The sequence below is a fragment of the Mytilus trossulus genome, chromosome 10 (genome assembly GCF_036588685.1).
Source record: "Mytilus trossulus isolate FHL-02 chromosome 10, PNRI_Mtr1.1.1.hap1, whole genome shotgun sequence".
Lineage (NCBI taxonomy): Eukaryota > Metazoa > Mollusca > Bivalvia > Mytilida > Mytilidae > Mytilus > Mytilus trossulus.
Window position 1 is genome coordinate 6,637,996 of NC_086382.1, and position 251,182 is coordinate 6,889,177.

The window sequence follows — 251,182 nt, forward strand, 5'->3', positions numbered from 1 at the left end:
TCTTAAAGCCCAAGCTTGAGAAAGGCTCACTTATTGTACAGTTGGGATTCCAAAAGATTTTCTCTTTTTACGCAAGGTTCAAGAAACGATCCTCTTGCAATCTCCTTACAAATACCAGATCGGCAGGAGTGATTGATATAAGATTACTTACGATTATTTTAAATTAAAGGGTCACAAAATAAACAACAAATGACCGACAAAAGTAAACACATCTTTTTACAAAATCTGTGAAATATTATACAAATATGTTGACTTAGACAACACGGTTAGTTTTCTAAATTCTTGGGTAAATCTGTTTACTTATGGTCCGTGTGAATGATCAACAAGATGTAAGATTAATGACACTGTCGTCTGATCAGGTGTTAAAATAACTAAAACGGAAAGTGTAGCTATCGTACCAACTTTTCCCTACGGATTCCATCATTGTTTTTAAAATTTGCTCTCCTGCATGTGAAATCCTGATGAAATCCTAGAGATGATAATCGAAAGAAAAAATTTCGGGAAAACTGATTGCACCTGTTGGTGTTTTTATAAACTGATTCAATATCAAAAGCATAGACTGTTTCAGTTGTGAAGATTCACTGTCAAAAGATCAAAGGGCTATAGAAATTAATAACTATTTCTTTTTTTCTCAACAATGACATTTTTGTTTTAAGAGATATTAATTAATATCTTTTAGAACTTTATTAAATTTGGAATGTCCTATATATGTCTGACAGATAACATTAAGCTTGGTAAGAACAGTTGGATTTAAGATTTTATGTAATGAACTGTCATAAACAGAAATATTACTTTTAACAGCACTGTCAGGGACTAGATATTTAATTTATCGTTAGATCTTTTAACGGGGCTTAAGCTAAGATTTCAACATAAAAAGTTAAAATAATTAAATATTTTTTTCTTTGCTTCAAAACATTTTCATTGTAAATTGGAATATTGGATAATGTTTAGTCATTAAAAGTCAGTTTGCTTCAATTATGTCCCAATCAGCCAAAAACTTTGCTGATACATTTTTGACTTACAAGACAATAATTTGACTTCAGTTACATCCATATGCATGCCATCTTTGATCCCGTATTTACAAGTTGATAAAAATTTGCATAAAGGCTATTTATAACCTGATTAAATCAAATATGTAATAAAAAATATACCTTCATGTGCTACTTTTTGAGTTAAATGAGGTCGAAATTTTGAATATTTGCTCAAAATTCGGATTTGTGGCCGTATTTTCCCTTTCGAAAGAAAGACATAACATTTTTGTTTTAAAATATAAACACAAATTGTTTTTTGTTAAATAATTTGTAATTTCTGTATTGTATAAGTATTCTAAAAATTTATGCATTTTTTGTTCAGAAATAACTCATATTTATCAAATGGTCAAGAATTGAGAAAAAAAAGTCATTTTTTGCTGTATATTATTCAAAATTAAAAAAATTGCACTATTTACAGTTTTATAAAATTCGGTCCACATAATATCCATGCAAAATGAAACAAAATGTTGTTTTAAAAAATAGGGTTCCATGCACTCCTTTTCAAATTATATCAGTTTGAATGATAAAAATCAGTTGAAAAATGCATCTTTTCCCGATATGTCACAGTTTAACGTCGCGAAAATAACATTTTACGTTTGTAACGTCATTACCTCCCCTGTAACTGTATCGTATGCCCTTAATATATATCTATTCAATAATTCATATTTTTTCTCTCTTATAATATGACATCAAATCAAACAAGAATGTGTCCCAAGTACAGTAATGCCCCATTCACAATATCATTATCTATGTTCAGTAGACATTGAACGAATGAACGGACAGACACACAGATCAGAAAACATAATGTCCATAAATGGGGCATAAAACACTATTATGCTATATTGCATGTGCTATCAATATCGATCTATTCAATAATTCATGTTTAAACTGGGCTCACATGCCAATCTGCAATCTTCAATATTCGGACAGTTAATTAATGTCTATTAATTTTTTTTGTGAGTATCAATTTTTCATGGATTGAGTTAAACTTGCAATTTCTTAGATATTCAATTTTGTGGTTTTGCAAATCTCTGCATAAAAAGCATATAGAAAATGTGTACATAAATATTTGAATTTGTGACTCACACGTACCCACAAAATCCAGGAAATCCACGAAAATTGGTATCCAAGAATAATAATGAATCAACTGTAGATGTCTGCATGGTCCCAAAATGTTAATACTCTCAAGAGAAATCCTGCATTGTTTCCTGTGTGACTTTTTATATTACCTTTCGGTAAGTTATAAAATAAAATATGAGAATTGGAATTAATTCAGCGGACATCAATTTTGCAGCTTCTCTATGCCCCTTTGCTAACCATTACAAGTAAGAACACTTGGTATGATTTAAAATGAGATAACTTATATCAACCAAAACCCTATAGATAATGCTGTGAATTAACAACTATAAGTATAGGTGACTTTACATTACACCTTAAAAAAAAGATCAGAACACATGCTATGTAGTTTAAACTTATGAAAAAAAGACCACAGGACAATGATGTTTACAACCAGACAGAGAAAAAAGATAACATTTTCCATCTAGGGGCCAACTTGACTCCATACATGCTTTATGAAAGCTTAATATTAATACAAACCTTTCAAGCCGAAATTTAGTTGCCTAGCCCAAAATTTAGTTAACTAGACTACTGGGGCCCTGCTAATTGTTTTGACTTTTCCCTGCTAAACATTTTGGTCATATGATCTAGTGATCTAAAATTCTAAAATTACTGTTTCAAGCTTCCAATTAGGAAGCGAAAATGTGTTAAGGGAGGGTGACAGAAAGAGACCAGAATATAAAATATCTTTATGAAGTGCATTATGGAGAAAATCACCTAATACAAATGAAATAGCCAGCTACTAGTAGTTTAGATATATCTAATTATCTTTAATTATGTTCATGTTTATTTAGACAAAACCAATGCAAATTCATCCAAAAACAAAGGAGGAAAAAAGAAGTCAAATTACCATTAGTTTTTATTAGTATGACAAAAATAAGATAGTTCTGCCCATCATGTCCATAATAACCACAAAGAAGTACAAAGGGAGACAACCAACAAATTAATTTAATGATTCCCCTACCATATTATTAAAGTTGTTAATGATATATATCTAAACTAAGGTTATAACTCAAGTTTTCTATTCCCTCCTTCTAATGGTACACCCCAACATGAAACATTTCTAAAATAAGTTTGCAATGATTGGATGTTTAGCTTAACTGCAAAAGTCACCAAGGGACGGTGCTGCATGACAAAGTGGGAGGAGGACTAACATGAATAAACATGAATAATTTAATTTTGGAAGTAACGCGTCATCTGATTGGCTGACGTTATTTTGTTATCAGCCCATAGACATAATTTAGTCATGTGACCGTGACGTCATCAATGTTTTTTCATGGTTTTCTACGATTTAAAATGGAATTTAGAATCAAATTATAAGAAATGACTGTAATATTTTTTCTGTCTATTCGAAATGACATAAAAAATGTGGTGCACACTGTTAAATAACCTGCTACACGTGTTATTCAGTGTGCACCAAATTTTTTATGTTATTTCTTCATAGACAGAAAAAATATTACAGTCATTCCTTAAATGTAAAATAGATAAATTGTTAATTAAGATAAAGGATATAGGTCTATATGCATTGTTGTAGGTTTTTATAATTTAGAATATTCAACTGTACTTTAGGTGTGTGACCACCAATTAAATATCCCAATCTGTTAATTTTTACAACTTTCTAAATATTTTACCTTTAAAGATTAACTCTATAGAAACCCGATATATCTTGAATTGTACATAGATTAGACCGTTGGTTTTCCCGTTTTAATAGTTTTACACTAGTAATTTATGGGGCCCTTTATAGCTTGCTGTTTGGTGTGAGCGAAGGCTCCATGTTGAAGGCGATATCTTTACCTATAATGGTTTACTTTTATACTTGGATGGAGGGTTGTCTCATTGGCACTCATACCACATCTTCCTATATTTATGTATCACCTTTCCAATTTTTAACCTACCTTTAAAGACTCATAAGAAAAATCTGACCTTATAAACAGAGGTACTCCAAAAATAACCCTGTTTTCAAGAAATCTTAACTTGGTAAACTATGGAGCGTATTAATCATGAATTTCTAATGCAAACTCATGGACAATTGAATTTTGGCTCAAAATGGTCTTAATATATTTCTCTTTCACCAAAAGATTCATTTCTGCAAATGTGTTTGTTAGTTTAACAAAACAATGACATCAAAAGCACGATTTTGTATCAAAGTAGGGCTAATTTTACATACATTCTAAATTGGAGGGAGTAATTGGTGGTCTGACACCTTTATATATAAAAATTCTCTCAATTTTTGTTGTTGTCTTGATTAGTCTTTTCCTAATAAATTTCAAAATTTGAACAATGGTAAACTACTGTGGCCTTCATATATATCTAGGTCGGCATTTTAATCAGGCCCATAGATTTTTTTCTTAATGCTTGACACTTGTTCCTTTTATATTCATTGTATATAGGGAACCACGTTTCACTACCAAAAGTGTTATCAAAGTTTAACTGTAGACTTTTTAGGCTTATAAAAAAGCTTAGCAGAAAACCCAAAACACATGATTTCTTGAAATTTTGGTCTAAATTAAATAGAAAAAATTTGTTTTGCGATTCTTCTGGTGGTGTGATGATAGAAACACAAACAAGTTTATCTAATTTTGGATATTACTAATAAAGATTTATTAATTAAAGTTTCTAAGCCTAGCTGAGTTCTTAAAAACTTCCAAAAAAGAGTTGTATTGAGCCAGTCATGTTGACTCTCATTTCGGGGCCTTTGATAGCGGACTATGCAGTATAGGCTACCGGGTATGCTCATTGTTAAAGGCTGTATGGTGACCTATAGTTGTTTATTTCTGAGTCATTTGGTCTCTTGTGGAGAGTTGTCTTATTGGCAATCATACATCATCTTCTTTTTTATATCTTATATTTGTTCTACAAATTTCCCACCTATTTTATTAATAAATCCAGAACTATTTTAAAGATTGGGCATAAGTCGGCTGATGTTTTTACATATGTTCTATTATTGACCCACCTGTCTATCATCAGAACATTATTTCCTACACGCAGCACCACATTGCACCATTGTGTTATTCTTGCAGACATAATATTACATCAAAATGAAAACACAAAGCCTACAAAATAAAATACAACTTTCTTAATATTTTAATTTAAATCTATATAAACATTTTTCTTACTGCCTTTAAGTATAGGTATAGTTTTAAACATTCAAATCCCCTGTTGATGATTTTCTTCATAACTGCATTATTAATAAAAGTACAAATTCTTGGGAATAGAAATTAGATTAGAGTTATCTCCCCTACCATACTGTTATCTATCTGCTAATGATAAATTAGTTCAGGAATGTCATGGCAACACTGCTTCTGTATCTAATTAACATAATGAGAAAACTTTCACTGGAATCAAGTCATGGCCAGGTAAGATGATATAAGTGTTGATTAAGTAATGTCTAACCTTTAAAATGTTTATGTTTTGATTCAAAAATCCTCCACTCTTAAATAAATAATCTTCATCCTAAAGCAAGTATTGTTAGAAGAAGAGAATGTTAAATTTGGTCGAAGTTGAGATAACTTCTACACACTTGACTTATGTTATGATCATAAATATTGTTCATATATAAAAGGTTTAAAATATGAATTTTAAAATCAAATTCAGCTATTAAATGCTCTCTTATCTATAAATTAAAAGAGGCCCTCTCTCAGTCATGTTCAAAATCTCATCCCCACTTTTTTTTTAACTTGGTCTAAGCTTTTTATTTTGATGGTTAACATATTTTTATATTGAAATGTTCATGGGTTGGTAATTTCAAGAAGACAAAGATAAAAGTGTTTGCATTCTGAAATACCTGTGACTGAATACAAAAATAGAATATAGTGCTACTAATGCCCAAAACTATTTTTAGATCACAAGCACAGCAGTTAATGTGCAATCATTTATGTTTATGTATAAACATATATAAATAAAGGTATATATCCTTGCAGATATTTTTTATATTTTCTTTGATAATTTATTCTGTTGGGGCTGCAGGAATAAGAAAAGAGACCAAACATTTTATTTTTTTTATTTTATATGAATTTTTAAAAAATATTTCCTTAAAACTTATAAACTATGTACTTACATACTCGAATCTTTAGTAATTAAAACCATGAAAAAAAAAACTTTTATCAAAAAAATAATTACATTAGATGTATGTATCATTATCATATGTTATTCTGATTGGTTTCACTGCAATCTCATGTTGTTCCTTATAATCAACTTCATTACACAATAAAACTTACCAGTCATGATGACACAAGGTCTAGCTCACAATAAAGTGCACAAGTGAATTAAATAAAAAAATAGGGTTGTAAAAGTGTTGACAGTGCGCCCATTTTTAGAATGAAGTGCTTCCCCGCTTCATCCAAAATGTACTTGGGTCAACACTTTTACACCTCATTGAAGTTACAAAAATAAGCATTCAATTTTTAAATAATTTTTTTGAGGGTTTTAGCAAGTCAAATATAAAATATATTTCTGAATATTAGGAATAAAAAGGCCAATAAATGCTTTGTTGCATATTAGGTTCTCAAAATGAATATAACACATATAAAATGTGTGCATAAGAGGCACATTTATACTGCAAATAGTTATCTTTATTTTCTAAATATAGAAACACAGCTATATTTTGTGCAATGTCAATTTCAGTTGAACACTTTTTCCACAATCAGGGGTTCCTTAAAGGATGAAAATTAGTTTGAAATTAGTTCAACAATTTAAATAGCTATCAATGTATCAATTTAAGTTGCAGTATAAAAACAATATTAGGTCAATGTCAGAAAAATTAAATATAATCTTTTTTGTATTCAGCCCAAAATTGGGGAAGGACTCGGTAGAACCTCATCCTTCCTCAGTTTCTCAGCTTCCTACAAAAAAGTTTATATTTTTCTGACATTGACCTGATTTTGTATATTCATTTACCTTCATCCGGAAACACCACAACCACAAAATGTCAATACCATGTGGATGATAAATACATAAACACACAAGACACCGTCACTCACAGAGATTGAAGAGCCAATCAGCAGAAAAAATAACCCAGGATTAAGATGAGTTATAATGCTGTAAATAAATGGACAGGTTCTAGTAGATCCCAGTTAAATGGGTATTACAACACCCCATCCCCCTTTTTTTGACCCAAAATATCAAATAGTGGTCAAGCAGTCATCCCCTTAGTCAGTCATGTCATGCAAGAACATTATACAATTTACCTGTTTTGTAGATAACCAACTCAAAATAGAAAGTTTGTTATTTCCATCATTCAAATGACCTGGTGTAAAAATTAACTTGTACTTTGGCCATGTGTGAAAATTTGCGTATGGTAAAGTGTTCATTTTACCCTATGTACGATAATCGAGTACACCGTCGGATGCGAGTTAAAACAAAACTTATACGAAAACTTGAAAACACAATTGCCATGAATAAAACAAGAACTTTTTTGACAAAGGTATTCTATTTTCTTATATATCATTGTTAAATTAATTAAAAAGACAGTATTAATCAGTCACGGGTGTTCATGTATACAAAAATATAATTATATACATAAATAACTAGTAATTGGTTGCTGTGTGTACATGGGAAAAAAATACCCTTATAGAATAGAATAGAATAGAATATTTTTATTTCCCAAATTACAGGGCCCATAAAGGGCATAAAATCAGATACAATTGATTTACATAATTAGTAACAACAGCAATAATAGAGGCATATACATATACATATACAAATCACGCAAAACGTACAAACGGCGTATAATGAATTTCAACTTTTAATTCATAGTGAAATGGAAAATAAATTGCCAGTTTTGAATTTTACAAATGGAAGTCAAAAACGTAAGAAATCCTTATATAAACCTTATTGGGATGATAATCTTTCTCTACAGTGGAACAAAGTCTGTGAATCAGAAAAAAAAGTGGTTAAAATTTCAAGGATCAAAAACAATCAAACGTAAACTTAAAGAAGAGTTCTGTTGCGTTAGAAAACAATTGGATAGGCTAAATCAGAAATATAAAAGGAAATATGTGTACCAGGAACAACAAAAACTTGAAGACCAGCTGAATGCGTGTAGCCAAAGTGAATTTTGGAAATCGATAGGAAAGACCGGAATAGCGAATGAACGAAAACCACACGTTCCGTGGGCCATTATTGACGATACAGGGACTGTAAAAACGGATAAGAACAGTATTTTAAACAAATGGAAAGATGAGTTTCAAACCGTGTTTACGAATAATAGTGAGAATAACAACTATCTTGATGAAAGTGATTTCAACTCTAACATAGATGTCGATTCTTTAAATGGCATAATTACCCGAGATGAAATTCTGTTAGCCGTTACTCAGGCAAAAAATCGAAAGGCTGCTGAAATTGATGATATACCTGCCGAGGTATTGAAAAATGAAGTGGCGATAGAACTTTTACACCAAATAATTAGTGGATGTTTCGAACTTGGCCGTGTGCCCAGTCAGTGGACAAGTGGAATTATAAATCCAATATTGAAACAGGGTTCCACGGACAATAGATGCCCTTTGAACTATCGAGGTATAACGTTAATCTCGGTACCTTGTAAAATTTACTGTTCTGTTCTGAATTTTCGACTAAGTAAATGGTTAGAGGTTAATGATTGCTTGTGCGATGAACAAAACGGATTCAGAAAAGGTCGCAGTTGCGAGGAACATTTATTTTCACTTTATTCAATTTTAAATGACCGAAAAATTGCCAGAAAATCAACATATGTGTGTTTTGTCGATATGAGGAAAGCCTTCGATACGGTCAAAAGGGATTTACTTTGGTATAAACTTCAAGTTATTGGTGTACTTGGGAAGTTTCTTGGTGCAATCAAATCGCTTTATGAAGATGTCCAATGTGCTGTACGTGTGAATAATGAGTTAACCCCTTGGTTCAGTGTGACGTCCGGTGTAAAACAAGGCTGTATACTGTCACCTACGCTCTTCGCGGTATATATTAATGACCTTGCAGATCGTATAAATGCGTTGAATTGTGGAATTAATGTTCATGAGACTATGTTAAGCATATTGTTGTACGCGGATGACATTGCCTTAATTGCGCCCAACGAAGACAGTCTACAAAATATGTTGGATGTGTTGACAGATTGGAAGTTATCCATTAACGCAGATAAAACTAAAGTTGTACATTTCCGCCCACAGTCATTTAACGTTACCAGATGTAATTTTGAATGTGATGCAAACAGTATTAAATGCATTGACTCATATAAGTATCTTTAGATATGGCTAGACAAGCATTTGACTTTTATCAAAAACAGTAAAGAACTCGCGAAGTCCGCTAGTCGAGCTTTAGGAGCTCTTTTTGGTAAATTTGCATCATCTGGTGGAATGTCACATAGTGTATATACTAAACTTTATAACTCTATGGTGGATCCAATTCTAATGTATGGAAGTGCAGTGTGGGGAACTAAATCAATTAATGTCATTAATACAGTTCAAAACAAAGCATGTAAATTCTTTTTATCTGTGGGAAAAACACGTCCAATATCGCAAGTCGGGGCGACATGGGGTGGATTTCATGTTTAAATAAGCAGCGTATATCATGTATCAGACTTTTGTGTAAAATCTCAAGAACAGACGAAAATCGGAACGTATGAAAGTGGGCCTCAAGTAGGCGCAAAGGTTGGTGCCGCGATGTGGATAAATTTACCGAGTTATTAAACATTCGAAACACCGTAAACGATCTATCTTTATCTACGAAAACAGTTATGAAGTTTGTGACGGACAAAATAAAGGTTTTAGACAATACCGAATGGCAGAGTGAACTATTCAATGATCGTGGACATCAAAATGGCAACAAACTTCGAACGTACAGGTTATTTAAAACTAACAATTTTGCCGATACATACGTTCTCCAAATTATACCACGCTCGTACAGACGTACTCTAGCCTTGTCCCGCGCCGGCTCGCTCGCGTTAGCCATCGAGACTGGCAGGTACACCAGGCCGCCTACAGCTTTAGAAAATAGACTTTGTAAATTTTGTTCCTTAAATAGTGTTGAATCTGAAAAACATTTTCTTTTGCAATGTTCCTTATATGATGACATTAGGTTTGAATTGTTGTTCGAATGTTCAAAATATATTGACAATTTCTCAATGTTAAATGATGATGTCAAACTTGTTGAAATAATGAAATGTTCTGATATTCAAAAATGTTTAAGCAAATGTTTACATAAGAGTTTTATTAGACGAAAATTATTTTCTTAATTATTACTAATAACATACTAGTTGTAAAAATCTATTTTATGATTTTAAAGTCACTGCGATTAATTTTTTATAAGATAATTAAATATGTAATCGTTAATCTTTAGATGAAATTATTTTGAAACTTAGAATATATATTTTATTCTTTTTAACTTATTTCCATACTTTTTTCACAACATTCATTTCGGATTTTATTTTTTGCACAAGTATATATGCTTTTAAACGCATAAACACGTTTTAACTTATTTGATGATAATTTTATGAATTTTACCGTTAAACTATATTAATAATGTATATAACATGTGTTAAGTGTCACATAAGTCACATTTATGACTGGGTATTGATTGTTTTATTGTATACTGTGATTTGTAAATATTGTCAATCAATATGTGACACTATAATAAAATATATATTTATTTATTTATTATTATCATATATAATTGGAATTTATATCTAATCAGTTGGGGCTGCATATCATTTTTATGCAACTCAAAACACCATATCTGTTTAAAGGGGAATAATCCTTACAGAAATTGATTGTCTCCCATATTACTTTCTATTCCATGTGCATGCAATAACTGTTCAGTGTTCTATTGTCATGTATTTCATTTTATTATTTCATTGTTATGACAAATCATTGTAATCATTGTATGAAATTTAAAACCCGCAAGGGTCCATAATTGGATTAATAAAGTATTCTTATTCTTATTCTTATTCTTATACTTTAAAAAAAATATCTCAGATCTCAGAGAATTTATTATTTTCATTGAACAAATACTCAAATTTTTTATATGAATATAGTTTTTTGCTTATTCCAAACAAGTGAGTTCTATTGTGGATTTCGTGCACTGAATGCATAGAAAAATTATAGAGTATATAAAATAAGATAACTTAAGTACTTTGTCGAAAATTAGCCTTGATAACATTTATTCTTTTTAAAAAAAACATGACGAAAATTGAAACTCGCAGAATATTTCTTCTGTTTCGTAGCGAGTACAAATAAATGTAATATTTCTGACGATGTACAGAACAGTCGAAATATTCACATTACCGTTTGGTCAATATGTATATTTCCCCCCGTTTTTCATGATATTGAAAATTTCAATAGTCGGCTTACAATTTAAGAATACTATTGACTATCTATTACTTAATACATTTCATCTTTTTCAGTGTTCTTGACAGTGTTAAAAACAACAACATTCCCATCCTAAAAGTTCTACTGAAGGTTCCACAAAGTATCAGGAAAAACGACCTTGACCTTGGTTTGTTGCAGGCTGCCAAATTGGGCCATACTGAGTGTGTTAGTTGTATCCTAGCTACAAAGTATGTGAGTCAAGATATTTCAGACACACATGGCAATACACCACTCTTTCTATCAGTCCAAGCAGATAAACCTGAAGTTGTGAAATTACTTGTTAATAATGGCGATACAGTAAACTCAAAGGGAGGCGGAAAATGCTCACCGTTGCACGTTGCAGCAAAACTTGGACTTGAAGAATGCCTTGACATATTAATCAACAATGGTGCTAACCTAAATTCCAGAGATTCTGCTGGAAATACTCCATTTATTCTTGCTGCAAAAAACAGCCATCTTCTAATTATGCAGAAACTTTTAAACGTAAAATGTGATATAAATGCAAAGAACAATGATGGCTGGTCAGCACTACACTACTGCAGCCGTAAAGCCATTGGAGTTGATATTTTACAAGAGGCCGGGGCAGATGTAAATGTAGCAGATAGTGACAACATTACGCCATTACTCATGGCGGCAACAGAGGGTTTCGATCGTGTTGTCAAAACTTTAATAAAAGCTGGTTGCCTGGTTAATATGGCAAGTAAACTGTCAAACAAAACGGCGCTCCACGTTTTAACATATAAAGGACACACTGGTTGTGTTGGAGATCTGATTGAAGCAGGCGCTGACGTGAACATTTATGATTTCGAATATCATACACCTCTATGGTACGCAATAAAAAATAAACAATATCAAATTGCTAAGTTTTTACTCCGAGCTAACTGCATGGTGGATACATTCCAATGTGCTGGACACATCCCGATAGAAGAATGTCCCATTACACTAGCACTAGCCTTGGATGCAGTAGACATAATAAAATTATTCATTTTAACAGGATATGATAAAGCTCACATGAAAGCAGCACTTCATAATGACGAAGGGCGAGAAAAACTAAAGCAATTTGACATTGCAGATCATTGGTTCGATCGTGCAAATGACGTTAGGAGTTTAAAGCACACGTGTAGAATGTGGATTAGACATCATTTAGGTAACTCATTCTATCACAATGTAATGGAGTTACCAATTCCACAAGTTATGAGAGATTTTATATTCATGAAAGAAATTGATGAAGATCACTAATAAGAATTTTTATCATAGAAAAATAAACAAATCCTTCTATGGCCAACTTCCCGATTAAAAAGTTGACTTAATCAATAAAACTACATTTAAGATAGTTGTTTTCATTTAACAAACCATTTCAGTATGAGATAAGGATCATCTGATACTAATGTTCATATTTCCTAGTCAAACTTTAAATGCTCTTTTCTAACGGTTAAAATTCTTTCTTGCTATAGTGGGAGTACTTTATTTATTGGTATAAAGAGTGATCCGTGCCTGTTCGTCGATTGTAAACAAGTAAATTAACCAACAAACCGAACTCATAATAAAAGTTAAAACGCAAAGTCCTTTTTAAAATTTTAAATTAAAACTAGAGGCTCTAAAGAGCCTGTGTCGCTCACCTTGGTCTATGTGAATATTCAACTAAGGACACAGATGGATTCATGACAAAATGGTGTTTTGGTGATGGTGATATGTTTGTAGATCTTACTTTACTGAACATTCTTGCTGCTTACAATTATCTCTATCTTTGGTGATTGGCCCAGTTTTTTTCAGTGGAAAATGTTAGCAAAAATTTACAAATTATACGAAAATTGTTAAAAATTGACTATAAAGGCGATAACTCCTTAAAGGGTCAATTCAGTGGCGGATTCAGAGGGGGGCGTAGAGGGCGTACGCCCCCCCTTTGCGCGGACTTTTTTTTTGTTTTTTGGAAAATTATTAATCAGACTAGACTTCGTGAACTTTGCCATTTCCCGAGTATTTAATTTTTATACGACAATTCTTTACCTAGCAATATATTTTTCGCTGGTATTTACTGATTGTCAAAGTCATGTGATTTGCTATGGTGGAGTTGACCAGTGCGTTGAAAAAACGGCACACGGTCAATTCAAATTACAGTAATACACATTGCTTATAGGCTGAGGATGTCATGACAATCAGGAAACCGTCAAAGCGACACAGAATTGAGCAAGAACGTATTGACTTCTATTTCACTATTCTACCAAACAGAAAGTAATAGTAAATACTCTATAGACTATTTCACTTTCATGAAAAAAAAGTTCCACAAAATTATTTACCTACGAAAACATGTTTAACCCCAAATGCCCCAGCTTATTTTATAAATAAAAAAGTTGAATAATGATCCCCAGTCACCCCGCCGCATTTTTGCGCCTGTTCCAAGTCAGGAGCCTCTAGCCTCTGTTACTCTTGTATTATTTTATTTTTAGTTTCTTGTGTACAATTTGGAAATAAGCATGGCGTTCATTATCACTGAACTACTAGTAGTATATATTTGTTTAGGGGCCACGGAAGGACGCCTCCGGGTGCGGGAATTTCTCGCTACATTGAAGACCTGTTCGTGACCTTCTGCTGTTGTTTTTTCTATGGTCGGGTTGTTGTTTCTTTGACACATTCCCAATTTCCATTCTCAATTTTAGTATAAGCTCTAGAAAAATTTCAAGTCTCATTTACGAAACCATTTGATTTGAGGAGGCATTCTGAGATATTTGAGAGAGAAAAAATTGACTCTTATTCTTGCCTAAAACAAAAATTTTGGCCGTATCTGGATTGAAAACAATAGTCTTATCCACTTTTTTGCTATTAAAAACGAAAATTTCCAACAAAATTATTAAGCATGAAATGACATGATCAATAAAAACGGACGTAGTTTTTTTGTGGCCGGGGTTTGCGTGTCTTACTGGAATGTCTGTTTCACCGGACTGATATATATTGCATACATTTTCAAGACCAGACTGTAACCTGCCTACTGGGTGTGACCTTCATGTCTCCATTTGTGGACCGTCTTTCTAACTTCGTTGTCATTTCAGACACTTTCGTTATCTTTTGTGGATTTGGAACCCCTCACTTCGGTTCTCTATGTTATGTTGGGTGAAACATATCAATCAAACATTTGGATAAAAACTTCTTGTTTGTCTTTTTTAACTCGTGTCGATCGTATTGTAAATTGAGTCGAATTTCCATGTCTATTTTTTTTCTGACAAGTCCTACATCAAATATATCAGTACATAGATTTGGATTAACACTATCATTTTATGATAGACAATTAATAGGGAGAATACAGCATAAAAAAATGTCCAATCCTTACACTTTACAGCAACTATAAAATATACATGCCCCAAGCACTTATTTTATGTTTTTTTAGCCCAAAAAGGGTCCCAAAATTTTTTCGCCTCGCTCCGCTCGGCGAAATCAAAAATCTTCGCCCCCCCTTTCCAAAATCCTGGATCCGCCCCTGCAATTGAATATTTTGGTCGTGTTGAATATTTTTAGGTCTAACTTTGCTGTAAATTATTGCTGTTTACAGTTTATCTCTATCTATAATAATATTCAAGATAATAACCAAAAACGGCAAAATTTCCTTAAAATTACCAATTCAGGGGCAGCAACCTAACAACCAGTTGTACAATTCATGTGAAAATATTGAAGCAGATAGATCTTGATCTGATAAACAATTTAACTCTCCGTCAGATTTTCTCTAAATGCTTTGGTTTTTGAGTTATAAGCCAAAAACTGCATTTTACCCCTCTGTTCTATTTTTAGCCATGGCGGCCATCTTGGTTGGTTGGCAGGGTCACCGGACACAATTTTTAAACTGAACACCCCAATGATGATTGTGGCCAAGTATGGTTTAATTTGGCTAAGTAGTTTCAGAGAAGAAGATTTTTGTAAAAGATTACTAAGATTTACGAAAAATGGTTAAAATTTGACTATAAAGGGCAATAACTCCTAAACAGGTCAACTGACCATTTTGGACCTGTTGACTTAATTATTAGTAGATCTTACTTTGCTGAACATTTTTACAATGAAGAATAATGGCAAATAATGGCAAATAAACCAAGATTTTTATAGAAAATCCACAGCCTTCAATACAGAGATTTTTATACGACCGCAAAATTTGAAAAAATTTTCGTCGTATATTGCTATCACGTTGGCGTCGTCGTCGTCGTCGTCCGAATACTTTTAGTTTTCGCACTCTAACTTTAGTAAAAGTGAATAGAAATCTATGAAATTTTAACACAAGGTTTATGACCACAAAAGGAAGGTTGGGATTGATTTTGGGAGTTTTGATCCCAACATTTTAGGAATTAGGGGCCAAAAAGGGCCTTAATAAGCATTTTCTTGTTTTTAACGCAGTAACTTTAGTTTAAGTAAATAGAAATCTATGAAATTTTGACACAAGGTTTATGACCACAAAATGAAGGTTGGGATTGATTTTGGAAGTTTGGGTTCTAACAGTTTAGGAATTAGGGGCCAAAAAGGGCCTAAATAAGCATTTTCTTGGTTTTCGCACCATAACGTTAGTATAAGTTAATAGAAATCTATGAAATTTAAACACAAGGTTTATGACCACAAAAGGAAGGTTGGTATTGATTTTGGGAGTTTTGGTCCCAACAGTTTAGGAGTAAGGGGCCCAAATGGTCCAAAACTAAACTTTGTTTGATTTCATCAAAAATTGAATTATTGGGGTTCTTTGATATGCCGAATCTAACTGTGTATGTGGATTTTTAATTTTTGGTCCCGTTTTCAAATTGGTCTACATTAAGGTCCAAAGGGTCCAAAATTAAACTTGTTTGATTTTGACAAAAATTGAATCCTTGGAGTTCTTTGATATGCTGAATCTAAAAATGTACTTAGATTTTTTATTATTGGCCCAGTTTTCAAGTTGGTCCAAATTGGGGTCCAAAATCAAACTTTGTTTGATTTCATCAAAAATTGAATAAATGGGGTTCTTTGATATGCCAAATCTAACTGTGTATGTAGATTCTTAATTTTGGTCCTGTTTTCAAATTGGTCTACACTAAAGTCCAAAGGGTCCAAAATTAAACTTAGTTTGATTTTAACAAAAATTGAATTCTTGGGGTTCTTTGATATGCTGAATCCAAACATGTACTCAGATTTTTGATTATGGGCCCAGTTTTCAAGTTGGTCCAAATCAGGATCTAAAATTATTATATTAAGTATTGTGCAATAGCAAGAAATTTTCAATTGCACAGTACTCAGCAATAACAAGCAATCTTCAATTGCACAGTATTGTGCAATAGCAAGAATTTTTCAATTGCACAGTATTGCACAATAGCAAGAAATCTTCAATTGCACAGTATTGTGCAATAGCAAGTATTTTCAATTGCACAGTATTGCGCAATAGCAAGAAATATCTAATTGCACAATATTGTGCAATAGCAATAATTTCAATTGGAGTTATCTTTCTTTGTCCAGAATAGGTAGTTGAATCAACTTAAATCATTGTTTTATACAATATACAATGTATATTCACTTTTACTACCAACGGATAAATTAAAACAATCTTTACCATTCAGTGATAACAAGCACTTTTTTACATTTTAATATTTTATGATGTATTTAAATGAGTAATTATTGTTGCAAACTCCATTAGAAATTTGAATTGAGATCAGTTTTGGAATAAAGGATAGGGGGATGTGAAAAAAAAATTGGGGGGGGGGGGGGAGGGGGGTTCAATTTTTCTCATTTGAAATTTCATAAATAAAAAGAAAATTTCTTCAAATTTTTTGTTGAGAGGATTAATATTCAACAGCATAGTGAATTGCTCAAAGGCAAAACAAAAATTTTAAGTTCATTGTACCAAATTCATTCTGTGTCAGAAACCTATGCTGTGTCAACTATTTAATCACAATCCAAATTTAGAGCTGAATCCAGCTTGAATGTTGTGTCCATACTTGCCCCAACCGTTCCGGGTTCAACCTCTGCGGTCGTATAAAGCTGCGTCCTGCGGAGCATCTGGTTGTAATAAATTTTGAAACATAGATAAATCACTTGCTTTTCTATGGTGTGCTAGTGATTATTTTTTACAACCAACCTGTAAATTCAAAAATACCTCGTGCTGAGTCACTAAAGTCGAGCGCACCCTTAAAGGTGTACTTGATTTGGTCCATCTTTTTATTTGTTTTAACCAATAACTACATTAATAAACTTGTTTTTAGGAAACCAATGCTAGCACTACATGCAATTATCCTATATATATATATCAGTCATCAAATTGCCAAATATAATAGTACAAGGATAAAGGCTGTGAATTTTCTATAAAATTGCCACATGTTTAGCATTGAATCAACAGAAAGGTACATAATCCTTAACAACTATAGGTCACCACTATAGGCCTTTCGACACTGAACAAAGCACAAACCACAGGCACTTGTTTCTATCCATTGGAAGAACCACTATCAACGTATATTTACGTACATATACGTTGATAGTGGTTCTTCCAATGGATAGAAACAATTGCCTGTGGCCCAAACCGCATAGTAAGCTATAAAAGGCCCGAAATGACAAATGTATTGTAACAATTCAAACGAAAAAATCTAACGGTTTGATTTATGTACAAACTTGATAATGAACGAAAAGCAAATATGTTACACAGCAACAAACGACTTTACTTTGTAGCATTCTGCAAAAATTTTGAAAATGATATTCAGGCTTCTATCTTGACTCAGGCACGTATATACAAAATGTGGCGGGGCTAAACTAGTTAGATTTTTTTTTAAATTTCGATCCCTATCTCCTTTATCACTTCAGACGTCTTATATTTCACTGAATACTTTTCCAGGTATAGCAGTACCTCGGCTTGACATTTGTATATTGCTTTTATGAATTGTTTGTAATGATGCTCTACGTGACATGTTCCCTGTTGTATGAAGATCTATAAAGAAAGTAAAAAGCTGAAAAATAGTGTTTGAATTCAATTGTACATATTTCCATCAAATATAAAAAGTAATTAATGGGTACATGTAGCTGTCTAAAGGTATTGGGATACAAAATGGAAATTTAAAGTGTATATTCTAAATTTGGCGTCGATGGATATTACTACATAACACGAATAAATGTGGATTTTTAGACAATTAAATACTTCAAACATAATTTTGATTCAAGTTAGCGATGTCCTTCGTATGTATACCTTTTTTGATAAATTGATACTCAAAATTCCGGCTTTTTTGGCATTCTTCGTGCGTATGCAACTTTATATCCGTTTATCAAAGGCCAAATTATTTTCAGAACCTTGAAGCGCACACATTGAGCTCTGTAACTATTGATCTAAGTAAAGATTGGTGTACTCCTGATAAGTGCCCTGGTGTGAAAAATATTTACAAAAGTCAATCGAAGAGTGACCAGGCCCAACACGGCGTTACGAAAGTACTGTTTAACAAGAAGCTCTGCAAGATATGTATGCGTTTCTTAATTAAACAAAGTAATTAATATATTTTATTTATATAATTATAAGTTTCCGTATGCAGGACTGGATTAGAGCGTCTGGCGCAAATATAAAATTTCAATCCTGGTATCTATGATGAGTTTATTTACATGATTAACATCCAATGAGTCTATGCACCTGCTGGTAGAGTTTTTATTCCCCGAATGTATCATCAGCTCATTATAGTCAGCACTTCTGTGTTGACATGAATTATTGTTGATATTGTCATAATAATAGATAAGCTGAGTTCAAACTTTGACTTTGAATTTTTGAAATACTTATACTATAGGCTTTTCTACCGCAGGATTATGTTACCTTATAGCTGTAGTTGGCAAAACTTTAGAAATGTTTGGTCCTGAATGCTCTTCAACTTCGTACTTCATTTGGGCTTTTGAACTTTGTTTGATTCGAGCGTACCCGATGAGTCTTTCGTAGACGAAGCGCGCGTCTGACGCAAAGGAGTAGGTCCGGTAAAGACCGATTTTGGCCTCAAATTTCAGGTTCATCTGACGAAAGATTTTTACCACTCTTTAAACACTTAAGTGACTATTTTGTTTGATTCTTTTGGTTTATGTGAAAGATTATAACTGATTTTGTCATTAAAAACGATCCGATTCAAGCTCAAATATGAAAAATCTACAAAATATGCCTAAATATGTCCCTTTTCAGATGTTTTTTTGTCAAAAATGAAAGTGGCCGCATCCGTGTTCATCCTCAACCTTTAAATATGTTAAGTATTATCATCAAATACAACTTTTTAATATTAAGGATGAATACGAATGCCGCCACTTTCGTTTTTCACGAAAACCGTCTAAAATTTAACTAAAATGCTAGAATTGTGAAGATTTCAGTGATTTATTATGACAAAATGGTGCTAGTACCCGATATCTGTGCACTGTATTGTAAAAAAAAAATGCCCATATTTATGTAGCAGAAGCATTCTACTCTCCAATAAATAACTAAAAGTTTACTGTTTAACAATTTTGTAAAACTACTATTTGTGGGGGCCAAAAAGGGGTCTAACCGGACCTACTCATTTTTTATACAAAATTTCGATCCAGGTATCTATGGTAAGTTTATTCATAAAACGTCCATGCTATGAAATAGTCACTCATTATCAGTCTCTTTATCACATGAAACGCTCTGCTATCTTCACGACATGAATTTCCCCATTTTTACCATCCACTCTGTAACTCCCTATTAGCAAAAATCCCTCATTGTCAAAACATATTGCATTTGAACATCCTATATTCAAGTCGTGAAGAAACTGTAACGCCAGTAGAATTCCCTTTGTATTCAAAGCATGTAAAGCATTGTTCCAATCGTCAATCAGGAGGATGTTATCTGCTGGTGTAATAGCAACACCAGACGGTCTTATCTTTTCTATATCAGGGGGTCCCCTGTACGAAAATTTTAAATGTCCTGTTCTGTCTACAGCTACTAACCCCCCAAAGTGGTAATTATCTTCCCAATCAGCTACATACATTACATTTTGTGAATCGGTGCGGATGGTAGCAGGGGTAGTTAACAGTTTTCTCCCCTTAGTATCATTTTCTAAGGTAATTTTTCGTTGGTTGTCATTACCAAATATTACAATTTGACGGACGGAAAAATTATGTACGGGATAAGGTGGACCCTGTTCTCGTAGACCACATATCAATTCGTTATCTCTGTTTATATGTATGGCAGTTAATCGCATCGGTTTGGGGTCCAACACGGTTCTGATTTCACCTGATGAAATCATACGAACAGGGCTTTCTGCTTCAGCAGATATATTAGTAAAAAGTACTTCGTCGTCCCTATTCAATGCAAAGTCAAACATTGGTAGGGTGTAAGTTTCAAGTATCCTAATAGATGCTTTCAGTAGTTTCCCTTTAATAAATTTACATTCCGCTGGTTTGGGGTTGTAAAGAATGTAAACTATGTCATCATTTGAGCATAACAAACACGAAACTGCTGGTACAGAAGTTGTATATGAATTGAAAACTGAAGTAACTATATCAGATGCAACTTCATTTGAAGCGAGTATTTCCCTTGAAGTATCATAAATCGAAATTACTTCATGGCTTTGAGAAGATTTCAATTTTCCATGAACTTTCTCTTTGCATGAACTACACATAAAAACATCGCACTCTTCACATTTCCATTTGGTCCCTAATCCGTTGCAAAAGTGACAAGAAACTGGTACTTGTGCCTTTGCAATACTGAAGGATTTAGCCGATTCAGCCATCGCAAAAAAGGTGGGTTGACATATATTTATACTTCCTTAATTGTTGTCATGGTTGACATTCAACTTTATGGGTCACTGAACGTAAATCACGTTACAAGTTAAATATAGATCTGCTTATGAACATTCCTTTTTTTACTTTGTTTAAAAAAAATATTAGTCAGCACATTTGTTGTATATTTTTAATATTGCATGTACAAGGTTGCTATTTGAGATGTTTTGATATGTTTAATCGACATGCGAACTTTTGTTTTGTGCTGTTAAAAGACTAAAGATTCACACCAACTGTTTAGTTGAATTCAACAGGTTGGTTTTGTTTTTGTGGAGACACAGAATATGTATTCATATGTATAGATGATCGTGCCGCAGTAAATGTTACCAAATAAAGATTCTTCTAGTAAAGTTTCATCATTTATCTTTGTGAAACAAGGACCTTTATTTTCTCTCAAAATGTATTTGAAGGTTGTCTTGGGGGCAGCTTGTAGTTTGAAACAATAATATACTTTTTTCTCCTTTTAGATTTGCTATACGTCTATACTGCTAAAAAAGATACTGATGTGTTCTTATGTTAATATTTACGCAGTTACTTGCATGTAGTACCAACTGTTTTTAACCAAAATCACCTGATATGGTAAAGCTTGAGTTTGTTTTTAAGCCAAATAGTGCAACCCTAAAGGAACCCCTCTTTTGTAATGTTGTATCTTAACCATGGATACATTTAGGCAACAGTAGTATAACGCTGTTCAATAGTTATAAATCAATTTAGCGAAAACAGATCCATGTCACAAATGAAAATCGAAGGAAACACATGAATCACTAGAGAAAAAAACAACTGCATAACATAATCTCTGAACTGCTACAAAAATAATTTCCCAAATAAATGTATTTAACATGTTAAATGACAACTGCCATATATTCATAAAACATAGTGGGTTGAACCTGGTCGTATGGCTAGCAAAAACTTCCCACACATATGGCAATATATTTATTTAGTTCATTACAATATATAAACCACAGAATAATAAAGAACATAGTTCCAATATCTTCCGCGTTGCACTTATTTAATGTTTCCAAAGGGCATACATCTTTCTAAAAATGTCAATCGCCCACCATTTTAGAACTTGTATGAGAAGTCGCTGATATTAACCTATATAATAAGTTTATAAGCTCGCACGAATTGTACCTGCGAAAGTGCTAAATAGGCAATTTCCCATATTTCCAAGGGCCTTAACTCTTTTAAAAAAATGTCGATCATCCATCATTGAACTTGTCCGAGATAGAGCTGATATTAACCTATAGTGTAAGTTTTATACTGGCAATAATTGTACCCGTGAGAGGACAAGATCGGACGGACAGATGGAGGGATAGACAAACAGACGTCCAGAAGGACAGATGGAGGGATACACAGAGAGACGTCCGGACGGACAGTTGGACGGACGCCCGGTATTTCCATGTCACCCACAACGTGTTACGCGTGGTACAACAAAGGATACCTTCTACACACAGTACACCAGTACACCAACTATATATATACATATATGAAATTGCACAAAAGATGTTGATATATATATTATTTTGTCTAATTAAAATTTCCCTAGAGTGAAATACAAAATATGTCTTTTACTATTAAATTTAATAAAGTGACTTAATTAATACACTGATCCTTGTTAATGGTGCACATAGGATGATTCCCACTTGCTGCCCCTTTTTTTTCTACCCTCGTCACCTGGTTCAAGCCTCACTCTCAAATTCCCTCCAACCTAACTCCTACTATTACCAGGATTCCATTCCAGAAACGAGTCCACCCAGAGCTATATTTGGGGGAAAGGGAGTTTCGGGGGTTACCCACTTTAATTTTTGGACAATCAATGCATTTGAATGGGACAAATGGTAGGACCCCTTCCAAACCAATGGAACGATTATCTCATAATGTACTATGATACAGACTGGTGTAATCCATGGCTAAATATAAAAAAAGAAGATGTTGTATGATTGTCAATGAGACAACTGTCCACAAAATACAAAAATGACACAGACATTAACAACTATAGGTCACCGTACGGCCTTCATCAATGAGCAAAGCCAATACTGTATAGACACCCAATTGCAGGATAAATATAAATACACTGATGGAGACCTTAATCGTTTATCAAATTGAGGTTCATACGAATATACTGCTACATGTTACGGAACATTTTGAAAAGGAGTAGGTCCGGTAAGGGCCGGTTTTGGCCTCAAATTTCAAGTCCATCTGACGAAAAATTTTGGACACTTTTTAAAAACTTTAATGTCTATTTCAATTGATTCAATTATTTTTTGTGAAATATTTTATCTGATTCACTCATTAAAAACGCTCCAATTCTAGCTTGAATATGAAAAATCAATCTAATCTGCTAAACACTTTCACTTTTCATATGGTTTTATGAATGTGGCCGCATCCGTGTTCATCCTCGACCTGTATATATTTTATGTATTATCATAAAACACAACTTACATTTCAATATCAAGGATGAACACGAATGCGGCCACTTTCATTTAAGACGGAAACCTTCTAAAATTTAACTAAAATGCTGAAATTGTGAAGATTTCAGTAATTTAGCATGACTTAATGATGCAAGTACCCGATATATGTGCATTGTAATGCCAAAAACAGCCCATACCTCTGTAGAAGAGGCATTATACCTTCCAAAAAATAACTGAAAGTTTTTATTTCAACAATTTTGTAAAATTGCTATATTTGGGGCCAAAAAGGGGTCTTACTGAACCTACTACTTTGACCTAGATGGTCAAATGAATATTTCTTTTTTTCTATATTGTTGTTAATCATATCTTATCGAAATGCATCTCTGATTAACATTCAGATTTTTGTAAATATCATATAATACTACAGTCAAAATCCTCTCAGTTGGTGGAATGTGTCATACGTTAGACATGATACCATCATATATTACTTTTATTTAATAATGCCTTAAAGGAATCTATTCCACACAATGTTTACAAACTATTTTTGGAGTAATCCGCGATGTTTTTGAGGAAATCACTACGGACTTATCCTTCTTACAAACTTCCCAGCGTGACAATCTGTCTCGTGCACTTCATTAGGTGCAAAGAGTGATCCGCGCATATTCGGCAGTTGTAAAAAAGGAAATTACTATTAACCAACATACCAAACTTAGCGGGAAATTTAAAACGCAAAGTCCCTTCTCAAATGTAAATTTTAAATAAGGAAACACACCAAACGAAACGAAAACTACCGTCATATTCCTGACTTGGTGCAAACATTTCCGTATGTAGATCATGTTGGATTAATCTTTATTTTATAACTAGCTATAACTCTCACTGGTATGTCAGTTGCATAGAATTATATCATATTGACAACAATCTGTGAGCAATACAAACAGATGTTAGTAGCACTTCTGGTTTAATTTTACAATGCTGTATGCAATCTTTAAAATTTTGATTGTTTAGTGATAGGACACCCTCAATACATATGAAAGTGAATTGAAAATACTTCACTTGATGCTTTTTTGCGACTGTACAAGAACTCAAAGGCTCACACAATGCACGAGACACCTTTAAGAATATTGGCGCCTACACCCTTATGCCTGTCTACAAATATTTTCTATTTCTAAGTCTTTCTTGTTTGTTAACGAATGTAATATTTTAAAACTAATTTTCTTGATGAACATTTTGAAAAAGTTTGTTAACATTGGGTTCAGGTGTTTCACTGAAGACAACGTTTACGGCGACGGAGAGACGGATGGACGACGATGCCATTCATCTATAGATCAGGTAAGCTAAACACCGGCACTGTCAAGTTATCAATAGCATGACCACTGAATTGAACCAAAAAATAAAGGAAATACATGATACGACAAGCAACATTGGCGGATCCAGGGGGTCCGGGGGTTGGAACCCCCTTTTTTTTGGCAGCTCAATGCATTTGAATGGGGACGTATAGTTGGAACCCCCTTTGTCCTGGGTTGGAACCCCCCCCCCTTTTTTTTTAAATGTCTGGATCCGCCCCTGAGCAAGGATTTTAAATGTTAATAAAACTAACTTTATGTGTGTATTTTTCTATCCCAACTGAAGAGAATAAAATTATAAATAAGCTGCGGGTAGGAAAGCCAAGGCTTCAGAACTTAACAACCAAAAATGAGTGTTATTCCCAAGATAAAAAAAATAGCTTCAAGGAAATTCGAGAAACTCTAGCCCGTGTTTAGCATATTTCCGATTGTGTCATTTTGCCTGAATGCAGAGAAGCAGATGTATGCATAGCAGGAGATCTTTAATCTGTCGACATACCCGGTTTCTCTCTTTTTATACCTTTAAGTTGATGTGATTCCCTAATGTTATGTTTGTTTGTTTAATTTGCACCTACTTAATAGATTCTTAAGTTTTGAACGTCGATAAATCATTGATGCATACATTAAATGAGATACAAGTTTCTATACGGGTAGTTTTCTCTTTCTACTGTCCATTTCTCTTCTGTTTTATTGTGTTTTGTTTTGTTTTCTCTTCAAATTTCTAATGCACTTCCTTTATACATACAGTTGTTTTACATTTGTCTGAATTCCCATTTCTTTAAACCCCCATTTACAGGTCTTCCAATACCTTGAGAACCTTAAATATTGTATTGAAATATTGTTTGTCATTTAGCTTTACACGACATGTGTATGTTGTATCAACACACGCAAGAACAAATACACAAGAGTTTGATTAAGTTCGACTATTTAAATAGTTTTATCTCGAGCATCACTGAAAAGATATTAATTGTCGACTGCTAATCTTGTGCAGTAAAATTAGTATCGTTTGTGTTATTTAAAACAATCCATATCTATGAAATCCTTTGCAAAAAGTAAAATAAAAACTACTGAACTCCGAGGAAAATTCAAAACGAAAAGTCCCTCATATAATGGCAAAATCACAAACACATCAAACGAATGAACAACAACTGTCATATTTCTGACTTGGTATAGACATCTTTTTATGTAGAAAAATTGTGGATTATACCTGGTTTTAAAGCTAGCTTACCCTCTCACTAGTATGACAGTCGTATAAAATTCCTTATGTATTGACATCGACGTGTGAACAAAACAAACAGACATAATAGGTAAAAATGTTATCAAAATTAATCATTTAAAGTCTATGTATCACATGAAACGATCTGCAATCTTCAGGACATAATTTTTTCCAGTTTGACCATCCTCTCCTCTACAGCCTATTAATAAATGTTCTACATTGTCAATACACAATGCACTTGCTATTCCTATATTTAACTTGACAAGAGACTGTAAAGCCAGGAGAATTCCATTTGGATTCAATACATGTAAAGAATTGTTAAGATTGTCCAGCAGTACGATGTTGTCTATCGGTGTCATAGCGAATGAATGCGGACAGAATACACCTAAACTAGGTGGTCCTTTTTATGTAAATTTCAAGCGCTCAGTTCTATTTACCGCAAGAAGCCTTCCCGTAAAGTCTAATGTGTCCAAATCAGCTACATATAAAACGTTTTCAGAATCAGTTCTGATGAAAGAAGGATAAGAAAACAAATTTCTTCCTTTTGTATCCGTTTCTAAATTAATTGGGCGTCGATAGTCACTACTAAATATTGCAATTTTGCGCACGGACAAATCACGTACTGGAAATGCTAGTCCTTGTACTCGTAAACTAAGCACCAGTTCGTTATAATTGTTTACATGTAGAGCAGTTATTTGCATGCGGTTAGGGTTCATGACAGTTCTTATTTCATCTGAAGATGAAATCATACGAATAGGACTTTCCGTTTCAGAAGATATATTAGTAAAAATTACTTTGTCGTTCCTGTTCAAGGTAAAGTTCAACATTGGAAGTGGATAAGTTTGTAGCACCTTTAATGATGCTTTCAGTATCTTCCCTTTAATATATACACATTCCGTTAGTTTATAAAGTGTAGAGAATATATCATACTATTTCATCATTTGAACATGACAAGTAAGAAACTGTCTGCACGGAAGTTGTACACGAATTGAGAACAGAAGGAATTATCTCAGACGGCACTTCGTTCGAATCCGCAAGAGTATCCTGCATATCATGACTCAAAGCTACTACATAGCCTTCAGAACATTTCAATTTGCCTTGAACTTTTTCTGTGCAGACATTACACATAAATACATCGATATCTTCACATTTCCATTTAGCCCCTGGTCTTTTACAAACGTCGCAGGAGTCCTTATGCCTTTCTGATACTGACTGATTGATTCATTGGCAATTAGGTGCTTTTCTCCGGTTGGTAATGTTTCTCTTTATGTAAATCACTAATACAATTTCTTGACCAATAAAAATAGTATTCGGTGGACGCAAAAACTTAGAATTTTGATTTTATCAAACATTTACGAAAACAGGAACAAGGACAATGTCTCAAATATCACTCTATTTGAAAACATTACAAAGATAAATGCAAAAGGAATATTTCATAACGTCATAAGTTTAGTTAGTATTTTTAGCTCACCTGGCCCAAAGGGCCAAGTGCGTCTTTTCATCACTTGTCGTCCGTCGTCCGTCGTCTGTAAACTTTTACAAAAATCTTCTCCTCTGAAACTACTGGGCCAAATTTCGCCAAACTTGGCCACAATCATTATAATGGTATTTAGATTACAAATGAGTCCGGCGATCCGTCCAACCAACCAAGATGGCCGCCATGGCTAAAAATAGAACATAGAGTAAAATGTAGATTTTGGCTTATAACTCTAAAAACCAAAGCATTTACAGCAAATCTGACAGAGGTAAAATTGTTCATCAGGTCAAGATCTATCTGCTCTGCAATTTTCAGGTGAATCGGACAACCCGTTGTTAGGTTACTGCCCCAGAATTGGTATTTTTAAGGAAATTTTGTCGTTTTTTGTTATTATCTTGAATATTATTATAGATAGAGATAAACTGTAAACAGCAATAATGTACAGCAAAGTAAGATCTACAAATAAGTCAACTCGACCAAAATGGTCAGTTGATTCCTTAAGGAGTTATTGTCCTTTATAGTATTTTTTTAACAATTTTTCGTAAATTTTGTTATCTTTTACAAAAATCTTCTTCTCTGAAACTACGGAGCCAAATTTAACCAAACTTAGTCACAATCATCATTGGGGTATCTAGTTGAAAAATGTATTTTGGAAGTACTTGGTAAATTGCATGCTTATATTGGTGATTTTGAATCTGTTCAAAGTTTTGATTTTTCTACTCTGTATACCACATTGCCTCGCATTCTCATAAAGAAAAACTTTACACACCTAAATAAATGGGCATTTAAAAAGTCAGAATGTGAATATATATGTTCAAACTCTTTTAGGTAATTTTTTAGTAGCAATAAACAAAAAACTTTGTCAATTGGACATGCTTTGATACTATAAATGCCCTTGAAATTTTACTAGATAACATTTTTGTCCGCTTTTGGGATTCCGTATATCGTCAGGTAATCGGAATTACATTGGGGACTAACTGTACACCACTTATTGCGGACCTGTTTTTGTATTGCTATGAGTAACAGTTTACGACAAAAATAAGCAAAGAACCATCGAAACAACATCTGATACACAAATTTAATAATACTTTTAGATATTTGGATGATATGTTGGCTCTCAATAATGACTACTTCCGTATGTATATTAAAGAAATTTATCCTGTTGAACTTACTTTAAATAAATCTAATACTAACAATGACCACTGCCCTTTCCTCGATCTTGATATCTATATCACTAACGGAAAGCTGAATACTAAAATTAATGATAAAAGAGATGATTTTTCACTTCCTATCGTTAATTATCCATTTTTAGAAGGTGACGTTCCCTTGTCACCATCTTACGGTGTTTATATATCTCAACTTGTACGATTCGCTCGTGTATGTAACAATGTTTTAGATTTTAACGAGAGAAATTTATGTATTACTGAAAAATTATTACACCGGGGTTTTCGATATCACAAACTAGTCAAAACATTTACTAAATTTTATCATCGGCATAAGGACATCATTCGTAAATATGGCTCAACATGCAGACTTCTTATACGTTCAGGTATTTCACATCCATTTTTTTATGGAAACATTCTTTATAAAGCACAAAGGTGTCAGTATTCACGTCAAAAACTAACAAAACCTTTGAATAGACATATTAAGAAGGGATATAGTTACGATACTGTTGTCAGGTCATTAAAGACTGCATATTTTGGCGTTTATATTGATTTACTTATAGGGTCTTTGCGTCGGAACTAAACACATTTATTCAAAAACCGGTTGTTGGCATGACACGGGTTATGTTCTTCTCATATATGTTATGATGGTATGATACTAAACCCCTAACGGGAAGGATTGTACCTGATGTTCATATGATAAAATCATAATCTTTCAGTCAGTTTTATTGAAGTCTGGAGCTGGTATGTCAGTTAATTGCTAGTAGTCTGTTGTTATTTATGTATTATTGTCATTTTGTTTATTTTCTTTGGTTACATCTTCTGACATCAGACTCGGACTTATCGTGAACTGAATTGTAATGTGCGTATTGTTGTGCGTTTACTTTTCTACATTGGCTAGGGGTTTAAGGGGAGGGTTGAGATCTCACAAACATGTTTAACCCCGCCGCATTTTTTTTTGCCTTTCCCAAGTCAGGAGCCTCTTGCCTTTGTTAGTCTGGTATTATTTTAATTTTAGTTTCTTGTGTACAATTTGGAAATTAGTATGGCGTTCATTATCACTGAACTAGTATATATTTGTTTAGGGGCCAGCTGAAGGACGCCTACGGGTGCGGGAATTTCTCGCTACATTGAAGACCTGTTGGTGACCTTCTGCTGTTGTTTTTTTTTCTACGGTCGGGTTGTTGTCTCTTTGACACATTCCCCATTTCCATTCTCAATTTTTTGTGGTGACCCAGCCAACCAACCAAGATTGCCGCCATGACTAAAAATAGAACATAGGGGTAAAATATAGATTTTGGCTTATAACTCTGAAACCAAAGCATTTAGAGCAAATCTGACAGAGGTAAAATGTTTATCAGGTCAATATCTATCTGCCCTGACATTTTCAGATGAAATATACAACTAATTGTTGGGTTGTTGCCCTCAAATTGGTATTTTTTAAATTAATTTTGCCGTTTTTGGGATATTATCTTGAATACTGTTATAGATAGAGATAAACTGTAAATAACAATAATGTTCAACAAAGTAAGATCTACAAATAAGTCAACATGACCAAAATGGTTAGTTGTCCCCTTAAGGAGTTATTGCCCTTTAGTGTCAATTTTTAACAATTTTCACTAATTTGTAAAAAAAAAAAAGAAGATGTGGTATTATTGCAAATGAGACAACTATCCACAAATGACCAAAATGACACAGACATTAACAACGATAGGTCACCGTACGGCCTTCAACATGTTTTTGTAAATTTTTACAAAATATTTTCTTCTGGTACTTAAGGGCCAAGTTTATTATAGATAGAGAAAATTGTTAGTAGCAAGAATGTTCACTACAAACACATCACCATCACCAAAATACTCCATCTGTGCCCTTTGTTTAATATGCTCATATATAGAGGTGAGCGACACAGGCTCTTAAGAGCCACTAGTTTAGTTAGAGTTATTTTTTTTTATACTTAAATGTCATATCAAAGGAAACCGGAAAATTGTCAAATGTGACTCAAACTTTATGTATAATAAACCCAACATATACACTTCTCTCATAACAAGTATTTGTTATCCTTTGTTCAAAAGTTCCTGTTTCATAAGAAATCACCACAAACTGGAACACCAAATACAATGTATCTGTTTTAAAAATATTGCAGTAGTTCTCTATAAAATTTTAATTGTTATGGAATATTGTTATCAAAGATACCAGGATTATAATTTAGTACGCCAGACGCGCGTTTCATACCAATTTAGGATGAATAGAAAATAAGTAAACATAGCCTAAAATGACGTGTTTAAGAATAAATGATACTCAAAGTGTGCATGTAAAACTTAATAACTGATCTGAGAATACCTTTGGAGTCTTTTTTAAAAGAACACACTGACCTTCAGAACTCAAGTACTTTTAAAAATAACCCCTCGTTTTCGGGAAATCTTAAATTAGTATACAATGGAGTGCATTGATCCTTAATTTTTAATGCAAACTCATAAACAAGTACATTTTGGCACAGAATAATCATAATTTATTTCTTTTTCACCAAAAGTTTCATTCATTTCTAGAGGGAGTTGATTGGTGGTCGGACACCTTTTGGACATTTATAATCACGGGGCGATTTAGAACTAGACCTTGTATGAATAGTTGGCTCAGGTAAAAGTCTGCAAGTTGTCAACCCAACCTGCCCCGTCTTAATTATCTGCAATTTTTTCAAACACCATGCCTTCTTTTGGCATTATCTTTTTTCCCAAAGGTCATCCCTTTTTCTTTTTTCTACATCCCATATTGTCAAGGTCATCTACTACCTATAGTCAGTCTCTTTATGTATTGTACTAAAGTACTGTTTTTCATGAGGCGTTGCAGGCTATGTATCTTTTCATTAAACAAAATAATTAATTTACAAATGTATTTTATTTATTAATTTGAGTTTTCGTATGCAGGTTTAGAGCAAACAATAAAAACGTTATTCACAAGGTCATCAAATAATCACTCACTTATCCAATCAATATCGCATGAATTGATCTGCTAACTTCACGACATAAAGTTTTCCATTTTCATCATCATCATCATCATCATCATCAGAGCTACTTCCGATTAGCAGGAATCCCTCCTTGTCGATGCATATAGCAACCGATTTTTCTATATCAAACTGGTTAAGAAACTGTAACGCAAGAAGGATTCCTTTGGAATCCAAAACATGTAAAGCATTGTTAAAAACATCTAAGAGTATGATGTAATCTGTTGGTGTAACATCCAACGAAGTCGGTCCGATTTTTTCTAAGCTAGGCGGTCCCCTGTATGAAAAAAGCAAACGCCCAGATCTGTCTATCGCTAGTAGCTTTCCTTTCCAATCTTCATTCTCTATATCAGCAACGTACATAACGTTTTTCGAATCGGTGCTGATACGAGCAGGACTCCTAAAGAGCTTTCTACCCTTAGTATCATTTTCCAAAGTAATTTTTCGTCGATAGTCACTACCAAAAATTACAATTTGACGCACGGAAAAATCATGCACTGGGAAAGTCGGTCCTTGTTCTCGTAAACCACATATTAATTCGTTATCTTTGTTTATATGTATAGCAGTTAATCGCATCGGTTTGGGGTCCAACACTGTTGTGATTTCACCCGACGAAATAATGCGAACGGGACTCTCTTCTTCTGAATGTATATTAGTAAAAAGTATTTCGTCGTTCCTGTTCAATGCAAAGTCATACATTGGTAGATCATGAGTTTCTAGTACCCTAACTGATGCTTTCAGTAGTTTCACTTTAATAAAATTGCATTTCGTTGGTTCACTGTTGTCGAGAATGTAAACTATATCATCATTTGAGCACGACAAGCAAGAAACAAATGGCACGGTAATATTATAAGTGTTGAAAACAGAAGAAACTACCTCAGACGCAACTTCGATGGAATCAAGCGGATCCTTTGAAATATCAGAAATCGAAACTACTTCATGGTTTTGAGAAGATTTCAATTTTCCATGAACTTTCTCTTTGCAGGAACTACACATAAAAACATCGCACTCTTCACATTTCCATTTAGTCCCTAATCCGTTGCAAAAGTGACAAGAAACTGGTACTTGTGCCTTTGCAATACTGACTGATTTAGCCGATTTAGCCATCGCAAAAATGGTGGGTTGACATATATTTTTACTTCCTTGCTGGAATGGTTGACATTCAACTTTTTGGGTCACTGAACTTACATTACGTTACAAGTTAAATATAGATCTGCTTATGAACATTTCATTTTTACTTTGTTTTAAAAAAAATAACTAGTGGCGGATTAAGAAATGTTCATAAGTGGGGGGCTGTCACAGAATAGAAGTTCCTTTATGATACAAGTTGCTAAAGGAAAAAGTATTCTGGAATATTATTTCCACTTGAATAACTATTACAGTATATGTTCCTAACGGAATAAATGATATAGAATTATGTCTTCCAACAGGAACAAATATTATGACATTGTTTATAACAAAGTTTCTGGTGGAACATCTGTTAGGCGGAACAAATATACGTTGACAGGCCCACTGGCTACCTAAGAGGGGCCCGTTTCCGTCACGATTCAGTGATTCTCTATATAATCAACCAATTTTCTTCTTAAAAAGGGAACCCAGGCACCCTGCCCCCCCCCCTAAATCCGTCTCTGGGTCAACACATTTGTTGTTTATTTTTAATATTAATTGCATGCACTTTGCTATTTGAGGCGCTTTAATTTATTTAATCGACAAACGAAATTTTGTTTTGTACTGTTAAAAGACAGACTAGAGGTTAACCCAACTGTTTACTTCAATAATATACATTATCGTGTTTTTTTTGTGGAGAGAGACACAGAATAGGTATGGATGATCGTGCCGTAATAAATTTTACCAAATCAAGATTCTTCTAATAAAGTTTTTATCATTTATCTTTGAGAGACGACAAACCAACAGATAAACTTGGTTTTAAGATCTTTATTTTCTCTTAAAATGTATTTGAAGGTTGTTTCGGGGGCAGTTTGTAGTTTGAAACAATAGTAGACTTTTTTCTCCTTTAAGAATTGCTATACGTCTATACTACTAAAAATTAGTTCTCATGTTAATATGTATGCAGTTACTTGCATGTAGTACCAACTGTTTTTAACCGAAATCACCTGATTTGGTAATGCTTAAGTTAGTTTTTAAGCCAAATATAGTGCAACCCTTAAGGAACCCCTTTTTGTGGTGTTGTATCTTAAGCGTCTTTAAAAGCTATGCATAGTAATGATTTTTTTGATTTCATGGATAAATTTAGGCAACAGTAGTATAACGCTGTTCAGTAGTCATAAATCAATTGAGCGAAAACAGATCCATGTCACAAATGAAAATCGAAGGAAACACATGAATCATTAGAGAAAAAAACAAATACACAACATAAACCCTGAACTGCTACAAAAATAATTTCCAAAATAAATGTTTAATGACAACTGCCATATTCATAAAACATGGTGGGTTGAACCTGGTTGTATGGCTAGCAAAAACTTCCCACACATATGGCAATGCTAAAGCTATCGCTAGAATGTACGTGACAGAAGTACAATACAAATAAACGAAAGAACACTCAAGGCAGAGAAATACATACATAAAAAATATATTTATTTAGTTTATTACAATATATAAACCACAGAATAATAAAGAACATAGTTCCAATATCTCCCGCGTTGCACTTATTTAATATTTCCAAAGGGCATACATCTTTTTAAAAATGTCAATCGTCCACCATATTAGAACTTGCATGAGATATTGCTAATATTAATCTATATAATAAGTTTATAAGTTTTATAAAAAATCTCGTAAAAAATTGTATCTGCGAAAGTGCTTAAGTGGCAATTTCCCATACATTTATATTTCCAAGGGCCTTAACTCTTTTAAAAAAATGTCGATCATCCATCATTGAACTTGTCTGAGATAGAGCTGATATTAACCTATAGTGTTAGTTTTATAAAAAAAAAAACTGGCAAGAATTGTACCCATGAGAGGACTTACAAGATCGGACGGACAGAGGGAGGGATACACAGACAGACGCCCGGACGGACAGATGGACGGACGCCCTGTATTTCCATGTCACCCACAACGCGTTACGCGTGGGACAACAAGGGATACCTTCCACACACAGTACACCAGTACACCAACTATATATATACATATATGAAATTGCACAAAAGATGTTGATATATATATTATTTTGTTTAATTAAAATTCCCCTAGATTGAAATACAAAATATGTCTTTTACTATTAAATTTAATAAAGTGACTTAATTAATACACTGATCCTTGTTAATGGTGCACATAGGATGATTCCCACTTGCCGCCCCTTTTTTTTCTACCCTCGTCACCTGGTTCCAGCCTCACTCTCAAATTCCCTCCAACCTAACTCCTACTATTACCAGGATTCCATTCCAGAAACGAGTCCACCCAGAGCTATATTTGGGGGAAAGGGAGTTTCGGGGGTTACCCACTTTAATTTTTGGACAATCAATGCATTTGAATGGGACAAATGGTAGGACCCCTTCCAATCAATGGAACGATTATCTCATAATGTACTATGATACAGACTGGTGTAATCCATGGCTAAATATAAAAAAGAAGATGTTGTATGATTGTCAATGAGACAACTGTCCACAAAATACAAAAATGACACAGACATTAACAACTATAGGTCACCGTACGTCCTTCATCAATGAGCAAAGCCAATACCGTATAGACACCCAATTTCAGGATAAATATAAATACACTGATGGACACCTTAATCGTTTATCAAATTGAGGTTCATACGAATATACTGCTACATGTTACGGAACATTTTGAAAAGGAGTAGGTCCGGTAAGGGCCGGTTTTGGCTTCAAATTTCAAGTCCATCTGACGAAAGATTTTGGACACTTTTTATAAACTTAAATGTCTATTTCAATTGATTCAATTATTTTTTGTGAAAGATTTTATCTGATTCACTCATTAAAAACGCTCCAATTCTAGCTTGAATATGAAAAATCAATCTAATCTGCTAAACACTTTCACTTTTCATATGGTTTTATGAATGTGGCCGCATCCGTGTTCATCCTCGACCTGTATATATTTTACGTATTATCATAAAACACAACTTACATTTCAATATCAAGGATGAACACGAATGCGGCCACTTTCATTTAAGACGGAAACCTTCTTTAATTTAACTAAAATGCTGAAATTGTGAAGATTTCAGTAATTTAGCATGACTTAATGATGCAAGTACCCGATATATGTGCATTGTAATGCCAAAAAAACAGCCCATACTTCTGTAGAAGAGGCATTATACTTTCCAAAAAATAACTGAAAGTTTTTATTTAAACAATTTTGTAACATTGCTATATTTTGGGGCCAAAAAGGGGTCTTACTGAACCTACTCCTTTGACCTAGATGGTCAAATGAATATTTCTTTTTTTCTATATTGTTGTTAATCATATCTTATCGAAATTACTGTCAACAGCGCTGTGCATCTCTGATTATCATTCAGATTTTTGTAAATATCATATAATACTACAGTCAAAATCCTCTCAGTTGGTGGAATGTGTCATACGTTAGACATGATACCATCATATATTACTTTTATTTAATAATGCCTTAAAGGAATCTATTCCACACGATGTTTACAAACTATTTTTGGAGTAATCCGCGATGTTTTTGAGGAAATAACTACGGACTGATCATTCTTAAGAACTTTCCAACGTGACAAGCTGTCTCGTGCACTTTGTTTATTAGGTACAAAGAGTGATCCGCGCATATTCGGCATTTGTAAAAACGGAAATTACTATTAACCAACATACCAAACTTAGCGGGAAATTCAAAACGCAAAGTCCTATCTCAAATGTTAATGTTTAAAAAAAGGAAACACACCAAACGAAACGAAAACTACCGTCATATTCCTGACTTGGTGCAAACATTTCCATATGTAGATCATGTTGGATTAAACCTGATTTTATAGCTAGTTATAACTCTAAATAGTATGTCAGTTGCAAAGAATTATATCATATTGACAACAATCTGTGAGCAATACAAACAGATGTTCGCATAGCAGGATATCTTTAATCTGTCGACACATCCTGTTTCTCTCTTTTTTATACCTTTGAGTTGATGTGATTCCTTCATGTTATGTTTGTTAGCTTGATTTGCACCTTCTAAATATATTCTTAAGATTTGAACGTCGATAAACCATTGCTGCATACTTTAAATGAGATACAAGTTTCTACGTGTAGCTTTTATCTTTCTACTGTCCATTTTTCTTCTGTTTTATTGTGTTTTGTTTTCTCTTCAGATTTCTTATGCACTTCCTTTATAAATACAGTTGTTTTACATTTGTCTGAATTCCCATTTCTTTAAATCCCCATTTCCAGGTCTTCCAATACCTTGACAACCTTATATATTGATTTGTATTGAAATATTGTTTGACATTCAGCTTTACACGACATGTGTATGTTGTATCACGTACACAAGAACAAATTCACAAAATTTTGATTAAGTTCGACTATTCAAATAGTCTTATCTCGAGCATCACTGAAAAGATATTGATTCCCGACTGCTCATCTTGTGCAGTAAAATGAGTGTCGTTTGTGTTATTTAAAACAATCCATATCAATGCAATGATTTGCAAAAATTAAAAAATAAACTACTGAACTCCGAGGAAAATTCAAAACGGAAAGTTCCTCATATAATGGCAAAATAAAAAGCCCAAACACATCACACGAATGGACAACAACTGTCATATTTCTGACTTGGTAAACACATCTTTTTATGTATAAAATTGTGAATTATACCTGGTTTTAAAGCTAGCTAAACCTCTCATAGGTATGACAGTCGTATAAAATTCCTTATATATTGACATCGACGTGTGAACAAAACAAACAGACATAATAGGTAAAAATGTTATCAAAATTAATGAATTAAAGTCTATGTATCACATGAAACGATCTGCAATCTTCACGACATAAATTTTTCCAGTTTGGCCATCCATACCTCTACAGCCTATTAATAAATGTCCTACATTGTCAATACACAATGCACTTGCTATTCCTATATTTAACTTGACAAGAGACTGTAAAGCCAGGAGAATTCCATTTGGATTCAATACATGTAAAGAATTGTTAAGATTGTCCAGCAGTATGATGTTGTCTATCGGTGTTATAGCGAATGAATGCGGACAGAATACACCTAAACTAGGCGGTCCACTGTATGCAAATTTCAAGCGCTCAGTTCTATTTACCGCAAGTAGCCTTCCCGTAAAGTCCAATGTGTCCAAATCAGCAACATACAATACGTTTTCTGAATCAGTTCTGATGAAAGAAGGATAAGAAAACAATTTTCTCCCTTTGGTGTCCGTCTCCAAATTAATTGGGCCTCGATAGTCACTACCAAATATTGCAATTCGCCGCACGGACAAATCACTTACTGGAAATGCTGGTCCTTGTTGTCGTAAACCAATCACCAATTCGTTATAAATATTTACATGCAGAGCAGTAATTTGCATGTGGTTAGGATCCATGACAGTTCGAATTTTATCCGAATATGAAATCATACGAAGAGGACTTTCTTTGTCAGAAGATTTATTAGTATAAATAACTTCGTCATTCATGTTCAATGTAAAGTTCAACATTGGAAGAGGAAAAGTTTTTAATACCTAAAATGATGCATTCAGTATCTTACCTTTAGTAAATACGCATTCCGTTAGTTTAACGTTGTAGAGAATGTAAACAATATCATCACTTGAACATGCTAAGTAAGAAACTGTCGGTACGGAAGTAGTATACGAATTGAGAACCGAAGTAATTATCTCAAATGGCACTTCGTAAAAATCCGCAAGAGTATCATGTTTATCGTGAATAGTAGCTACTTCATGGCCTTGAGAACATTTCAATTTTCCCATGAACTTTTTCTTTGCAGGCCCTACACATAAACACATCGAATTCCTCACATTTCCATATAGCCCCTGGTCCGTTACAAATATGACAGGAAACGGGTACTTGTGCGTTTCTCAAAGTGGCGACGTTGTAAGATTTTTCCATTGGCAATTAGGTGGTAATCTCAGGTTTGATAATTTGAAACTTTATGTAACTCTTTTTGAATCATCACGTCCTTGTAAAACTGGCAAAATGTCTTGAACAAAACATCAGTATTTAGTTTAGGCAAAAATCTCAGAAATTACAAACCAGGAAGATATATCGTCCATAATGAAACTGTACATAAAATTGAGAATGAAAATGGGGAATGTGTCAAAGAGACAACAACCCGACCAAATAAAAAAAAAACAGCAGGAGGTCACCAACAGGTCTTCAATGTAGCGAGAAATTCCCGAACTATCATTCGATACAAGTGGGAGGTTAAGCTTAGCTATAAAACTAGGGTTTACCCACATCTTTATCGGGAAATGCCTTATGGCAAGTGTTATTCAATTGTTCATTTGAATGATAGCGTTTGATTTTGTCAGTTTCTATGAATTTCACTCTTACATTTGCGATATTTTTATTAGACCTATTTTTACTTTATCACTCTATATGAAACATTACAAAAATACATGTATGAGGAAATTTACAAAATTTCATCACAAAATTTAATTTGTATTTGTCGTTAAAATTAAATTTTTATCTTTAAATGTTAGAACAAAGGAAACCGGAAAATTTTTCAAATGTGAATCGAATGTAAATGAAGATTTTATATATAATATTACCCAACATATAAATTCACTTCTCTCAAATAAAAGTACTTGTGATAATTACGTCAAAAGCTTCCTTTTAAAAAGAAATCACCCCATACTGTAAAACCAAATAAAATGAATATGTTTAAAAAATTTTGCAACAGTTATCAATTTGATCTAATTCGTTATAGTATTATAATTAAATTTGAGATGTAACACGTCTTCTGATTGACTGAAAGTGTGTTTCGTTAATCAGCTCATAAACATCATTTCGTCATATGAACGTGACGTCATCAACGTTGGATTTTTAAGGTGTTATTTCACATGACAATAGTCGTAAGAAGACGTATCAACTGCCCTTCACGGCGTTACTCAGACTCTGAGTTGACCAGTGTTTGTTCCTACACCTTGATGTCGCGTGCTTAAAGCAGGAAATACTATTCTTCGAGTCTTTTGATTGACCGGAAGGATCGAACCCATGACCTACGACTCCCTACTATTAGACATCCGAAGGGGTATTTACCTTCGACAAAAAAAGTTAAGAAAGCCAAAAAACATACAAAATTTATAACAGCTCTAATTTCAGGGCGATTTAGAACTTGGCATTGCATGAACACCTGTCTATTGTAAAAGTTTGCATATTGTCTTTCAGATTTCTTTGGGTTATTTGTACCGCTGTGTTGCTGTCCTGGTGATGTAAATCATACATGTCATTTGATACATTAACACAGGACATTCTGATTGAACAATTACAGAAAACATTACTCCTTCAAAATGAATAAAAGAAGGATCTTGTAGTAAAATAACCATTTATTTTATCATGTATATCAAGTAACAGATCACAGCAATTACCAACACCCGACTCCTCCGAGAAAAATATACGTCCAAACAAAGCTAAACAACCAAGGGGAGGCCATGTACAAGTAAAACGAATAACAAAAATATAAGCTCACCTAAAATTGAAACAGTGCAACAAGAATTTGTGTGTTGAATAGACTCTGTGTTGGCCGTTATCTTGTCTTGCTGTAAATTTTTCTGGACCAAGTTATTGGACTAGGTGAGCTCAAAACTTGTACAGTCCAGTAACCAACATTATATCCACTTACTCGAGAAACAAGAGACGGCACATGATTAGGAACGCTGTTGTTTTTATGTTATTATTGCGTTGTATCAATGTTTGTCTTATGCCTTGACTCATTTGATTGTAATTGCAATGAATAATAACATTATAACTGTGCTGAGAGTATTTGGCAAAATATAAATAAACTTAACTGCAAAATCATCTTTTTTTAAAATTTACTTTAAGGAAATACAAAGCAATCTAAGGACATTAGGCTACATTACTAAAAAACAATTGTCCTAACTTTGATGTTTAGGCTCTGTTTATGACAGTTCTACAGGGATAGAGTTTTCGTTATTTTGTACCATTCTCATCTCTTTTCTTCTGTCACCTATCGTTTTTCATCAAATTTCTTATTTACTACCCCTCCTTTGGCCGACCTTTCGTTTCCTTTTCTCCTCGATTGCCTACTTTCCTATTCTAAATCCCTATTTTTCAAGGTCTTCTACTACCCTAACTGATATCTTTCGCCCCTCTTTGGGGACGTATCCATAAATCAAATGGAAGGAAATAACTCATGAAAAACTTTGGAAGCATGAGTAGTTTGAATAATTTCAAATCATATTTAGGTATGGTTTGGACAAAAAAGAACTTTAAGAAAGCACTATTGGTGACAATTGCATTAACTGCGGGTCTTTAGAAGGAAAAGCACTTTTCCAGTAGATAAAATGAGCTATTAATATGAATCAAATTGAAAGATAGGGGGTTCGGTAAATTGCAAATAAAAGATTCTTCTAATAAAGTTTATTAATTATCCTTGGAAGACATAGGACCAACTGATAAACTTTAACCTAAGAACTTTATTGTGTCAAAACAATAATCTAAAAATGTTATTTTGGGGCATTTTGCAAGTTGAAACAAAACCACATCTTCTTATATCTGTGTACTATAGTTCTCCTCTGAGAATTGCTTATTGATAACGAAAACAGTTATCATGATTGTATGACATTGAAGATTAAAAGTGTAGTGTATTTAAATTAATTTATAATCAAAATATTTTTCAGCAAAGGGCATTGAAAATGTACCTTTTCAACATAAACAATTTAAAAAAAAACTTATTTTTTTGAAATGTGGATTCTTTCTTGGTTGCAAAAATATATGTACACTTCTGATATTGTTAACAGACATTTGATGGAGAATAAATTTTAAAAAAGTGGTTTGTTCTTATTAAGAATTTTATAATTATATTAACTGTTTCAAGTCAATCACTGATAAAAGAATTATAAGTAAACTAAATAAAGGCAACGGTAGCATACCGCTGTTCAAAAGTCATCAATCGATTATGTCTCTATATATTAAACAACTAATTTATAAATGTGGGTATTCAATTATGAGGTCAAATATTTGTGTATTGAGAGTGTTTTGAGATGTATATTTAAGGGGCTGTATTATTATGTAAGACTTGGGTTAATCAGTAATGTGGCCAATATGATTGGCATTTAAAAAGGTGGAGCTTTGTTATTAAGGCCCCACCTTGTCTCTGATTGTTTGGTGATCATGACAGTTGTCAATCACACAAGTATTGTACCATTACACAATAACCTAATCAAACTGATAAAAAAAGCATGCACATCAACACATCTATAACACATATATACTCAAATGAACTGGTCCAAAAATATACCCAAATTTTTCACAGTTTATATGTGTATATGTGCACGGACATGGGAATTATAAGGAACTATAATTCTGTATGTATACATTTTGTATATTTAGTAGCTAACCTGTGTTCAGTTTATACTTGTTATTAAGGAGGCCGGTGCCTTAAGAAAGTTAGAACAAGTTCCAATCTTTCCAAAAATTGATTGACAAAGTTATAAAATATCATTCTCTAGTGATATTATTATAACATGAAATGTTCTGCAATCTTAACGACATGAATTTTCCCGTTTTCAGTATTGTTTCCGGCACATCCGATTAACAAAAATCCCTCATAGTCTATGCATATTGTTATAGCATTTTCTATATCTAACTCATCAAGAAACTGTAACGCAAGGAGAGTTCCTTTTGTATTTAAAACATGTAAAGCATTGTTAATTGAATCCATCAGTATAATGTTGTCTTTTGGCGTAATAGAAACTGCTTTCGGTCTGACTTCTTCTAAACTAGGCGGTCCCTTGTACGAAAATTTCACACATCCAGTTCTGTCTACCGCCAGTAGCTTTCCAATCCAGTCACTATTCTCTGAATCAACTATATACATAACGTTTTTCGAATCTGTGCGTATACAACTAGGATAGGAAAACAGTTTTCTTCCCTTAATATCACTTTCCAAAGTAACTTTGCGTCGGTAGCAATGTCAAATATTGCAATTTGACGGACGGAAAAATCATGTATTGGAAAAGGTTGCCCTGCCTCTCGTAAACCACATATCAATTCGTTATCTTTGTTTACATGTAATGCTAGTAAACGCATTGGTTTGGGGTCCAACACGATATTGATTCCACCCGACTCATAGCTTGAAAAATAGCACGGTGACCCATACTTTTTATTATATTTTTGAAAAAAGCATATTAAAATCTTTATTTTGGCAAATTATAAGAAAATTCTGTCTCAAAAAACATTTACTTATGATCTACCTTAATGAATTTATATTCCGTTGATTTGTGTTTATTGAGAATGTAAACTATATAATCATTCGAGCATAACAAACGAGAAACCACTGGCACGGAAGTAGTATACGAATTGAAAATAGCTGTTTCTACCTCAGATTCCACCTCGTCGGAAGCAGGCGTATCCAATGAAATATCATAAATCGAAACTAATTCATGGCTTCCAGAAGATTTCAGTTTTCCGTGAATTTTGTCTTTGCATGGACTACACATAAAAACCTCACACTCTTCACATTTCCATTTGGCCCCTAGTCCGCCGCAAACGTGACAAGAAACTTGTACTTGGGCCTCTCCGATACTGACTGATTTGGACGATTTAGCCATTGTAAATATGATGGATATGTAGCAAGGTTTGTTATCTTCTCACTTCCTTGTTCCAATGATCAATATAGGGATATAAATCACTGAATGTATACCACTTTAAAATGTACATATCTTTCTGTACCAAGTCAAGAATTTTGTTTCATGAGTTTGGGCTTTTGATTTTGCCACTTGATTAGGGACTTTTAGTTTTCGATTTTCCTCGCAGTTCAGTATTTTTGAGATTTTACTTTTTTCTTAGTTTTCTTTGAATTATATTTTTGGTTTTGATATCCATTGATTCTGAAGACTTTGTATTGATTATGAAATTTTGTAATTACTTTGCTAACGTCTTCTCTGGTCGTTTAGTACATCCGTTCTAAATATGTAGGACCACCTTTAATAAACGGAGTAGGATATAAGTTATCGTTCTATTTCATAATGGGTTTGTTTTGTTTACGAATAATATTTACAGAGGGTTGGCTGTCCTAAATCAATTGTCTTGCGTCTAGGCAATACGTTAAAAATTGTATTTTTGTCAACGGGCAATGAAAAACATAACCTACGACTACGGAGTTCTAGCAGGTTTAGTTTGTGTTAGAGTTACACCACTACAATCACAGACTATAGTACTAATAGTGTATCTGCTGTTGTATTGTGCTAAGTTGAACAATAGAACAAACAGAAATGTTATGAAGATTTTGTTAATGCAAGGATGACATGCGTATAGGCGACAAAGCATTACAGCTTATGAGAAAGTTCTCGAGTGTTTCTGTCTCTTTATTGCAGAGCTGGCATGTTAGGTCCACTTGGTTCTGGTTTAAAACTGCTCTCGTGCTCTGTAGTTGTTAGGTTCCAGTAATAAGTTTACGTTACACCTATAGATTTGAAACATTTCTAGTTGATGTGGTTACATCCCTAAGGCTTTAATGTGAATGTTACTTTCTATAGGACTTGTTCTTGCTAGGATGTATTTTGCTTGATCAGGCGTTGTACTTGGTATTGATAGTACTTGGTTCAAGTTCTTTCAATAGAATGTTTCTTTGTAGAATGCTACTTTATAGAATGTTTCTATTGCATGCAGTTCGTTTCTGTTTCGAAGTAGGATTTCTAAACCATTTAACAGAATTGGAAATGCATATACTTGTAGAAGTAGAAGACAATTAGGTTTAATCCAGATTTGCCATAGAGCCCTGTTCTCATCAGACTATAGCGTGTGCGCATAGCCTTTCAGATGTTTGATTGTATGTAAACGGATATTTTTTTATTTCTGTTCTTGCTATGGGTTATGTCCAAATGTACACGTTTCGGGTTGTGGTAATGTATTATTCACCAATATAAATTGTTGCCAATATTTATCTTTATTATTCATTTCGTTGGCTGGCACTTACAATTTTCTTGTTAATTGTATTTTCAGCTGTTTCTAGTAGGAAGTATTTAGAGATCTTCTGGTGTATTTGGTAATAGGAGAAAACATTGCCTGCACATGTTGCTGCGGCATAGAGGATGGTTTCTATATGTACACCTATACCAGATTCTTACTAAATTATAATCCTGGTACCTTTGATAACTTTTTTTTCTTCTACCTGACTCAACAAAGACTTGACATACACGATGTATAAGTCTATGCTGACAATACTGCTTTGTCGAACTCCCTATTGGATAGAAAAAAATGGTTTTTAAACTCCCATTTGAATGAGGTCATTGCTCCCTGGCGCAGTAGGTATGACAGTATCCATAGCTTTCAATTGACACCTTCCAGAAAGAGTTTTCTATTTATTATTTAAGCTTGAAAATCCACTTCATCGAAGGCGGCATTTCATTCGAGAACCAAACATGCAGTTTTATTTTCATGTCCACAGCTTTAATGTTGACTCATACAGGATCAGTGAGCAGAAAAGTGGAGAAACTTTATTTTTGATCGGTTTTGCTGAATACCAAGTACTCTCAGCCGTTTTCAGAGTAGGCATTTGAAATATTCTTATATTATAGGAAGGACGGTGGTACCTCAATAGTTCTTTGTTACATGTTTCATGCCTTTCCTTTTCTGGACTGGTTAGAGATTTACCAATTTTAAGAAATCTGTGATGTTGTCAACCTCACAGAAGCTGTTTTATAATTTCTGTTATAAAATCAAGCAGTGCTGCCCCTCCCCCTAAATTTAAGATGTGCAGCTGTATGTCCAAATGCGTCTGGTGACTTATTTCCTTTTAGTACTAGTATTCATTCAATATTCTTACTTCCTCTGTACTTAAAATTAATTATTGATCATCGTTTTGCTTAGATCAAAATCTGTATCAGTATAATGTGTAGCTTCACTGTCAGTTCGAGTTGCCAGGCTTTCAAAATAATCTTTCCAGTCATTGATGATTTTCTCTGGTATGGAAAATTTGTTATCTCCAACTATAAGCTCCTCAAGTTGTATCCGGGGTTTCTTTCTCTGAGCATTTACTAGTTTGTAAAGGGTTTTATACACTTAGGATTTGTCATTTTTGGTTTTTTTCCAAGTTCTCATTTCTATGTCTTGCAATCTCATCTCCAACACTCCTTAGTTCTTTATTGTAGCCTTTTTATCGTCTTTTAATTGAACGTCTTGAGGTCGTCTGCCATCCTCTTTCCAACCAAATAGGAAATTTTTGTATTTCCTAGAGCTAGCTAAATTTCATCTTTCCAAATGTGACAATGTGCTGGTTTACACCTTGGTGCAACTACCAGTCCGGCCTCTACAAGTATGCTAATAGTTTTTGTGTTAATAATGATAGTGTTCTCTTCTAAGTTTAGCAATTGAAGTCTCTTATTTACATATTGCTGGTAGTCATGTATGTTAATCTTTTCCCTGTTGATTCTATTTCTATATTTTGTTGAAAAGATTCTTTGAGTCTTATAATAAACTCATCATAGATACCAGGACTAAATTTTGTATTACGCAATAGCTTGAAATTGTCCTTAAATTGGATAATGACCAGAGGTGTTACGTACTAAATTATAATCCTGGTACCTTTGATAACTAATTTCCAGCAATTAAATCTAATTTAATTATCTTCAGATCATTGCTTTCGCCTTGATCGAGAATGAATGTGTAATCTATGGTGGAGCATTCCTGACAATTGGAATTCCTTCCGATGGATAAACTTTAAAGTAAAATAGAAAACACAGATCAAACTGAAAAAAAACATTTTAATTTATTTTGACAAATTCACAATACATTTGTATTTGTTTGTGACATCATCATATTTTAATAACAATTATATTACATATTAACAACATGTTTAATATACAATCAAACTCCCACAAAATTCCTTGTGTAACAAAGATGAAGTGCCAATGTAATAAATATTCGTGTCCTGTCCTGTGGTATAATGAAACATTCTCTCAGTAAAATATTATTTACAAAATGTGAATGAAATGAAATAAAATACACATTAATCAATGATTGCCTTGTACAAATGGAAAACAGCATTATACAGGGGCAGATCCAGGAATTGTATTTTGGTGATTTTGACCACAAGTTTGGGCAAGCGGAGCAAAGTGAATTTTTGGGGGGGGGAAGTTTAAGATGAATATTTATTTTACCTAAATGGGTGCATGACAGCTGTACTCCCTGGCATAACATTCTGAAGATGACATTCTGAACATTTTGTGTGTGTTATAATCACATTAAACGTTTTAATTTTAAACTTACAACCTTAAAACATACAATACTGTAGTCTATTCCTAAAGTGATAAGTTGATTCTTTGTCATATTTAATAATAAATGCTGAAATGGCTGAGAAGAGTGACTCAAAGTCTAAATCATGTAACTAAAGTGAAATAGAGGTATCTGGAACCCCTGAGCAATTTGTGTATGTTAAAAACATTTAGAGCCTGTTTTCAATATAAAAATCCCTAGTTGTGGAGGAAAATTAATAATAACATTTAATATCATACATAGCACTATACTGTGTCTATAAATAACAAAACATCCAGAACAACATAAACTGGAAATAAAAAAAACAATGATGTAAGTACTAGTCTTTAGATAAGTGTACAAGCCACCAAAAATAATACCCAGAACCTGGTCTTAAAAAACTGTAAAATAAATGTGTATCTAATTTTAAAATGCCTAGGTCTTCAGTCATGTTAGTATTAATTAAAAAGGGAGGGTAGATATATGTCAACTTGACAGCAACCGAACAATGCAAATAACTTAGACATATATAAGTTCTAATAATAAGAAGATGTGGTATGATTGAATATGAGAAAACTTTAAACAAGAGACCAAATGATTTACCATTAACATCAAATTTTCCTTGAACGACTTAAACATTGAGATACTTGTACATTTTAACAACCACTTTTCAAAAAGGTTCTTGATTTAACATAACAAAATAGATAAAAACAACCGACTTGAACAGGTATCATTGATAAGTTTTTAGAATAACAAAAGTAGAAAATGAACAATAAAATCAGTGTCTGTTTGCTTGATAATCTGTTAAAATATTTATTTATAAGAATTGAGATTTTATAACCTTGATGTGATTTATGCGGCTGCCTGAAGTCAAGACCCTTGTCTATGTTTTATGTGTTATTTTACACAAATATCTAGTCACTTGACTATTTCGAAATTATCATATGGTTGAGGCCCTTTTTTATGTTTGAAGGACATATGGTGACCTCTAGATGTCTATCATGGTCAATTCTGTTGTTGTGTTGCTGTTTTGCTCTCATTTTCCATTCATTTTTTAATTTTTTTTATATAGATACATTATCTTAGTTATCTCACTTTATTTTCATATACTCTTCATTTACCATATCAAGATAAGAAGGTAAAAACTAAAAACTAAAAATTCATTTTCAGAATTATACAATTTGATGTAAGTTTCTAAATTTGATCACTTCCATGAATCTTATTTCCAACTGGCAAAAAATGATTTACTTTAACACATGTAATAACAAGTATGCATTGAATAGCATTCACAGATGAGATTTACAAATACAAAATGTAGAATAGCACTCACACATGAGATGAACAATATAATTTGTAACTTGACCTTTCTTGTTCTACCGTTTAAGTTAACCTGAATTTCCTATCCCCACTTTTTAAATTTTTCAATATTTTACAGATTTACAATTCATTCTGATGTCAATTAAAATTTCTGATCTCATTTTACTAAAATGTTTAGCATTGCTGGTATATCTATATTTTAACATAAAATTCAATAAAAGTTGAAACTAAAAATAAAGTGTTTTTTTTTAAATTATCCAGTGTGATGTAAATTTTTTTCTTTTTCCTATTATTTCTTGGTATATGTTATGTAGATATAATTTGTTTATCATTGTACCCATCTATTCGGTAATTAGAATCAGTAATTGTAAAGTAATAGATGACAGGTTATCAAAGATGATTACTTTTATTTCCCAGGTCAAACTGTTCATTTGTTATCTCCCTTTTTTCCCAAATCAAATGTGTAGTATAGTATGTCTTTCAACATTTTGACATTTTATTTGTCCAACTAAGCAGTTTGTGGATGGCATTTATCATTGAACAGTAATCCCTAATCATTTCTATGATCATGTATCACATATCTAGACTCATTCATTGTACCTCAAACTTCTTTTCTCAAACTCAAATCTTCTGTTTAAAAAGTAAAATTCAATATACATTGCTTCAAATTCTTTGACAAGGCAATTTTTTTTTCTCATGATCTGTAGGGCATTTCAATTTCTTAACTTGACATTCTATAGTCTATTTCATATTTCATCCTCTTTCTCACCATCTATTCTATATTCCTGAATTCAACAACTTTCAATTTCATGACTCTTGTGAACACATAATTCAATGCTTTTGGTGAGTGTCACATAACAGTGGGTTATCTGCCCTTTGTCATGATTTTTGTTTTTCATTGTCATATCTTTCTTTCAATGTCATCACCAGTTCTTTGATATCTTCTCGTTTTCTTGTCACTCGTTCCTCAGTGAACCAGTTTGCTAAGCTTTTCATTGGGAATGAAAAATTAAATATCGGATCCTGAAAAATAAAAAAGACATACCCATATTATTCTGCATTCTGTTACACACATATACAATATTGGGTAAATGTCAGAAAATTTTATCGATTGTTTTCTATATGAGGCTTAGGAACTAGGGAGGGTGAGGTTTGATATTTTTTCCACAACATGCATGTCGACAGAAATATCTCTTAACATATTTTTCTTTTATAAATGCTTTCTTTAGTTTTGCAACAAATTCTTTGTCAGAATTTTAAATTCATCTTTAAACAACATAATTGGTGCTCAGCCACAAGCACAACAGCCCAGTGAAAACAAAAAAAAAATCCTTTCACATCTTCTTAATATGCTATACTGTGAAGGGAGAATATATTCTATTACTTATGTTATTACCTCAAAGAAGCTATCCACATATTGTAAGACATACACTCCACAGTCACTGTAATTTGTTTGCTGAGGCACTTTAGGGGAAGCTCCTTTAAATCTTTCCCTGATACTTCCCGTCTGACTTTTCTTGCAATTCCATTCTACTTGCAAATAGCTGTAATGTAAAAATAAATATAACAAGAATGTGTAAATGGATGCCCCACTCACACTATCATTTTCTATGTTCAGTGGACTGTGAAATTGGAATCAAAACTTTAATTGGCATTAAAATTAGAATGATCATGTCATAGGGAACACGTGTTTTAAGTTTCAAGTTGATTGGACTTCAACTTCATCAAAAATTACCTTGACCAAAAACTTTAACCTAAAGCAGCACAGACAGAGGAACGGATGAACAGACAAATGGACCCACGGACCAGAAAACATAATGCCACTCTACTATCGTAGGTGGGGCATAAAAAATAATTCACCTCCCCATTAAAACTTTTTTTAACACAAAATGAGATGTCAAATTGACAGTAATACAAAATTTTCTGTATTTTGAAGGTGCTTTTAGGTTTTTCTAACCCGACTCATTTAGTATCTTTTTTTTCCAACATGTATCAAGGACCACAACTACTGGACGTCAAAAGTGAAAATCGGCAATTTCAAAACTTAGACTTCAATTTTGTTATCAGTAACAATATATCAAATTTTGCTCTGAACAGAAGACAAACTAAAAGTGATTGGTTTGCAAATGTAATTTTACCAACAGGCATAAATAAAGGACAGTCATATAATAGGTCCTAAATGTATACTACAGGCCAATTCAGAAAAATGATGAGTAACATACAGGTACATAAAGATATATATAAATAACTTACTCTTTTAAACTATTTATAATTCTCTGTCTTGACTGACCAGCTAATGAATCCATTACCATTATACATGGTCTGAAATGTAGAAATTTTATAAATGAATTATACTTTAGTTTCTGCAGCCATTAGTCTTGACATGATTGATCACTGAATCCTTTGCACAACAGGGCAAAGGAAACAAATTTTGAATCATATTGAATTTTCTAAATTTCACTTACATAATCCACTTCACGAAAAAAGCCATTTAATTTGTTAACTAAAATTATTACAAAGTGATACTACCACAAAGTTCAATTATCTCCCCTTTTTAACTAACAATGTGAAATTATCTCCCCTTTATAACTAACAATGTGAAATTATCTCCCCTTTATAACTAACAATGTGAAATCATCTTCCCTTTAAGACAAACAAAGTTGAATGATCTCCTGTAAAATCAAACTCATGTGACCCCCTGAACTGCCTTTAGTAAAATCTTACTGCTGTATTCCTTCTTTAGAATTCTTTATCATTTCTGGGTCTTTTAACTCCTCTTCCGTCAATAATCTGCCCCTAGGTTCCTAAATAAACCAAAAATATTAATTACATCAATAAATTTTAATCTATATCTATCAAACATATTTGATCTGTGCCATATTTATGCTTCAATATAGAAATAAGAAGTTGTTGGTTGTTTGCCAATGAGATAATTCTCCACAAGAGCTCGAATGACACAGAAATTAAAGGTTCAAATGTGAAAAAATCATTTCTCATCAAGCGGTCTAGAACATCTTGTAAAGTGTATTATGCAGGTCTTTGATTGTCACTATTAAACTCATTGACAAATTTTGTAACATGGGGACAACTCATATTTGTATGTAACTGTTAAAAATTGTGTGTCACTATATTTTCTACATATTTTATTAGACATTGGTTTGACACTAGGTGAAATTGCATTGACCTCGTGTATGCTTAGTGTTGAATATTTTTCTCTGATATGACAAGTTACTTAAATTTTCAAAGATTTTTACAAAAAGGATGGACAAAGAAGTTGTATCTAATGTCATGCAAAGTATAACCCACTTACTATTGGACAGGAACAAAAATTTACATGTGAGTATAATACAACTTTTAAAATATCATTGAACAGGAAGTTTTGCCAGACAGATCTGTTAATTGCTTCCATGGTCCTATTCAATATCATGAAGTTCTAAGCTTCATATCAAATCCTTTCTTAACATATAAGTTTCAAAGAGACAGAGAGATGTACAAACCTGTGAATCAACACCACTGTTGGAACCAGTCTCAGCTGTATCAGTGTTTGTTTCAGTTTCATTTGTTTCAGTTTCGTTTGTGTCCATTGGCTCTTCAGTATCCTATAAGAAAACATATTCTCCTGTACATTTATGTTTTTGAAAAGCTGGGCTTGGGGTTGGTAAAAACACCCAATTTTCTATTAACATTGTCTGTGTACAAGTAAAATAAAAATTAAAGAGCTGTCTCTTTTAATATTCTGTAATATGCTGCAAACTCTGTCAAATTTTATTGGTATCAATTGCAGTGTTCTCCCCAGGCTGTTTTAGCACAGCGCTTTTCAGCGCTATTGCAATTCCCCGCTGTTCTATTGCACTGACCGCAGCGCTATCCAACGCAACCGCGTCCCTATATTTTTTTTGTATTTTTCATTTTTTTTCAAATTTCCCGCTTATTTTTCACTTTGGATCACATGATTGACTGGTTTACGATTTTTGAATGAATTATTTCCGTTGTATTAAAGTAACTTCGGGGGACCAGTCTTATACATTTACAAAATGGCGTTTTTGAAAGATCAAAATAAACAAAGATTTCAACATTGACATCGATTTTTTTAATTTAAAGAAAATATAGAGGCATATATGAATGAAATGTGATGAAATGAATTGACCGCATTTCCTGACGTCACTCACAAACTTGTTTTACAAAATTTGAACAAACGATGATTTTAAAAACGATTAAACACAGGGGTTTGTTACAAATTATTTGCCGGGTTTACCATCCATACAAAACCCGAAAATGATCAAGTCTTTTAAATATTAATTATCCCCTATTCGAACTAATAATTTAGTCAGAAATTCTTCCATTTGATAACAATTTGAGAGGATATGATTAGCAAAACAAACCCCAAGCTGATACGACTTGAGAAATTTTACTTTCTCGATGTCCAGCTTGGATGAGGCCATTTAAATATTATAAAACGTTTAGGTCATAAAAATGAGAAATCTTTATGCTAAAAAATGTCAATTCCTGTCAAACGTCTGGTGTAGATCCATCATGGAAAAAGACTTCTCCATCAGTTTTATACATAGATAGTATGAGGATTTAATATATGAATTTACAATGGAGAAAAAAAGACTCTTCAGACTTCTATATCCAGACAATAACATTAACAAACAAAGCCTCATTAAGGGATACACTGTAACTTCCATGAGCATGACAAGGACATCATAACAAGAGAAATCATCAACAGCATGATATAATGAAAACACATAACAAATCAATTACAAACAAACCGCGTGCCGCGATAAAGTTACTGAGAATTGTCGAAAATTATGCGCTTACCACAGCGCTATCCAAAAATCCTGGGGAGAACACTGAATTGATGATTCAATTCCCATGAAAGTAGAAACATTTGCCATTATATTTAAATCTATATTCATGGTTTGATTATTTGCTTCTATTTAACTAAAATGTGTATTTATTGACATTATAATTTCTGGATTATCTCCCCTGTCCACTCAATTGACAAAAAAATTGGTATCACTATTTTTCTTTTCTTCTCTTCATTTCAAGGGAAGGGAGTATTATATTTTTACCTGTTCTTCATCCTCTTCCATGGGAGATTCTTGTTTACATTTGACATCATTAGATTTCTCACTACTCTCCTCCTCAGTGTTTTCATTTTCCTTGTTGTTATTTTCACCTACAGAAGGCTGTTGAGATTCATCAGTGTCTGTCTGAGAGTTTTCTCCCTTTGGTTCAGGGGTTTCCTCCGCTGAAGTTTCTCGACATAAATATCTTACAGTTTTTACTTCTGAATATCCAGGAAAACAAATTATTGCTAAAAACCAATGTGACCTGAAACAAAATCATATAATTGAGTTATTAAACAGTATTGATTAAAACTGAAGTCCTCCTCTTTAAAATCATAAAATATTGGTAATTCAAAACTTTTAGTAAAATTCTATAAAGTACCTATGTTTTTGTCAAATTTACATTTGCCAATGTAACATTTACCTTCCATGTTTTTTCAGGAGGGGTAGGGGGCTTTTTTTTCCTGTGTATGATAATGAAGTTGCTTTATGGTGAGTTGAATAACACCTGTATCACTCAGATTACAATTCTACCTTCACATCTTAGTTTGTATTTAGCCTATTAAATACTTATTTGGCCTTGAGAATTGAAAGGTCAGTTGCCCATTCATACAATAGAAGTTGATGAATTTGGCTTCATGCCATTTACCTTGTCCAAAATTAAGGTCACTTTATTGTTATTGTGATATTGTTAAAGTACAAAAGAACCCTATATTCTGACCAATACTTAAAACGTTGTGCATCTTGATTTAATTCTTAAAAATCTGTTAATGTTGAGTTTTAGGGGTTATTTAAGGTTATATTAAATTGCATATTTCTTTACATGGTAGTTTTTTTTTCAGATATTACAAAACAAACTATCTGCTTGACTGTTATAGAAATAGACTATGCTTGCAGGTTATCTATTACACTGTCTTGGCTTTAGTTTACACCAAATCTGACAAATTATTATTTAGTTGCAAAATATTTTAAATGAGACCTGAAATTTTAAATGTGCATTGAACAATGTTGAAGGTTAAAATAATCATATAAACTAGAATGAAGAAACATCTTGGTCCCAAAAAAACATCATCAACCAGGATATAAAATTCCAAATATTAATTTGTCATTGTTTATTATACTAATATCAGTTGAAATCTCAAGCCACTGTTTTTTATGTTTACAATTTAGGTCATGTCCCAACAGAAAATCAATAAATATGACATTACAATGTACTCTTAGCACAAACACATAAGGTCACTGTGAAATATACAACTAGGGCAAGAAACTATCAGTTATATCAAACCAGTTTGACCAGATGTTTAGTTTAAAACCAGTTTTACTAGATGTGTCCTATATATTGACAATGTAAATGACATGAGGACCTGCATGGGTTTTTTAATATCTGTATTCTTTAAATTTTTATGGCATTTTCCTTTTAACCTTTTTAATAGCCTTACAAATAACTCTCATTCTGTAAAATGTTCATGACAATGATTTTACTATATAGTCTTTTTGTTACAAATTTATTTATCAATTATGTACATTGATCATTATATTATCAGTATTGCAATACAGTTACTAAAGTTACCTTTTCGAGTTATTTTGCACATTTATTATTTATACTTTTGCACCGAAGTATTCTCTATATTTTATTTTATTGTTCATTTTCTCTTTTTTCTCTTTTTTTGTTGCTATTACATGTATTCTCTACTCTGTAAACCCAATTTTGACCCTCATAGGTAAACTTCTATTGTATGAATGGGATAAACTGACCTTTCAATTCTCAAGGCTAAATAAGTATTTCATAGGCTAAATACAAACTTACCTGTCAAGGTAGAAATGTAATCTGAGTGATATCGGTGTTTTTCAAGTGACCATAACACTCTGATTCTGTGTTCGACCTAAAGTTGTTACACAATTAGACAGAATTGATTTGAGTTTTGGCTCATAAATTTAGGCCCTTTTAGGTTTCATAATTTTGTGTTTGTCAACCTTTTGTTCTTTTAACAAACCTGACTATGGATATAAAAGTAACATGACATTTGCTGTGGAGAACATTTGTTTGTTTTTTATTAACATCTTGGTTTTTTAAGGTTAGTGTATCTTTTTGTTTCAGATTGTCCTCTGTGTATAAGATTTATCAATATAAATGTAAAAGAGACAAAACATAACTAACATTTCGTCAATTTTATAATCAGACAATTAAACTACAGAATTAGCCATAGAACATACCTTTCATTTATTGGAACTATTATAAAGTCTTTCTCAAACAAATCTACATGTTTCGTCCATTTCTTCACTCGAGCGTGTCTTCTTTCTGATACACTGCAATAGTTTGACAGACATAAGTCACAATAGTTCTTTGTATAAAAATAATATATCAATGTAGGTTTTATAAAAAATCTGATTTACATCCCTGAACAAATTTGGAAAATTATGTTAAAACATTGCTATTCCAAAATTAAATGTATGGAGAATTGAAATGCATTTTTTCTTCTAAGACTCGCTACCATAACATTTTAATTAGAAATATGATGCATTATTATTTAACTTGACATCTTATTAAACAGTTCTTTGTTTTATTTTCTTCTTTTAACAGAACTAAATGATTTAATATAAAGACATCTCGGACTAGCAGGTAGTAATCTATCATGAAATCATTATTCAACAATTTCAGCCAAATAAAAAGCTTTTATGCCACTTGTAATAAGAATTTTATCTCGGATACAAACCTCATTTCTATATCCCCATGTGGATCAATACTTCTGTTAATTCGCTGTGTCAATCGTTTGAAGAAGAAGGAACTGAAGACATGGGTCCTCTTACGATCTGATTCACTCAGTTTTTCATGGACAAGATATCTGAAATATAATTCACAAGAATAATGACCTAGTTCTTTTCAGCTTCTTCTAAGAATGTAAATTCTGCTACCATGTAAAAATAAATATAGATTTTAATGGTTCTTCAAACAAGAAGGCAACAATCTCATAGAAGGTGAGTTTAGAAAGATAATTGGTAAACTGTGGATTAATATTTTCCTACGTAAATGTAATGATCAAGACTTAAATGGATTTTTTTTCACAGTATCAATTGATTAGCCTGTAATTAAAAAAATGTTGATTTTAGATCTCTTTAGTCCTATTAAGCTCCTCCCTTATTTTAGTTGTTACATATACCTGGCTTTCAAATCATTGAATAGTACAATTGAAGGTAAATTAAAAAAAAGTTTCAGACGCATAATGTTTATGAAACCTTTTTAAAATTCTAAGTAAAATCTTCACATTTTTATTCTGGTTGGTCGCCACAAATGGTCAGATCATATGCTTTCGTACATCATATGAATTCTTACTATGCATGCTCTTTCAAAGAAAATTGTAATGTCACAATGCTTTCTTAATAGCATGAAAACCATAAAACGAGGATACAGGTATTAATCTGTTATTATGATTATCCTATCCGTCTGTCTTCATGCCTTCATTCATATTCCACAAATATACATGACTTCATGTATAAATGTTCTGAATGAATTACTTACTTGAGGTAGAAATCAATGATAACATCATTTAGGAACTCTCCATCAGTGAGACAGAAAAGGTCTTCATTTGTCACAGTTATTCCCCCTGTTGCAGGAGGAGGTGGATATGTAATTAACCTGAAAAAGTCAATTAGATTTCGCATGTTTAGATATTGATGTGACTGTCATACAAGTGAGAGGTTTAGCTACCTTTAAAACCAGGTTTAATCAATCGTTTTCTACATAAGAAAATGCCTGAACAAAGTCAGGAATACGCCAGTTGTTATCCATTGGTTTGATGTCTTGGAGCTTTTTGCAATTGACAATGGTCTTTCCTTTTTGAATTTTCCTCCGAGTTCAGTGTTTTTGTGATTTTACATGATACTTAAACTTTTTCTTTTCTTTAAAATCTTTTTCCATTTAAAGTAGGTACCAAACATCTTGACTTAAATTAATCTGGCTTGTTTGGTTTTCATAAAATTTTATTAAAAATATAAAAAATTAAAAAAACTTGAACCTCACACTTTATCATTTCATTGGATTTACATAATATTTACAGCAAAATATTTTCATGCAACTTTCATATGTGCAAAGTATGCACAAATAACATGCACTAAAATATTCATGTTTACAGAATGCAGATGTGGTAAGCAATTATGAGTTAGGGATTTAAATATATTATGGTTCATTTTTTTAATTCAGGAATAACAAACAATTGTCATTTTGGTCTTTTGTGGAAAGTTGTCTCATTGGCAATCATACCACATCTTCTTTTTTATAGAATCTTACTTTTCAACCGTGCCACTAAACAGTATTCTCGGTGGTGACGGAGATCTCTCTTCACCATCTTCAGCTGGAGTCACTGCCCTTGAATTTGACGGAGTTACTGCCCTTGAGTCTGTACTGTCCTCAGTAGAATTGGATTCTTCTAATGTCTTTTGTTTGGCCATTTCCATAGTTTTGGAACTGATGATAGGTGCAGTTTTTAGTAACAATTTATGCTGGTCGTCTTCCTCGAGCTGTACCAAGAACTCACGTTTATGAGAATTCTTGTAGGACTGGAGAACACATCGCAGTTGTTTAAATTCTAGCTTACATTGATCGTTCATAAAAAATGTTATATATGTATCTTTATTCACTGAAACATAAGAAAATAAAAAACATATGTAACATCTACATAATACTTCTTAACTACAATATGTAGAAGATTACAAGAAGGCAACTTAGATATTGCTCCATTGGATAAAACTTTTTTATATAACACTTGTTCTTAAAAATTCCCAACATTCTGTATAAGGCAACTTTTGAAGCATGTTCTTCTAATATTGTAGTCTAATGCAATTTAGGTTATTATTTTATAGGTGTACATCAAAACAATGTGATTGGCTAAAAATGTACTGACAATGGAAATTCATTTACTAATATAAAATTCTTTCCATTTTGCTGCACTACTTTGCACTTGCTACATGCATATTATGTAGACAACCATTGCTCAAGATTTTACAATGGACCATAGATGTTTCATACAATTACTGTAGAACTGCCTCATTCATTTTTAACCTTATTTTTTTTGTCTTAAAACTCCTCAATCTTTTTTCATCATGTTTTTTCATGTAAATTTTTGTTATATTTTGTCTTTTTCTCCTTTTTCATTTAGCCTGTTTATATATTGTCATTGCTATTGTTTATACTGTTTACTGATTAAACGGAATATTATACAGAAAGGAGTAGGGGCAATAAGTCCCTTATTTGGCCCAAAAATTACCTCAAATTTAAAAGTGATCATACATATTCTTAATTTACTGAAAACTTAACTAAGGTATAAGATACTGAGAAAAACAAAACAAATTTGACATCGAACAAGTTACCATGGCAACAAATCATGACTTAATTTGCATATTTTGTTAAAGTTCGTGATTTTCCTTGTTTTTTCACCGAATTTTAAGTATATTTTAGATTGAAAAAGTATGTGCGCACACAAGAAACAACTTTATATTTGATGTGATTATGTCAATAGTTATAATAAAGCTTCTGTTAAATTGTTTTGTTGTTTCTCGGCTGCGCAGGATGTTTCCACAACAAAAATAAAGATAGAAAACGGCATAAATTCTGTATTTTTCATCATTTTTGTGAATACAGTACATATTATGACGTAATTGTTACGTCATCAGATAAAAAACTTTATGTTTTTCATTTATATTTCTTGACCCTATGCATTTCTTAACATTATGTGTTAATTTCAAATGGTTATCAAACATTTTATTTTCTTGGGCCAAAACTAGGCCTTAATGCCCCTAGTCCTTTGTGGGTTTCATATAATAACCAGTACCGCTCCATTAAAGTAATCATATAGATGATTAATTGGTGGTTGCTTAACGTCCAGTGCCAGGGGCAAATAGTTCATGCATGTTTAGGAGAACTAACAATAAATACAATAGGTGGGTCTTGTAATTGAGGCCATCCAAATAATGGGGTATATTGATTGATGAGTCTTTTTTAGACGAAGCGTGCATCTGGCTTATATATATAATTTTAATCCTGGTATCTATGATGAGTTTATTTGGATAGAGACAGAAATTTTGAACAACCAACAAACCCCTCATAGTGGTTGCAATGGTTCATATCTTACAAAGAGCATGTCACTATCTCTACAAGAGGAATTAATTGGATTTAATAACCTGATTTTTCAGGGACATTAAATAGAATATAAAGATGATCAAAAGATCATTTTCTTAGTCTTACCTGAACCACCAGGATCAAAATATGCCTTGCCATCCACTTTTTCCTTCATACTTAAACTTTCTCTTACTTGTTTACCAGCTTCAAGGTTTGTTAATAAAAATATCACATTACATTTCTTTCCATAAAGGCACTGGACAACATCATCGGAACTTATTTTTATATTGTGGAAATCATCTTCTCCTGGAATACAAAAAAATGTCATTATTTAAAACTCAGAGCTTTTCCAGAAGGAGGTTTGGAATATACCAAATCAGAATTCAGCTTTAGAATACACTGGTCTGATGACATGAAAAACACAATTTATTGAACATTACATGTTATATGATCAAACAATTTTTTTAGCCATTGATTTTAGTAGCTATAGTGAAACAGGATTTTAAATTTATCAAGTAACATCACTTACAGGTTAATAAGCCATTAAGTAGTCAGTCCGTATCTACAATGATCAATGGCTCCAAACTTTTCGCATTTAATACATAAGCAGCAACTGACTCAATTGATATTTTGTATTTCATGTTCTGATATAATATAGGTTTCACTGATAGCAAGAAACTTGACCCTGAATACACAGATGACGCACAAATTTTTAGGTTGGGCATAAAAAATGTAAATTTAAATACTCAAATCTTTCAATTATTCATATTTAGTTGCATTAGTTTATTTAAACATATTTATTTATGGTGGATTGGGGAACATGTTATTGCAACTTATATTAATCCCTTTCCACTTTGCGGGGGTGCGAGTGCTGCCTTGTAGCAGCATAAGCCTGCTCTTTTTTTAAATCTACAAGGGTGTCTTTTATGAGGAAAAGATATGGCTCTCTGTTAACACAGGTCAGCCATTAATCGCCCCCTTCTGACAAACTATCATTGTTTCCTCAAGACCATACTTGCAAATGGTGTCAAGGGATAGCCAAAACTACAGACCCAAAAATTTTCTCTCGGGGCGGGGATCGAACCAGGAACCTTTGTGTTAGTTGCATACCTTCCATGTTGAATGATATATCACTAGTAGTAATAAAGACAGGTTCCACTGCAGTTCCCTTCAAACTACCGACACGAATGCTACGACAATCCAGTGCAAGAGGGTCAAGTGTTCCTGTCACTTCTCCTGGCATGTCGTCATCCTCTGTCGTCTCTGTCGTACCAGACTTCGTATCAATCACAGCAGTCTTAGTAGATACTGTCCGTATTGGTGTCATCCCATCCCCTGAGTTTTGTCTTTTCACTTTCCGTACAGGCTGACCATCCTTGGGTTAAAAATAAAATTAATACATATCAAATATCCTTATAAGAAATGTATGACTGTAAAATATAAATGGTTCAAATGAGAAGTTACATCTATTTTCTAATTCTAAAGATGTATTTGTTTTGCATTGTTGGATTGCTGTCTCATTAACTTACACTACACTCCTCTTTTTCTTTTTTAAACATAACAATAAAACAATGAAAACTGTAAATCTTATTTTCATTGAAATATCAATTTCCGCAAGCTCTAATTTTTCATTCCCAAGAAATTTCTGACACATAATTTCTTCGATAAGAAAGACAAAGGTAAAACAGCATATCCCCCATCTTTGAAATAGAGGTCAACCAATAGCAAAGGCATGACTTAAACAAGTTATTTTAGAAAATAGCAGGCATATCATTATTGTAAGAATTCTGACAGAGTTATCTCCTCTTGTCATGAAATATGTTTGAATATCACATGTCAGTTATTGCACAAAGAAACATTGTCCGTTATAAGTATGGTTTATAACAGACATTTTCAAATGCAAATCGGATCATTTCAAATTTAGAATTGTTTGTTGTAATGTTTAGATCTTGTGTGTTGTCAACATGTTTATATTATTACTTGTGACTTCCCATGAAGCTATTACTAGTTTGTTGTATTTTTATGATAAATTTGCTCTGAACATTTCTTTTAGGGGAATTGATTTAATATTTTCATGTATTTGGGATTATTATAGCAATTTGTCAATGATACCCAATGACTAACTGGAACTTATCCTTCAATATCAGTTATAAAATCTACTAATTTTCTCTAATAACTTGTTGAAGTTATTCCTTTGACTGGTGGTAAACATGGTAAAGTATTAACAGCTCAATTCATTATATTAATAATGCTCTCATACGTAGATATGAGACTTGATAAATATAAATATCAACCCAGAGACAATAGGAATTCATGCAATCTCTACTCCAAAAATGGTCATATTATATGATAGTCCTAGCTACATGTATTTGCAAGATTATTTTTTTATTCGAAATCAAATGTATCATAACAAATGATGTATTGATTACCTCATTTTCCATCCTAGCAATTCGATTGGCTTTCCCAAATGTCGGAGATGCTGGACGTTTTAATGGAATAACATTTACTAAATCACTTAGTTCATCAGGCTCATTGTTTTTAACTTCCTGCTTGGAATTCTGGGTGATTTGTTCTGGTTTAGTACTGGTTTCTGGTTCATCTTCATCAGAAGATAACGTAATAGTAACTGTAAACATAGTAAAGAAAAAATGTTTTTTTTTTATAGATATTTTTTTTTTAAATATATACCATGCATACATGATATAAACAACTTACTATCATAATGGTCATTAAAAGTTTAAACTACAACAACTTCATGAAAAATTTGAACATTTCTTTACTTATAGCTCCTACCCTGTATGCACAAAGGAGAGGAAAAGTCCCCTTCTCTATTTTCCAAGTTCTTTTCTTGAAAATATCTTAATTTAAAAATACCCAATAAAATATTTATCTAAATTTTCACTGTACACATTCGTAGTAAAAGTAAAATCTAGCATAAGGACAGTCTATTCAAAAATATGTGTTATAAGAATGATTGCCTTTATAATTATTATTACTGATTTCTATTAACTATCAATGTAACCAAAGAGTGAAGTGTTTACATATTTTAACCTGATCAATTACCATAACTGGACACTTCATTGATAAATTTATCCCGAAACACCTTTCTATGATGTGCTAATTGTTAAACTTTGCTCAGTTAAGTGAAACAAATCAAGTACTAACAGACGTTAATTCCTAGACAAACTGAAAGGTTAAGTTTATTTAAGTCGTCTACTGGAAACATCATGATTTAAATCAAAAGCACAAAAATCTTTGAAAATTGTAATCCATGTTTGTCTGCTTTACCTGGGTCTGGAATTGGATTAATCCTCCTTGAATGAACCAGTTTATACTGTTTCCCAGAATTCCTCACTGTGCGTCCAGCTTTAATTGGGTCCTGTGTTTGTTTTACTGCATAATTTCCATGCTTTATCGTATATCCACCATACACAGAAGCTTGTTCACTAATTTTTTTGGAATAAAATTGTTTTTTATCTACAACTGACTGCTTAGAGGTGTCAGTCACTGGTAGCAATTTGATGTCTTTAGGGAACATCCGAGAACATCGTATACATTTAGTCAAATTACTACTTAAAACACCACAAAATTTACAGATAGCCACATATTCCTTGCTAAATTTGTCATCCTGTAAAATAGAGAAGAAGATATAAACCCTTCAATAAATCTATGTTTTATATTTAATAATGCTAAAATAAACAATTGAATTCCCTGTGTTTATCTATAAAAGTCTACAATGTCTCAATACAAGTGTACTAAATTATAATCCTGGTACCTTTGATAACTATTTACACCACTGGGTCGATGCCAGTGCTGGTGGACGTTTCGTCCCAGAGGGTATCACCAGCCCAGTAGTCAACATTTCTGTGTTGACATGAATATCAATAATGTGGTCATTTTTAAAAAATTTCCTGTTAACAAAACTTTGTAATTTTAGAACAACTAAGGATTTTCTTATCCCAGGCAAAGATTACCGTAGCAGTATTTGGCACAACTTTTTGGAATTTTGGATTCTCATTGCTCTTCAACTTTGTACTTGTTTGGCTTTATAAATATTTTGATATGAGTGTCCCTGATGAGTCTTATGTGGCGAAACGGGCATCTGGCGTACTAAATTATAATCCTGGTACCTTTGATAACTATATACTAACTATTGTAAACACAGATTGTTGTTTAAAAAAAAAAAAACATTCAGTTACAAACATAACATATATATCAGGACTAAAATAAGCTTTTATGTTGTGAATATGAACCCTGCTTTGTACTACATGTACTAGATAGACACACTGAGTTGAATGTTTAATGTGATAGTTAACAACGTAAGTCTGTGGAAGATTTTGTGATAGAAAGACATGTTAAGTACATTTTTTAACATGCTGGTACACAGTGGAAGACATTTCACATAACCAGGACATATTATTATGACTCTAACCCTACCAGTTTTTGATCTTACACCCAAATGGTTTGTGCTTAGGGACAAAGCAGCAAATACTAACTTTAATGTCTTTAGTTCGACCTAGCTATAGATCAAACCAATAACCTCCAGCATGAGAGGCAAACAAGCTATCACAAGACCCCTGCTGCGGTTAATAAAGTGATGAATAAGAACAAACAGGTGAAGGGTTAAATTGCAGATGTTACCTATAAATCAAATATTGACTTACTTCTTTTTTTTCATCAATTGAATCTTTTGACTGACTAGAATTATCTGAAAAATATAACAACAAAAATATTTAACAGGATTTCATGAATGCAAGATTTTGAGGTCAGACCTTTCTATACTGCTTTATATGGATTTTTCATAATGTCCTGCAGCCTTTTTAAAAAATATTTACTCTGATCAAATATTAATCTCTAGTAAGGGCTGTTCAAAATATTTAATATATAGCATGTATAGTGAGGAATAAGAGGCCATTTTTTTTAAGACCCCAACCACTCATTTATAAAAGAAATGTTCATTTTAGTTATAATTTTCACAAATCTGATGGAAATGCAACAGTTAATTTCACCTTCATATTTGCTTTCAAACTAGTTTACTGACAAGACTAGAAATTATCACTTGTAACTTGGCTAGTTACTAGAATTTTGCTTAATTTTACATGTAGATGCTCTTTCAGAGGGCATTCTGGCTTTCTACACCAATAAAAACAAAATAGCCCAAAAGTGGCGCTTAAAAGTTGTGTTAAAACTACAACAAAAACAACAGATAGACTGCTTTTTAGGTGGGTAGGAAGGCAACATCAAACAATATAAATTTCATTTTTGGTCTAAAATCAGACTATATTTATTACCTTGAGAGGACTCTGTATCTGTTCCTTTGTTTGGATGTAGAGGTGGTCTGAAAATACCAATGATAATAATAGTAGCTACCATAACATGTGTGTATTTAGGATAGTATGATTAATACTATTATAATTCAGAAATGCTAGTTGTTTTTTAGAGTGACCTTTCCAGTAGCAATTTTCGCAAAAAATATAAAATTAAAACAAAACTTTCTGAATTTATGGCACATACATTGTATATATATATATAACAACACTACATTAATGTCCTAGATGTTAGAAACTATCATGACTATTGGTCACTGTGAGGCCTTCAACAAAGTGCAAAACTAATACCACATATATTTGTAACAAACTATAAAAGGCCCTGATATGACAAAATGAAAAACAATTGATTCAGCAGCAAACAACCAATGACTAACAGGCTCTTAATGGACCCATATAGGACAACTTGTAAAGTGGAAAAGTCTGCCACCATACCTTGCTAAATTTGTTGCCGATGGAGGATCGGTAAATTTCCACTGTCTACCTACACCATTTGGTAATGTTTGTGAATTGGAATCTGAATCGGTCGTATAATTTTCTCTGAAATGCAAAATAAATACTGATATAGCTCCTTGATTATACTTCATATCCATCTGTGTGCAAGCAAAATACAATATTAAGTCACAGAACCGAGACAATGAAAATACCGGACATAAAGACAAGAGATTGGACTGACAGCATTATAATACATCTACCAATATGTTTTCCACCTCTAATGGAGAAAGTTATCTTTTGTTATTTTGCATATGATTTCATTACTTTTTATTTCTCTAATAAATTTAAGTTTACTTCTCTTGTCAACAAATGAAGTTGCAAGTTAATCAGGTGATGGAATGGTTGTAAATACATGCACTGATTTGACCTCTGATTTGACCTGACAATGTTTACCTCTGACCTTTATTGACTCAGATTGCCAGTTTAATTGTCAAAGGTTGCTGCCTATCAGCCTTTTGAGTTTATCCTATTTAAAGTGGTACCTACATGTAACATTACAGGGAGATAACTCTGTATAGTCAGCTAAACGTTTAATTACGATGTGTTGTAAGAGGAATAATATGCTTCTCAATGATCAAAATTGGTGTTTGTCAAACTGCTATATAACCAGTGTAATTTTTCTGACAAAACAGTTGGTTAAAAATTTTAGAAATGTTTATATTTTTGTTTAAGGGTCAAAGTAAATATTTTGACAAAGTTTTATGAAAATTAAACGAGCCAAATTAATTTTAGTTGAAGTGTTGGGTACCACCTTAAACTTATCATATTTAATCACGTGGAATTACTTATCAATAGTTTGTCCTTACCTAACCATGTTCAATCCGGTTGCATTGCCCTTCAATAGTTTGTCCTTACGACCTCCACCTATCATAGAACCATCTGGTGCTTGTTCTGGGGCTGTAAGATAAAATAAATGTTAGGACAACAAAAAAATCATTCATTTTCAGCCTCCTTGGTTAAATAATTCTATTTTTGAAAATTGTGTTTTGTTTTGGTGAAGAGTTGACTCAATAACAAGAATACCACATCCTTTTTAATGTTTCTGTACATAGACTTCACAAGGAAAAGTTCTGGACTTTTAACTGTGCTTATATAATTAAGATCATAATAAGTGTTTTGGTCGACATGACAATAAATGTTTAATGTAGGTAATTTGTAAATTGATTTAACTGGTTTTTTTAAATTATTTAACAAATATACCTAATAGACTATATATTCATTTAGAGGAACGATCTTGACTTTAAAAGTTCATATTCAAAAATGCAAGTTTTTTTTTTTAATTTTCAAATGTTCTCTTCTTACATAACTAACAAGAATGTGTCCCAATTACACAAATGCCCACTCCACACTATCGTTTTCTATGTTCTGTAGACCATGAAAATGGGATAAAATCTCTAGATTGGCATTAAAATTAGAAAGATCATATCATAGGGAACATGTTTACTTAGTTTCAAGTTGATTGGACTTCAACTTCATCAAAAAAATACCTTGACCAAAAACTTTAACCTGAAACTTGCACTATCATTTTCTATGTCCAGTGGACCTTTAAATTGGGGTCAAAACTTACACAACCAGATCTGTTTTTAGTTTTGTGAGTTTGCATTAAAATATCCAGTTTACACACGAAAAATGTCTTTAGTACTTACACGACAGCTCACCTGATGGTTCCACAAAATTCTCTCCATTAAATACCATTCTCTTCTGTAGTCCATTTGGCCCAGACACCATGTACGTTGTCCCTTTAATCAAATCTCCCCCATCCTTACAGCGAACAAACTTCTTATTTATAATTGGGGTAACACATGGTGAACTCCCATTCACCTGCCCCTCTGATAAAGTCGATTCACTTTGCACTGTAGTGTCTAACTTAGTCGGAGATGTAATTAGGTCTATAATATCTGATGACTGATTTGAGGCATTCTGCTGCATTTGCACTTTTGGCGTTGATGACGCACAGCTATTTGGAACAACATAGGACACATTCCTACCTTGACTGTCTTTTTGGACTATAACATATTGTTGTGCAAGATTTCTACTACTAGCTGCTTTAGTTTGACCCCTCCCACGCCCTCTACTATTAACATATGTTGCACTGCCACGCCCCCTCTGGTTCGTCACATTCCCTTGATTATTCTTTGTAGAAGGGGAGGTAATTATTGTATAAGTAACATTTTGTGGACTAGACGATACAGATGTCTGAGTTAACTTTCCTTGAGCTGAGCTAATAGCTGCTAGAATATCTTGGGCAGTAGATGCAGACAATACCTTAGAATTGCCACCTATATTCATCACATTTTGATTGATTATCTCACCATTATTTGTAGATAATGTCGTCACATATGGACTCTGACCTGGCTTGGATTGTACAGTGTTTGTAACATTTCCTACACTATTACTTGGGGCAATGAAAATCTTGTTGCCTATAATATGCTGTGAAGGTTGAATAACTCTGAGAGCTTGACTACTGGTGGTACTATTGCACACAGTTGTCTGCCCTGAACGAGATTGTACAATATAAGGTATCAACGCAGGTGACGTTTGTTGGTTAGGCACAACCCTTGCTGTTGGGGGGGTCTGCATCCTAGGAACCATCGTAACACTTCCAGGAGTTTGGCCCCTTGAGACCAGCACTGTTTTTTGGGGTGCTACTACTTTTAAAACTGAACCAGCTGCTGTCTTCTGAAGCATATTTGTCTGTATCTTGGGTGACTGAACAGTAGCACTTCCTGTCAGTAAAGAAGTCAATCTAGGAGCACCTGAGTGCTGAACATTATTAATTTGATTTTTTGCACTATTTAGTGGAATTGACTGATTGCTCGGCGCCATAAGCTGAATCTGATTAACAGCTTGGGCGTTATTTCCTTGAGAAGTAGTAACATATTTGAATCTCTGAGCCCCAGAAAAAAGTGGAGTCTTTTGTTGAAGAATAGCTTGTATAGTTTCAGTCGTTAGTGTAGCAACACTTGTTGTGCCTCCTTGCATTTTAGGTATCAATATAACATCTGATGTTTTGATTGGACTTTGTGACATAGCATTCTGTGTAATAACAGATCCCCCAGTCACATGATTTGTCGTCAAGGCAGTAGTAGTATTAGGTGCAAGTATTGTTGTGGCATTACTTCCTGCAGCTGTTGCCAAGGCAACAGGACTGGAAACAGAATTGACAGGCTGTTCATTATTTGCATCGAGATAAACATATTCATCTAAAGCTGGAACATTGTTGTCATCTGTTGGTAGATGTACCAAGGTACCATCAGCTGACACGGTCACATTGAAAGTTTTAACTGGACCGTCAGAGGTCAAATCTGAGGTCAAATCAGTGCCTGGATTTACAACCATTCCATCACTTGTTAAAAAAGAAACAGTCCCCATGTCCATGATGTTTTGAGTGTTATTGCTTTCTGCACTGGTGATGTTTTGGATATTATTGCTGTTTGCAACATTCTGGACATTACCATTGTCTAGTAGATTGTTGTAATCAACGACTGAAACTTGACTAGCATCACTTCCATCTGTATATGACTGAAAGATGTCTTGGGAATTACATCCATCTATATATTCACTGAAAATATAAAATGCTGATTTAAAAGGTTGTTCATGTGCGTTTGTTTTTTCTACATTGGCTAGAGGTATAGGGGGAGGGTTGAGATCACAAAAAACATGTTGACCCCTCCCCCCCCCCCCCTCCACATTTTTGCGCCTGTCCGAAGTCAGAAGCCTCTGGCTTTTTCTGTATGATTTTTAATTTTAGTTTCTTGAGTATAATCAGGAGTTTAGTATAATGTCCATTATCACTTAACTAGTATACATATTTGTTTACGGCCAGCTGAAGGACGCCTCCCAGTATGGTAGTTTCTCGCTGCATTCAAAACCCATTGGTGACCTTAGGCTGTTGTCTGCTCTATGGTCCGCTTGTTGTCTCTTTGACACATTACCCATTTCCATTCTCAATTTTATTTTTATGATCAAAAAGGTGCATTTTTCATTTTCAATTCTATTATATAACATCTTGTTTAGTGGTCCTCAGTTTTGGTTTAAATTTTTGTTCATTAAATTTCATAAAAGGTATCAGAGAATAGTCCTCAATTTGAAGGTTTTTAGTTTGACCCTTTTGAGATGAGCATGCTATAAGAGTAATGACGAAAAAATATAAAATTTTAATTTTAATTGGTCAAGTGAAATTAAATCATTTCTAATTTCAATCCTTCATCAAGGTGATTAAAGATTAATCAAGTCTTATAAAATATGTTACCCTGTTGAATATTGCCCAGGAACAAACTGGTCCTGAGCTACTTCCTCCACTACAACACTATTATCTGACCAGCCATCCAGACTTGCAATTGGCTGAGAATCTGGAGTATTGCTGGTGAACATCTGGTTCCCTGTTCCACTTGTTGCTGTATTCTGAGATTCTTGAGAAAAAAAATTGGCTTGGGACCAGCCATGGTCTACTTTATTCTCTTGGTCCTGCAGAGCTGCAAAAGTAAACAAAGCTTATAATAGAAATAGTAACTCATGTTTCATGTAGGGCAATGGATACTGTGGAATCATTATTATTCATTGGCTATCAATTTTAGTGGATTTCATCGGTACAGGTGAAACACAAAATTAAATGTTTAACGAATGACAAATTTTCTATAGGTTTTTATGCAGACTTTGGCATAACCATCAAATTAAATATCCACGAAAATGAGATTTTTCCTTCATCCACAAAAATGTGAATTAATGATTAATAAACGAATCACAATAAGAGTATTTGTAGAATTACAATACTTATTGTTTTCAAAGTGACTTCAAACTAAAAATTCTTTAAATTAACTGTTTATATCACGAACTATCATATATTTGATCCACAACTGTAACCTAGAAAGTACATACACATGTATCATGTACTGTGAAAGTACTTTTATTCTTGGGGTACCAATTTTCAAGGATGACTCTATTTAAGTGTCCAACGAAATAAAACAACCATTGTCCAAACCAAGTCAAGAAAGATCCCCATGTAGGTTTGACTACTGAATATATGATCTAAAGAATGTATTGAATAACGCCAAATCGGAGAATACTTTACCGGTAATAGCAGTCACAGATTTACACCTGCATGCAAGATTATACTCATTTAATCTTTAATAACCTAAACTGTACAACTTTTGATCTTTTAATTCTCATAAAAAATATTTTTGCTGATGAAAAGTAGATTTCCGGTATTGATATGCTAGTATGATAAAGTGTTCATTTTATATCCTCATAGTTTTCTTACACATGGGAAATAATAATTTCATGCTGGGCTTGATTATGATAAAAATCATTTGACAATTTAAGATACGTTTATAGCATTTGTTTATGTTGCTGTTCTCTTTAGGTGACATGTTTATGGCCTAATTACATGAATTAACACCTTGCATGGTCTTTAATCTGTTGATCACTTTATCTTGGGTTAATTAGTGTTGTCACTAGGATTTACATGGTTTAATGTTTACTTTGCAATTTCCTCCAATCCAGACTATTTGTAACCTTTGTGTCTAAAGGCTTTAATTTTTTCAATTTTTTTTTTTAAAGAAAACAAAATCCACGAATTTAAAAACCCACGAACATGTAAATATTGCTCAAACCACGAAAATTGATACCCACGAATTTAACACTGTTTAAGTACTTTTACAGTATATTATTATATATTATAAAATCAAGTAATGTTGTTCATCATTATCCAAAGAGATTGATTGATTGGTAGGTGTTCTAATCCACTTTCAGCCCTATTACATGTATCTATTTTGTGGTGGTAAGTTTTTATTGTAGGAGTACAGAAGTGCTCGAAGAGAACTACAACGTTCAGTATGAAAACTGACGAACCAAGTTGATTAAGATTGGAGTCAGGCACATCTGTCATGTTCAGGATTCCAACTCACAACTTACATTGACTAGGTTTGACAGCTTTCCTACTGAAGGTCCTGGTTAGGCTCAGAGTTGACAGGCTAGTGATACAGTAGTTGGAATACTTAGAAGTAAGAACACTTGTCAAACATAAAACTTTCTACAGGAGGGTGAGACCAGTAAAAATGAAAGGATAAACATGTTATCCTTATTTTACGTAATTTTCCTTTGATCATACTGACTGATAATTTCCTTTCTCAGCACTGAAGAGTGATTTGAAAAATTATTACTAGAAACTTAAGGGCCCACATGCTGTTGTCAATGTAATAAACATCGCCATAGGTAAAATAGCGATAAACAGATTATCATTGGTCATCTCAACTGGATTGCATTTCTCACTCTCCGTCCCTGATCAAGCTAGAAAATCAATCTCGTTGAGATAATAAACGATAATTTACAAACAAATGTATAACCATTGGTCTTTTTTATGTATACATGTTGTTATTTGTATAATATCAGACACACCTGACCATCAATGCAAGCTTTTTAAACTCACTAGCCAAAAAGGCACAATTTGTGCAATTGGAGTACTGAATTATAAAGAAGAGAGCAGAAGAACTAATATGTTGTTTGGGCCTAAAGGTAACAGGTGTGTCCAATTGTGGGCATACAACTAGTCAGATCTAATTTCTAATCTAAAGACCATGTAGACCACTTTCGAGTTATGTTCTTCACCAGAAAAAAATCATTGATCAAAATTATTTTACACGCCTGTACAACATCATTTACCACATAGACGGAATCACCTGTACCCCTGCACTATGTACATTCATCAAGCATCTTAGTGATCGTCATTGTGCAGAATAAACTAGTAACAATACACCTAATCGCTATTTATTCCATTCCGGATAAGTTCTAAAATAACACAACTTTTTCATCCAGTTGAAGCTATCTGGGACCCTGTTTAAACAATTCACCATGCATGATACTTTTTAATGAGACCTGTTTAAACTACCGTAAATACTTCAAACAAAATATTTTTTTACTTTAATTTTAATTTCGAAAAAAATGGATCATACTATATCAAAGTTTCTTGATGATCACTTTCTAAAGTTTTTTCTCCCTCAGCTCACTACTGATGACCTCCATTTTTCGGCCGGTGACCCAAACAGGAAGTTGTATAAATGACTGTTTTTCCCAGAATGGACTAAATAGCGATAAGGTGTATGTTTGTTCCGTAAATTGTGATTATCTAATTTGCCAAATAATTTGTGCAATATAGCATCAAATTGTTCCAACCACTCGCTTAACTTTGAAACAGAAGTTACAATGCCTCTAAACACACAAATGATGTTCACTAAACCCAAAGTTTTTGGCGGAAATGCATCAAACTTGAAAGTTGTCTATTGATATCAATACCTTGATTGACAATAAAAATATTGTATTGTATTGATATCATGTCCAATTGAAGTCCAAGGGCTTGTTTACTGGGTCAGACAAGAATTTACTGTCAATGGCGGTTGCTATCTTCTATAACACAGGATAGTGACAGCCACTGATAGTAAAACCTGGTCTGACCCACCACCCCTGTGCCTGTGGTCAAAGATTGGATTGACAGTGTTCATCATTTGTTCATGGTGTTGTGTTTAATTGAAGTAAACTATCTTAACGATATTTCAAGAATTGTTTAAAGTGTATCTTCTCATAGTTTCAATATTTGGTTACGTATAAATAGGAATAAGCTGAATTAAATGTTCGTTCAAATGTTTAAACCCAAACATCACGATATCAAGCAAGGCCCAAAAGGCCAAAACAACAAAGCCCCAAAATCGGACAAATCTCTATGAAGAATGAAAGATCAGTGTTGCTTCTTGTTGGAATGAACTTACCAGTGAGAAAGGACGACATTATTTTACATATTATGCGCTGTAATTGTGGAAATATTTCAAAATCTAACGCAAGAGACTTTACAAGTCTCACACAACATTCAACACCATTTTTCGTGACGTCATTTCCGTGAGCTGCTGGATATTGAAATATAAAATGTCATTTATCTGCGAACTAAAAGTCTTAGTTTTTTCAACACCGTGACATTTTATATGGTTATTGTAGAGGTGCAATATTTCATTTTGAATAAACACTTGTGTGATTGTATAAAGAGGGTCAGGAGTGTTTCTATAAAGAAGGGAGATAACACAAATAGTTGTCTTGTATTTTACTGGCGGGAATTTTTTAATTGTTTAAAATATTGTCTCCCTTTATATCGATATAGTGGTTTTTTTTTAAACTAACGTAATATCTTTAAAGTTAATCATTTTTTTATATAATGTTAAACAATGGAATTGTTGAGTATACACAGTTTTTTCCACGTCAATGTCCACCACTTAAAGATTTTAGAATTGAAAGGTTCAGTTCGTTTTAGCAGAGACATATAACGTTAATACTTGTATTATATGTCTCTGGTTTTAGATTTATTTCTGAGATCTTCTAAAATTTACTCATTTAAATTTTTTTAAATGAATAATCAAAATTTTTATGGTTGATGACAAAGGAAGATCAAATAGTTATAATAATATAATGATAACTTTATTGGATAGTTTATATATAGACTAGAAGAGCTAGAGCCAAATGAAGTAATAAGATATGAGTCATGATATGAGTGGTCCCAATTCTTCATTCAGTCACATAAGTAAGTAAGTAAGTAAATTTTTTATAGTGACATGTGTAATCACATTTCAGTAAGTACAATATATTACATACACAATAAAATATACCCGGGTCTTACTCTATAAGTCACTTTCAAATCATAAAACGTAATTCTTTTATCACGGATTTCAAACAAAATAATGAAAAGTAAAATTAAGCTAAATTCAAAATAATTAATCAATAGTGAAAAATTCAAACTTATATAAAAAAAAAAAAAAAAAAAAGTTATTAGAAGATCGATTTAGTAAATGTCCAGTTGAATGCATAATAAATTAATATTTATAATAAAGAAACTGGAAATATTCAGATTGACCATGAAGTAAACTTTTTATAATCATCAATAAATTAAAGTTTTAGATAGTTAATTAAACTTGTCCGAATACAACTTTTGCTATACATATATTTTGTTCTACGCTTAGTGGGCTTTAAACCATCATGCATTTGCTTCTGTGATTGTGGCAACTATGCCGCCGTGCGTCCAGCGCCATAGACCACTCGACCACTGATGCTATGTAAATATTAATTCTTCGGCTTTATCTACTAGAGCTGTAACACAGTAAAATGGCATTGGTATATCTTTCAGATCTTCTAAAACAATATAAAAGTGTAAAGATTTGCATAACGGTACTAATATTTAATTGGTAGTACAAAAAATGTATACGAAGATGATTCATAATCAAATCGTGTTGACAAATATTTCGGCTTAACAAATACAATACAATACAATATTTTAATTTTTCCAAATTAAAGGGCCCAATAAGAGCATAACATTATTTACAACATGACATAAACATTACAGAGTGAAACATAAAATAATAATTCAAATATCAGTGGTAAAGGGGAGATAATTTTGATATCTATTAGAGTATTTTTAAGTTAACTAATTTTCTGATTTTCTAAATAGCCTCCGTCAGTGTCAATATTTTTTACAATTCCTCCCTTTTTTTGTATATTACCGGCTCATATTAGTACCGTTGCGCAAATCTTGAGCCTTTAAAATATCAACCTGATCAATTTTGATCCATATTAACTCTAAGAATAGTTCCAGATAAACTTCAATATTCCAAAGTTTTAATGATAACTCTGACTTGAAATTAAAATAAAAAGAGGCAGCAACTTAAAGAAAAACGCATGCTTGTATGATATGTATAAAGTAACCAGTTGTGCCAAGTACCTTATTTGCACCTATTTTGAAAATGACGCAGCGGAAATCTTATGCGCTTTTCTACGAGACTAAGCAAGTCACATTTTTATAATTTGACTGTATATCATGTATATCTTTTAACAGATGAAGTATTAGGTAAAAACTGAAAATTACCGAAACGTCGCATGCGGTGACTTCCACAAAAAGTCAACATTTGAAAAAAAACATAAGAGGTTGAATACTTTTGAAAAAAGAACAAAAATATCGTCCTCCATCGAAAATATATTGAAAACGGTTTCGCCAGGTCTTTAAAAACGCTCTTTCGTTCAGGCTATTGTAAAAATCGGTGTAAACAGGATCCGTCAATTTCAAGCGGTATTGGTGTTCCAGATGTCCAGCTATACGTTTGAAGTGGTTTTATTATTATTTCAGCAGGCTGTCTGGTAGTGACAGCGAAAAACAAAAATCAAAGAATTACTTACTCCTGACTGAGGACAAATACATGCAGAATGTGGTGGGGTTAAATATCTTTGCAGGTGCCCAACCCTCTCTTAACCTATGACCGACATAGTCCTATAATATAAGACTCTGCAGGTTCATATCATTTACATTCAACGTTTTTTTTCGGATATTTTTTTTTACTATCAATGTTGAATCGCTTCATATCATTTACATTCAACGTTTTTAATCGGATAATTTTTTTTTACTATCAATGTTGAACCGCAGATTCAACATTGATAGTAAAAAAAATATCCGATAAAAAACGTTGAATGTAAATGATATGAACCTGCAGAGTCTTATATTATAGGACTAATGACCGACAGTGGTGTAAGAGGACAACATAAGACATGCGGTCGATATAAAGCACACACACACAAATAAAGAATTCCGACACAAGGTACAAAACTGAGAGTACTAGCAGTAACTAACAAAAAGTGTAAAGCCTATAACAAGTCACACAACAATTAAGTATCCAAGGCTAAAATATCAATAAGAACACATCAAATGGATTTCGTATAAAAAAATATTGAACAGTAAGAAATACATGAACTTGTGCAATTCTAAAATTAAAAAGGACTGTAAATTATGCTTACAACTGGGGAAAGTATGGGTTTTCTCGAAGACCGAATAATGGACTTAAAACAGAATTAAGGGCCAAAAAATAAAGATAATAGAAAAATATAGTACTAAAATTTAAAGCCAAGAAAACAATGGTAAACAAAACACAAAGAATAATAAAAACATGGAATGAACAATTTAGAAATATAGAATGGAAGGACCTCCTTCCAAACCCTCATATCTGTATAAAGGACAAGTGGGACGGATTTCTCTTTTCATTTAATTATCTTTATGAATAGTTTTGTGACCAATCCGAGTATGATAGTTGTATTGGAAAATGAATGAAAGTAGTTATATTGGTTATCTGTGTTTCTTGTAATTTAAAAAAAAAATGTTTGTCTTAGGACCCTGTGTTAAGGTTAATATTTGAATTTGAATTTGAGTAAGAGTAGGAGTTCGAAATTGAAATTGAAATTAAAATTGAAATTGAAATTGAAATTTCAAATTGAAATTGAAATTGAAATTGAAATTGAAATTGAAATTGAAATTGAAATTGAAATTGAAATTGAAATTGAAATTGAATCATATTTCAGTGCTGTTTTAATTAATTGATATTCACACATGTTTAATTATACATTGAAAGCCTTTCACAATAAGTTTATTGAAAGGATCGACAATTTTACACGGATCGTATCCAAGTTTACGGGATCTACAGACAACATATATCACTGTAGATACTAGGATATAATATCCTGTTTGTGATATAGATAAGTTATCCCAAACTTCAAATCAAAGTTTTTGTATCTGAAAACGAATTTAGACAAATTATCTGTTGTTATAAGTGTTTTTTTTATAACGATATCCCTAAAAATTTGGCAAGATAACGATAATATTAATAATGTTGAATTTATAAAATATAGGCGTTAACCTAAAAATGTGATAATTTACAATAGAAGCACATTTTTGCAATACATCTTATGGCTATTTGTTCATATACGGATAAGTTCTTAAATAACAGATGTTTTCAAAGAAGTTGAAACTATTGAGCCCTCGATCAAACAATACATATATACTAGTGCATAAAACTTTTCAAAGAGACATGTTTGAACCATCGTTAACACATTAAACAACGCAGTTTTAAAACACCAACATAAGGTTTACTAAAAGTACACATTTAATCGCTTAACTGAAAAGTATTTGATGCATATTCGGGTCAATAAAAAAAATCTGGTAAGCTTAGCATATAACATTCATCAAAGAATAATCTCTTTTTCCTGTAAATTAATTATGTGTGTGCGTGTTTGAGTTTAGCTTCATCTGCCAGACTTGGTTGCATTTCTGAACGTGATTAAATAGAGATGTGATGTATTCTTGATGTGACAGCACCAACCTAACACAATAGCCTTGACATCTAGAAGTTTAATTGCTGTCTAAGCCAGTGATGTTTACTGTCCCCCTTGTATATTTTACTTGTTATAGTCAAAAAGTGCATTAACAGGAGGTTGAACACTACTTATTAATCCAGAAAGAAACATGCCGCTCACACAAACTTGTATGTATAGACCATTTGATAGTCCTGTCCATTGGAATCTCTTCTAAGTATAATAAAATCCTGTTCGATTGCTCATATGTCTTTGTAGCTCACCTGGCCCAAAGGGCCAAGTGGGCTTTTCTCATCACTTGGAGTCTGTCGCCCGTCCTCGTTAAATTTTACAAAATTCTTCTCCTCTGAAACTACTAAGTCAAATTTAACCAAACTTGGCCACACTTGTCATTTATGTAATCTAGCCAAACAACAAGATGTCCGCCATGGCTAAAAATAGAACATACTGGTAAAATGTAGAGTTTGGCTTAAATCTCTGAAACCAAAGTATTTAGAGCAAATCTGACATGGGGTAAATTTGTTTATCAGGTCAAGATCTGCCTGCAAAGAAAAACATTTTTCAGATGAATTGGACAACTAGTTGTTGGATTGCTGCCCCATAATTGGTAATTTAAAGGAAAATTTGCTGTTTTGGGTTTTATCTTGAATATTATTATACTTAGAGATATTGCCTTTTATAGTAGATTTTTAACAATATTTTTTGTAAATTTTTGTAATCCTTTACAATTCTTCTCCTCTGAAAATACTGAGATAAATTTAACAAAATTTGTCCACAATCATCATTAGGGTATTTATTTCAAAAAATGAGTCCAATGACCCCGCCCGCGAACCAAGATGGCCACCATTGCTAAAAATAGTACATAAGGTAAAATGCAGTTTTTAGCTCATATCTCTGAAAACAAAGCATTTAGAGAAAATCTGACGAGGATAAAATTGTTCATTAGGTAAAAATGTATCTGCTCTGAATTTTCCAGACCGATCAGGCAATCTGTTACCTGTGCCACCCCTGAACTGGTAATTTTGAGAAAATTCTGCAGCTTTTTGTTATTGTCAATATTATTATAGATAGAGATAAACTGTAAACAGAAATAATGTACATCAAAGTAAGACCTACAAATAAGTGAACATGACCAAAATGTTCAATTGACCCCTTAAGGAGTTATATCCCTTTATAGTCAATTTTTAGGTACTCAAAGGTAAATCAGAACTAAGATTGTTTAAATAAATGGGGAAAGTGTCCATGTGACACAGATGCTGCCCCTGATAATAAGCATTGTGTATAAGTTTCATAACATTTGGTTGAGGCAAACTAAAGTTAGAGATCAGAAACCAAAAAAATCAGCAGTTTTCTGTATTCTGTAATAAGCACTGTGGCTAGTTTCATAACATATGGTTGAGGCAAACTTCAGTTAGAGAAAGGAAATTTGTAAAGGGGCATAACTCTAAACTGTAAAAGTGACACCACCAAAATTATTTCACTGGATCTGCGTTTTGTGGTAATTCAAATTGTGTATAAGTTTCATAACATTTGGATGATGCCAACTCAAGTTCAGAGAACAAAGACCAACATGGGACATACCTTGGTATAGACAGACAAGGGTAAAACTTAATACCCCCTGTGCTACTGTAAGGGCATAAAAATCAACCACTAAGTATATTTTTCTTTAAACTAGGCTTATTCATGTTGCTTCTTGCGATTTAGTAGATTGAATCACAAATTTGAAACAGTCTTTTCCTGAATATACATGTTATATCTGTATTGAAATAATAATTGTAAAAACAATATTTTAGAATATTTTTTATTATTGAAAATAGCTTCCTTTAACGAACAAGTAAATAAACCCTACAACATACAAATATAGCTCAACATATAATATCATTCATACAACAGGATTTCACAATGCAATGGATTTTCTTTACATAATCAATATATACTTAGAGACTTTAATGTCACTACAGTTGAATTTATATTACTATAGAATAAAAATGAAATGTTACAATTTTTGGACGATTAAGTAACTACATGCATAAATTATTTTGTTTGGTGATTTCTTATTGCAGCTCAACTTTTTACCACATAACTCTGAAAAAAATATAAAATGCATTTTTACATTATTTCCACCACATTCTATCTCGGTATAGAAAAGATATATCAAGTTTAAAGGTCAACAATTAGTGTCATTTTATGCTTTATATTTAATACAGATAAATAATAACCCATTTCAACAACATGTAAACTCTTCACCTATAAATAAATATTAACCCCTTTCACCTAACATGTAAAATTTCCATTTATGCGTTATTTGTTCATACACACCGAAAAATCATCCAAAACCTTAGACAAATGAAAAGTGATTTAACAATTTTAATGACGTATTTTTAGTCAAAATCTACTAATAAGGTCACATTATGTAGCCTTTTAAAGCTTTGCTAGTGCTGTTTTGTGAAAAAGTATTGACAGAAATTAAAACATACATAGCATTTAGAATTTGTCTTTTAAACTATCTTTGGTACTTTAGTGCTAAAGGAGGATATATACCCCTTAAGATAACTCAGGTAAGGACATGATTCTTATTAATTAGTTACCCTTACAGTATCAGGTATTACAGGTAAGTATCACATGGTTGTTTTAGAACAATAGACTTGAAATTTCTGTCTTTGTACCCGATTTACACAGAATGCATTTGTGATTCTAATATTAATGATTAAACAGTCATACTTATAAACATAGAAATGAAATGCTGCAACAAAAAATACTCTGCAGGTAACTTAACCTACAAGAATACATACAATTGTGAGTGTCGAAGAAAAAAACCTTTCAAATAAACGTATTTACACTTTTGGTATTTAGCTGTATTTTGCCTCCGAATGACCTTATATCACCTCCGAATAACTTTTGACGTCAAGAAACAATCACGTTTTAGTTGTGATGTCAAATACTTTGAATTATGAAGTCAAAGTTTACGGGAACCTGTGTGATGTTATGTAATGGCGGACAAATTTGCATACAAGTGTAAATACGTCTATATTCTCTCTCACATTTTACAATATCAAGATTGGTTACATCGTCATTTTATATCAAACTCTAAAGCCAAAAAAACTTGCCATAATTGACAAAAAGTTTAAATATTTGCATCAAATTAAAGTTAATTTCTAAATTATTATACAGCTTAAATTCAAGACGGACATGTACAATGTGGTGATTGCTGGCTTGATATACTAGATATAATACCATTCTCAATAAATACTTGCTATGCAGTAAGCAACAGACATATACACTTCACAATAATAATTTAATTCAATTGATTATAGAACTCAATAAGTTCAAACACCTGATCAAAATAAACTATTAAAGAACTAATAACATTGACGAAAAGCCTGTAGTAAGTGTTTCAGCAGATATGTATTGTAAATTTCTACATCTTGCATAATTATATTTTTAATATAACTAACTATCTTACAATTTTTTTCTTGAATTTTTTTTATTCTAAAATACAATAAACTAAAGGGATCATTTGTACATTTAAAATAAGTAAGATTTTTCCAAATACAGTTATATCTGATTTTTTTTTACATTCTTCCAACTATAAATACAGAATGATACCAAACACCAAAGAGATAACAAACCCTTAACCCAAATATGTATTACCAAGATCATACCTGTCAACTGACCCGTATTCTGCGGGTGTGACCTGAGATTTTCACAATTATGAGGGATCACCCGCCGGGTCATTCAAATAACCCGGGAATTCCGAAAATGACCCAATTTCACCCGTTTTTCTTAGCTTTGAGATTGATTTCATAAGTAATATTCCTTTGAAATACCGGCAAATTCGTAATTCTTCCATGAACAGGAAGTTCATTTAGCTATACAAACTGTCAAAGTGACCCATTAAGTGTATGGCTTCACTTGACAGCTTTGGTGTCAAACAAACTGTTTATTAACACCAATTACCTTAGCTTTAGGTCGTAAATAAATTGTAAACATATTTCAAATAGACGTCTAGAGTTACTTCCCCTTATTTGTCACCATTCAAAATTATTCCTCATATGTACGTTTTATGGGTGAAAAAGATTAAATCATTAATAAATATAAAATTCAAATACATATTGAAAACTAAATTTTTATTATTTATATACCTTTATACAATTTAAAAAAAAAAGTTGAAATTTTTTTTTTTACATTTATACCTTCTTTAACTATATTACTATATTTTATCACAGTCTAATTTCCTTCTGTAGATAAAAATGATATGTTTAAAGGCTCCATAGCCAGCAATCTCAAACATTTAAAAATCACTTATGAACAACTTTAATTCTTTAATTGGATGAATACAAATAGTAAAGAACATAAGACTGTTACACAGAATTATAAAAATCTTTAAAAGTGCAATGAAGTAATAATTAATAGGATTTAAAATGACTTAACCAAGTGAACATGCATTGATGTTGTGGTATCTTTGATATACTTTACAAGAGATGTACCATAAATACTGAATTTAGGTCGAAAAAGTTCGTACGCGTTATGACCTGAGATTTGATTCTTCAATGCAGGTCATGACCTGCATTTTCATCGTCATAGGTTGACAGGTATGCAAGATTGGAAGATATTTCACTTTAAATAAATGAACTCCAAAACTGAAAAAATAAAGAAGTATACATTTGGTTATCTCCCATGTAAACTAAGACTTTTAGCTACAATCATTGAGACTGTTCAGAGTAATGTAGCCATATTTTTCATTAGATTTTGTACATATATTTGGCAAAAGTATTCCAGATTAAATTATTGAATATCATTTCACTTTAACGTTACGACAACAAAACATGATCAATTTACAATTTTACAAGATGAAGGTCATGATTACCATGGTAACTGAACACATTTCTTTTACTAATCATTTAACAGAGTGAAACAAACAGAATGACCCCCTTCTATTGATTTATTATGCATAAACTTGTAAGATTTTATAGTAGAAACTGAAAATGTTTAACCAATCAAATGTAAAGAATTCTTAAATATGATTAATGTGAGAAGGGAGAAAGGGAAGATTTAATAGAACAGCTCTTTTTTCAAATTCATTGATAAATAACTAGTTTCAGATGTATCTCTAGAAACAGACTTTTTTCATAACACCTAAAAATTATACTAACACTTATCAAAAGTCAGTAATATATAAATAGATTATTGCACTAGATAGAAATACATTATTTGTAAATTAGATAAAACAGAGAAGAATTTCTTGTGTCTTTGTAATCTGTACTTTGAAGATGATTTCTAGTCGGAATTTTTCTGTTTACTGAAATACTTCTGAGCTTCCTTAGGGTCTGGAATGATCTGAAAAATAGAAAGAAAACAATATAATCAAACCAGCCTTTGTTTATGTACTATCAATGCAGATAGTATTGTAATGTATTTAATTTTATGTATAGTTATTATCAACAGAATAACAAATAATTGACATACATAGAGTGCTACTTTCTCAAATTTGAAACCACTCAAACAAATCAGAATGAATGCTGAAAGACCTCTTTTCTTAATGTCAAAATTTATAATAAACAAGAATGTGTCCATAGTATATGGATACCCCACTTGCAATATCATTTTCTATATCCAGTGGATCATGAAATTGGGGTCAAAGCTCTAATTTGGCATTACAAAAGAAAGACTATATCATAGGGAACATATATACTAAATTTCAACTTGATTGGACTTCAAACTTTAACCTGAAGCAGGACAGACGAACAGATGCACAGACCAGAAAACATAATGCCCCTCTACTTTTATAGAATGGGTATAAAGACTCTTCTTTGATAGATACAATAATGACAATGTTACAATTCTATTGACCAGAAAAAAAAAATGTTTTCATCCTGTTTCAAATATTAACAGAATAAACAATACTACATACTGTATCACTGCCTGGTTTCCATCCAGCTGGGCAAACTTCTCCATGCTTGTCTGTATACTGGAATGCCTGTACTAATCTCAATGTCTCATCAACAGACCTACCAACAGGAAGATCGTTCATTGTGATCTGTCGTAATATCCCTTTAGGATCAATGATGAATAAACCTCTGGAAATATCAAGCGAAATATGGGTTCAAAAATGTAAATAACACATGTGAATGCATATCATATATTTGCAATGTGGTATTTGAAATGTAACTTTAATGTACACAAAGACATGTTAAATCCCATCACTGTAATCCATATGTTGTCATTAGTTGCTGTCTCCTAAATTTTGCATATTTATCTACCCCAGTATTGTTTATGTTAAAACCAGGCAGTTGGTTTTCATCTCTTCATTTTTTTTTATATTTCATGTCAAGGCCATTCATATGATCTAAAGTATGGAGTTTTCTTACTGTTAGAAGCCTATTGTGACCATAATTATTTACATACACTTCCTTTTGGTCTCCGATGAGAAATTGTCTCATTGGCAATTATACCACATAGGTTTTGTTGTTAAGAATTACAAATTAATTAACCTAATAAATCTTAATAAACTTGGATAAAAGTACTCACCTCAAACTATGTCCTAAATCTTGTAAAAATACACCATATGCTTTGGAGATTTCATGTGTGATGTCTGACAAAAGAGGAATTTTAATTGGTCCAAGTCCTCCCTCATTTCTAGCCTTACTTATCCTGAAATTACATAATTATTAAAGAGGGTAAGTTTTGTCAATTGTATACCATACACCAGATATCATATAGCCTCCAAAAGGATTGCATTTGACAGGGATCCAGTTTCCTATCCTATATTGCTGAGGTATATTTTAAAAAAAGTTGCTATGTATACATGCTCTTGCTTCGTCATATCAGTTTTTAAGGATTTATTCATATAAAATAGCAATTTATTGTTTAATATAAGTTATATAAGAAGACCTGTAGATGATTGATATAGGGACACATCCATAAGGCCAACTATGTATACGTAGTGTCTCTAGAATTGACATTGGTAAAAATCAATTCTCCCTATACTTTACATGTAGAATTTGTGGATGACTGATGAATATTAGATCTATGCAAGGCACAGTCTTTCGAACATCTATATTCCTAATTCATTTTGTAACCTTGATATGTGACCTTGGTAGAGCTATTTATTTCTAAAAAAGATCGGATGCAAGACTGCATCTATTGTACCAGCAAGTTTGTAAGGAGTGGACAGTTACATTATAGACGCCTGTCCCAAGTCAGGAGCCTCTGGCCTTTGTTAGTCTTGTATTATTTTTAATTTAAGTTTCTTGTGCATAATTTGGAGTTTAGTATGGCGTTCATTATCACTGAACTAGTATATATATTTGCTTGTTTAGGGGCCAGCTGAAGGACGCCTCTGGGTGCAGGAATTTCTCGCTGAATTGAAGACCTATTGGTAACCTTCTGATGTTGTCAGTTCTATGGTCGGGTTGTTGTCTCTTTGTCACATTTCCCATTTCCATTCTCAATTTTACTACATATTTTATTCTTATCAGTTTTCTTGAGAAGGGATATAAAAAAGACTAACATTAAAGACAGATATTTTAAAAAATCAGTTTTTTCACTATTCACAGCATTGTTTTAACTTACCAAGCCAGATGTGTAAATTGTGAGTCGACAGAACATGCAATGACCTGAGTGTTTATCTTCTCAAATTCTTTAGCCCTGTCACTGAAGGCAATAATTTCTGTTGGACAAACAAATGTGCTGAAAAAAAAAATGTTTAAAATGTGTTATGACAATATTCATGACATTATTTAATATCTTTAATACCAGAAGTACAATATAAAGTCATGTGAAAGTGCTACTTACAAATCAAGAGGATAAAAGAAGAAAACCAGCCATTTCCCTTTAAAATCTACTAATCTGATATCCTTAAATGCTCCATCAATCACAGCTGTACCATTCCAATCAGGAGCTGGCTTAGAAACTGAAATAAACAAAATGACATATACCAGTGAAAACTCTTTAAATGTATGTGTCTTCCCTTAAGTTTAGGTTAGTTCTAACAATTCAATCTGTCCATGGATGGAGTTGGTACTTCATGTCCCTGTGGTTATAACCATTTAGTGTATAATTTCTCCCCTTTCCTCATGTTCATCTTGATATATAAATGTTGATTATAATAAGCATGACATGTAATTGATTTTAATATTTTCATAAAATATGACTTGCTGATAAAAGACTGCATGTTAATGGTTATGGACATGATGGATGTAAAACCACTCAGTACTTGGAAATTTATCTTTTAATGTACAATTAACTTGTGCTTATCTTATATTGTTTTGTATTATCAATCCCAAATGGAATTCTGTCTTAGTGTAAGTTTTAGTTTTATTAATCAATATTGATTTTTATAAAGGCGAAACATACTGACAGCTTGGCTCCACTGAATTGCATGTCCTGACGTTCTACGAGTTTCCTGTGGATAGACATGCCCTCCTGGAGAGGCATAACATTGCCTGTCACCACCAAATGTGTAGCACTGTCCGTCATCTGCTGAGGAAACTGGAAAAACGCCGACAAAGAGGGAGAAGCAGACAACTGAAAACACATGTACCATTTTGCAACGTAGACTTCCGTTATGAAGATCTCTCTAGATTTTACCTCAGAATCAGTGATAACACGAGAGCAGCTTAGTTTAAAGTGTTAATTCGAGATATCATCGGACAATCATAGGTACCAAATGTGCACCCATGTCCTTTTGATCCAATAAATTAAAGAATACCTTTTGCAATGTGACAAAAGAAAACAAAACACAATTTAAAAAAAAGTCGTAGGGTATTTTTTCAATCTTATAAAAACACACCACAAACACAGGCACTTGTCTCAGAAAAACGTAGTCAGAATCTCACTCCATTTTGAAACAAGTCAATGAAACAAAGTTATAGCAAAACACTTACCAAAACATGATTTAGAGTTATTCAACACAAAATAAAACGTTGACAGAATCCCACTTTATTTAGAAAGGAATATTATTATTTTTAACAATACACTATCCAAAACATAATCAAGATTTATTCAACACAATAACAAATGCTGTCTCACTTTATTTTGAGACAACGAAAACAATACTTATAAGAATACTACTTGCCAAAACTTGAATGGTTACAAAGTAATTAAACACAAAACCTATTAAAATTGGGCGCGGACATGTAGGGTGCGAACGGACTATGGGTGCGAACATGTAGGGTGCGAAAGTGAAAGGGGGCGAACATGAGTGGAGGATGCGAACATGAATGGGCGCGAACTTACCCGGATTCCCTTAATGTTATATTACTTTTTCTGAGACAAGTGCCTCAGCCCTGTGACCATAAACATACAAACTGGGAATATTTCACTTTCCAATAAAGGCAACACTGAGGAGTATACCGCTGTTCGAAATTCATAAATAGATTGAGAAAAAAAACCAAACAAATCAGGGTTACAAACTAAAACTGAGGGAAACACATCAAATATAAGAGAACTACGACCCAACAGAAATACAACAGTAAAATGTAACACACACACACACACAGATTAACAGGATATCAAAACATATCGTGACATGGACTCGGTGTTTTATAAGGCGTATATTGTTTAAAAACTAATCAGAAATTCAAAACGGAAAGTCCATAATTATTATGGGAAACACGGGACGTTTCAGCAATGGAGCCAGTTCGGCCTGTGTCATTACGTGACGACCGTGTACCATTTCAGCCAAAAAGGCATGTAAAAAAAAGTTTCAATCACACTTTTATTTCATATTAAAGAAATTTGCTGCATATACTTTCATTTATTTTATATACCTTTTATAACTTTAAGAAATACATAGTATTTGACAGTTAATAAGGAGCTGATTGCAGATAACACTTAACCTTTACTTTTTATAATCGGTGTCATGACAAGAAGTACATAATGTTTAACTTTAAGCGGTTGCAAATGGTCACATCTATAAAAAAAAAAAAAAAAAAAAAAGAGAAAGAAAAAAGGACATAGTTATAAAGGAGACCTAAAAAGTCCATAAAGCTGAGGTCAAGCTTATAAACATGAGAAGATGTGATACGATTGCCACTAAGATATATCTCCACAAGAGACCAAATGTCATGGGAGTTAGCAACTATAGGCTGGGAACACTATATCTAATATATAATCAATTTAAATAAACCAAGGAATTGTATAGTTAGTCTAACTATACAAATCCTTGGATAAACCTATCAAGGTACTTAGGAAAAATCAAAGTCAAGCACATGTGTCAAAGCTATATAGCTATAAAAAAAATCATAATTTTCAATTACATATCAATAACACCAAATTAACTTTGTAAATACAAATTTTCATATAAATAACTGACATCTAAGAAGAGGGGCGAATGATACCAGAGGGAAAGTCAAACTCACTAGATCGCAAATAAACTGTTTTTCGTTCATTTTTTATAATAATAACTTAAGGCCGTTATTTTTTTCGTTTGAATTGTTTTACATTTTCATTTCGGGACCTTTTATAGCTGACTATTCGGTATGGGCTTTGTTCATTGTTGAAGGCCTTACGATGACCTATAGTTGTTAATTTCTGTGTCATTTTGGTCTCTTTTGGAGAGTTGTCTCATTAGCAATCATTTCACATTTTCTTTTTTATATTGACAACGCCATGGCAAAACGAAAAAGACAAACAGACAAATAATATAAAAAAAGAAGATGTGGTATGATTGCCAATGAGACAACTGTCCACAAGAGACCAAAATGACACATACATTAACAACTATAGGTCGTATACCGTACGACATGTGGGCCTTCAACAATGAGCAAATCCCATACCGCATAGTCAGATTTAAATTAAAACGAGAAAACTAACGGAGCCGGTCTTATTTATACATACCTGTCAACTGACCCGTATTCTGCGGGTGTGACCCGAGATTTTCACAATTCTGAGGGATCACCCGGATCACCCGCCGGGTCATTGAAATAACCCGGGAATTTCGAAAATTACCCGATTTCACCCGCATTTCTTAGCCTTGAGATTGATTTCATAAGTAATATTCATTTGAAATACCGGCAAATTCGTAATTCTTCCATGAACAGGAAGTTCATCTAGCTATGTAAACTGTCAAATTACGTGATCCATTAAGTGTTTGGTTTCACTTGACAGCTTTGGTGTCAAACACACTGTTAATGAACACCAATTACCTTAGCTTTAGGTCGTAGGTTTACAAAAATATTTCATCTTAGTAGAGTTACTTCCCCTTTTTTGTCACCATTCTATATTATTCCTAATATTAACGTTTTATGGGTGAAAAAAAAATAAAATCATATAAAATATAAAATTCAAATACATATTGAAAAATAACTTTGCATTATTTTTATACCTTTATACAATTTTTAAAAAAAAGTTGAAAATTATTTTTTACATTTATACCTCCTTTAATTGTATAACTATATTTTATCACAGTCTAATTTCCTTCTAAAACATGTGATGGAATTTTTAAAAGCTACATAGCCTGTAGTTTCAAACATTTTAAAATTACATATGTAAAATAAATTTTAGAAAGTATAAAACATAAGACTGTGTTACATAAATTTATAAAAATCTTTTAAAATGCAATGAATTAATAAGATTTAAAATGACTTAACCAAGTGAACATGCATTGATGTTTTGGTATCTTTGATATACATTATAAGAAAATGTACCATAAATACTGAAATTCAGCTCGAAAAAGTTCGTACGCGTTATGACCTGAGATTTGATTCGTCAATGCAGGTCATGACCTGCATTTTCATCGTCACAGGTTGACAGGTATGTTTATATATAAAAAAAAAATGAACGAAAAACAAATATGTAACACATGAACAAATCACAATCACTGAATTACAGGCTCCTGACTTGGGATAGGCATATACCGGTAGTACACATGACATAGCATAGAAAACTCAGTAAAGTCTAAGTAACACAAACCCCAACAAAAACTCACGGTGGGTGATCTCAGGTGCTATATGCTCATGTTATTACTACGTCAATCTTTAAAGACCCAAATGTTGCAAAACACTTATCCTACCTCCATGACAAATATGTTGTTGTTCCCGCAAATAAAGCCACAAACAAAATCGTTTTTGTGTGTAAAACTCATTACATTAACTGATTCATGATAAACGAATTAGGTATTGACAATTCACTTGGAAACTCAACATATACCCTCAAGGCACTTACCAAAGAGGAAATCCTGAATAGTAATAGGTCTGTTCTATGTTCCTTTGGAATTTCAAACAAAGATGGAGAACTGGATTCCCCATCACTGTATTGGATACCGAAACTACATTAGTGTCCTTACAAACAACGGTATATTGCTGGGTCTTCCAAGTGCTCCGCGAAACCTCTTTCTAAATTATTAACATCCATGTTATCCGCAATCAAAGACTGGGCCGTAGTCATTCAGTAGGACAATAAATGAACAAAAGACAAATCCGGGACACAGAAGTAAAAACAATAGACCATCAACTCTCAAAACCTAAAGTAAAATAGAAACATGGATTATGTAAAACATGCAGGGGCGAACACCAGAGAGTGAAGAGAACTAGCTTCTTGCAAGACACTTTCCGTGGAAACAATTTGATATGAAGACAAGCTTTTTTTTTTTTTTTTTTTTGAAATTTAAAACATGAGGCATTTGCCTCATTTGCCTCAATGTAGTTACGGCCCTGCTGGCTTCAAAGTTATTGTGAAACTGCATATTCTAGAGGTTGCGTGAATCAGATGTGGATACTTAAAAATTCAATACTTTTGTACTCTTTACACAAATATTCCACATTCCAAACTAAAGGACAAATTGAAAGAGTTGGTATTGCTTTGCTTCATAAAAAAAGAATGGCCAACATAGATACAAGTATCTTGTCTTTGGGAGTGATAAATCCTACTTTGTAAAGGATCACTCTGATTCAAACACAAAATATCTGAAACCGACATTATCAAAATGCTTTATTTATTGATTGACAACATATTTGTTACGTTCGGAGGATGTGTTTTTCAACATACTGTCGGCATTCCAATGGGAACAAATTGTGCCCCTCTACTTGCCGACTTGTTTCTTTATTATTATGGACTGACTTCATACAAGAACTTCTTAGGAAGAAAGATTAGAAGTTAGCGATATCCTTAAACTCTACTTTCCGATAAATAGATGATGTTTTTTCACTAAATAATTCAAAATTTGGTGACTATGTGGAACGGATATATCCCATCGAACTATAGATAAAGGATACTACAGGATACAGTTAAGTCGGCCTCATATCTTGACTTACATCTAGAAATTGACAATGAGGGTCGGTTGGAAACGAAACTTTTCGACAAAAGAGACGATTTCAGCTTTCCAATTGTGAACATTGACCTATAATGGTTTACTTTTATAAATTGTTATTTGGATGGAGAGTTGTCTCATTGGCACTCACACTACATCTTCCTAAATCTATTTCCATTTATAAGTGGCAACATTCCAGCAGCAACTGCATACGGGGTATATATCTCCCAATTAATTGATACGATATTCCAGTGCTTGCATTTCCTATCATGATTTTATTGATAGAGGGTTTCTGCTTACCAGGAAGCTATTAAATCAAGAGTTCCAAATGGTGAAGTTCAAATCATCCCTTAGTAAATTTTACGGATGCCATCACGAGTTGGTTGACTGTTATGGAATAACCGTTTCACAAATGATATCGGATATTTTCTTTACTTCGTAACTACAATCCCCTTCCCTTTAATGAATGTGACCTACCATATTAGACTATTTACCGGATTTGTTATCACATAAGCAACAATGGCTTTTTATTCAAGAAAACCTAGAGGTATTGAAAAATATTGCTATTTATATCAATAAATGTTTGGAACTGAGAAAACTATCAATATAGTATAGATATTGTTTTATTAAAGATGTTGAGAATATTTGCTTGTTAATAATAGATATATTGTTATGCCTTTTTCTGTATATGGATCTGATCTGGTTGTAGATTAACATCTAAGAAATAGTTAAATTCATGTTTAAGATTTGTGTCATTATTGTTTCATTATTGTAACAATTATAAAAATCATTGTAATAAATTGCTTTGCTCTTCATGGGCCCTTTAACTGGAATAAAATATCATCAGCAACACGACGGGTGCCACATGTGGAGCAGGAACTGCTTCAGTACCCTTCCGGAGCACATGAGACCATACCTAGTTGTTGTATTGTTTTTTAAGTTAGGGAGGGGGGGGGGGGGGGGTCGTCGGTTGCTTATTCTTCAGTTTTTCTATGTTGTGTCATGTGTACTATTTTTTGTCTGTTTGTCTTTTTCATATTAGCCATGGCATTGTCAGTTTATTTTCGATTTATGAGTTTGACTGTCCCTTTGGTATATTTCGTCCCTTTTTTTTATTGCAAACTCGGTAAATAGTCTAATTTGGAAGGTCACATTAGTGAAAAGGGAAGGGGATTATATTTACGACGTAAAGAATTGATCATCTGATCACTGACAAAAAAAACCCAACTATTTCATTTTTTATTGTCACGAAATTAAAAATTCACGTGTTGTTTTTCTTTTCCCCATGGTTGGTCTGCATTTTGAAATGAACACTTTATCACAATATCTATCACACAAAGCTAACGAAGCACCTGCTGGTGTTTTCGAATAAAAATATCGATAATGTTTTTGAAAAACGCTTTCATTTATATTTTTTCGTGTGTTATATTGTATGATATTATTTTTATTGCCTCTAGGCCCTACAGTAGAAGTATAAGAAAACAACAATAAAATATGAATTCGAAACTGTGGCTTGATTTAGAGGAAGTGAACATTACCAAGGTATCGACGTCCAAACAACATAAGCGTATCCGCTTCAAAGTTATTTCCGTTTATTTACATTTTATTGACTAAACCGATGAATTCATGACATAAAACAGGTAATAAACTACCCATTTATATACAACACATAAACATTTTGTCGTTAAAATGTCTCAATAAAGGTCAATCTTGATTCGTTCTTACTTGACAACTAGCATGTGCGTGTTGAGCTTCTCGTTTGTGTTTACGTTACAGCTTACATGCCAGCTCCGTGATATAAATTTACAAGTCTATTTTGATCAAATACAACACTAAACAATAAGGGAACTAATTGCCACAGAAATAAGAGCAGGGTGCAGGCAATATTAATAGTTATTCTATTTATATTATGAAGAAGGTGCTACATTTGTACATGCTGACATGTACCTGATTTGGGGGTTCCGATCCTGTTTCTCGCTTTCACTATGTATGTAAGCAATTCTCTTTTTTTTTTCATTTCCTGGGTCCCGCTAGACCTCATTTCCCGTTTTCACAACACAATTATTTGACTTTCATGTGTCATGCTGACTAAAAATTGGCAATCCCGTGTCACGCTTAGACCCCAATGAGACCCACCTGATAAGTCTGAGATTACTCTGACGTCCATCGGCTGTTTTGCCAGACAAGCTGGGGCCGTGGGACGTCAGAGCTCGTCCCATATCAAAAAGTGGATATTTGCTCATCCAAAATACATGTAGATGCACCGCTTCATTGCTTCTACAGTCCATCACATGTATGCTTTCAGGTCAATCCGGTCCCATGTCGATCCGGCCCAAGTAGATCTGTCCCACGTCGATCCGGCCCCAATGTAAAGTCGATCCGGCCCCAACAAAAAATATTTATATAAGGAACAAAAATAAAGATATATATATGTATGAATTTTATATTAATGTAAAGGTTTATACGGTAAAAACAAAAAGGTCCTTTGAAAAAATAGATGAGTATAAAACAACTAGGTTGATTATGTTTTTATTACAAGTTTTCAAGATAATTGGGTATAATTATATTAAAACGTATGTAAAAGAATTCAAACATAAACATTTATAAGCAGTAATTAGCATTTTCTTTCAATTGACTGTTTTCATCTTGTCAGTGTAATACATAACATAGATATAAAGGTTGAGGATGAACACGGATGCGGCCACTTTCATTTTTGACAAAAAAAAATCTAAAAGTTTTTTGACACATTTGATAGATTTTTCATATTTTTAAGCTTGAATAGATGAACCTGCAATTTGAGACCCTAATTGGACCTAATTCTTTCTCAAATTGAGAAATGTTGTTTTATTTGCCGAATCCTTTGAAGTTTCTATAAAAGAGAAGACAGAATACAGTCTATTACGTAACTTTAATTAATCAGGATTTGATTGAATTACGTGATTATGAGTGGCATTAGCTTAGTTCACAATCATCAAACAATTGTTGAATAAACAAACCAATAGACTAATGATTTGATTAAACAAGTCATTATGACATGAATGATGAGTTGAATTTTATAGGTTCCATTGGACTGTAAATATTTATTTAGCTATTCTGTGAATGAACAAAGTAAAATAAAAAAAAATCTTCATATTTTAAAATATGTTGAAGCTGCTATACAAACAGACACAATAACACTCATGTTCGTAATAATTTAAAATATAGTTCTTTGACTGCATAGTACTCCAATACTTCACTTACCTGTTGTCATCCCGACACTTTTTGCAATTTCCATTTATACTGTTAAAATTTATCACAAATTCCTCCAAAATCAATATAGTTTATTCATATTTTATTATGGGGCCGGTTCGACTTGGGGCCAGATCGACGTGGGACAGATCGACTTAGGCCGGATCGACTTGGGGCCAGATTGACCTGGGGCCGGATCGGTTTTGGGCCAGAACGACAATGATAAATTCAAAACAAACATGCACTCAATTTTTGAGAGCAGGTAGGTGAAACTTACATAAATGAAGAGATAAATGAAAAATGAACAGATTGATGCCTGATTTATATAATTCCAAGGCAGGCAGTCGGCTTACATGTGATGGACTGTAAAATTCACATCAGGAGATTTGGAAATTTTGGTCAGGAGTTTGGACTTTAGATCAGGAGGTTTTTTATCGACATATTTTTCAACATAAAACTAACCATATAATTTAAAAATCTGTTTTTTTTGGGTTTTTTTTGTTTATTTTTCTTTAATCTTCCTTGTGGATGGCATTAGTTAAAGTCTGCATATATATTAAGGAATAATTGAGAAGAATCTTTTTTTTTCTTTTGTTTCACATTATTGATTGCTGATGATAATCTTTTTTTCTTTTGTTTTGCATTGTTGAATGCTGATGATGATCTTTTTTATTTGTTTTCATTGGCATTGGCTTGAGATATAAGAGAGATATATGCTATACATTTATTACATAATAAATAAATAATAAATGAACAAACAATAACAATGGGTTTGTATGGTTAAAAGCACTAATAATATAGATGCTACAGATGGAGTTGTTGAAATGAACCCATGCTTCTGCTTGTGAAAAGGGTTCTCACTTTGTCTGGTAATGATATTACGGTCCCCATAAGTCTACTTTGCAAGTGGTGCAGTATGCCTGGTCTTGGCCCTTGGAACTGGGTTGGCACCATTTGAAGTCAACTTTCCAGGCATTGTTGAACTTTGTGAAATATTTCTGTTGTTTTGAAGCTGGTGTCTTTGAAGACGGAGATAACTGTCGTTTTGGTATTTTGAACACATACATGTAACAGTGTACAAAATAATCATTTTGCTTATATAATTTTTCAGTCAGCTTGTGTAGCTCACATTGAGCTTCAACCATTCCTTTTTCCAGTATTTTCATATACATGTACAATAAATGTTTTTCTCAGCATAAAAAAACTTCAGATAAATGTTAAGACAACAACATTCCATTTTCTATCACTGCCGGTATTTATTGGTATTAACCTCTAATCATCCTTGGCGTGTGCCATAAACAGAAGCCACATAGAGTAATTGATAATCCAACACCTTATGCTTGTTCAATCAAACTATTATCACTTGTTAATTAGCCTTTAGCAAGGATTAAAATCTCCACATGTTGCGTAATCAGGTTACATCAGATACCGTTCGATAAACCTCGTGTTTTTACGACTTAACAAATCTCGGGTTTTTACGATCTCAATGATAAATTTTGTAAACAAAATAGTAAAAATGGCAACTGAAAATTTTCATTCATGATATTTTTTCTGCACGGGACTGTCGGGAGTTTTTCCTCTTCGACGGGAGGGGACCGCTGAAAATGGGAGTTTTGTATTCCCGTTGGGAGGTTCACATGTATGCTTATTTGGTTATCAGATACATAACAGTGTTCTCCCCAGGATTTTTGGATAGCGCTGTGGTGAGAGCGTAATTTTTGACGATTCTCAGTAACTTTATCTTGGCATGCTGTTTGTTTGTAATTGATTTGTTATGTGTTTTCATTATATCATGCTGCTGATGTTTCCTCTTGTTATGATGTCCTTGTCATGCTCATGGAAGTTACAGTGTATCCCTTAATTAGGCTTTGTTTGGTAATGTTATTGTCTGGATATAGAAGAAGAGTCTTTTTTTCTCCATTGTAAATTTATACATGTACATGTATATTAAATCCTCATACTATCTATGTATAAAACTGAAGGAAAAGTCAGATCAACAAATAACAACGACATTCAGTTACTAGCATTACTGCATATTCATCGGTATTTCAGTGTGAATATTGACAAAGTAATAGAGAAGTTTGTTTCTGCCTAGACCCGAAGAGCAGATTTTTGAGGATTTTGAGTAAATTCTGCATCACAAATATGTGTTGTTAATGTATTATTCTATTCAGAAGATTTATTAATAGTTTTACAATATTTTTTTTATTTTTTTATAAGTCCTGACTACATATAGCGCCTCTTTTAACCGTCCTATGACCGAAAACAGAAAAAAAACCAACATTTTCTGCATAAAAGGGTCCCAAAATTTTTTCACCTCACTCCACTCGTCCGTAGTTGCTTGTACATCGTTTCTTTCTAGCTACCCCCCTGACAAACAAACTGTGTGCAAAGATAAAGTTACTGAGAATTGTCGAAAATTACGCCCTTACCACAGCGCTATCCAAAAATCCTGGGGAGAACACTGCATATACAAGGATTTAGATTTTTGATATTTTGACCAAGTTGTCAAATTGATCCACATTGAGGTCTAAAGGATCCAAAATTGAACTTTATTTGATTTCATCTAAAAATGATTTCTTGTGGTTCTTTGATATGCTGAATCTAACCATGTATTTAGATTTTGGATATTGGACCATAAAAATTAAAAAGGTAAATGTCCAATTTAAAATTATTTAGTTTAACTATGTAATCACAGTCCAAATTCAGAGCTGTATCAAGTTTGCATGTTGTTTCCATACTTGCCCCAACTGTTCAGGGTTCGACCTCTGTGGTCGTATCAAGCTGCACCATGTGGGACATTTTATTAAAGAGTGTATCTTTTTTTTTCATTTCCAGTTCTTGTACCCCAAGTGTGTACGTTATTACATTCTTACTTTCCACAAAATAAAGGAGAAGATCTGATTAGGGCTAAATCTAGTCTTAAATTTGAAGGACATCTGGTGAAAATATTTATTTCATTTTTTAAACACTTTTTAACTTCAGTATAACATGTGCATGTATAAGGTATAATGTAGCTCTCAAAGATAAACAAAAAAGCCTTACTGTGACCTATACTATATATCCACATCCATTTGTCTCCGGGGGATAGTTGTCTCATTCACAATCACAACACATCCACTGGTCTCTGGGGAATATTTGTCTTATTGGCAATCATTCCACATCAATACATTTGTGTAAGTCTTCGGGAGATTCAACATTCGGGGATCTCCTTGGATGAAAATTTAACAATGGAGGAACTTTCACCATGGCATAATCCAGAGTCTATGCATGGTGTAATCGAAAATATTTCATTCCTACATTTCCATGTAAGGAATTATGACCAAGCTAATATATTGCATATTATATTTATCTAATTATTGAATAGCCATTGATTGTTACTAATGACAATATAGTAGTTGTTATCCATTTGTTTCAGTTGGCAAATATGCTATTAATCATTACAACTCTATGTACATTTTTGTAACCTCTATGACAATAGCCAAATTAAAGAAATTCATGGTTTAATTTCACCTGATTTATGATATCATTGCATCATTTTAGAAAGATATTAAAATGAGACCCCACCCTTTAAAACTTGAAATACCCTGTTATTAGTCCATCTTCAAAATTCATGATCAACAGCCATTCCCTTAAACAATTTGTAGGTACAACACTGACCTACAAATGTATATGTAAAATACAGAGTGATATTTCAGAGTGAACCATTCAGAGTCAGAATCACCAGCAAGAGTGATTTAACCTGAATCACCTTTTGTATGCTCTGCTACAATTGTATTGTTTTGAAGATTACATGACAACAAATGAGAATTATATTCTAGGTTCTGTCAATAACATGGTGAGATAATTCTATGAATTATTCATATCCTTCATCACTTAATGTTCCATGATATCGCATATTGATCTACAGACAAAATGATCATCAAATTAATTAATCGAATCGCTATGCATTTTTTAGTAGTAATATTTCACCATTGGAAACTAGATAATGTCATGTAACTCGCAAGTGTTATTTTCATTTTATTATTAAATGGGACTTTGCATCGGAGGGAAGCGTTAATTTAAATTTTTGAAATTAAATCTAAAGAGTTTATTATTTTTGTTTTGATTAAAACTATATAGTCATGCTAGTTCATTACATACAAATTTGATGAGTTTATTTTCATTTGGGGATATGTGTTTTTGACTCATCCTACATGTACAATCCTTTAATAACATTATCATGATATTCATATATATGAACGTGTCTGAGGTTGTTGTACATGTGTGTTAAAAGAATTCACTCATACAGGAAGACATGTACATGTGTTTTGTTGTATAAATTTTGCTTCTAATCCAATAATAAAAAAAACTTAGATATAAAGGGCTTACATGTATGTTTACATCAGGTGGTTTACATCCCCATATTTCAGGTAGGACAACATGAAGATTTTAGTGCTCCCTAATTAGACAACTTACGCTGATATACCAAAAAAAAATGAAATTACTCCTGTACATGTACATCTCTAAAATAAATGAGACCTCATATCCATTCTAAAATATGACTGTCAGCTTCTCAAGAAAATTCAAGTTATAATTTAAATTCAGTTAATTTTTTTCATGAAATATTAAATAATTGTTTTTCACTAAAATACGTATTTTTGTTGTTATTTTATTGTTGTAATTACATTGTAATGGAATTCAATAACTAATTAATGGTTATTTTTATGTTTAAATTATTGATGATAAGTAGCTATAAACATGATAAACTGAAGAGTCAAGGATACACAAGTGAACAGGTTACTTTTCTCTGGAACTAATGTCTGTAACATTTAAACATAAAGTCGTAAGGATATTAGATTGAGGGGGATATTAAATCAGCAATTCATTTTACTGTGCTTGGAAATTAAACCAGAAAATAATTTTTCTATTTATAGTTAAACAAAGTTCATACTTACAATCAAGTTTATTAGTGCTAAATAGTTTTTAAAAAGTTTACAGACATGACAGACAGTATTTCATTTTTTTTTATCTTGTTGGTTTTTTTTTTTACAGAAGACAGTCAGGATGACCACTACAGAGTCTCCAAAAATAGAAGTCACCAGTTTTGATGATGATGACGATGACGAATTAGAGAAAGAATTAGACTCCTTTATAGAAGAAGAAGAAAATAAAAAAGCAGATAGAGAGAAAGAAGATGACGAGTTGTCAGATAAAGATAAAGGAGAAAATGACGAGGTATCTTTCTTTCTTATTCTTTCTTTCATTTTTGATACCTTGTATTTTTAAGACAAATCCTTAGACCCTACCTTTCACCCATTTCACAACATCATGTACTGTAAACATGGCTATTTTTCAATTGGATTAAGTTTTTAACTAAACTTGATATTGATGTTTTTGCATTCACAAAATAATTTTCAGTGCAAATGATGTGAATGCAATTGGTGAAAAATAACCATGATGAAATTTCCATGTTTGCAGAAGAATAAAACTCTCAATTATATAATAACATCTTATAGCTGTATGTCTGATATAAAATTGTGGCAAATTTGTGAAATTGTTATTCAAACTCATTTATTTTATATTTACCTGAATATTAATCCTTGGTCAATGAGGAAAAATTGTATATTTATGGATATTCAATATTTATTTAGTAAATTTGTGACTATATTACACTTTTGACTGTCTGGCAAAGTGAACAGTTGTAAATGCGAGTTTGTCGCCTGCTAACTTGACTGAGCCCTGACTTCTTTGTATTAAAATTTGTGGTTTACCTTTACCCACAAAATCCATGAAATTCGTTGGACAAATATTAATAAATCCACAGTAAACTTTAGAATTTTATTTGATAAAATTTAATATAACACTAAGAAAAGAAAGAATATGGAATAAATAAATTTTTTGACAAAAAATATTTATGCATCTCTGCAGCATATATTACATTTGTATTAACTATGCAAAGAAAACAACTTATATTATTAAAGGTATTCTGTCTTGAATAATAAAATAACAGTTAAATGACTACAATATCTTTATTGTCGATCTGGCTGCCAAGCTGTGATTTAAAGGAACATTAATTTTAAAAAGAATTTAATTTATGTATTATGTAAATTGATATGGCGGTATTTAACAAACAAATTTATGTAAACAAATGATCATGTATGTATAAAGAAGTGATATAATGTTTTTTTTAGTGCAGAAAAGGGTACTGTTCAGTGCTATACACAGCTATGTGTTTCCCTTGACCGTTAACCTTTCGGTCTTTCCTTCTTTCTGTTCGTACTTTTTAAGTGGTGGCAACCTTTTTTTCTTTTGGTCTCTACTGCTTCTGATTCTCAGGGATTCACTTTTAATGTTTATAAAGATTTACATGGCATAATCGGGTAAAGAATTATGGTGATCAGCCCGAATTACTAAACAAACTTCATTAACATTTTAGATATAAGTTTAAAGGGATTGTAAGATTAAATAGTTAGTGCGTTATAATCTTAATTTGAAGAGCGAGACAGGTGTCCTATTCACACCAACAGAAAAAGTTTGTCGCAAGTGTTCTCTTTAAATAAATACAAAAAATGTGTTGGTGTGAAAGATTATGTAATTCATATATAATAACATTACATTGTTAGTTAGCTAAGATATGACAAACAACAAACTGAAAAACGATTCTATGTATAACTGTTATACAACTTTTGATCAAGAGATAAAAACGTTAGATTAATTAGCACAATTTTCGGAATTGAAGCAAAGTGATTGAATTCAAGTTAGGAGATTCATCACGTACCTTTTATTTAAACGTTATATAGAAAGCTGCAACAGTTTCGTATTTTACAATATTTTATATCAATATTATTAGGAAATAAACGTTTTAATGGCTTTTTGTTGAGACAGAAGTAAAGAAGATATATTTTAAATTAATCTAATTTATATAACATTATCAATCAAGAATGATAAATGAACTGATTTTTCTAATCAATAGGTAACCAATTTTACAGTCCTTTTATGATAATTATCTCCCCTTTTATGATAACTTTATGACATGTGTCAGGCCATAAAAGAACTAATAAAGACTTCATACAAAAGAGCTCATAGACTTTCAGATTTATGTTTAGATAATCATTTTGTAATGAAAGCGATGGCATTTTAAAAAGATATGGGATTTAAATTTCAATGATACTTTTGTATCACTTAAGGAAATTAATGGACTTAATCAAAGATAAGGGGACATAAATGGTAGTTTGAAGTATTTATAATCCCTAATAAAGGGGGAAGTTTTTGTTGTTGTTATAGTGGAAAGATGATATAGATACATACTATGTCCTAGATATAGTTAAATCTGCATTGTTCTTTCCTGTGTAAGAAAAGCAGTGGTCTTTACTGTTCAAATCTTTTTATCCGATACCAAAAAAATGACATTTGGTATGAGGGGAAAAGAGGATAACAATTTATTTCCCAAATATAGTTAATTTTATATGTACAAATGTAGAACATTGTTTTATTTCTTGTATTTTTTATTTTTTTTATCCAATACAGAAAAATAAGGAAATTGGTTTAGATGTTAACTTTGTACTATACATTTCTTGATTGAAGAGAAAACAAAATGAATGTGATAATTTGCTGGTTTTTTTAAGTGTTAATTTTCTTGTTCTTAAGATAAATCTTAGGAGGTGTAGGATGGTTGCAAAAAGACAAATGTTGCAGTAAATACATTTGTAACCAACGGTGAAGGAACTTACTTTAAGAGGCATCTAATGTTGGCTAACAACAATTTATATAAAAAGTTTTTTTCAAAGAATTAATATTTATCGCAGGGTTTCTGAACCCCAAGTTTTAAGCTGTAGTTATGGCAAATTAGTAGAAAATATACGCATTTAAAAAGGATTTATGATTTTTATTTGGGGCCATAATTTTTGATTTATTGAAACAAAATCCATAAAAAAGTAATCCACAAATAAGAGTGCTTACACATGCATACATAAGTGGAGAATATAAATAAAAATGGAAAGAATATTTATTATCTGTTTAACCATGATAGTCCTTGATAAAGTAATTTAAAAAAAAAATGTAAATTGTTTATCATGGAAACAATGAATAATATAAATTATTCGACTTTTTTTGGCTGTTTTAAGTACATTTAGTTACATTTTGAATTCTTATTTTGTGTCAAAATGTTAATCACGATCAATTCTCAACAAGTCAAAAGGGTGCACTAAATTTAAATAAGCATTTGTGAATTTGAAACTTAATTAGATCTTGCTCCGCCTACTAATAGAATTTTATTTTTATAACGTAAATGTGACAGCTTTGATTGTATATATGAGATAATACCACAAGGGAAATGTCCAGACGAAATCAATAACAGTGGTATTGTTTGTGTCAATAGCAACTGATAAATCCGAACATCAAACATGAAAGACTTTTAATACCGCCAAGTATAAGCCTAATAACTGATAACTGGTTGCCAGGCCAAATTTAAACGTGTTGTCATCAGTGGCTGTATAGAATAAACAAATACAGATGAGCAGAAATGTTTACTAGTTAATACCATTATTGAATTTTCTTTGTAATGCAAATATTAAATAATTAAGAGCATTTTTCTGTTTTTCTATTTTACCTGATTTATTCATTAATAATTGGTTTTGGGATTAAAAATTATTTTGCCTTTACAGTAAAATCTGCTTTAATAATTTTAACAGCTATGGCAACCTTTTTATAGCAAATCATTGTCTTTAAAGGATTGTTTGATTCCTCATTTTTCAAGAGAGCTGTCTAGTGATATGAACCTCTGTATAAAGACTATCTGTTCATAAGGGAACATTATTCTCTCCCACCCTCCTGGGTTTTCCTTTGTAAATACAAGTTTGACTGTTATTACTCTTTAAAATATTTTGATTTTTATTTAACATGCAATGCTTTTCATTTGAATGGTCAAATACAAGTTTTTCCAACTCATTAAAGTGAAATATTTAAATCTTTTTTATTCCTTTAAAATATTATTAAATCTCTATGGTTTAAATTAGATACCAGACAATATTTATTAACTCCGTTACAAAGCTATTATTTTCTTATTTATAATCCCATTCATAGATAATAGACAAATCATTGGTTTCAACTTTCAGGTCGAAAGCCAGGATGTCTATCAGAAGAGTTTTTAAAAAAAATGTCTTGTGGAGAGTTGTCTCATTGGCAATGATACCATATATTATTTTTACATCATAAATCTAAGTCATTTGGTACATGTAGCTGGCTGAGATTTGTCTTATTGGCACTCATTGCAATTCTTATTTTCATATAGTATCATGAAGGGTTTATAGAAATGATAATTTTGTCATATTATTTAAGCTGTATGATAAATGAAGTATACCTTTTATTGAACAATGCAGTGTGAAATAGTTGTGTATAAAGCCCATCATTATTATAAATGTTTACTGTCGAGGAAACGTCACCTTTTATGATGCTACATGTATTTGATAGTATCTATATACATAGTTTTACTATCCCAGTTGTCTCTTAGAGATTGGCATCTTTCAGGCCAGAGTTTGCAAAATAAAAAACAAAAAAGAAAAAGATTTACAAAAATTTAAAAATGTTTATACCAGACAGATGACCAAAAAATAATCACCTCCTTTTAATGATATTTTTTTTCAATTATTACTTTAATTGAAATCATAAAATAATGCTTAAACAAGTGAAAGGCTCTTCTAATGTGAATCATTATGTTGTTACTTTGGCCTGGATTCATATTTATTGTTATAAATGTGTCTATCCTGAGATAAATTTCCCAACAAAGAAACATTTCATTGTCATTCATATTTTACTATCATATATTCAATTCTTATCCCTGTGCAGTTTACTGGCAAATGTATGTTTATTTTCTTAGTAACCTATCTTAGTGTTTTTGATATAATTATCTGCTAAAATGGAGTGAAAGCAGAAATATTTGGAAATATCTGAGAAATGATAAGAGACTTTTAACATGAAGTAAAGAGATAATGTTAATAAATTCAAAGGAAAATGAGGAGGATTTCAGATGCATGGAATTATATCTTCAGAAAAGTAATGCCATTAATTAGGGGAATCGGCTTAGTATTTTAGAGAAAATGTAGTTAGTATGATATATGGATTAGACCTGTCTGTGTAGAATAGAATATTGACATTCAGAGTGTCAAGGATATTTATGTGGTTGATTGGTGCATTTAAATAGGAATGAGTTGACTGCAATTGTTTTTTTATGATAAAAAGATGGAATGCTAAAGGAATGGTATGGTGCTTGAGAATATACTTGCAGTATGGTGTTTGAGAATATACTTGCAAGGCCGTTAGTTTTCTCGTTTGAATTGTTTTTCATTGCCTTTTATAGCCGACTATGCAACATGGGCGTTGCTCATTGTTGAAGGCCTTACGATGACCTATAGTTTTTTATTTCTGTGTCATTTCAGTCTCTTGTTGACAATTGTCTCATTGGCAATCATACCACATCTTCTTATTTATATTAAATATAAGGAGAAATTAGGAATACATGCAACCCAACAACACAATCCAAAAGCTGATTGGAGAATTTTAAAAATAACAACACTACTTTGGGACTAGCTGCGTTTATTGCACATACTCTTAGGCAATTGATAAATAAATGGTGAACATTTTTGAACCTTTTGAAAATTACATCAGTTTAAAAAAAAGAATAGAGATATTTTTCTCATAGGCATTATTTTCCTTCAATCCATTAAAACTGATACTCACGAAAAAAATGAATCTACAGAACGTGTGAATTTGTTTTTTATTTATTTATAGTAAGGGACGACATCAAAAAATCGATGAAGAATAACAAACTTAATTCAAATAGTTCGGGGGGTGGGGGTTATTTTGTTTAATTGACATTTAAATTGAAAAGGGGGGGGGGGGGGTAGATGGTCAGTGAAAAAGCTATGTGAATTAAGTTTTTTATCCTACATTGATCTTTTGATGTTGTCCCTAAATAATAATAAAATAAACATAACTGATTTATTTATAATGATATCAATATTGATATATGGTAAGAATCTTACTTTTTTTAGATTTAGCCTACAAGTTCAACATTGAAGCCGCACATCGATAACAAAAGACATTTTTTGCAGTATAAACATTTTAAAATGTCTCTTATATTATAGGATAATGATGAATTGAAGAATAAAAGAGATAAAATTGAAACTGAATCTCCAAATAAAAGTGACGATGAAGAAGACAAAGGTCAAAAAGGTCGATCAACTGATGACGAGGATTCTGAGCTTGAAGATTATAAAATAACTGAAGATCAGAAGAGAGCCTTGGAAGAAATGGAAATGATGAAAAGTGAATTAGGGTTACCAGGTACAGCAAACTTGAATGCAGTACGGAAAACCTATAATAATTGCTTATTTTTGTTTGAGGGCTGTAGAAGCTTATTTTCTTATTCTGTTAGGGAATTTCATTAGAATGTGTATACTGGGTATTTTCTTATTCTGTAAAAATGAAGAGATTTTGCCACAATACAAAAAAGAATAAAATGTGAAAGAACAGCTTGAGGTATTAACATACATGAGGATCTGGCGTTCCTTTAATTCTGTAGTTTAAAAAAATCTTTAGGCAATTTTTTTCTATTCTTTCTATTTTAGTTTTTGGTCCATTTTGCTTGATTCTTTACATTTTTAGGACTGCTAGGTTCTGATTGCTGTTCCTTATCTTATGTATTTTTTTTTAACCTTTTGTAGAAGAAGACCCCCCTGAGTATGATGTGAAAGATAAATTGAAAATTTATAATGAAGAGTTAGCCAAAGACCCGACTCCACCAGACAAAAGGAAGGATTCAAGAGTTGGATTCAAAGACACTCTAGTTGATTTGGTGGTGCCCCCTAGTGATGATGATGAAACACCACGACCCTCTGAAAAATCAAAGACAGATTCTGAAAATAAAAACAATAATAGTGAAAAAATTGTCATAGAACAAGATGGTAAATTTGAGGTTGTAAGTTCCGATGATGTTAGAGCCAAAGATATGGGACTACCACAGTTTATTGACGAATCGTTAGACGAGGATAACAAGGAAAATCGCTCATCATCGTCCTCCCGCCAACCTACACCGCCGTCCAATCCACGTCCATCTAGCAGTTCTTCCAGTTCTAGAAGAGTTGTTCGTCCTGGTTCATCAAAACAGCGTGCTCAGTCGGCACGAACAACACACGACTCTCATCGACCATTAGAAAATTTTTCATATAACTCACCTTATGCAATGACACCTGAGGATAAGAAACTACTGAAGCAGCAACAGGAAGAAAAGGAAAGAAGAAAACAAGAAGAAAAGAGGAGAAAAGAAGAGGAAGAATATACAAAACAGCGAGATAATGATGACATTTTTCAATCTTGGTGGTCGAAAAAGAGAGAACAAAAGAAAGAACAACAAAAACATGAAGATCAGGAACGAAAGAAGAATGGAAATCATGAAAAAGTAAGAATGATATATAGATGAATGGAGGGGATCAGGTGTTTTATAATATCAATAATACAAAAAAAAAACAAAGGTTGAACCAGATGGGCTTTAAAAATAGTTTAACTTATCATCACCTTGGTGATTTATCTCATGGGTTGGTAAAAAGATGGAGTCCTTATGAGAATTATTCCAAGATCATGTGAATTCTAAGATTATTACTTTTGACAGTTTACTTCTTATTGACTATGGAGAGGTAGTTAGTAGTTTGGACAATTTTCATTGTTTTAAATGCCAGATAGATGGTTCATAAAAGAGGGGGAGTAAATACAAAATGTACCATGGGACCAACAAAATGATTATACAAAAAAGACAACACTTGATGACCAAATGAAAAACAGCAAAAGACAACTGTCCAAAATATAACAGAAAACTTAAGATTAAACTTGAAAAGAGAAAAACTTGAGTTTAATATGAACCTCACCGAAAACTGAATAAATATATTTCCTTCGAATATCTTCCCAAAAAATTTATACTTATGTAATAAGCCAAAAAAAAAAAGAATTGTGTCTTTTCAGTTACAAATTGGAAATTGATAGGGTCCTAAATAAAAAAAAAGTTTGTAAATCTTATTCTATTATTAAAAGCATTTTATTCAAGGTTTTGAAAACAGTCTTATTTTACTGGTCATAACTTAAACAGTTTATTTTTGACTGCTGGTGCCGGCTCAAGCAGATATAAAATGTTAGTTTGCCATTGAGATATTATTCATAAAAAAAAGTTAGTTCACACGTACAGAATCCATATTAAAAGTACTTGTACAAGTATAGTTTTTTCTAACCCTGTATATTGTTGAGTATACAATGTACATTGCATTGCTACATTTACAGGAAGTGTCATTGTGTTGTTGTCTTGTTAATGTTTGCCCCATCCTCCTTTTATTTATTTATCCTGCTGTTATTTGTATTAAGTTAATAATTAACTTAACTATATCAATTATTAATTATCAACAATTTTATTAAATACTGATTTGGCTGGTTTTATTATGATATTAATTTCCTTCATATTTTGTCCACTTGTCATTTGTAATTGAATAATTAATTATTGCCAACTTCACAACTGCTGCTAAACTTTTTTTTTACAGAATTTTACAGGCTTTTAAATCTTTTACTTGGGGATTTTTGTACACTATACTTTTTTGTCGAAATTTTCTGATAATTATCTTTTAAGTATTTGCTTATATTGTGCAATCTACTGTCTACTTTGAGGGTGATAAGGACTGATATTCAGACAATTTTTATACATGTACCGTTACTATCATTAAAATAGTTTTGATACAAATTCACTCATTGCAAAATGCAATGTTGGGACTTTCCCCATTTTTGATAACATCATTATTTCATGCATGAAATCATTGCTTTATAGAAAACATATATACCTAGGACTTATGACACACTGTGTTGCATGGGGTACATGTCTCATATATATACATGTAGCTAAGTTCTTAGTCATAGTGGCATGTACAAGTGCTTGTTCGTAATAAATAAATATTTATTTTTGCACAGATTAAAGGCCCTAATAAAAAAATCCTGGATTATCTTTCCCTCCCACCCTCTTTCAGAGCATATGATTAACAAACTAGAATAAATAACCAAAAATAACTTACCCCTTGACCCTTTGCACAAGTGTAGAAAATATATGATTTTTTTATAACGGCCTACTGTGAATTCATTATTATATTTGGATAACAATTTTTCATGGATTTCGCTGGGAACCATGAATTTTAATGTCCAACGAAATACAAATTTTATGTACTAAACCTAAATGCAAAATCACGAAATATATATCGAAGTAAAAAGTGAAATAAAAAAAAAATACTGAACTTAGAGGAAAATCAATTTGGAAAGTCCATAATCACATAGCAAAATCAAATAACAAAACACATCAAAACTCATGGACAAAAAGTGCAAGTTTTCCTCAATTCAAGAAAATTGGTACCCACGAAAATAAATGAATCCACAGTAATTAATGTTCTTAATTATCAGCTGTAATGAAGTTGTTTTTCATTTTGTTTTGTGGCTGATTGTATGTATTTGCTGTGAACTAATATATTTAACTATCTGACTATAGAAATATCGCAGAGACCAGCAGGACGAGGGGTCAGGTGATCATCTCAATGACAGCGATGATGACGAGGAGGTAGGATAAAACTTCTCACTAGAGGGCTCTGATGTTGTTCTATCTAAATTCTAATGCTTGTAGCATGATACTATACTTCTAATATGGTTTCTGGGTCGGACCTGTGGTGTTTTCCCTTTTATCGTGCATGAAAAATTGGTTCATATTCATCTGTTGTCTATATATCTTCCATTTTGTATGGGAAAAATAAACTTTAAAAAAATCAGAAATTGTGTAAAAATTTGAGTTCTGTAAATTAGAGTTATACATGTAAATAAAATTTAACTATTATCACATACCAGTTAAACAGACTAGATCTTTTACATTATGCAATATATTAAGTGAATTTAGCTGATTTTTTTATTTGGGTTTCTGGAGCTTTTTCTGGTTCACATTTGGCACTGGGGAGCAAACTATTCAGCTTGCTTAATTAACTCTTTTTAAGAGATGAAATTAAAATTGTCTTTTAATTAAAGCCTTTTTACCAACAAAATAGGATGTAGCACTGTTTTTTAAAGTATAAATAACTTAAAAGAGTTAAAAATATTTCTCACTTGATAAAAGAAGGAAACATAATATGTGATTCAGTTTTTTTTAAATTTTATTCTTTTGAGATATAAACCAACATTTAGAACTGTTACATACTGACAATTATTTTACAGCACATTCTACATATATCTGGAGGGAAATCAAAATTGATCTGAATCCAAAACTATATATGAAATTATATTTTTAGACCCTTTAATGAAGTACATGTACTGCTAATAAAGTTGTTCTTATTGTGTTTGGATTTTTGATTGACCTATGATATTATTTGTACTTTTATTATTGTGAGCCCTCTAGGAGGAGCACATTTTGGCTAACAACTAACAGCACAATGTTTCACTACTCTCGTTCAAAATTTTAAAAAAAGGAAATAATTCTTTTAGTTTGTCTCCATTTAATGTTTATTGTTTTAATTATGAGACTGAATGTTGACCCAAATTATTTTAATTTCATATTTTGGACCAGCATGGAGATGAGAATGAGTCCATTACTGAATCAGAGGTAGGCCCAAACTTTATACTGTAAGAGTTCACAGCCCATTGACACCAATTGAGTGATTTGTACAGAATTGCTTTATTTGTCTGTTCTTGTAAAGCTTTAAAAGTCTTCAAATTTCACTTTTTGAGAAATTACGCTGTATGCCAGATAATACATAGCATATCCATGGAATTTTTAAGAGACAAGGATCCAGTTTACTGTAGTTTGTCACTGGATCCCTGCTTCATAATTCTTATGTTGGCTGAATGCTTCATTAATACTAGTACACAGAATATATTTGGAATACACTGAGAATAATATAAAATTCGATAAAACTTGTACAAATGATATGTTTTTGTTTATTTTTTCAAATTTTGTTTTCTGTTTCTAATTTAACATTGATTGGTTGTCTTCCTTTAAAAGAGACATTTGTATTACATCAGCTATAATATTACGATAGACTTTTAAAAAATGTTTGAAAATGTGAGCAAAGAATGTTCTAAAACCTCCTTGTTCAAAATTTAAAACTTGTATTTTATGATTTCTGTCTCAGATAAAAATATTCAAACTTTAAGTAAATTTTGAATTTAGCTTAAAAAAAATCCACTGCTAGTGTAAAAAATACCTCTAATCAAAGGGAGCTAGAAGGCATTGTTAATTGATTTTGAGATACATTTCAAAAATTAGATTTGTTTTTTTTCTATAATTAATAATTAATTCTTATATTTGTTATCTTTCATATATTTATTACACTTTTAATTTTGCACTTCTTCTATTGATCTACTGACTAGTTCTATGATCATTTTGACACTAAGGTTGTGAACTTCAATCCTGCTCATGGCAGATGTGTTTAACTCCCATCTTTGTTGACAAGGATTGTTAGTTTTTCTGCCGAAGGTCAGTGGTCCTCTACCTTCCTCCACAAATAAAACCGATCAGTGCAAAAAAGCCAATAGTGCCTACTTGATGTTAAATATCATTCAATCTAAAATATCTTAAGTCTTCCAAGATGGTTGTACACCACATGTGTAAAACAATACATTTTTATCGATTGAATGAGGGTAGTGAAAAATTTGCTGTTTTAGAAATTTTATTTTGAGCCATAAATGATCATTAACAGTTGTCCTTCTTTCTAGTGCTTTGTTTTGCTGACATTATCATTACTTATATATATATTTTTGGTTGTCAATGCGGATAAATTTTTCATTCTAATTAGAAACAAGACACTTTGATTTATCATTGAAGACTAATCTGTCACCAGGGATTTTAGTTTTGATAAGTCGGTCACCAAGAATGAAGATTTGTCACTAGAAATTTTTACAGTGGTTTCGTGAAAAAACTAGATACATAAAAGTTTTAATTTCATTTGAAAAAGAAAAGAATGAAGGGTTGAAAATTTTACACTTTTGGTTATTTCATGATTTGATAAATTCAGCCACAGTTTTTATAGACATTGAAGTCACTAATGATTGGTTAAACTCAGTCAAGCATTATATATTTGAAATGCTGATGACTGAAAAGTGAATATTTACATTTTAAAGCAGAAGGAATTCAAACAAGGGAAACTGGGTTCATAAAATCATTGAGATGATTATGACTATTTAGATAAAACACAGAGATGATCATGATTATGACTGAACATCGGTATTCAAAAATAAATAACTGATTATGATTAAACCATGTAAACAGGTATATATGATGCTGATTATGATTTAATCAAAAAGATGCTTGAGTATATATTCCTGTTTGCGTAAATGTGCATTTGAATAATTTACTGTTATAATTTTTGGTTATATTAGACATAGCTTTAATCAAGAACATGCTCTGTACATTAATGTTAGTCTGTATTTGTCTGTACATTTGTCTTGTGCTAACTTTCATATATTGATTTTTTGTTGCTATTGTCCGTAGTTGTCCTCACACTATTCTTGTTGCTATTGTCAGTACATCTATCTTGTAACATTCTTGTTGCTATTGTTCTTCTGTACATCTTACAAATTGGAACAAAGAGGTAAACTGCAAAGTACATGTATTGTATATTATCCATCAAACCATCGTAAATAGAAAAATCTAACTTGCCAAAAATGTCCAGAAAATGTTTTTTACCCTTTGTCCACCTACAATAATGTATTTCATTCTGACTTTCATCAAGGGTGAAAACATTTACAATATAATCTTATTCTGACTTATCTAGGGTGCATTATTTATAAGCGTTTACAATAAATCTCATATCTACTTTTACCGGTGTGTTCCCATTTCGCCTTAGTTGTGAATTCCAGGTAAAACAGGTAAAAAAAATACTAAGGCGATATGGGAATTGAACTAAGGCGAAATGTGAATTTAGATAAAAATGTTAAATAAACAAATTAAACCTCAGTGTTTTTATAACAATGTATATAACATGTAATTAGGAAAGTGTTGAATTTTTATTTTAATATTTTCAATTCAATTCAATATTTTATTTAAGTCTCATCTCTCAATAATATATTATGCAACATTACATTAAATGTAAACATATATAAATATAAAAAGAGAGCCATTCTGTACAGAATTACAAGAGACTATAACATTAAAAATTATATAAAGAATGCACGTATTATAAAACATATTGACATTAACATTATATTTCTTTAATAAAAGTGACAATTTTTATGATTAACAGTTGTGAAATCAAAAAAAATCTACAATAAAAACAATTGTCAGTCATGTCAGTAGGAAAGTTGCTTCTCTTGAAATATTGTTTGTTTCATTTAATAAAAGTTGCAATTTTAGAAATTTTATGCAGTTGGAAAAATCTACGTATTTCAATTATCCCTTATATATATGCAACACAAAAAAATCAATAGAGCAAAACATGTTTTCCAACAGTCCAGTTTTCATATATAACAGAAAATTTGATGTATAAAAATAAAGAAACATTTTAATTATATACAATAAGGAAAATCCATGATACTAGTATACAATGTCTTGACTTCTTCATGGGGCCCATTTCACGAAGCTCTTAGGACTAAGACATGTCTAAGAATGGTCTTACAACATATCTTAGGGTTAGTGGGTTTCTCAAAGTGCATGGTCCTTACTTATGATGTCTTAAAGTTGGTCATAAACTTAGGGTGACAGCAACTACAATATTTTTCAATCCTACTTTTACCCAGGGCTAGGTTGACATTATTCATGATATATATCTTTCTTACTTTCACAGAGGGTGACATCATTTATTATCACTTACAATATATCTCATATCTACTTTAACCTTCAGTGACAGTATTTACAATGTATCTCATTCTAAATTTCATCTAAGAAGATAGCCTTTTCAATATATCTGATTGCTACTTTCCCTGAGGGTAACATCATTTACAATAAATCTCATTGCTACTTTCCCTGAGGGTAACATCATTTACAATAAATCTCATTGCTACTTTCCCTGAGGGTAACATCATTTACAATAAATCTCATTGCTATTTCCCTATATTAGCATGTATAATATATGATATACTGTGGATTCATTTTAATATTCATGGAATACCAATTAACATGGATTTCATTGGCATTGGAGAACCACAAACTTAAATGTTCAACGAATTACAATTTGTCTAAAGAAATGAATGCAGACTTTGCCAAAACCATGAAGATAGATATCCATGAAAATGCAAGTTTTCCTCAATCCAGGAAAAATGGTATCCATGAAAATAAATGAATCCACAGTATCTCATATCTTCTTTAACTTAGGGTGGCAGCAGTTCCTATATATCTCATTGTTTTCTCATCTAGGTTTACAGCATTCCTACTCTCATCTCAGGTTAACAACACTGAAGCATTATCAGTCAGTCATGGTAAAAAAATACTCATTGCAGGTGACTGTTTTCATTCTCTAGTTACTGTGGGTATCCAATCACCTTTGTGGTAGTGAATGACCTATTGCCTGACCAGTTTAAAAAATTGTCAATACAATTTGTCCATTTAAATTGTACAATAGGTATTGTGAGAGCTATTATCAACAGGTGGTCATTTAACTACCTGTAGATTTACCTGGTTGTTCAAATTGACAAAATTTAAAGACTGATAGCTAGCTTGCTTTCCTTATGTCCAATGTCCTGAATGGACTATTCTATTCAGGTCTGGGACATTTTACATTTAATACAAAATTTGTTCTTTCTAATAAAGATAATTATTGTAAATTTATTTTTTAGCTAACAATCACAAATAAATCATTCTGGTAAATCCCACTTTCATAATGAAGAATAAAGCACTGAAATTTCTATTCACTAAGCCATTTGTATTTTTTTTGATATATTGAAAATGAATTTTTCACAGTAATTCCATGTATAATTAAATGAAACTTAGCATCACTTCTATTCCAATTCAGGAATCGTAATATAACATGAAAATATATCCCATTAGAAAACACCAAGCCACACATAATTCATCTTATAGAATTATTCACAATTGTATGGGCTATCAAAAAAAAATCCATTTCACAAACACTTTAACTCCTTATCAGGAATCAGAAACTTAAAATATATCCCACATTAAAACACCATGAAGCAAACATTATATCTCCTTTTTTTATAAACTAAATTCACTGATTGAATTTCCATCTTCACTGTAAAGAGACACAAAAAGAAATGGCTTAAAATGTCCCATCTCTAAATAGAATAGTCTATTCAGGACTTGGGTCATGATACATGAGGAAAGCAAGCGAGCTATCAGTCATTTAAATTTTACCTTTTAGTGATTTTTTTTTTACTGTGTAGTTAAATGACCACCTGTTAATGAGCTCTCACAATACCTATCATACAATTTAAATGGACAAATTGTGTTGACAATTTTTTATACTGGTCAGGCAATAGGTATTTAAATACCACAAAGGTGATTGGGTAATGACAGTAACAAGTTTTCACATCGGAGGCTTTAACTTTTTTCATTCTAAATATTGCAGTGGACAAGACTTTTATCTTTAGATGATTAAATATGGTATAAAAATGATACCGCAAACTTCTAACTATATGAATGAAAGTACTATCAAAGGTTTTCTTGGACTAGTGTTAGTGGTTCGTTTTATACAATCGAATTTATTTTTAGGCAAAAGAAATAGAAGAGGCATATAACAATTGGTTAAAGACAAAATCACGACAAGTACGGGAAGAAAAATTACTGAAAAGACGTCAAGAAAAAGAACAGACTGATGGGTTTATTATTAGGAGTAGAACAGATTGTGACCAAGCTTTCCGAGGGTACGTGTATACAGGGTGGGGGTTTATTATCAGGAGTAGAACAGATTGTGACCAAGCTTTTAGAGGATATGTGTATACAGGGTGGGCAAGTGGGAAAAGCTTAATCCATGAGGTCTGTTGTCAACCTTAGGTGTTCCCAACAGAATTTTCAAATACTGTAGCACCATTAAAATTATTCTAGCAGTGGTTTCAAAAAAAATATAGTACCATGGCCCCTATACATTCTTTAATAAAATCATCCAATATAACACAATGGTAGAAAATATAGCACCAGGATACCACAGTGCTTCAGGCCCTGGGGAGAAAGCTGAACCTTTATAATGATTTATTTACTTTTTGTCCATCTAAAATCCGCCATTGTTTTTGTTTGTCCTTTCAACTTATGTTGATTTATTATTATTCATAAGGTAATAATTTTCATAGATTTCTTGAATATAGGTAAAAAATAAATATAAGTTAACAAAATTGCAAATATCTAAAAGGCTTAAAGGTAGAAATATGACTATATCTATGAAAATACTATTATTCTATGTTGTGTCTTGTGTACTATTATTTTTCTGTTTGTCTTTTTTTTTTTAGCCATGGCTTTGTCAGTTTATTTTCGATTTATGAGTTTGACTGTCCCTCAGGTATCTTTCGCCCCTCTTTTGTCCCAATCCTCTCATAAGGGATCTACATTTTTAAACTTCTGCTGAAGCAGAGACAAGACTTCTATAAAGAAAAAAGATGACTTTCTGGTTAACCTATACTCAGAAAGAGTAAAGCAACTGGTAATAAAATAATTATAATGGATCTACATGTATGCGTATTATATTAATAAAAGGAGATGTAAGGTACTCAATGAGACAGCAATCCACATAAAATTAAAAAAATAATTCTTACTCTTTGAAAAATCAGAACCATTTATCCTATTTGAATGTAATAAACATATTCTGTTTCTTTTTAGATGGTTAAAGAGAAAGAATTTAGAAGCAAAAAGACACAGACAGGAAGAGAAACAGTTAGCACGAATGCATCGCCTTGCAGCACGGAAAACAAGGAAATCTCTTGCTCTCGCCAAAGCCATAAAACAATCAAATGCATTTAAATATGTGGACTATTATGGCTATAGATTTTAATCATTGCTATGGGAACTAGCTTGAAATAGGCAAAGACTTATGGGATGTCTGACTGAATAGGAAGAGCATAGATCTGATAATTGCTATGGTTACTTCATTATATCTATTACTGCCAGTTTCTATGGCAACTATGATGTTTCCATGGCATGGTACAAAGTTTCTGTGATATTTGATTAAATTTATCTCTTTAGGAATGGTGTAGAATGATGATTGTAATTTGTTATTATATTTTTATCAGGAAAATCATGTTCACGATTGATGAATGTGTGTGTGTAAGTGTGCCATATCCTGTATTCATGGAGAACTTTGATAGATACCTACTTAGGGATAGAGAAAGAGGACAGAAGATGTGCATAGAAAATCTAGGTGTCTTTTAGTAGACCAAAAACAGAAGAACATAGAAACATTTTGGGGGAAAATTGAATGTTTTATATTTTTAGTGAAAAGTGGAACAAAGCTTTAAACTATGTTTATGTTTAACAATCCATGTTTCTCTCCCCTTTCCTGCTGAATACAGAATATAGATCAGAGTATAAATGCTTTAGCCCTTAATATGTAATTTTTGGTCTTTTTTTCACTGTTGAAAAAATAGAAATTTAGAAGAAAAAAATCTATGTTCTAAATAATTCTTATTCTGGTCCTTTAAACCATTATTTTTTTAATGCAGTTTGTCAAAAAAGAAAATATTTTTTTTCTGTAAATTTTTCCTGTTATTAATTTTATGTTGCTTTATATTATGTATCATGTCATTGTCAATATAATCTACAGAACAAGTGTTTATCCATGTCCTATAGAAATAGTTAGTATGTCATTAGCATTATATGTTTTTTCCCCAAAAGTGATAAAAAGTAAAGTTTCATAGAAAACAGTTGTAAAATAAAGTTATTGACAATACAAATTATTATTAATCATAATTCCAGTAAATATAAGGGTTATTTTAATTTCTATTATTATCTGACTTCATTATCTTTAAAATATTAGAAATAAATTCAAAACTAGATTTATTTATGTGTTTAATTCAGTTATATTATCAGTTTGTATTTTGCTGATGAATTTATTTTTGTTTTTAAAAATGTAAAAAAAAATCAGATTTACTACTTTAGCATCAAGAAAAATATTGTTTTGAATTGGAATAAGAGTTGGAGAATTATGCAGACCAAATATTTTCATTCATAACTTTATATATTAAGGCTTCAATTTTTTTCCAGCAATATCTGTATTCATTAGATATAATCATGATACTCTTATCATTGTGCTAGATTGTCCTAAATATGCATGAAATACTTGCCACTATAAATTAAGCAAGCAGCAAGGAAGCTTATTATGAACACAGAATGGATGATATTTACCTGAGTTATCTCCCCTAAGATGTTGATTACTTTATTGCTCTCCTGCTGCCAATTTTAAATGACAGATCTGCACTGAATATTCTGCTGAGAGGTTATTTAACACCAAATACAAATTGTTCAATCTTCTATTTATGTACTTGAATTTGGTTTGTCAACTTTCTGTTTTAAAAAAAAGATGGCAATGTTTTGATTGGAAAATAAATATTGCTCCCTTCTCCCATTTGAAATTTAGTGTTGTTGAAAAATCTACCGATTCATTGATTATGGTTTCATATAAATGTTTCTCCTACGCATTATGTCCTATCATGTTTACTTCTTCTGTCATGTGAAATCTTGAATCATTAAAAAAAGTAGATTTTTTGCTTTAATTAACCTTATCATGTTTAGGCACAATATAAACAATTTCATTATGTTGTAATAACTCGTTTTGTTGAATATTCACAGTGAATGCTTGTGATTGTGGCCTATTTACTGAACCATCAGTTTATCCCTACCTTTGCTTGATGGAATTCAAAAGTTTATCTGAAAAAAAACTGTTTATTGTATTTGTGTTTTCCTTTGATGTAAAATTGAATGTTGAAGGAAAGTATTTGAATTTTGGAATAAACTTCTATAAGACCTCTGTATCAGTTTTAATGCTAACACAAGTCCTACTGCATTGGCTTTTGAAATTGCTTTCAGGCTTGTACATCTCTACAAGTCAACAGAATCCAACTAAATTGTTTCAAAAATGAGCTTCTGGCTTCTGAACTCAAAAGTTAAGCATAAAGACTCCTGTATGATTGAGTGGGTTTTGTTTGAATTACTTCTAAATTTGCTGTTTTAACCTCTTTGATAGGTATGAGTGTGATCATAAGCATCATGAGTAAATTGCAGAATTTTATCATAAAAGGTACATTTTACCGTACCAATGATATACCACATGATGAGGTTCTGTCTTAGAGTTAAAATGTATTTCAAACATATTAGGAACACAGAAAAGTGGGCACTACAAAGTCATACATAGATAAGGGGAGTTGGAAGGGTATGCCTAAGATTAGTGATTTCCAGATGTAATTGTCATGAAACTAAAATTTTATCATATTTCCCCCACCCCCTTTTTTTTACCAGGAAACCTGTTTCTCTCACTTTTACTAGGTAGATTAGAGACAATTTGAGCCATATACATTTGCTTTCAGTTGGTTCAATAACATTTTGAGATGGTCCCTTTCCATTATTAACTCATGTATCTGAATTTATGGATTTTACGGTAGTTTAATGAATTATTTATACTTATTATGCATACAATTGTTTTTATATTGTAACAGAATGTGTTTGGAAGTGAGTGCTGTCATTATACTGTGTCATTTTATCTGGTAGAACATTTTACAAATAAATAAATATTTTATAAATATGCCTGTTTTTGATTTATGTGTGGAAATAAGTTGTAAATTTTGAATCATCCTTCTCTAATATTGAAAATGAAAAGACTGTATAATATAATATTTTGAACATGCTAATCAGATAGTACAAAAGTAGTTAAGACCTTAAAAAAAATTACCAGGAAAATGACCTACTGTCCATTTTCTTTTGGAGAAATTGCCCTTAAAATGATGAAAATTATCATCTTACAATGATCTCAATTTAAGGGTTCATTGTTACCATGCCAGGCTTTCAATCCTTCCATACAACAAATATAGTTGACCTTTTGCTTATAGTTAAAGAAAAAATAGAGGTCAAGGTCAAATAAAATCTATATGAGACTGACATGTACATTATTACATATTTCCATACACAACATATAGTGGATCTATTGTATATAGTGTTAGAATAAGACAAAAAATCAAAAACCGAACTTTGACAACTGAACCATGAAAATGATCGCCTGCCAGTGCGACACCAACACCCTACAATAATTCAATATACTGAATATAGTAGACCTATTGCATACAGTATAATAATAACAGAACAAAAACCAAAAACTTACCTATAACCACTGAACCATGAAAATGAGGTCAAAGTCAGATGACACCTGCCAGTTGGACATGTACATCTAACAATCCTTCCATACACCAAGTTAACTTGACCCATTGCTTATACATTTAGTATCTGAGATATGGACTTCACCTCCTAAACTAAACCTTCTTCACAGATTATTTAAGTGAGGTTGAGATCAAGTGAAAACTGTTTGACAGCATAATGACCTTGCAAGGAACTCACATATCAAATACATCTATCCTATTACTCATAATAAGAGAGAAAGTAACATTACAATAAATCTTAACTTTTTTAGCTCACCTGGCCCAAAGAGCCAAGTGAGCTTTTCCCATCATTTTGTGTCCGGTGTTGTCCATCGTCTGTCGTCGTTAACTATTACGAAAATCTTCTTCTCTGAAACTACTGAGCCAAATTAAACCAAACTTGGCCACAATCATCAATGGGGTATCTAGTTTAAAAAATGTGTCCGATGACCCGCCCAACCAACCAAGATGGCCCCCATGGCTATAAAAAGAACATAGGGGTAAAATGCAGTTTTTGGCTTTTAACTCAAGACCAAAAGCATTTAGAGCAAATCTGACATGGTGTAAAATTGTTTATCAGGTCAAGATCTATGTAACCTGAAATTTTCAGATGAATCGGATAACCCGTTGTTGGATTACTGCCCCTGAATTGGTAATTTTAATGAAATTTTGCTGTTTTTGGTTATTATCTTGAATATTATTATAGATAGAGATAAACTGTAAACAGCAATAATGTTCAGCAAACTAAGATCTACAAATAAGTCAATATGACAGAAATGGTCAGTTGATCCCTTTAGGAGTTATTGCCCTTTATAGTCAATTTTTTACCATTTTTCGTAAATCTTAGTTAACTTTTACAAAAATCTTCTCCTCTGGAACTGCTGGGCCAAATTAAACAAAACTTGGCCACAATCATCATTGGGGTATCTAGTTTAAAAAATGTGTCCTATGACCCGGCCAACCAACCAAGATGGCCGCCATGGCTTAAAATAGAACATAGGGGTAAAATGGAGTTTTTGGCTTTTAACTCAAAAACCAAAGCATTTAGAGCTAATCTGACAAAGTAAAATTGTATAACAGGTCAAGATCTATCTGCAATGAAATTTTCAGATGAATCGGAACTACCCGTTGTTGGGTTGCTGCCCCTGAATTAGTAATTTTAAGGAAATTTTGCTGTTTTTGGATATTATCTTGAATATTATAATATTATAGATAGAGATAAACTGTAATCAGCAATAATGTTCAGAAAAGAAAGATTTATAAATAAGTCAACATAACTGAAATGGTCAGTTGACCCCTTTAGGAGTTATTGCCCTTTATAGTCAATTTTTAACCATTTTTCGTAAATCTTAGTTATTTTTTACAAAAATCTTCTCCTCTGAAACTACATGACCAAATTAAACCAAGCTGGGCCACAATCATCATTTGGATATTTTGTTTAAAAAATGTGTGGCGTGATCTGGCCAACTAACCAAGATGGCCGCCACGGCTAAAAATAGAACATAGAGGTAAAATTCAGTTTTTGGCTTATAACTCAAAAAACCAAAGCATTTAAGCAAATCTGACATGAAGTAAAATTGTTTATCAGGTCAAGATCTATCTGCCTTGAAATTTTCAGATGAATCGGACTATCCATTGTTGGGTTTTTGCCCCTGAATTGGTAATTTTAATGAAATTTTGCTCTTTTTGGTTATGATCTTGAATATTATTATAGATAGAGATAAACTGTAAAAAGCAATAAATGTTGGCAAAGTGAGATCTACAAATAAGTCAACATGACCAAAATGGTCAGTTGACCCCTTTAGGAGTTATTACCCTTTATAGTCAATTTTAAACCATTTTTCGTAAATCTTAGTAATCTTTTACAAAAATCTTCTCCTCTGAAACTACTGGGCCAAGTTCATAATCGATAAAGATAATTGTAGGCAGCAAGAATGTTCAGTAAAGTAAGATGTACAAACACACCACCATCACCAAAACACAATTTTGTCATGAATCCATCTGTGTCCTTTGTTTAATATTCACATAAACCAAGGTGAGCGCCACAGGCTCTTTAGAGCCTCTAGTTTCAAGTAGTCCCTGAACCATGAAAATGAGGTTAAGGACAATGAAACATATGACAGACTTCGTATTATAAGGCATATGTAAAAAGTGTGAAGCATCCAGGTCTTCCACCTTCTTAAAAACAACTTTTTACTTTCTAAGACAAAAGTCGCGGGCTCGACAAAAATGGAGAATGAAACTTTGTATTATAGCTAGCTTAACCTCTCACAGACACATACATTTCCAATATGTTGACAATAATGAGTGAGCAAAACACTGACATATGTGAAAATGTCAGGAACTGAGTTACAGCAGTCAACAGTCAAAACAAATACTAGTAACTATTTCAACAAAGAAAATAAAATGACATACAGACACTCTATAGACAAAGCAAATTAGTAAAAATGAAAAACAAAAAAATATCATAGCACAATAATACGGGGATGTATAAATATCAATCCACTCGAAAATTTTGATGTTAAAATATACAAAGACAAATAAAAAGAACACTTTAACACGTAAGATTATAAACAACGTCAGTACCTAGAATCTGTACTTCAAGACCATCCTGTATTATTTGTAAAGTCGATACGGAATATTTATCAACAGGGTTTTGATATCTTCAAATTAACTTTTTTTTTAAAGGATGCCATGTTCTTTGACATAACCCTAGTTCATCAACTTTCTGCTCGGACACTGGTAATGTTTTTAAAAAAGTAGCACCTTCAAGTTCCCAAAATTCCTTGAATTGGAATATGTGTATTGCTGATAAGGTAGTAATTGATATTTCAAAATTATAATTGTCTCGTTTTCTTAGATTCTTTATACTGAGATGACCACTTGATATGTAAAAATTGTTGGTAAAAGTCGGGTACATTTGACCTTGATCTCATTTTAATGTATTAACGGTCAAATATAAGGACTTAGGTTTACTTGTTTAAGTCGTGTATTCAGAATCTCATCAATAGGCCAACTATATCTGGTGTACCAAATCCGATGCATTATAAGATGTACATGTCTGTCCGGCATGCATGGCATGGAGCTGGCATGTCAGATAACAGCTAGTAGTCTGTTGTTATTTATGTATTATTGTCATTTTATTTATTTTCTTTTGTTATGTCTTTTGACATCGGACTCGGACTGAATTTTAATGTGCGAATTGTTATGCATTTACTTTTCTACATTTGCTAGAGGTATAGGGGGAGGGTTGAGATCTTATAAACATGTTTAGCCCGCCGCAAGTTTGCGCCTGTCCCAAGTCAGGAGCCTCTGGCCTTTGTTAGTCTTGTATGATTTTTAATTTTTAGTTTCTTGTGTATAATACGGAGTTTAGTATGACGTCCATTATCACTGTTCTAGTATACATATTTTTAGGGGCCAGCTGAAGGACACGTACAGGTGCGGGAATTCTCTCTACATTGAAGACCCATTGGTGGCCTTCGGCTGTTGGCTGCTCTATGGTCGGGTTGTTGTCGCTTTGACACATTCCCCATTTCCTTTCTCAATTTTATCATATGAACGCTACCTCAATTTCATGGTTCATTTACCAAAAAGTTTTCATGGTTATATTTTATGTCAATAAAAAAAGGAAGGTGATCTATTTTAGTTGTATGGAATTATTGGTATGTGCATGTACATGTTGGACGGGAAAGGTTTATCTTGATTATTACGGATGATTAATAATGATATGATTATGTGATACTTATATTTATATTCATACCTTTATTTAAAATATTCTCAATACAAAATCAATCGTGATCAGTAAAGCGAGACATTCAAGCGTGTGCACTCGATTTACCACTTTTTTTGCATAATGTCTTTTATCTTTATAACAATTGATATGGAAAGAAACTTTAAATAACATGAACGATTAACAAGACAAGGAACTTTTTATATGGGACAGAGATTCTAAATGACGATTTTCACTGAGTTGTTTTGGCCATTAAACTTGTAAAGCTTAAAAGATAGACTTTAAAAAAAAATGACCAACAAGAAAAGATGTACAGATTGTGTCAACTCTGCTGTAGGTTTTTAGTTGAATCATTATTAAGAGTTACATTTCTTCTTATAGAAATTACTGCCCTTGAGTTACAATTTGCGATTTTGTCAAAAACTTTATAAATAAAGGTAAACTAAATAATGTATGTCCTTATCTTGATTCTCCTTATCCCACTGTTACTTTAATTCATTCAATTCCCTAAATATGTGTTTTCCTTCGTTATATTATGACAGAGAATGTGAACATCAGTAAAATAATATAACCAGTTGCGGATTCAGAAATTTTCATAAGGGAGTCCTTAATCCGGCTCAGATAATTGGCTCATTGGTATTTTCCAAACCGTTTTTTTTTATTGATGAAAACAGCATTAAAACAAAAACAAACAAAACAAATATAATATCCATGCAGACACATTGTAACTTGCTTTCGTTGTTTTAAATTTCTAGCTTTATCGTTCAACCAGTGTAAAGTGTGACCTTTAGTTGTTTCTTTTTACACATAGTGTCTTGGATGGGGAGTTGTTTTGGCTTTAATACCACATCTTCTTATTCTATTATGTCTCATATTCAAAACGTTAAAAAAAAAATATACAAGAGCCAAAAATGAATTCTGACGTTATATTTTTACAGTTTTATTGTAGTTATATACAATTTAGATAAAGAAAAAGGTAGGCGTGCGAAAGGAAATGAAAATTGTTACCTTTTTTCCGTGTTGGTCATCAGTTAATGTATCTTACAAACATATTTCAAAAGTGCAAAGTAAAAATCCTTCAAGAGATGCAATTCAATAGTGTTGACTGTCAGTCTTGTTATTCAAAAGCCCTTTTGTCAAAGGAGTAGGTTCAGTAAGATCCTTTTTAGACCCAAAATATAGCAGTTTTACAAAATTGTTAAAATGTAGAATTGGAAAGAAGAAAGATATGGGCTGTTATTCACTATACAATGCACATTAATTGGGTACTCTCATCATTCAGACATGCTAAATTACTGAAATCCTCGAAATGTTTGCATTTTGGTTAATTCTTAGACGGTTTCAGTTTGAAATGGAAGTGGCCGCATTTGTGGTCATTCTTAATATTTAAATGTAAGTTGTATTTGATGATAATACATAAAATATATAAAGGTTGAGATGAACACGGACGCGGCCACTTTCATTTTTGACAAAAACCATCTGAAAAGTGACATGTTATAGCATATTTAATAGATTGTTCATATGTAATCTTGAATTGGAGCGTTTATAGAATAAGAATAAAAATTGTATTAGGTTAAAATCCAAATAATAGGATTGTTACTAAAATACACAACAAAAACAAACAAACAGACAGGCATATTAAAATTAAAAAATGATAGTCATTAAACACTACAAACATGTAGCATTTAAAAGAAAAACAAAAACATATATTAATAGTATTAATTATAATACTATTTTTGACAGCATATGCATCCTCTTTAAAGATATCAATTAAAATATTATGCGTATGTAACAAAAAATATGTTATAATATATATAACATTATAAGTTGAGCCATCAATTACACAGTTCATATATTGACATTATAATTGTTTCTCTCATTATACATTTCACTTGATAAGTAAAACATCACATTCTTTGCAGGAAAATATAAAATCAAATTTATTTTCTTCACTCATGAAATTAAAACAGGGTACAATACTAGAAATTTCATCGAACATTTTGATCCTAGTTTTATTAATTTCTGAACATGTTATGATAAAATGAAATTCATCTTCAACCTCTTTATGGCATAAAGGACATCTTCTATTTCTAGAGCTGTTTTGTTGTATCTACCACGTTCAACTGCCAACATACTATTACTTATTCTTATTTTAGCATAATTTTTTGTGACCTTTTTATCTTAATTCAATAAAAGGTACTTTTCTAGTTTATACTTAAATTTAAATTTTCTGTAGGTTCTTAGTTTATTTCCATTTATTGAATTATCATCATTAAAGAGACAATTTCTCCAAAATATAATATAATTTTCACTGAGCTTTTTCACGACGGCTAAAAGTAATCGTTTTTTAGAGAAGGTAAATCTTCTTTATAGTGACTAAATCAGTTAAAATCTTTCACATGTACTAATTGATTTAACTAAAGTAGACACTTAGATCAAATTTATTCCTTCAAAGTGTGTTAATTTACGGTGTTTTTTTTTTTATTGAATTAAGCCTTCCAATTGATATTTATCGTGTGTTTTTCTATGTTGTAATGTTATACTATTATTTCAGAAAAAGGGAGAAGGTTTGGTACCATTAAAACGTTCAATCCAGCTGCAAATGTTTGCATCTGTCCTAAGTCAGGAATCTGATGTACAGTAGTTGTCCTTTGTTTATGTAATTTATACGTGTTTCTCGTTTTTTTTATATAGATTAGACCGTTGGTTTTCCCGTTTGAATGGTTTTACACTAGTAATTTTGCGGCCCTTTATAGAACTTATTGTTCGGTGTGAACCAAGGCTCAGTGTTGAAGGCCGTACATTGACCTATGATTGTCAACTTTTACAAATTGTTGTTTGGTTGGAGAGTTGTCTCATTGGCACTCATGCCACATCTTCCTATATGTACATAAGTGTTTAAAAAGTGTTCAAAATCTTTTGTCAGATGAACCTGAAATTTAAGTCCAAAATCGGCACTTACCGAAACTACTCCTTTACGTATACAAAGCGTTCTCACAAAAGCCTCAAGCAAGTGTTAAAGTTATCCCCAGTATTGTAATTGTAATATACATGTTATTCTTTATCAACGAATCTTTCAGAATTAGTTAATTGTTTTAATTATGAAAATTGACTCTTTTTTACACTCTTGTTTTCGAAATATTAAATGTAATAACGTTTCATTTAACGTTATACAAAAACGCGGTTTCGGTATAATTTGCAACTAACAATGTATTGGTAGATTTGTCATAATGCAGAACCTGTGGGAGTTCAAGTACATCGTCACTTGATAAAAGTTGTCTGTAACGTTGTCCATCAGGAGATATGACGACTACGTTGTGAGAAATCAATCCCACTACAAACACGTTACCATCATTGTCTACAGAGATACCGAGTGGATACTCCAGAACATTTATATCACAGAATGTCCACAGTATGGTACCTTGGAAATCACAACAGGTTACACTGTGATTGTCACTGTTTGTGTAGAATAGTTTGTCACCGAATGTTGTAACGTACGCAAAGTCTGAGAGTTTGGTATTGATAACATTGGTAACGGATTCATCACTAAGACAAATCATCTGTAGTCCTTTCTCTCTGGCACAATAAATTAAATGTCCTTCAATGTATGCTACCCCATCAATGGCTGACGTAACTTCGATTGTTTTCTTTAATTTTTTGTTCTTTGTGTCGATTATATTTATCTTTTTTTACCAGCAGACGTAACAGCAATACAATCATCACCGATATACGTCACATCAAACGTATATCCGACATTATTTATTTCAATATCCTTTGATCCGTCAGCCTTGAATACGATTGTTTTGTCTTTTTCATAACAAGAGAATACCATCCTACCATCTGGGAGCAGTGAACAAGCCCGGACTTTTGACAACTCTGTATTGATACGTTTCAGTAACGTCAATGTCAGGTTATCGATATTTTTGGTCGGAATAGCTACCATAATCTGAGCTTGTTTTTGCTTCCGTTTCTTGATAGACAAATTGCATGGTTCACAATTAACATTAATTTCTCCTAACTTCTGCACGCTAGCTGTGATTTGCGCTAAAGACTTGGTAAATTGGCACGAAATATTGGCTCGGTTTAAGGTGTCACTCTTTATAATTGAGTGAATGAATTTTTCGGCACCGGAAATATCTGTTTCGAAATGTTTTATGGCCAAAAAGGCTTGCAGTTCGGATGCATGCTGTTTAATATTAGCAATGTTTTCTTTGAATTCTGTTATCTCTGTTTCCTTTGTTTTAAGATCAGATAACAATTTCTGTATTTTGTTGTTCTCTTTTTCTTCGGTTGCTTTCAATTCTTTCAACAAATTATTCTGAAGTTCATCGAGATGACGATTAATCTTTGTCCTGGTTTGTTTTATTTCTTCTTGAATTTCCCTTTTCTGTTTTTCTAACGATGTTAAATTATCTTCCCTATTAGTTTTAATTAGTTTAATATTCTCAGCGACTTCCAGCAGGGTTTGTTCGATTTCGTAAAATGCATTTGAAGTTTTGACGTTTTTTATGAGGTCATTGATGTCGGTCAAACCTTTACAATCGTTGTGAGACTTCACACATTTCTTACAGCACGGACAATCGTGCTTTCTACAGAAAAGCTCGTATTTCTCATTATGTATTTTACAGATCGTGGCGATTTGGAGAATGTCTTTTAGTAATTTCTTGTATTCTGCGATGGAAACAGTTTTGTGGTTTCTTGATGCCCTCGAAATACTATGATGTTCCCTACAATCTCCGCATAATCCTTCCTCACATTCAGAACACCATACTACTGATGGCTTGGTAACCTGACGATAATCACAGACACCACAATTACTCCATTTACTGGCCATGTTTCTGTAACATATATAACACAAATTGCAAGTGCATGTATAATATACTATAAGTAATGCATAAAATGTTATTTTAAGGGGAAAATTCTTTATCACGATTTCGAGAAAATATGTGAAAATATTTATTATTGTGATAACCAATTTACAAAAATATGTGATGAATAATTTCTACAGATAGAATCGCGATAACGAATTTAATCTGAAAGACAATTCGTCAGTGTAGTTCAGTATTTGTGCTGTTTTTGTAACGAATCATATAATATGTGACCCTTCATATGTGATCACGATGTTTTATTCGTGCATGGTAGCGAATTGAATCCGTACTAACGAATTAAATCCGTACCGACGAATTGGATTCGTACAGTAACTTGGCGAAATAATTTCTTCATGACGAATTCTGCAATGACTTATTCCTCAGATTTGTTATAAAAAAATGCATTCCAAGACATAGAATAAATAAATCGGTAGTATTGTTTATACTTTTTCTATGCAGTGTTAATAAGGGACGACATCAAAAGATCAATGTAAGATAAAAAAAAAAAAAAAAAAAAAAAAAAAATCTTAATTCAAATAGTTTGGGGTTGGGGTTGTACTGCTGCAAGATTTGGTAATCCGACATTGATGTTTACATATATCCATATATGGGTCAATCATTTTTCCCCAAATTAAGTTCATAGGGGGGTAGGGGGGTCAGTGAAAAAACTATTTGAATTAAGTTTTTTATCCTTCATTAAACTTTTGATGTCGTCCTTAACCGTAAACAAAAAAGAAATCAAAATAGGTTACCAACATTTTTGAAATACAATAAAAATAGTAATACATTCAACATGTTTAAACATATAAATCTTGTCAAAGACACAAAACGAAAGTTGATAAAACAATTAGAAGAATCAAGACATTGGTGCGTATGTGTGTATATATATGTGTGTGTCTGTCTAAGTTTTTTTGTTTGTGTAATGATTATTGAATGTATATTTTACAGGAAACAATTGAAACAAAGTGCATACCTCAATCAAAATAAACTGCAAATATACCCTTATATGTCCACGTAAAAGGTAGATGGTCACGTGATTTAAATATGTTAAGTCAGGGTACATAACCCTTCGCATGATTGAATCGGGATACTTTTATATATGTTGTAAAATTAACACATAGAAAATACAACTGATTGAGTTGGTTTTGATACATATTTCAAATTTCAAATATGTAATTTTGATAAAAACCAATTGAAAACAGAAAGTGTACCTAAGATTCTAGAAAAAATGTGGTTATAGTAAATATAAAATGCGTATGTTGTTAATCATGTTAATAGGATACCGATGGTCAAAAGTCATAGCTAGCTTAACCTCTCGCAGACACATACATTTCCAATATGTTGACAATGAGTGAGCAAAACAAACTGACATAATATGTAAAAATGTCAGGAACTGGGTTACAGCAGTCAACAGTCAAAACAAATACTAGTAACTATTTCAACAAATAAAATAAAATGGCATACAGACACTCTACAGACAAAGCAAATTAGTAAAAATGAAAAACAAGAATTCAAGACATTATCATAGCACAGTAATACGGGGATGTATAAATACCAATCCACTCGAAAATTTTGATGTTAAAATATACAAAGACAAATAAAAAGAACACTTTAAGACGTAAGATTATAAACAACGTCAATACCTAAAATCTATACTTCAAGACCATCCTGTATTATTTGTAAAGTTGATACGGAATATTTATCAACAGGGTTTTGATATCTTCGAATGAACTTTTTTTTACTAAAAGTTCTTTGACATAACCCTAGTTCATCAACTTTCTGCTCGGACACTGGTAATGATTTTAAAAGTATGAGTAGCACCTTCAAGCTCATATATAATATGTCCCAAATTCAGTTGAATTATGTGTATTGCTGATAAGGTAGTAATTGATATTTCAAAATTATAATTTTCTCGTTTGCATAGATTCTTTATACTGAGATGACCACTTGATATGTACAATTGCATAAAAATTGTCAGTAAAAGCCGGGTACATTTGAGCATGACCTCATTTTAATGGATTAATGGTCGGACATAAGGTTTACTTGGTAAAGTGGTGTATTCAGAATCTCATCAATAGGCCAACTATATCTGGTGTACCAAATCCGATGCATTATAAGATGTACATGTCTGTCCGGCATGCATGGCATGGAGCTGGCATGTCAGTTAACTGCTAGTAGTCTGTTGTTATTTATGTATTATTGTCATTCTTTTTATTTTCTTTTGTTATATCTTTTGACATCGGACTCGGACTTCTTTTGAACTGAATTTTAATGTGCGTATTGTTATGCGTTTACTTTTCTACATTGGCTAGAGGTATAGGGGAGAGTTGAGATCTCATAAACATGTTTAACCCGCCGCAATTTTGCGCCTGTTCCAAGTCAGTAGCCTCTGGCCTTTGTTAGTCTTGTCAGATTTTTAATTTTTAGTTTCTTGTGTATAATACGGAGTTTAGTATGACGTCCATTATCACTGTACTAGTGATAAATATTTTTAGGGGCCAGCTGAAGGACACCTAGGGGTGCGGGAATTCTCGCTCAATTGAAGACCTATTGGTGGCCTTCGGCTGTTGTCTGCTCTTTGGTCGGGTTGTTGTCGCTTTGACACATTCCCCATTTCCTTTCTCAATTTTATTATATGACCGCTACCTCAATTTCATGGTTCATTTACCAAAAAGTTTTCATGGTTATATTTTATATCAATAAAAAAATTAAGGTGGTCTATTTTTGTTGTTTGGAATTAATGGTATGTGCATGTACATGTTGGACGGGAATGGTTATCTTGATTATTACGGATGATTTATAATGATATGATTATGTGATAATTATATTTATATTCATACCTTTTTTTACAATATTCTCAATACAAAATCAATCGTGATCAGTAAAGCGAGACATTCAAGCGTGTGCACTCGAATTACCACTTTTTTTTGCATTAATGCCTTTTATCTTCATAACAATTGAGATGAAAAGAAACTTTAAATAACATGAACGATTAACAAGACAAGGTAGGTCAAAAGTGTCGGAAATCGCTAGTAAACTTTTTCTATGAGATAAAGATTCTAAGTGACGATTTTCACTGAGTTGTTTTGGCCATTTAGCTTGTAAACCTTAAAAGATAGGTATAAACTTTAAAGAAAAATGACAAACAAGAAAAGATGTACAGATTGTGTCAACTCTACTGTAGATTTTCAGTTGAATCATTATTAAGAGTTATATTTCTTCTTATAGAAATTACTGCCCTTGAGTTACAATTTGTGATTTTGTCAAAAACTCTATAAATAAAGGTATACTTAATTATGTATGTTTGTCATGTTGGTTCACACATCGTTGTCAATATAATGGAATATTATGCGACTGTCATACAAGTGAGATGTTTAGCTAGGTATCAAACCAGATTTAATCCACCATTATCTTCTTAAGAACATGCCTGTACTAAGCTAGTCAGGAATATGAAATAAAATTAACGGTACCAATTTTCTTGCACCAGATGCGCATTTCGACAAAACATGTCTCTTCAGTGATGCTCGTGGCCAAAATATTTGAAATCCAAAGCTTATATAAAAGATGAGGAGCTACAATCCAAAAAGTTCAAAAGGTATAGCCAAAATCCGTGAAAGGAATCAGAGCTTTGCATGAGGGAAAAAGTAAAAACACAAAAATACTGAACTCCGAGGAAAATTCAAAAAGGAAAATCAAAATTCAAAAGGCAAAATCAAAAGTCCAAACACATCAAACGAATGGATAACAACTGTCATTCTTGTTATTCAAAAGCTCTTTGTTAAAGGAGTAGGTTCAGAAAGACCCTTTTTAACCCAAAAATATAGCAGTTTTTCAAAATTGTTAAAATGTAGAATTGGAAAGAAGAAAGATATGGGCTGTTATTCACAATATTTTGGTTAATTTTTGACGGTTTTCCGTTTGCAAAGGGAGGTGGCCGCATGTGTGGTCATTCTTAATATCTAAATGTAAGTTGTATTTGATGATAATACGTAACATATATAAAGGTTGAGAATGAACACGGATGCGGCCACTTTCATTTTTGACAGAAACCATCTGAAAAGTGACCTATTATGGCATATTTAATAGATTTTCCCTATCTAATCTTAAATTGGAGCCTTTTTAGTGACTAAATCAGTTAAAATCTTTCACATGTACTAATCGATTCAACTAAAATAGACACTTAGATCAAATTTATTCGTTCAAAGTGTGTTAATTTACGTTTTTTTTTTTATTGAATTAAGCCTTCAAATTGATATTTATCGTGTGTTTTTCTATGTTGTAATTTTATACTATTGTTTCAGAAAAAGAGCGAAGGTTTGGTACCATTAAAACGTTTAATCCAGCTGCAAATGTTTGCATCTATCCTAAGTCAGGGATCTGATGTACAGTAGTTGTCGTTTGTTTATGTATAGTTTATACGTGTTTATCGTTTTCATTTTTTTTAATACAGATTAGACCGTTGGTTTTCCCGTTTGAATGGTTTTACACTAGTAATTTTGGGGCCCTTTATAGCTTGTTTTTCGGTGTGAGCCAAGGCTCCGTGTTGAAGACCGTACATTGACCTATACTTATTAACTTTTATAAATTGTTATTTGAATGGAGAGTTGTCTCATTGGCACTCATGCCACATGTTCTTACATGTACACAAGTGTTTAAAAAGTGTTCAAAATCTTTTGTCAGATGAACCTGAAATTTTAGTCCATAATCGGCACTTTACGGAAATACTCCTTTACGTATACAAAGCGGCGTTCTCACAAAAACCTCAAACAAGTGTTAAAGTTATCCCAAGTATTGTAATTGTAATATACATGTTATTCTTTATCAACGAATCTTTCTGAGTTGGTTAATTGTTTTAATTATAAAAAATGACTCTTTTTTTAACTCTTGTTTTCGAAATATCAAATGTAATAACGTATCATTTAACATTATACAAAAACGCGGTTTCGTGTTCATTTGCAACTAACAGTTTATTTGTAGATGTGTCATAATGCAGAACCTGTGGACGTTTAAGTCCATCTTTACTTGATGAAAGTTGTCTGTAGCGTTGTCCATCAGGAGAGATGACGACCACATTTTGAGTAAAATATCCCACTACAAACACGTTACCATCATTATCTGCAGAGATACCGAGTGGAAACTCCAGAACATTTGTGTCACAGAATGTCCACAGTATGTTACCATGGTAATCACAACAGGTTACACTGTGATTGTCACTGTCTGTGTAGAACAGTTTGTCACCGAATGTTGCAACGAACGCAAAGTCTGAGAGTTTTTTATTGATAATAGTGGTAACGGATTCATTACTAAGACTAATCATCTGTAGTCCTTTGTCCCTGGCACAATAAATCAAATGTCCATCTTTGTATGCTATCCCATCAATGGCTGACGTAACTTCGATTGTTTTCTTTAATTTTTTGTTCTTTGTGTCGATAATATTTATCTTCTTTATATTGGCAGATGTAACAGCAATACAATCATCACCGATAAATGCCACATCAAATGTAGGTCCAATATTATCTATTTCAATATCCTTTGATCCGTCAGCCTTGAATACGATTGTTTTGTCTTGTTTTAAACAAGCGAATACCATCCTACCATCTGGGAGCAGGGAACACCCCAGGACATTTGACAACTCTGTATTGATACGTTTCAGTAACGTCAATGTCAGGTTATCGATATTTTTGGTCGGAATAGCTACCATAATCTGAGCTTGTTTTTGCTTCCGTTTCTTGATAGACAAATTGCATGGTTCACAACTAACATTAATTTCTCCAAACTTCTGTACGCTGGATGTGATTTGCGCTAAAGACTTGGTAAATTGGCATGAAATATTGGCTCGGTTTGTGGCGTCACTTTTGATAATCGAGTGAATGAATTTTTCCGCTACGGAAATAACTGTTTCGAAATGTTTTATTGCCAAAAAGGTTTGCAGTTCTGACGCATGCTGTTTAATATTATCAATGTTTACTTTGAATTCTGTAATCTCTCTTTCCTTTGTTTTAAGATCAGATAACAATTTCTGTATATTGCTGTTCTCTTTTTGTTCGGCTGCTTTTAATTCATTCAATAATTTATCCTGAAGTTCATCAAGATGATGATTTATATTTGTCCTGGTTTGTTTTATTTCTTCCTCAATTATTTTTTTCTGTTTTTCTAACGATGTCCAATTACCTTCCCGATTAGTTTTGATAAGTTTAATATTCTCAGCTACTTCCAGCAGGGTTTGTTCGATTTCATAAAAGGCATTTGAAGTTTTGACGTTTTTTATGAGTTCATTTATGTCGGTTAAACCTTTGCAATCGTTGTGAGATTTCACACATTTCTTACAGCACGGACAATCGTGTTTTCTACAGAAAAGTTCGTATTTCTCGTTATGTGTTTTGCAGACAGTGGCGATTTGGAGAATCTCTTTCGGTAATTTTTTGAATTCGGCAATGGAAACCGTTGCGTGGTTTCTTGATGACCTCGAAATGCTATGATGTTCGTTACAATCTCCACAAAGTCCTTCATCACATTCGGAACACCAGACTACTGATGGTTTGGTAACATGGCGATGATCACAGACAGCACAATTACTCCAATCACTGGCCATGATCCTACAACATATATGACACACATTGCAAGTGCATGTATTGCTATATTGTATAAGTGATACATAAAATGTTATTTTAATGGAATAAATTCTTTATTACGATTTCGAGAAAAATATGTGAAAATATTTGTTATTATGATAACCAATTACAAAAATATTTGATTTATAATTTCTACAGATCCAATCGCTAATTTAATCTGACATAACGAGTAACAATTCGTTGTGTAATTCATTTTTGTTTGTTTTTTTAAACGAATTATAAAATTTGTGGTTACGATGTTTTATTCGTGGTAGCAAGTTGAATCCGTACTAAAGAATTAAATCCGTACTGACGAATTCAGTGGATCCTTACAGTGACGAATTTAGTTCGTGATGACGAATTCTGTAATGACTTATTCCTCTAAATTGTTATAAAAAATTGTATTCCATCATAGAATAATTAAATCGGTAGTATTGTTATACTTTTCCTATGCAGTGTTAATAACATAAACATGGTAAACAAAAAAGAAATCTATTAGAGAAAGGTAACCTAAATTTTATTAAATATAAAAAAAAATTAGTAATACATTCGACATGTTTAAACATATAAATATTGTAAAAGACACAAAACGAAAGTTGATAAGACAAATAAAAAACTCAAGACATTGGTGCGTGTGTGTGTATATGTGTGCGTGTCTGTCTATGTTTTTTTGTTTGTGTAATGATTATTGAATGTATCTTTTACAGGAAACAATTAAAACAAAGTGCATACCTATTTAACTGCAATTTAACTGCAAATATACCCATATATGTCTACGTAAAAGGTAGATGGTCACGTGATTTAAATATGTTAAGTCAGGGCACATAACCCTTCGCATGATTGAATCGGGATACTTTTACATATGTTGTAAAATGAACACATAGACAATACAAATGATTAATTTGATTTGGTTTTGATGCATATTTCAAATTTCAAATATGTATTTTTGACAAAGAGCAATTGAAAACAGAAAGTGTACCTAAGATTCTAGAAAAAATGTGGTTATAGTAAATATAAAATGCGTATGTTAATAGGATACCGATGTTCAAAAGTCATATTAACTCGATTGAGATTGACATCGAACCTCCAACCAATTCATGATGATGACCGTTAAACTTATGTAGTGTAGATTTCAGTCGTCCTTCTTCATATCTCTGTTGGCACAGGTTTTTTTTAATTTAGGAAATCCCCTGTTCATGAATTTAATAAGAAATGCAATTACCATGAGATGGAACTGAGAAATTGGTAGTTGGCAATTGAAAAGTTGAAATCTTCACGTCCTAAATCATTCTAGTTCCAGTTATAGTCAATATCGAAGAAAACATCGCAATGTAAAAAAAGATCTAAATTCTAGTTTCGGTAATATCCTGAATTCGTAAGTTCACTGGAATATGGGTCATTGTCAAAAAAACATGCAAAATATGTTAATTGTTCTTTTTAAGTCACAGACATGAAAATATATCGAAATAACACTTGAATATATTAGATATGAACGTTTTGTGAGTTTATTTAGTCGTGAGCCTAAATCCATCAATTGGAAATACAACTTTAAAATTGTGATGGGTTCAGTCATGGATCATGCCAGGCAATGGGCTGAAAACAAACTGACAAAAACAAAAACAAAAACAAAAAGACAAACGACGAAAAGACAAACTGTTCACAAAACACAACACAGAAAACTAAAAACAAAGAGACCATCAAACTCTTTCAAATTATATTGTAAATGTGTTATCGAAATAATTGAACCAATGTATTAATATATACTTAACAAAGTCTTGCATCATCATGCACTTTGTTTTATTATTTCATTACAGATCTATAAGGTAGTATGTATATACTTAACAAAGTCTTGCATCATCATGCACTTTTTTTTATTATTTCATTACAGATCTATAAGGTATTATCGAAAATAATATTTCATTCCGTGGTTTCAAATTAAGCTCTGATTCCTTTCACGGATTTGGTTATACTTTTTGGACCTTTTGATTTATAGCTCTTCATCTTTTATATAAGCTTTGTATTTTAAATATTTTGGCCACGAGCATCACTGAAGAGACATGTATTGTCGAAATGCGCATCTGGTGCAAGAAAATTGGTACCGTTAATTTAATTACCGTTTAGAATTTCCCTCGGAGTTCTGTATTTTAGTTATTTGAGTTTTCTGTTTAGAATATTTTCCTCGGAGTTCGGTAATTTTGTTATTTTGCTTTATCTCTATTAAACAAATGGCAAAACGATGACCTCAAACACACCAAACGAATGGATAACAACTGCCATGTTCCTGAATTTGTACAGGCATTTTCGTATGTAGAAAAATTGTGCATTAAACCTGGTTTTATAACTAGCTAAACCTCTTACTTGTCGCATTAAATTCCATTATATTGACCACGATGTGTGACCAAGATAAACAGACAAAATAGGTAAAATGTCAAAAAGGGGCACAGCAGTCAACCTCGCGTTACAATTCAAATCACTATAAAAAAATTGTCATCAAAGAAAAACAAAAAGGTAAATAGACAGAACAAATAAGCATAAAAGAAAGACAAGAATACAAGTACACAATTTTACGGAAGCGTATTAGCGCCACACTTTTTTTTGTCTTCCTTTTTTTGCGTTATATCGCAAAGGTTTGCGTTTTTTCGCAAAGGTTTGCGTTTAACGCAAACATAGGAAGAAAAAAAAAGTGTGGCGCTAATACGCTTCCGTACAATTTACAAAGTAAAATTACACAATAATTTTATTTCAACATCATCGTGAATTATTTGTAAAGTTGATACTGAATATTTATCAAGAAGGTCTTGGTAGCCTCCGATAAACTTTTATAGAAAAGGGACGAGAAGTTCTTTGACATATTACCCATGGTTTATCAACTTTCTGCTCAGACATTGGTGACGTTTTACAAAGTTAGTAGCAAATACAAGCTTTTGAATACTGAATTAGTTGGAAAATGTATAGCTTATATGCAGGTGAAGTTGGTGTATCGCTTACATGACTAAGGTGGTAAAATTTCAAAATTATCATCATCTCGTTTGTCATAGAAACCGTTTATGTCAAATTTGAGGTATAAAAATTATGTCTAAAAATGAGGTAATGGAAGCCATATCTGTTGTTTCTTTAAGTTCAAATTCTGGGGAAATATCAATGAAACCCAATCAGAAAAGTTTGGATTATTAATTGAAATAACAATGATCATTAATTTATCTGAATGTGAAATCAAATAATCTAGCTTATTTGTCCTTATTGTATTTTAAAAGTGTCTGAAGGAACACCGACTTATTTTAAATTTAATGTCATATGAAACTTCAAATTAAAAAAAAATGATGCATATGTTTTTATAAATAAATGGCTACTTTTTTATCATTATTAAACTAAAGTTCATATACTTTTATTCTGAAGAAACTTCTTTAATTTGTTCAAATTAAAAAAAGACATTTTATTGTTGGCTTCCAGACAACAATTCGCCGACATATTTTCCGTATGCAGTTACATCGGCGTGGCCTTTCTCTTAAAATTAAGGTGATCGCAATAAGTGCGGAAATGAAAACCAAATTGGCAGAGAGAGTCAGCAAAACGTTAACATCTCTCCGTCATCGAAATAAACAAGCTATATCTTATTGTACATGTGATTTCCTGAATATCAATGCTTCTTTGTTGGTTGTTGACAATCGGTTGAATTCAGCTTAATTAATTAGCTGCCATAATTTCACACCAACAATGACCAAGAGAAATATTTTTTTGACTCGTGCACAGAAGACTTAGTTTATGATATATGCATGCATTGGTTCAAGAATTGGATTCAAATTATTGTTCACCAGTCGCTCGTTTCATTTGACTTTTAGAAGAGCTTAACAAGGATAGGAGCATAATTCTTCTTTTTTTTGTGTATTTTTTAATTTTCATATATGAGTCAGTCAAAACGAACAATTTTAAGTTTGGAATGATATCTCATGAAAACCGGATACCGGCTCAAGTTTTCTTTGACTTGCATGGAAAGGGATCCGGAGTCCTCTTAAATGAATTGCCATACAGTGTCACTGTGTGCTTAAAAAATCATCATAAATACCAGGATTGAATTTTGTATTTACGCTCGACGCGCGTTCGGTCTACATAAGACTCATTATTCAGTGACGCTCCATTCCAAAAAAGTTAAAAAGGCCAAATAAAGTACGAATTTGAAGAGCATTGAGGATCAAAATGTCTAAAAGTATACCGAAAAGTAGGTATGATACAGGAGAAAATCGTTAGTTGTGAATTTTTGCCTAGTTATCTCATATCATTCTATCTTAATGAACATCGTTGTATTTTGTGCACATTTGAAGGAAGATTTGCTCATCTGCTATTGACATTAACATAAAAATAGTCACAATCTCTCCTAAAGTGTTGGTTCGAGATTAGTCCTATAATATAAGACTCTGGAGGTTCATATCATTTACATTCAACGTTTTTTATCGGATATTTTTTTTTTACTATCAATGTTGAACCCCAGATTCAACATTGATAGTAAAAAAAAAATATCCGATAAAAAACGTTGAATGTAAATGATATGAACCTCCAGAGTCTTATATTATAGGACTAGGTTCGAGATATGCTGACCCGCATGTATAACTTTTTTTTGTACGGGTTTGACTGTGGCAGTTTTCGCAACCTTTACAAAGAACTCAAAATCAATGGAATTTCAAATAAAAAATAAATTCATCATTCCGGAAAGTGAGCTTGAAATTTTCATATGCTATTCACTGTTATTTTTAACATTGATTAATAATTAATAATAAATGATGACCATCGTATATCGAATATGCATGGGGAAAATGATATTGGGCTAGTGATTCATAAACTAGCTACTCTTCAAGTAGTGTATGATCATAAGAGCAGGAGGATATCAAATAATTGAAAAAATGAGTTGTTGAATATACAGACTATTTATAAAAAAATGAAATAACTTATAACACACATGTCAAACAAATATACTCGGGAAAAGGAGGTCCATTCCTCATTAATTAATACAGAAAAGTCGTCGGAGTTTCGTAAAGGAAGATGTGTTTTTTTGCTAGCATCTAACAAATGGTATTCTTTAATTAAGCAATTAATTCACTCCCCTAAAAAAGAAACAAAATACAAACAGGAAAAACAAGCTACAAACACACGAAATCAATTTAAACTATTTTCAACATCTAACGTGCAAAAAAAAAGAATATTAAAAATACCTTTCCAAAATTATAAAATTTGATATTGTTCAATATTTTGACAAATATAAAATTTTATGATTTTGGAAAGGTATTTTTAATATTCTTTTTTCTGTGAGTGCGGTTTCACTTGAAATATCTGCGTGTGTGGTTTGTCTTTTTTTGTCAGATTGGTCGTGATGTTAATGTTTAATAGATATATGTATATAGGAAGATGTGGTGTGTGTGCCAATGAGACAACTCTCCATCCAAATAACAATTTTAAAAAAAGTAAACCGTTATAGGTCAATTGTACGGCCTTCAACACGGAGCCTTGGCTCACACCGAACAACAAGCTATAAAGGGCCCCAAAATTACTAGTGTAAAAACATTCAAACGGGAAACCCAACTGTTTAATCTATATAAAAAGGAAAAGAAACGAGAAACACGTATAAATTACATAAACCAGAGACATATAATACAATGTATTATATGTCTCTGCATAACTTGTGACAAACCGTCGGAAAACTACTGTACATCAGATTCCTGACTTAGGACTTTTTCGGAAACAATAGCATAACATCACAACATAGAAAACCAGACGATAAAATATCAATTGGCAGGCCTAACTAAATCAAAAAAAGTAAATTAATGTTCATTAATAATCCTTTATCATTCAACTATAAAAGGGACGATTAATACACTTATTCTATGCACATTTGAATAGTCACCCTCGGACCAAAATGAATTAAAATATAAAAAGGTTGAAAAATAAACGTTAGTGCGAGTGGGGTTCGAACCCACGCGGAAATACTTCCATTGGAACTTAAGTCCAACGCCTTAACCACTCGGCCATCGCACTGTTACATTTGAAGTGGAAAATTAAAAAGTTATTCTTCATATTTTTCTTATTTCAATAACATTGCTTGAGAAACTTAGATGCATTTATATCAAAAAATGTATTTCAATGTTTTATGCATAATCATGACTGAAAATATTTCCATTCCGCGCACCTGTTAGAAATAAGGCGCGTTTCCATGTTTCTTAGTGATGCGCCAACTCACGTAAACAACCGGATTGTTGTCATCATGGCGGACACTTTTACAATGGGAAGGGAAATTTTAAGAATGTGTTAGATTTTTCCTAATTTCAGCATGTGAATTCAATTATCTCAACATTTTCTTGTGAAGAATATGGGAATGGACATTTTAAAGGACGGGATATATTCAATTTCATTTATTTTTAGTCTGTAACGAGGTGAAGAGTGTATGGTTTTATTTTTCATGAGATCAAATTAAACGTACATGTAGACTTCTAATATTTTGTGTACAGAAAACATTTATTTTATAACAATACGATTTCCGAGATATTTACATGCTGTCCTAATTAATCCTACCAATCTTTGTAGCAGATTAATTAAATCAAATTAACTACATTATCTTTAATTAATACCTGGATTTAATCATCAAGTTCTAACAAGTTTTGCACAGAAATATTTGTATTTTCTTCCTTGAACTTACAATAAATGATCAGCCTGATGGGGAAATGTTTTTCATGTCTCAAAAGAAAAACCCAGCCAAGAAGGTGAGTATTTTAATGGTAGGCCTACTAAAAAAACCTTCTGACATGACAATTTAAGGTACACATGGTACTTGTAATACACCTTATCGCTATTTGTCCACCATTACTGAATATCACACAGGTTCCCGTAAAATTTTGACGTCATAAAACAAAATATCTGACGCCACAATGGAAAAGAGATTGTTGTATGCGTCAAAAGGTCAAGTGACCGAGTAGGCTAATAGCAATAAGGTGTATGATGTACAGGTGCATGTGACAATGTGTACAAATGTATTTTATATTATTAACGAGAAGACCCCATTTTGTGTGTTGCTTATTTTCCTTTACAATAAATTTATCATCATGCCTTTGTAATGTTTGTGTCCTATATGTACCATGCATAGTCGCATTTATCAACCTTCCTTTTGCTTGGATTATTTTGGAAGAAAAACGAAAATATAGGCGTCCGGATATAAATGTTTCTGTCATCGGTTTGACTTTTAAGTAATAGACTAGACTTCCATTTAGGACGATTTAGAATTACACATAGTTTTCATGAGGGTCTTAATTGGGGCACTGTAATGACGAATAACAGAAAAAGTTCTTCCCAAATGATGTTAATGGTATAATTTTTGTTGTAGGACGACAAAAATTATATATGTATACTTTCTTTTATACGATAAAAGTATCGACTGATTATGACGAATCACATTTAATTTTTTTCCAAAAATAATGGTAACAATAATTATTTGAGACCTCTGACGAATCAGGATAAGGATATTTCTGTCAGTACATGTATTTATAGTTTTCCATCTCGCACTATATTGTACTTGTACATCATTAGCTTATTGATGTCATTTACATTGTCAAGGAAAATAGGATAATCAAACTGTATATTTTATTTGCTGGGTATTCATTTATGTAACTGAGGCTACGGCATCCAAAAGGACACACAAATCTTGGAAATATAACACATCTAGAAATACTCTTAATTAAAATGAACTGTACTTGAATAATGGGGTTATGCATTTGAATAAGTAAACTATACTATTTATGTACAATGTACATTTGTAATTGCTTAATTTTTAATTTTACATGTTTAAAGGGTTTTTATACGACCGCAAATTTTGAAAAAAATTTCGTCGTATATTGCTATCACGTTGGCGTCGTCGTCGTTGTCGTCGTCGTCGTCCGAATACTTCTAGTTTTCGCACTCTAACTTTAGTAAAAGTGAATAGAAATCTATGAAATTTTAACACAAGGTTTATGACCATTAAAGGAAGGCTGGTATTGATTTTGGGAGTTTTGGTCCAAATATTTTAGGAATTAAGGGCCAAAAAGGGCCCAAATAAGCATTTTCTTGGTTTTCGCACTATAACTTAAGTTTAAGTTAATAGAAATCTATGAAATTTTGACACAAGGTTTATGACCACAAAAGAAAGGTTGGGATTGATTTTGGGAGTTTTGGTTTCAACAGTTTAGGAATTAGGGGCCAAAAAAGGGTCCAAATAAGCATTATTCTTGGTTTTCGCACAATAACTTTAGTTAAAGTAAATAGAAATCAATGAAATTTAAACACAATGTTTATGACCACAAAAGGAAGGTTGATATTGATTTTGGGAGTTTCTTTCCCAACAGTTTAGGAATTAGGGGCCAAAAAGGGACCCAAATAAGCATTTTTCTTGGTTTTCGCACCATAGCGTTAGTATAAGTAAATAGAAATCTATGAAATTTAAACACAAGGTTTATGACTACAAAAGGAAGGTTGGTATTGATTTTGGGAGTTTTGGTCCCAACAGTTAAGGAAAAAGGGGCCCAAAGGGTCCAAAATTAAACTTTGTTTTGATTTCATCAAAATTGAATAATTGGGGTTCTTTAATATGCCGAATCTAACTGTGTATGTAGATTCTTAACTTTTGGTCCCGTTTTCAAATTGGTCTACATTAAGGTCCAAAGGGTCCAAAATTAAACTTAGTTTGATTTTAACAAAAATTGAAACCTTGGGGTTCTTTGATATGCTGAATCTAAAAATGTACTTAGATTTTTTATTATTGGCCCAGTTTTCAAGTTGGCCCAAATCGAGGTCCAAAATTAAACATTGTTTGATTTCATCAAAAATTGAATAATTGGAGTTCTTTGATATGCCAAATCAAACTGTGTATGTAGATTCTTAATTTTTGGTCCAGTTTTAAAATTGGTCTAAATTAAAGTGCAAAGGGTCCAAAATTAAATTAAGTTTGATTTTAACAAAAATCAAATTCTTGGGCCTCTTTGATATGCTGAATCTAAACATGTACTTAGATTTTTGATTATGGGCCCAGTTTTCAAGTTGGTCCAAATCAGGATCTAAAATTATTATATTAAGTATTGTGCAATAGCAAGTCTTTTCAATTGCACAGTATTGTGCAATGGCAAGAAATATCTAATTTCACAATATTGTGAAATAGCAATTTTTTTTTAATTAAGAGTTATCTTTCTTTGTCCAGTAAAGTAAGCAAGAAATATCTGCAAGATTTTTTTTTATTGGAGTTATCTTTCTTTGTCCAGAATCAATTTAAATCTTTGTTATATACAATATACAATGTATATTCACTTTTTACTACCAACTGATAAATTTAAATTATCTTTACCATTCAGTGATAACAAGCAGTTTTTTTACATCTTAATATTTTATGATGTATTTAAATGAGTAGTAATTGTTGCAAACTCCATTAGAATATTTTAATTGAAATTAGTTTTGGAATAAGGGAAAGGGGGATGTGATTAAAAAATTGGGTTCAATTTTTCTCATTTGAAATTTCATAAATAAAAAGAAAATTTCTTCAAACATTTTTTTGAGAGGATTTATATTCAACAGCATAGTGAATTGCTCTAAGAGAAAACAAAAATTTTAAGTTCATTTGAATACATTCATTCTGTGATAGAAACCTATGCTGTGTCAACTATTTAATCACAATCCAAATTTAGAGCGGAATCCAGCTTGAATGTTGTGTCCATACTTGCCCCAACTGTTCAGGGTTCAACCTCTGCGGTCGTATAAAGCTACGCCCTGCGGAGCATCTGGTTTAATTAATGATTAACTTTCTGTTTTCCAGGGAGGTAACATTAGCTATCTTGGGTCTGGACAATGCTGGGAAAACTACTGCCACGAAAGCTTTACTTGGAGGTTAGTATATATTTAACATGTGCTACATACATGACATAACTTGATTTGAGCTGCATTGGATAGAAACTGACCTTATGAAAGTACACATTTACATCATAAACATGTTACATGTACATGATGTATATGTGTAAATAGTCAGTAAACATTTGGCTTACAATATTCAAAGCTTGTTTTAATTTGTTGCTAGTAATTTATTCTCTTTTTGATAGCATTTACATGGTTTAGATGTGTGCACAAAAATATCTACTTTGCATTCATGATCATTCATGTTGAAACTATTATACATTGTAAATAGAAATACCAAAAACTAAATAAAAATAAGGTTTAAACACAAGTCTAAAATTCAGGATTATACAGTCACTTCTAAATTTCGTGTTGAAAGTTTACAAACTGTGTTATATGATACATATGTATAAGATAATACATTGTAGATGGACTGACATCTCTTGTGACTTTTATCATGAGTATAATTATTTGAAAAATATTAACAATCTTAAAGAATCTGTTAGCAAGGATTTGTATACAAATCCTTGCTGTTTAATAGCATGGTTAGTCAGATTTTTTTCTTTCACAATGTTTCAGTGTTCTTGTACTGAAAGACACATACTTTGCTTTGTGTTGTGTCAAATTGTTAGAAATGCTAGAAATTGGACTTGTTTCATTTTGTTCCTTGGAATGTTGGAATAGCTGTACTTTATTAAATCAAGAAATGTTTTTCTCATATTCTTTCATGTTCATTGTACACACATGACATACCCCTCCCCTTTTTCATGTTTTTTGAACTTATTGATTTTGTTTGAGAGATAAGATTGATTTTCACTTCCCTTTTGTTATACATGTGTACTTAGAATACAAACTATCAGCAGTTCTATTAAATTGTTTGTATGTAAAAATTAAAATGATGAAAGTAAATATTTGCATTGAATCATTTAATAAAAGTAAACATTTCTTCTTTGTATGTTTTATAACATTTATGACATGTTTATTTGCAGCTACATTTATAACCATTTTAACCCATTTAAAACCATTTCAACTGTGATAAAATTAAAAGCATACTGTGGATTTGTTTATTTTCATGGGTATTAATTTTCATGGAATGAGAAAAACTAGAACATATAGAACATTTGTTGAGTATTTGACATTGTAAATATTTGATTTCATACTTTTGCATACTCTGCATACAATACAAAAAAAATTGTGATTAGTTTAACAATTTAATTTGTGGTTCACTTGTACCCACAAAACCCATGACAATTTGTATCCAACAAATAATGATGAACTCACAGTAGTTTGACACCAAATAAATTGTCTTCTCTATAGCTACATACATGTACCAAAGTACATATTACGCCAGAATTGAAATTAGAGAAAGTATAAATAAAATGAGACCAAATTTTCTTGGTGCCTTATTTTTACCTGTCCAACAATAAAAGCATGAGATGACATGCATGCTTGTTTTTTCATGTACTGTGGATTTATTTATATTCATTGTATACATATTTTCGTGGATTTCTGGGGTACAGCAAAACAACAAATTTAGATATACAACAAAATGCAAATTTTCTAAAAGAATGCATGTGAACTTTGTCAAAACCATGAATTTAAATCTCCACGAATATGCAAGTTATACTCTATCCACGAAAATTGGTACCCATGAAAATAAATGAATCCACAGTATATTTAAGTGTTTATAACTTCTTTTAGATGCCAATTACATATGATCCAATAAATTTTAAGCTTACAAATCTGGAATTGGACATTTCAAAATCAAACATTGAAGGTTACAAATGAGAGTCTAAAACTAGGCCTTTTTTTCAGAGACCCATCATGACACAGCACCAACAGTTGGATTTACAAGTGAAAGTTTGACTTTGGACCATTATGAAATCAAAATATTTGATCTGGGTGGTGGCAAAAACATCAGAAGGATATGGAAGGAATATTTTGTAGAAGTTTACGGAGTTATTTTCGTTGTGGATTCTTCTACGCCAGAGAGATTAGAAGAGGCGAAAGTTGTCTTGAAAGGATTGCTGGAGGACGAAAAAGTAGCAGGAAAACCCATACTACTGTAAGTTAACTTATTGATGGGAAAAGTAAAATCACAAAAATACGGTCATCCAAGGAAAATTTAACACCAAAAATCCCTAATCAAATATGGCCAAATCAAAACTTCAAACACATCAACTGAATGGACATCAACTCACACATTCCTGACTTTTTTATGTAAAAAATGTTAGATTAAGCCTGGTTTTATGGCTAGTTAAACATTTTAAACATCTCACTGATGTATTGTGAATTTGGCAATGATGTAGCAACCAAGCAGACTTTTGAATGACAGCTACATGTATTAAAAAATTCTGAAGTCAACTAAGTCTTAGAAACAGCTGTTATTTTATTTTTGGTTGTTTTTAAATAGATTCATACAAAATAGAAGAAAAATAGCAAAAATCAGATTTTTCGTTGTTCGGAAAACATTTGGATTAGGGCAGGGGAGGATTGAGAATCTAGGGATGTTTTTTTTTTTTATAAAAATACACCTACAACATGTGTACAATGACCTAGTTTATCTCATATAAAGTATTGTGCTCTTAAAGTATACATACCACATATTCTCTGCATATTTATTAGATAACACACTACAGGGTCATACATGTAAGTCAGAGTGTGATCACTATAAATCACCTTATTTCAATCAACACCAGCTAGAGTGATCTTGAAGTGAAATACTATGCTTAAATTGTTTGATTCATTCAATTTTGCTGTTGACTTTTGGTGATTTTTGAAAATACAAAACATTTGAATAACACAAGACAGTGTATATTCTTTATCACATGACAATGTAAATTTTTTATCACATGACAATGTATATTCTTTATCACATGACAATGTATATTTGTAGACTTGCCAATAAGCAAGACCACCAAAATGCCATGGATGAAGTTGATATATGTGACCAACTTGGTTTAGAAGATTTAGTAAATGCTAATAAATGTCCTTGTAGAATTGTGAGTATATGACAGACTGACTTATTCTTGAGCAGTATAAATGATGTGATATTTGGTTGTAAAAATATATAACTAGTATATAGGGGTAATATAAATCATTTATAATACCAGTAATATCATATATGTACTTGAGTCTTCTCATAATTCAATGTACATAAAAAGGGGAATTATTTTTTGGGCTCAAGAAGTTGTTATAATTAACGTATCATTGTATTTAAAATTTTGCTAACTTCATTATAAATTGCCTCGACCAAAACTTAAACCTGAAACCAAACAAAAAGCACAGAACACATTGCCTCCTTCTACAGTCAGAGGTGAGAAGGAGGTGGATGTCATTCTGATTTCTGAAAAAGAAAAACATTCCGAAAGATAATCATTAATTTCGGAGTCCTGATTCTGATTTACTGAAAACATTAAGGCTAAATCCTGACATCCTGTAAAAAGTCTTTCTGCTCCTCAAATAACTTGACATAATTAAGTAAAACACTTTTCTGTGACCTGTATAAGATATTTTCTGCTTTAATTAGGAAACCTGCTCAGCACTTAAAGGTACTGGTAAAAAGATGGATAATAATATAAAAGTTGGACTGAAATGGATGTGTGCCACATTAGAGCATAACTGGCGTGTTTACCAACCTCGTGTAGAAAATGATATGGAGGTCGAGGCTGCAAAGAAACGGAAGGAACTAGCGGAAAAGAAGGAAAGAGTACGCAAGATAAGAGAAGAAAGGTACAGTGAAACCAAAAACAGAATATTGTAAATTCTGAAATCTTGCACACACTTATTATTCATTTATTACGATTGTAGAACAAACACGATTTTTTGTGATTGGTTGTTGTGATTTCAGGTAATGCTACATACAAAATAATGCAATCAAAAATAAATTCAAGGTTTGATTTTTGCTATACCTATTTTTGTACATTTTTTCACAAAAATTTAAAAAATCACAATTGTTTCTAAATTAACAGATTACATATATAGTACAATACAATAAACATTGTCCATTGAAAATAACTCGGGTGATCAGTTTTTAAAGAAAATATTGGGGAACTTTTTTTCACAACATTAACAATGACATATTTTCTGATTTAAGAATGTGTTGAAAAATGTTCTTGTTAATTTATCTTTGATAGAGAGAAAAAAGAAGAGGAAGAAAGGAAGAGACTAGGAATAGAAAAACCTGTGAGTGACGACGAAGACCAATTAGACGGTGATCCATTTAAACGTGTTGATGTTAATAGCCTGAATGAAAAGGTACTAATTTAGTTTAATTTTTTTTTAGGATATAAAAATTCCCAATAACATTATATTTGCCACAATCAGTAGTTGCTAGTCACAAGTCAGGAATTCAGTGCTTGTAGTTATTTGCCGTTATATTTGCATTTTTTGAAGCTTAAATCAAGTAGTTGCTATAGTTGCTTACAAGTTAATCATTAAATTCTTTGATAGATAGTTCATACCACGTCTCCTTATTTTATATTTAATTTGATAGAGAATACAAAATTTCTGAATTTTTGAAAATATATGTTGTTTTGTACATAACTTGATATTCAGTTTTTGAAGGACTAAAATTGGGGGATGAAGCGAAGAAAATTATAATTTAACTGTATGAAAAATACTTTGGAAAAAGTGTTTAAAAATCCTTCATGTCTTTGCCTATGACAATCATACTGCTTATTTATTTACTCTTTATGTAATGCTTTGGGGAAATATCTTAGATTTCATTTGTTTATGGGTACATTGTGTACACAAATGTAATTATTACTGATTTATGTAAGAAGTCTGTACTTTCAGTCTTCGTTCAAATGAACTAACATTAGAATGATAAGAAATCTGTGAAAAGACTCAAAATCTTAAAGTGTTTCATTTTGTATTTTATCATTTATATTCTGTTTATATGTACAAATATATATTGGTTTTGTAGTGAGCCTTTTTGTTTTGAATGTTGTTTTTACTACTAAATATTTGCAGACAAGGGGGATTTTCTTCAACATGTGAAAATTGTTTTCCATTTCATTTGTCGACATTACCTGTCACCAGTTGATCTGATTATCTTGAATATTTTTGTTGCAGATAATCTCCCTTGAAAGTTAGTATTTTAGTTTGCTGTGTAACCATGGTAACTGCTGTGTAACCATGTTAACTAAAGAGTGATGCACAATCCAGCTGTTTGCTAAAAGAATAGATACAGATTTCTCATTTAAATGAAAAAAGTTCCAATTTTTTAGCTTGTAATAAACTTTGTTTTGCCAATGATGAAACTTTGAAAGTAGCCTTTCAGAATTTTGGGTTCTCAATGCTCTTAAACATAATTCTTTTTTTAATCCTTTTAACTAATTAATTCAAACATCACTGATGAGTCTGCTGTAGATGAAAGGCGGGTCTGACCTACAAAATTAGTCTGGTATCTTTGATTAATTTTAATGCCCAACCTAGGGGTATAATGATTTTGGTCTGTTTGTTTGTCCGTCTTTCCCCCTTCATGTTAGAGTTTTTGGTCAAGGTAGTTTTTGATGAAGTTGAAGTCCATTCAACTTGAAACTTAGTAGTCATGTTCCCTATGATATGAATTTCAATGCCAAATTAGAGTTTTTACCCAAATTTCACAGTCTACTGAACATAAAAAATAAAAGTGCAAGTTGGGCATCCATGTACTATATGGACACATTCTTGTTTTATATAGCATATGTAAGTGAATGAACACTTTAATTATAATGTTTATTTTGTTAATTCAAATGGTTCACAGTTAATGTGGCCATGGGCAGTCCCCTTTGCCCACTCTATGTAGTTTCAAATGGTCCACAGTTAATCTGGGCAGTCCCCTTTGCCCACTCTATGTAGTGGGCATGTTAATTATTTCCTTTCATTATAAGACATTGATGGCAAAGGTAACCTTAGATTTTTTTATCCTGTTGTGTTCTTTGTTTTTATGATTCTTAAATATTTTATTTATTTGGCTCACTCATGAAAGTTATAAATTTTTTCTTTAAAATAGGAAAATAAGTTAAGTTTTTGAACTCAAAACTTATGCAGGTCATGGAGGTTAAATTATATTAAAGTTGGCTAAAAGATATTACAACATGTAGGTGAGCTACATGCATATTGTGGACTTTTATCAAAAACTGTTTAAGGGCTTCAGTGTCTGAGTGGTCTAAACAGTTACTACTGTTAATCACTAGCCAGTCAACACTGAGGTTGTGAGTTTGAAGTCCCCTGGTGATGCCAATCTTAATCGGCTAGAATTGTCAGTTTTCCTATCTATGGTCAGTGGTTTTCTCCAGACACTCTGCCTCTCTAAATGAGGTGCTTAAAAGTGGCGTTAAAACACAAAAAATCAAATAAATCAAGAACTGTTGATAAAAGTACATATTAATTATGCAAGATTGCTGTTAACTCTATAGTCTCTTTGTTTGTATACATGTAATAAAATGTATTATGATTGGATGATGGTTGAATGTCGTGATTATAATATCTTTTTTGTGGTTAAAGGTATATTTTATTGTTTTGGTTTTTCCAAACCGATTATAGGTTTATTTCACATTTTCTGTTGAAAGTGTATAGTTTTAATTCTGACCACAAAAATCTTTGACAAATTTACACATTTTTTCCTCGAAATTATAACATAAGTGGTTTTATTTACATTTTCTGTATGTTTAAAGCAAATAATGAATAATTCAATACTGACCACAAAATATCATTGACAAGTCTCTGCATTTATTCATATATATTTTAAGACAAACAGCTAGAGGAATCAGGATTTATTTAGATTTTTACAATCTACAAACATGTAGATCTCTTTTCCAATTGGATCTAATGCAAATGCCTCCCTCTGCATGAATTTTACAAGAGTTGTCTATCTTTGACGCATGTTCTTTCTACACTCCCTAAATTTTTGTGTGAACCATTGTTTTTATGATATTCTAAATTTTAAAATTAGCTACTGCTAGCAAAAGATGACACCAGACTAGCTTTACTGATTATGCCTATTTTGGGTTAAGAATAATCCATAATATTTGTATTGTATTTTTTTTTACCAAACATTTAGATTTGAGAGTTTACAATGAAAGATTTGTCATATGCACAGAAATTGGTATTCTTTTGAAGGATTTTTTTTCTCTTTATCTTTTGATAAAAAAATTTATTTATGCGAAAATGCGACAGTAGGCCCGAGAACACAGTTATTTCGGACTGCATTCTTTAAGACAATGAATTCAAATTAAAAAAATGGCACCTGCTCTTTCTCAAAAAGATTTTTACAGTGTAGTGTACTACCAGTGAGACAAATAATATCAAAATTATAGAAACTTCTACTAGCTCTAACTCAAAATAATGACAATTCTGTGTTAAGGGGGTGTAAAATTAAGTTTGACAGCTTCAGATGTGATAAAATTTGACCTTTTTGAACTGGACCAAACCACTACTTAACATAAAGATTCAGCACCCAATTTTTTTTTAACATGTAATTACATCCCCTTACTTAATATTTCATGCATTTAATATCAAGAAATACATTGAGAAAGTGTATCAAATAAAACATGCAAGTTATCGCTGTTTACACTAGGGACTATATTCGTAGACAACGAAAACCAAAGGACGATAACTGTGTCCTTGGACCAGTATCAGGTTTGCAAAAAAACTTGAAATAATAATTTCAGCAATGATTTTCAAAAAATTAAAAAGAATTTGCAATCCATTTATAGTAATAGATTACACATTTTTAGCAGTAATAGCTGTGATTTGCAATAAGAAATGCACACATAAATTTCTGAATTTACAGAACTCTAAAATTCTGAATGTTTTATAATAATGAGATTATTGGGGATGAAAATAATGTAAAAGTTTAGTCAAGGACATAAAGGACATACCTAACATACATATATCCTTGATTTACTGTACAAGTTAAAATATCTTTCCAAATAGGGGTGCTAATTCATAGACAAAGGAAGTCATTTAACTTATGCTAAATACACAGCCTCATCTCCATATTTAACAGTGACATTTACATTCCTACCCAGCCACATGTCCACAATTAACAGTGACAATCATTAAACACAACATGGCCTCATATCAACAATTAACATCGGCATGTACACACAACCGTGTAACAATACTTTCAACTGTATTAATGGGTTTTTTTCACATGTGTTTAATCTTCAATTTGTTTATGGCAGCAAAATTATACGAAAATTGGACCCTGTGTAAAATCCCTGCATATTCCAAGATGTATTGCTGTCTAAAAAATGTAACATAATACTATTACACCATGTATGTCATTGTATATATATATTGATTATTTACAAAATTCATAAAATCTATTTACCCTGAAGGTGAAAAACATTATGTAAATTTATATATTCACCTGAGTAGAAAAAAAAACATTTGAAAAAATGAATAATAGCAAGGATATGTTGGGGTATACATCACTGAGGCAGGTCCACATATAGTAGTGTATATCTTTGTATTGTGTGGTAGAACATCATCAGAAAGTTAAAAAAATCATTGTTCTTTTTTTGTTTGTTAATTTTATTCCATGAATACATAAAACATCAAAGTAATGCTATGATGATTTTTTTTTATTTCCCTCTCAGGAAAAAAGAATGAAAGAAGAAAAAAGAAAGAAGAAGGAATTAGAGCTGAAGATGTTAGGACGAGATACGAATGATAATAACACTGTTAATAATGACCTTGATGAATCTGAAGGTGAAATAAGGTCAAGTCGATCTTTGAAATATTTAGGACTACGTAATGGACTAAGTAGTAATGAAAATCACATGAAAAATGGAAATTTAAACACACTTAGTAGTGAAAACAAACTACCTTATGATTCTGAACAGGATAGTGACCTTGACATAACCTCTAAGAAAAGTCGCCGTGCAACGCCACGGTTACCTCCCCTTCAGAAACCATTAGGTACTAAATTTTCACCAGACGACCAAACAACCGGAAAGAAAAAACGCAAGAAAAAGAAATTGAAAGCTCTACAGGAAAAAATGGAAGAAGATGAGGACATGGGAGAAAGTTTTCAACCTTCAAAACATTCTGTTCAATCTGTATCAAAGATTGAAGTCAATACACTAAACCCTTATACTGAAAATCAAAATAGTTTCCATAGTGACACAAGTTCTAGCAAACATATTGTGGTAGGAAAAACCTTATCTTATGACAACGAAACGGAGGAAGATACGACCCCAAGGTCACATAAGATTAAGAAGAAAAAGAAGGTGAAGTCAAAAGGAATGCACCAATCCTTTGATGATTTTCCAACACCTAGAAGTATTGAAGCAGCTGAAAATAACACAGATTTTGCAAGTTCTTTATCCTACCGTATTGACAACGAAGGTAAATTTGATAAATAAAAGAAAAACATATTTGTAGTTTAAGGTTTTACATAAAATTGTTTGTACTTCAAATGTACTATTTTTGTAGAAAAATAATCAATCATGGATTTGTGGTTGAAAAAAAAATCCATGAAATTTTTATACAGAATAAAAATGCAAATTTCGATTTGATTCATAAGTATGTATGCAACATTTATAATAGTTTCCATGTTCACGATTCTTTCATTGTTAGAACATATATTATAACTAAATACATACTTTTAATTTGTAAGTATCAAAGATACTAGAGAATAACCTAAACTGTCTAAAGGTCAACTTCGTTCTCAATTTTAAGTAAGCAAAGACAAGTATAAAAACTCTTGCACTATTTGTTTTTAAAGGCAGTGCTTTAAGGCCTGACTTTTAAGTCATGAGGTTCATCTTTTCATACGCAATCCATGCTGGGGGTCTTTTGGCCAGAAATAGATCCGGAAATGTTCGAATTTCTCCTCTTCTTTTTATGGTATGATATGGTTTTTGTTTCTTTCATTTACATTGGGGACTAAAGAAACGATCAGTGTGTATTGTTCGTTTTATAGAACTTGTTATTAGTGTGTATTTTGCATTATAAGCAGTCAACCTGACTACAAACTATCATTATTTGTATATTCCGTGTGGAAAGAGGTCGGGTCAATTTCAAGTGTTATCTGACATCTAAAGATTCTTTAATTAGTTCAGACGTTGATATAACAATGAAAAGTCGACTGAACATGATTAATATTGCATCTTCTATAATTCAAAGCGGAATTCGGTTTATGAACGAGAAACCGTAAAGCGTTTTCAATTTCGGTATTAGTTATGTATGTTATCTACGTATTATCCTGGTTCCCGGTACTACGTTCCGGGTATTAGCTATTTGATATATTTGATGTGTAACATTACAATCGGGTACCAGCCAATCTACGTGTGTATGTGTACATAATTTACCGCCAAAATGACCGACTTAAAAAATAGTCCATCAACGTTCCATATAATGATATGCAAATTCATAATTAATCGTAACTTTTTTTTATCTTTGTATAATTAATATAACAAAATGGATTCCACAAAATTGAAAATAGCATTATTTTACGAGGATTTCTCATATTTTTTTCACTTTCGGGCGCAGTAATACGTATGTTTTGAAGAAGCTCGAAGAATTTGACAAAGTGAATTGAGAAGGAAACGGATAGATATACGTTCTTGCTATCAGGTAAAACAATTTAAATGTACAGAACAAACACATTTACTTCACACAAATAGTACAGGCTTAAGCTTTTTATTGTCTAGCTTATACACGACTGTAGTCAAGTGTTTAAACGACGGCGGTGACATACAAGGTACGGGTCATACTGGGTCAAGTCTAAATATGTAAACATATCCACGTGCTATTAGGTAGAACGCATCGTAATGCAATATCTACAATTTTTCCTCCTTTATACATCGTTTAACCAGATATATTTCTCCTTTTTACATCGTTTAACCAGATTTATTTCTCTTTCAAATACACTTAAACACGGGTTGTATGTACGTATCTTTTCTAGTGTTTTCTTGATGTTATTAAAGTTCATTTGTTGATGTTTAGAAATTTTTGAACGACTGAACACAGGAGTGAATGAATGCAACAATTATATATACTGAAGACTTGGGCTGTACAATGATAGTGTACGTTTATCATACTGATAATCATTCTAGCAGTAATTATGTTAATTTAGGATGTAATGTCTAATGACAGGAATTCATGAGCTATGCCTCAGGCTTTCTGAAAAAATATCAATGACAATGTAAACAGGAACAAAACATTGACACGAATGATGCTCTCTTCCATGTTATATAGTTATTTAGGTATATGTGTTGCACAAGTTTCAATTAAACTTAAGTTATAAAACTTTTTTTCAGGGCACAAACCCTCTTTAAAGAGACTTGTCTACTGCCATACCCATCCTATTTTCATGCACCATTTGCAAGCAAGAGACTGAATGGTTTGCAAAATTAAAAATCAGGACGGTGTCCAATTAAAACAAAAGAACTAAACTGGATGAATATTGTAGGAGAAATCTAGACCTGCTAGAGGAAAGTTTTGATTTGTGAAATTGGTTTTCCTGAAAAGTCATTCATCCTAGCCTGCAGAAAGGAACTATAACTGTCCACCACCAACTGACGAGCTTCACATATGGAATTACTCAAATACCATCAATGTCTATGTTTTCAGCACAAATTTCACAATTTATGACACAGCTGTGCTTTTTTTTATACCGTTAAAGAGTTGTATACTAAATTTTATTTTTTTATCAATAAATATATATTATATTAATTGTGTCATCTAAGAACAAAGTCTTGTATTTTGCCAAAAGATGCATACTAGTGAATGAAAGTGGTGCAGTTCATTTTGGTGTATAGAATTGAATTACAATTGTTCATGTTATTGGAATGCATATAAAAATAAGGAGATGTGGTACAATGTATATGATATTTAGTGAGTTTATCAAGCAAAAGTGAATAAGATATAGGTATAAGCAGTTACAGGTACTACATGTACTGTACAATCTCAAACAAGGAGAAAAACTCATACCGTAAAGAGAATTTCATATTTACAAGTAAGTTTTGTTTTTGCGTTGAATAATTTTCTTCTATTGTTTTAATTGCAAACATGGGAAGTGGTTAAAATGCTAATGAGACAGCTGTTATGGCCACAGAGCCTTAATTGAAAACTTCTTTTTCATTCATACGGGTAGATTTTGCCTGGAGTAAGAAACATATCTGCCAACTTTTCAAAATGCACATGGGGGTTTTACGTGAAAGATGGTTCATATAGTCATACAAAACCTTCAAGGGGGCCTTCAAATGGAAGCAGGACAAGTCGCCCCACTGGCTAATCTGCCCACTTTTTAAAAAAACACCACAAACTGATTTATCAAATCACCCCACATGTGAAATTGGTTAAATCATGTTTAATATTACTCCTGCCAACTCGCCCCACATGTGAAATTGGTTAAATCATTTTAATTTTTCTTTTTCCATACGTGGGGCGAGTTGGCATTACTAAATTCATCCTGGTTAATAATATATTTATCTAGATTTCAGCGATTTCCATTAGGTGGGACCAGTTGGCAAGAGTTATATTAACAGAATTTAACTTATATACAATGGGATAACATCTTTTTACATAAGTGGGGCGAGTTGGCATTACTAAATTCTTCCTGGTTAATAATATATTTATCTAGATATTATCGTTTTCTATTAGGTGGGGCGAGTTGGCAGGAGTAATATTAACGGGATTTAACACAGTTCACAAGTGGGGCGATTTGGTAATCCAGGTTGGGGCAGGTTTTTTTTTTAAAGTGGGGCGAGTTAGTGAAAAAGTGGGGCTATTTGCTAATGGGGCGATTGTCATGGATTCCCTTCAAATATATTCTGATGTGGTTTTTGGCTTCTACTTGCATTAACAAGCTTATAGCCATTGTTGAATTAATTGTTTTCTTTAAATAGTCGACAAAATTGCTCTTACAAAATTTCCATTTGGGAGCCTCGAGCTCGATGGAGGAAATACTCTGCAAATACTGACAGTTGGCAGGTATGGTCATCAAAAAAGTTGACATGTTACTATGTACATTTACCATTATGTTACTTGATGTTCTTGCTATACACACAGTACAGAGACTAGTCAATCTTTGTGAACTATTTTTTTATGGGAGTCATAGAATATGCGTATACAATCAATATTAAAAATAGTCTATTTATATTGAAAAGGAAAAGTTCTTATATGTCTAAAGAAGAGGGACGAAAGACACCAAAGGGACAGTCAAACTCATAAATTTAAAGCAAACTGACAAGGCCATGGCTAAAAATGCATTTCATGGCGAGGCACAGAAAATATACTGTAAACAGTAGACTATAGATACATGTATAGGTGAACTAAGGTACAAAAGAACTCTAAATCTTAAATTCTACAAACCACCTCTGTTCTATGGAAGATAATGATATAACTGGACTAGAAATACACACAACCTGTAATTAACTGCCTTTACAGCGCTTTCGCGCTTTGATTAGACTATGTACCCATGGGTATCTTTTCTCCACTTTGCAAGAAGCCATTGTTGTTTTGCTGTTGACCATTTTAAAATGTACTATGTATTGCAAACTGGCTGTGTTGATAATTTTAGAATTTATGTTTGTGGATAATGAACAAAAGCAGGTTTTAAAATATTTTATTTAATTATATTTAGTTATACATCTTTGTGGTGAAAAAAAAATGGTCATTTATGGGTTGTTTACTCTTTATGTATCTTCTTTCTCTCAATTTGTTTTTGTTTGATAGAATCCAATCCAACTGAAGTCAGGAAATTGAAGAAAAAGGCCTATCTAAAGAAAAATAAAACTGGACCATCAGATGAAGAAATAGAAATGGGAGACACCCTCAGGAATACTGGCATTACAGATTTCACATGGACTTTGGGTTCTCCTAAAAAGGAGGTATTATCTAGTGGTAAGTATAACTGATGATGCTCAGTTTTATCATAATTTCTGCTCAGCCATTTTTTTCTACACAAATAAAGGTGTACATATAAGCCATAGTGATATGCATTAAATATATAGTTTATTTAGTATGAAAGACACTTTTTAAGGCAATAAGGGGGTTGGAGGTGTTTTCAGATAAATTGTAAAAATTTTTAGTTATTTTAATTTTAAATCAAAACCTTTATTTTAACACAAGCTTCTATGAAGAAGGCAATAATTGTACTGGAATATTTTTGGTGCCGAAATTTTAAGGGGAGCTCTTATTTTTATGGTTACTTTCAATATCTTAAATCAAAATTCTATATCTAATCAACAGTGGACGTACTTATCAGATATACTGAATTATCTCGTGGTTGGTATGTTTGTGTTGGTTTTGCACTTAATTGTACAATAAATTTGCTTCACTTTTTTCACACTGTTTAATTTTTGACTGCAAAAATGTCACTACTAAAAGTTTGGGAAAACAAGACTTAAAATCAAAAATATGCACCTAAAATGAAAAGTTTGAAATATTTTTCTAACATTTAATAACTAAGGTTGTTGTGCTATAGATGATAATATTTGCTTGATTTCTTTAATGTGGAATTTTAGTCAACTGATTTTGGGTAGGCTGCTTATCCACCAAATATTTTGATTATCAATTTTACAGATTACAGATTATTTTCAGATGTGCTAGTTTCCAAATCAGAATTTTTAATACAGTTTGAATAATAATTTAAGAAGAATGAATTTCATTTCAAAATATTTTTTCAATTTATTTTTGCAATTAGAACTTTTTAATATTTTTAGTCCCCTGAAAATGGAATTTCATTCGTTAAGAAAGCAAATATATAGCAGAAATAACACACAAAGAGATTGAAGCTGAAAATTGCTTTCTCAATTTTGTTTTTTAAACGTATAAATGTACAAGAAAGTGTAGAAAAGACTGCAATAATGTCAATCATATTTATTTACTTTAACTGGATTGTCTTCACACATGCATCTATTCTTAGTACCACCTACCGTATTGACTGATTAGACATAGAATTGCAACTTATGGATCTCTAACAGTTGTTATAATCATGTTTTGGAGTCATCTTCAGTTGTTAGAACTTACATGGAATTTAGATCAGTCATTTAGCAATTGATGAATACATTGTATAACAAAGACATTCAAAATTTTATGTTTAAAGTTATGGTATTAATTTTTCAGACGAAGGACCAGTACAAAAAAATTGGGGGTTTGCAGAAGACCTTGAAGACACTATAGATACCCCTGCAAGAAGGATTGGAGTACGGCCGAACTTTGAAGATGATGATGACGTTATGTTGTAATGAAAATGAAAAAACTTATTGCATACTTTACTAGTTAGGAAAAGTTATGAAAATTGTAAAGGATTGGTGTACAATGATATCTGTCTTACTTATGAAGATGTGTGTATTGAAAGAAAAGTCTTAATCATGACTTTATAAAGGATATCAATAACAAAAATCAACGAAACATCTTTTTATGGAAAGATCAGTGTTCAAATTTGATGTAGCTTGAGTTGTCTTCCTTAGATTAAAAATGGTAAAAATACTTTTTGATAAAAGAAAACCCACCTAATCTAGAGCTCAAATGTGGTCTCAGAAAACTTCTTTTCAAAAAAACAAAGAAATTGTCAGTTAAAAATGAGATTTAGTTGTTGTGTCGATATGGTATAAAACAATCTATAATTGAGAATCTTATCTAAGGGGAGGTAATTGTCATCATTGTTTATTTTGATGACCTAATGGGGAAATGTTTAAAGCTGGTCATTTCTTTATAAAGGGAGAAAATGATGATTAGGAAATATGAAAAATTATATTATTTTGAAGTGAAAGAATATATCATATGCAGATTTTAAAAAAAATGAACTTAACAAGTGACCTGGATTACTTTGTCATAAATGTAAAAAAAAAAATGAAGTGCAAGTGATGACAAAATTTCCAACAAAGAGTCCAAAACTAATTGGAGTGTGAGTTGAGCTGAAAGTAAACAATATTTTCTGTAGAGCTTTTTATTTTGGCTGACTTTGTAATAGATCCACCCATTCATAATACAATGAAAATAGGTTGTTTTCTGTAATGGTAGTATTTTTCATATTGAAAAATTGAGAATGTTGTAAATTTAAATCAAGTTTTGCTCCGTCCATTTTACTTAATTCACTGGTGCTAATGTAAAATGTATTTAATTTGTTTAGAGGAATTGTTTGTACTTGCATGACATTATAATTTATTTTTATTTCTGTATGTACCCCATATGGTCTGTGTTGAAGTGTTTCAAATGCAGCTTCATGTAGCTCGAAAGGTCAAATTTTGCAAACTTTTTTCGGAAATGTCTTTTTTTTCCCACCAAAGTTAAACTGGTTATTGAGTCATGATAATTCCTCCACCTTAAACATATATGCCAGTTAAATTCATTTAAATTGGTTGATTTGTTCCATTAATTTTAAAAAGATTTGGGTCCTTTGTTAATATCTTGAGATCTTGAGATTACACTGTTCGGACTCTGGACTTCGACCTAAAAGCTTTCATAGAAGCATGTACTTACCAGTAGAAATGGTTAGATAAAACAACTCAGTTATAAGTACTGGTTTTTACTCTAAACTATTCATTTATTAGTTTAATTTGTTTGTTTGAAGCATTACAATATTCATTTTATTATAAAGAGTTATGTCCCTTGTTCATACTCTCCTTTTCATTTTTCCAAATGTGATAGCCAAATGGCAATTATAATCAGTGCTAATTCATTATTTACATAGCTTTACATTGTATATTATAATATTTATAAGTAAAGGTAAATACTTGACTTAAATAATGGAAAGGTTGTTTGTTCCATTATACTATTTATGAGTAAAGAGGAAATTCTTTACTTTAATTTGTATTATGTTAATTTAAAAAAAAAAGGTTGTCTCTTTATGTAAATAATACACATACATACTTGAATTGTATATGAAAAAGTTGCTCTATTATGATATTGAAATGTAAATTGGGGAAAAGTAGTTTCAAGTTGTTCTATCCCAAAGCTTATGTGTTTAATACACTGTTGTCATTATACCATAGATTGAAAACTATGAAGGTTGTTTAAATCACAATGTTGAGGTCTAATGTGAAATTAACACTGTTTGCAGGTTGTTTCTTTTAAAACAGAGTGTTTACAATATTATACTATATTTTTTTTATGATTTGAAATAAAAACAAATAATGTGATCATTCCAAAAATCCTTATTTTCTGTCATAAGTATTTCTTCCATAGGTCATTGCTTAAGGACTAGATAGAGCTAATAGGCTGAATATTATCAAAGAGGGCAGAGGGGTCCTGATCCCTGAAATCCTGGGGTTACAAACATAAAATCCTGAGGTCCTGAATTTAAAGAAATTTAAATCCTGGCCTTCGAAAAAAGAATTCCCGGGGTCCCGAAAGGATCAATCCCGAAATCCCATGCTTAAAAACGACTGATCCCGACTTCCTGAGGCCATGGAAAATTAATTGTTGGTTTCCCCTAACATGGGAAAATTTTATAGACCTGGCAGGCAGGCGTTTCTTTTTTTCTTTTTTTTTTGTGTAACCATGCATAATTTTATATCTATATGTTTTGTTACTATTGGGGAACTATAATCTTGCATATTTTCAACACTTTTAGTTGTCTCTGTAAAAAAATAATAAAAAAAAATATTTATTTTTTTACAGAAAAATAAAATGACCTGGCGGTAATTGAATGACCCGGTCGGGTTAGGGGAAACCATCATTTATTTTTCCATGGCCTGATAAAGGTCCTGCACCCCCATTAAACAGTTGGGTTGGGGAGGGGGGTTGTGTGCACAGTTAACCCTGACAGAATCTGCACTTCAGATAATATTAATTTTGTATTTCAATGTTTTATTTTTATTGTTGTTATTGTGTTTTACATTTTAAGGGTAAAAATTTCTTGTGAAATATCATGAAATTTTTTTATTTAGGATTTTACTAATCTCAGGTATTCCAGGAGTATATATCTCTGTAAGATGGATTAATTGTTTTTCTTAATACTGTTTCAATACATAAAGGCTATATCACCAAGACTCATTTTAAGATTAAAGTAGGATACCCATGGAATGGTTTCAATATGATATTGTTTTCACTTGATTCATTTTTACAAGTTTTATGAGGATTGATCATATATAAGATTCCATTTTATCTCCAGTATTTAGTGCTTTGACATATTTATAACATACATTTTCTTGACTTTTCTGTCTTTGAAAATAGAAATTATGGATAAATTAAGGTTCCAATTTCTGAGACAAAGGTGACCTAAGGGGGTCTTTTGCAATTGTTTTAAGGATCATTTCTGTCATCCATTGCTTTAAATATTTTGGTTTTTAGTGGTTTTAAGTGTTCCAGAAAAGTACTTCGGACGCACCATATTTTATAAAGTGTTATTTTCATTTGATTGAATATTACTCATAGTTTCATATTTAATTTTATCTGATGATATTTAAACCTTTTATTAAATGTAGACAGTTTTAATTATTTTAACTTAATGTTTATATGTTGTGTTTTAATTATTAGTAATTTTATTGGGAAAAAAATGGAATTTTTACCAATGAAATGAATAAATACTAATTATATCTAATTTTAACGCATTATTTCTACAGCTGAATGTTTTAACACATATCATTTTTCTTATCTATGTAAATTTATTATTCATTTGAATATTTTTTATGTTGTTTTATTTTATCCTGAATTAGTTCAGGCCAATCTAGAGTAGTTAACTTGTATGGGTAGGATGGCAAGCTGTATTTGGATATTGGTTTAAGTGTCGTTTATGACCAGTTTATTTATGAAGAAATACTCAAAAGAAAATATGTTGCTTAAAAAGGGAGAGTCTTGGAGATTGAAACTCTTTCATATCTAGATCTCCCATAAACTTTTCTTATAAATAGAATAGACTTAAATAAGTATGAGGACCCAATGTAAAGATGACCTACTTTAAATTCGTTTTTTTTTTTTAGGTGTAAAATTTTTTTGGATTAAAGAAGAAAATTGTGTTTTCTTGGATATTTGATTTTGTGGTTTTGTCTGGCTTGGAGCATTTAGAAAATATCATTCCTTGAACTTTCAAAACGAATTTAACTAAAATTGCTATCCCACGAAAAATGAAAAATTTACAGTTTCTGAACTAAATATATATTTATCTTCTCTGAGTGACTTGCAAATATGTGTGATGTTACTTGGGTGGGAAAGAATGTGCAACAATTCTCTTTCTTCACATTCTAACATTTGAATTAATTTTGAAGGCATGATCAAACTACACAACAAACTTGGAAAGCAAGCTCACTAATATTTTGTTGAACATGCTATTGAAGAAAAGTTGTGATTGATTTCTTTAATCATTTTCAAAAGTGAACTTTCTAATTTGGTTTGGTCATTGTACATTTGTTACAAGAAAAGCTTTAACCTACTGTTATTATCAAAGATTAAGATAAAAATTTGTAGGTTGTTTTTTTATGAAGAAAATTACCCACCAGATTTTTTGGAAAAGATGTTTTTAAGAAATGTTACAGATTATGTAAAAAATTGTCCACCTGATTTTTACTTTTTTGAAACTTGTTTAGGGAAACGTTACAGATAATGTAAATGAGAACTCATGTGTCAACAATATATTAAACTGTATTATTCATATCTTTATTCATGATTTATTTTAGGTACAATACAGAAAATAAATCATGTTTTACTGTCTTTATATTACTTGTCATTAACCTATATATATAAAAGAAGATGTGGTATGATTGCCACAAGAGACCAAAATGACACAGAAATTAACAACAATAACTCACCGTACGTCCTTCAACAATAAGTAAAGCCTATATCGCATAGTCAGCTATAAAAGGCCCCGAAATGACATTGTAAAACAATTCAAAAAAGAAAACTAGCAACCTTATTTATATGAAATATGAACGAAAAACAAATAGTTCTCTGTGTAAAAAACAACACTGCGAAAAAAGTTAGTAAAACAGATACAATTGGGAAATTAAAAAATATAATTGAAAAAATAACTGACAATGTGATGACAAAATGTGAAGATGAACAGACAAAAAATAGTCCAATAAAATTGACACATACTATTAAAATAACAAGGTCCAATTTGTTAGCCGGCATGACATAAAAAAAAGATGAACCAAAGAATTCAACTATAATCTGATATAGGATGAATTAGTTGTTTAAAATTTACAACATTCGAGACCCTTTTGTTTTCGCATAATTGATATAACCAATAATTGACAAGTTCTGGGTCAAATCCGATTAGATACCAATAGTATATGTCAAATGTATTTTCCAGTTGTATGTATTTATGTATACTCTGTATCTCCTTCATTGAATTGGAGCACCACCATAAGCTACGGTGCTCTGAAAGGAGGATATTTAACAATGTATCAGTGCATATTTAGTACAAGAGTGCACACACTGAAATGTCTAACCTTCTATACTAATCATTGATATTATGTTGATAGTCCAAAATATAAAGTTTTACTACAACTATCACATAAACTTAACATGATTCATGAAAAGCAGGTCAAAGTCATATAAACCAAAAAATAAATACATGTACATCTTACAATCATTCAATAGACTAAATATAGTTGACCGATTGCTTATAGTTTCTATGTTAAATTCCTCTGCTTACCCTTCCGGAGCACCTGAGATCACCCCTAGTTTTTGGTGGGGTTCATGTTGTTTATTCTTTAGTTTTCTATGTTGTGTCATGTGTACTATTGTTTTTCTGTTTGTCTTTATACGACCGCAAATTTTGAAAAAATTTTCGTCGTATATTGCTATCACGTTGGCGTCGTCGTCGTCGTCGTCGTCGTCGTCGTCCGAATACTTTTAGTTTTTGCACTCTAACTTTAGTAAAAGTGAATAGAAATCTATGAAATTTTAACACAAGGTTTATGACCATAAAAGGAAGGCTGGTATTGATTTTGGGAGTTTTGGTCCCAATATTTTAGGAATTAGGGGCCAAAAAGGGCCCAAATAAGCATTTTCTTGGTTTTCGCACTATAACTTTAGTTTAAGTTAATAGAAATCTATGAAATTTTGACACAAGGTTTACGACCACAAAAGAGAGGTTGGGATTGATTTTGGGAGTTTTGGTTTCAACAGTTTAGGAATTAGGGGCCAAAAAAGGGTCCAAATAAGCATTATTCTTGGTTTTCGCACAATTACTTTAGTTAAAGTAAATAGAAATCAATGAAATTTAAACACAATGTTTATGACCACAAAAGGAAGGTTGGTATTGATTTTGGGAGTTTCGGTCCCAATAGTTTAGGAATTAGGGGCCAAAAAGGGACCCAAATAAGCATTTTTCTTGGTTTTCGCACCATAGCGTTAGTATAAGTAAATAGAAATCTATGAAATTTAAACACAAGGTTTATGACTATAAGAGGAAGGTTGGTATTGATTTTGGGAGTTTTGGTCCCAACAGTTAAGGAAAAAGGGGCCCAAAGGGTCCAAAATTAAACTTTGTTTTGATTTCATCAAAATTAGATAATTGGGGTTCTTTAATATGCCGAATCTAACTGTGTATGTAGATTCTTAATTTTTGGTCCCGTTTTCAAATTGGTCTACATTAAGGTCCAAAGGGTCCAAAATTAAACTTAGTTTGATTTTAACAAAAATTGAAACCTTGGGGTTCTTTGATATGCTGAATCTAAAAATGTACTTAGATTTTTGATTATTGGCACAGTTTTCAAGTTGGCCCAAATCGAGGTCCAAAATTAAACATTGTTTGATTTCATCAAAAATTGAATAATTGGGGTTCTTTGATATGCGAAATCTAACTGTGTATGTAGATTCTTAATTTTTGGTCCAGTTTTAAAATTGGTCTAAATTAAAGTGCAAAGGGTCCAAAATTAAACTAAGTTTGATTTTAACAAAAATCAAATTCTTGGGCCTCTTTGATATGCTGAATCTAAACATGTACTTAGATTTTTGATTATGGGCCCAGTTTTCAAGTTGGTCCAAATCAGGATCTAAAATTATTATATTAAGTATTGTGCAATAGCAAGTCTTTTCAATTGCACAGTATTGTGCAATGGCAAGAAATATCTAATTTCACAATATTGTGAAATAGCAAATTTTTTTTTAATTAAGAGTTATCTTTCTTTGTCCAGTAAAGTAAGCAAGAAATATCAGCAAGAATTTTTTTTAATTGGAGTTATCTTTCTTTGTCCAGAATCAACTTAAATCTTTGTTATATACAATATACAATGTATATTCACTTTTTACTACCAACTGATAAATTTAAATTATCTTTACCATTCAGTGATAACAAGCAGTTTTTTTACTCCTTAATATTTTATGATGTATTTAAATGAGTAGTATTTGTTGCAAACTCCATTAGAATATTTTAATTGAAATTAGTTTTGAAATAAGGGAAAGGGGGATGTGATTAAAAAATTGGGTTCAATTTTTCTCATTTGAAATTTCATAAATAAAAAGAAAATTTCGTCAAACATTTTTTTGAGAGGATTAATATTCAACAGCATAGTGAATTGCTCTAAGAGAAAACAAAAATTTTAAGTTCATTTTAATACATTCATTCTGTGTCAGAAACCTATGCTGTGTCAACTATTTAATCACAATCCAAATTTAGAGCGGAATCCAGCTTGAATGTTGTGTCCATACTTGCCCCAACTGTTCTGGGTTCAACCTCTGCGGTCGTATAAAGCTACGCCCTGCGGAGCATCTGGTTTTCATTTTTAGCCATGGCGTTGTCAGTTTGTTTTAGATTTACGAGTTTGACTGTCCCTTTGGTATCTTTCGTCCCTCTTTTTCTAAGAAACAGACTAAACCAAGAAAACTAAACATTGACCAATGAACCATGAAATTGAGGACAAAGTCAGATGAACACTGCCAGGCAGACATGTACAGCTTACAATTCTCCCATACAACAAATATAGTTGACCTATTGCTTATAGATAAAGAAAAACAGTTCAAAGCACAAAAACTTTACACTGGTCAAGGTCAAATAATTCCTGCGAGACTGAAATGTACATCATAAAATATTTCCATGCACCAAATAAAGTTAACCTTTTGCATATAGTATCAGAAAAAAAAAAAAACCTCGAAAACTTGATTTTGACAAATGAACCTTCAAAATGAGGCCAAGGTCAAAAGACACCTGCCAGCTAGACATTTACACCTAACATTCATTCATACAGTATAAGAAAAACAGACAAAGATCAGTTAAAAGTATCTTGTTATAAATTGAACTTTGTAAAACATCACTTGGATTCTAACAAAATTCTCTGAAACTAATATTATTAAATTGCTTGATTTCTCAATTGACAACATATTTGTTTGTTTGGAAGTCATTTTTTCAACCAAATCAGTTTGTTTTTAACTTGTGAGTATGAATGTCTCTTTTGTATCTTTCGCCCCTCTTTCAACAATATAAAGGCATTCCCATGGGAGCCAATTGTGTTCTTGTTGACTTGTATTTTTATTCATATTAGGTTTATCCTTTAACATCATGTCTCACTATGATGTCTTCTCATTTAATATTTAAAAGTTTGGTGACTATGTTGACCACATGCATCCCATCAAATTCAAACTACAGGATACAAAAAATATTTTAACAGCTATTTCCCTAATGTATGCAGTTTAAAGGTTTGAATGGCTTGCTTGCTTTGTTTGTATAACTGATTGCTCAAGTATTGTAATTAGTTTTACAATTGTATTCAATAGATAGGTGGGTTTTTAGCTTGTATAATGCTATTTGATGCTTGAGCAAACATTTATATAACAAGAATGTGTCCAAAATACACAGATGCCCCATTCGCACTATCATTCTCTATGTTTAGTGGACCATGAAATTGGGGTCAAAAGTCTAATTGAGCTTTAAAATTAAAAAGATCACATCATCAGGAACATGTGTACTAAGTTTCAAGTTGATGGACTTCAGCTTTATCAAAAACTACCTTGACCAAAAACTTTAACCTGAAGCGGGACAGACGGACGAACGGATGGGTGAAAGAATGGATGCACAGACCAGAAAACATAATGCCCCTCTACTATCGTAGGTGGGGCAAAAAAACAAAGCAAGCAAGACAACCAAACCTTTAAAATTCATGGATTAGAAAAATAGCTGTAAATCTGCCTCATATCTAGATATACATTAAGAAATTGACAATGAGGGTTGGTTGAAAAACAAAACTTTACAATGAATGAGATGATGTCAGCATCAAAATTTAGTTGTGAATTTTCCATTTGGTAGGTTTCATGTTGCTCAGTCAGTTTTTCCATGCTGTGTTTTGTGAATGCAGTTTGTCTTTTGGGATTTTTCTTATTTTGCCATGTGGTTATTTTTGACTTATGAGTTGAAATGTCCCTTTGGTATCTTTCGTCTCTCTTGTTAATCATATAGAATGAAAATAGGATTTTTTTCATTTCATCTTAAAAATTGAAAATACCATTCCTCGAAAAGATTAATTTTGAACACACAAAAGAGTATCACGACTTAATGAAATTGAAGTCAATCATGACATAAAATACACAAAGGTAATCAAATATCAACAATTTATTTCTCATAATAATAATTATTTTTATACACAAGTGAATCATATGCACAGAATCGTGCATAAATATCATTATAAGCTTTAATATAGTACAAACTCAAAAGACTCCATATAAAGTCTACTCATACAAGCATCACATTCAAACCAAAATGTCTATAAATAGTAACCAATCTATTTTTAACATCTAATACCTTTTGATATTCTCAATTTCTACTTCATTTTGTTTTAAATCTACTTTAAGATCGCTGACATGTATGATTATTTGAACAGAAATATTTTCTCATGTCTTATTTTAAGTACAAGAATTATTTGCAGTATTCATTTAATTCATACCTTTTATATTGTAATTGAACGAAAATTGAAAACAGGAAAATTGTAAATATCTTTTCCGTTGAACAAGATAGTTCAAGATAATTTTTCTGTTTCTTAAAGGTATGCTCCATTGTTAGTTCCAAAAGTACGACGTTGTATAGATTTTTCTTAATTCAAATTACAATTAATTCTGTTGAAATAGAAAACAAATACCGAACATTCTTTAAATAGATATTTAAAACAAAGTATATTAAAAAGATATATATCATCTTTTAGCATAACTCGCTAAAAGTCACCACCTTTTTGGCTTACCATTCAGATTCTGTTTACAATTTATATGGGATATTTAATTCGCAAAAATGTTATCAATTCCAGGATTTTTACTCTTGAAAAAAAATGTCATTTTAAAAATAATTTCATAACAACGGAATGGATGAAACAAGCTACACAGATGTGTTGTTCATGTAAATTATTTGCAAACAGCAGAAGACAAACATGAACAACTTATTCTAAATAGTACCCCCCTTTTTTGGCAAGATGAAAACTTGAAGAGTAAAAATCCTGGGATTGTATTATGTGAGACAAGCATCTGAGTAAGCTATAAATAGACTATTAAAATGGAATTCATCATTCTTAACATGATAAACAATATAAAATCATCTAACAGTATATAGATACAGTACATCCAAATTCAATGCTTATTTTTTTTTGTAAAAAAAAATCACTAAAAAAGGTAATGTCTTTAACTATGTATGGATGTGTTTCAGATATTAAAAATTTCTATCCTAATCTCAATTGAACCTTAAAAATGTAAAGTTTTGAAATTTTGAATTAACAACCATTTGAACGATTTGGAATATGTGTTATAAGTTTGTCTCAATTCCAACTTTACTTACACCCTTTAACTTTCTAAATTTCATCACAACCTTTAGATGGCTAATCTTTTTACAATTCAACATTTAAGGTCCAATTCTTGTCTAACCCCCCCCCCCCCCCTTTTTTTCCCATAAAAAAAAAATGTAATTTCTTAATATATTATTTTCCAAAATTAACAACTGTGCATAAAAAACAGCTAAGAAATAATAAAAATATCAAAAAGACAAACATTAACTTGTAATGTACTGTACTTCTCTAAAAAAAAAGTCATTGCACAAAGTCATTAGCCACACAAACATCTACATGAGAGTAACCCTTCTATTCAGTAACAGTCAAAGTGGACTACACAGAAAAAACATTTCATTATTCACATTTTCAGAATCTAAATGACTATCTGTAATCTCATTGTTCGTACACCAAAATGAAAATAACATTACATCATTGGTTGAATTTCCATTGTTTACAACTTTTTAAACCAATCACGCTCATGGTGTACGTTTTTGAAAATATTACCCAGAGGTCATTAGATTCTGAAATGGCGAGTTAAGATATGATGAGAGATCTTGTGAAAAAATAGCAACAGATTCATTTATTCTTTTGTATTAATAAGCTCTCCAATAATAATGTAATGTGGATTCATTATTTTTTAGTTGGATACCAATTTTTGTAAATTTCTTAGGTATAGGTTAACCATGAATTTAAATGTTCAACAAAATGCTAACTTTCCATTGGCTTGTATGTAGACTTTGGCCAAACCAAGACATTAGATTGTTTGCTCTATTGTCGGATGGTTGTCGCTTTGACATATTCACCATTTCCTTTCTCAATTTTATTAGATATCCACATAAGTATCTTTTCTCTCAATCCATTAAAAATGGTACCCATGAAAATAAATGAATCCACAAAATCTATATGATTTTCAAGTAAAATTGGTTTTGTATGAATATAAGATTTTCTAGAAAATAGCATAAATTTTACCATTTTTTTTTACAAAAATTGAAGCCTATGACAATGATTTATTCAGAATACCGTATTTTTTTATAACAAAAAATGCCCTTTTACTGTTATACACTTGTAAACAATGGTCTGTAGACAAAGCAAACATAATTTTAACATACTTTTGTTTTTTTAAACAAATGAAATGCAAATTGTGAAGCTTAACATTGCATAACCCAGACTAGCTGCGGAACCGTAGCAGTTAGGTCCTTATGTTATTTTTTTACTATTTGCGGAGTCAAAAAATAACATAAGGACCTAAGAGCTATGGTTCCACAGCATAAACCAGACAGATGTCTGTTCAAAAATCTATTTTTTAACACATAATTCTCATGCTATCAATGACAAATGAATTATAATATCATAATAAATCTAGCGACAAAAGAATGTAAAGATAATTTTATAAGTATTTGGAAATTCATTGTTAAATGTTTTATAGCAGTACATCTACACACATAGTAAGGACAAACTAGAAAGTGCAATGTTTACCATTCATTTTTTCAATTTTATTTTCAAAAAATATTTTGATCAGTTTGTTAACTGTTAGGATTTACAACTAAAATGGCCAATCATTTTTTTAGGTCTGGCATTTTGAGGTTTATAAATATGATGGGATAGGAAAGGTTACACTGAACACAATTACTATTATTCATTTTGGCCTCATACATTTTTGTAAACTCCACATTAAAATGAAAGACCTTGAAATCCTAGTCACAATTGAAAGAAATGAACTTGAAATACACTACTAGTTTTAAACAGACTTCTATTTTTACTAAATGCTATGAAGAGATAATAGAATTTTAAACTGATGACTAATGCCTTGAAAATGAGGTATTTTCACTTCCGTTTAGTAAACACATTCAGTACCCTTGTTTCAATGTTTTGTAACAGTCAATACAGTGAGCATGGTACAAGCATCTGTACCAATTGTTAAAATTATTTCTTGTCCACTTAAAATAGATTTTTTATTCCAATGCATAAACATTTTTCATATAGGATAAGTCTTTAAATACAATTATTTTCTTAAAATAAAAAGTATAAATCCTCCCTTTATCAATATGGGCATAGAACATGTACATAACATTGCTTGTTTGAACACATTTGATGCATTAATTACGAGAAATAATTTTGTATTATCTCCCCTTAACTAAAGCAGAAAGCTTATTCTTTAACATGGCGCCTCAAAAACATATATGGTTTAAATGAATAGAAATAGCTGTTTATTCCATAACTGTAAATTGAAAAAAAATAAGGGTCTTTGTCACAACAAATCTGTCCACAAAAATTGATCATAAGTTAACTTGAAATGTATTACTTACAAGTGACTTTATTTATAGATTTTTGGTGAAATCTTACTTATCTTATGAAATACTAATAATTCATTTTGAAGATTTCTATATTGTCAAACTATTGAAAAATCTGATGTTCTAAAAACTACAAACAATAATTCATTGGAATTCCTGAAGTTGCTAACAAAGATTCTTAAAAATCCTTTAAAATTCATTAGAGTTCTTATGAACTTTCAAAATTTTACAATGCTTACAGCTCTTTTATAAAAGCATGCAAAGCAAGCAATTGATCAACTTGCTTGCTATGTTTGTTTGGATGTTTGCAAACAACAGGTATATGTATGGTTCAGTATTTTTACTATATACTGGAATTTGATTGGATAATTAACATTACCAGTACCTTTATTTCATGTCAATTTTGTTGTCCAACAGACTGAAACTCTGCCTACCTATTGTTTGCAAACATCCAACCAAAGATATAAAGCAAGTTGATCAAAGATTTGCTTTGCATGCTTTTTTAGAAGAGCTGTAAATGAAAATTCTTATGGATAATTTTCATGGCACATTATCTCTAAATATTCTTCAATTAAAGCTTAAGAATGGCGTTTTGTTTTATATGTATACAATTTAATCTATTCTAGTAAAAATCATTGAGGCACAAGTTATTTTACAGTTGCAGACAAAATGATTGTCTAGAAAATATGGCGGGATAAATAAATACATCCATGAGCAAATGTCTTATTTCAGGTTGTTTCTTACAATGTGTTTTAAATTGCATGGTGTAGCTACATTTCAGAATCCAAAGGATTATGGGTAACTCATTGTTCCTACACCGAAATGAAAATGATGTTACTTTATTATTTGAATTTCCATTGTTATATGTTTAAAAACAAATCGAAGTTTTGGTGTCACTTTTGAAAATATTACCCAGAATGCATTAGATTCTGAAATGAAAAATTGCATGGTGTAACTACATATGAAAGTAAAGTGAAATCCATACAAGGCCAAATAAAATATACCATTGTTTGCTGCCTACTGTCATAAAAAGAGTAGGGGTTTTCAAACATTTAAATATTGATTACTGATTTTTATAGTTTTTACAGATGTATTGATATTCTTTTGCCATTTGCCTGTTGAGTTTGGGATTTTAGTTATTTAGCTTTTTTGGATATGGTTGATCTCTATCAAATGCAGCTCATTAGAATTTGAATTCAGGGTAGGTGTGGGAGCATGATTGTTTTTACTTTATAAAGAGTGGTTGATAATATATTAAAAGGTTACAAACTTTTGCCATTTGTAAAATATAAAATGAAATCACAGTCCAAAATTTGGAGTAAAACCTCTTGTAATTATCTCTGCCTTGAACTAAATTCACTGAAGAATGGCACACTTTAAAAGAAGAAACTTCCATAAATGAATTTTGGTAGCATAGGGCCAGATTATATGCAAGCTATAACGTAATGTTGTAAAGGATTTTTCTAAAAAGGAGTAGTAACAAATAGGTTTTACTTTATGCTGCGTCTTTCCAAAAATACAATTCTAAATTGCCATTATTTCTAAAAAAAAACAACACCTTATTAATTGAAAATTATCATAATTATGATAGTTCACAATCTTGTGCAATTTTTGAAATACCTGATACAATCTTCAATGGATAAAATGAGAAAAAATTTATCAAAAGTAAAATACTTTTTCAATTCAGACACCTGAAAAACACCTGGATTTTTTTTTTATGGTAACAAAGGTTGTGCATAGATAACTGCATGCATAGTATAATTGGTGAAGTCAAATACTTTTTTCAAAGTTCTTTAAATTTAAGTAAATCTACGATACAAGGAGTTCTTTGATTTTTTTCTGCATACCAATTGGATTGTGGAAAAAATGTTTTTTTTATGGAATTTCAGCATTTAAATTAACCTATGCAAAACTTGAAAATATGTTTTACAGAATACCCACATATTTAATGAACAATCAATCCACAGTATTGCCATTTTTTTCTATAAATTTTTAAATGTGTACCATATGTACAGTTGATAAATCTGTTTCCAAATGACAAAATAGAAGAAGAAAAAAAAATATTTAAAGTATGCAACATACTTTTCCAAAAGTAATATAAAATCTTGAAACTATTCATGAACGAAAACAATAGAAAATACTGGCTTTAGGTCAACTCTCTGTTTAAAAGAAATTGTTCATAGACTGATTTAGTTATTATTTTCTTTCTTAAAACAAACTGAAACATAGAAATAAGGCCAACCAAAAATGGAATGAGTTTCAGGTTTCAGAGTAAAAAAGTAGGGTAAATTGTCAATTTAATTTCATGAAGGTTTTAACCATAGTATTGTTTCTATTAAAACTCTTTACATCTGTATTATCTCCCTTGGTTCTCACAATGGTGGAAAATTAAACAATTTTCTTTTACAAGATATAAATATCACCAATCTCAATAATTTTATTCGAACCACACATTTCCTTATTTTATATCAATAATATTAATAACCACTCTCCATAATGATAAGATAGGGGAACCTTAAACTCTAAAACCCTTACATTTTATAAATTGGCCTAACATGATTAGCCATCTCCATAACAATAAGAAAAGGGAACCTGAAACACAGACATTTCTTTAATTGGCCTAAGGTGCAAAAACAAAATAATGAGTATATAAATCTATCACAGGGGTTGGAAATTGTCTATAAAAATTGTTCAATTACAAATCTAGTGACACTGAAAATATATAGTGAAGCAAATATATAAATCTATTTATAACTCCCAAGTTATAAGAAGAAACTCATAATTATACAGACAAAATTGTTTCAAATAAAAAAGATACTTTCTGGTATCATAATTGTGGTAACATTAGGTTTAAATTGAAAAAATCAATGTTTAACTAAACAGAAACATTTAAAACTGATAATATAAATACATGTATGTGTGTACTGTGGATTCAGATTTCTTTGTCTGGTACTATTTTTAATTCCCAGGTAGGGTCTAACACTGAATTTTAAAGTTTAACCAATCAAAAACTCTGTATTAGCTTGAATACATGTATTAGCCTATATGTTTGTTTGCAGGGTTTATTAAAACCCAAAAATAAAACATCCCCCAAGAATTCTTTAAATCCATAAAAAAAATTGTGAAGATGAAAAAAAAATATAAATCCACGGTAACTGTAAGCTTTGAAAAAAGTAAGAGCTTCAATGAAAGACAGAAGAAAGGTTTTCACAGAGAATGAACATTGGTCAGGTAGTCGGATTGGTTATATCTGAATCTACATAACAACATCTGAGACATTCAAATGATCAAAATAAAACCAGGTCCAAAACTAGCATGCTGGTGTTAAGTCCCATGTGAAGATACACCTGCAACGAAATAAACACATTTTACACAAATGAAAACAAAAACAGGTGTACGGTTGTGCATAGCATGCAAAAAAGTCTTAATGCTCGTGACCCTCATGCAATTTCATTGTCATATCTATCTAACTATAATTTTTAGCAGAGTAAACTGATTAAAATACAGCCCTTCATGTCCAAATTCACTAAGAAGCTGATGTTCTTTTTTTGCATTCTGTTTGAAAACCTTTTGGGGGTTTTATTGCAGTTATCTTAATAAAACATACTTCAAGTTATTTGGAAGTTTAAATTTCATTTGTTGACATAATGAATTTCAGAACAGAAGCATTGTCTCTGATCCTTATAAGCAAACTTTGGACAAAGAGTTGTAATTCAATTAGACTGTCTTTTTTTTATTCAAATTTTTTATGACTGAAGTTGTGAAATTATTTTTTTCCCAATTATTTTGGTATTTGTTGGTTAAATAAAGAAGGAAATGGATATTTTAATTGTCAGATCAGTTTTTGTGACAAGAAATTAATTCAGATCACTAAATATTAACCCTATGTTCTGATTTTTTCATTGCATCAAATACTCAGCATAAAGCATTCCTTTGTAATTTTTGAGGACAAAGTCCTTTAGTAATAGCAAATCCAAAAGAAAATTTCAAACCTAGCCAGCCACCCACACTAACTTTCATCTTAAAACTATAACTGAGAAAGACCTAAATATATTTATGTGTACCATAGCCCAACTGACCAAAGAAACTAAGACATGAAAAAATAAAAAAAGCACAACAACTTACGAAAGTATGTAGAATAAGGAAAATAAAATTAATTCAGAATATGGTATACACACAGAATTCAAAATTTGGTCTAGGTCTGTTCACAACTATAAATGCAAGTGTCAGAACTTTCTAACTATTTCATGCTATTACCAAGGATGGAGAAAGGGATATTGAATGTTCAATCAAAATTGTTTAAACTTGTCTTTGGCAGAACTCTTTGAATTTGTAGTTGACTAGGAAAATTTGTTTTAATATAACATGTCTAACCTGTACAAAATGAATGGCAATAGTATGAAACAGATTTTTTTTCCTTTTTCTTTTCCCATTGTATAAATTGTAAATTATACCCATGAAGTCACTTTTCTTATCATATATTTTCATTTCAATATAAAGGGGGGAAATTACCATTTTGTTTTTTGAAATTATAAGGCATTAAAAAGAGCAAATTTTTAAAATGAGTGAAAATAACTTGACATGTATTTAACAACATATAGCAACAAAGAATATGTCATGCACATCAGGCGTTATACCTCTTTAGATATTTGTTATATTTCTGCACTTTTTGTCATTTAAAAAGAATACAAAATATTTGAATATTAAACAATTCCAACAAAAACTGCCCTGTATGCTTATATTCACACATATAATACTATTGCATTATGATTTCTGATAAACCAATTTCACTCTTTCTAATTTTTTTTATATATAATGTGAAATGAGAATTAAATGATTACTGGCTAAAAATAGAACAAAACATGATTATCACAGTCTACTTTCACTTTCTACTTTCAACTTCTAACAAGAATCATTTATCATGACAGAAACACAACTGTTGATTGCCTGGGTGGGTGTGGCTCACTCTACCTGTTGATGGGGGTGAAGAGTTGATTCTTGGCATTTCACAGCATTCACACTTGTTTAAGGCAGGATGATTTAGAAGGGTACAGGCTGAACAACTCCACTGCTCTCCATCCCCATCTGAATCCCCTGACCCTGTTGGAGGTTGTTGGGGTGGGGCAGGAGGAATGGCATGGATCCGTGGGGGTAAAGGTGGTGGTGGTGCTGAAACAGAAATAGAAAAACAAATCTGTTAAATCATGTCAGAAACAAACAACTATGAATTACAACAATAACATAGATAATGTAAATACAGGCTATCTTTATCTGTTTTTAGTTTTCAATGTTGTGTTTTGTGTACTATTGTCTGTTTGTATGCCATGGAGTAGTCAGTTTGTTTTCAACTTATGTTATCAGATTGAATGTCCCTCTGGTATCTTGACCTCTCTTTTATCATGTTTATCATGTTTATCATGTTTATAGTAGTTTTATATTTTGTTTTGAAACATAAAACTTTTTTTTTCTTAATTATTATGGAAGTTTTATGTGGCCTCAATATTTCCATTTTTTACAAATTTTATATGATTTTTTGTGTTGCTAGGATCACATCAGAGAAATAAATATATTTGTTCAATACTGCATACTTACAATCACTGGTAGGTGGATCTGGAGGAGGGGGAGCAAAAATACTCCCCCTTTGTCCTGGATTCATGTTCTGGAAAAAGTTCTGTTGCTCTAGTGCATTAGGGTCACACACTCCTAATGGTACTACAAAAACAATTATTAGAAAATTACTCTTACAAATCATGCAAATATTGTAGACATAACAGTTACTCATGATCACCCCAGGTGTTGGTGTCGCTTAGTTTTTTAGTTTTTTTATGTTGTATTTTGTAGGCTGCTGTTTGCCTTCCTTTTTTTGCCATGGCATTGTACATATATAGAATAACCATACATTGTCTCGAAATATCAATGTTATTTGTACAAGGCTTTGAAACAGGTATAAAGCAAGGCTGTGCTGTTTTCCTCTCGTGAGCTTGAAAATCCTGTAGGTAATTCTAACTGGCTGTTTCTTAATTTAGATAAATCACCATGATGATTTGTCGCAGTATGTACAACAAAATGATTACGGAGGGTGGTAAATGATTATTTTGTGCATCGTGATCGGTGTTTTTTATTTCATGATCAACATGTTTTTACTTTTTTATTTGACGTTAGTTCGTGCAAGACAGGTGCCTCGTTCAACGTGTTGATTATTTATTTTTACGTGCATCATGATTTTTAAATGCTTATTTTGCGTGCTCAGTATCTTTTAAATAAATTTCAAACTTCAAGAAACAAAATGATTGATTTTTTTTTTGATAAGGCAGAAAGGCCTAGGATTTTGTTCCTTTATTTGCATTCCAAAAGTTCAGAAGATCGTTATATACTTTTTTAAAAGCCGTAAATAATTTATATCATGAATGTGTCTATTAAATGGGGAATATTAAGTAAATCAGAGAGTTAATATATACAAGATGAGGGACTACGTCCGACAAAAGGTTCACATCAAAGTCTCTATTTTTAGTGGAACGTTCATGACAGAAATTATTTCACGTTCAACGTGAAATGATGTCTTATTTCACGTTTTTTGTGTGCAAGTACCCCCCTTTACCACTCTCATTAAGGCTTCATGCAATTGATGCATGCTACCATCACAAGAAGTACAGCTATTTACTGGAAATTCATATATTCACAAAATAAGCACATATATTAATCACGTTATAATTCAGTAAGGTTTGGTTTTGATATTTTGTGCAGTGTTAAAAGTTGTTTTAAATAGGTAAATTTTTCATCTTTATTCCATAGCTATAAGGGACGACATCAAAAGATCGATGTAGGATAAAAAACTTCATTCAAATAGTTTGGGGGTGGGGTGGGGGGGGGGGGGGGTCAACATTGCTGCAAGTTTTGTTAATCTAAAATCGATTTTACATATATCTCTATTGGTCAATAAATTTTTCCCAAATTAAGTTAAGAGGGGGGGTGTGGGAGTCAGTGAAAAAACTATGTGAATTAAGTTTTTTATCCTTCATTGAACTTTTGATGTCGTCCCTAAGCAGCTCGGACTTGGTCTTTCTGCATATAATATAACAATAAGACAATGGGGTATGGTTGACAATGAGACATCCATCCAGCAGATACTAAATGACATAGAAGTTAATAACTATTGGTCCCTGTAGGGCCTTCAACAATGAGCTAAACCCATACTGCATAGTCAGCTATAAGAGACTTACATAGACCATTATTATAATTATCAATCTCCCTTGTCATGACCTGGATGTCTGTCTGTAACCTTCGATTCACCTCCCGTAACTTGGCAACATCTTCAATCTAAAAATAATAAATTAGAACATTTGCATGAGAGTAAAGAAGATGCATTAATTATTACATGAAACTATCTATCAACCAATGGAAAATGAACATTTTAATATATTGTAATTTGAATGTAAAACACTGATTTTTTTTATCCATAACAACTTAGGAGGAATAAAACTTCAATTGGTATGCAATCTTTCTTTGATGTGTACAGGATAAAGATAAAATTATCACTGTGGTCACTGAATTAGCATCCCTATGCAAGGGAAAAAAGCCCCCCCCCCCCCCCCCCCCAAAAAAAAAGAAACCCAAAAACAAAATTATGGAGATCTTAATTGTGATTCTTGTTCAATCAATAAACTTGCACTAAAGCTCTTGGGCAATCTTTAATGTCAAGGACTGGGAAACATGCTATTGCTTTATTAAGCATGTTAAGGTTAGTCTATGTCTACTACACTACATGTATAAACTTACTGAAGGGGAACAGTTAACACTTCTCGTGGTGCGTCTGTTTTCTAACATATTTTTCTCCATTTGATTCACCTGACTTCTTAGCTTGGCTAATTTTCTCAGTTCTGATTCTAAATCAAGTTTTAATTTTAACATTCTATCATCCTGAAAACTAATAAGTGCTGAAAAACAAAAACAAATAAATCAATATTAAAAACTTCTACTATTTTGTCGAAGTTAACATATTCATGCATGGTTAGCCTTAACATTCCTGAAAAAAAATATTTCAACTTATATCTACAACATGTCCAACATGATATAGCTGGAGGTACAAACATTTTGACAAGCCAAAAGTTTTACATCTTACATGTATATATCTTTATCTTTTATTTTGCTGTTTTCTTTTTTGTTATCATGTAGGTGGCAGATCAGTTAGTTTATGAATCAGATATAAAATGTCATCTTTTGTTTTGTTATTTTGAGAGTTAGGCATGTTATGTATTGATAGTAAAGTCAGGAATATGACAGTTGTTATCCATTCGTTTGATGTGTTTGGACTTTTGATTTTGCCTTTTGATTTTGGATTTTCCTTTTTGAAGTTTCCTCGGGGTTCAGTATTTTTGTGTTTTTACTTTTTTCTTAAGTTTGTGTTTAATCAGTCAGGGGTATAACTCTATATGAGGATTTAGAACTTGACATGTAATGTAATCTATGGACACTTTTCTACTGTCGAACACTGTATGTAGCCCTCTAACTAAAGTGTCTTTTTGGTTATTTTTTGAAGATCAGCTGTTTTGCATGTAAGCCTATGGAGCAATCAATTACAAGACTGCAACCTGAAGCCCTCTAATTAAGTGTCATTTGGTTAGTTTTAATTGTTTTTAACATTCGATTGCTACCCCATTGATCATGCTGATATACACACTTCACCCACATCTTCTTTATTCATGTTATTCAGATAGGAGTTATGGATCACCAAAAACTTCTCACATGTTTAAGGTAATTGCTTCGAAAATTCTCCACCCTGGAATTGCCAGCACCACTCTTGAATTTTTCTCAGCAGCCACCTAACTGCCTTAAATTTTGGGATTTTATGAGAAAATTTCGAGAGTCATTCTTTACAATAATAAAATCATGAAACATTTCATTTACCATAATTTCAATACTAACTGTACGTGCTGTAACCTAAATAAATGATATACACACTGTATACAATAAAAAACAAATGACATTTGATTTACTTCCTGGTTGCTAGTTGTTTCAGTTATTACATCACATGACTGACACAAGAGAATGTCAGAATTTTTACTTTCATTGTTACATCTATCAAATTTGAATTTTAGTGGGTAATTGTTAATGTTTGTGTCATTTTGGTCTTTTGTGGATAGTTGTCTCATTGGCAATAATACCACATCTTCTTTTTTATATATCATTGGCAATAATATCACATCTTTTTTATATATCATTGATTGGCAATAATACCACTCTTCTTTTTTATATATCTCACATGTCCATCATCCTTTTTTTTCTTGTTCATCAAGTATAATTGTCATCATGATTAATGACACAATTTCATGGTCACCTTTACGTAAAATGAATAAAAATTATCTCTGACATGAACAAGCCAATAGTTTGTAAATGTATTCATATATATATTGATGTTACTGTGTGTGTGAATTTTACTGTTGTATGACAAGATCATGAATTTTATGCATTAGGGATATGAAAGTAACAACCCCTTGATAATCATGATAAAAATCACATTTACATTTTATATGACGTTTTACCTTGAGTATATGCTGCTTCCTCCTGTATATTACCAGACTGTCTCCTCGGAATGTCAGGAGGAGGCGGATGATTATGAGATGAATCGGAACTAAGACTACTATGACTAGAACTTGGTGACGGCACCACTTTCGGTTGAAAAGTCAACGTGGACACATGACGTCTTTCACCGTCTGGATTTCCTATCACACTGTGATCACTTTCAGAACTACTGCTCCGAGACGCTATAGGAGGGTGTCCCGAAATATGAGAGTCGTTTGGATAATAAGGATAAAAATGTCCATTATCACCGTGACTAGTACCTCCTACAGGATCTGGCAAGTATTTAAATGAGGGCGGATTAACTGCCCCACTTATGTTGATGTCACTAGCACTTTGAGAAATTCCGTGTTCAGGATGATACGCAGGTGGCGTACCAACATTTACAACCAAAGGGGTGTAATAATTATTACAAGGTGTTGTACCATTGTCCATTCCAGTTAAATAAGGTTCACTATGTGACCCATGTAAACCAGAGGGATTATAGTTCCCTGGTTGATACACTGGAGTTCTATCACCTGGTTGTAATCTTATAATGTTCAATTGCCCATGTTCTACTAAAGGCTGCACAGAGAAAGACCGCTGGGCCACCGGAGGACCCTGATTCATTGTAGCTTGGCTAGTGATGGGTGAACGTTGCAAACTATAGTTTATATTTCCATGCTGGTTTATATAATTAGGATGCCCAACAGCAGGATGACTGCTTGGTGGTAGTCTATTGTCACCTTGTTGATATAAAATATTATAAACTAAAGGATTTTGTGAGCTTCCTGAAGGTTTTTCTTGGGGACTGCGTATAGTTTGAAAATGTTGAACTGGAATTTGCCGAATCCCTTGGGGAACATTATTAGTCTTTGTCTGGGGACTCGGAGATGCAACACGACATTCAATGTTCTGTATACAATTTCCAGGATTTTTCACATACTGATTAAAATCAGATGTAAAACTTGGCTCCATTGGTGGAGGTCTATAGTCACTCGGAATTTTATGTGAGGAAGAACTAGATGTGCTTGCACTACTTATTCCACTTGATGCAGAATCACTCCTTGTACGTTGGTCAGTAATGTGCATGTCCTGTAATCTATTAGGTAAATATTGATCGTTTCCAAATAAAGCATTGGGGGTTTCTCTATCAAGAGCTTCTATACATTTCTTTCTGTCGTTTTTATTCTGTAATAAGAAAAAGTCAGCATGAAAATCAGTAACATGTAGAAATCTCCACTGAGATTTTTTAGTCTTACATACATTTAATACAAATGTGAGACAATAATGTCCTTACAACTGCTTACTTTTTGTAGTGTGTGATGAATTGTTTAAGTTGTTGTAGAATGAATTTTTCAAAAAGAATTTTATGAATTGATGAAATTAAGGTAAGGTATCTTAGCCTGTGGGTACCATGAAGACAAGTGAGGACAGTTTTTTTTTATCCTACCCCTTTTTTCCAAAGTCCGTTTTTTTTTCTTTTTTTCTGTATACTATGAACATACATACATGTATACTAAAATAAAGTGTATTTGTTGTTTACTACCAATTCCAAGTTTTCCTGAAGAATGATCAATGATGAAAAAAAGGGTGGGAACTTAATATTTGAGTGAATTTTCCAAGACATAGGATCATACATGTGTCATAAGTTAACTCTGCACAAAATCATCAGACTACATGCATATATATATATGCATAGACATGATAAAACTACATACCAATCATCATATCAATATCTTCAAGCATGATTTATATGATTACATGTAATTTTTGTCTTACAATCATCAAGTTCAACAATAAAATCTTGTTTGGTAGATGATTCCTCAGCTCTCGACAATTTAGTTTCAAATATATATTGAAATAGCTTTGCAATCAATAATTAATTTAAACTTAAATATCTTATCAATGTATATTTAATATGTCTTCAGAATTTGCTAAATATTGAAGGTACATGTACATATACAGCAACTTACAAAAAGTACAATTTTTTTTAGCCACATTTGAATTCCGATGGAGTATTTTTTTGACAAACATTGAAAAGTTTTGGACAAGAAAACGAAGCGACAGCATGATAGAAAACTTTGATTTTTTTTCAAAAGATAAGTGTCATAATTTTCTTTTAGTTAGAGTGCTTTTTAGGTGAACAATGGTGAATGTAACATCAAAAAAATTTATCTCATTTTTGGCCCTAACATGAGATGGTACAGGAAAGAGCAAGTTGTCTATAAAACATACCTGTCAACCTGTGACGATGAAAATGCAGGTCATGACCTGCATTGAAGACTCAAATCTCAGGTCATAAGGCGTACGAACTTTTTCGAGCTGAATTTCAGTATTTATTGTACATTTTCTTATAATGTATATGGAAGATACCAGAACATCAATGCATGTTCACTTTGTTAAGTCATTTTAAATCTTATTAATTATTTTTCATTGCAGCTAGCTTTTAATGATTTTTATAATTTTGTGTACCACAGTCTTATGTTCCTTACTTTTTGTAATCATCAAATTCTTCAAATAATTTTTCAAATGTAATTTCAAATTTGATTGAGACTACTGGCTGTGTAGCCTCCTTATTAAACACACCTTTCTTGAATTGAGTAGGAAATTAGAGTATGATAAAATATAGTAATATAGTTAAAAGCAGTGTAAATGTAAAAAATAATTTTCAACTTTTTTTTCAAAATTGTACTAAGGTATTAAAATAATGGAAAGTTATTTTTCAATATGTATTTGAATTTTATATTTATTATGATTTAACCTTTTTCACCCATAAAACATAAATATAAGGAATAATTTTGAATGGTGACAAATAAGGGGAAGTAACTCTAACTCTATTTGAAATATGTTTGTAAACCAAGTGCAATTTATTTACGACCTAAAGCTAAGGTAATTGGTGTTAATTAACTGTGTTTGACACCAAAGCTGTCAAGTGAAGCCCTGCACTTAATGGGTCACTTAATTTGACAGTTTACATAGCTAGATGAACTTCCTGTTCATTGAATAATTACGAATTTGCTGAGAAATACTGGTGAAATCGGGTCATTTTCGGAATTCCCGGGTGATTTCAATGACCCGGCGGGTGTCCTGGGTGATCCCTCAGAATTGTGAAAATCTTGGGTCACACCGGAAGAATACGGGTCAGTTGACAGGTATGATAAAATACATATACATGTACCTGTCTAACACACAAGGTTATCACATGCTCAGCAACTTCTGGGTATTTCTGTTTTAAGTCTTGAAGCAGTTGAACATTTAATCCAATATCTGGTGCGGTCATCCTTCTACCATAATTACAATATATCTGAAAAAAATAATATTATTGTTACATAAATGTTTGTACAGGAAAATAAAATTCAAAACAATTCCTGCTTACTCAATTTAGACCAGGTTTATCAGAAACAGTCAAAATGCACATCTGATGCTGCATCATGCAATGAAATTTAAAGAGAACTACATGTATATAAGCAAGAATCAATAGAATAAAATTGATTTTACGATGCTTGAATTTTTTTTTACTATTAGTTTATGCAGCTATTAATTTAGACTACATGTATATCAAAGCATGACAAGGCAAGGAAATACCAGTTGAACAGTTGTTGTGCAAAAGGCTTTGAAAAAAATGTAACTGCTCAGATTTTTAAAAGTATTACTGCCATATCCTTTAATTCTATCAAGCATGTCAAGTCCCCTGTTGGACCTTGACTTCTCCTTATTTTGCTGACAAAAAGAAGTGATGTTTCCTTTTAATTTTTAAGTATGGCGACTCCTGATCTAATATCTGAAAATTGCTGTTTCATCAATTGGAAAATTGCAGATGAAAAATGCAACTGTTGTAAACATTAGGCATTGCCAGGGTGATTATATTTCTCTTTGACCATGTGCATGATATGACCATGTTGACAGTCATGCATTTGTCATGAGTATCCTGAAAATAGGATAAGTTGTCTAGAAAGGGTTGTAGTTACAAGATGCCTAACAGTAAACTGTTGTTTGATCAGTGGCGGATCCCTGTTTTATGGACAATCAATGCATTAGAATGGGGACCTGTGGTTGGAACACCCCCCCCCCTTTTTATCCTAGTTTGGGACCCCCCTCCCCCCTTTTTTAAATGGCTGGATCCACCCCCGTGTTTTATTATATTGTAATTGTGGTGGCGTTTATTTAACATACAAGAAACTAAACAACTACAACATCAATGAAAATTGATACTTATTTAGGGGTATAATACCCGTAGTTGAGGATAGTATATTCATTTATGAGGATCATCCCCTACCTGTTAAAAGGTGATTAAACATCAAGAAAATAAATTCAATTACAAAAGACATACACATGAAAAATATCAATGATCTTTTAAAAATGTCAGTTTCAATCTGAAATATGTTTTTTATATAAGGAATTGGAAAATTAAGTTATGAATAAAGAAGGTAAACATGAAAGCTTGGTTATTCCCTCTATGAATTACATGTTCAGTAGCCAGAAACTGTGTAAGTGGTCAAATTTGTGTCAACATGGCATGTATGGTATTATTTAAACATGGTAAAGGTGGAAATGTTTCTATTTACCTGTAAAGCATTTATTTGTTCTGTCCATAGAATTTAGCATGGAAAAGATCAATGACTAATGTTATATATGACAGTACGATGGTAGATCATAATCATTATTGACCTATTTTGTAAACTCTCAACTGGGATTTCCCATTATGAATACAGGTACTACTGATTGATATTTATGACTCATATCCATGTTTAACAACATTTATGACATCACACCTGGATTCACTTCCATGTGGCTCAGTGTAAAGTCACCAAGAAACCCTATCAATATAGGGTCACTGATAATAATATTTACAAACAATCAAGTTCGTAAAATACATAAAGTAATAAATGTAAATTATTGAATAGGTTTTAATCTGACATAGAAACTGACAGTTACACTTAAAATATATAATATTCGTAGCAAACAGAATGCAGAGTTTACAACAAGATTTACCGGTAATATCAAAAAGAGATAATGATAAACTGGAGACAGGTACAGGTCTTCTCTTAATGAAAAATAAAGATGTCAATTTTAGGGATGTAACCTTGACCCACAAATAAGAAACTGAAGACTAAATAGAAAATCTTGTTTTAAATAGAAAATGAGTTTGTTCTGTGAGGTGGAGATGTAGTAGCCGCTAGATGTGCATAGAGGTGGCTAACGGGACTGTCAACTTCGACCTACATAATGACACAGAAATATAGAGAATGATTACAATGAAATATTTGGGAAGATGTGTCAAGTGATCACCTGAATTGTCACCTGCACGAACCGGATTCAATGATGGCATAACATACCAAGATAAAGGGAAGGATCGTTCTTCATAATCTCATTGAATTATCCCAATGCACCAAGAAAATAACTGTATTTTGAACCTGAAATTAATTTTTGCAACGTTTCGGACTTCCCTTTTGAGAAATATTTTCTGTCATGGCCGATGTTGCACATGCGCATCCGCACCTAACTTATTGACTTCCGTGTTTATTGTTTTGCGGTTGTTTTTATTGTAGTTTTAAGGCTCGTTGTTGCATGAACATATTACCAATAACATGAGAAAGGTAAAAACTGTTCAAATTTGAAATTTGGATAAAATAAATTTTTCGTTCTTTTATTGGTAAAAATTATTTTAAGATAAAGTGTAGATTTCTATTTTTATACGACAACCATAGAAGCGTAAAACATCGATGTTTTATTAAGTAATTATTTCCATGACTGGTCTAACACATAAACATTTGTTTATCGTTGATTTATTAGGTTAACTCTAAAATAGTTTCTGGAGCACACCTCATTTAACGAACAAAGCTACCACATCTTCTTATATAGAATAGTTTACCGCGGGCATCGGCATGGCAGTCTTCACGCTTGCCAGCGGTGTACTCGAATCTTCCAAGAAACATATCCAGACTAAAACAGATCGAATCCGAAACTTGGAAAATAAACACGACTTGCTAAACTTATAACGTTTAAATGAATGTGCTATTACTCTATCTTAAATACTATTGTTAATGAGTTTGTGCCAATAAAAATATTTGTATTGGTATACTAATATAATTATGTTCATGACGATTAACGCCCAGTGGCAACTATCTCATGAATTTAAGGTTCATCATAACCTTTTGGCTAAAATGGCCGTATTTACACCCCAAATTTTACTCTGAGTACAGACTAACCTATACACCTGCAACAGTTTTAAGGGATGGCAGGAACTAGATATATAAATTTTAAATGCATTTTATGTTTCAGAAAATTATTAACTTTTCTAGATTTTGCTATCCATTTTTTTTCGTTCCTGCAGAAGGTGCAAAAATTAACTAAGTAGTGAAAACGATTGAGAAGCTCCCCTAATATAATCAATGTTGTGAGTAGTATTGATTTAAATGGACAATAGATGGACAATAGACACCTGTAAACAATAGGTGATTTAACAGGTTTAAACTGTGTAACTGAGTGGACCGTATCAAATGAAACTCGGGTGTTTGTTTATTTTGCTATCTTCTGCAGACTGGAAAAAAATGCACATCAAAATGCAGGTAAGTTTTTCATTTTCTGAAACGTAGACTTCATATAACTTTTATATATCTAGTTCCTGCCATGCCTTAAAACTTTCCTGAATGTACCAGTTTGTTTGTACTCATAGTAATTTTTGAGGTGTAAACACGGCCATATTTTTCAATTCCTTATGATGAACCTTAAAACGTTTAAAACAACAAATGAACAATGTAAGAGGGCGGCATATTGGGCTTATTGGAAATGTATACTGCCAGTCACGGGATAAACGCGACAATAGTGGATTTGAATATCGATTTAACCTTGAGTTACAAAAACATATCATATTTGAGGACCCTTAAGGTTCATCATAAGGAATTGAAAAATATGGCCGTGTTTACACCTCAAAAATTACTATGAGTACAGACAAACTGGTACATTTAGGAAAGTTTTAAGGCATGGCAGGAACTAGATATATAAAAGTTATATGAAGTCTACGTTTCAGAAAATGAAAAACTTACCTGCATTTTGATGTGCATTTTTTTCCAGTCTGCAGAAGATAGCAAAATAAACAAACACCCGAGTTTAGTTTAAACATATTTATTTATAGTGGATTGGGAAACAAGTTTTACAACTTATATTAATCCCTTTCCACTTTGCGGGTGCGAGTACTGCCTTGTAGCGGCATTAGCCTACTCTTTTTCGAAATCTACAAGTTCGAAACACCCGAGTTTCATTTGATACGGTCCACTCAGTTACACAGTTTAAACCTGTTAAATCACCTATTGTTTACAGGTGTCTATTGTCCATCTATTGTCCATTTAAATCAATACTACTCACAACATTGATTATATGAGGGGAGCTTCTCAATCGTTTTCACTACTTAGTTAATTTTTGCACCTTCTGCAGGAACGAAAAAAAATGGATAGCAAAATCTAGAAAAGTTAATAATTTTCTGAAACATAAAATGCATTTAAAATTTATATATCTAGTTCCTGCCATCCCTTAAAACTGTTGCAGGTGTATAGGTTAGTCTGTACTCAGAGTAAAATTTGGGGTGTAAATACGGCCATTTTAGCCAAAAGGTTATGATGAACCTTAAAACCCTCCTATAGATTTATGGGGATATAATTGGTTATATTCTATATTTTTTAATATTATTTAGCACCCCATTATTCTCTGTTCTTTATATTTAACTGTTTTTGTCCAGCCTGTTACTTCTCTCACAGCAAGCTCATCAAAAGGATAGTGATCCAGCGCCGGTGGCGTTAACTAACTTCTTAAAAGCTGTATATTTTAAGGTATAGAAGACTGGATCGATGCTTCATACTTTATTTAAAGATGCCTTATGTACGAAGTTTCCGTCTTTCATATGTTCATTGTCCTTGGCATCATTTTCATGGATTTAGTGACTACTTGAAAAAAAGTTAAGATTGTTTTTTAATTTAAATTTCTCTCTTATTATGAGTAACATGATAACTATATTTGGTATGTGCGTACCTTGCAAGGTCCTCATGTCCGAAAAAGGTTAAGTTCTGGTGGCCAAGTCCATATCTCAGATACTATAAGCAACAGGACTAGTATATTAGGTATATATAAGGATTTTAAGGTGTACATATCCAACTGGCATGGTTCAGCCGTTGTAGTTAAGTTTTTGTGTTTTGGTCCGTGTTTCTTGTACTATATTGAATAGGTCCACTATATATGGTATATGGAATGATTGTAAGGTGTACATGTCCAACTGACAGGTGTCATATGACCTTAACCTTATTTTCATGGTTTAGTGGTGAAAGTTAATTTATTGAGGTTTTGATCTTTTTATACTATATGTAATATGTCATTTATTCTATGATGTACATGTCAGTCTCGCAGGTTTTATTTGACATTGACATCATTTTCACGGTTCCTGTGTTTGTGTTTTTTTTTCTGTTTTTCTTAAACAACAAGCAATTAGTGAACTATATTTGTTGTTTGGAATGATTGTAAGCTGTAAATGTTTGTCCGACAGATATTATCTGACCTTGACGTCATTTTGATGGTTCATTAGGCAATGTTATGTTTTCATGGTTAAGTTTGTCTCTTAGATACTATAAGCAATAGGTCAACTATATTTATAGTCTCGATCATCCAGCCGCTTTATTTTTTATAGTAGAGCGTCTGGATGACAAGTGATATAAAACTGGTAATTTATGACATTCGGAATAGTATCGGATTTTTTAGCTTGTATTTAAAGATAATGTCCAAGACGAATAACCAAGAAGTTGGTTATTGACTTCGGAAGAAATTAGATTACGATAATACTATTGAAAAGCCCGAGTGTAGCGATTGTTGTTTAAAGCTATTTATAGTTTTTTGTGACGACATACAAGTCGTGGAAAACACCAGACAGCATGGCTTCCATCACCGCGAAGGAAAATAACAGCACATCAAACTTTGGTAAGATGATATAACAACAAAAACTGTTACATAAATTTTAATACACCCTGAAACATCGAGTAGTTATATTCTTTCATGCATGTCCGTGCTACGCAAGCTAGTTAATAATTATATACAATAAATGGCATGTTTTGTATTGACTGGGACCACTCGAACAGTCGTTATAAATACATTTTGTGGTTGATTTGTAGTATCTTTAACTTTATAAATACTTTATTGAAAAGTGCTATGAAATATGAACCTAATCCAGAATAAGTTTGTTGTATCTGTCTGTAGTGTATAATGGAGTTCGCATTTTGATATGTGTAAAAAAAAAAGGGGGGGAGGAAGGATGCGCAATGTTGTACACATTTAAAGGAGGGAACGCAATCCAAAACCATTAGCAGAAGAAAACCAAACAAAGTATATCTAGAAGATGCCAATTTGAACATACAAAACGGTTAAAACGATTTATGCTCGATTTTTTTTAAAAACAAATGCATTTAGCTTATACAAACAGATAAGAAGTGGGACACGTTGTTATGAAAAGTAATTTGAATATACTGTTGGTTAACAAAGTCTGGACAGGTCAACTGGACAATACTTTTTTTGCACTTTTTAAAGGCATTTTTTTCCACACTAAAAAAAAAATCATTAAAGAATACATGCAATGTTGTCGGTGAATATATACCAATTGGCTTTCTAAACCTTGAAATAAAACCATGGCATGAGGAAAACACTGAAAATTCGATTTTATGCAAAACAATAGATCCAGCATCAATGAAAAAAGGTGTCAATGAGGCAACAACTGGTGAACCTGTCCCAATGAGGCAACAACTGGTGAACCTGTCCCAATGACATACATTACCAAAAGTAGACATCAACATGATTAAGAGGTCATACTGTAGACCAAAACAAAAATTGAGAATAAAAGTACCAAAAGGTCAACTTTATACAAATAAGAAGATGCGGTATAAATACCAAGGAGACAGTTATCCACCCCAAGTTCAAACGAGGTGGATGTGAGCAATTATAGGCAACTGTATTGCCTTCAATAATGATAAAAATTCATGCATGATTTTGATAGAGAATACAAACAGGGAATGTGTCAAAGAGACATCAACCCGACAAAAGAACAGGAAACAACCCAATGCCACCAATGGGTTGTGTCATCAACACAACGAGATAATCTCGCATGCCGTAGCGGGATTCAGCTTGCACCAAGACATTTTTTAAATGTATATTTATATATGATATTTTTTCCAAACATTTTGTTTTTCATATATTCTATGCTGGTGACCAAAAATTAATATGATTTTAACATTTACTTTAATTTGTAGACAAACCAATGAAGATTTCTGGACAGAGATATTATGTGTAAAATGTGAAGAATTTAAAAAAAAATCTATAATACTTGAATTTTCATTGTATCATAAACAGCTCCAATTTTATAAAAAAAAAAGATTCAAATATATGTTTTTAATTACTGAAGCAGGCTGCAATCATTATAATCACAGTATAAACATTATTCTGACAGCAACCATAAAGCGAAAAAGGTACACAGACATTTATTTAGTAAATGAAACAAAAATCAAGAATCACATTGTTGTCAGATATGTCAGAGAATTAAACAAATTAAAAATCATATGAGAAAGTTAAGTTTTCTCGTTTGAATTGTATCTCATTTACATGTCTAGCCCTTCTCAGTTATTTATATGGTATGGAGTTTTCTTAATATTGAAGGCCGAGCAGTGATTATATTTGCGAACATCCATGTCAATTGAACTCTGCTAGGTTGTTGCCTCATCAGCAATCATACCAATCTCCTTATTTTATATAAAGGTTCACATGTACAGGAGAAATTTTGTGAAGCTGCCTATTAGTACATGATGGATATTGGAATCGAATTTGTATTACGTGTGAACTCAGCATAATAGTTTGTAGTAGGAGAATTTTCAGTTGTTGTTTTTTTTACAAGTTATCATGCAGAATGGGATAAATCCCATTCCATTGATTCAAACATGTATTCAAAGAGTATTGGGTTTCATGAATAACTGGTTAACTTATGAATTACTTCATGGACACGAATACTGGCAAAGTGGTAATGTGTGAAAATTGGTCCCTAAATGTTTTCTTCTCAAAAGGATTAGGCGATATAGATTATTGTGAAACATTCAGACTATTCTGTCGTTTGCAATTTTAAGATCAGTTAATTTTGTAAATAAAAATTGAGTTGGCTCATTGTATGATCTCCCTGGTATGCCAGTTGTTATGGAGAATTTTCTACATTGAAATATAAGTATTTGTACGAGTTGTTTTTTCTTTCCATAAACGTAAATTGATGTGTGCTTTTCGAGTAAGGTAAGTGATTCACTGAGATATCTGAAAGATTATATAAAAAGTAAAGCATAAATTATAACAAGAATTTAAAGAAATAAGAATAACGAGACAAAGCTAAGAAAAAAAGGAAAAAATTAAGAATACAGGCTTAGTCTAATGGGGATACAATATAAGATCAATATACCGACTGTTTGTTGCTTAACGTCAAGTGGCAAATATTTCATAGAATAGAGAGTGTATGCTATAATACAAAAATATAGAAAAATGGCATTTTATAGTATGAAGATAAGAGAATATTATACGTGGTGTGTTATAATATACAAATAGATTGATTTTGGGATGCTAATTGGGTATCGTCTTGTGGTAAATAATGGTAATGTTCAGGACGAAAAAAAATACAATAAATATAAAGATGAGGTCCTAGATTATAGGCCGTTCGGGATACATGTCGGAGAATCTATAACTGACCAGAAAATTAGGGTATACATGTATTGTATGGCTTTATGTACACCGGTCCACCTATACAAATCCCTGGGCTCTGATAGCGCACAGCGGAGCGTGGTGTCTCCTAGTCCAAATAATTATGCCGTCTACAAAGGCTATTTTTGATTTTTCTGTTACGCCTTCCTACGTTAGAGGAAGGCGTCCAAATTTTTTTTATCAAAAAGCCGTACTAAAACGGCATAATTATTTGGACTAGGTATCCCTAATACACAAACAGTGGCTGATCCAGACCTTGTTATAAGAAGGGCACTCTACAGTCTTGCTACATTGTTTCCCTATATAATCAACCAAATTTTTCCCACGAAAAAAATCCTGTCAGTCTTAATTCTTAAATATTTTTTTTACATGTGTCAAAAAAATTCAGGAAAAAAGATCACCGCTAATTACAGTTTTTGATCGTTCTTTTAAATTTGCCCAACTGCAAGTTGGGCAAAATAGGGTCAACTACAAAATGTCAGTTTTAATAATCACATAATTTTTATACATGTAACGTTACACTGTTTACCGTTTGTATTAATTGTTTTCAAATATAATGGGGATAACGGAAGTGCTATTTTTAGATATGTTCTATATTTAATTATTTGTTACGCCCCCTATAAATATCTGACCAGTCCGGTTAATCACCCCAGACGCTATATTTAAATATGCGTCTGGGTTATCGAGACTACTATATTTAACGCATAGATTGATTGTAAGGTGTACATGTCTGCCTGGCATGGTTCACCTGACATGTGAGAGCCGTGGTGTAGTGGTTAGTGCATCGGACTACTAACACAAAGGTTCCTGGTTCGATTCCCGTTTGGGATGAAAATTTCAGGAACTCAATTTTCGGCTCTCCCTTGACATGTACACCATTTGCGAGTATGGTCTTGAGGAAACGATGATAGTCTGTCGGACGGGGACGATAAATGGCTGACCCGTGTTAAGAGAGAGACATATCTCTTGCACGTTAAAGACACCCTTGTAGATTTCGAAAAAGAGTAGGCTAATGCCGCTACAAGGCAGCACTCGCACCCGCAAAGTGGAAAGGGATTAATATAAGTTGCAAAACTTGTTTCCCAATCCACTATAAATAAATATGATTAAACTAAACCTGACATTGGCCTCATTTTCAGGGTTCATTGGTCAATTATGTTTAAATGTATATATGTTCCAGACCATATGAGTATCTGGACCATACGCGTATGGTCATGACCATATGGGTATATACTCATATGGTCCGACCATACGCGTATGGTCGGACCATACGCGTATGGTCGGGGTAATCAACACGACTTTTAAACTCTTCATTTGGTGTGACCCTTCTGGTTGTAACGTCACGAAAATGTCATGGTATTATATATTAAAACAACTTATTAAAAAAAACCTCAGTTTCACACAATTAATATTACTTACTATTTGTATGTACAATTTTAAGAAGAAAACTAAGATCAACTGACTGTGGCATCAATATTTAATGTTTATGTAGCTTTTGAAATCTAACACTAATACATTTTTTTTGTAAACACATTTGTTTTCAAGATAAAGTTGATTGTTTTATTTCTATTGTATATTTGAAAAAATACCTATATGGTCCAAATACTCATATGGTCCGGCCCGTTAATAACCAAACGAGTATAATACTCATATGGTCCGACCATACGCGTACGGTCGGACCATACGCGTATGGTCGGACCATATGAGTATACGCATATGGTAATGACCATACGCGTATGGTCCAAATACTCATATGGTCCGGAACATATACATGCTCAACATAACCATACTATTTGACCTACTGCGAGTTGTTCAGTTTTTACTGTTACTCCTGTTTCTCCTAAAATATGGGTGCTAGAAAAACCAGCAGGTAAAATGGTCAATATCAGAGCCGTACGTCTGGTTTTTAAATGAATTATCTTCTCTAAAGAAATATTAATTTTGTCATCCAATTTTTCACCGCTTTCAACTGTCCGTTTCAGTTCATACATAAACTTTTAAGTATCAGTATGTTTTTAATTCATATTGTTTCGTTTCGTTCCGCTTTTATTTCGTTTCGCTTTTTCAGGTATCCCTCTTATTGCCCCTTTTCTATTTGATATTTTAAGCAAACATTTAAAAAATCAAACTTTCAAAAAGTGAAATAATCAAAATTGCGCGTTAGGTTTAGTATTTTAAAAGTTTGGTCAAATTTCTAAACTATCAAATTTATAAACGATATTTAGAATTTTGATATTTTAATAACTTGGTTAAAATATCAAAATTTCAAAACTTTAACACAATTTGAAATTTTGATATTTTAAAACTTTGATCAAAATTCCAAAAATCTAAAATTTCAAAACTTTTTAAAACTTTGAATTGATAAGTGTTACACGGACCGTTAAGCAATAGGTCAACTATATGAAGTGTATTGAATAATTGTAAGTTTATGTGATAGTTATAGTAAAGCTTTATATTTATGACTATCAACTAAAGGCGGATTTAGGGGGCAGCCCCCCCCCCCCCCCCCCCCCCCTTTTTGAGAAAAAAATTTGGTTGCTTACATAAGAATCACTGAAGCGTGACGAGATCGGGGCCCCTCTTAGGCAGCCAGTGGGCCCCCACTTATGAAAATTTCTGGATCCGGCACTGTCAACATAATATCAATGGTTAGTAAAGAATGCGAGATATCTCACTTTTGTACTCTGTTAAATATTTTCGTTTTATGTCCACCTTGTTATCTTTTCGTTTTTATATTTGTATAGTCAGTATCTATGGTAACTTTTGTATGGTTATAAAATTTGGGGAATGTTTACTACTGATTCAGATGCATGCAAGAAAAAAATTAATAGATTTTAGAATAAACTCATGATAGATACAGAACCAGGATTTAAAATGTTATACATGCGCCAGCCGCGCGTTTCGTCTACAAAAGACTCATCAGTGACGCTCAAATCAAAAAATATTTAAAAGGCCAAATAAAGTACAAAGTTGAAGATTATTGAGTACCAAAAATTCCCAAAAGTTTTGCCAAATACAGCTAAAAGAAAAGGGTTTTTCCCAGGATACTTCTGAGGGGTCACATAATAAAATTATGAAATACATTCTTGGTGTTAATACTGTCAGAACTTGGTAGATTTTCTATTTATTTTACGGTTATTTTATCGATAAATATTGTCATAGACTAGAAGGGCTGCAAGAAGGATAACCATATGATGCCTATATTTATAAAAAACAGTTACAGTTTTCTAAAGTCAATTCCCATGATGGTTTTCAGTATAGAATTTATAAGAGATTCAATTACCTAATTTTAATCAAAAACTTGATACATTCATTGTGTAAGTTTTATTAAAATAAACTGTGTGACAGTTTTCTTAAATTTTGGAATAACAATGAACACTGACATTGGCAAACTGGACACTTATTTTTCATTTAAAAATGAAAAAGAAAAATATTTAGATACTAGTAACTAGTTTAAAAAAAAAGCAGTCCATATGTAAATTTAGAATCAGTGCTCACCCATAAAGAATTGAAACTGCCAGATATTCAAAAAATCGTATTAATAGATCTGAGCGCTACTGTCTAAATTTCTATATCTATCTTTCAGTATATTTCTAGCACTTGTCAGAATTTAAATAATTTAGATGAGTCTTCCAAATGTTTATGGATGTTGACACAAGAAAACTTTACTATTATGGAAAAAATAGTTATTTTATTGGTTATTCTTTTGACTCAAGAAGAACATGTTTTGATTCTGTTGTTGAATATCAATGCGTTTTGTACTCTAATATTTTGATTTATATGTTTGGGCTCTGATTCTGACTGGGGTTTATTTTTATATAAATTAATGATATAGATTTTTTTTTTCAGATTCAATAGTTTATTCAAGTCTCACCACATACAACATGATTAAAACAAGATACAATTATAAAATTAATTATACAGTAAACATAGTTGAAACAATTAAATACATGTATGTGCCATTCTTAAAAGAATTACGAGAGACTATTAAAATACAAATAATACTTATTCATTTTATAAAATACTACAAATACAGTAGTTAACGATATAAAATACTGTTTCTCCTTGTTAAAATGTTATTGCAGGTTTTGGCAACAATATTACAAATATTGGTATTTTTAAACATATATATAAATTTTTCTTCATCAGACAAGTTTAAAAACATATCATTATGACACAATATATCAACAAAAAGAGCATGTCTTAGATCTTCATACAAGGGACAATTTAAAAGTACATGTTTTTCATCCTCTAAAATATTGCAGTTAAAACAGACTCTTTCGTCTAGATTTTTTCTTTCATATCGACCAGTTTCAATTTTTAATGGTGCTACACCACATCTAAACTTTGAAAAAGCACTACGATGGCGCTGTGGCATTTTTTGTAGCAAATATTGCTCAGTGTTATAAGTATGTTTAAAAAGTTTATATGTTCTCAATTTACAACCGGTACTATATGAAAAAATTCTGGTACACCAGTCTTTTTTATATTTATCAAACATTTTCTCTTCTAATTGAGATATACTATAACTATCAAGAAAATGTTCATTTATTTTACAATATCTTTCAAAATCAAATGATTTCAACATCTCAATAACTTTGTAGCACCAATTCTTTAATTTACAACTACCTTTCATCACTGACCATTTAAAAACTTTATAATTAATTCTATTATTGTCCATTTTTGTACATTTGGACCAGTGTCTAAAAATATTTGTCCACTGTTTAACACATGGTGGTTTCCAGCCCATGTCACCTGACACAGCATCGTTTGGGGTATATTTACCCACACCCATGTAGAAACGCGTGGCACGATTCTGTACTGCAGTGATGCATGAGAAATCTCTCGTGCCCCAAATTGACGAGCCATAATTTATGACTGACCAAACCATCGTATCAAATAGCTTTGTGTAGATATTGTGCTGAAAACCACCATGTGCTTTACATTTAACAATAAGTAAAACCTAATGCCCTACTTGCTGACCTGGCTACATAATATATCTTTTATATTGTAATGTATTACTGTTGACTTAATTACTTCTATCATTGTAATTGATTTATAATCTCATTATGGGCCCTGTAATTTGGAATATATTCTTATTCTTATTATTCATGATATGGTGAAACTGAAAAGTCAAACACACCTTTGAAGACAAAATTAGTTTAAAGTTATTAGAACAGTATTTGTAATCCCATTTAAGAAAAAAGAAAAAAAAATGCAGTTTGAAATAGACCAACTTGACTTTTATCAATTTTAAATCAACATAATCATATAAAAAGAAAAATTAAGAAATAATTCATGGGGGCTTGAATATATCGTGATTTTACCACGGGTTGGCCCTTTATGACAAATATTTTACCCTGAGCGATAGCGAGGGGTAAAATATCGGCATAAAGGGACAACCCGTGGTAAAATCTAGATATATTCAAGCCCCCATGAATTATTTCGATTCTAATAGGACAAATACGGCAATTATTTTGGATCGAAGCGCTCTAGGTGATGGCATTATTTGCCGTTCCAATATATAAACGCACTATTAAATTGACGTAAAATAACGGAGCAAACTGAATAAATGATGATGCTTAAACTATTTATAATAACATATTTAGATAATTTTAGATTAATCTAATTATTATTGTACTTATATGTCTCATATGTATACAAAAACGGCTAATATAACTCATTTTAGCATCATTTGTTAACGTTTCCTTGTTGTGATGATTTTCCGTTTCACAAGCGTGTATTTTCCCGTAAATTGCTTATATTCTGACGTCATTGTTCTATGACGTCGAGTCGCTCATTCATTAAAAAACATATGACGTGGGGGTACAATGGGAACAGCCCATGAAATATATTCATATTTTACCACGGGTGTGTACTCAAAGCGTTTGAAGGACGTCATGTTAGAATATTGAATTAACACTTTAGTGCAAATTGTGAAGCAGAGTTGTTTCCCATGTAACAAGTCGAAGGGCAGAACAAATATGAGTGCAATATACAGGGGAATTATATCAGTAGCAGACAAATTTGTCCCAGCTAAACTTGCCCCTTTTTGGAATCACCCAGCTGGTATGAATGAGAAAAATGTCTAGCCTTTAAGACGCATGCACTTTTTTCTGTGAAGACTCAAAATTGGAAGGTCGACTTAGTATCAAACAATTAATAATTGAGACACACCAAATTATGTATTCTCTCAAAATACACAAAATGTACAAGTAACATTTTATTATTTTGTAGGTAAGGTAATCATTGTTCTGTATATAGCGACAGTGTGCATGTGCAAGATAAAGTTATACATTGTAGCGGTAGGCGCCAAATAATTGGATTAAATTAAAGTAGGGGGGTCGGAGGGGTCCTTATCCCGAAATCCTGGGCTTAAAAACATGAAATCCTTAGGTCCCTAATTTTAAAATTCAAATCCCGACATCCCGAACTTCAAAAAAAGAATTACCTGATCCTAAAAGGATCTATCTGAAATCCTGAGCTTAAACACCCAATTGCAGAGTCCCAATAAAGGTCTGCCCCCTCCCTGATACTCACTTTGTTTAAATCAGTTATCATCTTCTCTTGAATGTTGGAGTGTAATATTTCCTGGAACTTGAGTACATATGGACTTAATTAAACATGTTAAAACAGTATATTGTCACATCCAATTACATGTACATTTGTATAAGCCAGAAGGATTCTTTTTTAACAGTCTTGTATTGTTTCAGCTTTAATGGTTTTCTATTTATTTATATTCAGAAATTTCTTAATGATATTCCGTACAAGTTAACTGCATGACTGTGATTTGTAATTTAAACATTTTACTTTACGATTTTTTCTCAATCTATCAAAAAATTTACATCTTTGCTGAGCATGCTGAATTATTCATCCTGGAACAATATTTTCATTATACTGTTATCAGCCAATTGTGGTGTTTGGATGTATAAAATACTCATCCACACTTGCTATTTTAACTTGGAAGGAGAGTTGTTTCATTTGCACTACCACATCTTCCTATATCTAAATACTGGAATTCAATTTGTCTTTAAACATGTTAAAAGAAAAATCACTTTTCAACAGATTAAAGATTTTACCAAGTTTCAAGTCAGTTTTTTTCTCTCAGAAAGTCTCTATCTTATAAGCATAGATAGTAACTTATAACCTCAACTTCCAGTTTCAAGGGTAAAAAAAGTTGTGCTACTACCGTATTTGGGCATGTATAGTCCGCACTTTTTTTCATTAAATATGTAGTTTGTACAAGGGGTGCGGACTATACACAACTATAGACGATTTTCGAAATTTATTAAAAAAAAAAAAATTTTTTTTTTTTAAATTTCATTTTTTCTGCATTAACAATGTATATTGGAGACGTTTATTGTATATACAACATTTTATTCTTATTTTTTTATTCTTTTTTAACTTTTCTTTTCAAAATTGATTTTTTAACTTTTCTTTTCAAAATTGATTATTAAAAGTAAAGGTGTGACATCCTGCATAGGTAATCAAGAGAGGTAATTAAGGATTAAGTATGGGTGTGTAGCAATTAAATAATGATGTCAAGTTTTGACAGGTGTTAAATATTATAATCCCAGGCAATAAAACAACATGATAAAGGAAAAGATTATATAAGATTAAATAGTTTTAAAATTTTGATTACTGCTAATTAATTTAGATAAATGTTTGATCTCTTTTTTCTTTTGTTCCATAATATTCAAATTATTTCTGTTATATTATATATCAGCTTGGAAATACTTAGACAAATGTTGATTTTAAAATGAATCTTTTGATTAATAACTACTTATATAAAATTATTAAATATTAATTACCTGATGAAAAGTTCTACCATTTCAATTTTTTATGAAATAAATAAAACTTTATTATTTTTTTTTATAAAATACATGGAGAATTATAGGTCTCTTTCAATGTATTTTTACAGTGAACTAGACTTTTACAATAATTTTTTTTTTTTTTTTTTTTTTACAAAACTTTTTTTCTCGATTTTAAGGGGATGTAAAGGGGGTGCGGACTATACATAAATGCGTACTATACACGGCCGAATACGGTAAGCGTGCACACCTAGAGATTGTATATGTTACAGGCATTTTCCAAATTTAAGCATTTTGTAAAATGCCTGCAAGATTCAGTCTAATTTTTCTAGGCATTTTACAAAATGGTGTTAATTGTTTTAAAGAATGAAATGTTAAAATACAAAACAATTGAAAGCTTTGAACATCCGAGCAGTTTTATTTATGATTATCATAATTATTGAATTAAAAAAGAGTTTAAGAATGAATTTTACTGAATTATACCAAAAAACTCTACAATTATTTATCATTTCTCAAAATGTTTGGATGACTAAACTGTTACACAATATTTGTCCTGATATTTTATACAATGTAAAATCTGGTTTTAGCACTTCAACCTAAGTTTGAGAAACCTGAATCATAATATATTTTGCTGTTTCATTATCTTTACTGAAAAACCCTTAACTTTCGACATCATTGTGGTTCGCAATAAGCACACACGTCACACATGCATATCTTCTTTTTCATAGGTTCCAAAATTCAAAGTACATTATATTGAGATTAGTTTTACTTGTATCTTTTGGCTTTTAGCTTTTCACTGACTGAAGCAGATCTGCTCATGACAGGAGATGCTTCTTTTGCAGGAGAACTTGTCCTGTCAAAGCACTGTCATTTTTCTTTTGAATGCAGTTTTAAGGATTTTTTTTTGCAGTTTTGGTTATTATCTTTCATATTATCATACAGCCTATAGAGATAAACTGTAAACAGCATTAACGTTCAGAAAATTACAATCTACAAATAAGACAATATGACAAAAATTGTCAATAGAGCCCTTATGGAGTTGCAATTTATATTCAATTTAAAAAAAAAATGTTCTGTTTTACCCAAAAAAAAATCCACTTCAGTTACTGGACCACATAAATTTGAACTTAGCCAATATTTGCAATAGACTATCTTGATTGAAAAATGTATCCAATGACACTGCCAACCATATACTTACTTTAAAACTAAATACAGCTTTGTATGGAAAAACCCTTATTGTAGAGGGGAGTTTGTTTAGATGTGGATGTAAGAATTTAAAATTCTCATTTTTTCTGACGGGAAACTTTAAATATATTGCCATATTTTATTTAAATGCAACACTTTCCGCACATTTTTTATTTTTTTTATGGGTGATCTGCAGGTGAAATTTTCTATCCCTATCCAAAATACCTTCACTTAAAATTGCAAGCAGCAGTCTAAATTTCTGACCCTATCCGGGTAGAATCCCTACAGAAATATCCTATGCAAATTATAACCAAATTGTTCACGTCTTAAAAATGCATGACATAGATATAGGAAGATGTGGTGTGAGTGCCAATGAGTATATTTGCAACTGAAAGCAAAGAAATAGCAATCGGTCAATTTAAAAAAATCTTTTTGTCAACAAATGTTTCGCTTTACTGTCATGACTGTTTTGAATCTAGAATGTATAAAAAATCTATTGTGAATTTTGTTCTATTGACAGAACAATTTGTCCTGCCATTTTGACAAAAAATCATAAATTCACTACTGGTATCTGAATTAAAAAATAAAGTCAGTTCGTACTTTACGTAGTTTTAACTAAAACCTAAAAAGAATATATATCATATGACAAACAAACCTTCCCAGATGGGTTTTGAAAAATAAATAATTCTATTAGTTATTTTCATTGCAAGATATTGTGTTTTTATTCACTTTTGTCAATGATATCCTTCTTCTGCAAATTGCCTGAAACTGAACAGGAAATTTGTTGAATTTTGCTTCAAAATTTCAGTCATTTTACAAAATGCCTAAATTTAGAAAATGTCTGTAACATATATATTGTCATGATTGTAACGTAAAATATAAACATGATGAAAGATTACAGTACCATGCATAACCTTTTTTGTTGTTTTTTTAGGTCCCAAGACCATATTTTTCTGGGCTCCATCTTTTAAATGGGTAAGTTGACTGATCTAATAAGAAAACAAACACAGATAAAAATAACCAAGTAAACATTAAAACACAGCTAGAGCAAAACAGGTGTCTAGCATACACAGTTAATAATAGTTTCTTTGATGAGTTTAGTTATTCATGCTAAAACAACTTCAAACTTGTGTTTTAAAAAATATCTATAAAAATGGTGTTATTTAGAAATATATATGAAGTAATCTTTATCTTTTGAATTGTATGGTAAGATATTGCTGGTATTACAGACATTTCCTGCTCCCCTGGCTGAGAAATTTATTGATCTTTTGATGTATATTTTATAAGGTTTAGTTATTGCCGGTATTGCTGACATTGCCCCCCTGCTGAGAGACTTAGTGTATATTTTGATGTATATTTTGTAGGGTTTAGTTATTGCTGGTATTACGGAAACTCCTGCTCACCCAGCTGAGAACTTTATCTATCTTTTGATGTATATTTTGTAGGGTTTAGTTATTGCTGGTATTACAGACAACTCCTGCTCCCCCAGCTGAGAACTTTATCTATCTTTTGATGTATATTTTGTAGGGTTTAGTTATTGCTGGTATTGCTGACATTGCCCGACCTGCTGAGAGACTAAGTGTATATTTTGATGTATATTTTGTAGGGTTTAGTTTTTGCCAGTATTGCTGACATTGCCTGCCCTGCTGAGAGACTTAGTGTATATTTTGATGTATATATTGTAGGGTTTAGTTATTGCCAGTATTGCTGACATTGCCCTCCCTACTGAGAGACTTAGTGTATATTTTGATGTATATATTGTAGGGTTTAGTTATTGCCAGTATTGCTGACATTGCCCTCCCTGCTGAGAGACTTAGTGTATATTTTGATGTATATATTGTAGGGTTTAGTTATTGCCAGTATTGCTGACATTGCCCTCCCTACTGAGAGACTTAGTGTATATTTTGATGTATATATTGTAGGGTTTAGTTATTGCCAGTATTGCTGACATTGCCCTCCCTACTGAGAGACTTAGTGTATATTTTGATGTATATATTGTAGGGTTTAGTTATTGCCAGTATTGCTGACATTGCCCTCCCTACTGAGAGACTTAGTGTATATTTTGATGTATATATTGTAGGGTTTAGTTATTGCCAGTATTGCTGACATTGCCCTCCCTACTGAGAGACTTAGTGTATATTTTGATGTATATATTGTAGGGTTTAGTTATTGCAGGTATTGCAGACATTCCCTGCCCTACTGAGAGACTTAGTGTATATTTTGATGTATATTTTGTAGGGTTTAGTTATTGCCAGTATTGCTGACATTGCCCTCCCTGCTGAGAGACTTAGTGTATATTTTGATGTATATATTGTAGGGTTTAGTTATTGCCAGTATTGCTGACATTGCCCTCCCTCCTGAGAGACTTAGTGTATATTTTGATGTATATTTTGTAGGGTTTAGTTATTGCCAGTATTGCTGACATTGCCCTCCCTCCTGAGAGACTTGGTGTATGTTTTGATGTATATTTTGTAGGGTTTAGTTATTGCCGGTATTGCTGACATTGCCTGCCCTGCTGAGAGACTTAGTGTATATTTTGATGTATATTTTGTAGGGTTTAGTTATTGCCGGTATTGCTGACACTACCCTCCCTGCTGAGAGACTAAGTGTATATTTTGATGTATATTTTGTAGGGTTTAGTTATTGCCAGTATTGCAGACATTGCCCTCCCTGCTGAGAGACTAAGTGTATATTTTGATGTATATATTGTAGGGTTTAGTTATTGCCAGTATTGCTGACATTGCCCTCCCTGCTGAGAGACTTAGTGTATATTTTGATGTATATATTGTAGGGTTTAGTTATTGCCAGTATTGCTGACACTGCCTGCCCTGCTGAGAGACTAAGTGTATATTTTGATGTATATATTGTAGGGTTTAGTTATTGCCAGTATTGCTGACATTGCCAGCCTGCTGAGAGACTTAGTGTATATTTTGATGTATATATTGTAGGGTTTAGTTATTGCAGGTATTGCAGACATTCCCTGCCCTACTGAGAGACTTAGTGTATATTTTGATGTATATTTTGTAGGGTTTAGTTATTGCCAGTATTGCTGACATTGCCCTCCCTGCTGAGAGACTTAGTGTATATTTTGATGTATATTTTGTAAGGTTTAGTTATTGCCGGTATTGCTGACATTACCCTCCCTACTGAGAGACTTAGTGTATATTTTGATGTATATATTGTAGGGTTTAGTTATTGCAGGTATTGCTGACATTCCCTGCCCTACTGAGAGACTTAGTGTATATTTTGATGTATATTTTGTAGGTTTTAGTTATTGCCAGTATTGCTGACACTACCCTCCCTGCTGAGAGACTAAGTGTATATTTTGATGTATATTTTGTAGGGTTTAGTTATTGCCCGTATTGCTGACATTGCCTGCCCTGCTGAGAGACTTAGTGTATAGATTGATGTATATTTTGTAGGGTTTAGTTATTGCCCGTATTGCTGACATTGCCTGCCCTGCTGAGAGACTTAGTGTATATTTTGATGTATATATTGTAGGGTTTAGTTATTGCCAGTATTGCTGACATTGCCCGCCCCCTGCTGAGAGACCTAGTGTATATTTTGATGTATATTTTGTAGGGTTTAGTTATTGCCAGTATTGCTGACATTGCCTGCCCTGCTGAGAGACTTAGTGTATAGATTGATGTATATTTTGTAGGGTTTAGTTATTGCCAGTATTGCTGACATTGCCCTCCCTACTGAGAGACTTAGTGTATATTTTGATGTATATATTGTAGGGTTTAGTTATTGCAGGTATTGCAGACATTCCCTGCCCTACTGAGAGACTTAGTGTATATTTTGATGTATATTTTGTAGGGTTTAGTTATTGCCAGTATTGCTGACACTACCCTCCCTGCTGAGAGACTAAGTGTATATTTTGATGTATATTTTGTAGGGTTTAGTTATTGCCCGTATTGCTGACATTGCCTGCCCTGCTGAGAGACTTAGTGTATAGATTGATGTATATTTTGTAGGGTTTAGTTATTGCCCGTATTGCTGACATTGCCTGCCCTGCTGAGAGACTTAGTGTATATTTTGATGTATATATATTGTAGGGTTTAGTTATTGCCAGTATTGCTGACATTGCCCGCCCCCTGCTGAGAGACCTAGTGTATATTTTGATGTATATTTTGTAGGGTTTAGTTATTGCCAGTATTGCTGACATTGCCTGCCCTGCTGAGAGACTTAGTGTATAGATTGATGTATATTTTGTAGGGTTTAGTTATTGCCAGTATTGCTGACATTGCCCTCCCTACTGAGAGACTTAGTGTATATTTTGATGTATATATTGTAGGGTTTAGTTATTGCCAGTATTGCTGACATTGCCCGCCTGCTGAGAAACTTAGTGTATATTTTGATGTATATATTGTAGGGTTTAGTTATTGCCAGTATTGCAGACATTGCCCTCCCTGCTGTGAGACTTAGTGTATAGATTGATGTATATTTTGTAGGGTTTAGTAATTGCCAGTATTGCTGACATTGCCCTCCCTACTGAGAGACTTAGTGTATATTTTGATGTATATATTGTAGGGTTTAGTTATTGCCAGTATTGCTGACATTGCCCGCCTGCTGAGAAACTTAGTGTATATTTTGATGTATATATTGTAGGGTTTAGTTATTGCAGGTATTGCATACATTCCCTGCCCTACTGAGAGACTTAGTGTATATTTTGATGTATATTTTGTAGGGTTTAGTTATTGCCAGTATTGCTGACACTACCCTCCCTGCTGAGAGACTAAGTGTATATTTTGATGTATATTTTGTAGGGTTTAGTTATTGCCCGTATTGCTGACATTGCCTGCCCTGCTGAGAGACTTAGTGTATATTTTGATGTATATTTTGTAGGGTTTAGTTATTGCAGGTATTGCAGACATTCCCTGCCCTACTGAGAGACTTAGTGTATATTTTGATGTATATTTTGTAAGGTTTAGTTATTGCCAGTATTGCTGACATTGCCTGCCCTGCTGAGAGACTTAGTGTATATTTTGATGTATATTTTGTAGGGTATAGTTATTGCAGGTATTGCAGACATTCCCTGCCCTACTGAGAGACTTAGTGTATATTTTGATGTATATTTTGTAGGGTTTAGTTATTGCCAGTATTGCTGACATTGCCCTCCCTGCTGAGAGACTTAGTGTATATTTTGATGTATATATTGTAAGGTTTAGTTATTGCCGGTATTGCTGACATTACCCTCCCTGCTGAGAGACTTAGTGTATATTTTGATGTATATTTTGTAGGGTTTAGTTATTGTAGATATTGCTAACATTGCCCTCCCTGCTGAGAGACTAAGTGTATATTTTGATGTATATTTTGTAAGGTTTAGTTATTGCCAGTATTGCTGACATTGCCTGCCCTGCTGAGAGACTTAGTGTATATTTTGATGTATATTTTGTAGGGTATAGTTATTGCAGGTATTGCAGACATTCCCTGCCCTACTGAGAGACTTAGTGTATATTTTGATGTATATTTTGTAGGGTTTAGTTATTGCCAGTATTGCTGACATTGCCCTCCCTGCTGAGAGACTTAGTGTATATTTTGATGTATATATTGTAAGGTTTAGTTATTGCCGGTATTGCTGACATTACCCTCCCTGCTGAGAGACTTAGTGTATATTTTGATGTATATTTTGTAGGGTTTAGTTATTGTAGATATTGCTAACATTGCCCTCCCTGCTGAGAGACTTAGTGTATATTTTGATGTATATTTTGTAAGGTTTAGTTATTGCCCGTATTGCTGACATTGCCTGCCCTGCTGAGAGACTTAGTGTATATTTTGATGTATATTTTGTAGGGTATAGTTATTGCAGGTATTGCAGACATTCCCTGCCCTACTGAGAGACTTAGTGTATATTTTGATGTATATATTGTAGGGTTTAGTTATTGCCAGTATTGCTGACATTGCCCTCCCTGCTGAGAGACTTAGTGTATATTTTGATGTATATATTGTAGGGTTAAGTTATTGCCAGTATTGCTGACACTACCCTCCCTGCTGAGAGACTAAGTGTATATTTTGATGTATATTTTGTAGGGTTTAGTTATTGCCAGTATTGCAGACATTGCCCTCCCTGCTGAGAGACTTAGTGTATATTTTGATGTATATATTGTAGGGTTTAGTTATTGCTAGTATTGCAGACATTGCCCTCCCTGCTGAGAGACTAAGTGTATATTTTGATGTATATATTGTAGGGTTTAATTATTGCCAGTATTGCTGACATTGCCCTCCCTGCTGAGAGACTTAGTGTATATTTTGATGTATATATTGTAGGGTTTAGTTATTGCCAGTATTGCAGACATTGCCCTCCCTGCTGAGAGACTAAGTGTATATTTTGATGTATATATTGTAAGGTTTAGTTATTGCCGGTATTGCTGACATTGCCTGCCCTACTGAGAGACTAAGTGTATATTTTGATGTATATATTGTAGGGTTTAGTTATTGCCAGTATTGCTGACATTGCCCTCCCTGCTGAGAGACTTAGTGTATATTTTGATGTATATATTGTAGGGTTTAGTTATTGCCAGTATTGCAGACATTGCCCTCCCTGCTGTGAGACTAAGTGTATATTTTGATGTATATATTGTAAGGTTTAGTTATTGCCGGTATTGCTGACATTGCCTGCCCTACTGAGAGACTAAGTGTATATTTTGATGTATATATTGTAGGGTTTAGTTATTGCCAGTATTGCTGACATTGCCCTCCCTGCTGAGAGACTTAGTGTATATTTTGATGTATATTTTGTAGGGTTTAGTTATTGCCAGTATTGCTGACATTGCCCTCCCTGCTGAGAGACTTAGTGTATATTTTGATGTATATATTGTAGGGTTTAGTTATTGCCAGTATTGCTGACATTGCCCTCCCTGCTGAGAGACTTAGTGTATATTTTGATGTATATATTGTAGGGTTTAGTTATTGCCAGTATTGCTGACATTGCCCTCCCTGCTGAGAGACTTAGTGTATATTTTGATGTATATTTTGTAAGGTTTAGTTATTGCCGGTATTGCTGACATTGCCCTCCCTGCTGAGAGACTTAGTGTATATTTTGATGTATATATTGTAGGGTTTAGTTATTGCCAGTATTGCTGACATTGCCCGCCCCCTGCTGAGAGACCTAGTGTATATTTTGATGTATATTTTGTAGGGTTTAGTTATTGCCCATATTGCTGACATTGCCTGCCCTGCTGAGAGACTTAGTGTATATTTTGATGTTTATTTTGTAGGGTTTTGTTATTGCCCGTATTACTGACATTGCCCGCCTGCTGAGAGACTTAGTGTATATTTTGATGTATATATTGTAGGGTTTAGTTATTGCCAGTATTGCAGACATTGCCCTCCCTGCTGTGAGACTAAGTGTATATTTTGATGTATATATTGTAAGGTTTAGTTATTGCCGGTATTGCTGACATTGCCTGCCCTACTGAGAGACTAAGTGTATATTTTGATGTATATAATGTAGGGTTTAGTTATTGCCAGTATTGCTGACATTGCCCTCCCTGCTGAGAGACTTAGTGTATATTTTGATGTATATTTTGTAGGGTTTAGTTATTGCCAGTATTGCTGACATTGCCCTCCCTGCTGAGAGACTTAGTGTATATTTTGATGTATATATTGTAGGGTTTTGTTATTGCCAGTATTGCTGACATTGCCCTCCCTGCTGAGAGACTTAGTGTATATTTTGATGTATATATTGTAGGGTTTAGTTATTGCCAGTATTGCTGACATTGCCCTCCCTGCTGAGAGACTTAGTGTATATTTTGATGTATATTTTGTAAGGTTTAGTTATTGCCGGTATTGCTGACATTGCCCTCCCTGCTGAGAGACTTAGTGTATATTTTGATGTATATATTGTAGGGTTTAGTTATTGCCAGTATTGCTGACATTGCCCGCCCCCTGCTGAGAGACCTAGTGTATATTTTGATGTATATTTTGTAGGGTTTAGTTATTGCCCGTATTGCTGACATTGCCTGCCCTGCTGAGAGACTTAGTGTATATTTTGATGTTTATTTTGTAGGGTTTTGTTATTGCCCGTATTACTGACATTGCCCGCCTGCTGAGAGACTTAGTGTATATTTTGATGTATATATTGTAAGGTTTAGTTATTGCCGGTATTGCTGACATTGCCCTCCCTGCTGAGAGTCTTAGTGTATATTTTGATGTATATATTGTAGGGTTTAGTTATTGCCAGTATTGCTGACATTGCCCTCCCTGCTGAGATACTTAGTGTATATTTTGATGTATATATTGTAGGGTTTAGTTATTGCCAGTATTGCTGACATTGCCCGCCCCCTGCTGAGAGACCTAGTGTATATTTTGATGTATATTTTGTAGGGTTTAGTTATTGCCCGTATTGCTGACATTGGCCGCCCTGCTGAGAGACTTAGTGGTTATTTTGATGTGTATATTGTAGGGTTTTGTTATTGCCCGTATTACTGACATTGCCCGCCTGCTGAGAGACTTAGTGTATATTTTGATGTGTATTTTGTAGGGTTTAGTTATTGCCCGTATTACTGACATTGCACGCCTGCTGAGAAACTTAGTGTATCTTTTGATGTATATTTTGTAGGGTTTAGTTATTGCCGGTATTGCTGACATTGCCTGCCTGCCTAGAGACTTAGTGTATGTTTTAATGTATATTTTATAGGTTTTAGTTATTGCCAGTATTGCTGACATTGCAGCTCTGCTGAAAGACCTAGTGTATATTTTGATGTATATTTTGTAGGGTTTAGTTATTGCCGGTATTGCAGACATTGCCCGCCCTGCTGAGAAACTTAGTCCACCACAGTCAACAGCCTTAGCAGCAACAGGTAAAAGAACATTTGAGGTTAACACTCACTGTTGGTAAAGTGTAGATTCCATCATTTTATAAAGAGCCTGTGCGGGTGAACTTGACTCCAATCTTAATTGACTTAAATTGCCAGTTCTCCTTTCAATGTTGGTGGTTTTCTCTGGGCACTCTGGCTTCCTACACAAATAAAAACTGGCCTCCATGAAGTAGCCAAAAAGGGCGTTCAAAGGTGGCATTAAAACACCAACACTTAATAAATCAATCAACTATATGTAGATATCAGTATATTTTTTTAAGACCGTCAATAGTTTTAAAGTACATTAAGGAAAATGGGGGAAAAGAATAAATTGACAAAGAAGATAAATGTTGACAAATTCCAAGAAAATGGGGTATAAATGTTTTTTGTTATTGGTAATCTATGCTCAATTTATGGGATTTTGATAATTTTTTAGCACAATGTGGCCTTGTGGATGCTCCTGTTCTGAAACTTTCCCAAAAGCTGTTGTGCTGGGTAGAATTATTTATCTGCTAATTAAGTTGACATGACTATTGATATAAGAATATGATCAATTTTGACAGTTTTATTTGAATTTTACCTTTTTTTGTCCTTCTGATTAAAGTGGAACTTAACACTACAGGGAGATAACTCTGTAAGCATCAGCTAAACGTTTAATCACATTCTTTTGTTAAAGCAGTAATAAGCTTCTCAAAGATCAAAATTAAAGTTTGTCAAACTGCTATATACATCACTGAAGAGACATTTATTGTCGAAATCCGGATATGGTGTACTAAAGAAATATTGACACCGAATGTTTGTGGCACAACATCCTGTCCACAAGTTAACATTTTTTTTTCTGTGACGTATTAAATTTATATTAGGATCCATTTTGTTATCTTGTGATCAATTTTATTTGGCAATCGCCAATGGCAGTCAGCAGGGTTAAAGAACATCAGTTGTTCGACCTGTTACTCAAATGCGTTTTGTTTAAATATACTTTTTCACTCTTTTGGTCTTTTGGAAAATGTTGTTTGTGCTGTTTTTAGACCCTTCTACAACGAAATTTGTTTGACATGCACACGTATAAAAACTGCGGTTTTTATCCAACGCAGTCATAGGTTTGAACGTAGTTTTCAATTTAGACTCGTTTATATTTTTTGTTTGGGCATGTATCATATTTTCCCTCCGGTTTATATGATCTGTTCATCCTATATATTGACTCTTAAAATTCAAGAGTTAATCTAAAAATGAGGGTACTTTTTATATGGCCTTCCAAATACCGTTTCGATCCCTAACATCACTGAAGAGACATTTATTGTCGAAATCCGGATATGGTGTACTAAAGAAATATTGACACCGAATGTTTGTGGCACAACAGCCTGTCCACAAGTTAACATTTTTTTTTTTCTGTGACATATTAAATTTATATTAGGATCCATTTTGTTACATCTTGTGATCAAATTTATTTGGCAATCGCCAATGGCAGTCAGCAGGGTTAAAGAACATCAGTTGTTCGACCTGTTAGTCAAATGCGTTTTGTTTAAATATACTTTTTCACTCTTTTGGTCTTTTGGAAAATGTTGTTTGTGCTGTTTTTAGACCCTTCTACAACGGAATTTGTTTGACATGCACACGTATAAAAACTGCGGTTTTTATCCAACGCAGTCATAGGTTTGAACTTAGGGTCAATTTAGACTCGTTCGTATGTATATATATATCGTCGCTGTTATGCAAAAACCTCGTATCTAAGGTTTTCATAATTTTACACCAGGCAATAAAAACTGATTTTTTTTTATCGATTATTTAGAATTAAATATTTATGTTCCAATGTATGCAAAAATATCGTATCTTCTAACCAATCAATTACCAAGGCGAGCAAAAATTTCTGCACCTATATTGTATTTTCAAAGCTTTTCATTATTTCTAAGCTATACATAATATATTAGACAAAAAATTGACAAAACTGTACCTGTTATAATCTCAGCTGCTAGTGCCATCTTTTTTTTCTTTTGAGATATGATATTTTCGCACAACAAAATGTCTCACCAATCCGACTACACTTTTTTCGTCACTTGTCAGAATTCGGGTTAATGATTGGTTAGAAGATCAGATATTTTCGCATTCAGTGGAACATACATATTTAATTCTTAATAATCGATAAAAAGATTTCCGCAAAAAATTGAGATACGAGGTTTTTGCATAACAGCGACGATATATACATATCCAATGAAATTTTTCTGATTAAGTGTGTGGTTGAAGTTTTTTTTCTCACTTTTATATTTTTGTGAAAGAGTCAAAGTAAACTTGTTAAATTTTATGAAAATTAAACGAAACAAATTGAAATAAATTTGAGTAATGGTGTTGGTTACCACCATAATAATCCTTTGCACACACTATTTAAAGCTGAAAACTTTATACTTGGAAGGATTGCTTATCTGTGTGTGATGTAAGTTCAGAATACATTACTGCCATTTAGATTTGACCAATTTTGGCATGAGTTATGGAACTTTGTTCATTTTGTTGCTTTTTGAGACTTTTTGCCTGAAAGGTTTAATAATTAAAAGTATTATTTTTTTAAAATTTATTACAATATATCTAAATGATACCTTGTGGTGCTACTCTTTTAAACCATAGATGAAAATGTTAAGCTTTCATTCTTTGTGAGATTTATGATTATCATATGAAGTTGACTGGTGTATGTTGATTGGACAATTTTTGTGGAGTAATATTAGGACTTTGACCATTTTTGTAGGTTATATTTTTAAAGAAGGGAGAATATATTTGTAGTTTGGTTATGGACATTAATGATTATTCTTTAAAATGACTGCACTTTGTGTTTAACCCTGCTAGCATGAACAATATTTTTATCAAAGGTTTTCTTTAAGCAAGATGGTCATTGATAATTCTTCTGTATATATGGTATAAAACCCTGGCTGTTTTGAACAATATTTTTATTGAAGGTTTTATATGGGCAAGATGGTCATTGATAATACTTCTGTATATATGGTATAAACCCTGGCTGTTTTGAACAATATTTTTATTAAAGGTTTTATATGTGCAAGATGGTCTTTGATAATTCTTCTGTATATATGGTATAAAACCCTGGCTGTTTTGAACAATATTTTTATTAAAGGTTTTATATGGGCAAGATGGTCATTGATAATACTTCCACGAATATGGCCATACTTTGTGTGTAACATATTTGTTGGGTGTACAGGACTGTTTCAGATGGGCAGAATTTTCAAGTAAGTCTTGTACATTGATGAATCTTTTGCCTTGTTGCAGGAGCACCACATAAATAACCAGATACCATTAATCTTATCTAATCCAAACAGCTCAGCTTGACAAATAAAACATAGAAATAGGTATTATGTTCCTGTTTAAGTTACTAGTACAGAATGTAAAGGATTATGGGTAATTTTTGGGGGTTCCTAAACTAAACTGAGGCTAATGTTATGGTTGATTATGTGATAAACTAAAAATTGTGAGCCAATCAAAGCATTTTGACAAACATTTTGAATAATTACCCATATTGCTTTAGATTGTGAAAAAAATGAATGATTCATAAATTTTTGTATTAGCTTAAGCACGTTTATAAGCATGTCTCTTATAATGCTTATATACCTGTATTTATAGTGCTTATTTTTGAGAACTCTTTTTTGCTGACTGAGCAATAATTTTATTGTTATTTAAGGTTTTATATGGGCACGATGGTGTTTGATTATTACACCAAGAATTTGGGCTCTCAGTCTGTGTAATGTATTTGTTGGTTGTACTGGATTCGTTCAGTTGTATAGAATTCATAAGTAAGTTTTTCAGGGCTATCTTACTATGCACTAGAACCACATATATATAACCAGACACAAAATTTGTCTAATCCAAATGACACTGTTTAATGTCATTCATCATTTGTTCATTAGATGATCTGCCTTTTGTTACTAAGTCTTAAGGGATTGAAATCAGGATAAGACACAAAAAAATGTCCAGCTGGCTCAAATATTTTTTGTAAGCCCTGTAGTCTAAAACTGCATTTTCTTTGCCATTTGCTTGTATATTTAATTAAAGCGACACAAAACAAACTTTATATTCATCTTATCTTTTTGAAAACTGTCTTAGTGTTAATGTTTCGTAAAAACAAATAAAGCCTTGCAAAATACCCCAAAAAAGGTGTAAAATAATGGATAAAATTTCATTCACAACTTGAAGAAGTAGACCAAACCAATTATATTTATTTTTTCACTCTCTCCTTTTTATTTTCAAACCCTCGTATTTCAACACCACTGACTCTGTTTTGGTAAGAATATTTTACAGTAATTATTTACAGGGACATCTTACAGCTTGTTGTTGGATTAGATAAGGTTTTAGATGCTAGTTATTTCAGAATGAAGAAGTGACCAGGATTTAATTCACCCTTTCCATTTTATTCCCTACAGGTATCGTTTGGGCCCGATACTCGACAGTTATTATACCTAAGAACTGGAATCTCTTCACAGTAAATATATTTGTAGGGGCGACAGGCCTCTATCAATTATCTAGAATTATCAAGTAAGTTTGGGAGCACACTGAATACAATCTGATAAGATACAGATCTATTATCCATGCATTGCTAACAAGGATCTGAAAATGCACAATTCTACTTTCTGTTTGAAAGACCTTTCGGAATTCTCTGGTTTTGTCCTAATGACAGACACCTTCAAATATTTGAAAGTAGGAATTTCATTGGCTAGTTGTTTATAATTACTTGAACAGTGTTTTCATATACTGGTAAGAGAAGTGGGAACCCAGGATCCTAGTGTTGTCAGAACCTTGTAAGCAAAGCATGGACAAAGGATCTTTATTTTAATCAGATTGCACTGAATATAGCATGTCCAAAGGAGTTTTTAAATTTATCTTTTTTTCAATATTTTCAATTTTATTTTGTGTATGCTGTATACATCTTTATGTAAAGGGTCAAGATAGAGTCCTCTTTTTACTGCATTTAACTAACAAAAGTTAGTTATTCTTAAGCAGAATACAAGAATTTTTTGTTATAAAGTTTAAATTCTGAATTTTATTTTAGGCTTTTAATAGTTTTATAAAAAATATAAAAATATTCTTAATTCATAAAAATCAGTCAATTTGTCAAAAAAAACACCAGCCTCAGCAGTCAAGTAGGAAATATGGCCCGTACTATAAACTAGAACTTAAGAAAAATATAGACAGTTATAAATTATTTACTTTTAATATAGAATTCAAACAAGTATATTGACCAACTTTCTGTCAGATCAATTTAGATTTACTTTTTGTTTTTGTTAAAGTAATTGATTTGAAGACTACTAGGATATGTTGTATACTATTTTGATTTGTTTTAGTTTTCAATATTTACAGATTGCTTATTTAAAAAGCTTGCACACCTTTAGCTTGCCGTAATAGGGAAATGGCTTTATGTTTTGCTACTAACAGATATTTTACTTCCAAAATTATGGATGCTAAATATGACCAATAGGGTTGGAGAGTTTACATTGTAAACATTTGGCATAGATTTAGATGAGTGATAGAGGCTTTTAATGCCACTAATTATAGGTTTTCAAGATCGTTTGTGTTCAGTGCAATCATTTCATTAGGAAGTTGTTAATTTTGAGATAAAACACTTTCATTTAATTTTGTGAGTACATCTTTTTTTTCTCTTTAAGATAATTATTAACGTTGTGTAATAAAACGCATGGATACCAATGATTTATTACATAACTGCCTTACAACCTATAGAGGTATTAGAAACTAACAAATTGTGTGTTGTATATATTGTATAGTGATTTCAACATAATCAAGTTTTCTTCCATGAATTAATCAGAATAATATAATAAAGCAAGTAATATACATTAAATTTACAGACATGTTATCAACATGAAACAATTTATCAAAATATTCAATCAGTAGAAGGTCTCCATTTTGTTCTTTAGGGGAAGGGTAATCATTGTTAAGTAATATGATCCTGTTTTTGTAAAGGAGTCTTTTAAACCATTTATTTTATCATTTTTCATCCATGGTTAAATGATTATTCAGGAAGAGACTGTGGTAAATGCGATATGAACATAATCCTTGCAAAAGAACTAGACAAAGATGCTGAACAGAATTTTTTATTTTTTTGTTATGATATTTTGATATTTTTACTAATTCTTGCACATATATTTCAGCCATAGAAGATCATTAGCAGCACAAGCAGCAAAAGTAGAAAAATGATGAACTGAAGATGTGATATCTAGTGTGATTTAGTGACAGTGTATGTGTGATAGAGAGAATGATCATTTTAACTGGATTATTTCCTTAAGCAAAGTGCGACAAGTTATCTCCCTTGTCAATGTCGCCATGTATTTCCTTCCTTTTGTTCAGAACAATGAGAGAAGAGATGAGCCTGACTGAGTTATTTCCCTTAGTAAAATTTAAATGAATTATCTCCCTTGTCAAATCTCTGAAATTTATCATTTTGGTCTTCAATTCAAATCATCTGTTTTCTTTTAAAAGTTCCCTGATTGATGTAACCTCTCACTCTTTTACAAATCATTATTTTCAAACTGACAAAACTTGTTTCAATTTCTACATTTAAGAGTAAAGCTGTACTTTGAATAACTATTTTAAGTTTATATGAAGGCTTTTTTTAGATGTGACTGTTTGTTTTTGTTTGTGTGCATGGTTTTTATGTTTCAAGACTGGAATAATATTTCCAATACACCAGATATTGCTGTTTACAAATGTCATAAAGTCTTTTTTAATTTTATTTGGTTTTATTGTTTCATCAGTTAATTGTACCAGATACTGTTGTGTTATACTGTGAAAGGTGACACCATTCTCTCTTAATATGAAATTCTGTCATAATAAAAATTGAATGATAAGTGTAATTATTGTATTTCCTGTTGACAGCAATATACGGTGTATAATTAAGATAATTTAAGACTAAGAGCTCAGAGTTTCAAATCAGCAAAACTGTTATATGTTATGTTTTATATTAATCAGTTTTTTTATATTGTATTGTTAAATACTGAATAAAAAAGACAGTTTCCTATTCTCTGTTGATAACTTAGTTTGATTTGTATAAAATGAAAAACATACTTATCTGTAAAGTTGCAAGACACACCAATTTATTGGTGTTACAGATACAAACATGGTCTCAAAATTTTCCTGTTTTAAGATGCTACCAACAGAATGTGTGATACACTATTAGAATATCCGTATTTAACTCCATTAATATTTTATTCTTATAAAACACATAATTTGGTAATACTTACGCAGTATATATAAAAGGGGGGAAAAAAGGGGGGGGGGGGGGGGGGGGGGGGGGTATATGTCAATGAGACAGCAACTCACTCATTAGTACAAACAAAAGACATCTAGAGGTCAACAAATAGTTTTCAGCAAACATCAATTTACTGGTAATTTGTCAGCTTTAATTCATCCTCTGACAGTAAAGATGATGATGGACAATACATTTGTTTTTAACATCCAATTGAAAATAAAATGCACATTCTGGATGGGACCATGTTAATGTGATATGAAGATGAACCCTGCTTTATACAAAAATCACACACCAAGCTTGATTTTTATAAGGCCGCAAAATTTTGGGATTGTATAATGATATGCTGTTGTCGTCGTCTGCGTTGTCTTCGTATGAAGACACATTGGTTTCCGGACAATAACTTTACTTTAAGTGAATGGATCTCTATGAAATCTTTTTAGAAGGTTCAATACCACAAAAGAAAGGTTGGGATTGATTTTGGGGATGATGGTCCCAACTGTTTAAAAAAAAAAGGGCCATAAACAAGCATTTTTCTAGTTTCAGGATTAAAACTTGTTATAAGTATTTAGATTGCTCTGAAATTGTACCACAATGTGAAATACCACAAGTAGAAGGTTGGGATATATTTTAGGGGTTACCGGTATGGGGCCAACAGATAAGAAATTAAGGGCCACAAACAGGCATTTTTCTAGTTTCTATTGTGTGTAAGTGTATGCATCTCTCTGACAATGTACCACAAGGTTCCATAAAACAAAGGAAGGCTGGGATTGAGTTTGGGTTTAATTGTTCCAAACATGTATGAATAAGGGGCCAAAAAAGGGCCAGAAATAAACATTTTTCTAGTTTCCAGACAATAACTTGTGTTTAAGTGTATAGATCTGAAATCGTACTACAAGGTTCCATCCTACAAAGGAAAGGCTGTGATTGAGTTTTGGGGTTATTGTTCCAAAAGGGAAGGGGGGCTTAAAGTTGGAAGGGGGGATTTTTTTCCATTTTTTTAAGGGATTATTATTTTTTTAAATTTTTGCAAAGTTTCAGAAGAAATCTTCAACTGCACAGTATTGCACAATAGATTTGTAAGATCTTTGACCACAATTTATTTTGTGTCAGAAACCTATATTATGTCAAAAATTTGATCACAATCCAAACTCAGACAGTATTAAGCTTGAATATCGTTTCCACATTTGCCCCAACTGTTCAGTGTTCGACCTCTGCAGTCGTATAAGGCTGTGCTCAGCGAAGCATTTTATTAACCTGATAGATAACAAGGTTACAATATGCAGCAAGGCATGGCATCTACTCAGATACACTCAAAGATAAAACAAAAATCTGGATGCTTCATATCTTGTTTGCAGATAACTTCATGTTACGAAGTTTCCATTGTCCTTTACCTCATTTCATGGTTCAGTGACTACTTGTGAATTTCTCACTTGCTTTGAGTAATAGTATATATTATACTTGCAACGTCTACAGGTCTGTCAGACCGTCAGGGTTCATCTGACGACCTTGATCTCATTTCATGGATCAGTGATCAAGGTTAAAGTTGCATAATTGGGTCCATTTCTCAAATAGTTATACTACAAGCAGTAATTCAACTATATGCAGTGTATTGAATAATTGTGGTGGTTACATGTCAGTCTGGCAGGTTTCATCTGACTTTGTCCTCATTTGTCCTGGGTCATTGGTCATTGTTAAGTATATTTATTTTGGTCTGTTTTTTCATTTACCATTAAAGCAATAGGTCAGCTATATTTGGTGTTTAAAAAAATATGTTAGGTGGATATGTCTGTCTGACACGATTTATCTGACCTTAAACTTATTCTCCGATCTTTAGAAATGTTAAGTTTATATGTAACTATTATTAATACCTTTATCTTTACGACTTTCAACATAAAATCAAGTCCGTAACTCTGCTTACAACCACTCTGATTGATTTTGGGCACGGTTTTCAAATTTGTCCATATTAAGGTTTGAAAGGTCCAAAATTAAACTAGCACCAAGCTTGAATATTGTGTCCAAACTTACCTCAATTGTATAGGGTTCGACCTCTGAGGTCATATAATACTACGCTGGGCGCAGCATTTTATTTGTAATCAATTAGTTTTTAACCTAGATCCCTGAAACTTTCAACGTGACAGAAAATTGCTCATGTGTTTACGGAACTGTTTGTAGGAGCTTAGTTATTTGTCAGTAAAATCAAGTCACAAATATTACAATCAACCCATTGAGACTGACCTATTGTATTTTTTTGTGGTATGATTGACAATGAGACACCTATCAAGAGAAAGTCATTCACACCTTTTTAATCTAAAAAGTGAGTCAAATGCTTTGTGCTAAGTTTCATATACACGGATGTCATTCGGTTTATCGAGAGAAATGATCGTGAAAGAATATCTAACGGCGGTCAAGTATTGAGAGACGATCGTGAAAGTTCTGGCAACGGATCGTGCAAGACATTTAATGTACATTCTAGTTCAGAATCTTTGAAAAAAATCGATTAATTTTCAAAACGCGGAAAAAATCCGAACAAAAAAATATGTGTGTCTGTCAAAATAGTTTAACTTCCTCAACATAACTGTGAAAGAAGATAAAGAAAATATGAAGTAATTTTTGAAAAAACACAAAAGGCGCAATGCGTGTCTATGAAATTAATTACAAATAACACGCTTTTTTGTACCTATAATGGTCATATTTCAGAATATCATGATATATTTGAAATTTGTTCTTTGGTGTATCTGATAGTACAGTAAAATTAAAGTATGTTCTTCCCTTAAAAGCGTTAATTTGTTTTTGAAAACCTTGAATTTGTTGAATTTCCATCAAACTTGATCGTGAAAGATCAGGCAACGTATTATTTTGATCGTGAAAGAAAATGTGTGACCAGACTTAATACTAGTAATCAGAAATCAGTATTTCTTTTACCATTTGATAAACCTGCAACTGGTTGAAGCCTGTAACTATTTTGATAAGGATGAACATTAAAGCTATTTTTTTTGTTTCTATTCAACACTTTACCTCGAAAGTTAAAAATAAACAACTAAAAACGTGTCTAAATAAGTGTGAAAGATTCAGCTCTGTGAATCGGTCTACTGCAATTCAGGCAGACCGACACTATTTGGCCAATAATAAGGATATGCAACGTTTAAACCAAAATGTTATCCATCAAACAAAAAATTACAGCAAAAACGGCATCTTTCATGTGTAATTTGAGATTGAACGATAACCAACATTTTGTGCAACAGTACTTTCTTAAGTTCTTTATATACAACGCAGATGTGGATTGCTTTAACTATATACTACAGACTGTAGAATACCAGATCGCAAATGCTTATGATAGTATATTTGTTTAACGTCTATAATATCAAGGGTTTTACTAGAAGTGTCAAATGCGCTTAAGATTGTCATTGGTTCATAAAAAGAGGTCAAGGTCAGATGAACCATGCCATACAGATCTCTACAAATATCCCGTACACCAAATAAATGTGTTCCGATCCTTACAGTGCCTTAGAAACTGACAAATGTAAAAGTTATGCTTGGCCAATTAATTCGGAACATAAGGTCAAAAGTATATGAACCCTGACCGACAGCCAGACATAGACATCTTACTATCATTCAATATATCAAATACAATTGACATCACCATTGTCATATATGAAACATGCAGATAGACATGTATACCATACACGAAATACCTTGGCGCTATAGCATTCAGGTATATATCCAAAAGGACAAACAACATAAAACAAACATTGCCGAATGATGCATGATAATGAGTTCGATGTTAGTTGAAACCTTGCAGAAGTCGAAAATGTACACCTTACAATCATAACAACAACACTGGATTGTTTTTTCGGCGTTTTGTCACCCATTGTCTTTTATTATTGCCGTATTGTTATTTCTTTTTCTTTTCATTTTCTGAAAATATTAATACTTTGAAATTCTTAAACCTATTGAGGATGTTGACCTATCTAGCTTCGTAGCATCAGATCTTTCACGATCCTTTTCACGATCTTCAAAAATGCGGTACGTCATCTTTCACGATCCGAAAAATCAATTTTGTGTAAATAGTTCTTTAATTACCAAGTTTCAGATTATATTTATACAAAATAACTATGAGAACCATTTGATTAATTCAAATAGAATGCCCTTACTCGGATAAAAGTAGTTTATCTAGTCGAATTTGTGAAAAAATTGTGTTTGTTTACATTTTTAATGTCATTGAAATGTCGAGAAGCAATCTGCCTTTTGTTGTTTTGTAAAAACTATGTACTTTTGAAATTGGATATTCTCACATACTGATCATAATGTTAAACCATTTTGATAGACAGTTTTATTTTGTCGTAAATTTGTCTGTGTAATTAATTAAATTAGAATATTTACTGATCTTTCTTATGTCCTCTCGATTAAATGTCTTTCACGATCCGTTATCAGAACTTTCACGATCGTCTCTCAATACTTGACCGCCGTTAGATATTCTTTCACGATCATTTCTCTCGATAAACCGAATGACACCCGTGATATAGGGTTGCATTCATTTTGCAGACAATTATATTTTAATGTATGTACATACTTTTAAAACTGTACAGTGTATATGCCATTTTGTTTTACTATATTGTTCTATCAAAGATTTTTTTTGTTGGCGGTCTTCATTTTTACGGAAATGTTAACCTTGCCAGGAAATTTAGAAATGATCCTTGTAAATTTATCGCTACTTCTTGTTCTAAAAGGTTACCGATTCAACACTGTAATACGATCATTGAATATTGTTTTTATTGGTATAAATATTGATTTTGTTATCAGTAAATTAAAAGCAAACTAAATATTACTAGTATGTTATATACATATACACACTTGGCATTGCACAAGGTCATGTTTTTCTCTGACTGTTTATGACGTCTTTACACTAAATCCATTGGATGTTGGATGTATACGGATTGATAGTTTAGTCTTAGATGCATGCTTTTTTTTATTAGTTGTTAGTGGCTTTTAACTAGCTGTCAGATAACTGCGAGTACTCTCAGATTTGTTCCTATTGTCTTTTTGTTGTTGGGATGTATAGGTACTCGGCCACGTCCACGTGTATTTTTGTCCATCTGATGAGTTAAGCCTTTTTCAACTGATTTTTATAGTTCGTTCTTATGTTGTGCTGTTATACCACTGTCCCAGGTTAGAGGTATGGTTGGGATCCCGCTAACATGTTTAACCCCGTCACATTATTTATGTTTAATATGCCTGTAGCCTGTAATTAGTGGTTGTCGTTTGTTTATCAGTTTATGTGTTACATAAAATTGAGAATGGAAATGGGGAATGTGTCAAAGAGACAACAACCCGACCAAATAAAAAAATAACAGCAGAAGGTCACCAACAGGTCTTCAATGTAGCGAGAAATTCCCGCACCCGAAGGCGTCCTTCAGCTGGCCCCTAAACAAATATATACTAGTTCAGTGATAATGAACGCCATACTAATTTCCAAATTGTACACAAGAAACTAAAATTAAAATAATACAACACTTAAAAAGGCCAGAGGCTCCTGACTTGGGACAGGCGCAAAAATGCGGCGGGGTTAAACATGTTTGTGAGATTCCCCCCCTCCCCCATACCTCTTATCAATGTAGAAAAGTAAACGCATAACAATACGCACATTAAAATTCAGTTCAAGAGAAGTCCGAGTCTGATGTCAGAAGATGTAACCAAAGAAAATAAACAAAATGACAATAATACATAAATAACAACAGACTACTAGCAGTTAACTGACATTCCAGCTCCAGACTTCAATTAAACTGACTGAAAGATTATGATTTCATCATATGTACATCAGGCACAATCCTTCCCGTTAGGGGTTTAGTATCATACCGTCATAACATATATGAGAAGAACATAACCCGTGTCATGCCAACAACTGTTTTTAGAATAAATGTGTTTAGTTCCGACGCAAAGACCTTATCATTGACTCAATATTAACGCCAAAATATGCAATCTTTAATGACTTGACAACAGTATCGTAATTATATCCCTTCTTAATAAGTCTATTCAAAGGTTTTGTAAGTTTCTGAGGTGAATACTGACACCTTTGTGCTTTATAAAGAATATTTCCATAAAAAAATTGGATGTGAAATACCTGAACGTATAAGAAGTCTGCATATTTGTTTTTCGTTCATATTTTTATATACATAAGGCCGTTAGTTTTCTCGTTTGAATTGTTTTACATTGTCATATCGGTGCTTTTTATAGCTGACTATGCGATATGGTCTTTGCTTATTGTTGAAGGCCGTACAGTGACCTATAGTTGTTAATGTCTGTGTCATTTTGGTCTCTTGTGGACAGTTGCCTCATTGGCAATCATACCACATCTTCTTTTTATGTTTGACAGATCTATTTGTATGTTTGTTTGTATTACTATACGTCCATTGCATTGTATATCTATGATGTATGTTTACACAACAGAGCTGTTGGATTTGAATTATTTTGAAGTAAACCAAATAATGTCTGTTTGAGTTGAGTCACACAATTTTGTCAATATGACAGAACTTCTTAACAATATTCGTACTTGTAAGTGGGATGTTTAGCTAGCTGTAAAACCAGGTTTAATCCATTACTTTCTCTGTAAAATGGTTTGGGTTTGTCAAGTTTTATAGACTTCCTCTGTCTTTCTGTCGGTCGGTCGGTCTTTCCGTCTGTCCGTCCGTCCGTCTGTCTTTCTTTCATTTTAAAACGGCTTGCCACAGGGAAGCTATATATTGATCAGGATGATATACGATAAATTGACTATTGTCTTGATTGTACTTCTATATTAGTGAACAATTGTATATTTGACGTTTTTAACTACAATAGGACACATTATGTAAAAATAGAAACTTTAAAATGAATAGACCATTCAGTAAAAATCAACAAATAAGGAATTAATAATTAAAAGTCGGCGATGAGGATCATGAAAAAAAGAAAGAAATAAGAAATGACTTCCTTTTCCTTGATAAAATAAATGTTTATACAACTATTTCCTCGGGTATACAATATAAATACTACTAGTAATCAAAACCCAAACCGTGACAACCTGATAGAATTTAGAGGAAGAATTTTATGAACAAATGTGTCTTTTATTTCGGTGACAAATATTACTTTGTGAGAAAGTGCACAAGTTACTGTGCATAATACAAATCTGGGAATACAGTAATTTATATGCTACACTGAAGATATATATGCTAGGTGTGTTATTTCTTTCTCTCTTTGGTAAGCATTAATGTATGTTTTCTATTGTCTTAATATTATAAGAGGAGGATTGAGCGCTCACAAGTCGCAAACATGTTTAACCCTGTCATATTATTCATGTGCCTGTCCTAAGTCAGGAGTCATTAGTTCAGTGGTTGTCGTTGGTCGTGTCTGTTGACCACAGGCACTTGTCTCAGAACCCCCCCCCCCCTCTATATACCCCCAGGCACTTGTCTCAGAATTCCCCCCCCTATACCTCCAGGCACTTGTCTCAGAATTCCCCCCTATATACCTCCAGGCACTTGTCTCAGAATTCCCCCCCCTCTATATAACCCCAGGCACTTGTCTCAGAATCCCCCCCCCCTATATACCTCCAGGCACTTGTCTCAGAATTCCCCCCCTCTATATACCTCCAGGCACTCGTCTCAGATTTTTGTTCCTATATCTAGGTCTGAGACCACAACTTTCGTCGCTAGTGTTGACAGTATGTTACTTGCCATTAATTTTTATACCTCTTCCAAATTTATTTCTCCATGTTTAATGCCTCAAATTGCAAGCAGGGGGTGAAATTACACTAAAAAAATTTGGGTCCCGAATTTTTAAGGAAAGTAGCGATTTGGTCTAGCTGAAAATGGTGAAAAATTAGCACTTCGGGAGCAGTCAAAAGATTTCAAGACGCCCTTAACATAAAAATTGTCCATATTTTGAGTTAGAGCCGATGAAGTTTTCTATAATTTTGATATAATTTGTCCCAAAAGTAGTACAACACACTGTAAAAATTTCATTAAGAAAGCGCAGGTGGGATTTTTTTTTATTTTCATTTATGTTCTAAAAGAAATGCACTACGAAATAATTGTGGTCGCGTATTTTCATTTATGTTCTAAAAGAAATGCACTACGAAATAATTGTGGTCGCGGACCTAAGATACCTTAATATAACATATTAAAATTCGGAGACCAGTGCCTGTGTATATACCTATCAAAATCAATTTAGATTTACGACATAACACGTTTTAGTCCGACAAATCGGCATGTAACGGAATGTCGCGACTGGCTGACATTTTAAAAAAATGCGAGTTAAGAACGGTACCATGTGTTATATTAAGGTCTATAAGGGGGGGGGGGTCTGAGACAAGTGCCTGTGATATGATGGCCTGGTATAGACAGAACAAAATGAATAATACACGGCAAAAACAATTCACGCCGTCTCAAATAGTAGTCGAGGCCTTATTTATTTACCTTTCAGGGATGTCCTACTGAGCCTGCCATACCATAAAAAGATGAATCACACAGCTCACCTTTTATTGTATCTGCATTCATAAACTTATTAACATCATTTAAACTATTTATAAGGAAGAGGTAGAACAGAGTCAGAAGATCTTCCCAATGCAAAAAATAAAAAGAATAGAAATATACCTCTTCTTGTCCACTACTAAAGAACAACAAACAAACAAAAACCACATTCCTGGAGAAGCGAACTCCGGCGATCCACACACAATCTACCACACACACTTAATCATATAGTTTTGACGAAAGACAAATGTGATATCACATCTTTTATTTTTGTGATGAAAAATAAAGGTATTGTGAAATGTTGGGGTCCAAATCGGAAGGGCGTCTTTAATTATTTTTTTACCTGCATGCCTCGAGTTGGGGGACTTGAATAAATAAGAGAACACCCCCTCCCAATGAAACAAATTGTTTAGTTCTTATATCATGAAAAGTTGGATTATATTCAGCTATATCATATGAAATTTTGATTTTTAATAATTATTATTTTTGAAAATTTATAAAATTTTATATATACACAATGAGTTGATTTTCGGATTTTCTTTTATAGTATTCTACAGCAAAGTGAAAAAGCAATGGACAAAAGCCAGTCAATGTGTCTGTACGATTATTTATGTCAGAAAATTGGATCTGAAGAGGTTGTTAGAGTTCGGCGAATCACTACCGTAATTTGTGACATTGGATCAGCAGGAGACAAAAGAATAACCAGTGGAAGTAGAGGCGAGGGTCTCAGCTTAAAAAGCAGCGATTTGGACTATATGTTTATTGATCCTCGCTTAAAAGTGTATGAATCGGAGGAAGATATCGTCCACCAAGATGGAATTCGTCCTTTTGTTGTGGATGTAGAGAACACACGACCATGTTTCTCCAAGCTGCGCTTTTTTTACCCTACCGTAGTATCTTCATTTGGTAAAACAATGTTGTTGAACGATGGTCTATATACAGTGCTCTCAAGTGAATTGTATAGATTGACACTTTTGAAATTATCAGTTTATCCAAAACTCATGAAAATTCATGGTCCGTGTGTATCCGTGAAAGATCAAATTGATGTTGCATTTTGTCTAAAATGTGACCAATGGATATCTGTTGCAAAAGCATGGGTCAATAGACCACGTTCGTGGCCTTCTCCTGACATAATTTCCAAAATTACCTCTTGTGGCGTTTTATTTGTTCCAATAGGCAGCAAAGGGTCCAAAAATGAAAGTATTGAGTGGCGAATATCATTTTCTGCATCCGAAGAAAGTATCATATTTGCTTTCACTCACACCCAGTTACTCTGTTATGCTTTATTAAAAATCTTACTTAAAGAAATAATTGAGAAACAGGAAGACTTAAAAGGTTTATTGTGCTCCTATTTCATAAAGACGTTGATGTTTTGGATGACAGAAGAAACACATCAGTCGATCTGGAGACCAGACAATATAATTCCATGTTTTCTCAGTGTCATGTATGAAAAGATTATTGTATTGTGTACAGCACTCAATGCTACTACATTATTTTATTCCTGACAACAATTTATTCTACTTAAGGTTCAATTTAAAAAAACAAATACAAATTGATAAACACTTTAACAACAACATATCAACAAGGAATTAAATTTGTCTTTTGCACAGAAACCTTGTGTGATTATAGCAGACTTTCTTATGGAATCTCAGAGTTATTTAACACACACATTAGATTAATCGAAAAAGTAATGCTGCATTTAGTTTTAAGCTTCAACTTTGCCGGAAGTACGAAAAAAAGTATTTTTGTCCTGATGAACAATTTAGTTAAACATTCCAGAACTCGTTGTTCAAGAGATATATTTACATCGCGGTTGTCAAAGGCATTTCAGCTTGTTTCACAGGACCCTACGAATCATCATAGATCAAACAACAAACACGAATATTATAAATATAAATATAGTTTGAGCCAACTACTTGTAGGTTTGAATACAGATGCAGTATCTGGATGGCTGTTTTTTGGCTTCGTTCTTCTATGTTCATAAAAAATACTCAATATCACTCAGTTTGATAGGTCATGCTCTTGATAAAAGCAAGGATGGAAAAAAACATTTCAGTCAGCCACGTGATCTGAAGTTTAGCCAGATTCAGAAATATGGGCTAAGCAGGATAAAACGTGAAAAACTGAAAAGTCTTTTCACCGTTTTAAAAACGCTAACTGTGTTGAATCTCTGTTTTAAACAGCAATAATCCATCATTCCACGAGAACTTCAACTGGATGTAACCATAGGTCCAATCAGCTGTACTCCAGTACCATTTGCATACTTTCTTAGGTTCTTGTGTTACTACAATCTACACAACGCTCCATTATGTAGACATTCTCTACAACAGTTAATTTTTACCGTTAAATCTAAATTAAGAATTCAACAATCATCTTACATACAAACACACATTTTCTGTGGTATAGCTTGTCAAATGGTTGGCCAATCAAAAGTTGCAAGACATTTTTTACAAATGGCAGCAAATTTTTACATTTTTGATACAAGCAGTGCAGGATCATCATCATCATCATCATCATCATCATCATCATCATCATCATCATCATCATCATCATCATCATCATCATCATCATCATCATCATCATCATCATCATCATCATCATCATCATCATCATCATCATCATCATCATCATCATCATCATCATCATCATCATCATCATCATCATCATCATCATCATCATCATCATCATCATCATCATCATCATCATCATCATCATCATCATCATCATCATCATCATCATCATCATCATCTTTAAAGCCCGACTTTTCCTGCTGATGAAATCGATGTTTATATTATATATAGAGATTTCGTAACAGCAGTTTCGACCCAGCAAGATAACATTTTTTGTAAGAACACATGTAACTTAGGTATCCAATACAGTGATGAAAGATGTAGTCCTTTTTTTTTTAATTTCAAATAAAACATAGAATTCATGATTATGATTGGTAAGTATTTTCCAAATATTCATATTCATTACCCGATACCTACCCTCTTAACACAGTAACTGAAAAAATATACACAGGTTTGTTATTATAGTGTTCACATATTGCAGCTAGGTTTAAATGGGTCACATTTTTATTTAAACCTACAGCAAATGAAAATCGCTCAGTTTTAAATCATTTATTCTTGAATTGAATTTCTATTTATCCCTTTTTCTTTTGAAATAAGTTCAGGGTCATATCAACCTCGTCACGACCTGAGAATAAATTGAGGAAGAAATCAGAAAATTTTGCGTATTCTTTCCCTGACAAATATGTAAAAAAAAAACAATTATAGAAAGTTCAAAAGTATCATTTTAAAAAGTTGTACACAGTTAACTATAACGTGGAGAACAAGCCAAAACGGCAATGTGAACTTTTTAAAATCATTTGGAGTCCGTACCAGTTGGTTAACTTATACAAATATATTTTCTTCTGAAACTACTGAACCAAATTTAACCCGACAAATATGGCCACAATTATTATTGGGAGATTTACTTAAAAGAATTTACTCGCTGACACCGCTTGAATACCAATATGGTCGACATGGCTCAAAATAAAACAAGGGGGGTAAAATGCAAGTTTTGTCTATTAACATGAAGAGGAAGAGAAACATGGCCGCTCTTTGAAATCATCATGATTTTTATTGTTATTGTTTTATTTTTTTTTGTCTCTCATTGATTTCATCATGGCAAATTCTTCTTTAAAATTGCGATACATTTGACAAGTATATTGTTAATTTCAATGGTAATACAATTTGAACAAAATTTTACAATATACCCCTTTAACATGGCTGCAAAATAAATTGTTATTTTTGATATTTATTTTCACCCATCAACTTTAATGACATAATTCTTTCATCAAATTGAGAGACCCTTGACAAATATTGTTGAATTATCAAAACGTTTTGATGTACCCTTAAAAACACAAATATGTTTTGAAGCAGTGCGTCCTGTTTTAAATTTCAGCAATGAGCGTTTAAAAATATAATTATTTTCCATTTCCTGCATTACATCTGGGACTATTATATTAATATAATAGTCCCAGATCAAATTTCTATTTCGTAATAAAATAAAAGTTTGTACGATTACTTTCCTGGTATAAATCTATTTCATAATATAATAAAAAAAACATTTCAATCTTTTCTTCGTACCTACGTCACTATAATACTGACTATTTATATAGCCTATACAAAAACAGTGACGGCCCGAGAACATTTTGATAAAGGAGTCTACGGAACGTCTGTCTTTTCTACATAGACAGACACGGAAAAGTGAGAATGAAAAGAAGTACCACACAATGTCAATTACAAGTATCTCGTTATATTAATTAAGGTATGAGATTTTTACTTTTTTTGTTGTTGCGTGATTAAAGAAAATATTTGTGTCATCACTTCGCGCGTCTGGCGTATTAAATTATAATCCTGGTACCTTTGATACTATTTACAAATTCATTATTGTGTTGTAGGTGAAATAATACCACAAAACATTGAAAGCAGCTGAAAACAACGTTAAATATTGATTTTTGATTTTATTTGCTATCAACTATATGGGCGTATGACAAGTTTGCTATCTTTCATTTGTGCTGATTTAATTCTTTCATTTGCGCCGATTGTTTAAAACAGTTAAATCACAGGTGAATGTTATTTTTTCTTTATAATAAAGTACAGTTTTTGTTTCATCGCATACAGTTTTTATGGGTTTTAATGTTTTGAATGCTGTAACTTCGTGATATTCTTATGTAGAAAATGGTGGATTGAACACATTTTTTTACCGCAACTGTTTGCAATATTGGACAATATGTGACAGCACTCATTTTCTTTAAGTTGACTCAAATGTTGTCTTAAAAGTTAATAGCATTCAATTTGTGTTGTTGAATGTTGTTCATTGTATGGTTGGTTTACAAGGAAATATTTCAGTATTAAACCCAATCATTTATACGACATCGAAACTTGTCACAATATATATGGGTCAGAACATTCGTGTTTGTCTAGTATACAAACATATATTGTTTTTTAAAGCAGTGAAATTTTTTGTTGTTGCAAATATACATACTGTACTACTCTTACATTCATTGCCGCAAGGAGAGCTTTACGAGTTTATTAGATTTGTGTTACATTTAATATTTTAAGTCATTTCGAAACATGTGAAAGACAATTCGCCGTTTCAGAATCAAATGCATCATAGGTAATATTTACAAAAGTGTACACCAAAACGTCCTGATTGGTTAAAAGTGTCATAAACAATGGCAATTTAACTAATGACGTGACGTTATTTTCATTTTGGGGTACGAACAATGAAATTACCCATGATGCTTTAGATTATTTTAAACGGCAAATTCCATGGTAACATATGCTCTACTACCATTTAAATATTTGTTTTTCTTTTATTTTAATAGATTGACATAAGAAAACCAGAGAAATGTCAATGGACAAAAAACAGTCGCTTGATTTTTATCAGTTTCTGTGTCAGAAAATTGGATCCGAAGTGGTTGTAAGTACTAGAAGAATCCACTCGATAATTAGTGACATCGGAGCTGCAGAACAAAAACGAATAACCAGTGGAAGTAATGGCGAAGGACTTAATTTTAAAAGTAGCGATATAGATTACATGTTTCTTGATCGTTCCTTCAAAGTATATGAATCAGAAAGAGATGTTGTTTCTCAAGACCTCAGTATTCCTTTTATTATGGATACAGAGGATACACAACCTTGTTTCACTAGGCTACGTCTTTTTCACGATAAATTTTATAATATAATAAAGAAAAATGCCAGCGTTCTGTTGAAAAATGGTCCACAACATCTGCTTTCAAGTGAATTGTATAAATTGTATCATTTGAAAGGTCTTTGTTTATCCCCAATCTTTAAGGTTCATGGTCCTTGTTTATCAGATCGGGATGATCGATTTGATTTAGCATATTGTCTTAAATGTGACAATTGGGTATCTCTAGCAAAATCATGGATCACAAGACCACGTAAATGGCCACACCCTGACGTTATTTCCAAAATTATAGCATGTGGTGTTTTGTTTGTACCTATAGGCAATAAAGGGTCCATATATGAACATATTGAGTGGCGAATATCGTTTTCGGTATCAGAAAAGATTATTATATTTTCTTTCAATCATACTCAGCTTCTATGTTATGCCTTATTAAAAATCTTGCTGAAAGAAATAATTGAAAGCCATAAAGACTTAAAAGGTTTATTGTGTTCCTATTTCTTAAAGACAATGTTGTTTTGGATTGCAGAAGAATCAACCCCGTCGATCTGGCGATCAGACAATATAATACCATGTGTCATGGCATGTGTAAAAAGATTGTTGTACTGTGTACAGTATTCAACCTTACTACATTATTTTATACCTGACAACAACTTGTTCTCTTCACGATTCAACAATACCAACAAACTCAAACTAATAAACATTTTAAACAATAATCATAAAAAGGGAATTCAATGCTTTTGTTCTACAAAAACCCTGTGCGATTTTGGAAGACTATCATATGAAATCTCTGAGCCATTTGGAAGAAACATTAGAATAATCGAAGAAATAATGCATAAATTTCTTGAAGGTGGAAGTCAGTTTGGTGTAAATACTAAACGACAACTGAACAATTTATTGCATCATTCCAGGACGCGTCTTTCTAGAGAAATATTCACCCTACAGATGTCAAAAGCATCTCAATGTGTTTCAAAGTATCCACAAAGACATCATGGAGAAAATAACAGAAAACGGTATTCTAAGTACAGATATGATCTCAGCAATTTTCTTCTAGGTTTGAGTACAGATGCAGTATCTGGATGGCTGATCTTGGCCTGTTTCTTCTATGTTCACAAAAAATATTCAACATCGCTGAGAATATTAGACTATGCATTGTCGAAATGCACTGATGAGAAAATTTATTTTCAGCCACGTAACTGCCCATTTAGTCAGATCCAAGCAAGTGTGTTAAATATGATGAAACGAGAAAAACTTTATACAGTTTTAAAAACACTAACTGTTCAAAATATTATATTTGATTGGCAATCGTTTGTCATTCCACCAGAATTACAACTAGATGTGACATGGAATGGTAATGGTGTAGTCTCCTATGCTCCTGTACCATTTGCATATTTCTTAAAGTTTCTGTGCCACTACCATTTACACGAAGAATCGTTGTGTAAACATTGGTTAAGGAAGTTAATGACGTCCGTTAGAACATGTAAATGGGGAATAAGGCTCTTTTCTACCATACATTCAAAGATTTTTGCTGGGATAGCTTATAAAATGCTTGGTGAAGTAGACAATGCGAGATTTATGTTTGTTGAAGCTTCTATTAGTGACTTTAATGTAAGCAGTGCAAGATACAGGCTTTCGCATTTTTAGCCTTATTTATTTTCAATACTTTGTAAATAAAAATAAGAAAACTTTCATAAACCGAGACAACCCACCATTTTTTCTACAAATGAACTGTGCCATGTCAGGAATATAGCAGTTTTTATAAAATATTCCGTTTAACTGTCCACGGCATGTTGTTGCTTGTTTTTATAGCATTTCTATGTTTCTGTTGTTCCGTCGGTGTCCTCTAATAGTTGATGTGTTTTCATCGGTATTGGTTTGCGATCCGGATTTGTTTTCGTTTACTCTATTTCTGATTATTGAACAGCGGTATACTTCTGTTGTCTTTTTTTCTTTTTTATTAGAAATTGCGATTATTATAATTCCTACCATATTTGTTGTTAGTACAGATTTCTGGATTTACCTTCATCAATTTCAAGATTCCTGACCTTCTCTTAAATGGTATTAGTATCAATAAATATCATTTCACTAAAAAATTGGTGATAATTATATTTTACATTTATATTTATCACTGAGAAGTACCGTGGATTCATTTTTTTCCGTGGCTACAAATTCTCGTTAATCCAGAAATAATTGCATTTTCGTGGTTTTTGCCACAGTCTGCATGCAAGCGTATATGAAATTTACACTTCCTTGGACATTTAAATTCGGGGTTCACGTAAACCAGAGACATATAACTCTATTATATGGGGTCTTATATGTCTCTGCGCATACCCACTAAAATTTGGTATTCGGCAAATAAGCAGTTCACAAAATATCTCCAGAGCCTGTAATTCATAACATGATTTCCTTGATAGAGTGGTGCTGATTACAGTGTATCATTAAATCAATGCCATAGCGGGTTGGTTGACCTTTATGGAATACATGCATTTGTTTCATAAATTACAATGGATATGTTACAATTGTCTCAATATACCGTCATCTTTTCCTCTAATGACACGCCAACGAAGTTATTACAGAGTTTGTACTTACATGCGCAACACGATGGGTACTATGGAGCAGTGTCTGCTTGGAGCACTTGAGATTGCCGACAGTTTTTGTGGGATCCTTTTTTTTCGATCGTTAGTTTTTCTGTGTAGTGTATCAAAATTGCTGCATGTCATTCGTTGTGTTCTTTTTTCTACAACTAATTTGACGGAACCATTGCTTTTAAAATGCGAGGTTTGCCGAACATGGCATTCCCAAACTTGAATAAAAAATATGTTACCAAAAGGGACAATAAAAATAAGGTCAAGGTCATATGACATCTGCCCGCTAGACATGTACACTTTACAATCATTCCATACAACAAAATTAATATAGTAGATCTTTTACATAAAGTATGAGAAAAACAGACCAAAACACAAAAACTTAACTATTACCACTGAACCATGAAAATGAGGTCAAGGTCAGGTGACATCTGCCAGTTGGACATGTACACCTTACAGTCCTTCCATGCACCGAATATACTAGCCCTATTGCTTATAGAATCTGAGATATGGACTTGACCACGAAAACTTAACCTTGTTCACTGATCCATGAAATGAGGTCGAGGTCAAGTGAAAACTGTCTGACAGGCATGCAGACCTTGTAAGGTACGCACATACCAAATATAATTATCCTATTACTAATAATAAGACCTCGGAGATTTCAACATTACAAAAAATCTGAACTTTTTTTTCAAGTGGTCACTGAACCATGAAAATGAGGTCAAGGACATTTGACATGTCACTGACGGAAACTTGGTAACATGAGGCATCTATATACAAAGAATGAAGCACCCAGGTCTTCCACCTTCTAAAACTAGAGGCTCTAAAGAGCCTGTGTCGCTCACCTTGGTATATGTGAACAAAGGAAGCAGACAGTTCATGACAAAATTGTGTTTAGGTGATTGTGATGTGTTTGTACATCTTACTTAACTAAACATTCTTGCTGCTTACAATTATCTCTATCTATAATGAACTTGTCCGTGTAGTTTCAGTGGAAAATTTAGTAAAAATTTACAAATTATATGAAAATAGTAAAAAATTGATTATCATGATTATAAAGGACTTCTTAGGGGGTCAATTGACCATTTTGGTCATTTTGACTTATTTTTGAGTCTTAAATTGCTGTACATTATTGCTGTTTACAGTTTATCTCTATCTATAATAATATTCAAGATAATAACCCAAAACAGCAAAATTTTCTTAAAATTACCAATTTAGGGGCAGCAACCTAACAACGAGTTGTCCGATTCATCTAAAAATTTCATGGCAGATAGATCTTGACCAGATAAACAATTTTACCCCATGTCAGATTTGCTCTAAATGCTTTGGTTTTTGAGTTCTGAGCCAAAAACTGCATTTTACCCCTATGTTCTATTTTTAGCCATAGCGGTCATCTTGGTTGGTTTCCCCGGTCACAAAACACCATTTTATAAACTAGATAGCCTAACAATGATTCTGGCTATGTTTGGTAAAATTTGGCCCAGCTTCAGAATAGAAGATTTTTGTAAAAGTTAACTAAGATTTACGAAAAATGGTAAAAAATTGACTATAAAGGGCAATAACTCCTTAAGGGGTCATCTGACCATTTTGGTCATGTTGACTTATTTGTAAATCTTACTTTGCTGAACATTATTGCTGTTTACAGTTTATCTCCATCTATAATAATATTCAAGATAATCACCAAAAACAGTAAAATTTCCTTAAAATTACCAAATTAGGGGCAGCAACCCAACAATGGGTTGTCTGATCCATCTGAAAATTTCAGGGCAGATAGATCTTGACCTGATAAACAACTTAACCCCGTCAGATTTGCTCTAAATGCTTTAGTTTTTGAGTTATAAGCCAAAAACTGCATTTTACCCCTATGTTCTATTTTTAGCCATAGCGGCCATCTTGGTTGGTTTGCCCGGTCACAAAACACAAATTTTAAACTAGATAGCCTAATAATGATTCTGGCTATATTTGGTAAAATTTGGCCCAGTAGTTTCAGAGGAGAAGATTTTTGTAAAAGTTAACGACAGACTACAGACGACGGACGACGGACGCCAAGTGATGAGAAAAGCTCACTTGGCCCTTCGGGCCCGGTGAGCTAATAAAAAGCTTTTAAAAAGTTAGCTAACGCCGCCGCCGCATCACTATCCCTATGTCGAGCTTTCTGCAACAAAAGTTGCAGGCTCGACAAAAACTATCTAACTGGATAGCATATAATACTGGGTATTTTAATCACTGAACGGTAAGTTCGGAAAATTTCAATCCTGGTATCTATGATGAGTTTATTTACAAACACTGGCTCAATGCCACTGCTGAAGTGTTTTTTTTTTTTTATCCTCGAGGGTATCACCAGTCCAATAGTCAGCACTTCTGTGTTGACTTGTATTATCATTGATTTAATAGTAGTCATTGTCATAAATTGACTGTTTACAAAACCTCAACCAGAATTCTTCGAAATATCAAGGATTTTCTAACCCAGGATTCGATTATTGGAGCTGTATTTAGAAACCTTTACGAGTTTTAGGTTTCAATGCATTCAACTTCGTATTGTTTTGCCTTTTGGAATTTTGTGATTCGTCCAGTGTCACAAATAAGTCTTTCGTAGACGCAACCCCATGTTATATACAATTTCAACACGGGTATCTATGATGAATAGCTTTAATTGTATTAAGAATAAAAGATGTTTTGCATTTCAATTCCTTATTGTAGTATACGTAACAATGACATGTCACTACTAAAACTTTTAGCTGTACAATTTGGAAGAAGTACAACCATTTATGTAGCAAACTATTGACGTGTCATGATAGTATAAGCCTGGCTCTTTGGATAAGGTATACATACACGATCGCAAATATAATGTACATTTCAAGTGATTTCTTAAATTATATGTAAATGCAAAAATATTGTAACTAATAACCTAAAAAAGAGGCTGTCACAACGACAGCAAACCGGATTTATTAACATTTATTTGTGTCCTGGCAATATCACAAGAACCATTACTGATGAATGGTGAAAGTAAAAATCGTCAATATCAAATTTGACCTCCATTTTGTAGTCAGTATCAACATATTAAAATCTGAAAAGCTTAGATTGAAAGGTTCATGAGAAAATGCAAAAACGTGAATGGAAACGCCATTTTACGATCTTTCAAGAACCATAACTGAACGGTAAAAGTCAAAATCGTCATTATTGAACTTGACCTCTATTTTGTCATCAGTAACAACATATACAAATTTCAAAAGCTTTGGTTGGATGGTTCATGAGAAAATGCATGGACATGACTGGAAACACCATTTTTCAATCTTTCAAGAACCATGATAACTCCTGAACAGTAAAAGTCAAAATCGTCATTATTGAACTTGACCTCCATTTTGTCATCGGTAACAACATATTAAAATTTGGGAAGCTTTGGTAGAACAGTTCATGCGTAAATGCACGGACACGACTGGAAACTTCTTTTTTCAATCTTTCAAGAACCATAACTCCTGAACGGTAAAAGTCAAAATCGCCATTATTGAACTTGACCTTCATTTAGTTGTCAGTAACAACATATTAAAATTTTAAAAGCTTTGGTTGAACGGTTCATGAGTTCATGCACGGACATCCGTACATCCCCAAATCAGTAACCGACATTTTTGTCACAAAAATCCGGTTAAAAACGTGAAATAACAAAATTAACGAATTACGGGTATAATTCTAAACGGAAAGTCTGAAGTCAAATAGCAATATCAAAAGCTCAAACACATCAAACAAATGGATAACAACTGTCATAATCCTGGCTTGGTACAGGCATTTTCATATGCAGAAAATGATGGATTAAACATAGTTCCTTTCACTTGTTCCAAACAGGTAAATATTGGAGTCTCAAATTTTTTTAATTTTCTGCAGATGATTAAAAAAAGAAAAATATTCCTGATAATGCAGGAAATGGGTTGCTGTTTCTAGTTAATAAATGAAGATTTATGGAGAGGCTTTATGTGTAACACCACTAATTCAGGCCCGGCCAGAAAGCACATACCAGAAAGTAGTACATATTTAACACAAAATAGTTCCTACGCATGAGTGTAACTTTCAAAATATGTAGAATATTTAGGTAATTTTGGTATCAAATGAAAGCTGAAGGACTGGTGATCATTGTAGAACACTTTTGGACCTTTAGTTTTGAATATTAAAAAAACTGCACCAAATTTTAAAAAGAGGGTACATTTGGTCTGTTTGTCAGATCTGAAGTACCTGTTTTGGTAAATCTGAAGTTCCGGGAACCAGTTCTTTCTTATATGCCATGCAAGGTATGTTAATTTTTTCAGTACAAGACACCATAAAGTGTTGCTTTGAAGTGCAATGATTGCCACTTTATTTGAACTTGAAATAAAAGAGGTGTGCCTGCTTGAAACGGAGGAATTTAACATAGAAAGCAATGGGACCATGAATTAGTGGTGTACTTCTTATTACAGAGAATCACCAGAAATCCAATTTTTAGAAGTTGTACCTATTCCAATGAAAATAAGTCAAATATGATGTTAGTAATCATGTTTCATCATCTTTTTTTGGTCAACCAACCTGCTTATGGGAAATTTAAGCTCTTAAATTGGTTTACTCAAATATGTTAGCCTTTTATGGTCATACAACATGCATTCAGTTAGGACTTGACTCCAAGTTCTTATTTTTGCATTTTTTCTGATTGAAATCCATAAAACATGTATTTTATGACTTGTATATGGAACAGAATAGCTCTTGGTCAAAATAATTTTCTGATTTTTCAAGATTTTTGGTTTTTCTTATGGTAGCCTTTTACAATCTAGGCAAATGGTATATACTCATATAAGAATTCTAAAATCTCACTGTGCATGCAATTTTGAACCACTTTAGCAAGTTATCTAACTGAGGGATATATAAATTGCTCTTATTAATCTATGTTTTACCACAGAATTTATGGTTCATACAAAAAATAAGCCTTTTTTGAATTTCAAGAAAAAAGGGGATAATTTCTCATTTATGTCTTAAGTTTGGACTAATATATTTTTATTTAATGAAGAACCTCTGATAAAAATATGACTATTAGTAAGCGCATAGCTTTCCTTATAGAAATTAATAAATAAAACAATGATATTGAGAATAAAAAAAGTATATTGGCCACTGGTAATATACATATGCAGTTTTCTTTGAATAACTCATATGTGACTACCAGTCCAATTTGAGCTTTGAAGTAATAAAATAGTCTTTGGACTAAAGCTTTATATGTTTTTTATTGCTTGAAATAGATCATAGAATGAAAAAAAGTAATGCTCAAGTCAATATAGCAAGTTTGGTTCTGTTATAGGTGTAACACCACTAATTCAGGCCCGGCCAGAAAGCACATACCAGAAAGTAGTACATATTTAACACAAAATAGTTCCTACGTATGAGTGTAACTTTCAAAATATGTAGAATATTTAGGTAATTTTGGTATCAAATGAAAGCTAAAGGACTGGTGATCATTGTAGATCACTTTTGGACCTTTAGTTTTGAATATTAAAAAAACTGCACCAAATTTTAAAAAGAGGGTACATTTGGTCTGTTTGTCAGATCTGAAGTACCTGTTTTGGTACATCTGAAGTTCCGGGAACCAGTTCTTTCTTATATGCCATGCAAGGCATGTTAATTTTTTCAGTACAAGACACCATAAAGCGTTGCTTTGAAATGCAATGATTGCCACTTTATTTGAACTTAAAATAAAAGAGGTGTGCCTGCTTGAAATGGAGGAATTTAACATAGAAAGCAATGGGACCATGAATTAGTGGTGTACTTCCTTTATATTCACCAAAATAGAAAATATCAAAATAGTTTTCTGCACAAATAAATTACAAATGGCTTATTTCATTGAAAGGACAACTGAGCATCATTTCAAAAACAAGAAAAGTAACGTTTGTTTGTTAAAAAAATATGCACTGCATGTCTCTATATTTTTATATAAGGGTGAAGAAATACATTTCAAAAACTTTTTTTTCTCACCATTTTATAAATCTTCTTCCGTTAACACCCATATACCAAAACCACTGATAATAATCATACTAATAAATAACAAAAAATAGTAAAGTGCAATACCACACGACAGAGCCGAGGGCTGGTTTAATAACAACCATTAAATGATATTTATTGTATACAAATTTCGAATCAGTACGAAAAGTCATCATTTATATAGATATATATACAACTCGTCTAAACATCAACCAAATTAGATCTGTAAATTTGCTTCCGCAAATTCTTGTTCTTCCCTCGCCGGGATACGAACCTATGCTACTGAGATATCGTGACACCAAATCGCCTGCTCTCTAGCCTTCCCGCTAGATATATATATATATATATATGTATTAGTATTTCAATACACACAAACATTTGTAAACAATCGATCTCTTAATGCATGATACAAACTAATATCAAATAGCATGGATGTAAAAAATTAACGTGACCTATCGAGTAGACCCTGTCGTGCCGAATGATTTAACCGCCAAATCACACAAACCACTTAACCTAAACGCCACCTATATGGGCAGACAATTCAGAAGAAAATAATTTCATTCTAATTCATAAAATCAACCGACTGAAATTATATTTCTTCTTCCGTTAACACCCATATACCAAAACCACTGATAATAATCATACTAATAAATAACAAAAAATAGTAAAGTGCAATACCACACGACAGAGCCGAGGGCCGAAAACACAAAGAACGGGAAAATTTAAAAAAGGTGATCTATATTATGTAATTAAGATCTGAAAATAATGCTAGAAATTATCCAAAGAATCCTTCACGATAATATCGTTTACCGTTTCGGAACACCATCTACCGTGTCTCTATAAACTTAAAACCTAAATTAGCACAAGCTCTAGCACCTTCAGACCTAAAACTGTGAAACCCATAACACTTAATATCAAGAACATACGACAGAAAACTTCAATAAAGAGCTCGCGCATCCTAAAGTATGACACTGGCGTATTCTTTTACGTAAAACATCAACATCTAAACATTTGGAAAAAATCCAAACAAAAAGTAGAATAAAATAAATAAATAACCCCATCAAAATAGCTAGAAAAATCAGCCCAATGCAGAAATAAATCAAATGTTTCACTGACACTTATACGAATGACACCTTCTCTCAATCTGTATACGCTTGTTTTGAAACGTTAAATGACAATAGACATATAATGATCTAAAGTAACTTAAAATAATCACTTCGTCGAATAGATAGCAACTCAACTCGCAAAAGCACTGAAACACGTACAAATATCAAATACGCTGATTATACAAGTCACCAAAAGAAAACATAACAACCCACATTACATGCAGTAATTCTAACGAAACAGGCTCCTTTATATTCGCAGGAGTAGGCAAGCTACGCCTCACATCTTCTAGTAGGTTAATTACTAAAGACGAATTCGTCGGTAAACATGATGATCCAATAAGAGAATGTATCCACTGTAAAGAGTAAAACGGTTGTTCAACTGGACTAACAGTATTTCTCGAATGTGTCAATACAGCGAAATATAAACCAACGTAAAAAGCTTTTGCTGGTACAGTATAACCATTTTCAATTCTGTTTGATCCAGCGTAAAATACTCAGATAATATCCTTCATAGTCGAAACTGCTAAGATTCCTACATTAGTTCTGAGAGAAAATTCACTTTGCTAACTAGTGAAGCAGGTTAATTCTGCAATTCTTCCGGTGAGTGCCTGCAAAAATATATTTGTAATTAAAAAATAAAACATAACTAATAAAAGCAATCTAAAATTATAACTTTCAGCTAAGTATTATGCATCTAATTATCCACAAAATTCATATGAAATCTCAAATCAAAAACTGAGATTCAAATCTAGTAAAGCTAGTAATCTATACCTAGAGATCAAGAGAGATCTATCATATACATGCAAGAGATCAAGAGAGATCTATCATATGCATGCTCACATCAAAGTGATAGTATACATGCTCACATCAAAGTGATATATAATACATGCTCACATCAAAGTGATATATGACTGGATAAAAAATCCATCATTAATGCTATTAAATATGCAAATGTTAAATCAACATTGCCAAATATGGTCTTTTTACTCTACCAGCTATATAAGCATGTCTGTAAGTAGAAAGATCCATAAATTTTGTCACTTCAGAAAAGAAACCATCACCATATAGAAAAACCATCACCATATAGAAAAAGCTTTAGCCAAAAAACCAGCAGAGAGCCAGTATAGAGTAAAAGTTTAATTTTCACTGTCGAAAATACATTAATTCTTGTGGGAACAAAGAAATAGGTGAAACGAACAACCCGTTAATCCCTCGCCAATCAACCGTGAAAGCGTCAATACCTGACGAATTCACATTCCAAAATCTGGAATAAAAACTATCAATTTAAAAATTGTAACCAGCGGTAAACTAGTCAACCTCATGAGGTCCCCTAAGGGATTCAACTATCTGAAATACAAATTCAGAATTAGCCTGTGGCCAATCATCAACTATCTGAAATACAAATTCAGAATTAGCCTGTAGCCAATCATGTTAATCAACAATCCGACTAAGATAATCTGCTCTCTTATCCTCAGTACGTAGACTCACTACCATGTCAATATAAACATTGTGCAATATATATGTGCTAAAATGTATAAAATCAACTTTTGAAATACTGATGTCGTGCTCCTTTCACTAACAACATTTTTAAATGTGGTTACTAGTAATCTTATATTGTTGCAAGCTAAAAAGTTTATCAACGACAAAAATACATTTTTCACTACTGTGAACTCCTTCCATTTGGAACTTGTAGAAACCTCACATTCTATAAACCACATATCGTGAACAATATTACATGGGTTTTCACTGTACGCTATAGTCTGCCAAGAACTTCAGATTTAAAAGGTTTAATATTGGCTTCATGTGCATTTAAAACCTTAAATCTTTTTATTAATAAGACCAATACTGTCTACAGATAAATGTATATTACTGCTCCGGTATGAATGAACACTATTTATATCATTAGACAAATGTCTTGTCAATAAATATACAATATTGCCTATAACTTGAGAAATAGATATATTAAGCTGTCCTGGCTACCAAAGAAGCTATATCTCCCTAACAAATACTTTCCGTTTTAGCTAAACACAAATCAATGTATGAAATGATATTCATTATCTTGTGTATACAATTGTCAGGAATAGTAAAAACTCCTTTAACTTAGCCCCTGAAATTATAAGGTTTTAATAGTAGTCCACAGACGTCTCAGCCTTGGGTATAAAACCGCTACTTGTTTTATTACATAATTCCTCATCGTCATGTGTACCGAATGCATCGTCTAAGTACATAATAATCTGCTTATTTTCTTCTCTCCATTTTAATGAGATATTCTAGTAAAACTATAACAAGCAGAAACACCGTTAAAGTCCCATACAAATCATAGATATTTAGCATGAGGTGGAAACATATAGACTAATGTATAACATACTTAAACGTATATGAATTGGTATAAATGTAATGTTTTGCAATAAGCATATCTTCAAAGTTTACACTTGTCTTCTGCAAATACCTGTCATATTCTGTCTCAAATCTGATTTTTAACGTGTTGTTTAACTGAACAGAAACAGTTAACGGATTCACAACAAAGTGAATATTTGACATCTCTACAATTAAATCATAGCTTATAAATTAGTAATCGCTGATTTAACAAAAGAGGTATCTTAAAAATAATAAATTATTTGACAAACAATAATCGATATTGTATTTGAATAGAAAGGTAATATACAACCATCTCTTATAGTATCTATAATAAATATAGGCGTATCAATATCCATTTAAAATTGAATGTTTCTGCTAAGTCTATCCTTAACAATAATATCAGATTGACCTACTTGATATTCAATAAAATCATTGGTCAAATTATAACCAATACAATTATCTATTATAGCTAAAATTTATAGATAATTTAAATACTCATCTTTCAAAATTTCACTGAGGCCAGGTTTGGTGGGTGATTTCCTACTGTTCACATACGGACTGCTGGACCTGAAGTGTGTGTAGGACCCACAAGAGTAGTATGTTCCCTTTTTCTTTTCTCTTCACCTGGCAGTGGTACTCCATCAACTGATTGGCACACTGTAACTTATCCAAGTCCACCAAATTTCTCTCTACCACCAATAATTGCCGACTCAGTACCTCTACTTTGTTGATTTAAAGCAGTTAAAACAGTTCTCAATGAAATATCGGGTTCACCTTCATAATTCAAGACTAAATTCGAACGTACTAATCGACTAACACAACTAGAAAAATTAACGTGACCTATCGAGTAGACCCTGTCGTGCCGAATGATTTAACCGCCAAATCACACAAACCACTTAACCTAAACGCCACCTATATGGGCAGACAATTCAGAAGAAAATAATTTCATTCTAATTCATAAAATCAACCGACTGAAATTATATTTCTTCTTCCGTTAACACCCATATACCAAAACCACTGATAATAATCATACTAATAAATAACAAAAAATAGTAAAGTGCAATACCACACGACAGAGCCGAGGGCCGAAAACACAAAGAACGGGAAAATTTAAAAAAGGTGATCTATATTATGTAATTAAGATCTGAAAATAATGCTAGAAATTATCCAAAGAATCCTTCACGATAATATCGTTTACCGTTTCGGAACACCATCTACCGTGTCTCTATAAACTTAAAACCTAAATTAGCACAAGCTCTAGCACCTTCAGACCTAAAACTGTGAAACCCATAACACTTAATATCAAGAACATACGACAGAAAACTTCAATAAAGAGCTCGCGCATCCTAAAGTATGACACTGGCGTATTCTTTTACGTAAAACATCAACATCTAAACATTTGGAAAAAATCCAAACAAAAAGTAGAATAAAATAAATAAATAACCCCATCAAAATAGCTAGAAAAATCAGCCCAATGCAGAAATAAATCAAATGTTTCACTGACACTTATACGAATGACACCTTCTCTCAATCTGTATACGCTTGTTTTGAAACGTTAAATGACAATAGACATATAATGATCTAAAGTAACTTAAAATAATCACTTCGTCGAATAGATAGCAACTCAACTCGCAAAAGCACTGAAACACGTACAAATATCAAATACGCTGATTATACAAGTCACCAAAAGAAAACATAACAACCCACATTACATGCAGTAATTCTAACGAAACAGGCTCCTTTATATTCGCAGGAGTAGGCAAGCTACGCCTCACATCTTCTAGTAGGTTAATTACTAAAGACGAATTCGTCGGTAAACATGATGATCCAATAAGAGAATGTATCCACTGTAAAGAGTAAAACGGTTGTTCAACTGGACTAACAGTATTTCTCGAATGTGTCAATACAGCGAAATATAAACCAACGTAAAAAGCTTTTGCTGGTACAGTATAACCATTTTCAATTCTGTTTGATCCAGCGTAAAATACTCAGATAATATCCTTCATAGTCGAAACTGCTAAGATTCCTACATTAGTTCTGAGAGAAAATTCACTTTGCTAACTAGTGAAGCAGGTTAATTCTGCAATTCTTCCGGTGAGTGCCTGCAAAAATATATTTGTAATTAAAAAATAAAACATAACTAATAAAAGCAATCTAAAATTATAACTTTCAGCTAAGTATTATGCATCTAATTATCCACAAAATTCATATGAAATCTCAAATCAAAAACTGAGATTCAAATCTAGTAAAGCTAGTAATCTATACCTAGAGATCAAGAGAGATCTATCATATACATGCAAGAGATCAAGAGAGATCTATCATATGCATGCTCACATCAAAGTGATAGTATACATGCTCACATCAAAGTGATATATAATACATGCTCACATCAAAGTGATATATGACTGGATAAAAAATCCATCATTAATGCTATTAAATATGCAAATGTTAAATCAACATTGCCAAATATGGTCTTTTTACTCTACCAGCTATATAAGCATGTCTGTAAGTAGAAAGATCCATAAATTTTGTCACTTCAGAAAAGAAACCATCACCATATAGAAAAACCATCACCATATAGAAAAAGCTTTAGCCAAAAAACCAGCAGAGAGCCAGTATAGAGTAAAAGTTTAATTTTCACTGTCGAAAATACATTAATTCTTGTGGGAACAAAGAAATAGGTGAAACGAACAACCCGTTAATCCCTCGCCAATCAACCGTGAAAGCGTCAATACCTGACGAATTCACATTCCAAAATCTGGAATAAAAACTATCAATTTAAAAATTGTAACCAGCGGTAAACTAGTCAACCTCATGAGGTCCCCTAAGGGATTCAACTATCTGAAATACAAATTCAGAATTAGCCTGTGGCCAATCATCAACTATCTGAAATACAAATTCAGAATTAGCCTGTAGCCAATCATGTTAATCAACAATCCGACTAAGATAATCTGCTCTCTTATCCTCAGTACGTAGACTCACTACCATGTCAATATAAACATTGTGCAATATATATGTGCTAAAATGTATAAAATCAACTTTTGAAATACTGATGTCGTGCTCCTTTCACTAACAACATTTTTAAATGTGGTTACTAGTAATCTTATATTGTTGCAAGCTAAAAAGTTTATCAACGACAAAAATACATTTTTCACTACTGTGAACTCCTTCCATTTGGAACTTGTAGAAACCTCACATTCTATAAACCACATATCGTGAACAATATTACATGGGTTTTCACTGTACGCTATAGTCTGCCAAGAACTTCAGATTTAAAAGGTTTAATATTGGCTTCATGTGCATTTAAAACCTTAAATCTTTTTATTAATAAGACCAATACTGTCTACAGATAAATGTATATTACTGCTCCGGTATGAATGAACACTATTTATATCATTAGACAAATGTCTTGTCAATAAATATACAATATTGCCTATAACTTGAGAAATAGATATATTAAGCTGTCCTGGCTACCAAAGAAGCTATATCTCCCTAACAAATACTTTCCGTTTTAGCTAAACACAAATCAATGTATGAAATGATATTCATTATCTTGTGTATACAATTGTCAGGAATAGTAAAAACTCCTTTAACTTAGCCCCTGAAATTATAAGGTTTTAATAGTAGTCCACAGACGTCTCAGCCTTGGGTATAAAACCGCTACTTGTTTTATTACATAATTCCTCATCGTCATGTGTACCGAATGCATCGTCTAAGTACATAATAATCTGCTTATTTTCTTCTCTCCATTTTAATGAGATATTCTAGTAAAACTATAACAAGCAGAAACACCGTTAAAGTCCCATACAAATCATAGATATTTAGCATGAGGTGGAAACATATAGACTAATGTATAACATACTTAAACGTATATGAATTGGTATAAATGTAATGTTTTGCAATAAGCATATCTTCAAAGTTTACACTTGTCTTCTGCAAATACCTGTCATATTCTGTCTCAAATCTGATTTTTAACGTGTTGTTTAACTGAACAGAAACAGTTAACGGATTCACAACAAAGTGAATATTTGACATCTCTACAATTAAATCATAGCTTATAAATTAGTAATCGCTGATTTAACAAAAGAGGTATCTTAAAAATAATAAATTATTTGACAAACAATAATCGATATTGTATTTGAATAGAAAGGTAATATACAACCATCTCTTATAGTATCTATAATAAATATAGGCGTATCAATATCCATTTAAAATTGAATGTTTCTGCTAAGTCTATCCTTAACAATAATATCAGATTGACCTACTTGATATTCAATAAAATCATTGGTCAAATTATAACCAATACAATTATCTATTATAGCTAAAATTTATAGATAATTTAAATACTCATCTTTCAAAATTTCACTGAGGCCAGGTTTGGTGGGTGATTTCCTACTGTTCACATACGGACTGCTGGACCTGAAGTGTGTGTAGGACCCACAAGAGTAGTATGTTCCCTTTTTCTTTTCTCTTCACCTGGCAGTGGTACTCCATCAACTGATTGGCACACTGTAACTTATCCAAGTCCACCAAATTTCTCTCTACCACCAATAATTGCCGACTCAGTACCTCTACTTTGTTGATTTAAAGCAGTTAAAACAGTTCTCAATGAAATATCGGGTTCACCTTCATAATTCAAGACTAAATTCGAACGTACTAATCGACTAACACAACTAGAAAAATTAACGTGACCTATCGAGTAGACCCTGTCGTGCCGAATGATTTAACCGCCAAATCACACAAACCACTTAACCTAAACGCCACCTATATGGGCAGACAATTCAGAAGAAAATAATTTCATTCTAATTCATAAAATCAACCGACTGAAATTATATGCACTATATGTATCTATCAATATGGCAGACATTTCTTTATAATTTCTTCACTTACTTGAAAAGTTTCAAAACTTGATATAAACAAAATTTAAGTGTTCTCTGGAACCCTGTGTCTTGCCTTCTTTTGCCGTTAATGGCAGGCTCAATAAAAATGAGGAAAAAAATCAGTAAAAAAATTCCTCTTGATACTACCTTTTGATTTCTGTCCAAGTTTGGTAAAAATCGAGGATAGTTTATGAATCTAATAAATGAGTCTTGTGTAGACTAAACGCTTGTCTGGCGTATTAAATTATAATCCTGGTACCTTTGATAACTATTAAAAACTTTAACTGCAGACTGTATGTAAAGTAAACCATTGTTAACTGGAAGAAAAACTAAGTCCATTTATGAGTAAAATACAGAAAAACAGGTACCAATTTTTACAAAATTTCTTTCTAGATACTAGCTTTTGATCATAAAAAAGCTTCTCTCCAAGTTTGGCACAAATCCAGGATAGTTTAAGAAAGTTATTAAAAATTTTAAAAACTTTAACCACAGAGTGAAATTCAATGCAATGTTTTCTGGCAGAAAATCTAAGTCCATTTATAAGTAAAATACTGAAAAACAGGATTTTTTTTTTTTACAAAATTTACTTTTGGATACTAGCTTTTGATCATAAACAAGCCTCTGTCCAAGTTTAGTACAAATCCAGGATAGTTTATGCATTTAGAAATTTATTAAAACTTTAAACCACAGAGTGAATATTTGTGGATTACTATTTCTAGACTCTTGACTTGGGAGAGGAACATTATAGAAGCGGCAGAATTTCACATGTTTGTGAGCCTTCAACCGTTCCCTAACCTGCAACAACTGTGTTACACCACAACGTAAGAATAATCTGTGATAATCAGTTGGAAATCAATTAACTCAGCAGCAAAACATCTATCCTAAAGACAAATGACACATAGAACCAATTTAAAAATACTATCAGTTACAGAAAGCTAGCTCAAAGCTGAGAACGACGACGAATTAATTCATGTATCTCAGACTTAAGTACTCAAGTACTTAGCTACAAATAAAACTGGAGGTTCCAATTGATTCAGTGATAAGAATTTCAATTACTAAATCACTACTCTGTCAACACTGAGGTTGTGAGTTCGAATCACCCACTTGGCAGGTGCACTCATCTCTAGTCCAACTAGATGATATTGTAGTAAAAAGATATGCATTTCTGTAATTAATTTTACATTTTTGTCCATTCTTCAAAAATTGTAG

General features: G+C 32.2%; 13 protein-coding genes and 1 non-coding gene across 24 annotated transcripts; 5 read left to right on the forward strand and 9 right to left on the reverse strand.

The window, feature by feature from the left end:
• Positions 1-5,237: 5,237 nt before the first annotated feature.
• Positions 5,238-12,777, forward strand: LOC134686010 (serine/threonine-protein phosphatase 6 regulatory ankyrin repeat subunit C-like). The gene is made up of 2 exons (XM_063545716.1): positions 5,238-5,503; positions 11,518-12,777. The coding sequence occupies exons 1-2, from the start codon at positions 5,496-5,498 to the stop codon at positions 12,719-12,721; spliced, it is 1,212 nt and encodes a 403-aa protein (XP_063401786.1). The 5' UTR covers positions 5,238-5,495; the 3' UTR covers positions 12,722-12,777.
• Positions 12,778-20,076: 7,299 nt separating this feature from the next.
• LOC134686677 (uncharacterized) lies at positions 20,077-21,177 on the reverse strand. Its single transcript, XM_063546352.1, has one exon. It carries the CDS (start codon positions 21,175-21,177, stop codon positions 20,077-20,079), a length of 1,101 nt encoding a protein of 366 aa, XP_063402422.1.
• A 10,642-nt stretch (positions 21,178-31,819) lies between these two features.
• LOC134686678 (uncharacterized) lies at positions 31,820-32,941 on the reverse strand. The gene has a single exon (XM_063546353.1). It carries the CDS (start codon positions 32,939-32,941, stop codon positions 31,820-31,822), a length of 1,122 nt encoding a protein of 373 aa, XP_063402423.1.
• A 4,819-nt stretch (positions 32,942-37,760) lies between these two features.
• LOC134686679 (uncharacterized) lies at positions 37,761-38,435 on the reverse strand. Its single transcript, XM_063546354.1, has one exon. It carries the CDS (start codon positions 38,433-38,435, stop codon positions 37,761-37,763), a length of 675 nt encoding a protein of 224 aa, XP_063402424.1.
• Positions 38,436-46,685: 8,250 nt separating this feature from the next.
• Positions 46,686-73,557, reverse strand: LOC134686781 (sentrin-specific protease 6-like). Of its 2 annotated transcripts, none has more exons than XM_063546543.1 (21): positions 73,277-73,557; positions 69,769-69,991; positions 67,175-69,078; positions 66,323-66,413; positions 65,457-65,561; positions 64,986-65,032; positions 64,359-64,402; positions 62,983-63,322; positions 62,124-62,320; positions 60,805-61,069; positions 59,821-60,000; positions 57,868-58,216; positions 57,100-57,216; positions 56,297-56,425; positions 55,797-55,889; positions 53,586-53,847; positions 52,008-52,109; positions 51,235-51,314; positions 50,764-50,832; positions 49,907-50,054; positions 46,686-49,533 (listed from the first exon to the last, which is right to left on the reverse strand). In XM_063546543.1, the coding sequence occupies exons 1-21, from the start codon at positions 73,293-73,295 to the stop codon at positions 49,390-49,392; spliced, it is 4,908 nt and encodes a 1,635-aa protein (XP_063402613.1). In that variant the 5' UTR covers positions 73,296-73,557; the 3' UTR covers positions 46,686-49,389. The 2 variants fall into 2 exon arrangements, with proteins under 2 accessions (XP_063402613.1, XP_063402611.1); XM_063546541.1 differs by having other exon boundaries at positions 67,163-69,078.
• Positions 73,558-82,281: 8,724 nt separating this feature from the next.
• LOC134686782 (peroxiredoxin-2-like) lies at positions 82,282-86,263 on the reverse strand. The gene is made up of 6 exons (XM_063546544.1): positions 86,034-86,263; positions 85,473-85,590; positions 85,251-85,367; positions 84,207-84,329; positions 83,590-83,755; positions 82,282-83,015 (listed from the first exon to the last, which is right to left on the reverse strand). Exons 1-6 carry the CDS (start codon positions 86,221-86,223, stop codon positions 82,956-82,958), a joined length of 774 nt encoding a protein of 257 aa, XP_063402614.1. The 5' UTR covers positions 86,224-86,263; the 3' UTR covers positions 82,282-82,955.
• A 6,156-nt stretch (positions 86,264-92,419) lies between these two features.
• LOC134686783 (coiled-coil domain-containing protein 181-like) lies at positions 92,420-118,865 on the forward strand. 4 transcript variants are annotated; one of them, XM_063546545.1, is made up of 8 exons: positions 92,420-92,567; positions 99,190-99,372; positions 105,279-105,477; positions 105,858-106,591; positions 108,701-108,769; positions 109,760-109,795; positions 114,854-115,005; positions 115,952-118,865. In XM_063546545.1, exons 2-8 carry the CDS (start codon positions 99,202-99,204, stop codon positions 116,121-116,123), a joined length of 1,533 nt encoding a protein of 510 aa, XP_063402615.1. In that variant the 5' UTR covers positions 92,420-92,567; positions 99,190-99,201; the 3' UTR covers positions 116,124-118,865. The 4 variants fall into 4 exon arrangements, with proteins under 4 accessions (XP_063402615.1, XP_063402616.1, XP_063402617.1 ...); XM_063546546.1 differs by lacking the exon at positions 109,760-109,795; XM_063546547.1 differs by lacking the exon at positions 108,701-108,769.
• A 7,799-nt stretch (positions 118,866-126,664) lies between these two features.
• Positions 126,665-129,124, reverse strand: LOC134686784 (uncharacterized). Its single transcript, XM_063546549.1, has 2 exons — positions 129,047-129,124; positions 126,665-128,043 (listed from the first exon to the last, which is right to left on the reverse strand). The coding sequence occupies exon 2, from the start codon at positions 128,037-128,039 to the stop codon at positions 126,885-126,887; it is 1,155 nt and encodes a 384-aa protein (XP_063402619.1). The 5' UTR covers positions 128,040-128,043; positions 129,047-129,124; the 3' UTR covers positions 126,665-126,884.
• A 3,864-nt stretch (positions 129,125-132,988) lies between these two features.
• LOC134687651 (uncharacterized) lies at positions 132,989-134,665 on the reverse strand. Its single transcript, XM_063548109.1, has one exon. It carries the CDS (start codon positions 134,663-134,665, stop codon positions 132,989-132,991), a length of 1,677 nt encoding a protein of 558 aa, XP_063404179.1.
• A 5,960-nt stretch (positions 134,666-140,625) lies between these two features.
• Positions 140,626-140,708, reverse strand: Trnal-uaa (transfer RNA leucine (anticodon UAA)). The gene has a single exon. It is a non-coding gene; the product is annotated as a tRNA-Leu (tRNA).
• Positions 140,709-140,886: 178 nt separating this feature from the next.
• LOC134686785 (ADP-ribosylation factor-like protein 13B) lies at positions 140,887-164,171 on the forward strand. 2 transcript variants are annotated; one of them, XM_063546550.1, is made up of 10 exons: positions 140,887-141,430; positions 144,502-144,572; positions 146,391-146,640; positions 147,472-147,577; positions 148,105-148,307; positions 148,712-148,832; positions 153,167-153,917; positions 158,253-158,420; positions 158,769-158,804; positions 159,645-164,171. In XM_063546550.1, the coding sequence occupies exons 1-10, from the start codon at positions 141,372-141,374 to the stop codon at positions 159,764-159,766; spliced, it is 1,887 nt and encodes a 628-aa protein (XP_063402620.1). In that variant the 5' UTR covers positions 140,887-141,371; the 3' UTR covers positions 159,767-164,171. The 2 variants fall into 2 exon arrangements, with proteins under 2 accessions (XP_063402620.1, XP_063402621.1); XM_063546551.1 differs by lacking the exon at positions 158,769-158,804 and having other exon boundaries at positions 140,888-141,430.
• A 4,825-nt stretch (positions 164,172-168,996) lies between these two features.
• Positions 168,997-187,556, reverse strand: LOC134686787 (TGF-beta-activated kinase 1 and MAP3K7-binding protein 3-like). 4 transcript variants are annotated; one of them, XM_063546556.1, is made up of 8 exons: positions 187,392-187,554; positions 185,234-185,359; positions 182,037-183,243; positions 180,274-180,431; positions 179,718-179,814; positions 178,090-178,209; positions 177,469-177,666; positions 168,997-175,844 (listed from the first exon to the last, which is right to left on the reverse strand). In XM_063546556.1, the coding sequence occupies exons 2-8, from the start codon at positions 185,333-185,335 to the stop codon at positions 175,822-175,824; spliced, it is 1,905 nt and encodes a 634-aa protein (XP_063402626.1). In that variant the 5' UTR covers positions 185,336-185,359; positions 187,392-187,554; the 3' UTR covers positions 168,997-175,821. The 4 variants fall into 4 exon arrangements, with proteins under 4 accessions (XP_063402626.1, XP_063402623.1, XP_063402624.1 ...); XM_063546553.1 differs by lacking the exon at positions 168,997-175,844 and having other exon boundaries at positions 175,861-177,666; positions 187,345-187,556; XM_063546554.1 differs by lacking the exons at positions 168,997-175,844; positions 187,392-187,554 and adding an exon at positions 186,621-186,955 and having other exon boundaries at positions 175,861-177,666.
• Positions 187,557-199,731: 12,175 nt separating this feature from the next.
• On the forward strand, positions 199,732-218,651 carry LOC134686788 (uncharacterized). 3 transcript variants are annotated; one of them, XR_010101659.1, is made up of 6 exons: positions 199,732-199,884; positions 203,746-203,786; positions 211,531-211,615; positions 214,728-214,839; positions 216,028-216,139; positions 217,768-218,651. XR_010101659.1 is itself a non-coding variant. In XM_063546558.1 (5 exons), the coding sequence occupies exons 1-5, from the start codon at positions 199,800-199,802 to the stop codon at positions 217,811-217,813; spliced, it is 369 nt and encodes a 122-aa protein (XP_063402628.1). In that variant the 5' UTR covers positions 199,732-199,799; the 3' UTR covers positions 217,814-218,651. The 3 variants fall into 3 exon arrangements, 2 of the variants coding, with proteins under 2 accessions (XP_063402628.1, XP_063402627.1); XM_063546558.1 differs by lacking the exon at positions 216,028-216,139; XM_063546557.1 differs by lacking the exon at positions 214,728-214,839.
• A 12,902-nt stretch (positions 218,652-231,553) lies between these two features.
• LOC134687652 (uncharacterized) lies at positions 231,554-234,700 on the forward strand. The gene is made up of 2 exons (XM_063548110.1): positions 231,554-231,673; positions 232,737-234,700. The coding sequence occupies exon 2, from the start codon at positions 232,760-232,762 to the stop codon at positions 234,698-234,700; it is 1,941 nt and encodes a 646-aa protein (XP_063404180.1). The 5' UTR covers positions 231,554-231,673; positions 232,737-232,759.
• Positions 234,701-251,182: the final 16,482 nt, after the last annotated feature.

What these genes read in the sequence shown, in the direction of transcription:
- LOC134686677 (XM_063546352.1), bottom strand. Translation starts at nt 21,177, where the DNA reads ATGGCTGAATCGGCTAAATCCTTCAGTATTGCAAAGGCACAAGTACCA.
- LOC134686678 (XM_063546353.1), bottom strand. Translation starts at nt 32,941, where the DNA reads ATGGCTAAATCGGCTAAATCAGTCAGTATTGCAAAGGCACAAGTACCA.
- LOC134686679 (XM_063546354.1), bottom strand. Translation starts at nt 38,435, where the DNA reads ATGAATGACGAAGTTATTTATACTAATAAATCTTCTGACAAAGAAAGT.
- LOC134686781 (XM_063546541.1), bottom strand. An exon ending in AGATACAGAGTCCTCTCAAG is followed by an intron (nt 64,403 to 64,985) that starts GTAATAAATATA and finishes TATATTTTTCAG; the next exon opens with ATAATTCTAGTCAGTCAAAA. An exon ending in ATAGTTCCAATAAATGAAAG is followed by an intron (nt 53,848 to 55,796) that starts GTATGTTCTATG and finishes ATTTTGTTTCAG; the next exon opens with GTCACATTGGTTTTTAGCAA.
- LOC134686782 (XM_063546544.1), bottom strand. Translation starts at nt 86,223, where the DNA reads ATGGTACATGTGTTTTCAGTTGTCTGCTTCTCCCTCTTTGTCGGCGTT. An exon ending in TTCTTTTATCCTCTTGATTT is followed by an intron (nt 85,368 to 85,472) that starts GTAAGTAGCACT and finishes TTTTTTTTTCAG; the next exon opens with CACATTTGTTTGTCCAACAG. An exon ending in CAATTTACACATCTGGCTTG is followed by an intron (nt 84,330 to 85,250) that starts GTAAGTTAAAAC and finishes ATGTAATTTCAG; the next exon opens with GATAAGTAAGGCTAGAAATG.
- LOC134686783 (XM_063546545.1), top strand. Translation starts at nt 99,202, where the DNA reads ATGACCACTACAGAGTCTCCAAAAATAGAAGTCACCAGTTTTGATGAT. An exon ending in AAGTGAATTAGGGTTACCAG is followed by an intron (nt 105,478 to 105,857) that starts GTACAGCAAACT and finishes AACCTTTTGTAG; the next exon opens with AAGAAGACCCCCCTGAGTAT. An exon ending in TGTGACCAAGCTTTCCGAGG is followed by an intron (nt 115,006 to 115,951) that starts GTACGTGTATAC and finishes GTTTCTTTTTAG; the next exon opens with ATGGTTAAAGAGAAAGAATT.
- LOC134686784 (XM_063546549.1), bottom strand. Translation starts at nt 128,039, where the DNA reads ATGGCCAGTAAATGGAGTAATTGTGGTGTCTGTGATTATCGTCAGGTT.
- LOC134687651 (XM_063548109.1), bottom strand. Translation starts at nt 134,665, where the DNA reads ATGGCCAGTGATTGGAGTAATTGTGCTGTCTGTGATCATCGCCATGTT.
- LOC134686785 (XM_063546550.1), top strand. Translation starts at nt 141,372, where the DNA reads ATGATCAGCCTGATGGGGAAATGTTTTTCATGTCTCAAAAGAAAAACC. An exon ending in CACGAAAGCTTTACTTGGAG is followed by an intron (nt 144,573 to 146,390) that starts GTTAGTATATAT and finishes CCTTTTTTTCAG; the next exon opens with AGACCCATCATGACACAGCA. An exon ending in CGCAAGATAAGAGAAGAAAG is followed by an intron (nt 148,308 to 148,711) that starts GTACAGTGAAAC and finishes TATCTTTGATAG; the next exon opens with AGAGAAAAAAGAAGAGGAAG.
- LOC134686787 (XM_063546553.1), bottom strand. Translation starts at nt 185,335, where the DNA reads ATGACCGCACCAGATATTGGATTAAATGTTCAACTGCTTCAAGACTTA. An exon ending in TAACCTTGTGTGTTAGACAG is followed by an intron (nt 183,244 to 185,233) that starts GTACATGTATAT and finishes TTCTTATTACAG; the next exon opens with AATAAAAACGACAGAAAGAA. An exon ending in GTGTTAACTGTTCCCCTTCA is followed by an intron (nt 179,815 to 180,273) that starts GTAAGTTTATAC and finishes TATTATTTTTAG; the next exon opens with ATTGAAGATGTTGCCAAGTT.
- LOC134686788 (XM_063546558.1), top strand. Translation starts at nt 199,800, where the DNA reads ATGAGTGCAATATACAGGGGAATTATATCAGTAGCAGACAAATTTGTC. An exon ending in GGGCTCCATCTTTTAAATGG is followed by an intron (nt 203,787 to 211,530) that starts GTAAGTTGACTG and finishes TATATTTTGTAG; the next exon opens with GGTTTAGTTATTGCCGGTAT. An exon ending in AACAGCCTTAGCAGCAACAG is followed by an intron (nt 211,616 to 214,727) that starts GTAAAAGAACAT and finishes TTTTTATTAAAG; the next exon opens with GTTTTATATGGGCAAGATGG.
- LOC134687652 (XM_063548110.1), top strand. Translation starts at nt 232,760, where the DNA reads ATGTCAATGGACAAAAAACAGTCGCTTGATTTTTATCAGTTTCTGTGT.